The sequence below is a fragment of the Cydia splendana genome, chromosome 10 (genome assembly GCF_910591565.1).
Source record: "Cydia splendana chromosome 10, ilCydSple1.2, whole genome shotgun sequence".
NCBI lineage: Eukaryota > Metazoa > Arthropoda > Insecta > Lepidoptera > Tortricidae > Cydia > Cydia splendana.
The window spans coordinates 8,608,629-8,896,986 of NC_085969.1; the positions used below are offsets into that span (position 1 = coordinate 8,608,629).

General features: G+C 36.9%; 3 protein-coding genes and 3 non-coding genes across 6 annotated transcripts; 3 read left to right on the forward strand and 3 right to left on the reverse strand.

Moving 5' to 3' along the window:
- The first annotated feature begins 233 nt into the window (after window positions 1-233).
- On the forward strand, window positions 234-4,074 carry LOC134794223 (delta(14)-sterol reductase TM7SF2). The gene is made up of 3 exons (XM_063765963.1): window positions 234-1,925; window positions 2,101-2,527; window positions 2,946-4,074. The coding sequence occupies exons 1-3, from the start codon at window positions 663-665 to the stop codon at window positions 3,230-3,232; spliced, it is 1,977 nt and encodes a 658-aa protein (XP_063622033.1). The 5' UTR covers window positions 234-662; the 3' UTR covers window positions 3,233-4,074.
- A 5,736-nt stretch (window positions 4,075-9,810) lies between these two features.
- LOC134794557 (Kv channel-interacting protein 4-like) lies at window positions 9,811-202,061 on the reverse strand. The gene is made up of 7 exons (XM_063766366.1): window positions 202,051-202,061; window positions 200,007-200,182; window positions 164,761-164,781; window positions 39,600-39,794; window positions 11,708-11,781; window positions 10,975-11,187; window positions 9,811-10,270 (listed from the first exon to the last, which is right to left on the reverse strand). The coding sequence occupies exons 1-7, from the start codon at window positions 202,059-202,061 to the stop codon at window positions 10,160-10,162; spliced, it is 801 nt and encodes a 266-aa protein (XP_063622436.1). The 3' UTR covers window positions 9,811-10,159.
- Window positions 13,624-15,720, reverse strand: LOC134794266 (small ubiquitin-related modifier 3). Its single transcript, XM_063766028.1, has 3 exons — window positions 15,553-15,720; window positions 15,275-15,391; window positions 13,624-14,146 (listed from the first exon to the last, which is right to left on the reverse strand). The coding sequence occupies exons 1-3, from the start codon at window positions 15,568-15,570 to the stop codon at window positions 14,009-14,011; spliced, it is 273 nt and encodes a 90-aa protein (XP_063622098.1). The 5' UTR covers window positions 15,571-15,720; the 3' UTR covers window positions 13,624-14,008.
- A 66,442-nt stretch (window positions 202,062-268,503) lies between the features above and the next one.
- On the forward strand, window positions 268,504-268,576 carry Trnav-aac (transfer RNA valine (anticodon AAC)). Its single transcript has one exon. It is a non-coding gene; the product is annotated as a tRNA-Val (tRNA).
- A 3,396-nt stretch (window positions 268,577-271,972) lies between these two features.
- Trnav-aac (transfer RNA valine (anticodon AAC)) lies at window positions 271,973-272,045 on the reverse strand. The gene has a single exon. It is a non-coding gene; the product is annotated as a tRNA-Val (tRNA).
- A 1,929-nt stretch (window positions 272,046-273,974) lies between these two features.
- On the forward strand, window positions 273,975-274,047 carry Trnav-aac (transfer RNA valine (anticodon AAC)). Its single transcript has one exon. It is a non-coding gene; the product is annotated as a tRNA-Val (tRNA).
- The last annotated feature ends 14,311 nt before the right edge of the window (window positions 274,048-288,358 follow it).

The window sequence follows — 288,358 nt, forward strand, 5'->3', positions numbered from 1 at the left end:
TAAATTTTTTTTAATTTGCCGCTTTTTTGTACTGACGGAAATGGCTTGACAGATATAGATGGTCAAGCAGATCTTGTCAGTAGAAAAAGGCGGCAAATTTGAAAAATGTAGGCGCATCGTCTCATAGAAAATTAGAATTTCGCGCCTTTTTCTACTGAAAAGATTTGCTTGACCACCTATAGTATAATTTCTTCTTTAATGCTGTCAGTTGAAAAAATAATCATCTAATAACTTTTGTTATGGCAATATACCGTTTGTACGTTGTGTTGGTACAATGTGTCAATTATATTTTGTCTCTTTCTTTCTACATTGCCAGACAGAATAGGATTACTACGATTTCCGGTTCAAAGCGGCGGCAACTATTTTTAGCCAATCACGGACCGCATTTTAAATTCATTCTAGCGTCGTTGACGTTGACGTTGAATGTGTGGCGTGTGGCGTGAAAAGTAGAAGCGTGTGCGTGAATGAAAAATTGTTGTGTTGTGACTTTGTTGTGCGTTGACCTGCAAACATTATTTTGAAAACTGTCGAATTGCATAAGATTCGATGACTTTAAAGTGTACCTAACCACTAATGGCACCGTGTGTGGTGACAGTGCCAGGATAATTTTAGATGCAACAAAAAGAAAACACCATTGTGTAATTTTCTAATTGAATGCTACTATGATGTCTACGAGAAGCGGCCGAGTTAGGCCGTCTATGGTGGATTCCAGTCCACCGCGAGGTCGGAAAGGAGTTTCGCCACCGCGATCGCCTGCTAGAGGACGTAAAAGCTCGCCTCCCGCTAGGTCGCCCTCCCGCAAATCGCCCGCGCGCAAATCTCCGAGTCGAAAACCAGCGCCGAAGTTTCCCGCGCGAAAATCTCCATCGAGGTCAACAAAAGAAGCGACCGAAACTGCTCCAAAATCACCAGTGAAGCGACCTACGATATCAGACGTGGAAATAAAACTGCATGATGTTAGTGCAACCAAAGAGATTTATCGTAGCGTCCGTACGCGGCGCTCGGAATATTCCATCAAAGATTACACTCCGGCATTTACTGTTGACTTAACATTAAACGGATTGGAAAGTGAGCTGTCGAAAGATGTTTACGGTCTTAGAAACCGGAAACTGGTTGAGGAAGTTGCGCCGCGTCGATCTACTAGGCTGCGGGAATCCAGTATCAATGGAGCAGACATCAGACGCAGCCTTAGCAAGTCCGCCAGCAAATCACTCAGCAAATCCGTCAGCCAGTCGATTGACACATTTTCTGAAGGTGAAAATTCAGACGAAGATTACAAGAGAGAGAAATCCAAATCGGTGTCTAGGAGATTAGCAACTCCTTTGAGAGATAGCGTTAGCAGACTTGTGCAAGGAAGTAAATGGGAGTTTGGAGGGAGAATTGGATCAGCCATACTCATTCTACTGTTACCATTGACTGTGTTTTCTATTTTGGTATCTTGCACAAAAGTATGCACAATCCAGCCCCTGAAAAACTGGCCTGCGTTGAAGAATCTCTCACTATGGTTCAGTTTGAAATCCGCACTTGTCTACCTAGACCAGGTAGTTTTACAAGCACTTTTGGCTCTGCTGCCAATTTTAGGCCCAAAAGCTGACAGAATGGATGATTCCAATAGCACCTACTGTTTCAATGCCTTCTTCTCAAGCATATTTACCATCATAACACTTTTCACATTTGATTTTTTCCAAATTATCAACAGCAACACAATATTGAAGGATTACTTGAAACTGGCTGTTATTGCATACATATTTGCCGTGATTCTATCTGTGGCACTGTTTTTGAAAAGCCGTAAAAGTGCAAACTTAAACCCGTATGGAAACACAGGATATGTTCTTTATGATTTTTGGATGGGAAGAGAGATACACCCATTCATTAAGAAGATGGATGTCAAGATTTGGGTTTCGAGGATCTCCAATATAAGTGCAGTAAGTATCAGATTGAATAGATCCAAATGAATAAATTATGGAGCATTTATATGCAGGAATGTTGATCTAATGTTTATATGCATTAACTTGAAAGCCTATTAAATAGCCTTGTTCGACTTTTCATATCCAAGTTTTTAAATCACTTTGTATTGATTTATGTACTTTTCACTTACAGCTAATTCTCTCAGTCCTGATCTTCAAGCAAGGCTTTCATCTACAGACTAAAGAAAATGAAGAATTAATTTTAACTCCACAAAATTACAATGAAATTTGGACCAAATTGCAACTACAGCCGACTATCATTCTGTATTCAATGATGCAAATCAACTACTTGTTAAACTTCATAATGAGAGAATACCGAATCACTACCACTTTCTTCTGGCATTCCGAAGGCTTGGGGTACTACCAAATAGTATCGAGTGCTCTTTACCCATTCTACTTCACAACCATCTCCAAATTTGTGGCTGATGCTAACATAACTCTGTCAAACAGTATCCTGATTGTGGCTGCAGTCATCTACATAACTGGTTTCCTTTTGATGATGATAAGCAATAACATAAAGTATGAATTCAGGAAAAACCCTCTGCAACCGAGCATGACACGTAAGTTTAATATAATTATGAATTATTTACTACGTTATTTTTTCATGTTATACATACTATACTGTATATGTAGTCCTTATTTTGTGGTTCTACCGTCATAAGGCAATTACTGTCATTTCAGCATATAAATAAATATTATGATTTATGGTTGTAATATTATATTCAACCAAATTCAGAAAAAGGGTATATTTAAATCTCACAAATTTTTTTGCTGTTTCCTGTTTCAAATTGCTGTTTCCTGTTTTAATGATTTCGTTTAGGTCACATTATTTCTGTTCCTGGATGAATTAACTCTGAAGAAACAACAATGTGGGAGGTTGACAGTTATCAATAAAAGCTTATGGATTATGTTAGCAAATGAACTTTATTCAAAGAAAATGTGCCTTGTTTTATAGATATTTTTTACTTATAATTTCAGATCTGGACTCCATGCCTACTTTCCATGGGAAGAAGCTTCTCATCTCCAGTACATGGGGCGTCCTTCGCCATCCTAACTACTTAGGTGACATCCTTATCCACATAGCGCTGGCAATCCCTGGTATAGTATCGCAGCATTACGTGGCTGCTGCACCGGCTCTTCTGACGATATTAATGCTACTGCACAGAGCTTGGAGGGACCACAGCAGGTGCCAGAGACGCTACGGTACGGCCTGGCAAAGATATTGCAATAAAGTGCCCTCTGCCATTTTGCCTAAGATTCTATAATTCATAAAAGTACAATAGTTACCAATAAGCTTTTTTTATTTAAAAATCGAAATGACCTTTTACTTATTGTAAAAAGGTATCTTGATACATTTTTTACTTTTATTTTAGTATGAATTGGACGTAGTTAATGAAATTTGTAAATCAATTAATGTTGGTACATCCATCACAAGCAATTGATTATGATGTATTTTAACTTAATATTTTTGTAGTATTAGTCTATTTATAAGCTGGATTAGGAGTAATAAAATAAGTTGTATTAAAGATACTTTAATGCATGCTCAATGATTAAAAAACAATTTTTTTGCCATTTTAGACCACCGTTTTTTCGAATGCGACTTAGCTCTCTTAAATATTAACTTTATTTTTAATTGACAATCTCATTTTCAGTATTGAATAATTTTTTGTAATAAATAAATTAATAAATGTACTTTTAAATAGATTTATTTTAATTAGTTTGATAGTATATCCAAAGCAATAAGATCAAATTTAATAAGTTCTTTTTGTAATAATAATTTGTATTTAAACTTTTTGTAATCATGTTAATGCCTTTATTAATATATTTTTCATATTTGTAGAGGGATTACATCTCACGTTTAAGAATCTTACTTATTTTTACTACGAAATGCTGGTATATATTAGTGTTATTTACAATTACTTTCTTGGACGTTTAACACTTCTATACTCAAACTAATGTCTTCCTTCACTTGTCAGCGTACGACAGCAGGGTTGCAGTGGCAGTTGTCATTGCCTGTATTACTGCTCAAATCTTTACTTACTGCATTTATTATTCTTTGTTGTTGTACTAATTAAAACGCATTTTCTGTTCAGTGATCTTGTTTTCTATGTTTGCATTAGCTATAAGTACCTATTAATACGTTGATATTGTATAAATACGATACCAGCCATTGTGCCTCGAGACTGCTTCAAAAGCATAAACTTATAACCGTAATTGGGACGCTATAAATGCATTTTAATGTCAACTTAAGAAACGATTGATAAGCATTTTGGTTGGTTTAACATTATAACTTAGTAAAATACTCTCAAATGTTGTAAACTATTTTTAAGAGTGAAGACATTTAAAAAATATTTTAATGCTCAAAATTTGTATTAAAGTAACCGTTCCGCCTTGAACACCCACGGATCAAATTAAACTTAATTGTGTATAATTTTTACTAAGAAAGTAATTTAGTTAATAACACTGTTGGGTTGTTACATTTTTTAGACTAGTATGATTTCTGTTATCACACATTAATGTTGTAGTGAAAACAGTTATCATAAACTTGTATTGGCTCACTTGGATCGCATAAAATGTTGTAAGGTCTAGGTCTCTACAATGTGTAACATGCATTATATTTCAATTGCGTTCACGTGACCCAAGACCCAACTAATATAATAATTATTATTACGTACAATACATATCAATTATTTGTTTTCGTACATGAAATAAATACATGTAGGTGGACATTGTTTATACAAGTGCTATATGCATAGCATAGCTTAATTTGACCATAATTTTACCATACATGATATGTTTTAACCATCTGCATACCTTTAAAAAAAATCTGAAAATTAAGTTTTTATCTTATAGGTATGTGTTGTAATTCTACTAGAATAAACAAACAGGATTCTGTTTCTCTAGGTAATTTACTTTTATATTACTCTGTAGTGTGGACTATTTTTGTGTTAATAAACGATTGTACAAAGTAATTTGGTATTTGTTTTTACGGGTTAGGGTAAATATTAAAAAACCGATTACTTCACATTCATTTATTTTTCTATAAAATACACATAAAATTTGTAAATAAACAATTCAATATTCAAATATCTAACATTACAGATTTCATTTCTAAAATGTATCTCACACTGCCTTACTTATACGAATCAATTTAACGGTTCAGTGATGCTGAAACAAATGCAATGTAAATAGGATAGGATTACAAGATCAAACCATATGTTAATGAAAATATAGATGTTAACAATTAAAAACCTCTGTTCAACATATATGAAGACTATTATGTAAGGTCTATAACATATTATTGATATGTAGTATTTTTCGGCGTTTCTGACACAAAAGAAAATATGACCGTGAAATAATTACCGACTCCCGAATATTAAGAGCAACAACACGTAGAGACGAATATACACCAAGTAACCGGGCTTCTACTGTAGACTGTAGAACATAATTATTCAGAACATTATTAGGTGACATACAGATATGACATATGCCTTTAAATACAAGTGTCCTACGTTATAGGACGATAGCAATAACTACGCTAAAGTAACTAACACCAATCGCTGGTTCTAGATTGAAAACTAAGGCAAACTTGTTACATTTTCTTAGTAGGCCTATGTTCTGAATACTGTTGCAATGTTTTTTTTCTTAATAGTCTCAATTCCTCAGTGACAAGTTGACAACGATTTCGTTAGCAATAAAATTTAAAATATGCTAGCTTTAACATAGACTTATTACACATCAACACATAGTAACATTTTTTCTTGGCTTTGGCACTTCAATTCTGAAGGGATCAGTGATAACAATACTTATAAAATATACATACTAACCCCCTTATTCATGAAACTTTACGGGCCTGATTTAGTTAAATTATGTTTTATCCCTTTCTTACAAATACATAAGTCAAAACGCCAGATAAGGACATACGATTATTAGCTAATTGAGGTTTGTAGCGCGTTTATGAATAAGGGGGTAAAGCTATAAAGGAATTGAATAACAATTGGCATGTGCAAGCAAAATGTGTTTAAGACTACGGGATATAAAATTAGAAACTAGGTAAGCGATGTTATTTTGTTTTGTCGTAGATGTCGTAGCAATTTGTTATTACAAAAGAGAGCAAAGCTTGAGTCCTGAGCAAGCGAATGATACCAAAATTAAACTACTCGCTACGCTCGTGATTTCAAAGACACGAGAGTCAAAGTGACTGCTGCCGAATTTCAATAACATTAATATTCACCTCACTATCACGAAAAAAAATGTAAGTAGATTTACATTAGAAGCAGATTTTTTTTCCACTGTTGCAATCTGTACAAGGATTTCATACATTCCCTTCCGAACGTGCGGTGAAAATAATTGTTCCTAAAGGTTGGTCATGGTAAGGGTGGTAAAGCTGTCACCTAGATGAGAGCTTATAAGCCATAGGACTAAATTGAGATTGAGCTTAAATTCTAAATAAACTGGTACTGCTTGTATTATCTAATAAGTACCTATGCGTCTTGTGTTGAGTATAAATACTTAGAGCTCAGAGGGCCAACCCAGCAAATGGAAATTTCGTTAGGTATCTGCTTCTATAGGTATCTATCATTCTTGCATATATCTACGAGCAATATAGAGGTAAATAACGAAATTTCGATTTTCTCGGTAAACCCTGGCGTCCGCCATACGAGTCGCATTTTATGCAGTTCGGTAGGTTCAAGATGGTTCAAGGTATATAAGTAGGTATCGATCCGGACAAAGTGCAAAAAATAGGTATGTATACACGATCTTATTACCCATGTAATTTAATTAGGTAAGTGTACAATGTACATATTATTGGCACTTTGTCCGTATCGATACTTAATACCTTGAGTGTACTTATAGGTAAATAATAGGTACCTATATAATTCTGGCATTTGTAATATGATGAGCATAGAATGATATTTAAAAAAAAATCTGGCATTGTGTAATATAAGCATGGATGATTATAATTATAAGGGATGCCCATGCACAGGGATACTTTTTAAGAGTAGTTAGGTATACTTCACAAAACAAAAGAAAAAACATTAACTGGCCTGTCATTAGGTACTTGACTAGAATGAAAACGTTATACAATTGATTACTTGGAATAATTAGGTAAACTCTATCTAATAAATATCTAATTTTTAAATATCATAAGACTTTATTTGAATTCTTATCTATTATTTCTGTTTAAACTAAACAGGAGTTAAATTTCATGACGGCTTGTGATATTAAACATAATAAAAGAAAGAAATAGGTATAAAAAATACAAAATAAGGCTTTTTCAAATTGGCTATTGTCAAGTTGCCGTGTGCAAATGTTGGACACAACACCAACTTTGCCTATTGGCCAACTTTGAGCCATAACAAACAATTTAATATTATGGCTCCTCTTCACGTTGGGCCAACGCCAACGCCAACGAGGGACGCATTTATGCGTTAGAGGGAGCAAGTGATATTGCTATCTCATTCTACCGCATGGCTGCGTCCCTCGGTGGCGTTGGAGTTGGCCCAACGTGGAGAGGAGCCTTTACATCAAATATTCCTTAACAGAATGCGACCTAATTTTTTTGTAGGTAATTCTAATGTCTTGCCTATTGAAATGAATGGTGGAACTTGTGCCATGCTATTGCCCTATGTTGGAAACATAACGTCGCAGCTATTTTATTAAGGAAGACGTACATAAACCACTTATCTATGTAAGCTCGACCAATGTTTTACTTTTTTATGTTCGAAAATATACACCGTGTTCACAGATCTATTTTAAAATGACGGCCATTCTGTTATATCTCTCATGTTAAATCAAAATACAATTATTTTTACAGTACTTTTTCATCACTTGTTCATTAATCACATTATATCGTAATTTTTTATTTTAAGTATTTTAACTGCATAACATGCACACTCAGTTATTCTGATACAAGTTTTTAAATATGCATTCTAGTTATTTGGTTCCATTTAACATTCACTATGAAAATATACACATTAATTCTATAAGTACAATAATTTATTTACATTAATATTTACATGTTTGATAATTTCATAGAAAATATTTCCCTTTCGTTTTTAAGGTGATGGTTCTGAAAATATTTATTGCCCTCTGTAGGTAACCAAGATTTAAAATATTTTAGCTTCGGATTTGGAGGCTAAAAATGTCACAAAAATAATCGTAATCACAAATACATCTCAAATTATTGTCGCAACAAGGAAAGGCAAATAAATAAAGTACCAATGTATTTTTTCTATTTTATGGCAGTGTTTGTGACCTGGGGGCCGATTTTTGAATTCCGATCGCTCGATTTCGGCACTCGAAGATCCGTGGATAACGGGGAAATGCTATTTTTTTAAATACGAGCAATAGAAATTTGGAATCTAGTGGTATTGACCACTCTATTTCAATTCTATTAGTAGAATTTAAACGCCTAGTAGTGGAGATATCATTTAACGAAATACACGAAATCGAGTGGTCGAATTTCAAAAATCGGCCCCCTGTTTTATAGTTAGAAATGATTTTTTTTACAGTATTTTTCATCAGAATTTCAATTCGACATTCAGCGACAATATACTCTTTAGGCCATCTAGTGAGTAAGGTGTAAATTAATATTTAATCAATAGTCTACGAACAACACAGACACACATATTAAGGATCGTAACATTTGTTTTATATAACACCAGTCGATGTGATAAATATTTGAATGATGGGTAGATAGACTATGAAACATCTTAAACAGGTATTTAACGCTAAACACTATTAAAAATGGCCGGAACAATTTAAATAAGAGGGGAAGTAACGAGCGTTTTAGATATGACAGACTAAAGCCAACTATAGACGAAATGTTGCAATGTTTACAATACATAAATCTAATGAAATATATTACAATAGTTTGAGAGAAATTTAGTTAAGAATTGAGATTGATAGTTGAAATTATGTTTGGAGTTTTGGACTTAATTGCAGTCACGAAATTGGTAATTCCTCACAAGGAGAAAAATCTCAACCGCTTTGTGATCACTTTATTCGCTGACTTTTTAAAGGCAATCTACAGTTTCGAATACAGAAGCTTTAAAGTAGGTAGACTAGGTAGCTAATATATATAAAGGAAATTACAGGTTGCCACCTTTCAGGCCCATTGTACTAATAATTTACAGAGGGTTTCGATACCTAATAAAGGTCCTACATACCTATCAATCGTCTCGGTGGCACTCTGTAAGTCCTTTGAAAGACTTTACTTAATTTAAGTTGGTCAATATTTTTACCGAGGGCGCTCTATGTCTAAAGTGTGCCCAACATTAAAACTTTAGGTATTGACAGACTAGGTATAGGTATTATTATTGAAATCTACATTATAAGACAAGCTACGAATCTTGAAGCACGCTTAAATTGCAATTGTTGTGGAAAAGTACGCACGATAACGTCAATTTTTATGAAATTGGCAATTGTATTTAGAAACATAGGTACCTACTATGATCGTAATTGGCAACCAGATCACTCTAAATTTGTAAGGGATATTGATATTGCCAGTATTGTAAAAAGAAGGCAAGAATAAGCCAAGTTGCTAAAGATTCGTTAAATAGCATGTGTAAGTAATATTAGTTTTCCAGAAAAATAGTTTTCTACAGAAGATGTCAGTATTAAGAGTTAATAATCTTATGTCTGAACCATGCAAGACAAACAATGGCCAGCTTTCTAAGGCAATTCACAAGTGGCATAATATCAATCACTGGTCCTTTAATTTCACGGAGGTTATAGTTTCAATATTGAAAATAAAAAACCGGCGGGAAATTAAAGCACCTATCCTCAATTCTTAAACATCACATACAGATAGATCTAACTAGGTACCTTAATTAAAACATTGAGGGACAAGGTTTATTGAGGCTTTCCGCGCGCCTTACACATCAAATGACTGAATACTAGATCACAGTCAGAACAGTAATTTAAGACAAAAAGCGGATCCAAGAACTGTTACGCAAGTACCAAGTAAGGATTTCTGGTACCGGAGCTTAAATAATGCGTTCACGCAGTTTGTTCATGGCAACGCATCAGCTTCGGTAATCCTTAAAAGCCGCGTCGCCCTTAGAGATTGAAGGATTATTTTCAAAGAAGCCCTAAGCCCCGAGTAGAAATGGGGCACTCAAAGGCCTTTGTCACGGGGCGGCGCGGCGGCGCGCGGCGTTGGAGGCGCCCGCGCCGTCAGCAGGATGTCAGAAGGTGCTGTCGAACACGCCCATGGAGCGCGAGATGTCCTCGTCGCGCACGCAGCAGTCCAGGAATTCGTCCAATGTCACAACACCGTCGCGGTTTAGATCCATTTTCTGTAAAATGTTACATCGACAATAAGGTCCCTTTTCATAGATAACGTCACATATTGATCTTTGTAAACAACCTTAAGTGTGCACGTGTCCAATACGTACAATGTAATCACGTTTCTGCATAAAACATGTGCAAGCAGGGGACAATTAAGTGCCATGAAGGAGCCTGAGGGCCTACCGCGAACCACGTTCGACGTGTTGCCTCTCTGTCGCACTTGTAAACTCGTACGTAAGTGTGACAGGGAGGTAACACATCGAACGTGGTTCGCGGTAGGCCCTCTGGTTTTGAAATTTTGTATGAGTTAAATGTTTGTAAATGACGGGAAATCATTGTTTATGTCAATGTTAACTTTTAGCCAGTTTTTCTGCAATATCACGAATAGGGTTATACTTAAGACAGGTGGCAGTCAATTATGTAGTAAGTACCTACTTCGGATCTAAGGATTCACCATAATCCATTATTGGGGATTCATTACTGGAACTTTACTGTCCATAACTGGAGAAATAAAAGACAATTAAGTACCTATGTGGAAACAAACACCGACAAATTGGTTTGCCATCATAGGGCCTATACAGTACAGACGGACTGCAACCTGTCTGGAATTTGTATGGGAACTGCACGCCGAAATTGCAGTCCGTCTGTACAGGCCCTTACTGTTTCAACGCGAGAAGAATCGCGATAAATGAAATACCTAATTAGAACCCACCTGAAACAGTCTCTCCACCTTCTGCTGTACCACGTCATCCTCGACCGAGGGTTCCACCACCCGGCCCATCAGATCGTAGATGGCCGTCACTATGTCGGTCATCTCCTCTTTAGTGATGCAGCCGTCACCGTTAATGTCGTATAGGGAGAACGTCCATCGCAACTTTTCTTCTAAACTACCTCTTGAGAGCACCGATAGGCCCGTCACGAACTCCTGTAATTGGAAAAAGTAATGTATGTAGTTATTTTAGCCGATACCATGGGGGTTTCCCCGTATGCAGCGAAAATGCTTCGTAGAGGCAACGACAACGTGTCGTGATTAGCGCTGAATGGGTTAAAAAACTTTCCGCCCTTTTCTAGTGACAAATGAGTCTGCCAGACAATATTTCAGCAATTTAATAACTGCTGGTAGACCAGTGAGCAAAATTGTACCTAAATTGTGAATTATGCCTAAGTTTGGTTTTATATAACATCAGTTCTAAGACTTCTTAAAGCAAAAAGTTAGTGACGTCCATAGGATACAATACAAATGCAATACAATCATAGAAGTTGAGGAAACATTAACTCTTCAAACATTTGAACGTTTGAACTAAGATGTGGCTAAATTTGGAACTAACGTTAATTCATAGTAATGTGGCGATTGTCACATAGGTAGTGGCGCCAATTTAACCGCAGCAGTAGTTAAGTTCGCAGAACTAACAAACAAAGCAAGTTACTTTTCTGACCGAACTTACCTCAAAACTTAACAAGCCACTTCTGTCTTGATCCAGTGTGTTGAAAACGTAGTGGGCGTACTGTGCAGTGTTGGCTGAAAAGAAAAAAATACAATAAATCAAAATCACAAAAAAATAGACTGTTAGGTAGGACTGATTAATTTTTATTTTGTGATTCTTTAAATCGTAGTAAGATGTATATTTTATTGTATCAATTAGGTAGGTACTTTATAATAATCAACCGATACCTAATATAAAAAATACAAATATGTATTTGTTATTGTTTACCTATTCATTTTATTATCCTAGTGGGTAATAGTAATAGGGTACCTACTCTGTCGTTGCAAATACTTACGAGATGACTTAATTCGTTATATTGGAGCTTTACTTTTGGGATAGGTATAAGGAATTAAGCAACGACTATGGGTGAATTTTAATTTATTTGTACATTTCGTCCACATTTTATGTAATTGATTTTCTGCAATTCACCCATATCACACCATTCATTACCTTCTTTTTATCGGCTTTTAACAGTTAAGGCCCCGTGCTATCGGCGCGGATACAATAAACCTGTGTCACACAGATTATTTAACGCTTGAAGTTGTCCTTCTCACAGAACGTTGTGTTGTAGCTTGTTTCAATGTTAGCGTGTGGGTGACATTTTTAAATAAGTACGAGAAACCTCGGTTGTTAGGCAGTAGCCTAACAATTAATTGTTCTTAAAGCTGCAGCGTCATTGGTGTCGTTCAATGGAGTTGGCCGGTGGAAGTATTTTACAGATGGCGCCAGAATAGGTTTTTACCAGTCAATCTTACGAAGTGTCACAATATATATTACCCACCAAATATAAAATAGACGTACATTTGCTCACACTCTCACACTCACGCATGCGCACACACACACACACACCCACACACACACACACACACACACACACACACACACACACACACACACACAAACATTTTTAGGATATTTTGAACTAGATTATAATTTATTCAAAACAAAACTAATTAAATTGTATTAGAAATAGCAGTAGCTAATTAGTTAATATTCCCAATAATAAGTTAATTATATTATTTTTTCTTAGATAACAATATTGTATATTACCTATATTTGTTAATTAAGTTCTAAGCCCTAGATATTATGGAAGAGCGGAGTCTTCTGTCACAAGTATTTTATACTTACTAGAAGACTTCAACCTTCACACCTGTACCCTCTGTGTTAACAAATAAACATTTTTTCATTTTCATTTTTCATTTTTCATTTTCATATTTTTTGGCTTGGATGCTAGCCCATTAGCCAAATCTCAGAACAAAACTAGATACAGGTAAAACCTATGCTGGCGCCATCTATACCTTTGACAGTTGCCGACCCCATGGTAAAATTTCATTTTATTATGCAATTCATTGCTGATGACCACGCCTTAATGACGGCTAGTAGGTACTTGTTCTGATGACTCATCCAGTGCGTCATTACTTATGGCCTCTCCAAACGTGACCGATAAACGCATGCGATTTGCAATAACGTCTGTAGAAGCCTCTAGTTTTTTTTATCAATTTGTCACAATCGATGGACGTGCAAGTTCCGGAAAATACAAATCAAAAGAAATGGGAGTCATTATTTTGGAAAATGATTTCGTTCCTCTTACAAAATTATTAGAAGTTTTGAAAATTATTTTCAGGGGTCACCAAATGGCGGACCGCCGACCCATATTATTCTTTACTTATTTAATAAACTCAAGTAGAAACGGACCACGATGGTAATTTTATTTTAAAAACTGGACCCCTGAAGTAACTAATTGGTGATCCATGCTCTATTCCCAATAGAATAGATTGCTGCGTCTATCACTCACAGATGTTGAGTGCAATGTTGTTAAGAATATAGACCGCATTTAGTCCATAGGTAAACAGTTGGTACTAAATAAAACATTAAAACAAATTCTTACATTTACTTTATTTCAAATAGGTTATAGACCTGATACTTGTTATGGACACAAATCCAATAAATTACACATACAGAACTCCTTGACGCTTTAGTGCCTTGCAATCAAAAAATATTGGCCTATTATGTAGAGACGAACTAAAACTTATCACATGGAATATCGAAGTTACCTAACCATTGGTTTACCTTATCCATCTTAATTAAAGCGATAACTTCACAGAGAATCCCGCACAAAAAGTTCGGTAAAAGAATTGTGTAATACCAAAATTTCGTCATACAGATACAAATGATGTTATTAAAAATAAACTTAATGTTAGGTTTGAGAAGGGTACACCGTGACGTTCTTCCGACGGAGATGGAAAGTCCTTAAGTAGCTAATTACACTAGGCTCCCGCCAGTCTGCTGCTGATAAACCTCTATTGTGTCGCCCTCTTCCATCTCCAGTGACGTTGGTGTGTCGTTCTCGTTGATTGGCTGCCCGTCAAATCTGAACCGCACCACTTGCATTGATAATCCCTGTAAAAAAATATTTGATTTTAGAAATTATTCAATTCAGTTTTACAAAGGGTAGAAACCATTGCTGAGCCAGATTAAGTTGGACATCAGAGGCCCTGACGGCATAGGGATAATGTTTAATGTTGGAGACTCCAAGGAAGCTCAGACAAGCCTCAATGCTAGATTTTATGTTTTTATGATACCAATTTATGTTTTCGCCTCTTATTCTCTACAACAGGGGTCTCCAACACTGAGGTTAATTGGAGCAGACCAAAACTTAACCTTTTGCGGTAACTATTTCAGTCACAGGTCAAATCAGGCTTTATATTTCCAGCCACATTATCTACAGCCCTGCGAGGTACACCAATATTTTCTGAACACATTGGAAATCAAATGTAGAGTTTACTGATTACAATGAGCCTGCGCAAAAAAAAAGAAAAAAAAATTGATTTATCCCCCAATGCAGAACCAAATATCGTGGTGCATCGCTATAGTCTTCGATGAATTCAATAATATTTACAACACCTAAGATCGGATACCCATGACAATTTGAGTACCCATTTTATTTTTCACTAGTTAGGAACTTAACCCATACCCACAAATTGGCCTGGGCATTTTTGCATTACGATAACAACTACCATTTGGGTTCTAAAAAAAACTATTCTTTGGCTAATAGGTGTATCAAGATTACCGCTTGAGTATGTATCATAGAAAGAGCATTTATTCAATGGAAGCATAACCTATGACTCGCATAAGCATTAACAGCAAAGGCACATTGTTTATGTAGCTTTGCCGTTATTCATGTAATATTTTTAAATCTGTGTAAAATAGTCCAATAATACTCATTTATTTATACCAAGAATACAATTAAGAGGAAGATCAAACTAAATAAAGATGTTTTCAATTGTATTCTAGGTAAATTCTATCAATATTTTGGTGATCATAATACAAGTAAAAAGAGCATCAGGATATTATGTTTAGTAGTTTAATATTGATGAAAAGCTCAATCAAGGTAAAGTAAGGTTAAAGGTCACTGTAACCTGGCTGAGACCTTAAATCTCCTTTCTAGGAATCATGACATTATGTATGTTTGCAATTTCAACTTTAACGCTTAAGGGTATAAAAAGTTATAGTAATTATTGTACTTACTGCTCTATCACAGTAGGCATTCATCAACTTCCTCAGGGGAGTGTGTTTTTTGATTTTGAACTGGACAATAGCATTATCCTGACCTAGCACTTTCAAGTTGATGTGTTCGCTTTCTCCCTGAAAATGATAAAATGAGACGCATTAAATGGTTGAAATGGTTTTTCTAGATAACAAGTAGTGGGAAATGTTGAGATAACCACATTTTACAAAGAACGCCATGTCGGTGAAATTAAGTTATAGCAAGTGAATAATATCTGATAATACAACTGGTTACATACCTTTTTCTCGTCAGCCATTTTAGGATCCAAGTATTATTCAGAACTATTAACACTAAACTGAAGAATGCAAAGCAACTTCAAAGATTATAGCACAATAGACGCACTACTGACAGATTTTCCGATCCGGTGGCGTGGTGGCAATGGCGGCGGAGTGGCTTGGAAAGGACACAGTGCTGCCAACACATGCGCAGTAATAACGGCGCAAATGGCGGGCAAAATAGTTGCGACCCGGCCCAGCGTAAAAAATGTCGAATGTCGATGTTGCGTTATATTTAAATAAAATAAAATTAGGTACTTTATCACATTTTTTTTAAACGTTAGTATATATAGATGGTCAAACAAATCTTGTCAGTAGAAAAAGGCGCGAAATTCTAATTTTCTATGGGACGATATCCTTTCGCGCCTACATTTTTCTAATTTGCCGCCTTTTTCTACTGACAAGATCTGCTTGACCCAGTATACATTTATTTATATAATGGTCTCATAAACTGAAAGTCATGTGTTTTTTTTTCTATACTTGACTTACACATATTTTTTTCCTTGTAAACAATTTAAACTCATATGCAATTAATTGCATGTTAATATGTAATAGTAAATTTAAGGATATTTTTAATGAATTTTACTTAATATAAAACTAAATCAATATAGATTACATGCAAAGAATAGATTAATATAAAATCCTGAAATTTTTACACAAATTAATCAATAAATTCTATAAATAGAAATGATTTCATCATATCCTTTTTTTTACAGCATTGCCAACCTAGCGGAAAATCGATATCCGCGTCTGCTTAGTGATGTACTCCATCGATACACACCTAGCCCGGAAGTTGATAGGGATGCGAAAAGTCGATATCAGATTTGCGTTCCGTTTCACAAATGTTACGGTTACGCATATTAAAATGTAAATATCAATGTAAATTTAAATTTCACGATATTATTATCCAACTACAGAAATGCTTATGATTTTAGCAATCTATATAATTATATATGTACGAGTATTTATGTGGGTCGTCGAGTGTTCCACTGTAGCGTTAAAATTACGCCCCTATTCGGGTTATATTATAAAGCGGGTGACATAGGCTACATTTTTAACCGACGTTTAATGAGAAGGCGGTTTTTTATTATTAACTAAACCATAGTCAGAATAATGATTTTGCATGCTATCAAAAACCTATTTTATTAAAAAAAAATCGAAGAAGGTGGTTGGCAACCAAATTGTATTGACTGTGCAAGTGTTAATTTAAAGTAGTAACACACTATAGCACCGCACCGCGACCTTGGTGCGTCGCACCCATAAGTGAGAGCGAGAAAGAGATATCTGTTTCTCGCTCTCACTTATGGGTGCGACTAACCAAGGTTGCCAACCACCTTCTTCGATTTTTTTTAATATAATAGGTTTTTGATAGCATGCAAAATCATTAATCTGACTATCGCTCTTCTACGAAATTATGACGTTTAAAATAACACTTGCACAGTCTATCTATGCTATCAAAATCGCTGCAGAGTTAGCCCCCATTCCCATGGGCGCTTTTACAACGCGCGTTAAAAAAGTGTTTGAATGACACAAATGGATACATGTGTATTTATTCACACGACAGTGGTGGCGCTTATTATCAAGCGTTTTTGGATTTTCGACTTTAAAGTCGAAAATCCAAAAACGCTTGGTAGTTAAATCGAATTTAAATTGCGGACAGATTCAAGCGCTTTTTTAACGCGCGTTGAAAAAGCTCTCGTGCGAATGGGGGCTTATTGGTCTGACTCTAAGACATCGGTTACACGCTAATTCTGGCGTCAGTTCAGTCCATCATTCCATTCAAGTTTTGACTGATGCCAGAATGATGGAAAATTGACACGGTTAGACGATCAGTCCAGACTGACAACAGACTGATAAAATTACGACAATAGACATCGGTTACACGCTAATTCTGGCGTCAGTTCAGTCCATCATTAAATTTGTTGCATGGACGGTGACTGGCGCGAGAATCACACAAAGAGGTTACACGATCAGTCAGTCTCCTATCAGTTTTCTGTAATTCAAAACGGACTGACGAATATTATCAAAAAAAATATATTTTCATCAGTCCAGACCATCAGTCCATCAGTCCGCGTGTTACACGATAATTCTCCCGTCATTCTGACCAGACTGATGGACTGAACTGACGCCAGAATTAGCGTGTAACCGATGTCTAATAGTTTTCGAACATGGCATTAAATTGTTTTGCACCCCGACTAAGGTCAGAGGGCCTACCGCGAACCACGTTCGACGTGTTGCCTCCCTGTCACACTTACGTACGAATTTACAAGTGCGACAGAGAGGCAACACGTCGAACGTGGTTCGCGGTAGGCCTTCTGGACGGAAGCTTGGTTGCTGGCCGTGTAGCACGGGCTTATCATGATTCGAACGTACACGTTGTGTTATTTAGTTATAGGGTCGGGCCCGAGAAAGCGGGTTTCTGTTTCATCAAATATCAGCGCCAAAATATTGTTAACGAACAATATTTGAAATGTAAAAAAATAGTTCAAATGCAAAAATATCAAACATTGAACATTTTTGACAATTAGAGAGAAAGTATTTTTCATCACACTCGCTCAGTAAATGTGGAATTGCACGCGGGTTTAGCGGGAGTTATAGAAAAAGCGTTCTCCCTAGGGAGTTATGAAGTTTCTAGTGCCATAATTAACAGTTTTTTGTCTTTATACTTAATTTTTGTATCGCAAGTGTGATGAAAAACATTATGTGTAACTCGGGGCGTAATAATATTGCAAACTCGAGTCTATAAATCGCTCCGGCAAGCCGTCGCGATTTAACTTACTCTCGTTTGCAATATTCAACTTACGCCCCATGTTGCACAATGTACTATTTCATCACACTCGCTCAGTAAATGTGGAATTGCACGCAGGTTTAGCGGGAGTTATAGAAAAAGCGTTCTCCCTAGGGAGTTATGAAGTTTCTAGTGCCATAATTAATAGTTTTTTGTCTTTATACTTAATTTTTGTATTGCAAGTGTGATGAAAAACATTGTGTGTAACTCGGGGCGTAATAATATTGCAAACTCGAGTCTATAAATCGCTCCGACAAGCCGTCGCGATTTAACTTACTCTCGTTTGCAATATTCAACTTACGCCCCATGTTGCACAATGTACTATTTACAGAATATATGGTGCAACTTTACCGCACTAGTGCGATAATTAGCACATTGCATAACTATACTGGGTCAAGCAAATCTTGTCAGTAGAAAAAGGCGCGAAATTCAATTTTTTTATGGGACGATATCCTTTCGCGCCTACATTTTTCAAATTTGCCGCCTTTTTCTACTGACAAGATCTGCTTGACCCAGTATATGTCGAAAACTTAAAGATCCATATGTATGCACACTACTGTAGAGTTTGTTCGGAAAGAGAAGAGTCGTGGAATTTATTGGGTTTGGCCTTATCTATACATTCCACGACTCTTCTCTTTCCGCGCAAACTATATAACGTTGTACGATTGGGGAGTTGCCGTTAAATGTTTTTGTAATAAAAACTCGTCAAACAAACAGGTTACTCGATAATCTATTTACGAAAAAGAAAATACGTAAAACCTGACTCACAAAGTCGTAAATTAAAATTTTCGCGCGCATGGAGGTAACGACTTTTGTTCCGGTTTTGCGCGGCCGTTCATTTCATTAAGGTTAGTGTTGTACAAATCTGGGATTTGTGGCCAGTCAGGCCAGTGTGCAGTGCACCGCGCTGATAAAGTTCAACCGATCACCGTTGAATATAATTCAGGCAGGTGATAGCTTTTTGTTTATTAATAATGATGACTAGGTAAGCTTTTATCTGGCTTATTTAATTATCGTTTATGTTATGTACCTACTTTCAGAACTAATATTAGATACTTACCAATAGCTTTGCGGCATTCTTAACCTTGTGCGAGTAATACGAGAGTAGAGTTATAGTACCTAAAGGAGCCTAAAGGTTGTTAGAGAGAGGTAAACATCGCTTACAGGTTATACAAACTAAATTAGTAAAGGTACGTATAACATTATATAAATTGCGACCTAAACTGCAAAACGTAATTCAAGACCAAAAAAGTAAGACAATGTTGCCACTGCAATAATTTGTTTGTAAAATAGTAAATTCCTTTTGATAAATAATCACGCTAACATAATTTATTTATTAGTAATTTTACTCCTACGATTAAAAAAAAGTACTTTTATTTACTTATTTTTACATAAATACAAGACGCGCTAGTAAAAAGTGGCAACATTGTCTTACTTTTTTTGGTCTTGAATTACGTTTTGCAGTACAGTATAGAATCTGCTAGCTTATTTTTTTTTTAATTTATTTAGGCTCACAAAACAGGTTACAGTCATTGCGTTTACATGCATATTAGAGGCGTACAGCGTTCTGAACTGGACTCTAACCCTAAATATGTGTGCACATTAAGAACAAAATTTACATGCGATAAATTTGTGTCTATATATCAAATAATAATTCAAATATGTCAAACTTATGGTATCAAAATTACAAACAGTTATAAGCATAAATCATGTCAATATTACATCGTGTTTATTATAATTCAATATATCATCGTAATTTTGAATTTAGGTAGATTATTATTAAAGATGTCGAGAGAAGGATGTTCAGCAACTGTGTCGTTGTACAATCGACACATTCTGGTAACCGGATTATAATAAGATGTGTTGTTTTTGAAAATTTGTAGCTGGAAAATTCTGTGTGAGGGGTTTCGTGTATTTATACGTGTAATTAGGTTAAGTTGTGAAAGGAGAGAAGGACAGTCAAAGTATTTTAAAAATGGAACGCGGCTAAATAATGAACTGTCGCCTGCGGCATTTCCGTACCAATACGACCTTTAAACCTACAAGAAAAGAGCGTACTCCCATCTTAAAGGGCGGCAACGCACTTACAATCCGTCTGGTGTTGCTGGTGTCCATGGGCTACGGTAAACGCTTACCATCAGGCGATTGGTCTACTTGCTTGCCTCCTATATCATAAAAAAAAGGTACTCTATATTGCACATTGCAGATGTTCTTTTCGCACTTCTTAGTGCTACTTTATTTATACCAATTCCGGCAATATATTCTCAGTTTTAAATGCGGCACGATAGACTAGAAATAGTAGAAATGGATTCAGAAAATGTTATTTTATTTCGAAACGAAATATAGGAGTGCTTGTAAATTTAATGTTTAATTTAATCAGTTAAAGTAACAGGAATGACGAACTACGAGTAGTTCGTTTGTGTTACCCAGGGTTTCATAGTACGTCTGCTACAACTAAATAATAAAGACTCTTAATAAATACAAGTATTCCGAAATTTCTGAAAGAGAATGGAACTGAGAGCTCTGGATGGAGCTGAGCGCTAATGCGACGCCATCTACAACTACCAACCAAATAACACATTTGGCTGTAGAACTTGTAGATGACGTCGCATTAGCGAGCTCTCAGTTCCATTCACTTTCAGAAATTTCGGAATTCTTGTATGAATTAACAGTATTTATTATTTAGTTGTAGCAGACGTACTATAAAACCCTGGTAACGTAGACAAATTATAAATCGCTAATAAATTTTAAACACTAATATATTTATTTTAGCATGATGATAGCTATTTATTTTAACTAGACGTTGAAATAGGAACGTTTCCTTTAATTTAGTCGCAAAGTTGACTTCCGGGCCAATTATTCCGCTAGCTTAACTTTGGCCCGCCCCTTTACTACTGTGTGGTTGCTCAGACTAGACGCGCCTGCCAATTTTACAGAGCAACAAGTGATCATTTAGAGCAAAGTCTCATCTACCTATTGCGCTTCTGAAATTCTGACACTATCAGTAATAATGACACTTTTAGTAATAACGTTAAAATAGACAGACGTACTGATTGGAATAAATTTATCGTGACCGATCAAATCAAGTCGCAAATATTCCTACCAATTTTCGCAACCGCAGTCTAGATACAAGTCCGTTTAGCAGAGTTGGCACCTCTGAACCACTCTCCTATATAAAATTGGTGACTTATTTATTGTACGTGTGGATGCTAGAGGAGCCTGACGCCAATTTTATTTCTGATCAAATTGTCCCTGTGGATTGGCTTTTACGCATGTCATAAAGCCTTGTCATGAATCTACGGAATGCAGTTATGCGTTTGCGGTATGAAGCTGATTGCATTAACACTTGCTGACTTGCTCCCTATAACGCAAATGCTGCATCCCGTAGATAAGCGAAGGTGATCATCGCGCGAACCTGCAGACGGGCTTCATAGTATAGAGTTAGACCAAGAAAAGTCTGCAGCGATTTTGATAGCCCACGCAGTGCAAGTGTTATTTATACTTCATAATTTCATAGAAGTTTCACGTTTAAAATAACACTTGCACTGCGTGGGCTATCAAAATCGCTGCAGACTTTTCTTGGTCTAACTCTACCTAAGTATACTGATAGGTAGCTATTTTCGTTTCGTTGTCATATATTAGTATGTTCAATGCTATGTTTCTCAAAATCTTTATGCTGATATATAGTAGATTGTTAACCAAGTTGAAAGACACCCATTTCTGTCGAGGTAGTTTGGCGCTCGAACGCAGTGAGAGCGCCAATAGTCCGAGACGGAAATGGTGCCTTTCACCCGAGTTAAACACTCTACTTTTCATATCGAATGCGAGGAAACCAAACAAGACAAGGCAATTTCGCAAAATCAGTAATTGAAGTACCTAATAGACCTACGGCCATGATTTTTTCCTTAGGACTTACTTGCAATCGGAGACTTTACATGTGTGAAGATTAATAACCCCTTTTTTTTTTTTTTTTTTTTTTTTTTTTTTTTCGATGTGGGAATGCCGTTACGCATCGTCCCCCTGGTCCCGAGGTGGGCCCATTGTGGGGGGTATGTGGGACTCTCACCTCCCAGCTCTCTTCAATTATGAAGAGAGGGGAGGAGCCTACCCACTAAACCCACACCGGCGTTTCCCGCAATATGCCGTTTGGGGAGGCGTCCTGGGATCGCGAACATTCTACCAGGACGCCCCCCCGGTATCCCTGGCTGGCTTCCGCCAGGGCACCCGCATCTGAGGAGGGAGGGTCAGAAACGCTTTGACTCTCCCCCCTGACGTGTGAAACCGTGGAGTGTGGGCCCTCTACCCACAGGCCCTACTGTGACGGGGGAAGTTGACGCGCAGCAGCTGCATACTGCGCTCTTCTTCTTCCTCTACGTCTGCGCCTTAGCGGATGCGCGTCTACGTCGTCCTCGCGCAACCGCTCCGCTGCCTCCTTCTGTAGCATCACCATTTCACAGAAGGCCTCCACCTCCTTCCATGCCCTCTCGCTGTGCAACATGGTCGAAACAATGTTGTGCAGCGAGAGGTCCCCTCCCGTAATTCTCGCAGCCACCGTCATTCTTTGCCGCTCCGTGTCCCAACGCCTGCATGTTTCGAGGGTGTGCTGGGCCGTGTCGTCTTGGTCACCACATTCGTGGCAGACCGGCGTGGGCTCCCTCTTGATGTTATGCAGGTAATGACCGAAACATCCATGTCCGGTCATTACCTGCGTCATCCTGTAGCTCAGCACACCATGCTGTCTATCAATCCACTGGTCGAGCGACGGGAGGAGCGCCCCTATAGTGCGGACTCCATAGGGGGAGTCCTCCAGGTCTCTCTTCCAGTGCTCCCTCAATCTCTCAACGGCCTGTTGTTGAGCTCTTTCAGCCGCTTCCGGATCAGGGCCTTCTCCGCGCGCTATCGCTTCTGCTCGCACGCGGTATCTTGCGGCTAGCATTTCTGCGTCCAACTCCCAGGGTGACGTGCCTGCCAGTGCATATGCCGCCGCAAAAGACACCGTCTGGTACGCCCTTGTGATGCGCAGTGCTATCACTCTCTGAGGACGCCTTAGAAGAGGTTTAGTTTGGGCGGAGAGTCGGTCTGCCCAAATCGGTGCTCCGTATAGGGCCATACTTCGGACGACGCCTGCGTACAGGCGCCGACAGGGGGATTTCGGCCCACCGACATTTGGTAGCAATCGACTGAGGGCCGAAGCAGCACCAACAATTCGAGGAGCTAATCTCTTGAAGTGCTCCCCGAAGTTCCAACGCCGGTCTAGAACAAGACCCAGGTACTTTATGTGCTCCTTGACCGTGATCATTTCGTCTGCGACAGTAATGGTGAGGTCGTCAGGTAGCGTCCATCCAGGTCCCCCGAAGACAATTGCTTCGGTCTTCGGGAGCGACACTTTCAGGCCAAGACGTTCAATGCGGCCCACTGACAATTCCGCTGCCACCGCTGCTCTAAACAAGGTCTCTTCTATGTCCTGGCCCCGCACAGCCACCATTGTATCGTCTGCATAACAGATGGTGATCATGCGAGGAAGCTGGGCCCCCCGGATGGCCCAGTCATATCCTATGTTCCACAATAGGGGGCCCAGTACAGACCCTTGTGGTACTCCGCATGTCATAGCTCTTGTGCGTAGGCCTCCTGGAGTGTCGTAGAGCACCACCCTATCGGTGAGGTAGTGCTCCACAACTCCTCTAATGTATGATGGCACTCCATGATATTTAAGTGCCTCCCTTATCGCTGCATACGGAAGGGAGCCGAAAGCATTGGCAACATCTAGTGATACCGCCACGACTCCCTCTTTCTTCGCAGCCGCACCCTCGCTGTACCTCCTCAGTGTGCTGAGCGCGTCTATCGTGGACCGCCCCGCCCGGAACCCAAATTGTCGGTCACAAGATTAATAACCCCTAGCGAAAATCATTTAGATTGCAATATTTACGAAAACACACATTTTTTAACAAACTGCAGTAATTTTAAAACTATTTGTTCATTATAGTATGAAAATCAGCGGGATTGCCTCTTACTTTTTAATTTTATACTTTTTCGTTCTAAAAGCCGCAACAGACTACCGGACCGCACCGCGACCTTGGTGTGCCGCACCACGTAATAACATAATAAAAGTATTTTAAATAATAAATAATAACATAAGACATTTTTATCTTGTACTTTATTTTATTTTCATGAATATAGTGGTAAATAACTTTAAAAACCCATTTAATAACGTACAAACGTTTAACTGTGGCTGTATACGATTCTGCCTTTGCTCATTTACGCAAGGGTAAGGTTTAAAAAAATATTTTTGGTGTATTCCTTTTGGTTCCCGCCTTATGAAATCGAGTAAATAGAATTCAACGAAAGAAATCAAGAATAATTTGTTTTTAACAATTTACTTACATCATTTTTTATAAAAAAAAGGATCAACGTGGGATTAGTAAAATTAAACAATTACCAATTGTTCCAGGCGAGGAAATAAAGACACTATTTTTCCATTTTGTTTCCACCCAGTTGTTCGTGGGACGGGGACGCAGAGGAGCACACCACTTTTCTGCGCTAGAGCATAAACGTATCACTTTCTGCGCACCTTTTAGAACAACAACGACCCACTTTCAGAGCGTGAGATATGAAAAATATATTTCAGAAGTTTGAGGTAATATAGCGAAAGCTGCTTTTCTTTTTAAACTTTTGTAATTTGCAACGTGATTCCAATTCAAAGTTTGCAGTTTTAAGTAGGAATGTTGAGTAACTTTGTCTTTTCCTAAGAGGATTGCTTATAAAGGTAACCTTTATAATTAGTAGGCTCCCAAATTGTCATCGGGCTCAACGGCAATAGGGTGGTTTTGGCTTAAGCTGATGAGTACGTGCCACCATATTCAGGGGTACTGGCTTTGGTATGATATCTGGCTCTTGATGCATAGGCTAAAGTTTAGAGTTTAGGGGTCACCAATTAGTTTCTTCAGGGGTCAGGTTCTTAAAATAAAATGACCATCGCGATCCGTTTCTACTTGAATTTATAAATTAAGCATAAAAATAAAATAGGTCGGCGGTCCGGATCCGGACCGTGGTCCGCCATTTGATGACCCCTGGGCTAAACTAATAGTATTTACCTACCTACTTGTTTCTTTTCTGTACCCTATTATATTTTCGTAACCATAGGGCATACGAGGGTACGTATTTACAAGTGCGACACAGAGAGGCAACACGTCGAACGTGGTTCGCGGTAGGCTCTCAAAAATAGCAGAATTGATGTCAGTCTTAAAAAATGAAGCTGACATGTTTGGTCTGGCAGCTTTTCCATATAAAATCATCAAGTCGGGTGGGCTGTATTGCTGTATATAATATGCATTTCATGCTGCCAATGAATGTATGCAGCTCGCTCAGGTTCATTTTACATGAAAATTGAGCTTCATATGATGGATTATCAATATATATGTAGGATGCGTGGATTGGAACGTAAGGAGTGAACGAGTGAGTGATAGAACGAACTGTTGAATGAACGATGTGTGAACGAGAGAGTATGATGACGAGTATCAGAGCGTGTGAAAGAGACAGCAAAACGCCATGGGCGGATTTTGAATTGTTACCGGATTCAAGGAGAGACTGATTTGGGACGTACGATGTGCGGGTGTAATTTTCCTGTGTTTTTCCATAAATACAAGTTTTAAAGATATTTTGAGTTGTTTGTGTTCGCCCGACCCACATATAATTGTTTTATATTTCCACATTACGGATTTCCTTTAGAAGGTAGGTACGAATAAGGCAAGTTTCCCTGATTATATATGTAGGTACTTTTAAATTGTACTGTAATTATAGTTCTTAAACTAGTTAGGTACGTTTTTGTGTGAAACAAAAATAAATAAATAAGTAAGTACCTACTAAAAATACGTCTAGCGCTCAAAATAACCCTACTTAGCATTACATTACACAGCACACAAACCTTAAAAAGATTCCTGGCAGTTTCAGCCGGCGGCCTTATTCTCGAACATGTAGATGTTGTGGAAAAATATAATGCTACAAAGCCACTCGTGAGTCGTGACCTCGTGACTTTGCTCAGTTTGCTCGCTAAAATTCGGACTTTATCATTTTACCTTCATTACATAAGTAGGTACCTACGCGAGAGACACTACAAGTGATGTCAAAATAACATCATAGTGAGATTCAAATTCAGTAGGAATATGCCTCCTTCGAAAATGTTGTTTCATTTTGACGGTCAAATTGTCCTTATATACCTAACCTTAATCGTTTAAGTAAGCGGGACACGCGTTTGCAAGTGGGGAGTTGGCGACCATGCACTAGACTCTGATGGTTTCAAGACGGAGGAGGCCTGGCAACGATCGGTCGTTGGGAATTCTTGGGGAAAGTCTTTGCTCACATCTGTGAACGTTTCCCGGCTGATACGAATGATTGGTTTAGAGACTTTAGAGTTTAGAAATTAGTATTCAGAGATACTATATATTACACCATTGACAGTTTCTGAATACGGCCCCGGGTTCCGCTAACGTTCTCGAGAGATGCATCTCATTATGACGTCACTAGCGGTTGGCAACGCTGCAGAGGAATTGTCTTGCGAACTAGGAAATTCGAAAATTTAGAGTTCTGGGGGCCTAGCCAACATGCCTATTGGTTATGTAATATCCCGAGGGCAAAGACTTTGTTGTTTGAAGACGTTACACCACAATAGATAAACGACCGTCGGCCGAACTATCAACGTGCGGAAATTAGAAGACTCCAGCAATATCTCAAACTGATACCATATCTCTATCTACTCGAAACTGCCTTACTCGAAGCTATACTCTATTGGGTAACTAATGTTACATTGTAACGACTGACGAATGCCACGAAAGGTTGCTTTTGCGCGTATCGGAGCGTCTAATAATTATAAATGTAAAGTATGTATTTATATTTGGGCCAACTCTAATTTACTTTTTGGTAATTATCGAACGCGCGATTGATGTAAATTTTTGAAATTATCTGCACATAACAAGGCCCATCGAATTTTGAAAGTAGTTCAACCTTAAGAACCGAGCTTTCTATGGCGCAAGTACCTTAGTATTTAAATGTTTTCTTTCTCTTTCTTAAATGTTGTGCTTCGACTTCTGTATCCGGAAAGATACACCAGTAACTGCCTTTGACAGATTTCAATCTGAATAAAAGCCCCTAACGAGCTCGAACCGACAATCGTCGCTAAACTGGATAATCGAATTAAACAATCCCGTCTAACAATTCAATCTCATATTTTAGTTGGACGGGCTGTCGTTAAATTGGACACTGAATTAATTGAGCCGAGCATCTGAATACGAATAATAGTATTATTAAATTGAATTAACGATAACCGGACCAAGAAGAAAAAATACTTAGGTACCTACATAGCACTTAAGTTTCAAACTTATATTTTTGGTACTTAGGTACGTAACGGAAAAGTCAACCTGAAATCTCTGGGGCAGAAAGCACTTACAACACAGTTTCAACTAGATTTCAAGTAACTAAAAAACATAGGTAGTAGAACACTAAATGCATATTCGTATTCTTCCAAAATTACATGGAATATCATAGGGGTGTAAGGTATCGTAGATTTTGAATTTAGGAAACATAACCGTACACGTAAACGTTAACTACGTACAAAACCTCCGAGTACAAAACGGCAGTTCTTATAATTATGCGACCCTTTGTAAAAATCCAATATTGGTATTTATTATAATGCTAATGGCGCAGACTCTATTATACTTCCTCGAATTCATCCCGGTACGTAACGGAAAAGTCAACCTGAAATCTCTGGGGCAGAAAGCACTTACAACACAGTTTCAACTAGATTTCAAGTAACTAAAAAACATAGGTAGTAGAACACTAAATGCATATTCGTATTCTTCCAAAATTACATGGAATATCATAGGGGTGTAAGGTATCGTAGATTTTGAATTTAGGAAACATAACCGTACACGTAAACGTTAACTACGTACAAAACCTCCGAGTACAAAACGGCAGTTCTTATAATTATGCGACCCTTTGTAAAAATCCAATATTGGTATTTATTATAATGCTAATGGCGCAGACTCTATTATACTTCCTCGAATTCATCCCGGCGGTACTTGTCATTTAGCTTATTCATCGAAAAAAATTAAATTCAAATATTTTTCTGAGATTCGGAAAATTCGCAAAGAATTAAATTGATATGAATACGAAAACATGTAAATTAGGAGTAGGTACATACCTATATAATAAAAATGATATTAAGTAGTTAATAATAACATTACCTCAGATCCAATATTTAGAAACTTCAAAGTACAGAACTTTCAAATTTATCCGAAAATCGAAACTTCGTAGGTCGTAACAGACAATGTCACGCGTTGTAAAATTATGTACCTACAATTATAGGTAAACCAGAACTTTGGGAGTATTGTCAAGAGGGCGCTCGTTTTGAATTTTATATAGCAACAATTTGTATAGTGGGGACAATGGAAATTGGCAGATGATTTTTGTTTTATTCCGACAACTTTAATAAGTGCGAAGTTTGATGTTTGGATAATTCTTCGGTTTTTACGCTATAAAATTCGTGAATTTTACGACGTATGACACATAAATCAAAATCATCCAAATCTATTTTCTTTTTTTGTTTTCTTTTTTTTAGGTTTGGTCGTTTAATTCCGCCCTCACGCCCTTCGCTAGCAATGTGTGATACCGATGCATGCGATACACCTAATACACAAATCAAATTATTACAAGACATCAACCAAATCGTGACGACCTGACTATAGTGACATTTGTCCATAAGTTTGAAACTTACCTGTCAATTCAGGTGGTAATTTCGTTATGTTTTCTAATGGAAGAAATTTCTCTCCCGCACGTTTTTTTTCCAATAAATAACTATATACACTATTTACAACTTTTTCTCTGTAAAATCTAAAACTTTCGGCATGATTATTGCAGTCTAATAATAATTCACACGAAACTAGACAAAGCAATGTTTACATTGTCAATATTGACAACTATCATAGAGGGTAGATGTTGTCTATTATTAAAGTTGTTGCCATTGCTAGAAATTAGTACCAACAAATTTCCGTAACATGGCGCACCCTCAATAGATCCTGGTTCACCTATAAGTGGTAAGCGCTTGGACGTCTTCCTTCTTTCAATTTCATCTCATCTTATAGTTAAGTTAATTCAGGTCCGTTGCAACAAAATTAATAACTAAGTATAATCTATAACGTTTTGTTGTCAATATTATATGTAATATTTTTCAATATCACTTTTTTGTAATGCCTATTTGTGCCAAAAAAAAAAGAAATAAAATTATGAATCCAACTGCTAATAAATCGGACCAAGTTAACACTGTATGCCATGCCATTTGCAATGACAAAGTGTGGCGATGTCATGATTAATTTCAAATTTATATGAAAATATGACGATTATAATGGCACTTCCTCACTTAGTTCTATTCAAGTCGGTGCTAATAAGTTAGCTTAGACGAACTCAACTTAATTGCTTATTTTTTTGTGATAGTTAATGATAATATTGATATATAGTTGGTCAAACCAATTTGTCAGTCAGTAAGAACCAGGAAAACTATACTTACTCATCCTTTTCTTTTGGGTGCTAGTACTAGTGTAAGACAAAGATAGTATGATTCTCTGTGTCTATGATTGAAATCAGTCAGTCCATTGACAAACTATAACAAGATAGATATGCAGTGTAGGTACAAACACTGAACGTTCCATACCTAATAGCTTTAAAAGTACCGATTTAAATGAGAAACTCCACTTGTATTTTCTCCATATCGGTAAAGTTTAATGTTATGATCGTTCCGCGGCACTTCGGAATCGCTGCGCTATTATTTAAACTACTTCGACTGCAAACAGCCCATTCCTTTTAAGAGGACTGTGCATTCAGTGTTCTGTTGGGTTTACTGGGAATATTCCCACGACGGATAATAGCCAAGTTACATCATGCTCTGTAAATGATGAATTACGCTACAACGGTCCGGGCCCGGGCCGGGGTGCCCGAAACTTCAGTTTTCTATGAAAGCATCACGTAATCACCGATCGCCTGTCATAGAAAAATAATGGTCGGAAGCCACGTCCCCGGCCCGGACTGTTCTAGCTTGAGGCGTGAGTCATCCTTTAGAATCTCCAGTCAAGGTAATATTGGGTAAATTGTTACTCTTTTAAGCAAAACATCTGCAAGTTTTACCATAATAATATTGTACATACCTAATTATGTAGGTTTTAGGTACCGTAGAGTTTCGTATCTTTGCCTGCGCTACCTATTTTCGCCTAGTTTGACATAAGTTGCCATTAACAAAATGTTTCTAATGTAAGCCTTACATAAAACTGCTAAATACAAAGTATTTTTTACGGGTGTCAACATTCTTCGAACAATCTGCGGCTAACTTCACACAGTTGACCTTTAGGGAGGTTTTTTCGTGACACCGACCACACGTTTTTTTAAACCAGTGTTTTAACTTCAGTTTTAAACGGTAATACGGACCCGGTAATGTTAAACTTTTTACATGATTATATCCTATAACTATTTCTTTTTCATATGAAACTATTATTTAATGGCTAGCTTACGTTTAAAAGCCACAATTGGATAAAACGTTGGTAAGGGGACTTTGCGTCCATCTTGTTGCCAAATTTCGCCTACCCCTAGGGTTGACAAATTTTTTGTACCACATTCATTGGTGGGTGACATTACTTGTTTCCAAATTTAAATATTTTCTTATGTTTGGTTATTTTGGTTTACGCTATATGCAAATGTTTATTTCTACTCTTACCGATGTTGAGTAGGTACCAAATAGGTATTTTTATGTCTCACTTTGTGTAAATAAGGTTGATTTGATGTCAATAACGATAATAACAACAATTTTGCAACAATCAAACAATTTTGCTAAAAAGAATTACTTTTTTTAACTTATAAACCATTACTCTCCTTTATTTGGTATGTTGGTTAATTTTTGGCAGCCCTAGCTTCATTATAGAAAATGTATGAAAACAACTTAGATTAGACACTCAAACACACATAATTACAAACATCTACCAGGTATGTCAGGCTACGAGCGAGCAGTTGCATGATTTAAAGTCCACCTTGCAAAACAATGCTACTGCTAACAAGACAGTAGAACAACAACTAGATAAACTATCGATTACCACTCAACAACTTGATAAGTTTATAGCAGAATCGAAAGGCATAGAAAAAAGTATTGGATCGTGTAACCAAAACAAGAAGTGCAATACTAACGGGGCGCGGATACAAACTGCAGGAGCAAGCGCAAGCGCAAGCGATTCGGCCGCGGCCAGTACCCACTGTATGCAGAATAATAGCGAGAGTTGGGCCACAAAAACGGCGGCGGCGGCGGGCGTTACTGCTTGCGCGGGGGTCCCATTAACAGATAAGATGCAAACTACTGGGTTGAATACTTCTACATATATTAAAGATAAAAGGGAACTAATAAGCTCAAATACGTTACAAGTTACGCTAACTCAAAGTGACACGACTAGAAACAGAAAAACCCCTACATCCGTACAACCGTCAACTTGTTCCACCAAAGTACTAACGCACTCGTCAGGAAATGAGCATGCAAATAAGAATACCGGTACAAGTAACACTCAAGGCCTCGAGACTCATAGAAAGGAAAAAGGTACATCTCACCTCAAAAATGTTCAAAGAGGTAGTAACAAGAGCATAACGGATATTATGGCTATGGAACGAATGAAATATTTGCACGTATGGCGATTACAAAAGGATACCACTGTAGACAATTTAACTATGTATATTAAAAAAATATGTGGCTCCCAAGTTAATTTAAAAGTAGATAAGGTAACGCAAAAGAAGGATAGAGGTTATGCTTCATTTATAATAAGTGTATCGGAAAGCGATTATGATAAATTAATAAACCCGGAAATCTGGCCTTTGAATACAGAGTTCAGCGAGTGGATCTGGTTTCGGAGAACAACGAGTAAAACAAAAGAAGGAAGATAATAGGATTTACATTTTTTACCAAAATGCACGAGGTTTACGAACTAAATTGAATGATTTTAGTAGTAATATAGATAGTTCAGGTGCAGATTTATTTGGAATCACGGAATCTGGGTGCAATGCCTCCATAGAAGATGCAGAAATTATCCCACCAGGGTACCAAATTATAAGGTGTGATCGAGCGGATGGGCGAAAACACGGCGGCGCGCTTCTCGTGGCCACACACCGGTTTGAGCTACGGCCGGTCGCGATGCCGAGTGACGTCAATATTGATGACTGTGCGTTTGAGTTGGTAGGCGCTGCAGTTTATCTTAATAATAGATACTTGTTTTTATGTTGTGTGGTATACATCCCGCCAAAAAGTAATGAACGCGAATATATGACTTTATTTAGAATTTTAGAACAATGGTGTGTTAAATATAAAAATTATATAATACTAGGTGACTTTAACCTGTATTCATGTTGTGATAATGTAAACAATTACTTTGAATATTTTCGTATTTTTTGTGAGTTTGACCAAAAAAATAATGTACCAAACTGTAATGATCGGCAACTAGATTTAGTGTTATGTAATAGAGACATGTCGGACAGGGTGTCGGTGGAGGCGGCGGACGAGTCGCTGGTGCCGGTGGATGCCTACCACCCGCCACTGGCGGTGGCCATGGCCGTGCGCGGCGACAGTGCCGGGGTCCGCGAGGACTGTACGCCTGGGTCCGTACAAAACTCGCAGTCAAATATAGGTCAAAATTCATTGCAGTGGAATTTTGCAAAAGCAGATTTCAGTGCAATGTATTTATTAATCTCTAAGGTAGATTGGAATCCTTTGTTTGGGTTACGCGAGCCAGAGGATGCACTTAATTATTTTTATGATATAGTGGAGCGAATTATAGATAACTGTGTCCCTAAAAATAAGCCAAAAATTGGCAACGGCAGGTACGTCTATCCTAAATGGTACACTATCGATATAATTAAGTGTATACATCACAAAGCCAAACTACACAAGGCTTATAAATCGAGCGGATCGAGAGATGATTATGTTGCTTTTTCTACTTGTAGGGCCAAAGTTAAGAAATTAATAAATGAGGCGCATGATCAGTACCAGACACGGATGCAAAGTGAGATAGTAAAAGATCCGAAGTCATTCTGGAACTACGTCCGATCCAAACGTGGAGCGGGAAACCGTAAGACAGTTACGAAGAATGGAAGTAGTTTAAGGGATCCAGAATGTGCTAAGGAATTTGCTGACTACTTTCATTCAGTGTACGGGAAGTCACCGGCGAAGCTGGACGTGGAGGACGCAATACGAGCGGGCGGCGCGGGCGCGGCGCACGTGTCGTTGCAGCGGCTGACGCTACGTGAATTGCGCGCTGCGCTCACTGCGCTCAAGCCAAAACGCTCGGCGGGACCGGACGGCATTCCCGCTTTCATTATCAAAGATTGCGGCAGAGCCCTTGAGGAACCGCTCCTGCACATATTTAATTTGTGTCTGGAGATGTCGCATTTTCCAAAACGCTGGAAAGTCACTCGGGTGATTCCTATACCCAAAGGGGATTCCGGGTCGGAGGTAAGTGGATTTAGACCAGTGGCAATATTATCTACGCCAGCAAAAGTTTTCGAGTCGGCTGTGCAGCGCAGCATTCAAGAGCAGGTGTCCGCTCAGCTGTCGGACGCGCAGCACGGATTCCGGAAGGCGCGGAGCACGACCAGCAACCTACTCGACGCCATGGCTTACGCGGTCCCTTATGTTGACGCTGGGGTGCAGGTGGACGCCGCGTACTTTGACTTCAAAAAAGCATTTGACATGGTGGATAATGATGTTTTGTTGGCAAAGATGGCGGCGGTTGGCTGCACACCCAAATTACTGCAGTTTTTCGCAGACTATATGAGGGACCGCCAGCAGTATGTTGAGTATGCAGGGTACAAGTCTGAACCGTATTTTACCAGGACAGGAGTAAGTCAGGGAAGTAACTTGGGGCCGTTAGAATTTATAATCATGATTAACGATCTCCCGGAAGTAGTCAAGGAAGCTAGATGTCTACTATTCGCGGACGACCTCAAGTTGCTTCTGGCGGTCAAAGACAGGGAAGACTGCAAGCGACTTCAGAGTGACGTAGAGAGAGTGGTGGAGTGGAGCCGGAGAAACAAGTTGGAGTTTAATGTAAATAAATGCATGACAATTACATTCACCCGGGCCAAAACACCACTCTCCTACAATTATTTAATATCGGGATCGCAGCTGAAACGAGTGGAATCGGTAAGAGATCTAGGAGTGGGTTTGAATGCGGACCTTAATTTCAGAGACCATATTGTAAGCACGTGCAAAAAGGCGTTCCGAATCCTGGGCTTTGTACTTCGGCGAGCAGTAGGCTTTACGAACGTGAAGGCCATTTCGGCTATGTACAATGCCCTAGTACGAAGCCAACTGGAATGCAATGCTGCAATATGGGCTCCACATGAGTCGAAGTACAACGTCATGATAGAAAGGATACAAAATAAGTTTACAAGGTACATCTATTGGAAACTGTACGGAGTGTATCCTTTCTATCCGCTGATGTATCCCACACTGTTCGTAATAGGCATGGTAGGTTATAATAAACTAGAAACACGTAGAGATCTAGCACTTGCGTGCTACTTAGTGCGGATCCTTCGCGGTAGCATTTACAACCCGGGGATCCTACAACAAATTAATATATGTGTGCCCGACGGGTACGTGGAGCGGAGGCGGCGACCGCGTCTGTTGGTGGAGCCGATCGGCAGAACCAACCTGCTTCGTAAGGCGCCTCTCAGTCGCACAGTCCGTACACTGAATTTAGTGGCTGATCAAACTGACTTGTTTGCATGTACTATGTCCGAATTTGTAAAAATCTGTTTAAATGTTTTGTGTTGTTATGATAATTAATATAATTTACATACCTAGTTAGTAAGGCACTATTGTATTAGGGTTAACCTGTAAGGATAGTTGCTAAGTGACAATAAACAAATAAACAAATAAACTTCAGACTGTTACCAAACTTCGCCTACTACCCCGTTTTTTAAAAATATGCCTAGTCTGGTGTAGTTAAGGTTCATAGTATATTAGCACATTCCAAGGAGATACGACTTAACATGTGTAAGTCACAGAAAAGTAAGTATTAGCGGCAAGGCGTGCCATAGGCGAAGATTGGGAAAGATACCCAAACATCGCCTATTGCCTTTAGGGCCATTTATTACCAACTTAAGCAATGAAATTCTAAGTTTTAGTGGTGTATACTGATAGTTAGGAGTACTAAAAAACGTTTTTTCGTCTTAACGGATTAAAATGCTTTTAAATTTGAGAGATTTTTTGTGAAAAGTGTCAAAATCCAGGCGAAGATACGAAACTCTACGGTACTTGCAATACAAGAGAAAATCCTCAGTAGTTTTTACCGAGAAATATATTATCCTATAGTTTCTAGGAAATTTCCGAAGCTCCATAACACCATGACATGACATTCATGCTGATTCAATTGCAAAGTGTCTTGTGTAAGTACTCGTAAACGTTAGGTACTGTAAAAAAAAACACTCCTTTAATTTTTTGATTTCTTGTGAACTAAGCGGGCACTTATTCTTTTATGAAACTATTTTATTTAAATGAACCTGCCAATATCATAGATGAACCAGGGAACCCAAAAACAATGTTAAAATTGAATTAGAAATGAATAGATATAATTTTCTTAAATCAAAATAGGGACAGTCAGCTAACAGAGATAGTTTGACTCCTGCAAGAGCCAACATTTATGACGTCTCTATATTTGATATTATCGTATGGAATCATTTTTAGTAGAATGCAAGCGCAGAGCTGAAATAACTTGTACCCGTGAGTATCAATATTGATATTGATCTCAGTGCTTTTGTTTCAACCGTATACTCCATTACCCCAGTTCAGCAATCTACAAAATAAGTGCCAAATATAAAAGAGCGAAAATGCTATCGACTTCAGAATATTTGGCGGTACACACATAACTACATGAAAGGTACTTACTTGTTACTAATTTGTGTTTGTACTAATAATAATTCTAATATGTCATAGATTAGCCAACCAAACGCAGCATTTAAGCAGTTTTTAAATGCTGAGTTTGGTTGACTAATCTATAAAATGACATAGCAATTGCATTGACTTTCATATTGCTTGCTTTTTGGCAAGAGCGGAGACTCTTCTCTGTAGTGGAGACTACATTCGACTGTGGCCTATATCTCAACACATAACAACATATACCTACGAACGTTACATGAAACAAATAATATTCTAGGAACACTTAAGTAAATGTACCCAAACGGTAACCTAGCCATAACCCGCGCTATCCACAGAATGTAAAGCAGACGCACACGGGAGCTCCACTTGATGGGATTATATGATTATGAGATGCTTTTTTCATGTTCCCATTCTATTCTTTTTAGTACGGTCCGTGTATTTTATATTAGACATTTTTCGTGTCGATCCATCCCGAATAATGTAAGTGGGTTTATCTCATAGTCTTTTGTTTTAGAACGCAGTAAAAACAAGTCATATGTGCGGTTTAACTAGTTTACCCAAACATGCCTGTTATCATCGTATATTATTATATTTGGCTAAGAATAGAAAAGCCTACAAAGTACAAACCTAGTTCAGTGAAATGCCGCCGTTGTGTTAATAAGTAAATTAGTACCTGAATGTAATATTAGTACAACTGTTTTCATTTTTGCCGCTCTTAACCCTTATCTTGGCATTGTAACACCCGTGATACATGGAACATAAAAAAATCTAGCAGGTTCACTTTATTACTTAACAAATTAATTCTGCTATAGATATGTCGATCTACCCTCCTTTATTATAGCAAAAAATAATACATACAAGTGTCATTGTAAATTAATTAGTAATTATCAACATAGCGCCGCGGAAACAACAGATCTTGTTTCGTACTGTAAGTTTTGCACTTATTTCTTAGATTAGTATATATTTTTGCATAATCTACATATTAATGCACTTACTATCTGTTAATGTATTAGGATTCACATAGTGGTCCCATTTAAAAACATTTAACACATAAAATATTTGCATAAAACTGTTACGTATCATATTTGATACATTGCCAAGAACTCATAAAAGTACATGTGTATTATATTTAATACATTGCCAAGTTGTCGTCAAAATAGGTGTAGATGATTTATTTTAATTTAGATTTTTGTATATTTGTGGGTGGTTGATATATATGTTTTCAATACGTCATATTAGTTATCATACTAATTAGTTAGTGAACTTTGTTTTTTTTTTAAGTAACTGATATTATTTAAACTGTATATTAGGACGCCGTAGCCTTTTTGCTACGCCGTAGCCCGTAGCACGGAAAAATATATGAATGGCAAAAAATGCCCCCAAAGTAAAAAAAAAATATATATTTTTTACTTGTAATTTATTTGTTTATTTTTCATATTTTACTCAACTTTTTGCTTACGACTTTTTTGAAACTTTACGGGATCGAATTTTCCGCCCATGTGATCAGGTATTCGTAGATATAATTCATTTTTACAGGTGTAATAGTCATCTGATGCTTTAGATTGCGTTTAATTAGCAATAAATGTTAATTTCTGTTGCGTTACATGTTTTATTTTTATTGAAATCCACATTTTTCTTTTAAAAAGTAGGTAACTATTTTGTCGAGAGATTGGCATTGTATCAAATATGATACATATGATTTTCCGAAACTGAAAAATCCTGGATTTTTTCCCTTATTTTTTAATAGTCTAGTATGCTCAAAAGGTGACAAAAAACTAAAAAAATGTTTATATTTAAGATATTTTGAGCCTTGCCAAGATACGGGTTAAATATTATAATCTAGGTGAAGGGGTGAATATCATAAGTATTAGATATTTATTACCTATAGGCAAAACAGTGCATTAGTGCCTTACAACATTTTCCCAGATTTAAAGAGTGCCTACATATAATATAGGTGTATACAATATGTAAGTAACATACTTATACAAAAAGGGGCTTTTAACTTTTAATAGCTGTAGCAAAATAGAGCTGCTAAAGGTTGTGCCCATTTTTAACATTATTAGGATTTGAAATTGTACTAAAACGTATCACCTTCACCTACTTAGTAACATACTTATACAAAAAGGGGCTTTTAACTTTTAATAGCTGTAGCAAAATAGAGCTGCTAAAGGTTGTGCCCATTTTTAACATTATTAGGATTTGAAATTGTACTAAAACGTATCACATTCACCTACTTAAGCGCTTCCAATTTCCTAGCTATCAAATTACGCTCCTCATGCCTTACCAAATTGCAAACAACGCTTGACCTTTGCAACGAATTCCCTCTCCAGATTATTATCTACCTTATTTTCTTTATCTCCCTAGCTTTAGGCGAGTTTTGTAAAAAAGCAACTCAAGTTAAAAAATATCGTGGGAGGCATCGTAATAAAAGGGCCAAATTAGACTAACACCTACCTTTGATATTGTCTTGTCTTCATCCAAAGTTGATTGATCTTCTGCATTATTCATGGGTGAATTTTCTGGGATGTCCATTTTGGTTCGGGATCGGGAAAGGTGAGAAAAAATACACGGTCGAAGCCTTTATTTGGAAAGCGGTATAAATAAGTCAATCGATTGACGTGTTCAGTTCTGAAAACGATAATATGTGCTATAGGTATTACAGTGTATACAGATAATTTTGCGGGTTATTCTTGTCTTCTTACCTTCATAGTAGGTACAGAGTGAGTGAGTAAGATCAGCTTGAAAGTCTCTCTAATTACTTAAAACGGTCGGTTTCCACTTGGTAACATACGCTTGTAAGAGAAGAGTCGTGAAATGTACCTATGAACTTCCTTACATTTCACGACTCTTCTCTTTCCGCACAGACTCTAATAAGCATCAATTCGAGATGTAGAAGTTTACCTAAACCAGATAACAGACTCGACCTAGAAACTGCGATCAACACATAGGTCAGTATTTTACGCAAGTTTAAGAATAATTTTGTCTCTAAATCGCAACTTGTGAGTCTATATATCCTCCTTTTAGTGAGTAGTCACAAGTTTTTTTTTACATTGTGATCCATCCATTTCTTTGAGGGACTCTATTTCTTTATCTTTAATTATTTATAAAATGAGAGAGAAAGAGCCATACCTGTTTACTGGAAGAACTGCAAGTAGATCAGCAGCCTACCCGTTCCTCATTCGTCTTGATCACACCCGAGTGACCTAGCTAAGAAGCCCTCCAGTTCAAGTGCGTCTCAATAAAATCTACTCAAATGAGCAGAAAAATTAGGTATTTACCTCCTTGAGGGAAGAACTGTGAATAGATCAGTTTGAAGGTGTCCTCCTTGACCACGCCCGTGGGACACTCGGCCTTGAAGCCGCGGTACAGGCGCTTCAGCTCGGGCTCCGTGAAGCGGGTGACGCGCCGCAGGGCCGCTATGGAATCCGGTCGGTAGCGCGGGAGTTGCTCACCCAACTCCTCGAGTTCGGAGTCTGGAAAGAGAGAACGATATTAAGTTACATCTACAGGTAATACACACGTCGGCTCTGAGAAAGTTCCTAAGTTGTTAAACTTGAAAATTAGTTCGTTGGGGTAACGTTAGGAATAAATAAGTACACCATTAGAAAAAAGTTGCGCTCGTTCAAGTTGTCAGTCTGAAACTTGCATCGAGTTAAGTAAGTTATAATTATAATGGCTATGCTATATAGGTATCTGCATGCATGCAATTACTTTAAATACTTTATTGATAAAAACAAAGAAAGAAATAAACAAACATAATAAAACTTAAAAACCTATAGATAAAAAATTTGGCCCAGATCGCCGTCAACGGGCAAGGTGCCCAGAAGGCTGACCGTATTTCTCCGTTACTTTAAATGATTTTTAATACATTTATCTTGGATTCAAAGGTATGTTACAAAATCAGACTAAATTGAAAATGAGTAAAGACCGCGTTTAAATGCCTAAAAATAGAGGCATAAAAAGCTACTGTAACGTTTAACTTACGTCAACGCTTTCAAGAGTTGTAAGGCCCATATCGTATGTAACCCAGTGCCAGATGATGCCCCATTAAAAAGGTTTAAGGATCGTGAATACACTACAAGCCTTATTCTTTCACTTACAATGGATGTCCGACGTCTGCTGGAGTTTCTTGTAGCGAGCTCTCATGGAAATGAAAGGATTCTACTTACTCCTTATCAACAAAGAATGGTGTTAAATTGGAAAGCCGGACAATAAAACGTCTGTATAGCTACAAAAGTTCTATTTTCGGTGATGAGACAGAATGCCACCGATATACATATGCTAAAGTCCCAATTTAGTCCCAAATATTTTCAAAAGTATACTCGTATCTTTAGTCGATGTTTTGAACATTCATAGTTTCTTAGAATGCGCTTAACATGCGTTCAGGGCTATAACCGCAAAAATCGAAGTTCGCAAATTGCGGGCATTTTTCTCTGTCACTCTTATTACGCCTTCATTGGAGTAAAAGAGAAAGATCCCCGCAATTTGCGAATTTCGGTTTTCGCGGTAGCCACTCAGATCTACTGCTAAATAACTAAATAAAAACTAATGTAACCTGGCAAAAATATTTTTGTGCAAGGGAAATATATCATTTTTATTATTAAATGTTTTTCATTCAATCTCTCAAATCGCATTAAGGTGTACTCATGTTGAACCATTCGTATCCGTGAAGAGCTTCGAGACCTGTCAATGGTTTAGGATTATAAGAATATATATCCTGCCGGCGTATTATGGATGGCTTTATCCACGTGATAAAATAGCTGACACTTTTTATCATCGCGGGATAGAAAGTGACGGACATCGTTTTATCACCCTGTCACGTAGACAAGAACGACCATCATATCCGTACTGCAAACATATTGCAGAATATATAAAATGTAACCATTTTGCGGATTTTGCAAGAATAGCGAATGTTTCCTAGTGGAGGTTTAAATTCAGTTTATTTGAGAAGTGTTTCACGTATCGACGTGAGAGAAATCCCGGCTTTCACGGCTAAACGGGAGTGAAGATGCTTTTATTTTGTCGAGGTGGATTTTAAAACGCCCACCCAGTTCGTACAAGTGGCTATCAGTCAAATGTCTAATAAAATGTAGATGGACATTACGATTTTGGCTCAAAAAGAGTTTTTTTAATCTATTTGACATAGGCTTTTATCGCAACTGAGAATAATATAAAAAACTCCAGGTATGTACTTTTAAAATCGTAGTACCTATCTAAATAAATCAATAGTACATTGTAGGAGAGGACGGAAAACCGCTAAAAGATGGACGAGTGAGTTTGAGGGCCGACACGTTAGTGGAGACCCTCAGATAATACGAGTCCATCTTTAGCGTTTCCGGCCGAGGCATTACATATAGTGCTTTTCACGACTACTGCGAGGAAATAAGAAAACATTTGCATAACTATAAGTAATAGCCCGCGATTTCTCTGGTCGCTAATTACTAGCCACTGCCTGTGCTGTCTCTTTAATTTCGGTAGGCGTCAGCGTAAGAATATAATTTTCTTCACTAGAAGAACTCATTTTTATAGCGAGCGTAGATACGTGTTTCTTGTATTTTTTAGTCAAACACAATTTACACTATCCAATTCAGTGAGTATTTTCCGATCCCGCCTTTTTTACTTTTTTTATCACTTTTAAGAGGCGTTTTTCTGTTGTTTGCTTCAAACCGACTCTAAACTTAGAAGCCTTTTTGCTAAAAAAACCACAAACAGCTACAAAAGTAAAAAAACGCCTTAAGCGTGAATCGAATGAACTGACTGAATTAATGAATGGTTTTGACATTTCTTTTTTTTTTAAACAAGAAATTGGTCCTATAAATAACCTAATTTTATATTTGAAGGAAAAAGTTGCGCCAAAAAAGACCTTTTATTGATTTTTATGTTTTAAATGATACTCATTGCTGTAACGAACCGTCACCAATGACAGATGATGATAACAATGTAACATTGTAGTAGTGGTGGTTCAGGTGCTACAGCTATTGTCTACTTTCCAGCTTGGTTTTAGACCATCCATTATTGCATTGCCACATTTCCGAACAGTGGCGTGAAAAGGATTATTTATATGCCTGTAGGCATCTCATATTCTGTACAAAAAACGCGGAAAGGTAAAATCGTCGCACAAAGTCGCACTGCATTTTAGATTAGTGTATTATATAGTTAACTTTTCTACATAGGCCTGAAAGTTTCACAGAGCTATTTGCATATCTTGTTAATTCAAGGTATTCAAAGAAAATCAGGAATAGATGTAGGCAAGACGGCAGCCGGGGGAATGGCAGCTGCGAACAAGAGAGTTTATTGTTTATTTAATGAATGCAGCTTCTGTCAAACTTCCAGATCCATCCCAACTTGGTGCACGGATTTACTAGGGTTGGCAGTTAGGAGAAATTCGCTGGTAGACCAGTACCGGTAAATTCGCAGGCCTGGATTCAGCGCTAGTAAATGCGATACCCTGTCTATTATGATTATGATTGCATGTGGGATTAGTTGTCAAGCGGACCCCAGGCTCCCATGAGCCGTGGCAAAATGCCGGGATAACGCAATGCGCGAGAAAGAAGTATACAGACTCAGATTAGCTTTTTACTTATTGAAGTTGCTTAAAAAACGCCTGTAATTAGCTGATGATTAGCCAAAACTCTCATATTGCGTTATCAAAATGTGGCATGAGGCATTTGCACTTAGTTACATATTACCTATGCTAGGTACCTACACTACCTATAACTACATGAGTAGTTAGAACTAGAAGCTAGAAGAATATTAAATATAAATATACAATCAGGTTTTAAATATTGCATCCAAATTAATAAAAGGAAGGAGCAAGGTTTAAGTCATATTCAACTTTAAAATTCTTTCGTTTGTTATAAAACTTGAACCTCCAAAAATTTTATTGAATACCTACAACAAGTTCTTAATTAATATTTAATTCGTCGTGGCAACCCTATGAGCCATCCGTTTACTGTAGTTTCGGTAAAGAAATAAGTTTGCTTGAAATTAACCTAGAACGGCTAAGATTAAAGTCAAATTGGAATTAAGTTAATTTAGTTTCGTAGCTTGTTTCTCAAAAACATTTAATTAAGTTTTGTTATTTGTTTTCAAATACAAATACAAATGCGTTTATTTCATTACTTTTTACATAAGTTCTTAGGTATAGTATAAGGGTTAGTTAGGTAATTAGTCCATCTTAGGTATAAGGAGTAAGTAGGTAATAAAGTATTAATCTAAACATTGTGCAACAAATTGTGTACCTAAGTAATGAAAAAGGTGCGGGTACAGCTTGCTGAATTTAAACCCGCCCTTGGTCAGCTAATTGGAATGGTATTAAGATTAAATAATATTTAAATTATGAAATTCACATAAAAAACAAAACATTAGTACTTATTTAACAATATAGTTTCCTTACGGGGTACTTAATACAGAAACAGTATTTAATAGCATATGTTTCGTGTGGTTAGTATTTACCTAAAAGCTAACTTTATGAACGCATCCCTCACGGGGCTGGTCACATGTATATTCTCAAACTCTTTTTGGTTATTCATGTACAACTTTTTAAGTCTAGATTTGAACTGTTGGATACTCTTTGCCTCACGCACAGGAGGGGGGATATCGTTCCAACATTTGGTGGCAGCGTAACGAAATGACCCCCAGAACGCGGCCGCACGATACTCGGGCGGTACCAGCAGCAGCGCGTGGAGGGCTCGGCGCGGGCGCGCGGAGTAGGCCGCGGCCGCGCGCCGCAACTTGTCGGCCAGTGCGCGCGACGTTTGCCGTGCTAACACGCGGAACGTCGCGCACGCGAGGTGGACCCGCCGCCGCGCGGACATTTTCAACGAATTTTGTTGATTGAGCGCTGGAGTTATACGATCGCGACGCCCAAGCCGCTCACTAAAATTTTGAGAATTGAATGCATGTTTAATGGACAATGAAATCGATTGTTAAAATAGCATTTGTGTAACTGACGTTAATTCTCCATGTCAATACGTTAAGTGATATAGCTGTGACTAATTATTTTAAAAATACATTTGAATACTTATATGGTATGTCTGGCGTCTTGTCAGTCAAATAAATTATACATCGCTTGAAATTGTCGAAAGATAATATGGTAAACATGCTACCTAACAACTATGGGAGCTATAAAATATACTTAAAATTAACTTAATTAAAATGCCTTTAGTTTTACTACATTTAATGCTCAAACCCTAATCATAGAAGGTGACAAATAAATAGAAGATTAGATTCATATGAGGCTATAAAATAATAATTAATTCAAAATGATACATACAATATGAATAGTTATTACGCTCCACTCACTATCAGTATAATGTCATTATTTTGTCATTACTTCAAAAATATTAAAAATGTTTAATAACTTCATTATCGTCCATCATTCTTTCTGTCATTTCTGATTCCATCATTATAATCAATTCATTGTCAGTAGTAATGTCATTTCTAGTATCATTACTTTGACATAACTCCAATACTGACGGAAATTATTAAAATAAACTTCATTACTTGCCGTCATTCCTTCATGACAATCCCTACACTATCACTAAAAACGTCATTCCTTCAAAGTAATGTCAGTATTCATGATAGTGTCGGGGCCGTATATCAGATGCAACAAATTTTACCATGGGCAAAAATAACGTATAATTAACATTTGCCAGCGTTAGCATTGAGTACAGTATATACTCAATGCTCGTCGAACGCAGAGTAGACTGCTCAACTGAACCACGAATACTATGTATAAACTATAACCCCCTTATTCATAAACGTTTACTAAAGTTGACAAACCAATAATAATCGTTTGTCCCTTCCCAACGTACCGATATGATGGAAAGGGACAAACGATTATTATCGGCTTGTCAACTTTAGTAAACGTTTATGAATAAGGGGGTAAATCTCTATACTATTGTTACAACCTGTGTGTAGTGGGAGAGCGCACTTAATGGCTGGAGGTTATGATTATGACGGATGTTAAATATGTAGTATGAAGTTCTTTAGGTCAACGGTGCAAATGTTCTTTTAAACGTCAAACTTCTATGAAATTATGACGTATAAATAACACTTGCACTGCGTGTGCTATCATAATCGTTGCAGACTTGTCTTAGCCTGACTCTATTTCGTTACATATAGCGCGATCACCGTGTTTATTTCCATCCCCGAAATTTCACAGCCAATACTGGGAGCCTACTGTGAACACCGAAGTTCGCAAATTGCGGGCATCTTTCTCTTTTACTCTAATTAAGGCGTTATTAGAGTGACAGAGAAAGATGTCTGCAATTTGCGAACTTCGGTTTTAGCGGTGTTACTCCTGGCCACAGACCAACCCCTATAGACCGAGCTTATAGGACGACTCGCGGTCACCGCCCGTATGGTGTATAGGTCAAATATAATATTGTTCGCGCGCCGCTCCGATCAGTTGCGCCCAACGTAACGACCTGTTAGCAGTGTGCACGAGTCTAAGAAAATAAATCGTAAACTATTGAATTCATTGGGAAATCATGGGATATTGCAGCGTAAAATGGTGTGGCAAGTCATCTAAGACATCTACTTACGAAACAGATGGAATAACATCCCACAGGAAAGTCAAATTCATTATTTCATTGAATAATGTTTCTTGTCCGCGGGGTTCATTTTATACTGGTCAATAAGCAGAGGCGAAGTATGTCCGTCCCTTTTCGTCAACATGAAAATGCAATGCGCTATCCCTTTCCCTTTCGACTAGTGATGTGACGATGATGGTTTTTCAGTTGCGGAAACTTCGTGCTTCGTCATACCGTATTGTACCATTTTAGACATAATATATAGGTAATATGTTGTGTAAGTTTTTTAGAATCCTCTAGGATGATGAACTTCAAAGAAGTGCGAGGGCACTCGGTGTTGGTTTGTGATAGACATATGTTGTATGGGTTTTTTAGAATCCTCTAGGTAAGCAGTTAGCTCTCTTGTCACGAGATGGACCTGATGATGAACTCCAAAGAAGTGCGAGGGAACTCGGTGTTGGTTTGTGATAGACATATGTTGTATGAGTTTTTTAGAATCCTCTAGGTGAGCAGTTAGGTCTCATGTCACGAGATGGACCTGATGATGAACTTCAAAGAAGTGCGAGGGAACTCGGTGTTGGTTTGTGATAGACATATGTTGTATGGGTTTTTTAGAATCCTGTAGGTGAGCAGTTAGGTCTCATGTCTCGAGATGGACCTGATGATGAACTTCAAATAAGTGCGAGAGAACTCGGAGTAAATTTGTAATAGGCATATGTTATTGGTCCATTTGAATATGTTTTCAATACAACCTTCTATGACCTTAATAAAACGGACAAAAGAAAATAATTGTATGAGATTTCGGCGACACTTTTTTCTCGTATCAAAAGAGATTGCGATTCTGAGTGGAAATAATATAAAAATTCTAAACTTTAAAATTCATGTTCTGGGTACTTTAAGCAGAAATGCCCTAATATTATGTTAAGTAAAAATTTCAGGTACATTGTTAAATTACTTAATGAAATATTAAATTAATCAATATAATTATTAAGTAAGTTTACTCTAAGTATACTAAATTGGTAACAATTTTACCACAATAAATTTCGGTATCACTGGTAGCAGTACCCACTACCTGTAATGAACATGTCCCATAGTCCCATCCCTACGCTTGCACGTGTCAGCGCGCCATGTTTGAAACGACCAATCGCAACGCCGTGAGCACCCCTCCCGCACCTCACAGTTTGGTGATTTGCGTCGGGAACAAAATGGCCAATATTAGGTTTCTAGAGGCGGTGTTCTGTGCTCCTGGCCCAAGCGTTGAATTTCTAAAGCGGTTGGAATACCACTCCAGCACACGCTAACCGCAGAAGCTTAGGCAAAGCCTGTGTAATAATGGAATGTATTTAATTTCACGTGTCACGTGTGAATTAACAATATGAGGTTTTGCAATATTGTTGCAACTTTATTTCCAAATGAATTTATATTTTTGAAATAAGGTAAATACTTATGAGTCTTATGACCTTTTTATCTGCGGATGTTTTAACCTTCCCTTCCCCTTCACCAGTACCGTCTTTACCATAAGGGCACACGGGGCTCGTGCCCAGGGCCCCAAGGACAGACAGTAACAGTATATTTGATTACCCATAATAAATAGAAGATCATAGTAGAAATATGTTAGTATAATGCGCTTTTTTACTTTCCAAAAGGGCCACAAATTCTTATGTGCTCAAGGGCCCCGGCATAGTTTAAGACGGCCCTGCCCTTCACGTTATATCTTTGTATTAAAGTGATAGAAAATATCAACCTTCTTCACAAATTACGAGTATATCTTTCACACCATTAACTTCTCTTAACCTACCAATTTGTTACATTGTGTAAGGGTTTTTCTAAAAGCTCTATGCATCTCCTATCTCTGTCGTGCTAATAGTGTAAAATAACAGAGTGAAAAGGACAAAGAGTTGAACTCGAATACAGTTATGACTACGATTTTTCACGGACGCAGCGTGTTGCCGACATGAAATAATAAGCATTGGAAGTTTCTTTCAGACACTAATTAGCTTTCTTTTAAGACGGATCTGTGAGGAGAGGAACTTTTAATTAACGTATTAGGTGGGTATCTTGGTTGATTAATATGAAAGAAGTTATTATGTTGCGGCGGAGGTTTAATCTTTATAAGAAAAATGCTAAAAATATTGAATAACGTTGGCACTATTTGGAACTTTTGAAGTCAATTACGGGCAAATGCTTCCCGTAACGCAGCGAACATGTTAACCACGAGGGTTTATGTCATAATATTCTTATTCTATAATAATAATACATATTTAATAAAAAAAATGGCCACACTCGACCCTGTTCCAAATGGAATTACCTCATCCCGCGGTATAGAATCTGACTTTGACTACCAACCCGATGAGGGTAAGTTTAAAATGCCGGTATATTGTCCCATGTATGAGTGCTTGTCAATTCAGAAACTACATTTTCTTGTACTATAGGGTTACGTCAAAATATTTGCAACTGACTGCCCTAAAACTTAAGTAAATTGATGCGTATACAGACATAATGTCGTGCATAGATTCATACCACTATGTCTGTGTACTCTCTATACAGGGTCATTTTTGGACCGTGATTTCGGAGTTGGTCCCATAGAAAAAGTTGTTCAGTATGACCTACCTAATCACCTCGCACAATATGGCTAACGGTCCAACAATGACCCTGTATAAGTATTGTGTGTCCGCCCTGTGTTTATGTGTCGCTAATAAATTTCTATCTCTATTTCTATAGTCGCGGTATTTAACAAGGTACAAATCGACGGCAATCGGCGTGTCTTGCGACTAATTGGCGGTTGCCGAATTCATCAGAATTCCCGTTCCATTTCCCGTGCAATTACGGCTGATAAGGAGTAATTTATTGCGGTCCCGAAGCTACGGTACAGTTGGCATGGAAGTGAACTTGTGTTAAATGAGTCCCAAAAACAGCAAGTTAGATGTGTGTAGGTGAGTGGTCAAGAGTATAGAGTGGTTTAAGCGACCTTTTAAGTCGGGAGTCGTGGGTTGAATCTAGGGCATGCAAAACCGGTCCCGGTACCAAGAATTTCATTTCCCGGTTCTGGGCATGCCCGGAACCGGGATTCCCGGTTCTTTCCGGTTCTCGAGGCATCTTTTGACTACTTTTAAGAAATTGTTTGGTTAGCGTACAATCTTTATGAATTACATATTTTCATATAAATAATTGCATAAGCATTAATAAATATACTTATTTTATTATAAACAAACACTTATTGGCGTTCCAACCTATTTTACGAAATTAACCGGCACCCTTTGCCTCCGCCTGGGCCGAGCCACACGGCTTTAGCGTAGTCGATGCACTCAGCACTATGAGGGCACGGCCTGCCTGCACGAATGCCTACTTTACTAGGTTAGTTTGTCGGGTTATTTGGGTCCCCTGTTTCTTAGCACCATTATTAAATGTTATATAATGTCCCGAGCTAAAGTACATACTAAAACATTACTGCTATTGAAATGGGAATAAATAGTCATATGATGAGAACTGGGAAGTACCGGTACCGGGTCATCAGTACCGGTTCTTTTGACACTATAAAATTCCCGGGAATTCCCGGGAGCATACCCTAGTTGAATCCTATCTTGTATACATTTTTAGTGAAAAAAAAAATTAAACAAAGGTCATTCGGCGTTTTGTTCGGACATATGACCCACAGCGTACACAAACGAAATAGGGCTAGGTATGTAGGTAAATGTATCTGCTACTCAGTGGTATGAGTCGCATTCTTGCAAGCCATGGGAGAATTGAGAAAAAAATGAAAATCATTTCTTATCATTATAGCATTTTTGCAATGAATTAAGTCAGAACTATTGGAATTATTTCAAAAATACTTTGAATAGCTGCTGTTATATCGTGTTGCTGTTGTTATATTGTTTAATATCAAGAGGAACAAAAATAAAAAGCTTGGGGAGTCACCATTCACCACACCGCTGGGGGCTGGGATACTCTTCGAGCCCCGCTCCGAGGCGGAGTATCGCCTAGTGAGCCGCTACCTTAACAACATGGAGGCTGAAGCCGAGGCCGCCATCGAGGAAGCCGCGAAGAAAGGGGAACCCACTGACGTCATCAAGCCAATCTACAACATCTACGGGCTGGACGATAAGAAGAGGCTCAAGGTGGCCGTCAGGGGCCTCCCCTCCTTCACACCGATTGAAGATATCAAGAAAGCCCTGGGGAAGCTGGGCCACCCCTTCGAGTACGCCAAACAGATAGACTCAATAGGGGCCGCCCGGGCTGCACATAGGCATCTACGGGGCGACGGAGCTTCTCCACATGAGGAGTGTCAAGGTGGAGGCATGGCGCGGAAAGAAGGGACCCGCGCAATGTCACCGCTGCCAGGGTTTCCGGTACTCATCACATATATGGATGTCACAGACAGCTCGCCTGCGTTCGCTGCGCCGAACCACACTGGGCCAGTCAATGCACGCGACCTCTAGACCAGAAGGCCACCTGCAAAAACTGCAGAGGAGACCACCCCGGCAACAGCCGCAACTGCCCGGTGTTCAAGCGGGAGATGAGGAACCACAGGGCCGGGAGAACTGCCCTCTCTGCCCCAGTCCCGTAACGCCTGGGCCCCATCACAAACGCCACAGTCCCAAAGCCCACGGTCGAGGAGAGGAGGAGAAAAATTAGGCGCGAAGGTTCGACCTCCCACAGTAATTTTGCATTTCTTGCTTCTACTGAGTATGTACTACTTACCTACAGGAGCAAGACACTTGTAATTAATGTATAGACACGATGTTGTATTTTTTGCTGTCGCTGCAGACTAGAGCACAGTAAACATATGATGTTTACGCCTAATGATCCAGCATAGACGCCGCAACGCAGGCTTCCATTATAACAATATTAACACGAGCGCTAATTACCCTCCATACAGCGTGTGGAGCCTGATTTAATAACAGAGCTAGGGCTTTATGTACACTGGTATAATACAATATCATACATATGTACTTACTGTGATATGTGGAATGTCTTAAATCCTATGTATTATATAGTCAGACCGTAAAAAGTCTGCAGCGATTTTGATAGCCCACGCAGTGCAAGTGTCATTTTAAACGTCAAACTTCTATGAAATTATGACGTATACATAACACTTACACAGCGTGGGCTATCAAATCCGCTGCAGACTTTGTTTGGTGCGACTATAGCATTATGTTACCATATTAATTATTATATTAATAAAAAGTAGGTACCTAACAGTATGTTAGGTTAGTAGTAGTAGTAGTTAGGTAAAAAAAAAATACTTACAATTATTTTTATATATGTACTTTGAATTTCTAAGTTAAGTTTAGAAGTTTAAACTAGAAACTTTTTTTTTTATGAAATAGGAGGCAAAAGAGCGGATCACCTGGTGGTAAGCGATTACCGCCGCCCATGGACACCCGCAACACCAGTAGAGTTGCAAGCGCGTTGCCGGAATTTAAGATGGGAGTACGCTCTTTTCTTGAAGGTTTGAAGGTCGTATCGGTCCGGAAATGCCGCAGGCGACAGTTCATTCCACAGTTTGGCTGTGCGAGGCAGGAAGTTTCTGGAGAAACGCACAGTTGAGGACTGCCAACCATCCAAGTGATGAAGATGGTAATGTTGTCGCGTAGGGCGATGGCGAAAAGAAGCGGCAGGGATTAATCCGAACAATTCCTCGGAGCACTCCGGAACTTTATAAAGATATACAATAGTTTAATAAACTTGCCAAAAAAACATCTATTGAAACAGAAAAAATGTAGGTACCTACTATTGGCACTTTATACGTAAGTACGTATCTAGTTTAGTATCAGCGTAGTTTTTTTTCATTAATTATAACCGCATACGCTTAACTTCTGTAACACATATTTTCTAGTTGAAGTGACTGTACATGGATAACATTGAAGATAAAACGTTATTTTAAAAATAACTTGAGAACTCTATAAATATTACAACTGAACCTCGCACCAAAACATAAAGTTGAAACAACGTTAATATTGCAGGGACTGTACCGAGTACAAATTTATCTTTGGTCATATCCTCGGGGGTATAAATGGTTTCACTTGCTCGTATGCGTAAGGGTTGCCACCTGTTTGACAATCCCGTGGCCATAGAGGCAAAAATTAAGTCCGTTATAGTGTCGTGACGGTGCATGGTTGTATTGGTTGTGCGCAGTGTTTATGTTATTGTTATTATAGTTTTCGACACGTCACGTCCGTTTCTCCCATTTTAAATGAAACTGAAGGTATATAAATATGAGTGAAATTTGCAGTAAGTATCCTACAAGTAGGTATCTAATGTGAAAAATGGAGGGCGTTCATATTAAAACGGATTAAAAAAAAAAACTTCAGTAGGTAAACGAAATTGTAAGTAAACATTTAAAATTTGTTATTATTTTAAATTGACCTCAAACTAAACAAAGAGTAAACTTACTTGTTATATAGTAGGATGACTGATTGACCTGGCAGCACCCCTTGACTTATCTACCTGCTTGTAAAAGAAAAACTGGGAGTGGGGATGATAATTCTTGGGATTATCTCAAGTTATTAATAAAGGTAATTAACAGGGTCATATTTGAACACGTGTTATTTTTGAAGTATCAAAGATAGAGCTATGATTTTGGTATGCATTTCTAGCTAATATCCTGTACTACAAATGCAGTACGAAAAAAATGTAGGTAAACGACCTAGTTTTTACATAAAAAAATAAAAAACTGAAAAAGTAATGCGTTTCTGTCCTAATTATTTACTTTTAATATTTTCTTTTGCCTTGCTATTGAAATGTTTGCATACAATTATTAGCTTTAATCGATTGCTTACATGTTTAGCTATCCAATGAGATATTTTTTGTATTCGTAGGACGAATTTTACAGATAATGCCAAAAATACCACGTGCACCCGTGCTCAGGTGTTTGAAAAATTAAAAATGCCGCCATTTCATTACCGTTGACTTAAAAAAAAAACACGTGGTGATTTATCGATGAAATCGATTGTACTACACGCCCTTAACGGCTCCGACATGGTTGACCGGACACATTGTATAGGTACCTGTTGCTGGTCTTTTGCGATTTTTGCTTTATTTAAATGTCCAGTTAGATTTAACACCATAGGGTGGCAACCCTTTCCATAAGTGTTAAAGTAAACGCAATTGGGACCACGTAACGAACCGCAAAGAAATATGAACGGTTTGTCGAATTCCCTTACAGTTTGAGAAAATACGGCTTGAAAAATAAACTCCTATTTTGTAATACGAGATGAGTATCCATTCGCAAGAACAAATAATGTTTGGAGTTGAGTCGAGATAATTTATCGAAGAATCTGAAATAACTAATCTAATATGTATATATTTTGAATATTAACTAACATTTAGTTCAAGGAATAAGAAATAAATACAATAACAAAACTAAGAAACTATTATTAAGATCAAGTATAAATTAAGTAAGTACATTAAAATTACACCAATAAAATAAATAAATAAATAAAACTTACCCTATCTTAATAAGTCCCCTAAATCTGTTATATTCATAGCATATTTACGAGTTAGTTTACTTAGGTATACGGTAAGTAGTAAGTATGTTCATCAACATAAAGAAAAAGCATTTTTTCTGCGTTAAGAAGGTTACGTATCCATTTAATGTCGCTCTGACGATAAAAATATAACGACAAAACGACTCATCAAAAGAAAGTACAAGGTAAACAACAAACAGGGAAAGTAGGTGGTGTTTAACGACCGAACTTCTTGCTTACTATTCTCCACCGATCTTGTGGAAATATTTTGTTATCTGCGTATCTTATTTGTAAATAAAACTTGATATTAAGGTCAATGCGGCAAAATCCGTCTCCGGAAAATTCCGCGCTTTTTCAAACAATAATACACGATTGTTATATTCATTCAAGCGGTGCGCAGCGATTCCTTTTAGTTTCTGCAGTCAAATGGAGTTGTGCTCTATTGAAGATTTTGTTCCATCCACAATCACATAATTGGAAGAGCCGATGTCCGCTGGACAAAAAGAGTCTTGGTGCCACGTACCTACAGGAAGACGCTCTAACCCCTCACAACGAGGACCGTCGGAGGTCATGGTGGCATGGTAAGGTAGCCTTGGATGAGAGTTGTACATGACCGTACGCTGTGCAGATCATTGTGCGCTGTCATTGGAAGAGGGATTCAGTATCCCGATATTGGTTATAGTTGAAGTAACACAAATTAAAATAAAATAACTTGTTTTCTAATACACTGGGCACTAGGTGAACTATGTCGTCTACATTATAATGTAGTTATCTTTCGATTAAAAATACCAATTTTAGGTAAGAGCGTATCCTCTCTGAGCGAGCGTCTACCTATCGTTGTGAATATTTTAATGCGTATTAAAATAAGTATACCTTGCCACGTTAAAAAAGAAATTGCCTTCATATTTTTCACTAAACCACTTCCACAGATCCCGTTTTCTGATACTGCTTAATCCCAATCTTCATTATTTCGCCGTCGCGTTGTCTATGGGTTCACACGTTTCGTTTTATTTTATAGTGATTGCGGTGGCTTAACGCATTCACTGCCAGGGGGCGTGGCCTATGAACAAACTTGTATGACGGTGAACGCACATATGCGTTGGTGGCAGTGAATGTGTTAAATCCTAATCTGATTTCACTTTATGACTGCCCTTAGGTGTCATTATACAGGCACGGGTGAACTGATATAGCTTGTCAAAGGACTGTCATATCAATCATAGACAGAGAGAATCATACTATCTTTGTCTTACACCAGTACTACTAACACTCAAAAGAAAAGGACGAGTATAGTTTTCCTGGTTGTTACTGGCTGACAAATTGGTTTGACCAACTATAAAAGTGTAGCGAAGAAAGGTACAAAAGGAAACAACGGCTTAATTTACACATTTAGCAAAAGTAACTATACGCATGAGGCATTCAAAAATTATCTACCCTCGCTGTTGCTGTCTGAGCAATGAAGTTGTGTTTCGATCGTATTGGTTACTTCTGCTGCTGAATGCACCGTTCAAAAACTGTCGTTCAGGGGTAGCTCACTCTACATCTTACTAATTTACACACCTAACTAGCGAGGCTTAACCTATAGTGTAAATAACATTATTTGCGGTATTTGACGTCTGTCACTCACAACAGCAATACTACGTAAAATGTTTTGCACATCGAAATCACAAAGGAAAACAACTGCACTGCGAACGTTTACGTTCTACGTCTTTTTTTTTTAATTTTAGGGTTGGCCGGACATCACCATTATGAATCGGTAGTCGTCTAAGTAAATCGATATGAATTTTTCATTTTTCTTTTAATAAAAATAAGGAAAGGGATAATTAACTGTAAATATGGATATATTTATCGTCACTTAACAGACAACAAATTTGACACAGAAATAACATAAATAAACTTTAAAATAGATCCCCAGTTAGTTTCAATTTTGACAATGGGTGCGACCTACTCGGTCGGTGTATTAAATACACCGACCGACCGGTAGCTTGCGGGAAAACCATATAATTCTAGCTTTATTTAAATCTCAAATAAAAATTCATTATACGTCACAATTCGATACCTCAGTCTACGTGCCATCCAATCGTAATCGCTTGCTGTGACAATCGATTTGCGTTAGTTACATCTCTATATACGTCAGTCATAATGTGTCAAATACCGCAAATAATGTTATTTACACTATAAGGCAAATGAACCTTCTGTACTTTAGTACTATTTTTGTGGTAGTTAAAATAAACTGATTACTAATTCTGTGGTAGATAAAATAAACCACATCAAGTCGTTGTATTGCACTTACCTTAAATTAATGCACTGCACTTAAATTAATTTTACTTTCAAAATTATGACCCAATATTGGAAGCGTTAACATAGGTTAACGTAACACATAATCCCGGACGTTTTATTAATTTTCGCGGTAACGATGACTTGACCCTTAATTTAAGCGATTGCAGGATCCCCTGTAACCCACTTGGTATTTTTAAATGATTTCAAGGGCATTTAATTTATTATTTAAAGGGTATAGGGGTAGAAATTAACGTAGGAATTAACTGGAGTGGCGGCGCCTGGCGGCATGTTTAAACGCTTAACGTTGGAATTAAGCGATTTGACGTCTTTTTATGTGAGTTAAAGTAGCCATTATGTTTATTGATGTCTTAAAGAGTAATTAAAATTCGAGAAAGGATATAATATAAGACATATTTCGGGCATAGGTACATAAATAGGTAGGTTCGCTACCGCTTTTTACTCTAATTATGATGAACTAGATAAATTCACTGATGTTCAGATACGGGCTGGTGTCAGCAGTAAAAAAGTAAAGCTTTTCAGAAATGGAATAAAATCAGAGTGTCGAGTCAAATAACAAAACTGTGTATCGTTTCGGGCCGTATTTCAAAAGGTGGAAAAATACCGGAGATTTTACGGCGGCTTTGTTTAGTTTCTCTTGGCCCAGCTCCGGCCGAATAGTCACACTAGATATTAGTCACCGACTTACCTATAGTTTATACGTAAAAATATACCCCCTTATTCATAAACGTTTACTAAAGTTGACGAGCCGTTAATAATCGTTTGTCCCTTTCCGACGTATTGGTATGATGGAAAGGGACAAACGATTATTATCGGCTTGTCAACTTTAGTCAACGTTTATGAATAAGGGGGATAGTATACAATAGAACATGGGTTGGTCTGAATTTCTTCAACATATTTTCTGTTAAGTCTTTACTTGTAGAATATTTTCTAGATTCTCTAAAGTTAAGTAGTTAGATTTACAGATTTCAAATAAAAAATAATTAGGTACTTCCCTACATTTTTTTAGCCATAGTCGCTTTGCTATCTATATATACCTACCTAAGTCTAGACTAATGTATACAATAGAAGCAGAGATTTTGATATTTACTTATATGTAGATTAAATTATGTTTTACCGAACCACAACTAAGCATGTAATAATAGTATTAAGCAAACGCGGATTGGACCGCGCGATCTCGCCAACTATTACATAAACCCTAGAGGTTTCCAATAGTGGCATGCATGTAAAAATTGTATTAAAATTTAAAGTGAATAAATAAACTAAAAAAAAATGAGTGATGTACCTACTCTCTACACTGCTATTATGTCAAAAATGCTTTCGATGTATTTATTGATGTGCTTCTAAGGCATACGATATACTCTGTTTAATTTTAAAACAACACCCATCACATATTTCACAACTCGGATTTACCAAGATTACCCACTGGTCCCATTCCCCATAATATTTAAAACCGTCTTTCTGAAATTTTAAAAGACGGCAACTTTAACATTACTTTTCGCAAGTTTCCTGTTCCCATACGGCCCTCTCAATTGAACCCTGAAGTAATTTAGCAGAATATGTAATGGGTCACGTAAAAAAATGAGTTTAACTTTTTATTGTACCTACCTTGCAAAAATATTGAACATCGCAGAATAATGGAAAATTGAGAGAAATTTGTCAGTCATGTCGTAGTAGATCCCTACAAGTCACAAGGATTTCGTCACATCTGCCGCACTGCGTCTCATTGTCGTCGTCGTCGTCTTATTATGTCTCATTATTAACTCGATTTGAATAGAAAATAACAGTTTTGGGCCACGATTCAGCCGCCAGGTGTGCGGTACGGCCGTTTTGTGTACTCGTATAATTCATAAAAGCTTACCGACTACTTCCTCACCAATCTCACCATCGAACCAGTGTAAGTCTGACCTCTGTAGGTATATGCGTCGTCTTCAGATCTGGGGATCCAGTTACACTTGAGATGCTCACCGTCGAGATTAAGTCTTTAGTAAATAAGCTGAGCAGCCATATCAGAGTGGCGCAGAATAGTGAAAATTTTGAGGTTATTTTCCAAATGGGTTTTGTGGGGTGTAAAGTTTGCTAAAATTTTACGGATAAAATTTGGAAAGTGGTGGTGCATTAGGTACGTTAAGTCAAATTTGAATGGAGAGGTACGTAGTTTTCATTACCTACATACCCTTACTACTTACTATTCAAATAGGGATATTACTAGGTACATAAAAAATATATTTAAAAAAGCTGGCGGGACTTCAGGAACCCCGTCAAGTTTGGATTTCTTCGTATTCATTTTATGAAAAAATGGTTTTACTGGCATTCAAGCTCTTGACCGTTAGCTTCGTCAGCAAAGGTCACTAACAATAACAACTTAGCTTTAATAATAAATGATGTTTACAAGAAACAAGGACTTGAAACTTCATGTTTTTAATTAAGTAACCTATCTAAATATTGAAATTTAAGCCCTTTGTGTTATAAATTGATTGTATTGTTATTAGTAGACTAGTCCTGAATACAATGACGAGGGGCATTACAGGCAAAAACATTCTATTATGCCGTAAATTATTGGGATATTCGATCAAAAGCGAAGCCAAATTGTCTGTGGTGGCTGAAATATAAGCCGACCCTTCAATTAGGTCGATAAGTCGTCGGCATCTTTGTCGGACAGGTCGTTTTAATAAATAATAGCTTATGAGATTTGCTATTAAGGATAAGAGAACTACAAGTGCGAAAAATGTGTGACAGCGCTTCAGTTATCTTCATTCGGCCAGATCTTCTCAAAATTGTTTTATTTTTTCCGTGTTCTTTTTCTAAATTGTGTAATAGTTCTCCCACCTTTCAGGCTATTCCACTATAGAATTGTAAGTAAATGGTCATATATTATCTATTGGTATAAAATACAACGATATTACCGCGTAACAGTTTTCCCTGGTAAAGTTAGCGATAAATTATATGTTATGTGAAAATTATCATTTCTCTTGTGGGCGCAAGGCTATTAACATATCTGTCATCCTCTAATGATATCTAATACTTACCTAGAGGTAAATTAAAAACCCTCAATTTTGAAATCGTAGATACTAAGTATAAACAACTCGATAGGCCAATTTGCTAAGTATTTAGGTAAGTTGTAAGTACTAAAATGACAGATCGGTAGGACGAATTGGGGTAATAGTGGGGTAGTTTTGGCTAAAATTCAATTTTTGGTACAAGCTGACTGTACTTTTCTTTCCACAGGCACTCTTAATACTCATCGAGACAATTCTAACAAACCCGAACACAATTAATTTGCGTTGTTTTATCACAGAGTTCCCATGGCCACGTCTTGTCTCCATCATCAGATCAGTTCCATGTCATCATAATATTACATTGTCATCCGATTTACATATGTAAGCAAAATTTCAGCTCAATCTGAAATCGGGAAGTAGGTCAAATTTAGCTTCCAAAATTTGACCTACATGAACTAACATAGTATGTACATACTAACAGGGCAAGTTAAATAAAAGCTTTATTTTTTAGTCTATTTATTTCAAGAAGGGTTTATTTAGGAATTTCAAGAGCTTTCTTCTCTGTACGGAGGAAGGGTGGAAATATTAAATGCATTATAAGTCGCTTTCTTTTAATATTTTTATGTACTTACTTAATATCTCTGCTTCAGTCTTATTTACATGTTTAAAAATAATAATATACAATATACACTATCTATACTTACTAAAATCTATTGTAGTCACACCCTTTCACCTCAGATGCCTTCCCCTAGGCATATCTCGAGTGAAGCCATTGTGCACCATAATACAATCTAGATCTAATAGGGGCTATCTATCGGATATCGGAAGTTACGTCTAGACACCCAATTACTATTATAGTACGTACAATAGTTATTTGTAAGTACAACAAGAGATCAAAGTTTGATATTTCTTCGAGTGCTTATCTTGAGTCCCGTGCAAGCGAAAGATTCTATAATTGAGCGTAGTAAGGGATTCAAAAGCGCACGAGATGTAAATAACTTTGATCTCGTGTAGTACACAAAATTTTTCACCCTACACTGAAAAAAAAACCTGGTACTGGTAACCAGAATCTGGTTAGCTGTACTATATTGTCTTGTTGTATATGTGACGACAGGACACTTTGTAAACATAACCAGACCATTCTTGTTAAATTAAATTTGTTAATTCTATGAAGTGTATAGTAGTGGGTATAAGACTTTTAGTAAACCCAACTAGCCGGTCTGTTAATGGTTACTAAATAATACAGTAACATATACGTTCCTGTCCTGTTGTTATAACAAGGTATTCAATATACGTAACTGAACGATTTGTGCGGTGTACTGGTTTTATATTGTTCACGTTACCAGAACGCACTGTGCTAATGGGGCTTCTAAGCGAGCCATATGTTCACTGCAATATGTGGCCGGCAACTATTGGTGTCCTCTTACTCACATGTTAGAGAGGGACACTAATAGTTGCCGGCCACATATTGCAGTGAACATGTGGCCCGTTTAGAAGTCCCTTCAGCACAGTGGGTTCTGGTTACGTGAACAATATATAACCAGTACACTGCTCTTCTAGTATTTACAGACAAGTTTTTAAGCACACTTATTTTTTTTTATTTTATTGATCAAATAAGTAACACAGCATTACAGTAAAACCAAGGCACTGTGACACTACAAAAGAAAAAAACATTTTGTCTCCACAAAGAAAACAATAGACGCACAAATGACATACAAATTAAACATTGGATTTGGGCGACGACGTAACAGCGTGGCTCCGTAGCGTCGTCTGACTCGGCGTAGGATTCGGCAGGTTGCCCCGGAACCGCCGAAACACCACACCCTTCGGCCAGAAGTCCGCGCTTGCGATGGTGTCCTGCAGAGGCCGCGGCACGCGCACTACAAATGAACTGAAGTGCACATAGTGACGCGACTGTAGCTGGTGCACCCTCAGCGTGTAGCCAGTCTTCCGGCGGACGTACTCCACCACCTCGTCGGCCCCGGCGGAGTAATGCAGGCGAGACACGTAGAGCGCCTTACTCGGTGTCGCAACTCGTAGGCCAGAATTAACCGGCTGCGCAGTGCCACACAGAGTTTTACGAGGCGCCCTGCGCGCCTTGCGTTTCCTTTCCACCAGTGTGAATCCCTCCTTATCCACATCGGTGCGGGAGGACTTTTCCTTAATCGGAGCCCGCACATTTCACTGTGTCAGCAACACGCAAACAACACGCACTTATACTATACACTTGTACTAGTTTACAATAAAATTATGGACAGGATCTACGTAAATAAAACATCGACCGGCCGGAACGTAAGACGCTGGCGTAATGGCTGCCGTTCTGTGACTTGCGCAATCCCTTTCTCCGCCCCCCGCCAGCCGCGCATACACCGTGGTGTTGGCACAACTGTTTGATTCGTTCAGACTACAATGCATTATAGTAACCACAACATAATAACTTGTAACGTGTACACTCGTATCTTTATTTTTACATATCAATAGTTAGTGTTACGATGCATATATTAAACGAGACAAACGTTTAATATTTACAACACTTGCATCTTTACATATACAACGAAATTGTAAGCAGTACTAAATTGCATTTAACTAGAATTAAACAGTGATGTTTAAAAAACAAGTTTTACACGATACAACATTTTTTGTTATTACTACCGGATTTTAGTAGGTATAACTATATTTTTAATTACTATACGTTCTGGTAGTATTGTAGAAAATTATTTTTTTCGGTGTAAGCAGTGAGAACATACCTAGAGGGACAGAGATAATAGAACCCCAGTATATCGAACTTGTATTAGACCCCGCATGTTAAAATGACATTTGACTATAAAGGTAACTTGAATTTAATTTTGTCTCACTCAGTGAGCAAAATCGCATTTTGCTCACTGTTTTTAAGAAGCAAAGTACCCTTGTTCGAGCTGCTGAAGTGAAAAGTACCTAGTACGTACAACGACACTACTGTATAGAGATTTTTTAATTAGTTTTTCATTTCAATTTAGTCCATTTAACCAACTATAACATTACTGGCTTTATCTGCTTACATATTTACTTACCTACTTAATCTTCACCGCAAAAACATTTTACATTTCTTTCCGAATGCTTTCCAACTTCCTAATACGCCATTTATCTTCAAGATACAGGTGAATTTAACCAAATTCCACTAAAAGTCCTTCAGGTTGGGTAATAAATGTGACAGGGTTACTAACGTGAGTTATGACCGGTTTGGGAGTCGAACCTGCACTTGCAGCGTGCAGAGCTGTCGAGATCTGACGCGGGTCCTGATTCCATTCCACGAGATTTACGGAAGGTTAGTGAGATTTATTCCAAATCAGAATTGGAACTACAATGAAAATCCCGGGTTTCATGATCCATTGATTATTCCCACAATACGATACGGGCTATCGCGGTTTCGGTGGGTAAATATGGACGACGTATGGCATTGAATTTGTAACCTCGTAACCGAAGCCGTGCGTCGTATTTCAAGTAGAGTATTGGTAGCCATTTCACATATGTACTGCATTATACCTCTAGTTTATATTTAGAAAGGTACCTACTTTAGAATAGGTAATTAAAGCTAACAAAGAAAAAGTAATCACTAGTAGCTTTCCCCGAACTCAGAACTCGCGATTCGCCAAACAAGTACAATCGCTTTTGAGCCTTCTCGCCCCGTAACCCCTTAATCGATCTTACTCATGTTAGAACTTATATTTAAAATATAATCCCGTCGACGACGCTAGTACTTAATTAAATCTAAATTAGAACAAATGTACTGAAGTTATAGTGGAACAAATAATCAAAATAAAAAACTTCGATATTTCGGGATGTGCCCCTGGCCAGCGAAAAGTTGAATGTAAGAACTTCGCTTTGCATCGCTTCGCTTTCCTCGTTCGTTTGATAATAATTATTACTATTATTAGAATTTTGCTGGTACCTTTTTATAAAATCATACCGGCGGTTTAGCAAAAACTGTAAAGGTATTGAATTGCTACTAATAAATACGATGTGGGTTCGTGGCTTCGGACGATAACGGATTATATAACTGATTAGAGCAGATTATTCTGTTGCTGACGCAAGTTGTCAATGCGAATTTCGAATTAAATTATTGAGGTCACCCCTCCTCGCGTCGGTTTCCTCAATGCTGAGGGTCGTGACCATCTCGTCGAAATAGTTTTGTGTGGACCACTCGGCGCCACACACTTCTATCTGCTGCCTCGTGAAGAGCGTCGTGTACGGTGGTGTCGAGGGTGGTGCGAACCTGGTCTGGTCAGTCCAACGTATCGGGCTTCTGCCCCTAGGTCTGTTTCCTTCCACTTTGCCAGTGACCACTAATTTTTCGAGATTATCGCTGCTTTTCCTGGCTATGTGTCCGAAGTACTCCAGAATCCTTCGCAGGCAGGTGGTAGAAAGCCTCGTCTGGATCTTGAGCTCCTGAAGAATCGATACGTTGGTGCGATGTGTATTGAGGTCAATAATACTGATAATTACAAAGCGTTTTGTTCGAATGTCGAATATCTTAATAAATTGTTCCGTTCGACCGATAAAACCGCCGTTATATCGTAAATTCTATCCGAATGGCTAGTCACTAGCAATAGCCGTGTTAAATGTTGCGAGGGCTAGCCGTTGATTAACAGATGTACGGAAAAGTTAGTTTAGCTTATTTAATTACACTAACGGGTCTACCGCGATATAATTTCATTGTTTTTACCTTTAATTCCGACGTTTCAGCTGAGTTGCACCAGGTCACGGAAAGACTGACGTCCCAACAAATGTCAACGGAGATATTAATTAAACACCACTAAACTACCTGAAATTATTATAAAAATGTTCGGGGTAGATAAAGAAATTGCAGCTACCCGTTAAAGTTTAATGTTTATTGTCCACGGCACGACACGCAACACTCACAGTATCCGTACACTGGTCCGAAGATATATCCGCTGGTTTCAACATTTGAATCACTGGTCCCCAAGTAGACGATAATTTGTACCCGTACTCTCGATTGACATTTTTAGGGTGTTTTTCAATTTCAATCGCCTCTCTCACGATCCGCGGATAATAGTGTCGCTTAGCTTTTAGGAAAATAGAGGCAAAATCGAGTTCTTTTAACATATTAAATACTTGTAGCATAAGTACTTTTGAAAACGAAAATTTCACCAACTCGCGGTATAATTACTAAAATTTCTACTATTCGAAATGCATCATAGAAAGTTGAAGTGGGCGTATGTTTTGGTCAATTCGCGGTATGACGAATAAGTACAGTCAGCATCAAAATTAGCGGATCGGAATACACGTCAAAAGTATCAAATATTCTCCAATAACTTAACAAAAAGGGATATGTTTCTATATGTAGAAAAATTAAACTGTGTCATTGACATACTTTTGAACGCGAACTGTAAAGATATAATGTAGATACAGTTTAAGAAAGTATTCCACATTCGCATTACGATGACTTTTTCTTAGAAAGTAACCAAGCAATACTTAAATTAATTAAATCAATGATGATCATCGACCTTAAAACGTGTGAAGTGTACTATAGTGCATGTAAATTGGAGTAAAGGAGTGAAGTTTAAAGCAAATAGCTAAAGGCTCCTGCCGTGAATGTGCGAAATATTGACAAACGTAGGCGAGAGTCGGCACGGCAGCCGAGATTGCATTCACGACGACACGTCCACAGCACATAGAAGATGGGCAATGCCACCAGCATTGATACATGGTAAGTATTCGTAAAAACCAAGAGCTACGGTACAGTTCGTAGCCTACGGTGAAGATCCCAATTGGATAGAACCATTGGAACTTTAAAAAAAGACCACAAAAGACAGTCTATGGTAAACACCCCTATAATGGACGTGGCACCAATATTAAAACGTAAACCACAAATCGTCTATGTAAGTATAAACATTATCATTGTCATAGAGCTGCTTAAGTTTCACGTTTCCTTTACCGATTAAATAGTTTAACTGGAGTTTTATATATTGTATGTTATTTTTTGTTTGAGCCTTTTTAGTTTTTGTTTAGGCCTTTTTAGTTCTATAAATTCACGTATTTTTGTATTGCCACGTACACAATATCATTCCATTAGCTTTTGATACAGTTATAATACACAAGAGACATTACCACATAAAAAAATATTTAGAATACTTATTGTGATTACCTGCACAGGTCAATATAGTCTGTGTGCTATTCCTGAGCCGATTATCCGATATGAGATTTGGACGGAATTGAATTTGGGCACAGTCTTTCGCGATCAATCCGGCGGGCTAACTTCCCGATTGCTCTATTTTATCGACGTACCTACATGTCTAGGTTTTAACTCCAGCTAAGATTAAGCTTGATGAGTTTGAGGTGTGCAATTAAATACAATTTTGAGTTAATATTTTTTCTTTTAATATAAAATATTTTACTTAGCTTTGTAGTTTTTTAATTAATTTTAGATAATATTTTTATATTTAAGTTATTTTTTGTGTGAATATTTTTCAGTTAATCAATGTTTTCATAATCCAAAATCAAGATCGAACAATCTCACGAGTAAGTATATTCTGTGAATGATTTCTAGCTGTGTTTTGTGTACTAGTATTTTTACTTTGTAACTACCTATTTATATAGCTTATTTGATCAATCTTGCAAATCGATGTTTATCAATTAAGACTTCAACCTGCACATTCAATGCCGGATTCCGTTAGATTCACCTCAGTTTTGCGAAAACCAATAGCATAAATTCCACAGACTTCGCTGGTTCGGTCACCTATTAAGAATGGGGGAGGATCGGGCTGCCAAGAGGGCGTACCTGGGAAGACCGAGTGGTGGCCGCCCGGTAGGTCGGCCCAGATACTTCTGGGGAGACAGTGTGGAAGCGGATCTGCGTCAGCTTCAAGCCGATAATTGGCAGGAAACGGCGCAGGATTGGGAAAAGTGGTGTGCTCTCGTTTCGGAGGCCAAGATCCTATTTGGATCGCTGAGCCATATTAGTTAGTTATAAATAGCATAACTTTTTAATTTAATGAGACGTTGTTAAGTGTCTTTTGACTTTGCGTGTTTATTAAAAAGTATTTTATTGTTTACTTTATAATAAATTCAGGTATTACCATGCCCCAGTAATCTCAGTATTTAACCGAAAGCACTAATCTTGCATAGGAATGCCTAATTAATTTGTTCGTAGGTATATTCCTGGTTGCAATCAGACTTTACCGCGGGAAATAATTTCCGCCGCATAGAGATGCACAATGCATACGGGATTGCGGACGGGGCTTCGAAAATTAAATCGCTTTACGTTTCGGGATACATTTTAAAGTAAGTAACAAACATCGCCCAAAGGTAATATTCAGATACAAGTATTTTCAAAACTGTACAAGGTAATATTCCGTTTGCGCCACAAGCTTTGTCAAAGTAGGTACTTAAAGGATTCCGTTAAAAGTGAAGAACTTAGTTGATGTGCATGTGTTAGCCTTTTAAGCGAAGGCAGAATGAAGCACCTTAAAATAGAGACGAGTAGGTCAAGTTGACGAAATATGAAGTGAGCCGATCTTGTTTAAACTTGTTCAAGAGATCGGCTCACTTTATGGTAGGGGAGCCCAAGAGGGGATTTTTGTGTTTACTCGAGCGCGTCAGATTAAGATATGAATGATATCTTGCTACCCCGTGTAGTCTACCTTTAACCCTTTTAGCCATCTATGTTGAGCCCTTGGTTGGTGTGGGGTTGGTGGGGGGGTTCAACAAATTGTTAAGCAGATTGTAGATTTCGTCATATTAGTCCAAATTAATGCTATAATTGTGCTATTACTATATCTGATAATTATTTGCACGCCTTTCCTTAATCTGACGGTTACAATGTAAAAATTAAGCGTCAAACTTGTGTTCGTCAGATTAAGAAAATGCCTACAAATAAGTGTTATATTAAGTTATAGAAAAAATATAGCATTAAAGTGGACAAAAATGACCAAACCCACAAACTGCTTAACGATTTTTTAACCCTCCACCAACCTCCCGAAATAAAAAAAAAATTGTAGACGCTTTCCGGCTCGCTGAAAAAAAAACTTTATATAACTTTTTTTTCTTCTTATCATCTAATATTTCGATTCCAATAGGTCTGTATGACGCTCGAGTAAATCCCGATTTAGCATCGTGGGCTTCCCTACTATTATATTTCGTCAACCTTAAGTCCTTAACTGTTGTTACTTTGTGAATAAATCTTTTTAGGCATTGCATCGGATAGCTTACTGTGATACACACAGGTAGATACTCTAGCTAAATATAACTACTGATATTCATTATTGAATTGAGTTTATGTATATCTGGTTTCACTCAAAAATAGTTTGCTAGGATAACTGAACAGGTGTTCATATTTATTTCGTAAATATGACAAAGTAACTAATATTGTTTAACGGTGCCAAACTACGAGTACCGTAAAATGGGGTGAGTTGGGTGAAATTTGACTTTCAAACCTCGATAAAATTTTATTTTTTACATGTGAAAACTGAATGGTGTATATAATAAGTGGTTCGGACGTTTGTATTTTAGTTTGTATTTTATTTTGGGTAGTTCCATTTCATAACTTTGACGATAAAGAGGAAAACCCACCTCACCCCGTAGTGCCTCGTATTTGGGGTGAGAGGGTTTTTCATACAAAGGTGATTTTGGAAGATTGTTGGATCGATTTTTTTTTATTATGCGTAGTGCTATAGCCCCATTTTAAATTGGAATACATTTTTTTTAGCCTTAAAATCCCTTCTCACCCCCCTCTCAAACCTTCTTTCCCCATTCATAGCCCAACTCTCCCCGCGAAACCTACCCCGTTTTACGGTACCTATAACTTCTAGTACTACAGGAAGGTCAACCCATAGAACTTATTTCAGGCCATATCGAAATTAATGTATCAATTCAATCATTTCAATTTATAAAAAGGCGTATCTAATAGACAAAAACAAATTTATTGAAGTAAATAATTTGTAAAATAAACGATTTTACATTTAAGAAATACGCATTAAGTTACGGTACGTTCACATAAGTAGGTTCTTCCATGCATTCTAAATCTACTACATACTAACTATAGGTACATTACACAGTCTGATTACACACCGGGTCAACACAGGCAACTATCCTGACTTTGGGAAACAAACCAACAACCATCCTACCTTTCCCACCAAACACAAAGTGAATTTCCAATTCAGTCCGTAGGCTACAAAGGATTATTTCCTAGACGTGACCGGTAGATAAACGCGCGAACGTTTGACAGCCTTTGCTCACTGTTCTGCTAACATTAGCATTTTATGAATGTTTGAAATGGATACCTCACTCGGGTATGGATAACTAGGACGGTTTTCTATACCCGCCCGCCCGCAATATGCGTGTTTTTGGCGGCAGATGACAACGTTTCAGTGCCACTCGATGTGCGACAGTCGAAAAAAGATGAACAAGTCGAAAAAAGTTACCAACTCATGTGGAAGAATCCACATGAGATAGCAACATTTTGTGTTGCTCATTCATACGTTCAAACATTCTACAATAACTGGTCGGTATTTGTGTTTTAACTAGCAAACTAACTACACTGTAAGAAGACATTCGCCACACGTATTCTCAACTCGTTCCTTAATAACGACGGAGTATAAAACAGATCAATGCACGCAAAGTGAATAATGTTACCGCTGTACCGTGAATTTCCAATGCTTTCTCTCATAAACTTCGTCTTTCTCATTAGCATTATTTGAGATTTTTGGGAAATGAACTTTATCATGCATGTAGGAAAATTGCTTTTCCGTTTGCGTCGTCAAATAAGATACGGTTTTGGGTAAGTAAGTGGTTGATTTGTCTCGTATTAGGGGAGGGAAATAAAGACAAAGCGTTGTATTTGTTCAATTAGGAATCATGACGTCGAGTTTGGGCCGTCGTCACGTTTGAAATCGTGGTTCGTGATCACGTCTAAAATAGCAGGTACACTAATTAGAATTGTTCTGTTTGCTCATTTTACTTCTGTTTATTCTGGTTTAGGTGGCAAACTCTGAAAGTTGATTAAGCTCTAAAAAGCCGATTTTATCGTTATGACGGCGCGGCGCGGCTGTGTCACCAAATTTGCGATATCATGAACAAACCAATAAATATTAGCCGCCCAAGGGTCTTCTGCGATCCGAATTAATACGAAATATAACAAAATATGTCTTCTATATACAAACTGTATAATTGTAATCACTACGATAATACGAAAAGTATTATTTTATTTGGGAATTGGATTTGGGAACTACCCGACGTTGGTTTTATCCTAAAACACCTTTCGCGTGAAATTCTCTTTAAAGAATTGACCCTTGGATCGCAAGATTTCATTAACTTTGTTTATTTCTACAAACAAGAAATACAGACTAAATAAAATCTAGTGAAATCCCGAACTACACTAGTATTGCTCTGTAAGAAGTAAGAATTTTCATTTACCACACAACACATGTTCGTAGGTATAATAAATCCTGAAAGTAAAGTAACTTAGGTACCTATTTACTATTTTCTTATGGCTGTTAACTTGATATAATAAAATAGTGTGTTTATCAGAGCACCGTACAAAACTTTGTTCACGGTGCTCTTATTTTTTATATCTCTGAGGTTTGCACTGAAAGTCACAGCTTGAAAAGCCTCCAAAAACAGTAAGCATTTATACTTAAACTGCCTAAACAAAACCGCGGGACGCGATTACCATTAAATAAATCCAAAATTTTAGTATCATTGTCTGAATAACCGAGTCCTGTAGTTTGAGAGATTGAGACTTGTTTACATGTAGTAAACTACCTACCTTAAAAGTGAAATTGAAGCGGCATTTTGAAATTGAAAAATCCAACTCGTAGAGTGTCTGTATATTGATGGAATATACGGTGTAGTATATGGCACATTGGTGAAGCGAAATTCTGATTACATAGGTACCGAGTGTTGACTCTAAAACCCCCGGAGTTACACACAATGTTTTTCATCACACTTGCGAAGAAAAAACTAAATTTACTGCCAATAAATAGTACTTATGGCGTACATTCTTAGTTCTCTACCTGTAGAGGTTAAACAAACACAAGCAGGTTTTATTGAAGTTTTACGTTGATTAGATTTTCTCTTTTAACTGCTCTTGCGTGTTAACATAAAAGTTAACTTCTTAGGGTTCTGTAGCATAGCCCTAATGTTTACAATACAATAGGATTACGTAAAGCTACCAGCCAGCAATACCAGCATACAGGCTAAATAAATTATATGGAGGAGTCCTACAAACTAAAATGGGGCTTGAAAAAATATATTTAGGTATTACTTATTTTTTATTAGTTAATTTATTTTTCAAGAGGTTATTTGTTATTTTTATACACATTTGGACTGCTTTATCGGAAAGCTCCGTTACCAAAAAGTACAAAACTTTTTGGGCTAACCTACAAGTTTCTATTTTTTATACGTTATCAAAAAATGTTTTAAGGTAAATTTATGCGATGGCAGCGTGACATTATCGGGTGAGTAAAGGCGGTTGGAGCAACCCTCTATTAGACCATCTATTTTGGCAAAATTGAGTCATACCTAGTTAATTGGTTTAAATTAACGATATTAAAATAGCCGAAATGCAATGACGTCAGACTTCTCTAATTCTGGAATCTAGTTATAATAACATTAGGTACCTCTCTTATATTAATTTATTAGCTAGCTAGAAACGCGAGCACTATTATGCACTAATATCTATTGATTCTCCAGCTCACTCGACTGCGATATTATAATTGGGTGGATAATATACGCTGAGTTAACGCTCTCCCCGTGAAGCTAGATAGTAGGTATTAGCACTTTTATATAGCCGACGTAAAAAGCATTTTTTGTTCTCGCATTTATACACCTGTACCTATAAGTAAGTTCCTAAGGGAAATATAGATCGTCAAATACCTGCTATACTTCTTTCACTTCGATTATTATGCACGAAACAAATATTTCAGGCTTTTTCTGTCGGTTATATTTCTTAACCCTATATGCCTGTATGCTCTTTCTATATACCGAAATTATTCAGACATGACGATGACGCACATGCTACGCGCTGGTATCAACGCTACTTTGACGAAATATAGTTCAAGGTGGGTCTACACGACGGCTAACTAATTTCTTGATCCTCAGAGACTTTTAAGGGTGATTTAACCTACCAATCTACAAGCCTAACCTAACCTAACGGTAGCCATGCGGTGCATTGTAAACGTTAAGTAGCTATAATTATGCTATTTACAAACGATATTGTCCACAAAATATATCTAGGAATCATTTTATCAATTTGTGAACATGATATTTTTCTTAACTAGCTGGTTAAGAAAAATATCAAATTTTATGTATAAACGTTCTATTGGAAAGAATATCCATTTTCATACTTCTTAAATCTCAGAAGAGATATTTTATTAAAGCAAATATATCATCGGAATAAAGATAAAGGTAAGACATAATGTGCACAATTGTGAGTCCCGGACATGCAGGGAATAGGAAACGTACGAATACACATTTTTAAAAGGAACGAAAATGTTTTATTATTCTTCTTTAAACGAGATAAAGAATATATTTTCATTTCGCTGCGAATATATTACGACTGACGTTTATTATGAGTGCTAAGTTATGATTGATACTCTAGGTAGGAATAAAATGTAACGCATGTTATGCAAAATGTATTGTTGCCATAAGAGCAATGTTGCAAACATGTGATGCCCATGACGTGATCATGGGTGGATTTCATCACCAAAAATTTCACCATACAAAAAAATATTTTTTTTAAATGTTTAATTTAACACGATTCTAGCTGGGTAAAGTAATAGGGGGCTGTATATTGAGGATATTTATGGTATTTATACAATCATTTGTGGCTTATATTTGAAGTTATCGCTTTCGGAAAATAAAAACGCAAGATGGTGATGACAATCATGGTATGGTAATGACTCTTTTATAGACGGTGATGACACTGCATGTACGGTAATGACGATTTGGGAACTAATTTATATATGTATTAAAAACGTATTAAAAAAACAAAAACTTTTTTTAATTGTAAGGCTTTATAACTTTAATAAACATTACAAATAACATGTTTTTGAACATAAGACTAGCTACATAAATTATTTTTAGAAAATTATAAAAAATACATTTTATTCATATAAATAAATATATAACAAGTATTTTTATTGTATAATTTTAAATAATTTATATTCCGAAATAGGCAATTTATGTATTTATTTATTTTTTTGGGTTTTTTTAATGTTAAATCATATTAACAATATTGTACTCTTATTATCAGTTTAAACCCGCATCTTCTTTTATCTACTGCATAACTTGGTATTTATATCATATTATAAAATTGCTGGCTTACCAGTGAGCTTAATTTTTATGATATATTACTTTTTTTTTGATAATTTGATTCATTGCATAAGTTTGTATTTTTGTTGTTTTATAAATTAACTTTAAAAATAGCTATAATGATTTAAATCCATATATATCTTGTTTAATAGCTAAACATTAATATATAATCAGTGTTTTATAAGTTGCAAGACCCCTACTTGTAATGCATGTCATAAGTTACAAAATGTTAGGTATTGGGTCCGGTGACTACCCAATGGTATAATTATTAATTGCTGTAATTATATACATCAATTAATATAATATTATCAAAAAACATAAGGCCATTACGATAGTGAGCCAGTACCGTAGCCTATGGTCGCTTAAAACTTAATATATGTTGCTTGTTTAAATACTTTGTTTTAACACGACTAACATGCAATTACAGACTCTTAAGTTGCACGATTTACATTATTAGATAATAAAAAATAAACATTCGTATGTTCTAAGGTCTAAGTGACCTAAATTTTGCCTACTTCAGTCAAAATGTTATTTAAAACTAACCATCCTCTAGTGTGAAAGAAATAGTCATATCTTCTTCTACATTTATAAGGTAGACATTATATAGTGTTAGAAGACATAGAGAACGTTTTTCAAACATACAGCTTAATTTCATAATGAATTATAGCAAAATAACTAGAAAAGTTTCTGAGAACCGTCATCACCATACACATGAAATCATCACCGGTCGTAATTTTTTCCCGGTGATGATGGGTATGGTGTTGACGATTTGAGAGTTTCTTGTTTTTATTTCTAGAATACGAATAATAGTAGTTAATGTCTATGCTACACAATAAACTTCATGTAGTTTGCCATTCATTTCAATAATTATTTCTAATATATCATTTGTAACTTTTTTAAACCAAAGCATAACGGTGATGATGCTCTGTTGTGACAAACTACGTTTTACAAATTTGTTCGTAATATTTCTCACGATTCAATGATGTGACTTTATAGTGAAATCATTTTTGGCATTCTATATTAAAGTGAAAAATAGGACAAGGACCTTTAGCGGTATTTCGTTGTTCATACACGGAGATAAGCTCACATTGACATTGCCATGACGGTGTTGACGAATATTCGTGACAAAATTTTAAATATTTTTAAATGTACTTTCTCGGTGAAGGAATTATTGCATATTTTTTCATGTGTTAAACAACAATATGGAAAAGATATAAGTAAAAGAAAAATCGCAATCGTACGATAGGTATACTATAATTTTCACTGCAAACAATAAGGTTCAGATTTTTCCGGTAGACGGTGATGATTTTAGACACATAAAACATTTTATATAAAAAAAACTATTAAGTTATTGGAGATGGTAATTGAAGGAACATGAAGATAATAGTTCTTAAAAACATATAAAAAAGTTGCAACTCGCACAACCTACTAGTTTTTTTTATAAAGATCGAACCATAAGTTTTCGCAGGATTTTGAAATCCACCCTCATACCGAAAATGTGTAAATATGTAAAGATGACGTTCGTATGTCAACTGCAGCTGCTAGGATGACTCACGCTAGACCGGGCCGAGGCGTCTGACTTGTCATTTTCTATGACGGCTGATCGGTGATCACGTGGCGCTTTCCATAAAAAACGAAGCGCCGGAATCTCCGGACCGGCCCCGGCCCGGTCTAGCATGAGTCATCCTTTACGGTTGCCGCCACGGTATCTGTTAATTACCTAGTTAAAATGTGTGATATTCACCGCCGCATTACTGCAGTGATTATGACGTTTATTCCTTCACTCATTTTATCAAAGAAATTGACAGATACTAACGACGCTGCAACAGTAATATAGGTTATGTCTTCAATCACGTCCACGTACTTAGATATTTCTCGTTAAACGATTCATAGGATGCATAGCCATAGTTTAGTTTAGTTTAGTTTATTTATTTCATAATGATAAATTACAGTATAAATTATTCTTACGCTAATCTATATGAATTTACATTATGATCGTCAATAATTTAGCATGCAAACGTAATTATACAATGTCAACAATGATAATCAAATTACAAAGTTATAATTTAAAAAGAAATTTGAGAACAATCGTCAAATTGAAAAAAACTCAATAAATAACAAAATACATGTCTAATATATCATAATGATCGTCATACTAAAACTAAGAGCGGTAATCATAGTTCAGAACGAATGTCAATCAATTTTACATAAGCTAAGTATAATGTCAAATAGTTATTTCAATTTTAATTCCATGTATTCGTCCACTGAATATAATGGGTTATTCAATAAAAAGTTCCTCAGTTGACGTTCAAATGCTTCGTCAGATATTTCAGTTCTTAATTCGGCGGGTAGACGTTCGTAATAAGTTGGGCCCATTACTCGCGGATTCTTACATGAAAGTGCCATGCGACGCGGCACTGTTCGCAGTCTTCCCGTCTTCCCGATTTGTTTGCCGATGACTTCGACACGTTTGAACATAGACAAGTTTTTTCTCACGAACATCAGAACTTGAAACATGTATAGTGAATAGTAAAAACTATAAAAGTAAAAAAACTAAAAAAAAATATAAAAGTAGAGGTATGAATAAAAACTTGATTTCACATTAGAAATTCTCGTAGCGTGCAAAGTTTTGCTTACTGCTTAGTGTCTTGAAAGGCTGCCAACGGGTCGAGTTTGCACCTCACTGTTATCTTTCTATTACCGCGTAGATAAGCCACTCGGGAATGTCAGCTTTTACGATAAGTTAAGTCGTGCCCTTTGACAAAGGTATAGTAAGTGAACCCATATAACCATTCCAGTCGCAGAATCACAAAGTGGTAACTAAATGTCAGATGTGTCGTAACAGAGTCCACACAATGTGTCTAGAATTGTTTCGAAACAAAGTGTCGTCGCCGTGTCTACACTTTTCCGTAACAAGGTGTCGACACATTTGTGTGCACTTTGCGTGCGGTTTGCGACTAAATCTGACAGCAAATTTGTGACAGCAAATGTCAATATAAAATACCTCTTGAAAACCAAGGTTTGTCAAACTACTATTAGTGTCTCGTGTGCTCGTAATTCTAGTAAGTCATCATGGGCAATGCAAATGATAATAATCGACCGAAACCATATAAACACCCAACACCCGTCAACCTTTTACAGAAAAGTTTTTAAAGAAATTCAATAAGCTACTTAGGTCAGGCAACGAATGCTCCAAAAGTTGTAGAGGGAAATGCTCGGAACACAATTTTTGACTCCGTAACTCGGTTTGACAAGTTAGGAGGTGAACATATCAAAAGTCCCCGGCCGTAGCCCTTGAGCGGGGGGGAGAGAGGGGGCTTTGAAGGTCCCATTTTCCAGTTTTTCGATTATATCTCGGAAACTATGCATCTCAGCGACATAGCCACTTATACAAAATGAAAGTTAATTTAATTTGTTACAAGTTTATTCCGTCAATTTTTTCGATATGTTGAATAGTTTTTGAGATATCCGCTCTTGAAAGTTTATTTAGGGCTCTCAATTTTATCTTGATATATCTATATCAGTGAAGGTGCTAGGCCGTGTTTGGTATCGTTTTCGTATAAATCTGGGGTGCTGAATCCATTTAAGATATCACATTGACACCATTCCACAAAATAAAAATAAATCTTTTTAGGGTTCCGTACCTCAAAAGGAAAAAACGGAACCCTTATAGGATCACTCGTGCGTCTGTATGTATGTCCGTCTGAATACACAAAATAGTTCTTTACCTATAGATGACAGGAAAACCTATTAGAAATGTGCAGTCAAACGCGAGTCGGACTCGCACTTGGCCGGTTTTTTTGAAACTCTTCTTGACGCTTAACCGCTGAACCGATTTCGTTGAAATTTGGTATAGAAATAGTTTGCGTCCCGGAACAGGACATAGGATAGATCTTATAACCAAAATCATCTTTTGAAGGTGTGAAAAGTGGCGTGGAAATTTGTACGGGAAATCAATAACCGCTGAACCGATTTATATGAAATTTGGGATGGTCTACATCTTTGATTTAGTTAAAAATGATGAAAAAACATGACTTCAAACCTAAACTTAAACAGTATTAACTTCAAGAAGTCAATTCTGAATTCCCCCCTACACCTCATTTCACACCTTTAAAGGATGATTTTTGAGATAACTTATTATATCCTGTCTCGGGACTCAAAATATATGTGTACTGTGACGTCCAGGCTCCGTTGTGTACTGGGTGATCAAATGAAACAACTGTTATCACTGGTGCACTCCGCCAGCTACCCACTCGCCATGACACTTCTCCACGGAGTGAAGCTAGCGGGTAGTTGCGTCGTACTGTTTATTGTGTAATCGTCACATCTCTCCCTTTTTATAATGATTTATTTATTTTACTTTATATATTTATCATGCAACAATAGTTCAGTTTATCGTATTATCTTATACTCGCTAGGTTAATTTATTTTTCCAATCTAGGTATACTACCACCGGTTCGGAAAGGTTAACCTCAGACCCGAGAAGAACCGGCGTAAGAAACTCGGCGAGGTGTGGATGTATTCATTTTACAACAGTTAAATAATAAATATTTTCCAACACTAGCAAGCCTTTAAATCTGTAAAACTATTATTTTACTTTTACAATTTCTTCTTAGGTGTCAGTCCCTCTCCTTCTCTTCTTGCAGTTTTGAGTTTTTTATTCAATTGCTTATAACTCAAAGATTTACTTTTCCTTTTGATGCTTACACATTTCCAGGTATTTTCATTAGCATACAATATAATATTTGCCTAATTAATACCTATTTCATGATTTAGGTACAATAACATTGTAAGCTTGCCAAGCGTCTTGGACATTAGTTACTTATTGGCAATAACTGATTGACTCTGTTTTACTAGTCTTGTATGATGTTAATATATATAATGCAATTTAAAATAGTTGAAGATAATCCAAGGTCAAATAAAGTAGGAATGTTACATTCGTTGTAGAGGTACCACGTCAAGTATGATTAGTTTTACTTATGAATAGGTTAAGCAAACAATAATCTATATAAATAGATTTATATATTATTATTTTTTTAGGTACCTACTAAGATTTACCTGCCTATTTGACCATTATTATTATTAATTGCATTGCATACATATCTAATTATCGTTCTTTAATTATAATACTTGAATAATATAATCTTGACATCAATTAATCCAAATATTTATTTTATTAATTTTATTGCTCAAAAAGTAACACAGCAAATATAAAGCCTGACAACAGTTTATTTGACCCTCGCCATTTTGCGGATTTTCAATGGTATTAATTTCTTTTACTGGCAACAAGTACTCTTTGACAACGAACGTTGGATGTCATTGAATGTCACCGATGTAAACAAACGGAAAATATCTACGAATATATTCAAATATAAACGGTTTTATTACAAAAATGGCAAAAAAAATTCCCAAAGATGCGAAAAAAATTGTAGTGAATGCAATCAAATACTTACAGCTTAAAAAAGACGAAGGATTACATAGCATTCCAATAAACAATGTTTTAAAGTTGGTTGTTGACATGACCGGTATTGACATTTTATAGTCCGGTTTTATTGAACTGGTTAGTTGTTTGGTTTAAACTTTAATATTTCATTTAAGGTTTATGTAGATCGACGTTAAAATCCTATAATCGAATTGGAGACTGAACGTTTTATAATCGAGGTTGGTGGTCCTGAAAGCGACACAACATCTGATGAAAATGAGACTTCGTCAGAGTCAGAAAACGAAGAATATATAAATATTGAATATTTAGAATCAGATTTTGACGAATAGGTAAATTGAAAGAACCGAATTCTCTGTAAGCAATGTTTTGACATTATACATGAAGCCAATGCCCACTACCCCGACTATACATGACTTACGCACATTATTGCCATACGTAAGCTGTTTGCAGCGAGACTATCTCAGGGTTAAATAAACTGTTGTCAGGCTTTAATATCGAATGTAATATTATTCTAGCAACTTACTTATGCGAAGAATCATAATTACAATTTATGTTATGAAAATAACGTAACACTTTACTAATTGAAAGCTGATTTTTCAATTGAATTGTGACCAGTAAGTATTGTATTATTATTTCCACAATAATTACTGTCAGACTGTCACATAAATATTATTATTTGTACTTGTACACTTTTTCTTCGGTTTATTTCAATTACTTGCAACATATTTTATAAACCTGAAACATAGGTATACACCTTGTATGTCTGCTTCCTATATCCTGCCATTGGTAAGTATGTCATTGAATTTCAACAAACATCTTCCAACGAACCAATGGAATTCCATTATTCTAACCATGATCCCATGAAATACTGAGTACACCAGAGTACAGTTCGAATGTTTAGGTCCTTTACCATTTTATCGTTACGTTTAACGTTTCTAAATGATAAGACCTAGGTTTTTGGTCTTTTGAGTCTTAGTGCTCAATTAGTACAATAAATGTGTACTCTTGGGTAGATCAATGAAGTGGTTCAAGCTACAACTTTGATCTACTAGTTTTACTTAATTAGTTAGCCTCAACAAATTAAACATCAGGCAAACTGTCATTGAGAGCGATCAAAATCACGGTTAATTCGAATACTTATTGTTTTTATTTTATAATGTGTAGGTACCTACACACAGTATTTAGTTATTTGTTTCTGTTTTGATTTAATGTATCGGTGCTGAGACTATGTATAATTTCAAATGTATGTATTGTCTCAACCGGTTGTCTATTGTTTGTCCGAAAATTATATAAAATAATACTCATATGCCCGAATTTTACTTGCCCGAATTTCATTTGCCCGAATTGTTTGTTTACCATAAAAATTATGTGACATACTCTTTGTTTACCCGATTATTCGATTCCAGAACGTACGAGTGCCATACGTGTTGTTGTCCATATTATTAATTGTAATAATATTATTTAATAGAATATTTAAACGCCATACTAAATATGGTTTTTCCCCGAATCCATGCATGCAAACAATGCATTTACTCACTATATTCCTGTAGGCGCTCTAAAAATATTTATAAACTTGTAATTATTAAACATGTGGTGGGTATGCATTACATTTCGTAGGCGATATTAATTGACATTGATATGTGCTTGGTGCAATAGTTCGCTGTTGAGTCTCCGCTCCGCTTCGCTTCGCTCCCGCCTTAGACTTCTGAACCTAACCTATCCGAGTCGGAGTGCCCCGGAAAGTCTTGCTCGCTCGCTTCGCTCGCTCGCTTGTTCGCAGTTCTAACCTAACCTAACCTACTTTCTGGTAGCCGTTTTATTTTGTAAAAAGAGCCGGAGCAAGGCGCGCAAAAAAAAAGACCTAACATCGAAGTCTAAGGCGGGAGCTCCGCTTCGCTTCGCTCCCGCCTTAGACTTCTGAACCTAACCTATCCGAGTCGGAGTGCCCCGGAAAGTCTTGCTCGCTCGCTTCGCTCGCTCGCTTGTTCGCAGTTCTAACCTAACCTAACCTACTTTCTGGTAGCCGTTTTATTTTGTAGGAGGTCACAGTTCTAACCTAACCTAACCTACTTTCTGGGAAGCAATTTGAATGGCAAATTATATTATGGCTAGTGATAATTATGGCTTACAATGATGATGACAAATGATATTATTGAAATTGATTTTATGGGAAACAATGTTTCTGGCACGTGACTAATATAGTAAACAATAAGTATTGCATATGTATATTATGGGAAACAATATAATGGCTGTTGACTATTATGGCAAATGAAATTATGGCAAATGAAATTCTGGCAAGTGGGTGTATACCGTCTCAACCGCATACCTAAGCGTTTTGGCATCCTTAATTATTGTAAGTTTATGCATGTGACTGAAATAAGGAAATATATTTTCCGGTAAAGTGCCTTTTTAATTACACTTAATTATAATTAGTCATCACATCACATCACTCATCTTCATCTGAGTAGGTGTACCTACTACCTAGGTAGTTAAAAAGGAACTTCGTCATCTACACTGTTAACCGACAAAAGTCGTATGTCTATTTACAAGACATTAGGTTAACTGCTGGTCACTAGAGTTTTTCTGTTAGTATCTTAGTCATGGTTGCCTTGGGTATAGTTTCGTAGTTTAGTTAAGTAAGCAGTGCTTCCTCACCGTGTAAGGCTCCCCGCATCGCCACTTCAGTTTTTACAGCATTGACTTTAGGTACTACATGACATGATGTATTATGACAGGCCCAGCGTCTATTTACGTACCTGTTGTACTGGGGTTTGTAATTGAGCTTTGCCCTGATTATTATTCTACAGAATCATGTATTCCGGCTCTAAAATAGATTGGAATTGGGATTTATTATATGAAATCTGGGTCATATACGATTTTGAAGAATTGTATATCCTCATCTATTTATAGGTTTTATTTGGGCAGTTTAGGCATGCCTCTGTGTTCCACAATTTCCACGGCTACTTACGCAGAATGCATTATTACTCTTATCCTGGTCACCTGCTTGTTTCTCTTAAACTATAATTTAACCCGTCTTCTAACTGTTCCAACAGGATTGCTACAACAATCTTTAACCGGAATACCGTCTAAGTCGTCGTATAATATATTTTTGTATATACTTTGTTCGTTTTTATTTAAGCTGATACATTAAGTTCTTACCCATACGAACATCTGCAAAATGCAGTAAATTTATGATACGGGTATAGGTTAGAAGAAGGTTAAATTGTAATACTTTACAGGAAATGTTTTCCAACTGGCGTATTTTTTTTTTTGTATAATTGAAATCTATCCTGAATCTACATTAGTAGATATGCCTATTCCCGAGGCCATCCATCTATACCTACGCCTTAAGTTAACTGGAACAGTAGGCAGAGGCACTAAACTGCTTATTATATAATTTCGAATTCAATAAATACATTACATAATAGGAGGTCACTCTATACTAACATAATGTCAGTTTATGACTATTTTGCCTCCCTATTAAGTTTTGGTGGGCTAAAGAATCCATCTAATGGTGGTATCTAGGACATTTTGGATGACTTAAAACAAGATACTATCGTTAGTACCAACCAACACTATATCGCGTCAGTTTACTTTTAAGTACTATGTTGTACTAATTTGGACGACCTATAACAAAAGTCTACTAGACTAGTTACTAGGTACATTTGACTCTTTTGGTTTGTTAGTACCAGTCCAACATTCAACTTACTAATTATTCTCTGTTTGTATCGCAGGTAAGTGTTATGATTTCGCTTATCATTTCTTTTGTTTTGCTAGTACTAGTTGAACATTCAACCTACTACTTATTTATTTTGCTAGTACCAGTTGAAAGTTCCAACCTACTAATTATTTGTTTTGCTAGTACCAGTTGAAAATTCCAACCTACTAATTATTTGTTTTGCTAGTACCAGTTGAAAGTTCCAACCTACTAATTATTTGTTTTGCTAGCACAGTTGAACAATCAACCTACTAATTATTTGTTTTGCTAGTACCAGTTGAACATTCAACCTACTACTTATTTATTTTGCTAGTACCAGTTGAACGTTTCAACCTACTAATTATTTGTTTTGCTAGTACCAGTTGAACATTCAACCTACTACTTATTTATTTTGCTAGTACCAGTTGAACGTTTCAACCTACTAATTATTTGTTTTGCTAGTACCAGTTGAACATTCAACCTACTACTTATTTATTTTGCTAGTACCAGTTGAACGTTTCAACCTACTAATTATTTGTTTTGCTAGTACCAGTTGAACGTTTCAACCTACTAATTATTTGTTTTGCTAGTACCGGTTGAAAGTTTCAACCTACTAACTATTTGTTTTGCTAGTACCAGTTGAACGTTTCAACCTACTAATTATTTGTTTTGCTAGTACCAGTTGAACGTTTCAACCTACTAATTATTTGTTTTGCTAGTACCAGTTGAACGTTTCAACCTACTAATTATTTGTTTTGCTAGCAACAGTTGAACAATCAACCTACTAATTATTTGTTTTGCTAGTACCAGTTGAACAATCAACCTACTAATTATTTGTTTTGCTAGTACCAGTTGAACATTTCAACCTACTAATTATTTGTTTTGCTAGTACCGGTTTAACATTTCAACCTACTAATTATTTATTTTGCTAGTACCGGTTGAAAGTTTCAACCTACTAATTATTTATTTTGCTAGTACCGGTTGAAAGTTTCAACCCACTAACTATTTGTTTTTTTTTTTCCGCCACCGTTACCTTTCCTTTCCGTAATTTTTTGTAATATTTTACCCTCGTCGCCATCTGTGACGTCCAGGCTCCGTTGTGTACTGGGTGATCAAATGAAACAACTGTTATCACTCGTGCACTCCGCCAGCTACCCACTCGCCATGACACTTCTCCACGGAGTGAAGCTAGCGGGTAGTTGCGTCGTACTGTTTATTGTGTAATCGTCACATGTACCAAATTTAAATTAAAACTGTTCAGCAGTTTAAGCGTGAAGAGGAGTTTAAAAGAAAGTATTTTAATAAGTTTATATGTTTTTACTTCGGAATGGTGTCAATGTGATACCTTAACTAAATTTGGTACTGCGAATTTATACGAAAACGATACCAAACATGGCCTCGTAGCTTTACTGTTGTAGAAGTCAAAATAAAATTGAGAGCCCTAAATTCTTATTACTTGGCCAAACTTGTGTAGAAGGAAAAGGTAAAATAAAAGTCTTCGGCAGGAATATAAGACACAAATATATTTTTTTTTTGCGTTACTATTTCATTCATCAAATATAAACATACCTTGATTATACTATTCTAGTGAGATCCTCATAGATAAACAAAAACATTTACTTAAAAAATTACAACGTCGAAATGTCACGGAACTTGTGAGAGTAATATGTGAAAAATAAAAACTTTTATGACAAAAAAAATCTGGACACAATTTAAGAATCACCCAATTGCGTCGAGGAATCATCTGTATTTTTGCTTGTTTCATTACCTCCTCGCTTCTTTTTTGTCCTTTGTATTCTGTAGCAATTTGTTAGATCTGAAAATAAAGATAACTTGCGTCGTCACGGATGTCGATTTATAGGTTTTAGGGAGTGCAGAATTCGAAAACGATGATCATTTTATAATCCAAGATGGCGGCTACGTATTTTGTCATAAAAGTGGAATCCAAAATAGTCATCATTTTCGAAATCTGCGCCCCCTAAAACCTATAAAACGATATCCATGACGACTTTTATGACATAGTGCATTGCCGCCATTTTGAAATTGAAAATGTTATCATTTTCGAAATCTGCGCCCCCTAAAACCTATGAAACGACATCCATGACGACTTTTATGACATAGTGCATGGCCGCCATCTTGGAATCCAAAATAGTCATCATTTTTGAAATCTGCGCCCCCTAAAACCTACAAAACGATATCCATGACGACTTTTATGACATAGTGCATTGCCGCCATTTTTAAATTGAAAATGTTATCATTTTCGAAATCTGCGCCCCCCAAAACCTATAAAACGACACCCATGACGACTTTTATGACATAGTGCATGGCCGCATTTTGGATTCCAAAATGGTCATCATTTTCGAAAGCGCGGCCCCCTAAAACCTATAAAACGACATACATGACGACTTTTATGACATAGTGCATGGCCGCCATCTTGGAATCCAAAATGGTCATCATTTTCGAAATCTGCGCCCCCTAAAACCTATAAAACGACACCCATGACGACTTTTATGACATAGTGCATGGCCGCCATTTTGGAATCCAAAATGGTTATCATTTTCTAAATCCGCTCCCCCCAAAACCTATAAAACGACACCCATGACGACTTTTATGACATAGTGCATGGCCGCCATTTTGGATTTCAAAATGGTCATCATTTTCTAAATCGGGGCCCCCTAAAACCTATAAAACGACATCCATGACGACTTTTATGACATAGTGCATGGCCGCCATTTTGGATTCCAAAATGGTCATCATTTTCAAAATTGGGGCCCCCTAAAACGTATAAAACGACATCCATGACGACTTTTATGACACAGTGCATGGCCGCCATTTCGGATTCCAAAATGGTCATTATTTTCGAAATCGGCACTCCCTAAAACCTATATATCGACACCCATCTCGACTTTTATGACAAAGTGTTTTGCTACCATCTGCATGCAAGACATTTCTATTATTTTTACGTACAAAAATGGCCCCCTGTCAACTTTCAATCGAGATTTAATCGATAATTTATTCGATTAATATTCAGATTAATTCAATTTCAATCTATGTTAGGTCGACTAAACTAATCGCGATTAAAATTTGAGAATTAACTTTTTTTATTCCATTAATTAGTCGAATAAACAGTTAATCGATTAATGCCCATCTCTGACCACGGCATTTTTACACTTTGAGAATATCTGAAAACAAATCAACACAAGGAGCCATTTTGCAAATCCAGTAACATACCAGTAACTTTGTTATTACTTTTGACAGCGCGTGTCATGTGTCAACACAGAGTCGACACAAAGTCGAAACATTGCAACTACTTTGTGACTGCAATATTTCTCAGCCTTAAACCATATTTATACATCATAATTAACAAGTTTCGTAGTATGTAAAGCGTTATTTCTGTTATTTAAGTATAGTATACGCATCGAAGTACTAAAAATGCTTCAAATAATATAGTTATGAACACAGGCACTGAGAAGTAAACAATTTCATTTCCGGCTAAACTAAAACATAGCGGTGGCGCGTTGATTATATTACACTTAGTTTATCAAATCACTCGAGCAGTTTAATTCCCCATAATAATTTAAGTCCTATTGTAATATAAATGCAAACAATATATAATTACGTCTTGTAATCCGTTTTAGAGATGGCGTATTAATGTCACTTATTTTTATTTAAGTATTTTTCCATCTGACAGTTTCCATTTGACAGGAACAAAATGAACGAATGAACGAATGATTTTGGCATAAAGTAGTCGCAAACCCGAAACAATGTGTGCACACGGCGACCACACTTTATGTCACTTTGTGTCATGTGTCGACCCTTCCCCATTTCTGGTAACTGTGTCGACACGGCGACGACTCTGCGACTGGAATTGTGACCGAAACAGACGGTGTCGACACAAGATGTGTCAACACCGCGTCGTAACGGCGACTGGAAATGGTTGTATGGGAAACTATATACAGTGCTACATAAAATAGCAGAAATTAAATGAGGGCGCCATTTTCTTTGTAACTGTCACATTTGTGACGTAAAATGTTTAAACATGACAATAATTTTTAGTTCCATTTTATTTAATTTCTACTCTTTCATGTCAGTCATGTCGCATAATAACTCGCCCATATTTATTTTAAATGCTTATCATAATTTGTTACTTCAATGACCAATTAGTCAAAAGTCGAGCCTCCAACAGTTAAAGCCACTAATAATATTTTTTAGTTTTCATTTTGAAGTTTTTAACGAGACACCGATGTTTAATAACGTTGATTAAGGAAATTCTAAAAAGTAAAAAATATTATATAGGTACATGTATACACACGTACCTAACAATTTTATTCAACGATTTGTTATGAAATTTGACACAATGCTTTACTAGAACTATGTGCGAATGGAATACCATTTATTGAATCCAAGCGTGTGGCAGGCCTCTGTGGGAAATTAATACTAGTTTAGACAAAGTTTGTAGTAACTCATACGAAGGCGTTCGTTTTCATTAGAGGACATTAAGTAATATACGATTTGACTCCCTACGTTCCTTTCAAATAAATAGATTCAAGTTTCAGAGAAAATGGCGATATGGTTAAATAACTACAAAAGTTTGTGTTCTTGAATGAGGTGGTGGCCTGATTTGTATAATATTTACCGAATTAGTTACTTAGAGTCGGCAATAAACTAATGCGATTGCGACGCGTTTGAGAACAAAAATATGATTTGTCAAGGAATGTCAATATTCGCGTGCTGGCATGCATTTTCAAGTATTTCTATTTCTATGTGTTCAATGCTATAAAAATATAACAATGAAAGTAAAGAAACTCATAAAATAATAAATTTCACACAAAGATGGCGATAAGAATGATACATTAGCATTATCACAGTTGTAGGATATAATAAAAACGTGAAATTTTCAAGTTACGTTTAAACATTCATATTGCCAATATCCAATACAAAGTTAGGAACAAAGATAGAGTTAGACCAAGAAAAGTCTGCAGGGATTTTGATAGCCCACGCAGCAGTACAAGTGTTATATATACGTCATAATTTCAGAAGTTTGACGTTTAAAATAACACTTGCACTGCGTGGGCTATCAAAATCGCTGCAGACTTTTCTTCTTCAACAACAGAAAGTAGAATTTGATTGTTTTCGATCGTTTGACTGTTATATCTTAGGCATGCTAAGTGTTTAAGTGTACCGGTAATACGGGGTGACTTTAGGAAAATTTGAGGTTAATTTTATATGTAGTTTAAACTTCCATAAAATTACCATTATTCATTAGGTAATTACTGAAACGACCCATCTACCTCTATACATGTATGCTTTTATGTTTTGCTTTCACGTTTAAAATAAAAAGGAAATGTTTAGATGTTTCAGAATATCAGAAAATAAATAGCTTTAAGGCCAAACGTGCAAAAGGTGCAATAAAAATGTTGCGCCAAGGCAGCATTTACATATAATGCATTTTATGAAGCAAGCAAAATAACTTTGGTTGGAGCAACAGCCACGACGTGGAATGAATTCGCTCGCCGCCGCTGAGAAGTATATTCAAAGTAAAACCAAATTTCTTTGCATGTTAATGTAATCTCCTCAGGAATATGCATAAAGAGTGTTCATTCAAAATGCGAACGCAGCATGGCCTCTAATTTCATGGCTCCTCTTCACGTTGCGCCAACGCCAACGCCAACGAGGGACGCATTTATGCGTTAGAGGGAGCAAGTGATATTGCTATCTCATCCTACCGCATGGCTGCGTCCCTCGTTGGCGTTGGCGTTGGCCTAACGTGAAGAGGAGCCTTCAGTACCAACAAAGGGCCCGGTAGACGGGTGTGGTTGGGTAATTTGGAGCAGAAAAGGTAAAATTAATTGCATCTCATTTCTGATTATTACGTTTATTTATAATGCCATATCGTCATTTATGCTTGTCATGAAACTCATAAATATCTGTCAGGGAAGTCGGCATGAAAAAGTCATCTGGCTTTTTTGAAAGTGTAATTTTAAAAGACTAGATCACGAGTTTTTGTATTTTATAGAATAGAATAGAATATAAAATAATTTATTTGAAACAACACATCTTAAAATGTATACAGACAAACAATAACGTAGGTTAATGTAATTCTTTGTTTCAAAGAGGATACCACTCAGCATGTGTCGGAGCACTTAGTGCAACGACGCTGATTTTCAGTGGACCCTTGAACTTATAAAAATAATTAATTAAACAATACCAAAAACAAATGCATAAAATAATAATGGCCGGTATAAAACAGAATTACAATTCTTTCAAAGACAGGAACTTAAAGTGGGAACAGAGATGATTAGCCACATTTTTTCAGCATTACCTTTACTAAAGCGCTGGACAAACTATCACACCGTCGTTAAGAATAGCAAAAACAATTTTACAAAAACTTTGAAAAGTACTACAATAATATTCATAAGAGATCATCGGCATTTAATTTTATAACATTTTTTGCAAATTCAGAATGTGTTTTTTGTACTTAATTTTAAATGTATGAACAGATGATGAATTGCGTATAGGTGGCGGTATATTGTTCCAGCATTTCGTGGCAGAGTACTTGAAACTGCCACGAAATGCAGATGTATTGTGCCGAGGACAAGCAAGACGACTAGCACCTCTGACATGACGTTGAGAAAATTGTAACTTAGCTATTAAATATTGGGGTGTTAAAGTCTTCACAATGCCAAAAAGCAAACAAGCGAAATGCAGTGCGCGTCGTGACTCCATGTTCATTAAATCACTACTATTTAGGAAAGGCGTCACATGAGTTCTTGGTGGTATGTGAAAGCAGAATCGGGCACAAGCATTCTGCACGCGCTGTATTAGTTTCTTGGTTTGGGCCAACAAACAACCACCTATGACAGTATCCGCGTAGTTAAGTCTAGAGAGGATTAGAGATTCACATAAATAAATTCGAACATCGATACTTAAATATTTACGAATACGGTTCAATATTGTCGGTAAAAACAGCTTCTGGACGTTTCTAAAACATGATTGTGAAATCTTAAATTACCATCCATAAGTACAGCCAAGTTTTGAGCTTCTTGAACTTGTTCAATGCAGTCAACGCCTATTTTAATAATCGGATTACAATTTTTAATTTGACGCCTTTGCTTTTCAGAACCTAATATGAGAAATTTAGATTTTAAGGGGTTTAAAAATAAACTGTTTCTATTGGACCATTGAACTAACCGAGACAAGTCATCATTTATGCTATTTACTGCGTGGGAAATTTGGTCTGGCTTAAGTGGGAGATATACTTGGAGGTCATCGGCATAAATGTGATATCGGCAATTTTGGATGGAATTTACTATGTCAGCGCTATATAGAATATACAATAATGGACCCAATATCGAACCCTGTGGAACACTACGAGAGACGAGTGAAGCTTCGGAAATCCTACTGGTACCATTTTTATTGCTTAGTTTTGTTATTTGAAGGCGACCACTTAGATAGCTAGAGAACCATTTAAGTGCTAGCATATCGAAACCGTAGTAGGTAAGTTTAGAGATTAACAAGTTATGGTCAATTGTGTCAAAAGCACGAGAAAAATCAAGTAGTACCATAATTGTTCCGTTTCCAGAGTCAATCTCAGTCAGGATGTCATCAACAACATCTAGCAGGGCAGTTGAGGTACTATGTCCAGACCACAGACCAACCCCTATAGACCGAGCTTATAGGACGACTCGCGGTCACCGCCCGTATGGTGTATAGGTCAAATATAAGATTGTTCGCGCGCCGCTCCGATCAGTTGCGCCCAAGGTTACGACCTGTTAGCAGTGTGCACGAGTCTAAGAAAATAAATCGTAAACTATTGAATTCATTGGGAAATCATGGGATATTGCAGCGTAAAATGGTGTGGCAAGTCATCTAAGACATCTACTTACGAAACAGATGGAATAACATCCCACAGGAAAGTCAAATTCATTATTTCATCGAATAATGTTTCTTGTCCGCGGGGTTCATTTTATACTGGTCAGTAAGCAGAGGCGAAGTATGTCCGTCCCTTTTCGTCAACTTGAAAATGCAATGCGCTATCCCTTTCCCTTTCGACTAGTGATGTGACAATGATGGTTTTTCAGTTGCGGAAACTTCGTGCTTCGTCATACCGTATCGTACCATTTTAGACATAATATATAGGTAATATGTTGTGTAAGTTTTTTAGAATCCTCTAGGCCAGCGGAGCAGTTAGGCCGCATGTCACGAGATGGACCTGATGATGAACTTCAAAGAAGTGCGAGGGAACTCGGTGTTGGGTTATGATAGACATATGTTGTATGGGTTTTTTAGAATCCTCTAGGTGAGCAGTTAGGTCTCATGTCACGAGATGGACCTGATGATGAACTCCAAAGAAGTGCGAGGGAACTCGGTGTTGGTTTATGATAGACATATGTTGTATGGATTTTTTAGAATCCTCTAGGTGAGCAGTTAGGTCTCATGTCACGAGTGGACCTGATGATGAACTTCAAAGAAGTTCGAGGGAACTCGGTGTTGGTTTATGATAGACATATGTTGTATGGGTTTTTTAGAATCCTCTAGGTGAGCAGTTAGGTCTCATGTCACGAGATGGACCTGATGATGAACTCCAAAGAAGTGCGAGGGAACTCGGTGTTGGTTTATGATAGACATATGTTGTATGGATTTTTTAGAATCCTCTAGGTGAGCAGTTAGGTCTCATGTCACGAGATGGACCTGATGATGAACTCCAAAGAAGTGCGAGGGAACTCGGTGTTAGTTTATGATAGACATATGTTGTATGGGTTTTTTAGAATCCTCTAGGTGAGCAGTTAGGTCTCATGTCACGAGATGGACCTGATGATCAACTCCAAAGTGCGAGGGAACTCGGTGTTGGTTTATGATAGACATATGTTGTATGGGTTTTTTAGAATCCTCTAGGTGAGCAGAGATTGTTAAATTACTTAATGAAATATTAAATTAATCAATATAATTATTAAGTAAGTTTACTCTAAGTATACTAAATTTGGTAACAATTTTACCACAATAAATTTCGGTATCACTGGTAGCAGTACCCACTACCTGTAATGAACATGTCCCATCCCTACGCTTACAAGTGTCAGCGCGCCATGTTTGAAACGACCAATCGCAACGCCGTGAGCACCCCTCCCGCACCTCACAGTTTGGTGATTTGCGTCGGGAACAAAATGGCCAATATTAGGTTTCTAGAGGCGGTGTTCTGTGGTCCAGACCTAAAACCTGATTGTTTTGACGGCAAAATGCAGTTAGCCTCAAGGAACTCTGTTACTTGTAGGTAAACAGCTTTCTCTAGAACTTTTGTCAAAAATGGCAAAATGCTAATAGGTCGGAGATCTTTAAATTCACATGGGTTACTTTTTTTGGGGATAGGTTTTATTAGAGCTACTTTCCAGGCATCAGGAAATACTCCGGAAAGGATAGACTGATTTATTAAAGCAGTCCTTTGTGCCCCTAATGTGCGTGGAAGTGTCAGAAGAATCATGTCACGCGAGATTTCATCTGTACCGAGAGCGTTCGATGAGATATTGGGGATGATTTTAGAGACCGTATTCTCATCAACTGTTTTAAAACTAAAAGTTGCAGAACCAAAACGATTATATTCAAAGTATGTAAGATCAGATAAAGTAACATTTGCCTTAGGAATATTTAGAAAGTGATTGTTTATTAAATTAGGATCATCAAAGAAAGAAGGTAGAGTACATTCTTTACTATTGAAATTTTGCTACACAATGAAAAAAATCTCTTAAAAATAAAAACCGTTCTCAATTAAAAAATACCGAAGAATTGCAAGTGACAACACAAGTCTTCCTTCATGCAAATTCCAGGGATAGGTATCTGCCGTACCTATTATCAAATTCGACAAAGCGACATGACATCGACGCGACGGCTAATATGATAGCTATCATATTAGCTGACACCGTCAATGGTCCAAGTAGCTGGTAGTAAATATAACCCCACGCGACATACAATAATTATGTTTAGTGCGAAGATTTGTTTGTTAAAGGTATGTCTGGCGTTGTCGCTTGGTCGCTTCAGATGCAACAATGGAACAGTTAGGAATGTTAGGATCAAAAGGTAAATAAAAAAGCTTACGTTTCGTGTGGACTTTACAGTGATATATTGCGTGGACCTTGAGCGAAATCACTAAACATATTATCATAGATATCGCTACCTGTGACTCGTGACAACATGAAGACAGTTTTAGACGTTTTGGTGTCGCATCGCCACACCTGACCCTGTATTGTAATCTTTCACCGAGTGTAAAACCAGTGTAAGTGTGCATCCAATTCTGAATAGTTTTAACGGATCTCAAAGTCACAATTTACTTTGGTGAGACTGAATGTTTGGTTTAATCCTGGTCACGCGATCGCGTGGGTGCTAGACTATGAAATAAAATCTCGATAATATGTGTACAATTTAGTCTCTATAACATCGACAGAAGGTCTATATTGTAGTGCAAGATTAAGTGGATTTTCATGACTCTTCTATTTTATTGTACTTATGAGGATAGAATTGGAAATTGGTTGTGCTTCGTTTGGATTGGTTAAAAAATATAATTTTGATTCTAGTTTTGAGATTGTCTTCTAGAGATAATCCTATTGAACGGATCAGTCCATTGGCTTCATACATTGCGTAATGTATGAATCGGACAGCGGTATTGTTATTGTATTAGAAAGTAGCACAATTTACTATACTAAGCGAACGAAATATTAAATATTCGCACTTATGAAAATAAGCAAGCTCGCTCGCTCGCTCGTTTCGCTCTAAGAAATTAGAGCTGTGTGTTTTATTATAATTTTAATAATAAATATCTGGGAGACCGAGCTTTGCTCGGAAAACATATAAAAAACTCAAAAATGCGCGTTTTCCCAGAGATAAGACCTAGCTAGATCAATTTTTCGACCCCGAAAATAGCTAATTTCAACGAAATCGTTAGAGCCGTTTCCGAGATCCCCGAAATATATATATAAATTAATATATATACAAGAATTGCTCGTTTAAATGTATAAGATTATTTGAACTTTTGCAGCAGAGCGTGCAAGTGGGTGGCAGAGGAAGCAGCGGAGAAAAGGTAACGATAAATTATAACTGTTATTACCAAATAATTAGAAGAGAGTTCACCGAAATAAACTCGTTACTTTAGAGGAAATTGGCAGTATCTAATTCCTGGTCTCAGCTGTGCATCAGTTTGTTCATATTTACTTTCAGTTAAAAATAACCAATGGGCTGCTATCTGAAAAAATAAACATTTCATAACAACCACATCAGCTGAAAAACCGGCAGTCTATTTTAATACACTAAACTCCGCATAAAGACTCGGGCTATTGACATCATCTCTCATGAAGCAAAGCTTCGAGTGTCATAAAATGTTGCCGGGGAGTGTCAGAAGTGTCGTTGGTGTGAAAGGATGCAGACATTTATTGCATAGTTTAGGCGCAATATGAGGCTCCGTTGTATGGGTAAAGTTTGCTCGCTTGAAATGAAACGCTCTTTAATACGAACTTTTTGAAAGGTCATATGTCTGGTGGCCTTCTTTTGGTGTTAGGGCCTTATGGTTTTGCGTAGGAAAATGTGGACAGATTAACTTAGTTAGGCTGGAAATATTTGGGTCTCGTCGCTGTTATTTATTTGTTGTCACGCTCGGTGACACTCTTTGGCATTTTGTTTCGTTTTTTGAGTCGTGTTGAGTACTGTTTTCATCGCAATTGTAATGAAACTTTATTTCCTGCGTATAATAAAAATGAATAAACTTTGCTGTGTCAATGTTTCTTAATTAGTAACAAAGCCTGGTAACATGATATCTACTCGGTTATATGTACAATCGACAGAATGTATGCCGTCACTAATTTTGAAATACGCGTTTATCATTTACCTAACTTAAGGTGTTTCCTTTATCGAAGAGCTCCCGGAAAATATAAAATAGTGGGTAGGTACTTATTTGGGACATAAGTATGAGTATCGCGGTTCCAACGAACGACCTCCTCCGGTTTGAAAGTCGTACTCACCTCATCGCTTCGCTACCGACTCGGATCTCCGAAACTCCTTAATTTTGGTAGCTAGTGTAGGTACGAGCTACCACAGGTACCTAATAATGAAATGCCCTTAAGACTTGTCCTATCTACAGTCTTGGTGTTGCTCTTAGACAAATGTAATTGCAGTCGTGAATTACGATTATCGTGGCGCAGCGCTCAAACACATTTGGTTATGCATTAGTTTTTAAACTTTTGCGTTTTGAACACATAATATGTGTTAATATTATTAACTCACATTTATAGACGGGTCTGACGCGAATTTTATTCAATTACCTTGATTTACCGACGTTTCGACACAGGTTTCACTGGTCGTGGTGGTGATAAAATTCGCGTTAGACCCGTCTATAAACGTGAGTTAATATATGCATTAGTTGTCCAACACAACATGGGGTTTCATTTGACAGTGGATCCTCTTTACATGACTATTATTTTGTTCTTGTCTAGTAAATGTATTAACTGATAATGGGGGCCTTGAGTGTGTCAAATAGTAGGTACACGTCTAAAAATAAACTGAAAGAGCTTAGTCGTGACGTCATAAGAGTTTTTAAGGCCTACTAAAGCGAAGACGCAGTGATTGGTATCGGTTTTATAGTGGCATCGCTTCTAAAGCGGCGATCTGCGGCTCGTAACAACCGGATTTATGAGCGGAAAGTCCGGAGTTCTGGAAGGTTTTGGTCCGGTCGATGGACTTGGTATAGGAAACAACATAGCATATGTTGCATAGGGAAACAGTAGGGAGAGGAAGTGACTAGATGGATACACTATGCAAAGTAGCTTACATGATCTGGAGGCTTAGGCAAGAGGATAATCGTTTATCGAGAAATGCCAATCGAAAAGTAATAATACTAATAATGTATCGAGATCAAAATTATGTTCCGCTTGCGGTTCTTTTAAACGATTGTCACTTGGCTAGCTGCCAGTGGCAGTGTTCATGGGTAGTACTCGGTGGTGTACAATACATAATTACTACATATATTATAATATTTGTATATTAAGTAGTTGACTAAGTAGCAGCAGTAATAGTACTTAAAAAATAGACTTGGTTACACTCAAAACTCAAAAAATATAATATTACCAAGATAAGAAATAAAAATCCCTCTAACAAATAAAAGCATGTTTTGTGAATACTTTAACAATAATCATTCATCATCATCATCATGATTATTGTTAAAGTATTCAAAGCATGTTTTGTGAATACGAGAAGGTACTTTAACAATAAAGTTAATTTATAAAACACAGAGTTAAGTGTTCGTTTAAAAACCATAAACATAAGCAACCATATAAACATTTTAAACAAGTGTGTTTATTTGAAAAAAGTCTATTTCAATATCTCTACGTTTTCGTAACACTAAATCGTCCATATCCATATTTAAATGCGTACCCAAACAACATTTATAATGCACACCTCTCAGTGTTTCTAAAATAGGGCTCATTTAGACGATGCGAGAACTCGCATGCGAGTTTCATTACATTGCGGGTTTTGATCTGTCGGTTGAATTGGACGTAACCAACAGTCCGCAATGTACCTAAAATCGCATGCGAGTTCGCGCGCCGTCTAAATCAGCCCTTAGAGACACAAGAGAACTCTAATAAACACTTAGCGGTTAATATATATGAGATACCTATGTAAAATACAGTTGACATTAGAAGGCATGAACTGCGATCGTATTTAGAAGTCAGACTCGAAATAATGTTACTGAACTTTGGTACCTACTTTAATAATAAAACATGTTTTGTAATTTTTTGTACAAGCTTTTATCGCATTGACTGTAATTTATTTACACAATTATTTAGAACTTAGCATTCTGACGAGCTATTGTCAATGAGAACCTGTTGTTTTATTACACAGTATCTATGGCTACCTTTGGTCTTCATCTTCAGATACCTAAGCTATATTACTGTATAAAACGCCTAATTAGATACGTTTACTCAATTTCCCAGTAGATGTCGCTTTTTATTTCTAGAACTAGGGAACGGTTGTCTATCGTGGAATACATAAAATATTTAACTTATTTTTGTATAGTGAGGTGATTTGTGTGTAGCCAGTTAAACATAAGTACTACTGTTTATAATTAAACGAGGTGTTTGATTTAAGCTTTCCCTTCGAAACCAGAGTCCAACATTAATAAGGTCATTGAGTCCAACATTGTACAATCACTAAATTACGTAAACTAGTATGCTAAATTTCAGTTCAATCAGAAACCGAAAAAGTGCCAATTTTGCAAACTTATTGATTTGATTAAAACAGACAGCAAAACAGCTATCTCAAGCGTTCTTGATATAAACAAACACTAAAAACAATAATAGATCATTCTATTCACGTCGCCTCGGTAGTCTGTCGCGAGTAGAGCGGGAAACGCAGCCTCAAACTATTATCTGCCCCATTCCCGCAGCCTTCCTTGAGGCCAATTCGAACTTCGAACTTACATTTTGACATCAAAATTATGTCTGTTTGTTAACATCCGTCCGTGCCTTAGAGCATTTAGTAACAGGAGACGCCTTGGCTGACATTTTCTGTACAAAACAGTCTGCCGATTTTTGCGGGGGGACGTCAAATGTATTGCTATTTCTACATGATTTGTACGTAACGTACAAATAGCCATGTTAGTCCATACAAAAGTTTGCACTATTGTGCTAGGTTTTCGGCAGAGGGGTAAGCTCTTAAAGGCGACCCGGTTATTAAATTCTCTAAGGTCCGTACGTCTTTCTTGCGAAAGTAAGTACATAAACGAACAACAAGTTCGAGCCAAATGCACGCGTGAATGATAACAACATGTATGTGTTGTTGCCGGTCCCATATTGGACTTAAATCTTCTCGATGCAGAGGTGTAGGGTTGGAGCCGGTGTAGCTTTATTTGACGTTCATAAGCGCATTGTAATATGCCTACTTGAATAATAAACTAAACTATCTTTATCTTTATCTTATCTGTATGTTCTAATGGGAAGCCCATGTAATCTAATGTTTCCTTCGCTTGCATTATTCTTCTTGTTCCGCTTGCCTTGTTTCTTTTTTTTTATTTGTTATAGTTTTGTTCTTGCAGTGTTACTGCTTTATGAGGTGTGATTAGATTTCCGTTATTTACCAGTAGAGAGTGAGGTACCTAGTATGTAGCTCTCGAGAAATTAGGTGTTACTGTTTTATACGATATTAATTTAAATACCCCCATGTTAAAATTAAAGAGCCTTCTGGGAGTTCTGGGTAGGTTAAACTTATCAAAGAACCATGGCTGATATATCACTAATGATCGGTAACATATAATATAATCGGTCATTTCGTTTTGAAGGTAAATGAAACATTAGTTTGTGCACAAACCAGCATCATACAAACTGCATCCCACCCTTTATGTCATGAGTAAAAATCAACGTGGATTCAAATACCTATCCTTTTTCAGTAATCCAAAACGCTGCTCGAGCAGCAAACTCCCAAAAACTAGTAAGAACTAAAATACCTATGTTTATACTTAGGGCATACTGAAAATTCCTGGACTGGCCACTTAGAAAAAATAAGTCGTCTCATATATCTGAATCCAGAAACTTTCAGTATGGCCCATATATGTAAGTATGTATAACTGTCTGTTAATTTATTTTGGAAAACACCTTCGCGATGTCGCGTACCCCCGCTACGTGCGTTGCATTCAATCCTGACGTTTATTCAACCACTATCCCATGATAAACAAGCAGATACTTGCTCACCGACGCTAGATATTGGAGCAAGGACGTGCCGCGGGTACAAAATGTACCTACAACTATTCGCTACACAAGAATTCCCTACTAGTTTCATGGCAGAGTTGCTTTTAACTATTTTGCTTATAAGTGCCAATATGATTTAAAAACGTTGGGAACAATTTGGAGGTTCGGATTTAGTTTTTTATTTATAGGGCCAAAACTTTTCACAATTAGGAAAATCTATTTACGACCGACAAATTTGGACACTCGGCGCGATTCGGGAAATGAATTAGAGATTCACTAGATATGAAATAGTAAAGATATGTGACGTTCCACGGCAAAAGGTACCTTATGGCGGCCGCAATAATATTGGAGCGGTGTTAATAATAGCGTAAGCGCCAACCGTCATAAAGTACCTTTTGCCGTGGAACGTCACCTAGTACCCTACATTATTGCTTGTTTACAGCTAAAATGCGTCAAGCATTAATTACGAAAGTTTCAGATTTTATGAAAGTTTTTATCATGGCCATAATAGTCAGAATCAGAATCAGAATCAATAGTGTGTGCTGTCTTTCGCTCTGCTCGCCATTTGGACTTGTTTATAATAATATGTATATGTATATTGCCTGACACAAAATTAGCTAAGCCGTTCTTTTAGCAACATGTCGAATAGAAATGTCTTATAGTGTTGGTTAAAAGTTAAGAACGTTCCTTCACTCGACGGATATTAGAATAAGTAACTAAGTTTTCGTTGTCCCTCTGTCTGTCTATCAGCGAACTGTATCTCATGAACTACAATAAGTAGACAGTTGAAATGTTTACAGTGTATTGGTTGCCAGTATCGTTTTTATTGTTTCAATAAAGTTCAAAAAAATAAACTGAAATTTCACGTTGCACTGTTTCCTTCCGTGCAGTACATTTTTAATGAAATTGGAACTATAAAATGCTTTACATTTTCATGGACCGTTTCAGTTTCGCTGCACGTAATGTGTTTAGCACTTTGAGTGCTACCGACTCCCCTGGTGAGTCCGGTGTCCGCGGGCGGGACTAATAAGAACAACGTTCGTAATACAGGTGTCGTGTTTCTTAACATAATGTGTTGGGTGTGTTATTGTGATGAACACTAGTATTTGTTCCTGAGTCAGGGTTGTTTTCTATGTATATAAGTATGTATTTATCTATACAAGTATGTATATCGTCGCCTAGTACCCATAGTACAAGCTTTGCTTAGTTTGGGGCTAGGTTTGATCTGTGTAAGATGTCCCCTAATATTTATTATTTATTATTATTATTTACCTTAACTTAAATAATGTAACTAAATATTCTAAACATACTGTTCATTCGTATGATGATTATTATTATTAAACTTACTACAATGTCGAAGTATGGTATAAAAACCACCTAACTCCACTGTCAAGCACAAACTAAGATAATATCTAAAGCATAGTGGAAAAATGGCTACGCTACGGCTACGGCACCCGCTAACACCCGCTAGAGACCCAAAGGCATACTCTGATTGCAATAACAGGTTCTTTAACACATTCAGGGCCAAGAACTCGACTGTCGGGTACACTGTTCGTAACGACAACGCGCTACACACGGCAATGACGTGGCTACGCGCTACGAGCGTAACCCGTAGCACTTAGTGGCAATGAATGTGTTAACCAGAAAAGTCACTTTTAACACTGATAGATCATATCCATGACATATCCAGATCCAATGTATAATAACCTGTTATTGTTATTACAATGTGAATGCTCCCGCTTTTGGCTTCGAAATTTCCTCATCTGCCTCTCAATCACTCGAATATACAATAGCGATAGAGAAGCAGATAAAGAAATTTCCATTTTCGATGTTCACAGTAAGCCCTGAAAAATTAAATAGTTAAGAATTGCGGGGAACTATTCCATCAAATGTAAAATAGCACAGAAACAGTGATAATCAGATTCAATTTAAATAAAATTGCAATACTGACGATTCACTGGTCTGATGTTATTTGATAAAGATCTTCATTCTTCATTTAAAGTACCTTATACCTATTTTTATACAATAGGTAAATAAAGGGAATTACCATTTAAAATATCACTTTAACACAATAACTTGGTGATATTTTGAATCTAGCACGGTCGTAAATAAAAGGTTTCATCTCCCGCCAACATGGCACACTCGCTCGAATTTACACACATTTCAATATTGCTTATAGGTACAATGGCGTTATTTGCACCTGGTGGATAAAGTGGTCATAAACGGCAATATATGCTTTCAAACACGACTGTCGGGTATTACTCGATTTTGTCACAGTATAACATAGTCATAAAATCCCAGTATTACGCGGCAGGGATAAATCCGAACAATTCCTCGGAGCACTCCTCGTTATACATGCGAAAGAAAATGCAGAGCGAGGCTACATTTTCTCTCACGACTTTACGAAGTAAACTTATGTAGATATTTAATCGAGCTGTGAATAGGCACTTGTTTTTTTAAACTTCTTTTCAGTCTCGCATTACAAGGAACTTGTGAAGCTCAGCCGCCACTTGACCGCAAAGTTGCAAGCTCAGGAATCATTCGCCGAGTACCGCCATTCATTCGCTGAATGAGTGAACGAATGTAGATCAATTATTAGTTGGAGCCGAGAGTGGGGTTGATTAAGAATGGAAAAAAGGTCTTGCTTGACTTTAAAATAAAGTAACTATTAATGAATTGATTGATTTAAACTAACAAGATTTTTACTCTTAACAGTCATGACTTAGCGTAACATTCCATTTCTGACCGCAGCTGCACTACTAGTAGGTACTGAACGCGTCGCTGTTACTGTCAATTTCCATAGTAAAATTGACAGTAGTGCAGCTGCGGTTGGAAATGGACTGTCACCTTTATTTTCATTTATTAACCGTTTCAGTAAATATTAAAGAATGTCTTAGGACATTAAGTGCGCTTTTTACAAGAAACAATTACTCATGGTATAATAATATACTCCGCCTGGTACTCCATTCCGAGATTCGCGTATGACCTAACTGACACGCGCCTACGTCATCATGCTGTTTACAGGTTCTCAAACTTTGAAATGTGGGAGAATTTTAACCAACGGTGAAAATTATTTTAACGGCATTAATTTTAAGTTATTCATGTAGAAACATAGTAAAATAAAACAAATCTAATGTATTAAATTAAACTTTATTTATCTATACAAGACAAACGTTTAAAAAACGAATTCACAGTTACACATTAATTACCAAGCTTACGACGTGAAAAGTTTGGAAAACACTGCGACTGCTGACACTGAGCGAGAAGGAAATAACAATTAACACGCGTTCGACAAGGATGACGGTCAGGGCATGAAGTTATCTAGATCCGAATTGTCAAATGTGCACAGCGCTATCCTGTGTTGCCAGTAGTATAAACAGAATTACCTGAAAGTCTGAAATTTCTTTCGTGAATCGGAAGATATTGCTAACGAGTAATTAAAAATGACGTGTTATTGTAAAATTCAAGCTAAAATACATATAAATGAAAATTATAAAATTATAAAGAAATATTTTAACTTATTAACCATAGGTATAATGTACCCATGTAACATGTTATGTTGAAATAAAGTGGCAATGTTATTGTGACGTAGGCCCGTGTCACTCTGGGAATGGAAGACCATGTTTTATTAGACCATGCAATTACTTTAGTTTTTTCTAAGGTTTTGTGCCAGTGTCTTGTGATGATACCAGTCTAATTAATTGAAACAGCGTTTCATAAAATTCCCAATACATCACTAATTTTTGAATACAAAACTCACCTATTCCGACTGGACTCAAAACCATTAATTCCCATAATTCCAAATAGTCCTACGAATTCCAAATAGTCTACCTTACCTTATTACACAGTATACACACCCTTGTAAATCTGAATGCAAACACGATAATTTACGCGAACGCGCGCGGATTTTGCGCGAATGTAAATTCACCGCGCGTGGCCATGAATATTTTCGTCATTTTGCCAAACTCGTCGAGATAGGTACGGGGTTTTTTATTTTTTTAGGGCTATACCGACCGCGTCTGTAAACAGCCGGTGATAAATGCGACTCGTATGTGTTAATAAAATATTTAGCTGTGTTAATAGAAACATGATAGCATACATAATAACAATATGTAGGTATAAATTATAATAAGTACCAATATATTATTATATATTAAACATTTAATATACATATATTATATTATAATAAAATATTCAATTTATGTTCAAAGCTTATTTTTTAGGGTTCCGTACCCAAAGGGTAAAACGGGACCCTATTACTAAGACTCCGCTGTCCGTCCGTCTGTCACCAGGCTGTATCTCATGAACCGTGATAGCTAGACAGTTGAAATTTTCACAGATGATATATTTCTGTTGCCGCTATAAAAACAAATACTAAAAACAGAATAAAATAAAGATTTAAGTGGGGCTCCCATACAACAAACGTGATTTTTGACCGAAGTTAAGCAACGTCGGGCGGGGTCAGTACTTGGATGGGTGACCGTTTCTTTTTTTGCCGTTTTTTGCATTATGGTACGGAACCCTTCGTGCGCGAGTCCGACTCGCACTTGCCCGGTTTTTTCTGTTCTCAGATAGTATTTTCTAACGTATGTGACTAAAATTATCTCGATCCGACTATGAAAAAAAATTCTGAGTACCAACCCGTTTATATTTTATAGACAATTTAACCTGTTAACCTGAAGTGAGTTTTATTGCAAGAGTAGGGTACACTGTAAATTAGTACGGTTTTGACATTGAAATTTTAACGGTGAATTAAAAGCTTCGTCACGTGGCGGTGTCAGGTGTCACCACGAGAGCGTGTGATCAAGTGCAAAGATATCATAAATAAAATAAAAATCTGCGTTATTATTAACGTCACTTTAATAATAACGCGGTGCTACGGTACTGTTCGAGCCGATATGGAGTTATTTAGTGTGTTGTCCAAACTTCATAAAAGATGGCGCTGTTACAAACGCAAACTAGCTAACGCTAGTTCATCATAAATAATCTATATATAAAACTGACAAATATTATGTGAATAATTGACTGGTATTGATTGGTAACATAGCAACTTATTTAAACAATGTGGTCAAGTCAAAGTGGTCCTTCGAACCTGATTTTAAAATTTCAGTAAGAGCAGATGAGGTACCTTTACTGTGGAACGACACATATAAATATAATCTAGTGATGGGTCAAATCGAAAAAAATTCAAACCGAATAAGTCGACTCCGGTTTAAACCCAAATCGGTTTGCAAACCGATTTGGCCAAGTCGATTTAACTTCTAGTTTTTAATTATCAGTAGTTCAAACCGCTCCGTAGTCGTTCGGTTTTGAGTTGAAGAAATCGAATTGTCAATTTTACGGTTTGTTCGACCCTAGGTTAGAAAATGCTTAGAACAACACGACAGCAAAAACTTTGACTTAAAACTTTTGTAATCTTTTTTTACTTTCCGTTGCGCGGTAGATCAAAATTTCATTAATTGCTAAAGATAAAACGGGAAAGCACTAAGTATACCGGCAAACAGGAAACAGCGTGCGGTCTCGTGCGATTCCGTGAGTCATTGCCGCGAATTCGTTCAGTTAGCAAATCGACGCGGCGCAAAACTGGCAAACCGATCCAAGTATACCGCCAAATCGATATCTTTAAGCCTATGCGAAATTGAACCTTACTACTTGAACAATAAGTTTCATTTTACTTTACCTGTAGATACCAAGTTTCGACTTGACTCGGCTCAATAATGGCGGCAATGTGCATGGCAACATTTTTCTTCGTGGTTTTTAAGTCGATTCGTGTACATTTTATGCATCAATATGTCAAACGAAAGTGACGCAACAACAAATCGGAAAGGGTGATTAGAGCGGGTGAACCTTGAACGTATCATAAGTCGATTTACGGAACACTCAAGTCGATTTAGTCGACTTCAGACCTAAATCAGTTTGAACCGATTTGTGAAGTCGAATCGTAGCATCACTAATATAATCTAGGAGATATTCCTTACCAAGTATTTATAAACCGACCGGTGCATTATAAGCTTTGTCGCACAGCGGTGACATGTAACGTCATGAGTCGAGAACGTCCGATCAAGTGGAATGCTGTCACATAGTATATAAAAACAGAAGGAAATATTCCTGAAAAGGTATTTATAAAGCAAACGGTGTGTTATACGCTATGCCACACGGCGGTGACATATGACATCACGAGTCGAGAGCGTGCGATCAAGTGGAACATGTCACATAGTAAATAAGTAAACAGAAAGATATCTCCCTTAAAAATATTAGGTAACAAGAAACAATAAGTCTTCAGTTTAACTGTAGTAATTATTTCCAGTCAGATGGCAGTGACTTTTTTTAGCCAATTCCTAGAATAAGCTTGCCCATTGCAAAACGCCGGGACAGCGTTAGGACGATGAGTGGCGTTATAATCAATTTGAAATATGTATATACCTACATAAAAGTAAATGTAGGGACGTAACTCGTTATGCCTCTGAACCTAATTCCCACTGTGCCTGAATATGGCACATGTCTACTGCCTGCGGTTATTGTGTTACCGCGGACACGGCGCTGACGGTTTTATCCGTCCAATGGTTTATTACATTTAAATACGTTTTTCGTCACTTGCATATCATGTCACTGTGGATATAAATGAACATGTTTTAATTAACTGTCTTCAAATAAATGAAGAGGTTTCCAAATTCGAAAGAACTATTTTTTTATGTTGTTTCTCACTACCTGCTACATTTATCAACTGTCTAGGGAACAAAGTAAGTAAATTATTATTTAAATGTTTTTTTAGTTAAATACAGGTACAGGTAACAATATCTCTAGTTAATACAAAGACCCGCGGGCATCATAATTTGCTTCTAATTCATTATTATATATTCTTCAATGAAAATAAAGGTTAATGGAACCATCCGAAAATTCACATAACCGATTAGATAAACCAACTAGATAACGTTTCCCGCGTTCTGTCGCGGAGTTCACATCTCGAAGCGTTTGCAAACGCAATTCAAATGTTAGTTCGGTTTGCCTCGAGTTACTTGGTGTGTGTTAGCTAGTGCTTAGCAGAAGTTTCCGTCAGTTAACTGTCTGTTTTGTACTATAATTTATAAACCATAGTAACCTCATTCAAATTGTCTATGCATTAACTACTGTGAATAGAATATTTTGCAAGGATGCCATTAACATTATTCGCCGAAGAAAGGTTTTAAGCTCAAAGTGTTGCCACATGAGTGCACCCGTGAGGGACAGAACATACACAGTGCGACAAAATTGAAAACAGTCGGGTTGATTGTTGCCCACCAAGCACTGCACAATACGTCTCTGTTTAGACGTGACACTTCGACCTTTTTAAACGTAGACAGAAATGAAAAATTATACTATGACAAGGACAAAATAATAATACATATTCGCGCTTTCTCTGCCACTCTTACTGGAGGTTCCATAAGATCTCATTATATAGTACCTATTGTTGCTCTTGGTTTTCAAGTATTCATGTTGAAGGTTTTAACAAATTAAGTAAACTCTTTGCCAGAAAAAGGACGAACTGTTTGGGAAACGATAAGACCACGAAGGATGTATTATAGGACGAGATAAATGTCAATCGTGACAGTGCTCTCATTTGTGCAATTTTCATAGAGAGCGGACAACCGTGATATAACAATATTCCGCAATCCCGCAAAATGTGCACGCCATTATGCAGATCGTCTAATGTACCGACGAGTGAAATGCAAATCGGCTCGTCCGGGCACGAAACTTATTGATTATCTAATGACTGAGTCTGAGGATCAGGGGTGTCATTACAATCCATTACCGAGTAAAGGCGACTCAAGACTCAAGACTTAGAAACAATTGTGCCAAGCGGCATCGCCTGAGACTAAAGTGCATACTCACTGCACTTACTTACCCTACGAATACAATTTCAAAAAATTATAAATTTTGTAAAGTTTTATTTCGGTAACTACTAGATGTACAGAGTCAATTCTAGTCTCATATTGTAGCAAATTAGTCCACTTTAAAAACGTCCTGAGAAGGCACTCTCAAAAACTAGTCCTTTAGGGTTATAATCGCCCAAATCTAAAAGAAAACCGAAATTTTCGCGAGTTTTTCGATATTAACAAAGTTGCGTTCGGCGCTCGAAGTCAGAAACTTGTATTATTCATTGGGCCAACATCATAAACACGTCTGCAAAAAATCAGAACTACCGGATTTGACGCAAAAGAGCCAGGTTACAAAATTCGACAAAAATACTGGATTATTATCCTTTTCCAAGTTTTGGGCAATTCCAATTGTGGAAAACAGCAGACACCCTAATTCTAAAATATTACAAAACACCTGTAATATTTGCTGAGATGATTATAAAGAAAAAAAGGCCGTCAAAACGCTGCAGGAAGGCGCATAGCTACTAAAGCGACACAACAATATTTGGCACAAACTGCCGAGTGAAACTAGATTATTACGCAGCCTATCAGCTATGTAAATGTGCCATATTACGCCCCACGTTCAACAAGTGAGAATCGCGGTGAATTCAACTCGTTACCATACCATTGAAGTGAGGCTCGGTAATGATGATTTCAATTAGGTATATATTTGCGAGAGTTGGATTAGCTTTTCAACATATATATGCTTCATAAGCAGTCTGCAACTTCAATAATGTTTATACCTTGGCCAATACACCCTAATGAAAATATCCTTACGATGTTTTCCTTGAAGGTAAACATCAAATGACATTGACATTAGGTACATTTAATAAAGGCAGCTATTTAACTGATCACCAGATTTAGTAAAATTTAATACCAAAAAAATCTATTTTACCACCCTAAAATAATGAATGATCACCAAAATTATAACACCATTTTAATGTGAAATTATTACCAATTTTATTACACTTTACTATCCTTTTAAAGGAAATGACACCAAACTAATCATTATTAACCCAAAAATACTAAATGATTACCAAATTTCAAACCCCATTTTAATGTGAAATGATAACCAAATTTTTACATCTTGCTATCCTATTAAAGAAAATGACACCAAAATAATCATTGTAAACCCAAAAATAGTAAATGACCACCAAAATTAGAACTCCATTATAATGTAAAATTATAACCAAATTTTTAAATCTTGATATCATATTAAAGCAAATGACTCCAAAATAATCATTGTAAACCCAAAAATAGTAAATGACCACCAAAATTTTAACCACATTTTAATTAAAAATGTGCAAATATTTAATATAATTATCGTTATCCTATTAAATTAATTAATCCACTTCGCCACCTTTTTCTAGTAGCATTTTATTTCTGTTACAGTCGCAGTTCTAACCAAACCTAACCCACTTTTCTAGTAGCATTTCGTTTCTGTAAGGGTCGCAGTTCAAACCTAACCTAACCTAACCCACTTTTCTAGTAGCATTTCTTTTCTGCAAGGGTCGCAGTTCAAACCTAACCTAACCCACTTTTCTAGTAGCATTTCTTTTCTGCAAGGTTCGCAGTTCAAACCTAACGTAACCCACTTTTCTAGTAGCATTTCGTTTCTGTGTGGGTCGCAGTTCAAACCTAACCTAGCCCACTTTTCTAGTAGCATTTTTTTTCTGTAAGGGTCGCAGTTCAAACCTAACCTAACCCACTTTTCTAGTAGTATTTCTTTTCTGTAAGGGTCACAGTTCAAACCTAACCTAACCCACTTTTCTAGTAGCAATTCTTTTCTGCAAGGGTCGCAGTTCAAACCTAACCTAACCCACTTTACTAGTAGCATTTCTTTTCTGTAAGGGTCGCATTTCAAACCTAACCTATCCCACTTTTCTAGTAGTATTTCTTTTCTGTAAGGGTCGCAGTTCAAACCTAACCTAACCCACTTTTCTAGTAGCATTTCTTTTCTGTAAGGGTCGCAGTTCAAACCTAACCTAACCCATTTTTCTAGTAGCATTTGGTTTCTGTAAGGGTCGCAAGTTCAAACCTAACCTAACCCACTTTTCTGATAGCAGTTTGGTTCTGTATGGGGCGCAGTTCAAACCTAACCTAACCCACTTTTCTAGTAGAATTTCGTTTCTAGAAGAATGATTATTTTGGAGTCATTTGCTTTAATAGGATAGCAAACCTAACCCACTTTTCTATTGGCATTTCGTTTCTGTATGGGTCGCAGTTCAGACCTAACCTAACCCACTTTTCTAGTAGCATTTCGTATCTGTATGGGTAGCAGTTGAAACTTAACCTAGCCCACTTTTTTAGTAGCATTTCGGTTCTGTGAGGATCGCAGTTCTAACCTAACCTAACCCACTTTTATAGTAGCATTTCGTTTCTGTAAAGGTCGCAGTTCAAACCTAACCTGACCTACTTTTCTAGTACCATTTCGTTTCTGTAAGGGTCGCAGTGCTAACCTAACCCACTTAACTGATAGCAGTTTGACTTACTTTTCTAGTAGCATAACGAAATGCTACTAGAAAAGTAGATTAGGTAAGGTAGGTATGCGGTGCGGGGTACGGGGGGTTGAGCGGGAGGGGCTAGTAATTTTGGCATCAGTTTACTTTATTTGGTAATATGTATACATTTTTTGGTAATCATAGTGGTTTATTTAGGTGAAAGTATCGCATTAATTTGGTCTTCAAGATTTGGTGATCAATTGATCATTCATGATTTTTGGTGATCATTCAATATATTTGGTATTTGAATACAATTTGAAGTGCAGTCGTAATTAAAATGGTGGTACTTTTGTATTTTTAGGTCTTATTTTTTTGGTGTTCAGTAATTTTTTTTGGAAAGCATGATTTTTTTATTTAGGGTACCAAAGTATTTTTTGGTGGTCATTATATTTGTAGCCTTTAATAAATAAAGTATAGTGTAATTCAAAAAAATCAAACTTCTAAAAATTGCGTTTTAACGGCTATACAATGTGCACAGCTATAATAATTAAACATTTTCTAAACTTTACGTACTTTACTCCTAAAAATACGAAGCGAAAATATCTTCATTAAAAATTCCTTTGCTTATAGGTACCTACAGAGTGCTTTTGACCTCGGGACTAAAACAAGAATCGATTTTACTTCTCCAATTATTTTTAATCTAAATAAGTAAGGCATTTTTAGTAATAATAAACTACTTTATATATAATCATAATACTTTCATAAAGCGTCTTTTTGAATAACCTAGGAAATTAATACTTTCAATGTAGTAAGTATATACATTGTTTGCTGAAACGGGTAGGTATCATCGCGTCTTGCTTTAGATTTACAGTTAGAAACTAAATATTAGTGACACGTATATATGTGTTATGGTTATGGCATTTGATTTAAAATCCCATGGTTACGGCTACCCGGTATTGTGTTATCTTTAGGGTCGGCAGCGTATACAATAGTAAGTAAGGCTTATAGGCTACGGTAACCGTTTACCGTCAGGCAGGCTAAAAGTTTGTTTGCTACCGATATGGAATAAAGGCTTGGAGGAAATTGTTTAAGAGTAGCTCTTTCTGTATTTTTGCGTAGTTTCTGTGCTAGCGAATCCTTTGGGCTATTGTCGAGCGAGCATTGTCTTGCGTAGAAAGAGCTCGAATATAAAATGCAAATGAATATTGAAACGAAGACTCAGCGAGCAGTATACCTACCAAGAATTCGCGATGCGAGTTAGAAATGTTTTGATGGGTGTTCTGCCTTTTCGTCGAAGTTTTATTGTCCGAATTTCACTTGCCAACAAAACTTTTCGCAGATGATTTACTTTAGCAACCAACTAGCAAGTTTTCATTATGATAAGGTTTTACTTGGTAGAATTATTGTTAAGCAGGTAGTTAATTATTATGACATACAACATTTGGAATACATTTCACTAAATTTCATTCCAAATGAGTAAATTAGCTACATATTTATTAAAACAATAACGCCTATGTTCGATATATAGGTCTGCTCAAGTCTATTCTCGAATAGTCCACTAGATCATGTTCGCTGAATAGGCTCCCGTCATGATCCTAGCCTAAATCATGTTCGCTGCAACTGCAACAGCCAACTGTAGGTATACACTTTTCTATACAATTAGTATGGCAACTTGGGTACTTAAGTTGGGGCACCGACCGTATCAACCCTGCACACTTTGTGCTACTGCCGAAACCTGTTCACACACACGACCTCATGCCCAAGTTGAAATTGCTTGCAGACAAGCATTATTTAACACTTAAAAGTTTTCTACAAACTTTGGCTAAGTACAACTCTGAGTCGAAGTTTGTTTTGAAGATAAGACATCTTTTATTATATTAGCTACCTAATTATTATTGAGAACAACGCCCAATTTTCGAAAAGGTCTTGTTTATCTGTTCTTATTTACCAGCGTCTATTGGGCTACCTATTTAATAGCTTATCATAAGGTGGGCCATGTATTTGTTTGCCACCAACGTGATACAAAAATCGACTGTGTAGAGCTACGAATCAGTAAGCGTATTTCCAGTGAGATATTCTAGTAACAGCAACTGCAACAGAATGACGAAAGCAGTTTCGCGTCGATCGTGCAAATAGGCAAAAAGGAATTTGGATTTATTCATAGGCAAAGCTTTATTCGTTGTCTATAAATATTCATTCTCCGAGTGACAAATTGCGAGGACATTTTTTGAATCAAAAGCATGCAAAACATACTCGGTATGGCGTCGATTCACTGAAAGTAGAACGACTGCATCAAAAGTAATATCATATTTGAATTTTTGAAAAAACTCTAATTAATGAAATTTTAGAAGATTTTCGAAAACACATCGAGTTGTAATAAAATTTAAGTTAGCATAACATTTACTCACATATTTTTAGGAATGGAAAGACCTTTTTAAAATGGGGTACACTTTAAGAGGAGCAGACGACATCACTTTGTAAGTTGCTAAAAGAAGCCCGAGGCAAACTTATTCGAAGAATCGGCGCAAAAGCAACCACATTAAAAAAAAAAACTGATATCTAACCTTTTAACGCAGAAATGAATCTAGACCATGTTATTTTCATTTATCAAAACTACCAAAAAGCTTCTCAGAAAAATCAATTCCGAGAAATTCGTTGGTTGGCAAGTCGAATTTGAATCTACTGTTTGAAATAATCTACGGTTTGAAAGGTTTCTCTGGTTTGGCTGGTGCTTATATCGAAATTACCAAATAAAACAATTTAATAATTGGCACTCCACTAGATTGTAGGTATGTAGCAGTATTTCTTTTCTGTAAGGGTCGCAGTTCAAACCTAACCTAACCCACTTTTCTAGTAGCATTTCTTTTCTGTAAGGGTCGCAGTTCAAACCTAACCTAACCCATTTTTCTAGTAGCATTTGGTTTCTGTAAGGGTCGCAAGTTCAAACCTAACCTAACCCACTTTTCTGATAGCAGTTTGGTTCTGTATGGGGCGCAGTTCAAACCTAACCTAACCCACTTTTCTAGTAGAATTTCGTTTCTAGAAGAATGATTATTTTGGAGTCATTTGCTTTAATAGGATAGCAAACCTAACCCACTTTTCTATTGGCATTTCGTTTCTGTATGGGTCGCAGTTCAGACCTAACCTAACCCACTTTTCTAGTAGCATTTCGTATCTGTATGGGTAGCAGTTGAAACTTAACCTAGCCCACTTTTTTAGTAGCATTTCGGTTCTGTGAGGATCGCAGTTCTAACCTAACCTAACCCACTTTTATAGTAGCATTTCGTTTCTGTAAAGGTCGCAGTTCAAACCTAACCTGACCTACTTTTCTAGTACCATTTCGTTTCTGTAAGGGTCGCAGTGCTAACCTAACCCACTTAACTGATAGCAGTTTGACTTACTTTTCTAGTAGCATAACGAAATGCTACTAGAAAAGTAGATTAGGTAAGGTAGGTATGCGGTGCGGGGTACGGGGGGTTGAGCGGGAGGGGCTAGTAATTTTGGCATCAGTTTACTTTATTTGGTAATATGTATACATTTTTTGGTAATCATAGTGGTTTATTTAGGTGAAAGTATCGCATTAATTTGGTCTTCAAGATTTGGTGATCAATTGATCATTCATGATTTTTGGTGATCATTCAATATATTTGGTATTTGAATACAATTTGAAGTGCAGTCGTAATTAAAATGGTGGTACTTTTGTATTTTTAGGTCTTATTTTTTTGGTGTTCAGTAATTTTTTTTGGAAAGCATGATTTTTTTATTTAGGGTACCAAAGTATTTTTTGGTGGTCATTATATTTGTAGCCTTTAATAAATAAAGTATAGTGTAATTCAAAAAAATCAAACTTCTAAAAATTGCGTTTTAACGGCTATACAATGTGCACAGCTATAATAATTAAACATTTTCTAAACTTTACGTACTTTACTCCTAAAAATACGAAGCGAAAATATCTTCATTAAAAATTCCTTTGCTTATAGGTACCTACAGAGTGCTTTTGACCTCGGGACTAAAACAAGAATCGATTTTACTTCTCCAATTATTTTTAATCTAAATAAGTAAGGCATTTTTAGTAATAATAAACTACTTTATATATAATCATAATACTTTCATAAAGCGTCTTTTTGAATAACCTAGGAAATTAATACTTTCAATGTAGTAAGTATATACATTGTTTGCTGAAACGGGTAGGTATCATCGCGTCTTGCTTTAGATTTACAGTTAGAAACTAAATATTAGTGACACGTATATATGTGTTATGGTTATGGCATTTGATTTAAAATCCCATGGTTACGGCTACCCGGTATTGTGTTATCTTTAGGGTCGGCAGCGTATACAATAGTAAGTAAGGCTTATAGGCTACGGTAACCGTTTACCGTCAGGCAGGCTAAAAGTTTGTTTGCTACCGATATGGAATAAAGGCTTGGAGGAAATTGTTTAAGAGTAGCTCTTTCTGTATTTTTGCGTAGTTTCTGTGCTAGCCCGAGGCAAACTTATTCGAAGAATCGGCGCAAAAGCAACCACATTAAAAAAAAAAACTGATATCTAACCTTTTAACGCAGAAATGAATCTAGACCATGTTATTTTCATTTATCAAAACTACCAAAAAGCTTCTCAGAAAAATCAATTCCGAGAAATTCGTTGGTTGGCAAGTCGAATTTGAATCTACTGTTTGAAATAATCTACGGTTTGAAAGGTTTCTCTGGTTTGGCTGGTGCTTATATCGAAATTACCAAATAAAACAATTTAATAATTGGCACTCCACTAGATTGTAGGTATGTAGCATTAGAAAAGCTTTTATAAACCTTAAATTCTAACACCGCAAGAATAATAATGAAATAATGACGTGAAATCGAGCGAAATCAAGAAGCTTACAAACTGATCGAAATAACGAATGAATGAACATTGAAACACGAGCGACCGAACGGACCGTAATAAAGGATTGTTGGAGTGAATGTTGCAGTATCTGAACTTTTCAAATTTGGATTTAACCATTTTGTATAATTTAAAATTGGGTATGCGATTGTAACCACAGTAAAAAATGCTACCCGGAATGCAGCTTGATTAAAAACATCCAATACATTTAGTACATGTATTTTTACGTAGTTTCAAAGGCCGGAACAAATTGGATATTTTTGGGACTAACAAATAGCAAATAGCAATTTTTTTAGCGGATGGTAGACCCAAAAAACGATGGATGGATTGTGAGAAAGAGGATATGAGAAAGAAAGGAGTGAGTGCTGAGGTGACGAAAGACAGAGGATAATGGAAGAGAAAAGCATGTTGTGCCGACCGGCGACCCCACATAACGTGGGAAAAGGGCAGGGAACCTATGCTTTGACATAAGAATTTTGAACAATTAGTAGGTATAGAAAAAAAAACTGTTAACCGTCGTGTGTCTTGGCGGGGGCGCTACCGTGCCCCCAGATACTTACGTTTGTATAGTTAAATGGTAATCGGCTTTACACAGTAGATTTGCTTTCCATACTTACCTGAAACAGAAAGAAGAATTACTTATGATACCTATGATTGACGTTACTATAATACAATGATGATGATGATGATGATAATACAATAGGTAAGCGTTATTATATAACTTATATGAAATTTAAAAATTACTGTGCTTATATCTAACCAATTTAAACTATCTATAGGTACCTTCAACTTTAGTCAATTACATAGCATAACATGGGGATTCCAACAAGTCCGTATCTCAGTGGGCTATATCTCAAGAACCGTCATAGGAAGACAGTGAATTTAGCACAGGATCTGTATTTTATTCCATTAGACCGACTAACATAAGTGTTAGTGTAAATAAAACCTTAATAAAATAGAAAAAAAATCTGATAAAGAAATTATTAATAACATGACAGTTTAATAACGATTTTAGAGTTCAAATCGACCTACTAGTCGCTTTTTTAAATTAAATACCAAGGCATTTTCCTAAGACTTGATGTTATTCGATCTTTACGAAAAATAGTTTCGAAGAAAAAAGTTAAACGACACCAGTTACAGAAGCACCGAAATAAATATGAACTTCAAACCAACAAGTTGTACGTGAAGAGCAAAGACTGAGAAGTCGGCCGGCTTTGTTCAGCTTTGAACCGGTATTCGGGAGCAAAGTGCACGGAGATACTTTCAAATTAGTTGAACATCGACAAAGCAAAGGCTTCAAAGTAGTGTTACAGACAAAGTCTATAGATGTATTTAAGATAAGTACGTTAAACTTTGATCGTTGTTAGGGTTTTTGTCAGTAGTTGTACCTTGACAATATTATATTTGGCCTTCTCAATTACAAGTTTTAATCAATTTTTTGGCAAGCTTCTTATTGAGCTTACATTATTTTCTTTTTAGGGTTCCGTACCCAAAGGAACGGGATCCTCTATAATATTACTAAGACTCCACTGTCCGTCTGTCCGTCTGTTCGTCTGTGAGCGTTTCTTTTATTTTTGCCATTTTTAGGGTTCCGTACCTAAAGGGTAAAAACGGGACCCTATTACTAAGACTCCGCTGTCCGTCCGTCCGTCTGTCACCAGGCTGTATCTCATGAACCGTGATAGCTAGACAGTTGAAATTTTTACAGATGATGTATTTCTGTTGCCGCTATAACAAAAAATATTAAAAAGTACTGAACCCTCGGTGGGCGAGTCCGACTCTCACTTGACCGTTTTTTTTAAGTATTTCAACTGAATGCGATAAATCACGTATTGCTGATTTATTTTTCGCTCACGGTTGCCTATCAATAATAGAAAACAACTTAGAAGCATAACAGTTTCTGATACAATTTCCTCACTAACATTATTTCTTTCTGTGTGTGAAGCGCCTTGAGTGTGGAAAGGTTGGCGTATCGAAGGTCGGCCGAATCCCTAGAGCATTATTTATAACGGTCACGATTTTGTTTATTGTTTCAGAATTCCTCTTACCCTTTCTACGGCGCCGACTACCCTGTATCTATTTGTAGATCATTGACCCGTTATTGGGAACCTATTATAAGTAATACCCATGGATAGTGTTTTTACTTTATTTACAGATAGTTTTATTTACCCAGGGAGTTAAATAATATTATATCGATATACATGTCAAGTAAGTATTTACACATCAGAGAGGGAGAACAAAGATTATTGAATATAAACTCTCGTGAGTCATATTAACACGATAATCAATTTATGATTTTATTCACGCATATTTAGTTACTATTCGAGACTTGTTTCAGTAAGTTTAGAAACAATAAATAGTAAGTATATCATGATAAAATAAATGATTTTTATTTAAAAAAACATGATGACGAATAAATTATATGGGAACCATTCGGGGATTTATAAGTAGTTAAAAGTATAAAAAAATGCACATTGATATCGTACAAAATTCAAACTAAATGCCTTAGCCACTATTCACGCCTGAAACACAGGGAATCCTAGTTCAGGCACATAAAACCATCACTATTTTTAAGTCATTGTTTTATATGAATGTAACCATGAAATACCTACGTGTTTTTAAATAAATTATGTTATATATGTTATTGGACTAAACCGAGAACCATGACGAGGTAATAAGAAAAGAGAGCTACTGTAGCATTATAATAGGTAATATTTGTATGGATGGGAACTTTTATCTGTTTTCATTCGTTTGTTTTCAAGTGTCGGTTGGGTCACGTTCGCCCAAATGCGACGTGAGTCGAATGACTCCCGAGCTAAAGGGATTAACATCGTATGACGTATGGGAAAGGAGTGGTTAAGTAACTAACATTTGGCCCAAAAGTTAAGTAGGTACTACTTATGCCCGCGGCTCTGTCCGCTTGGATTACGGTTTGGGTCAGTTCCCACTTCCTTAGAAGTTTATAATAATGCATTGATGGTCAACATAAAACACAAGTTAAAGGTGATTTCTTCCCATCACAGCACAGGTTTTGCTTCTTACGATATACCTACGTACCTAAACATATACATAGATCACACAACTACTGTCCCTTGAAAATGTGTGTGTAGCTCAGTTACTACGACGGTTGGACATGTAATTATTCAATTATTATTCTAATAGACGCATTCACTCGAATGATTGACGCAAGAACCCTTTCCATTTATGTCATTTTGATCTCATTTTTATGATTAGGGTGGAATAAAACAATGAGTGCTTAGACTCGATCCGAATATTTTTTTATGTGTTTTTTACGGGCATTCTCAATCGCGATCAAATTTTACACAACTGGTCGAATGTATGTTTAATCAATACTGAATAATCACTGCGTTATTTGGTTTATGTGCGAATAGGATGATAAGAGTTATTGCTAAATGAAACTGCGGGTGATTTCTAATGAAATGAATTGGAAACATATCGTTTGTCTGAATTGCGTATACAATAACTTTTGATTAAAAATTATGATTAATTATGACCTTCATTGTATTCAAGAAATTATGAATCGAATTAAATAGGCGTTTACCACATACTAAATATTTGTGGATATTTAGTATGTATTTTTAGGGTTCCGTATTTTATTTAAATTTAGGCCATAAAGAACGTCTTGGAAAATATATGTAGTTTGGTAAGAGTTTCTTGTCATAGGCAGAGAGGAAGTCATACTGTATTTTCCTTATGCTAGTACATATTACTATTCCAAAAAGAGGGTTTAGTATAGTTGTTATTTCTTCTGTTACTAACAAAATTGGTTTGCCAGACTATTAACAATGCTTTTTTAGATCTTTAGCTTTAACTACCTACCGTGCTCACTTAACGGCGTCCTGAGGATTTGCTTTAAACTGTCTGGTAAGCAAAAAATGACTTGAAAGGTCATTATACGCTGCGTGACAAGGGTGTTCCATCCATCACCCCAGCATTCAATCACTTTCACTTATATTAACGCAATGGATTTTTGTCGGCGTGAGGCTTAAGGATGCTTTAAATTTATTAATGTGTTACTTGCACCATCAGTGGAATGTCAGGATAATTTTATTTTTTGACAAATCTTTTCAATTCAACCTAGTGTTGTCCCGGATTTTGCCATAAGTAGTTTGCCTAAGGAAACTGTGGTCCGCTCGGCAATCTAATCCAAATATGTGCAGGTACTATTTTTTACCAAAGTTAATGTCAGTGTAGTTTAAACTATACCAAAAGTCGTTAGTCTTCTTTGAAGACAAAATTCGCATGCGATGACACCAAAAACGCACTCACCAAATCCGATATTTCATTCTACTAATACTTAAGCAAAAACAAACTCAAGAATGTTATTTGGATCCAAGCCCAAATTTATACTAAATTTTCTCTATAATATAATGACTCGCCATACCCGTTCCCATAATTACTTTATTTAATTGATGGTACCTAGTCCCAAGATACAGTGAGCTCGTATTAACAGAATCTGATCGTATTAATGCAGATTACCCCAATCGACGGAGATTACAAGCCAGTGTGGCGTTAACGAACTTTAATGAACCAAATGGACGGCGGATTCGAGCGTATGATGCGTATTTGCCATCGATTACGAATGAGCATAACTGACGAGAATTTCCTATGGAAATAAGACGTGATGACATGAGTAGGGTAGGTACTAGAGTGAGACCAAGAAAAGTGTGCAGAGATTTTGACAGCACACGCAGTGCAGGTGTTATTTTAAAAGTCAAACTTCTATGAAATTATGACGTAATAAATAACACGGGCACTGCATGTGCTATCAAAATCTCTGCAGATTCTTCTTGGTCTAACTCTATTGATATTTAGTTGATACTTATTCAACAATTAAGACAAAAATATACCTTTTTATTAGAAAGTGTATTTCTTCTTTCCTTAAAAAGTGGCCAAGGAGCATTTCTCATGTCGTTCTTTTTGAATGGAAAATGATTAAGCAAACATTAGAAATAGGTACCAAATATTTTTGACCAGGTTCAATTCTATATTATTATAATCTTTATTTCGAAGAGCACAAGCTTGCATGTCGAACATTTTTCTACGATCACAGTTTTTTATTACGTTCCAAGTTTGGGAATTGCCAAGCTGCTCTCTATGTGGCTTTTTACTTTTTTCTAGCCCTTTGACATCAGTTGTAGCTGGCTGGTTTTTGTTTTTAATTTTCAAACTCGACATACGGTTTCTAATTATTTTGCCTTTGCGATGAAACCAGCAATTTAGCTACTGCCCACAAATGTATTAAACAGACGGGCTTCGAATATTGAAAGTGATATTTAAAGGTCAAAAACTCGGAGTAATTAACAATGGAGCCGCCATTAACAGGCGTTCCCCTCTGTCGAAAATAGGCGGCCAATGGTCAACCATATGTATGGACTGACGTTTATCTGACATGACGTACCTATACATTTGATGTGCCCCTCCCCCGCAAAAAACGGCAGACTATTTTGTACCGAAAATTTTAGACATGGCGTCTCCGTTGGTTATATCCTCTAAGGTCAAAAATGTTTAGGAGAACGTATATCTTTTTTGTGGACATCTAACTATTTGGGAACATTTTGGTGAGGCTTTAATACCCATTCATTTTATGATGCCCATACAGTGCCCATAAGAAAAACGCATAAGAGCGTTTCTTTTATTTTTTGTCATTTTATTTATTGTGACCATTGTTGCCACTTTTGTGTTATTTCTAGTCAGGATCGCGAGCCCTTTTCATCCTTATAGGAGAAAAAAAGTGTCCTAAAATGTCCATAAATTTTTCAAACTTTCCTTTTTGTTACCGCCACACAATAGGAAAAAACTCTGGGACATTTTTTTATCCCACTAGGTTCGAAAGAGCTCGTGATTCTGAGTAGAAATAACACAAAAGTGGCAAAAAAGGTCGCAAAAAATAAAAATGGCAAAAAATAAAAGAAACGCTCATAACCTCAACTAACTAAAACTAAGAAAGTGTTTACCCTTAACCCTTAAATACCAGGGGATATGTCAACTTAATACATTTATTGACATGTTTTTATTAATTACGTGCATTTATTGAGTGCTCGCTTGCGGTAAAGTGGCGGCGTGGGAAGCAATTACACTCAAATTAATAAAGCTCAGTAAATTATTTTATTTTAATATTATAATAGTGAAAAGCCACGTCAGTTTCAGTTAATTTTAACCGGATTTTATACATTGAGCCAAATTTTGATTGCATATGCTTTTTATTCACAATAAGTTATTGGTGTAATTGCAAATTTTTTTCTTTCTTATTTAAGTTAATTATGAGCATTATAAAAATTATAAATCGTTTTCTACAGATGCTAGAGGGTGCAAAATATACATAATGATGTACATTTAGGCAAATGGAAGAAAATTTACAAATATGAAAGTGAAATATTTAACATAAAACTCGTATTCTTTTACTCTTATAGTGCGTTTTTTTAACTATAAAGTACTAAGCTATACATATTTTCTGTATAGTGAATAAAACAGGGTTCCTTACTTTTTTCGATGCAGTGTTTCATAGTTAAAGAAAACAGACTATACTAAAATATAACTTACATATGTTCCTACACTTCCTCTTTACGAATTTAAGATTTCGCAAATTCAAGTGTAGGTAACTATAAAGTACTAAGCCATATGTACATTTTCTATACAGTGAATAAAAGAGCGTTCCTTACTTTTTTCGATGCAGTACTTCATAGTTAAAGAAAACAGACTATACTAAAATATAATTTTTCTACTCGTCGACTGTAATTCTTGAATTAAGATTTCGTATACCAAACTGCGTTTGGGTACTTTTAATGTATGGGCTCCCAACTCAACTATAATATTCATTTCGATACAGTTTTGTCAATTATAATGAAATTGACCAATCACAGCTCGCCGCGGTCAAGAGGACAAAACAAAACCATAGCTCAAATTAATTATTTATTTTAGGTTGTATTGTAGGAACAATTGCTTAATAAGTCAGAAACACGCATGTGACACCCATAATATAGGAACATCCATAGACTACGAAAACCGCTTAGCGTTACTTGTTAGTCTCCATAGGCTACGGTGGCTAAAATCGAGAAAAAAACTGTTTACCTCCTCATGAGTCTGAGCCTCATGAGTTACGAGAAGGTGTCGTTGACCAGCCTGCCGTGGGGCGCGTACCAGTATGAAGGTATCGCGGCTGCACGCGTATCTTAGCTGTATACTTTTGGTTTGTTTACCTATATGATTCTACTGGGTGTCATTCTGAATCCCTAACAACGTTTGTCCTAAAGTCACTTGCCCTAACTGGTTTGTCCTAATGGGCACATGCCCTAACGATCAATTGTCATAACGATTATTTTCCATAATGTAATGGTTAGCCTAAGACTCATTTGTCCTAAGCATTTGTACCATAACTATCAAGATCCCTAATGATTTTTACCATATTCTTCGAAATCCCTAACAATGTTTGGCATAAAATAATATGCTCTAACTGTTTTGACCTAATGGCTATTGCCCTAATTATGAATTCTCATAACAGTTACTTTTCCTATTGATCAATTATCATAACAATTACTTTCCATAATGAATGGTAACGAACTGTTGCCACAAAAGTGGGTTAGGTTAGGTTAGAACTGTGACCCTCGCAAAAACGAACTGCTGCCACAAAAGTGTGTTAGGTTAGGTTAGAACTGCGACCATTGTAAAAACGAACTGCTGTTAAAACTAGGTTAGGTTAGAACTACGATCCTTGCAAAAACGAACTGCTGCCACAAAAGTGGGTTAGGTTAGGTTAAAACTGCGATCCTTGCAAAAATGAACTGTTGCCACAAAAGTGGGTTAGGTTAGGTTAGAACTGTGATCCTCGCAAAAACGAACTGCTGCCACAAAAGTGGGTTAGGTTAGGTTAGAACTGTGATCCTCGCAAAAACGAACTGCTGCCACAAAAGTGGGTTAGGTTAGGTTGGAACTGCGAGCATTTTAAAAACGAAACGAAATAGGGAAATCAAAATTAGGGCATACGAGTGTTAGGTCAAGCAACGATAGGCTAAGTAAAATTAGGTAACATGATGGTTAGGATATATAATTTTTAGGCCTAACAATAATTAGGCAAAAAAAGAATTATGCTACATAACATTAGGATAAATACTCAATATGGAAAGTGCCATTAGGGAAAAACATATTAGGACAAAAAAATATCGGCCATTCGATAATAGGGAAACCAAAATTAGGGTATACGAGTGTTAGGACAACTGATCATTATGACAAACAATATTAGGGAATGCAAAAATAGGAGAAAAGACTTTAGGGATTCAGATATAGATCCGATTCTACTAGTTTAAAGTATTATTTTTGTTGACTCGTAGAAAAAGTATTGTATACAATAGTGATATAATCAAGCTTTTCAATCTCGTACCTTACTTTTACTCCACTGAAAAACTCTCTATTATATCACGATTGTATAAAATACTATTATGTTCTTACATTTCCTCTTTACGAATTTAAGATTTCGCACATTCAAGTGTAGGTAACTCTTCTCGCCAGAAATACCTTTAACCATTTTTCCCACTGTGATAATATTGGAGTCGATATTATCAAATTACGAGCTTACTCAGGTGCGCCGTGTTCCCCTGAGGGCGCTCACGGGCCGATATCTTCTGGTCTCTAGTTCAGAAACATTTTGAATCGGCTGCGATCCCTAATATAGCTTGACCTCTGAAAGTGTAACATTTATGCCTATTCAGAGGTTACACTTATGTTGGTATGGCTGAGGTGACATGCTCGGCAATGCGGAATAATAGCCCTGCAGGTTACCCGTGCGTGTAGATAAACGGTTCCTTAACGTTCTGACGAAAAAAGGAGGCGTTAGAACGCATTTAATAAGACTGCGTGCTGAGGACCTTCACGAAGGCAGAATTCTTGCCAAAATGTTCCAGAATAATTTTGTTTTTTTCTTCCGACCCCGGACCAGTAAATTGACAGTAATTGACACTTAGCTAGCACGATTGCCTTTTTGAACGTAGAACTAGCTAACTAGCGCTGCATGAAAACTTAATCGGTTCTTATAGTCAATACAATTTAGCAATAAAAATATGTAGATATATTTATATACTGAACGAATACCCGATAGGTACTGGGCCATAAAAAAAGAATCGTCATTTAGCTCAACGTCCATCGATCCCGATCATCGTCTACGGAACCACGGGTGCGATGCGTGCGGCTGCAATGCGTGTCCGATGACGCAGACTCACCAAGGCCCACTCAGTGAAAGTTTTCAACAGCAAAGGCATTAATAAATATAATCAAAGTTGTGCAATTTGGAAACTGCCGAGGAGACTGACCAACCAAAAACAAAAGACGAGCGAAAAAGCATTTTTTTTCACCGGCCAGTGCGCGCGGTGACTGCACTCTCCCAAATTGCTTGAGATGACTTTTTTATTGGATTCGCGCATTATTTATTTACTATTTAGAAATAGGTGGGTAGTTTTATGTCGCGATGAAACTTGCTAAGTGTATCTACCGATAGACCGATACAGACTACAAATACATAACACATTATTGTTAGTTTTATCAATCGCTTGATTAACACTCGTGTAAGTTTTTTGTAAAATTTTGGAAAAAGCATACAGACAAGGTTTCGTATTAAAATGTTCATTAAGAAAATACTTTTAGGGAAAACGAAACGATATAAAACGGGCGTACTTACAACGGAAGTAGGGCAAGGGACAAGCAATGAAAAGTCAATACTTACATCAAGGGCTCAGGTGCGGGACGGAGCAATCGTCTAAATTAATACGAGACATTGTTATTTTTTTACCATTCACGGATAAATAAAATTTCTAAAATAGAACAATCGCTCATTTTATAATTGGGTAATTTTATATGAAGTTGTATACGTCACATATTATTTAACTAGTCTAACAGTGCGTCTTCGTTAATAGTTCAGCCTATCACGCGTAATAGTTATCAGTTAAAGTGGCTCCTATCAAATGAGCAAGTGCCTCATGCATAATGAAGAAGATTAGATCAGCAACGGTCTCCCCTTAATTAGCATTGGAGATGCACTGAGTGATTTCTGTTCTAGATTCTGACTGGCGAGATGCGAAGTTAAGGCCACTGGATGAGTACGCAGCACGTGTCCTCCTACAAACTCAAGACTCAAGCGTGTTTCTTTGCGGCAGCTACAGGCGGAGTCGTGCTTCATACGCATCTGGTGTGCACAGGTCTTAAGGATAAGTATTCACTAAAGACGACAAGCGAAGTTGCGGGGTCGTGCGACGCTGCGTTTCCATTGAGGCAAGCGTTTATATTGAAGTTTCTTTTGATGGACTTTTTCGTCGCGCACGCGCTGTATTCTTCTTCTTCGTCGTTATCCTCACAGCTGAGGGTCGTGACCACCATAAGTAGCGCTATCTATAAGAAGTCTCCAGGCTGCTCTGTTCTGAGCCTGATGAAGTGCGGACTGTGTGCCACTATTAATTGCCTCCAGGAGAGGATCCGTCCAGCGAGTTGGAGCTCTGCCTCTACTTCTTGTTCCCTCGACATTGTATTAAGCCAAGTGATTTTCCTCGTCCTATCCGGGACGGAAGCGATTTTATCTATAAGGGGCGGTCGGGAGTGTACCTAGTTCTAGTTGTTGGGTGCCTATAATAAAATAAAAATAATAATTTCGCTGTAAACTTACGCATATTACATATTAAACGATAAAAAAAATTTGATTAACCATAGAAAGTTTATACTATACACAAAAATTAAGATATAGAGTCAGACCAAGATAAGTCTACAAATATTTTGATAGCTCACGCAGTTCATATATATGTTATTTAATACGTCATAATTTGATAGAAGTTTGACGTTTAAAATAACACTTGCACTGCGTGTGCTATCAAAACCGTTGCAGACTTATCTTGGTCTAACTCTACATACATATAATATCCAGTTGTTATTTGTGCGGTTTATGAGTTTCTTTGAACGTTACGTAGGTACGTGAGGTAGGTCGGCCAGCTGTCGCCGCTGAGAAAAACAATGCCCTCGGGGCTTTATATCAATCTTGATTAAATTCATTATACTGTAGTTTTTTTATCGAATGGAATATAAATTTGATTTGGTTTTTGTTTATTTTTCAATATTACCTACGTATTATTGTAGGTAAAATAAAAGTTGTTTTTTATTCTGCAGACAGACATATGAAAACAAAAGGTACAGCCAATGCTATATGATATAAATAGTTTCATATGACGTCTGAAAAATCTGGCGTTTCTATTAGATAGGTAAATAGTGTAATGTAAATACTAACCTGTCATTCCACGCATCCCCCGTAAGAATAATTTATAAATCTTCTATATGAGAGCTGTAAATCAAATGAAGAATACAGCAAGCCTGATTAAATAAAAACCGGCCCAGTGCGAGTCGGACTCGCACACGAAGGGTTCCGTACCATTTTCTATAAAAACGGTCACCCATCCAAGTACTGACCCCGCCCGACGTTGCTTAACTTCGGTCAAAAATCACGTTTGTTGTATGGGAGCCCCACTTAAATCTTTATTTTATTCTGTTTTTAGTATTTGTTGTTATAGCGGCAACAGAAATACATCATCTGTGAAAATTTCAGCTGTCTAGCTATCACAGATCACGAGATACAGCCTGGTGACAGACGGACGGACGGACAGCGGAGTCTTAGTAATAGGGTCCTGTTTTACCCTTTGGGTACAGAACCCTAAAAATTGATAAAAATGTGGTGGTTTGCGTTTACTGAGATTTAGGTAGGTATCTATGTCGGGAACACGCATGAGTGAGCATGAGTTAATAAGTAGATATGTCATCAGTAAGACCGTTGCTAATGTATCACGTACCTAGCCTTCAATGAAAATCATAACCAAAGCAGTCAAGCCGTTTTAGTGATAAATTCACACCCACAGACAAACAGATTCTCACCCTAAATGCACGACCTATAAATGCGTGTGAGTGTGACGTCTACGTTACCTCGGGGGTAAAAACTAATCTCTGCGTAGTGTAAGACTGCATAATGTCAGAATGCAAATCTGACATCCCTAGTTGTATGCGACATCGAAGAAGAAGAAGAAGAAAGCATTTATTAGCACAATGTTATACAACCTTAAAACTAAAAATAATTACACAAAATGAAATGTTGCGCTAAATGGTCCTCACTCAGCTAGGTGTCACGGTATGAGCCACATGGTACATACCGCAACGCTGATTTTCAGTAAGGCCCAGTGGATGGACTAGGTGGCACTCAGTAAAGGACAATGTACAAAAATGAAGGAACGCTTAAATAAAATTAGCCTATACTTAAATCTTCTGGATGTTTGTGTGTATGTATGTAAAGTAGTGAATAGAATCAGGCGTTACTTTGCGGAAATCCATACTAATTAAAACCAAAATATTACTTTGCTAATCCGCGAAAAGATAACGTGCTAGTCAATCAGTGCTAACCCGTTATACTTACTTGCGTATTTTTACATGCAATTAATATTCCCACCCTCCCACCGCAAAAATAAATACGCAAATAAATATAACAAACCACCACCAAAAGAATAAACCTCGACACGTGTTTCGCCTCTCTACGAGACATCCTCAGGAGTTGTTGACGGTCTGACGCCCGGCAACAGAATGACCTGTCTAGAATGGTCGGCCATATTTATACCTTGACCACTCCCCCTACCGTGCAAGTGTGAGTGAGATGGAAAAATTCGTAATAACGGCGATGACGCAACATTCAATTGTTCGTTAAGAATCATGCCCCTATTGTTGTACCTAATTATTTCCAGTTGTTCCAGAACACCCAAACGCAATCCCTTTTCGCAAACATGTAAAATATCAAAAGAATGATTCTCAGATAAAGTGTGACCTGTATCTAATAAGTGCTTTGCAAAATTGGACTTCTCTGGATGGTTATGTCTATATGACGCAACATGCTCTTTATACCTAGTAGTGAAACTACGGCCCGTTTGCCCCACATACACTTTATTGCAATCGTCACAGGTAAGCTTATAAACTCCAGACTTTTTCCCATTCTCGATCTTATCTTTGCCATTGCAAAGCTTCGAGTGCAAAGTATTATTTGTCTTAAAGGCCACAGGAATGTCGTTAGACTTCAAAATTTTGTAAATTGCATCAGACAACTTGCCAACATAAGTTATGCTCGCTTTATATTTCTTAATCGGTTCAGAGGATCGTGCCGCATACAACATAGTGTTGACCATACTATTCCTCTATTCTATTTTTTAAGTCTGTTGTGGATGGTATCATCAGGAAAAAGCGGAAATTTTGAAGTCTAACGACATTCCTGTGGCCTTTAAGACAAATAATACTTTGCACTCGAAGCTTTGCAATGGCAAAGATAAGATCGAGAATGGGAAAAAGTCTGGAGTTTATAAGCTTACCTGTGACGATTGCAATAAAGTGTATGTGGGGCAAACGGGCCGTAGTTTCACTACTAGGTATAAAGAGCATGTTGCGTCATATAGACATAACCATCCAGAGAAGTCCAATTTTGCAAAGCACTTATTAGATACAGGTCACACTTTATCTGAGAATCATTCTTTTGATATTTTACATGTTTGCGAAAAGGGATTGCGTTTGGGTGTTCTGGAACAACTGGAAATAATTAGGTACAACAATAGGGGCATGATTCTTAACGAACAATTGAATGTTGCGTCATCGCCGTTATTACGAATTTTTCCATCTCACTCACACTTGCACGGTAGGGGGAGTGGTCAAGGTATAAATATGGCCGACCATTCTAGACAGGTCATTCCGTTGCCGGGCGTCAGACCGTCAACAACTCCTGAGGATGTCTCGTAGAGAGGCGAAACACGTGTCGAGGTTTATTCTTTTGGTGGTGGTTTGTTATATTTATTTGCGTATTTATTTTTGCGGTGGGAGGGTGGGAATATTAATTGCATGTAAAAATACGCAAGTAAGTATAACGGGTTAGCACTGATTGACTAGCACGTTATCTTTTCGCGGATTAGCAAAGTAATATTTTGGTTTTAATTTGTATGTAAAGTGTCTATGTGATTGGTGTGTGTGAGTGTGCACGGTTGCCTAAGTGTTGCATTTTTGCTTAGCCAGTATGAATTTACGGAGGTGTATTTTAAAGGTGGACACGGTTTTAGAATTAGGTACTGGTGGTGGCAAATCATTCCAACACTTGGCACAACAGTCGTGCGATGTGGAGGAATTGTGGGTCGTGATGCGTGTCTTATGGCGCGTCGAGAAAAGTTAAGTTTTTCATATAGGTATGAGGGTTCTTTATTTTTTATGACTCCAAACAGCAATGTGGCAAAATGCAGACGTCTACGTGAATTCATGTTTAGGAGATCGTGCTGGTTTAGAAACGGCGAAACATGTGCTCGTCGTGGGACAGGGAAACAAAACCGTGCGCATGCATTTTGTACTCGCTGCAGTACTTTCCTTGTCTTAGCTAGTAAACACTCGCCGAACACTACATCAGCATAATTTAGTTTTGACAAAATAAGGGTATCACATAACTTAATGCGCACATCAACAGATAAACACTCGCGAATACTGTACAGCACTTTAAGCCTGTAGAAACAGTTACGCATCGTTTCAGAAATATGTTTTTCGAACCTTAGACATTCATCCATCACAAGACCCAGGTTTCGAGTTTCAACAACTCTTTCTAGACGACCACTTTTTACTGAAATTACAGGGTCAAGTGTGGCAACTTTATCAACATATCTCAATTTTCTTCCGTGTGCCTAGCAACATGAATTTTGATTTTGATGGGTTTAACAGTAGAATATTTTGGCCACACCAATTGTTTATGTTATTTAAATCGTCATTTAGGTTTTGAACAGCCACACTGGTATCATTTACTTTAAACGATACATACAACTGTATATCATCCGCATATATATGATAGTTGCAGTGTTTTATGTGATTGATGACATCTGCACTATATAAGCTAAACAGGATGGGTCCTAAGATGGAGCCTTGAGGAACACCTCTGGTGACCGGCAGAGTTCTAGAAACCATCTCTGTGCCATCATCATTACAGATTTTTACATACTGTTTACGACCGCAGAGATAACTGTGAAACCATTTCAACGATAAATTGTCGAACCCGTAGAAAGCCATTTTAGATAGGAGGAGAGAGGTATCAATGGTGTATAATGCGCGCGAGAAATCAAGTAGGACCAGTAATGTAGCCTCACCAGCATCTTATGTAGCCAAGATATCATCTACAACATCTAGGAGAGCGGTTGCAGTACTACGAGACTTCCTAAAGCCTGATTGTTTTTTCGGCAGGATGTTGTTTGCCTCAAGGTACTCAGTCATTTGCATGCAAACTACCTTTTCCATTATTTTTGATATGACAGGAAGTATGCTAATGGGACGAAGATCTTTGTAGTCATTGGGATTTTGGATTTTAGGAATTGGTTTTACGACTGCCACTTTCCACTGCTCAGGGAATGTACCAGTCTCTAATGAGTTATTGACAATGTCACAGCCATTGCTTGCTGCTAAGGATTCAGGTAAAGTGAGGGAGATCATACCTATATTGAGACCATCGTCATCCTGTGCGTTTGTTGTAATTGATTTAATTATATTTAACACCAATGTTTCACCTACGGGCTTCAGTCTAAAAATATGCATGTCAAATCTGTGAAATTCATAGAATGTCAAAAGGGATATTCTAACATCATCATTACACGTGAGGTTCAAAAAGTGCTCGTTAATTTTTTCAGGGTTACTTAGATGGGATGGAAGCTGTGAGTAATTTTTTTTAAAGTTTGCAACATTATTTTTTATGTTTTTCCATAATTTACGAGGGTTTTTCATAAAATTTATATTCCGATTAAAATAAGCCGTTTTTTCGCGATGCATTGCAATGTTAACTATTCGTTTTAATTCTTTGTAGTATTTTATATGCGCATCTAATTTCGTCTGTTTGCTCCTAGAGTGCGCGTCATCACGCAATTTCATCATCTCCCTAATAGTAAAGGTGATCCATGGATAGGATTGATCTTTAACATAGGTTCGCCTGATAGGAGCATGGACATCAAAAAGCAAAAGTAGGTGCTCATTGAAGGCCTGCACCATTTCGGACACATTACCTTTCATGCAACTTTCCAATGCCTTTGTAATAGTGATGATATCCTCATTAAATGTTTCCTCTTTTATATCCTTTATAGGTCTATAAGTCAGTAATCTCAGAGGCATTTTTTGTTTCTTTATGTTTATTTCACTGGTGAGAAAAGCATGACTACTAAGAGTGGGAATGAAATTTACAGTAACGTTGCTAATTCGCATGTTAGAACAAATGACGTCAATTAATGTTTCGCTATGCTCCGTAGAATGAGTTGGTTGGCTAACATATTGCGTAAGATTCATGCAGGTTAAGAATTCCAGCAATTTCTTTGAATTACATACATGAGTATCTAAAAGGTTAATATTAAAATCTCCCAACAAGATAAGATTATCGAATTCTGCAAGGGACGAGACAGTTTCATAAAGGGCATCAATGAAAATATCAGGATTGAGCCACGGTGGCCGATAAGCGACACCGATCGCTAGTTTTGTACCATTAATGTTAAAACCAAGCCACATTTGTTCTACACAATGCGCAGGTGGATGCGAGAGAACTCGCGCGCTGCGAACGTCCGCGGGGCGCGGGGTGTGGAGCAAACGGTAGCCAGCAGTAGCAGGTGCACGGGCCTCCTCGCCTACACGCAGCCAGGTCTCGCAGATAGCCATAATGTCGACATTGAACCGCGACATGGCTACGAGAAACTCGTCGTGCCTTGAGCCGAGTGATCCGGGGTTTAATAATCCAATCGTAATTTTTTTATTCTTTAAAAATTGAATTTTATACGAAAATGTTATTTGGATAAATTTGTTGCGATTTAGGTATGCACAAAGTATTGTTATATGGCGCCAGTCAAAGTAAAACAATAATATTTCATAAATATAGTAATATTGTGTGTAGTTTTGTATTGTGTACTGTGTTACATAAGACTTGAAATGACAGTAAAGTATTACAGATGACAAGAAGTGACGTAAGCTTACTGACAAATAAATTAAAAGATCATCAACGAACATGGTATAAGGGCAAACAACGTCATTAGCAAAAAGCTTTATCCATATCAGCCTCAATTCGTAATCGGTGACGCGGACCTCCCGGCTCCTTTCGGGAGTAGATGCACCCATCTCGTGTCCATACAAACTTCCAATTTCTACTCGAAGCTTCGGCTCGGGCTTTGTAAAAAAGCTGACGATTATGACGCGTTAACCTTTCGTTGACGTAAAAAGTCTTTGGAGTTGACGTAAGTCCCATGTCGGCCGTAGTGATACCTCGCCGAACGCGCGCCGCGGCCAGCAACTGGTCGCGCTGCGCGCGGCGCGCTAGCCTCACAACCAGCGGGCGGGGCTTACGAGCTCCGCCGTCTTGTGGCTCGCTACGCCGCGGCGGCCCGGCGCGCTCCGCATGCACTATATCTTTATCGTCCAACGTCACACCCAGTTTATTAGATACGGCAAGCACAAGGTGGAGTTCGCACCGCGCCGCCGTCGTGACCGCACGTATACTTCGTGCCATGCCACGAAGTCGTGTGTGTCACGCTTACCATCTTGGCAACACAGGCTCCAGCAACAAAGCACCATCGACGTAGCGGACTCACGTCCCATCCCGATGGCGCCCACAACTTCAGACACCATCGCCGTAGCGGGCCACACCACCCGCACGACTATGGACGCTACTACTCTACAACTGCAGACACCATCGCCGTTCGGACAAGATGCGCCGCTCGCCCATGACCCTACACCTCTAGCACCTCAGCCGGAGCGGGACACACCACCCGCACGACTACATCCACAGACACCATCGCCGTAGCGGGCTTAACCGCCCGCACGACCTTGGACGACCACCACAGCTCCATCTCCTGCAGCACCAGCGCGTCTGCCAGCAACATGGACGCACAGAAACCCACCTCACAATAGAAGCACTGTCATCCTCAAAATGATGACGTTTGACCTCCCCACGAGGTGGGGAGCGACCCGAATCAGCCGTCACAGCCGGAAGGCGGGCGCGGCCGCGCATACCTCCTTCGAGGTATCGCAAGATTATCCAGTCAGTCAAGCACAAGGTGCAATGCACGCTCGTTATTCTCCTCCGGGATGCCTGATATTTCGATATCGTTACTCAGGATCTCCTGCTCGCGGTCATTAATGTCCATTTTGAGAGACGCGATCGTTTGCTCAAGTTCTGAACTATGATCACAATGACATGTTACTTCCCGTTCAGCACGTTCCATGGCGTCCATGCGAACTGTAAGCTCATCGACTCGCTTATTACACCTCGCGATAGCGTCATTAATGCCCGAGATCGTAGCCCAAAACTGCTGTAATTCGGCGCGTGAAGCTCGAATTTCATCACGGAGTACTTACATTTCCAAATGTAAGTCAGATGGCACCCCCTTCGCCTCACATCGCATCGACGGATTTTTGTTTTTCAAGCTTTGCCAAGAGAAAACAAAAGCCGCATAGAAACCCACCTAAAGCCTCCAAATTTCCCTAATGCCCCTTAAGCTACGGGTGTGTCTAGAAAGTTTTAGAACTTACATCTCTTGTTATTTACCTAATCTTCTTTACCCTTTAGTTCTGTTGAAGTACATTATAAGCTCGTTTAGTTAGGCATCTATTCAATATGCGTTTCGTACGTTGAGTACTAACAAGGTACACAGGTAGGTAAGATTGACCAACACTGCGTATTCCAATTGAAGCACATAAACGCAATAAATATTTCACCGGAAACAATCGCCAAAGAAACCAAAGAAGACCCTGAAGTACAAAACTTACTACAAATACTTCAGTCAGGTGCGTCACTCAGAGAATCTGGATATAAAGATAACGAACTCACATTACAAAATGATTGACTTCTAAAAGGTACACGAGTAATGATTCCGCACCTACGTACCTACAAACAGTCTTTAACCTTTGTACCTATTTAGTGTATCAAAAATATTTTTTCTAATATGTAGTGGAGATTTTCTTTGTGATTTTTATATAAAATACAATTAAAATGTCGTCTTACAGTACGCAACCCTCGGTCCCTAAGAATCTTCGAAAACCAAGCCCCTAATGCATGGAAGTCAACTGCTGAAATATTAATTAATCGCTGAGACCAGCGCCAATACTCTAAAGTTACGAGTCGGTAAACCAAGCACTTCAAAATGTAACAATAATGATTCTCATAACAGTTTTATTGGACGGAAAATCAGAAAAGCGGAACAATGTTGTTTTCGCCCGTCGAGTTGTGAAAAATTAAATTACCCCAGGTGCTTTAGCTAAAGAAGTTTTTTTTAAAGCTTTCAATTAGATATAAAATGTGCGCTATCTGGGTTAGAATCATAGTCTAACATCGAAGGGAACTAGGTTAAGAAGAAATATTTATGAAGACGTCATAAAGCGTTTTCAGAGGCGTGTAGATTTTCTGTTAAAGGATTTACAAACACTAATCGGAAAAATATTATCTACTTATATTGCCACTATAAGGCCAAAACAACAAACCAAAATTCAATAGCGAATTGTTTTCCATCGCCGTCTATCTCGTGTTATGTTATGTTGCGTGCTGACTCGCCGATTTCCAACTTGGCTTCAGTTTTTGCAAGTCAGCAAAACATACATTTACTTAATGTACACCCTTAGTAACGCATCGCCTACGTATCTTATCCAAACACGATATTTTCGTCCTTCTAAGATGCTGCATAAACTTAAAGACGTCATTAGTAAAGAGTAATAAATCATTTAAAGTCAAGTCTTGAGATAAATGAATGAGTGTCTTTCAGAAGGCCCAACCTCTTCAAAATTTCAACATCTGATTTCAACTTTGTAGCATTATTAATAAGGTTTAGATTCAACGCTCTATGAAAATGGAAATAAGCACTTTCATTTTGTAACCCAATGGTGCCTTTTCGCAAGTCAGGCGAACGAAATCAATGACATAGCGGAATCAACAACTTGAGGTATACTAATTTAGAGTAAATGAGACGGGATTATGGTAGTCTTTCATATAAATTCGATGGTGAAGGCGCGTAAAATACAATCTGTTTACCTAAGTATGCTATTGTAACAAAGTAAATGTTTCAAAACTGATTGTGCAATTATACCTACTTTTATAGGTAATCTTGTATTTTTATTAATCTTATAATCTTAGCAACTTCTGCTGCTGGCTGCACGAGTCAAAAAATATAAAGACATCAAAATATATACACGTAACGACCCCAGTCGACCCTTCCACCTTTCAAGAATTCATCTCATAGCGGTCAGAAAGTACTAAAGAGCGAAAGTTATTCATCCATAAAAAAGGTAAATCGGAAAAGGCGTTTCTTTAAGACCCTCGAAACTTATTTAGCAGAGCTACAATCAGGGTAACAGAATAAGTAGTTTATCGAAATCAGGGAGTTCGAGGAAAGTTACCAGGCGCGAGGGGAAGGCAATGTGTATATAGACTACCCATATAAAATATAAGAAGAAGGCTTATTTAAAACATATAATTTCCATATCCAAAATGAGCGCAGCTTTCTCGCACACAATATGCATGTAATTGCCGAAATTTTAAGTGAGCAGATCATACGATCGTATATTTAGTTCATTATACCTATTGTCCCTATATAGTGTGTTAACGTTCCATCGCTAGGCACAATACATGTTTCCGATTATTTAAACAGTTTGTGCTATTGGACCTAAGTACAATGCAGACAGGACCTTTATTTCAGTCACATACGAGGTTATATCATGTTTTCCTTCATCGATGAGTGACTGATAAAATATGTAAATATCATATGAAAATTTTCACATTATTAATTTTGGTGTCATTATGTCAGTCGGTAGTTGAAAGAAATGTTAATGCCTCAATACAATCCTATGAATGTAATTAATGGAAATAACTGCAATAAGTATTTGAAACGAATAATCATGATTATTGATCAATGATAATAAACAAACTAGAAAAACATTTATAATGGTTTTCCTTAAACAGTAGAAAATTATTAAATACTATTTGCACTATAAATTGAAATCTCTGTACCTACCACAAAGTCGGTCAGTTGGTCATGTTATTCCCAAAAATCCCGCGATGAACGCGGAGAGCCATTTGTAATTAATAGAGGATTGCGCTCCATTGCGGATTATCGGGAATCCATTCTCGAATGAAAATTCGTCGCAACTATTGGTAATAGATTTGAATCGCATTGGTTCTTGCGCACCGCATATAAGTGAATAAAAGCGTGCGAAACACAGATGATCAGAATGAATTAGGTAGATTGAATTGAAAGAACTAGACTTATGTGGAATAGATTCAAGCGGAATGCTTTCCCAGATTACAGACTGTTGACTGCGATAGATAGCACTTTATGACTTATGAGAACCGCTCTAATGTTTGAACACAATACTAATTAAATTTGGAAAAAATAAAGTAAATTACGTTACATGACCTAAAAACGTACGCTTATTTGTATATTTGTATATGACTTAATAGGATTTTAAAAGAGGACAATGTCATAAAGCAGGAAAAGGGTTTTTCTTCAAGCTCTCTATGTATAGCTATAAATCGTGCTATAATATTTCGAGTTAATACTGCAAGCTAGAATAATTTAGAAGTTTTATTCAAATGTACATTTGAATAATTGTAATAAAATTTTTAAAATCCTATTAAGTCAATGTCAAAGAAGCGTACGTTTTTAGGTCATGTAACGTAATTTACTTTATTATCTCCAAATTTAATTAGTATTGTGTTCAAACATTAGAGCGGTTCTCATAAGCCATAAAGTGCTATCTATCGCACTTAAATTTCCTTCGGACTCATCGGATCACGGCACATAAAGGGGCCTACTGATTAACAGTCCGCCCGACGGTATCGGCCTGTCAGTTGTTCGGAACTGTCAAAATTTTGTTCTAACTGACAGGCCGATACCGTCCGGCGAACTGTTAATCTGTGGGCCCCTTAACACGGATCATGGCACATAACAGGCAGTAAAATTAATTTTCCATAACGGTTAAATGTCGCGTTTCCGATGCCATAAAGATTGCGGCTTCAATCCTCGTTTACACTGAAACTTAACGGGAGTTACCTTCCGTTACTTTTATCAATCGCGAGAAATCTTTCCAACAATTTCAATATTAATTTTGCTAATGAATATTGCAAGGTTCGTGGGTAGGGAGGATTCATAAACTCTTTCAAATTTAAACAAAATGTAACAAACGCTGTGAAAGTTTTATTTCTTTTATGAGTTGAACTTTGATTTCCGTATTGAAAGATGAAAATACTATTGATATAATGCCTTTTAATTTAGCGGCTTTCACCATGAAGGAAAGATGGGTAACCTAGGCCCGGGTTGAACGTGATCTGAGAATAAAGCACCAGGGCGGTCGTCTTAAGGATTCAATGCTTTCGGTCTTAGTCGGTAGACATTTGGCTCAATTTCGGTCTAAGAAAATTACTGATTCGGATTTTCGGATTGCTTTTTTATTCTGTTTCGGAGAAATATTAATTAACAGAAAAAATGTATTGACTTTTCTGTTTATTTCTTTAATCGTCTGGAAATGCAAACTGTAGGTAATTTATAGCTTCTGTACTGAGAAATAAATTAAAAGTGGTAATACACAATGCTTAGACATAAACATGCCGAGACAGTGATTTATGTCTAAGCATTGTGGTATCGTTGGTAGACGTTTCTGCCTAATATAGGTACAAAACCAATCAAGCGCTTCTATAGACTATAGAGATAATTCAGCAAAAATATTACCAAAAACCGGAGCGAGTTCAACTTTAATGACCCGAAAATCGCAGCAAGCATTTTGCATTTATTTTTGGCGGCTATCCACGGGGCAGCCGCACGACGAGGCTTAATCTAGGCGGGATTGCGTCGCTTATCGCTGAGCGCCTGTTTCGGTTTAGCGCTTGCTCGCTCGCTTGCTTCATAATACGAAAACCGGGCTGTGGTTAGTTTTCTTCGGATGGTTTCACGTTCGTATATCTAAAAAGACTCTTCTACATTCGACCTAACCTGAACATACCCCTACCTTAAGAAAGAGGAGTAAATAATGTCCTCTTTCTTCTTCAAAGTCTTACCATAAATATTTCATTTTTCGCGCAGTTCGGTTTAGGAATGCAGCAGCAGCACTGCCGCTCGCTCGTTCGATTAATTCTAGAAACACGTTTTGCAATTACTTAATACGAGTAGCATACTCGTTGGTATAGGTACCTGAGTTATACGTTTCACCGCTCCCTAAATCTTACACAACAAAACCAGCCGTGAACCCGAAATATTTGCAGTCGAAATTGTTAACGGAATCCGAAATTGGATATTTGGTAGCGTGCCACGGCCGGGCCGTTGTCGTGATCGGCATACTGTGTAGCGCCGCAAACTAACGACCGCAGATCGTTTGGGATCTGAACTATTGCGCACTGTATAGAGAGCGTCTCTAAAACGATGACTCACTTCAGAGTTTGATCCATCGAAGTTGAGCAAACTCGAACCCGGGGCCGAGCATTTATTGAAAAAATAATATTACAAGATTTGAGTTTTTAAGTCTCCTTATTTACTCGTTTCCGCACAATAGGGTATTATACTGTATTTAAAATGAATTATTTTACACCATGCATGAAATAAAGCACCAGATTATTATTAGAAAAACACAGATAGGAGTTATTTTTAAACATAAGTTCTATTTAATAAATCGGATAGAAATATAAAAAGTACGTGAGTTGACCGTGACGTCACGATGTAATGTTTCATATAAATTCAATATTAGCAAATCGTTTTGACAGTTCTAAAAAAGTAACTGATTTGACTAGTAAGAAAATACCCTATTGAAAAAGTCCACAAAATTGAAACCTGATTTATGTAACAACGAACTTTTGCCGTTCCTTTATAATTTTTTATGGTGTTTATAAGACTTATACGGAATATTTACACGGAAATAATCTCACGGCTTTAGTGGTAGTATATAAGTGAAACAGTAAAAATCCAAAGGTAAGTCTTATGGCCCAATTAAATTAAGGATGACTCACGTTAGACCGGGCCGTGGCCGGGCCGGAACTTCCGGAGCTTCGTTATCTATGGAAAGCACCACGTGATCACCGATCAGCCGTCATAGAAAATGACATGTCGGACGCCCCGGTCCGGGCACGGCCCGGTCTAGCGTAAGTCATTCTTTATTCGAACGAGCGCTCGACCCGACTTGTCAGCTCCGTGTTCTGCATGTGAATAAAACATGCGTCAGTGGCTGCCACGGAAATGTTCCGTCCTGTGCAAACGTCGTGATGTGTCGGTTTCCATGTACAGGGCCATCCGATTCAAAGCTACGGAATACAGATTTACGCCCGATATACTTACACCAATATAGAAAAACATGCTATTAGTGAATCATTGAAATACAATCTAACAGTAGCTGATGCTGCATAAAAATCCAGCGTGCCGCTTGTATGATACGAATGATAACAAAACCGGACAAGTGCGAGTTGGACTCGCCCACCGAGGGTTCCATACTTTTTAGTATTTGTTGTTATAGCGGCAACAGAAATACATCTATCAAGGTTTATGAGATACAGGCTGGTGACAGACAGACAGTCAGACGGACAGTGAAGTCTTGGTAATAGGGTCCCGTTATTACCCTTTGGGTACGAAATCCTAAAAAGAAGTTGAAACGAAGATATTATCGGCTCGATTCGGAAAATGAATTAGATTTCTACTAGACTTCAACAAGTTACGATATAGATAATTTAAAGATATTTGTAAGATATATATGTCAAATTTGACGTTTCCGCGATTCTGGAGGTCCTCTTGAACGATTTCGACAAGTTATGACTTAGATATCCAAGTCACATCTAGTCGATATCTAATGTAGATCTAGTTGATATCTATATCGTCTCAAGATCTTGTGATTATCTCGAAATCCGAATAGGCCTGTGTGTCTGTCATATTAAATTTGTCTAGTGCAATCCGATTATACAAAACAAAACCGGGTAAATCTTTAAAAACCGTCGTCATTTACACTGCTGCCGCAGTTTAAATCTTTAAAAATGTCCCAGAAGCTGGTTAAAATGCAAGCGCTCCAAATCTGGATAAATATGGATGCAGCCAGATAAGACTAACTAGGGCTCAGCGAAACCTAGACATTAAATAAAAATGCTATTGTTTAAGTAATTGGCTTACGCCACCGTCGCTATGAATGAAACCTCATTGTTTTGGGAACAAAGGGATTTTTGTTTTAACGCTCTGTATTCCTGTAGTAATTGGACCATCTCGGTTTTTCATTAAGCTCTTTGCCGTTACTTACCTATTTCATTTATATGACAGCGTTTAAATAGCGGAACGTATATCTATAATGCTAATGTTCTGTGCAGCTGCGTCATCTATACGGTAAAAGTCCATTAGACGTTCCAGAGAAGTCGTTTAGCTCTGAGAAATATTAGTTCCTTCATGTTCGATAATTTCTGTTTTTATTACTTCTTCTGTTCATTAATAGATTAGCGTTACTTCTAGGGCTTGCAATATCGGATGGTTTCCAATTCCGGTACTGATTTTCGATATTGGACTCCAATTCTGGAATTCCGGAACTGGTTCTGGAATTAGGGTTTATCATATTTTTATTCGATTTTTTTGTAAAAAACAACAAAAAATGTGAAATTCTGATACTTAACGTTTATTAAGGTTACCTAGTATTGTTTAAGAGAAATTGAATTTGAAGTACGTCTTTTTTACCCCTTATTTTATCACCCTATTAAAATGGTACCACTTATTGACTTCTATGATAGGTACGGGGAAACGTTGGGGAAACTATAGTTGCTAGCAAACCATTCGATGCATAATTTTATAAAATAGTTTAATATAATAGCTTCCTACTCTTCCTAACCTAGTATTCTCTCTGAATCGAAGATAAAACGTCCAAATATTCTTAAATTTCAATTCTTAAAATTCACTTATGTAGTATTCAGAATATTCTGACTATTCTAAGCAAGTAAATCGCGATGCTTTTTTTATGAGCCCATATATTGTCCCACTGCTTTAGCAAACGGAAAAGTAAAATATACCTATACTATAGGTAGTTCACTGAATGACTAAGAGGCACTTAATAACATCAAAAAACACCAGTATAGTGTAGTTTCTTAACAATTTTCAATAATAAACGTATTAAAACCGAAAAAAGTTCTTAAATCCAATTCCGGAATTTTCGATATTCAATTGTATCAATTCCGGAATTGTAATATCGGGAAATTTGTCCGAGATTCCGGAATTTCGAAATTCCGGAATTCCGGAATGCAAGCCCTAGTTACTTCCATTTCATCAAGTTTGCCATGGAAATGTTAGGACGTAAAATTTAAACAGTTCTGTGACGACGCACTTCCATGAAACCTCCTTAATATATCATACCAATATTTGATCAATATTTTACTATTTATAAAAAAAGCGAGAAAAATTCCGGAAGTTGTAAAACCAGCGAGAAGCAATTTTGTAATGACTCTGCGCCACGGCTCCCCGGAGGCCGGCTCAGCAGTCGAGAACGTCGCAAGTTGCCAACGTCAACTTATGTTGGGCAACTTTAATAATAGCTCGCTAGAATGACGTCACTAGCTGGATCAATAATATATTTTTCTCATGCTTCGTCTTCTGCCAGACAAATGATCCAGGACTTAATTTGATATGGGTTTGTTTTGAATATGATCTTTCAGTGTCAAAAGTGACCAGAAATTTCGCTATTGACACTGCCAGATCATATCCATAGTAAATTCAGATCAAATTCATAACCTTATTACAATCATAATCCGCCTCTTGGACTGGCAAAGTCCTCCTCATTATTAAATATTATTAATGAGAGGGTCAAAGCTGTCCGACTGTCCCCTTGCGGATATGAATTATTATTTGTGAGAAATAAGCTGCGATCTGCGTTTATTTTCTTTCTCCAAGAATGCGTATTTACAAAAGGATACCAATAGGGACTAGGAGTACTGATGTGCCTAAGGAAACTTTCCAAAATTGCGAAATGTTTCGGAAATTTAACGTAGGAAAAATTCGGAAAATTTCTTATATTTTTGTATGAGAATTGAAACTTTCCAATTTCAAATTTAAATTTCCCATATTTCCTAGTGAAAGTTTCATGAAATTTCCGAGAATTTATAGAATTTTATGGAAACTTTCCGCAACTTGCACATCTGTAACTAGGAGCCTTACGATGACTGCCTTAGCAGTGCCAAGCTGACATATTCGCTAACGTCTGCGTAACTTACTTTCTAGACATCTCGCTCGCACTAAGTGTGTCTATTAAACTAGTGCTGGCAGCTGTATAACTAGAGATCCGTTTCTGACCTATTCTTAGTAGAAGTTATAGTTAAAGTTGCTAGGTAAGAAATGCTTTTGGTTCAATTATTGCATAGAATATAGTTAAAATTATCTATTAAATGGTCCTAAGAATGCCACACAGTCAATATTCGTAATACCAGGGCATCAACGTTTCTCAGCTCAATTGTACTGAAAATACTGTAAATGGAATCTAATTATCAATCCGCCGGGCCCTTGATTTTCTGAAAGGCCAATTCACCCGAAAGCGTCATACTACATACTTAGGTACGAACAACTCGAAACAAAACACAACCTTACTGCAGTCGTACCAAGCAGCCTAATTGTGGCGAATAAATGGCGACACTTTCAGTGTGATTTGTCACTGAAAATGAATAATTACAGAGTGTTGGGAGAAAAGAGATTGCGACCAATTTGGGGACCGGAAACGGAAACGCCCCGGACGAACGCGCTGTACTAAAATGTCGTCGCAGTCATATTAAATACTAGTAGTTCGCCCCGAACTGAGAACTCGCAGTTAACCAAAAATTATTATAGAGCGATTGACTTTGTTGCAGGTACTTAGGTACTCGTATAGTGCGACATAAAATAGTAGAAAATAAATGAGGGCACCACTTTCTACGTAACTGTCACATTTTTGACGTAAAATGCTTACACATGGCAACAATTTAGTATGGACATTTTTGAGTTTCATTTTATTTAATTTCTACTATTTTATGTCGCACTATAGGCGGCAATGGATCAAAAATCGCCTGGATTTATTGCAAGGTCTGTGGAGCCCTTGACTGATAGATTTAAGCAAAGAGTAGTATGTGTAATATATAGGACAAAGAGAGCCCTCTCGTGGAACTTTTTTGCATCCATTCTGAAGTGCCATCTGTAATTCTTAACCATAAATATCAATGTCAATATCAGGGGGGGGGGAGGGGCATAAATAGTATCGAAGTATGTTGCGAACGTAAAAAACTTTGACTTTGAAGAAAGGCTTCAGGATATTTATTAGGTAATACACGAAAACAGATTAGGTACTTTCAACTTGACTGTTAACACATTCAACACCAAGAACCCGACTGTCGGGTACACTGTTCGTAGCGACTACGCGCTACATACGACGAAACCGTGGCTACGCGCTACGAGCGTAACCCGTAGCACTTAGTGGTATTGAATGTGTTTATGTAAATAAATTACCTATCATACACGGCTGGAATAACACACAATTGGCCACGAAACACAATTACACACAGCAGGTTGTGAATCTACCCGCCATAATTTTTCTAAATTTTTTGGTAATAAAGTTCTCAGCAACTGTGATGGCGTATGAAAACTTTGTTTCTTTTAACATTGTAAAACTGAAAGTATTTTTATTTATCTGAATTATGTCGTAGTAGAGACAATAAATGGGGTGTTATAATATTTTGAGTTTTATTTGACAAAGTTGTTATGTTGTGACAATCGCCTCCATGGCAACGATGGCCATAAATAATCTGTTCTAACAGATGTTTTTTTGTTTGATCCATGCCCTGGATACAAGACTTTTAAGACGTTCAAACGAAAAATGAAGCCATATAAAAAAAAGTTTAGCGTTAAGTAATATAGATGTCGCTATTTTTTCGAATATAGTGCTTTATTTATATACGACTGTCCCTCCCCTGGATTTAAGTCATCATAGAAATCATAGAGAACAAAATAAACTGTATCTGTGCTTAGCCGAAATATTTCCTGTCTAATGTCAAAAATAATCAGCTTTATGTCTATAAATCACATTACAACTGTACTAATAGGTATTATAATTCGTCCTAGTTTAATATTTAATAATTATTTAACAAAATATACAACTAAACCTATTACAAATTAAAACTTATACCTAAACACACTCGATCAATTAATAAATTAACTCTAAATTAAACTAAATTAAAACTAAGCTACATAAAGTCACAACCGAGAACTCAATCAAACAACCCGTCCCGCGCCCTTCCAGATGCAAAGGTGCCCATCACGCTCGCCGCGTTGCCACGCTGGACCGCGATAGACAGCCTCTGCATCAGGAATGACCCGGAACGAGGGTCATGACCTCCCTCCCTCAAACGTTGCCCCAATTCACTCAAAAAAATTTTGGCCTCGGCACACCAACACCCGGACGTCTCCACTGCCAAAGGGGAATGTCAAATACCTATATTATGTTTATATTATTTTATTTTTATCTTGCTAATTATTTCAAAATGGTAAATTTAAAAACGATATTATAAAAGTGCAAACCGAGCACTTTCATTTGATACTAAATTCGACCATGTTTTTTGCAAAAAAATGACCAGAATAACAAGACCTCTCACAAGCAGCTTTTTGGCCTTCTAAGCTCTTCTACCTCAATAATCCCTTGATCGAGCCTGCTCATAATTTAATGGCTAAAATATAATGCCCTCAACTACACGTTTACCCGATTTCATTTAAATTAGAACAAATTTACTTAAGTTCTTGAGTATCAAACTATCTTCTGACAGTTCAGCTTAAAAACATCGAAATGCCGGGACGTGCCGCTAGCCAGCCGCGTGATCCAAGTCGAATGTAAGAACTTCGCTTCGCTTCGCTCGCTCGTTCGATAATGTAGTGATTCGCTTTTCACGATACTATCTGCTGTGTAGGTATGCATTTTGAGCCATAAAGAGATAATTTAATTTGACCACATGTAGACCTCAGTTTTCTTTCTGTTAAAGATGTCCAACAATAAATTTTGCGTCATGGTAGGTAGTACTTTCTCTGTTTTTATTTTTATTTTTAATCTGATCAAAAAAAGGATCTCTTTAGGATTTGTACTAATGTGTTAATTTTTAAATGATTTGTCTGTCTGTTTTAATGAATAGTATTAAATTCTTTGATTATAAATGCCGATTTGTTTTTGGGTAAAAAAAACGTAATAATAATAAGTGGAAGTCTCTTTTTTGTTATGTCTTCGCTGTCTTATAACTATTTAACTTTCCACTGATTTTACTAACGAGTCAATAACCATCCTTAATAAAGATACCACATAAACCCACCTGCCAACTTTTTCAAACCGATTCAGCTCAAGTGGCTAACGTCCAAGCAGGTCCAAGTAAATGACTAAAGCCATTTACTTAATTGCTGGCTAGTTTGCTTAAAGTTGAGTATTCAGAGACTAAGTTCCGCTTAAGTGAAGAAAGTTTGCTTTAAGTGGTTACTAATAGGTGGAAACGCTTTAAAAAGCATAATTGCTTGCAGCCAACGGTAACAATAAGAGGATTAACAAGCGCTTTCTTTAACGAGTTATGCTTTGTTTAGAAAAAGTTTTATAAAAACTGATTTGTTCATAGTTATTAGTAGTATGCTACCATAAATGAAATCCTTTGAAATAAAATTCATATAAATGATTTTTATTCAGAAGGTACTCGCTTTTGCTACATCATTTCGTCTGCGTAGAAGGTGGATTTCCGTGATAAAATATCCATATTTTATCTTAATCGGTTCTGCAGTGTAAACGTACAGACAGAATCACTTGCCATTTTTTTTATATGAATAAGGATACTTATCAATAAATATGCAATAAAAATACTATAAATTCATATGCTTTTAAAAGTTAGCCACTCAAATAAAATATGATTAGTGATTACATTTGGATGTCTCATAATAAGTAAGAGGTTCAGAATTTAGTAGAAAAGTTATTGGTTTTGTAAGCACAAATCTTCTTCAAATAGTTTGGCTTACTCGTCCGTCGCAAACTTGTGAAAGAAGTCTTGAAACTTATTCCGAAATGAAGACAATATGTCACTTGCTGACCTATTTTGATTTGTTCCTTAGTTCTTCTCGTGGTTAACTGATACCAGATAGATACCGGCTGATATGAACTGATAACAAAATTAAGGATTCGTTTTTGTGCAAATGTTATTTATGGAAAAAAATCGCAAACATTAAAGTTTCCTTAACCCCTTGAATGCTATGCCTATCGTGCGTGGCGCGCCATCGCGAACCTTGTCGGAATGCTCGATGAGTTAAAAGGACCACAATACGTTTCAAAGTGCACCAATATTAACTTCTTAAGCTGTGTGCACCGTTATACTTTTCAACTATAAAGAGAACTGCAGCCGTTGCTGCACGAGACATAATGTCTGGTGCTGTGCTAGCACTAGTCCTTTAAGGCTAGACTTTAGACCGAGGTCAGCTGGCAATAGAGCAGCCTCACTCAGACCACTGAAGACTGCACTCTAGGAGTGCACTTCACGCGCTCCACCGCAGAACTGAAGTGGAACCTAAATAAGTGAATTGACTTGAGAGACGTTTACTAAAGTGAACTGGCCAATGTGGATGTTTGGAAATTCGTAGATAGACACGCTATAGCCTCACATCTGATGTATAATTTTGTACGTGCTACTAATGTTTTGAGATTTGATTGTAAACGTTTTAATTGTGCGCACTAATGCAGCTAAGATTTCTTCAAGCACGACGTTTGTAGACTAATTAATATCACAATGTAGTATTACAAATAAAAAATGTTTCCTCTTTAGTTCAAAGTATCTAAAATACATCACACGTAATACACTTGAGAACATCAGAGACACCTAATCATATATTGAGCAGCGTTGTCTCACCTTGAGATCCCTCGGATGATTTACTAGGTATCTGTTTACATCGATTCTAAAAATAACCAACATGTTTGTTTACGCAGTTTATCTAAAACTGGCTGAGAGGGTAAAATTCTTCCGAATATGAATCATTCTTCTCCTTCGCTTCATTAACCGACACGGAAAGTTGGAGCCGTACTCGTAAGATGAATGCGCTAAACTTTGTGAATTCCATCAACTATCCGGCAAATTTCACTGAAATTCAAAAGTTACGGGGCCTTATTCTGAGATAAACCATTAATCATTTTATTATTTTGTACAATTAACCTGCAAATAAATGGACGAATGAATGGGGTAGGTATACAATAAGATCTTAAAAAATGTAATGTATATCTTTATAACATAACTTACTGGAAAACATTTTTATACCCTTCAAGACTTAATTTAATGTTGTCCCACACATTACAGGCAATACACAATTCACTTTGTAAAGGCAACAGTTCTTGTTAACCTTTTCCTCGTATATCAGAATAGCGAGCCAGGAACATATTAGATTTATTGCCGACGGCAGCCAAGTTGCCGCAAATATTTCAACTGGTTGGCAGTACTGAAAAATTAACTCTACTTGTTGATAGTGTGTGTGGTTTGTTTATTGTTTGCGACATGGATGTTATTGTTTTTATTTGTAAATAGTACTTGTACGAGGGCAGGGCTGTGACTTAGTTAATATTTTTTACTATAATGTCTATAATATTCATTATAATTTGTTTAACGTACCTACCTGTATTATTTGGGAAGAGTCAAGTCATTTTCTGTAGACAAAAAGCTTAATATAAATTTGACATTATTTTTGTCAGCATATGATTTTTTTAAACATATTTACACCGCCGTGGATCGAATGCGAAAACCCCAGCCTTACCGTAACCTCACGTAACTTCCCATCAAATGAGACTTTTGTACAAAATAAGTAAATACCTACAAGAACTATGAGGGCCTTACAATTCTAATTGGACTTCTGGTTCTCAGAAACAACATAGTCTTAAAGATATAGCTGTCTCGTTACTTCGTGTCTTTCTATACTTCGTAATGGGCATGACAACTACAAACACTGCAATATTGAATCACAATGTAAACTGCAGTGCAGTCCTTATATCATAATAAGGATCTTGTTGTGACGTTCATAGGGCAAATTAATTCGGTAGAACAATAAATATAAATAGGCAGCTTGACTACCTTAAGTAAAAAAGCGCAAAATATCATATCTTTATATATATATTTCTTTCATTAGGTATATCAACTACCGTATATTTCATTTATTAGGTATTTCATCCATTAGGTTATTTGAATTTTGCTATTTGTAAACTCAGGTCATTCAATGTTTATGTAGATAAAATTATCGTTAAGGTATTTAAAAGTAGTTACATCGAGCATAGGTATTAACATTTTAGGTAAATCAATTTTAAATTTTCTGGTAGTGATATGTATATTACAAACCTGTATAAATAAGTACTGTAACATAAACACCACTTCCAATACGGAAAGTTTACCCAATTAATCGCTAGATGTCGCTGGCGTCGAGATAGAACGCGCAAGCGCTAGTCTATCACACTGACACATCAAATCCATATCGTTCCTAGATCTATTAATTGACGTATCTTAAAGTTAGAATCCGGCAGTGATTATCTAGTAACTTAAACCGGTGGTTAAGTTCGGGTTGAGGGTGTTTGCTCCTGCATACTCTTGTGGGACTACACCTTTACGCGGACTGTGTTACCTTTTTTTTTGTGCACTGTTACAAACTTTTCACTTCTCATGCTCAAAAAGTGCACCTTTATGTCGTGCGTAGACGACATAAAATCGCATTTTATGCTCTAGAGCATAAAGTAAAATCATCTATTACGACCCTTATTGACTTAGCAATAAAGTCCAAATTCTACCATACAAACTGCCAGCCCTGCCGGCGCGCCCCCGACCGGCGCTCTCCCGATCGGCGTGCCCCGCGCCTCCGACCGGCTCAAGAACAATTTTCTTTAGTCTTGAATAAATACGTTAAAATAACCTAAAATATTTGTGTTTTTGTATATTTTTCTCGCAATCGAAGTGAAAAGCAGAGTGTACAACAAGGGTATTTTAAATGTCCATTTTTACCCTCGTCATGCCCTCCCATCCCGAAGGCGTTATAATTATTTTCAAATCGATATCATAGATGGCGCTAAATGTCACAATCAGCCATTACAAAATTTTTATACTACATATTAAGATGGATTAAGAGATATTTAAAGTGTCATAAATTAAAATCATTATAAATGAAATACAAACGTTAATAACAACACGGATTCAATGCATTAATTTACAAAATTTGAAATCACAATAATTATATTGCGACTGGCTACGTTATGAGGTGGTTATGAGCAACAGCGCAGGACAATTATGTCGAGCTGTCGAAGTAATATTGAATAATGTCACTAGATGGAGCCACCACGATTCTAGTACCTAATCATTCCGAAACGAAATGAGTGTGGGTTTCTTTTCCTACGTTTTGATTTTCTTTTTAAGACATGATGTGAAGTTTGATTTAGAATGATTACATTTGAGTTATAAATTTCGGAATTTAAGTACTTAGTACAAAATGTAAAAAAATGGATCGGCGAATAAACATACCTAATTTAAATGAGTACCTACTACCTACTTATTTTAAAGTAGGCCTGCCTGACGTTAAAATACAAATTAATAAACTCACAGGGCGATGTCTTTCAAAACACATGAATGCTTTGTTTTTAAACACAATGCAAGTTTTTATTTCGCTTGGTGTCCAAGTCAAACGCGCATTTTACTCCTTTATTGAGCGAAGCGTTTGCGAAGGTCTCCGTTTTAACTCGGGCCAAATTTCGTATGTCTGGACGTTCTCCTCGATTCTCATCCGATTCTCATCAAATTTTGTGACCAAAATCTAGAATAAAATAGTTCTTTTTCGATTCGATTATTGAATATTATTTTTAAATGGCGGAAACAATTACACAACAACAATAGTCGTATCAATATCATAAGAGTTTTTTTTTTTTCTTTTTGAGATATATTTACAGTGCTTGGCAAAAATGTAGAAATTTGTAACGCTAGTGTAGGTGGTATTTAGATAGGTAGTTATGTAGGTTTCTACTCGAGAATAAGTAGCCAAATTTCGTAACTTTAGCTAAGTGCTATATTGGCGCAGTTGGCAAACAATTGCTTTGTTGTATGGAGGTACCTAGTTCGATCCCCAGTAAAGTGTGTGTGTGAACTTTTTGTAACTTTTTACACTCAAATTTTTTTTTTAACGTTATTGCGGAAATAAAATACAAATGGCGGAATTAATGCCTAAAGACATTCTCAACCGTAAGTTTTATATTGTTGATTGATCAAGCGAGTGCAAAGCATACAATATTTTATTTAACTTTTGTAAATTTAGTTTTTCCAAATTATTCTAAACGGCGTAGGGTTACATTTTTCATTCAGTTTTAAGCTATGCTCGCGAGGTCTACAGAGGGCCTACCGGAAACCACGTTGCTCACAGCGCCACTAGTTTATTAATTTCCTTAAGTTGTAAACAACGATCGGCTTTAACCGCGAAAATCGAAGTTTGTAAGACTTCGAGAGTTAGACCAAGGTAAATTGACAGGGATTTTGATAGGACAGACTGTGCAAGTGTTTTTTAATATCATAATTTAATAGAAGTATGACGTTTAAAATAACACTTATAAAATAGCTTGGTAGGACTCATGCCACTCTAATTACGATGAGTAAAAGAGAAAGATGTCCATGCAATATTCGGTGTTCGCGGGTCGCGGGGCCTGCCTACCGCTGGGCCCGCTGGCATTCAGACGAACTTTTTTGACGGACGGACTCTGACAATTACTTACTGCACTCATGACTACGACGGGGAGTACGGGCCCATTCATTAATTTTGACGATTTTGTTATTGGATAGTCTGTTGAAAATGATATATAGATAGAACACCATTTCACAAATTGACCAAGTCAAGTCCCACTGTAGCGCAATAAGACCTCAGTCTTTAATATATAAATATGTTTTTATAAATACTGAAATACATATACGTATACAAAACACCCATAGGCCATAACTTAGGAACAAATATTTGTGCTCGTCACACAAATAGATGCCCTTACAGGATTTGAACCCGGGACCATCGGCTTCATAGGCAGGGTTACCTACTATACCAGACCGGTTCTCAAAACGATAACATGCTATTTATGAAATAGACGAGCGAAATTAAGAATCTTAAGTGATATTGATCACTCGTAATACGAATATTATGAGTGATCAATATCACTCGATTATATTATTAGTCCTTTTAGTGGTAATAGTATTGAACTGAATAATGCCATCTAGATGTTCGTATTTCCAATGCAAGGTCATGAGGTCATGACCGGTCAAACGTCGATGTTCCGCTCACAAAAGACGGTGAGATTTGGAAACTTGGATTGACAATACGGCGTATTATATCTATAGGTTTGTATTTATTTTTAATTTAATATGTGCTTATTTTAGATTTCAAATTGTTCGTATCGCCGCCTGCGCAACCTTGCGCTGTCTCTCAAGGCCGCGTCTGTACAGCGACCCAAACTGCACACTCAGATTTATAAGGTGCGTCTGTGTGCGTAACCAAACTAGGTACATACATAGGCGAGAACGCCAGTCATGCGTGCCGTCACGTCATGTGCCGTCCTCTCCTAACCAGACTTCTTTTTAATAGGGGCGACAGGAACAGCATGCACGGTTTGAAACTGGAGTCGGTTAGTGGTGCACCGCGAAAGACCGATCCTTAGGCTTATGATGATACACTTGTAAGTTTTACTTACGCAAATAGGGACACAGCTATGCCACAGAATGAGCGATAAATATTGTTATCGCATTCTAACAAATAGCTTTGTCCCTACTTACGTAAGTTAAACTTACAATTGTATCTTAGGCCTTATTGATATTTGCAACTTACGTCAAATTTAAAACATTAACTATTAAGTATGTACATACGTTGTATATTCATTCGGAAAATTATTAAGTACGTTATATGCCTGTTAATATTTGTTTTAGTGCAAATATGAGTATAGTGGTTTGAATTTTAAAATAATATGAAATAAATTGTGTTACTGCCTTTTGTACGAGAATGACATTTTTTAACATGAAGTAAATTTTTAATAAATAAATATTATAGGGACATTCTTACATAAATTGACTAAGTCCCACGGTAAGCTCAAGAAGGCTTGTTTTGTGGGTACCTACTTAGACAACGATACATATAATATAAAAATACTTAAATACATAGAAGACATACATGAATCAGGAACAAATATCTGTGTTCATTATACAAATAACTGCCCATACCGGGATTCGAACCCAGGACCTTCGGCTTCATAGGCATGGTCACTAAGTACTCACTACCCGCTAGGCCAGACAGGTCGTTAACCTTTATCTTTGCAAGGTTCAAAATATCTTAAATATAAGGATTTTTTTAGTTTTAGTCACCTATTGAGCATACTAGACTATTCAAAAATAAAGAAAAAAATCCAACATTTTCCAGTTTCGAAAAATTATATGTATCATATTTGATACAATGCCAATCCCTCGACATACTAGTTACCTACTATTTAGAAGAAAAATGTGGATTTTAATAAAAATAAAACATGTAATGTAGCAGAAATCATCATTTATTGCTAATTAAAGCATCATCAAAATCTAAAGCATCAGATGACTATTACACCTGTAAATATAAATTATATCTACGAATACCTGAACACATTCATGGAGGATAAATTCGATCCCGTAAAGTTTCAAAAAAGTCGCCAACAAAAAGTTGTGTAAAATAGGATAAGTAAACAAATAATTAAAAAGTATTTTTTTTTACTTAGGGGGCATTTTTTGCCATAAACATATTTTTCCGCGCTACATGCTACGGCGTAGTAAACCTATTTAGAGGACAACTTGGCAATGTATTAAATGTAATACAATCCTTTTGATATGTATATTTCTGAGTTCTTGGCAATGTATCAAATATACTACACAACAGTTTCATGTAAATATTCTGTGTATTAAATGTTTTTAGATTAGACCACAATGTAAATATTTATGCCCTAACAGATAGTAAATGCATCAAAATGTAGATTATGGAAAAATATATAAGTACGTATCTAAGAAATCTGTTGTTTCCGCGGCGCCATGTTGATTATTACTAATTAATTTAAAATGACACTTGTGTCCATTATTTTTTTCTATAATAAAGGAGGGTAGCTCGACATATTAATGGAAAAATATTTTATTAGATAATAAAGTGAACCTGCTAGGTTTTTAAAGTTCCACGTATCACGGGTGTTACAATGCCAAAATAAGGGTTAAGAAATCGGTTAATTGTTTGAATGGATTGGCAAGAACCAGAACAATTAATGAACAAGAATATTTTTTCTTTATTTAATGTAGTAAAAGGGGCATTGAGGTTATTCCGATACATAGATTTTTCGGCGCGTTCAGCATAATGAAATGAACTCGAAAGTTACAAGTTGATTGTTTTCAAAAAAGAAATCCTAATTACACTAACAATTCTTTTTTAAATTTCAATGTAAAAAAAATGGACCCCCCCCCCCCCTTTCAAGTAGGTCATGGTTACTTTTTTTACTCCGACATACCCTTAATATTTCCCCTCCTCTTAGTCGCTAGAGCGTAAACGTCAAATGCCAACTCATGGTAGCCGTTGTGAATAAGCTACAAAAAAAGCTTTGTTAGTTAAATAAAAAAATAAATAAATCGGAAATACAATTATTTAATTAATTTATTCAAAATCATGGAAAAAAAAACCGTTACACACATTTTTAATTGCCATCTTAAATATTATAATGTAAAACACGCAAAGCAACATCCGTTCATAAACAAGCTCGTTCCGTCGCCGCGCCGGGCACTAGCACAGTGTTCAGTGTTCGCGCTAATCATCTCTCTCGTGTCTAGTGTGTCTACTGCACAAATTAGATACCTAATGAAACGATGGGTATGTAGGTACCTAGTTTTTTCAAGCCACTCATATATTATTATAGTTTTTAAGAAGTAACCAAATATTGCAGGCTTAGCACAGGAGGGCCGCGCCAGTATCTCACGCGCGAGATAGGCTACTCACTCTTTTCTAACATTATTAATTCGAAAGGGATGGATAGTATATCTCGCAAGCTAGATACTCTCGAGGCATTCTTGTGCCAAGACAGTAAAGTAGGCTCAGTAGATCAGAGAGAGAAATGAGAAATAGTACGAATCGTTATTTCTTTGTCATACAGGTTATATTTTTGCCGCCAAAAAATATATTCAGACTTGAATTTGTTTTTGGTTAACCTAGAACTTTCTTTGGTTTTTGGATTGAATTTGTGGAAATGTTACTTTTTGTTACTAAATAGGTATTCCCCCTGAACATTAGGTGACACTTAAATAGCCCAGCTTTCGCACGTATCTGTTAAAATCCGGAGTCCTATTTGAAGGATCTAGCTCATAATATGCTATACGTAGTTTATTTATTTCAAAATATCGGAATAGGTAAACTTGGTTTTCCCGGTTTTTCAATTTTGGGAAACCGGTTTTGTGACCCCTATTTGTGATCCCCTTGCGTAATTAATGAACGTCCTCTTACTAAACATATAATAAGTAGGTAGGTATACGAATTAAACTTACCTAATTTCTGATTCGGGAGGTCCTATCACCGACATCGAAATTTCTTTAAATTTCGCTCGTTATGGTAGGACCTCTGATGTTTGATATCATAACAAATTAAATAGGTACCTACAATATCGTCAATAACCTAACTTTCCTAAATCATTGATACACTTTAACCGTATTATTTCAATTTTCCGCATAAATTATGAGTCATTCAAGATTTACCTCCGACGTTTCGAGGACGGCGTTGCCCCGTCGCCGCCATCAACGCCGTCCTCTTCGGACTTCGGAGGTAAATCTTAAAACTTAAATACATGAATAAATTGTGAAAGTTTAAATAAGTATAGTGTTGTTCAAAATTATCTGAAGTGATAAATAACCATTTACCCGACTACCTGGCTTGTCGAAGGTCACTGTGAGCTTTTCTATTGTTTGAGTCGTGTATCCTTTTCGAGTTTAATGATAAGGAATTGGTTGTTAACCCATTTCTATTAGAAAATATGTTTATTTATATTCCTCGGACCATTACGTTCGCATGTTGTGACTTAAAGTTTATTTGCTTACTGTTTATTTTAAAACCTTCACCCCTGTTCATTAATATATTTATTATGGGTACTGTAATATAAAAATATTTCATTAACTTATTAAAATCAGAAACATTGTAGTGGGAAGTACCTAATATAACACGAATCCCAGAATGCCCACTGCATATCCGTATCAGCAGAATGATTGAGGTCATTAACCCCGTGTGGCACCGACTTTGCTGATTACTGATTATTTCACCTGAAATTGGGATTAGGTATTAAGCGCTTATCACACTATACCCACATAGTGAAACCGCAAGAGTGTGTAAACTGTCTGAGGAGACACTTCCATAGGTATTTAGGTATTTGTTGTAAGTGTTGGCCTTTCCTTTTTGACACAAAATGGTCAATTGATCATCCTTACAAAATACCTACTCATTCCTTTCCTGTATACATGGTATTTTTTATTTGATAATAAATCTAAGACAATACGGCGTTATATATCTCTAGGTACCAATATAAATTTTTAATTTAATATGCGCATACTTTTTACTTACGATTTTATTTAACGAACGTTTCAAATAGTTTGTATCGGCGCAACCTTGGCCTCTCAAGGCCATGTGCACGGCAACCAATGCAACGCTTAGCGCCCAGAATTATTTATTAAAACTGATCATACCGCAATGCGTTGTTCTTTTTGCCCTAACGTGATGCGTAGGTACCTACTAGATAACTTCAATCCAGCATAAGAGTCGCTCTTTGATTATGCATTATTGTGTATCTCAAAGTCACAGGTATGCTGGTTTACTCGAATGCTCGTCGTGCCGAAGCAAGGTAAGCGATAAGAACACGACCTGTGATTTGTAAGGAAACTTTGACTCCTTACTAAATTACCATTCAAACTTCTATTTACAATACAAAAAATGTAACCAAAAAAACAAAAATGTCAAATTGATTTCATAATCGTAAATTGACTTAAAGTATATAAGTATAAGTAAAGATTTTAATTTTGTCGCCGATGTCTGAAACGCCATCTAGTAATAATGAACCTTAAAAATGAATGTGATATGTAGGTTTAGTGCGTGAATGATACAACAGATGTCGCAAGAGAGGTGTTACGACGCTATTTCAACTCATGTTTGTCGTAAGAGTATTGTTAGCTTCGTGCGCCATCTAGTTTGTCACTGTGAACTAAAAAAATAGCTACAAGTATAAGATACTTAGGACGGTGCGCTTTTTTAGTATGGGATTGGGTATCTGTACTAGTATTATATGATCTGTGCCCTCGTCTACTATTTTGGTCTTCGCTTCGCTCAGACCAAAAAATTGCCGCGGGTAAAAATGGGACACTTTGTGCCCTTGTTGTACAATCTACTATTATAATTCGCCAAGTTTAAAATAAAATCATTAGTCGTCAAACTATTGCCTTTTGCTGATTGGAAACGCGCCATCGATCCCGCCACTTACAGTACTCCATTTTCGAAAAACACCATAAGTACTCTAGCTCCTCTAGAAAACCTAGTGTTTATGTACATAGAAATCTAATGAATTAATTTTCAATCAGTCAATGTTCAAAATCATAGCTGGAATTACTGGATTAAGGTCCCTTAAAATCCTCGCCCTAAAATATTATGGCACGGATTAATTAAAATTAAAATAGTATTGTGCTATAAGGGCTTGTTTACCGCTTTATAATAATTATTAAATTGTGCTGAAAAGTGATAAGTTGGATAGCTATTATAGAGAGACAGAGAATGACTTTAGTACATAATAATAAAATATTCCAAATCGAGTCTGTAGATACATACAATCCATATTTCAGGAAAAAGCTAAGCTTTCAAAATAAATACTGTAAATTTTCGCTTACAGCTTGGCAAAAAAGAGTAGAAATTAAAAAGTGGCAACACTGTAGTGTGTCCCGTTTTCTTAAATATATTGGTTTGAAAGGGACGACACTACAGTGTTGCCACTTTTTAATTTCTACTCTTTTTTGCCAAGCTGTACCTACTGAATTGAAGATGTAATAATATGACTTAGCTGTAATCAAAATAACGATTTTCATATAAATAGTCCACTCGATCCAACGATATGTGCTGTAAAGAAAATCTAGAAGCAACTCGAGTGATAAATGGTGCATGGATATATTGGGATTCTGTAGCAAATTGCTTTGTCGGAATCCATTTAAGAGCGGTGGGATATACCGCCCGATAATCGCAAAAGAGACGCTGCAATCGTTTTCTTCGGGTTCCCAGCTATTTTATAGAAACAGGAGCAGCATTAAATTTGTTTCAGTAGGAAGTCATATGATTACAATATTTATTACTTATGTAAAGAAGTTTATTAACGTCTACATAAGTAAAATAATGCTTGTATGAAAAATTTGCAGTTCTTTATGGAATGACAATCGCCACCGCCATTTTTGACGCTGATGTGGTTAGTTCACAATTAAGAAAAAAACACGCTTTGTTTGCCTGATTGTCGTTCACCAGTTCCTGTGATATTCTGATATCCTAGTACTCTGGTTATTTGATGGTCTAAATATGTAAACAAAAAAACAATTAATGGTCTTTTGCTTCACTCAAGGAGTAGTGTTTGTTCCTTTCGCAGTTTCTCAAAGGTTAGTTGGATGAGATCCCTTTTAGGTATAATTTCTCCTTCTCACATATGTATATATTTTTTACTTTGTTTTGTCTGTTTTATGTAAATTTGTTTATGAGCAATAAAGCGCCATACATACAAAATTATAAATTAATCAATATTTGGAAAACTGTCAGTTAAGTATATTTACATCCCAGAGTTAAAGTTTCAGCTTAAATCTGACCTGAATAAACTTTGTGCCAGCTTAGATTAATTATAGCAGCCTGGAATATAAAAATACAGCGGCAAAATTCTCGTCTAGTGATATCACATTTTAATTACTTTTTAACTGTCCGCGGGAGATACTCGTAATTAAGTTTTATTTACGTTAAGACGCATAATTATTCGCATTTTCCTTGCGTCGCAAAATGTTCTCATTAAAACTTTAATTAATTCATAAGTATTAAAATTAATATGCATTTACATGAGGCTTTAAGGAAGATTTCATCTTTGTAATGTACCATTGTTAGGATATTATTAAGATCCATTTCATTCGTCTATTATATATGTTCATGAAATCCATTACCTACACCTATGTCTTGTCTAATGCCCATAATATCAGGCCTATTCGGATTTCGAGATAATCACAAGATCTAGAGACGATTTAGAGATCAACTAGATCTACATTAGATATCGACTAGATGTGACTTGGATATCTAAGTCATAACTTGTCGAAATCGTTCAAGAGGACCTCCAGAATCGCGGAAACGTCAAATTTTACATATCTATCTTACAAATATCATTAAATTATCCATATCGTAACTTGTTGAAGTCTAGTAGAAATCTAATTCATTTTCCGAATCGAGCCGTATGTCTATTGATTCGGTCAAATTGTGTTTTTTGAAAAAGTAATTATAGGCAGCCTTTTATGAATGTAGTATGATACCTTTCGGTATGGTGCTTTACGCACGCTAGCGTCCCCTTCCCTCCCCCTGCCGCAACCCCCCCTTTTTGCATGAAATATGTCCCGGTTCACAGTTTTTTTCATTTTTTGGGGAAAGTATACAATATAGGAAAAAAGTGTCAAGGGGCTATTCATAAATTACGTCATTTCAAATTAGGGGGGGGGGGGGTCTGGACATCGGATGACGGTAGCATGTCGTAGGAGGAAACGGGGTCATTTGAAGCATGATTTTTGGATGACTTTAGGGGGGGGGGGGGGGTCAAAAATCGTCAAAAAACGATGACGTAATTTATGGACAGCCCCCAATGAAATAAATAATCCCTATTAAATTCTTAACAAAAAAGGTTTTATTAATTTTTTGATATGAGGCACCATATTCATGTTATGGCTAGATGAACTTCGACAAAATTTAACCGTTGAAAAACTTGTTGAAGTTCAATATAACATAGTACGTAATAGTACTGAAAGAAATCCTACACGGAGAATAACCTTGCAAGCTTATTCTCCGTATAAGATTTCTTTCAGTACTATCACGTACTATGTTATATTGAACTTCAACAAGTTAATACATGAATATGGTGAGTCTTAACAAAAAGTTGCATATAACCTTTTTTGTTTAGAATTTATTAAGGATTATTTCTTACCTTGACATTTTATTCCTAATTCTAATACTTTTCTCAAAAATTAATAAAAACATATTTCATGCAAAAAGGGGGGGTTGCGGCAGGGGGAGGGAAGAGGACGCTAGCGTGGGTAATGCACCATACCCAAAAGTATCATACTACATTCATAAAAGGCTGGCTATAATTTGTTTGTCTTCCCCATACATTAGAATACAACTTAACCGAATCATATATTGAGTATAGTTGTAGCCCCATGTAGTACCCATGAGTTATCCATATATGTAGGTTCTAATTGGTAAAGCGTTACTGTTGTTCCTGAAATGAGATAATTCAATAGTTTTGTTTATGTATACCTAATCTAATTTACTTAATAATACAATTAAGTATTTAACTACAGAGTAAAGTGTTCTAAAAGCGTTAATACCTGGATAATATTATTAATATTATTATCTTAAAATAAACAAATGCCCTTTGATCACCGTCGTCTTCTTCTTGTTTATTCCCTTGGGTAACCTTATGTTTATAAGTTTTATTTTATCTTTACCAGTGACCTACTTACTTCTAACGGTCTAAGTTTATACACTTTGCAAGTTGAGTAAAAAGTATATGTACTAAATTAGAATGGCTTTCGCTTTTATTAAAACCTACATACGTAATTATTTTACGTACGTAACGAACTTATTATAGCTAATATCATCATCAATATTTTAAGAGATACCTCTTGAAGCTGTAACTGCAAGTTGCATGAAGATTTCTCTATTGAGAGCAATGTGCTTTGTAGCGCCTAATAATAATAAAGCTCAAGAGAGCTTAATAGTAGAGGACTCAGCGCACGGGAAGTTCAAGTACACTTTATTAGCTCTGCTTCAAATAGATGAAAAACGGAGTTCCTAGCGGAGTTCTATTACTACTGAGATTACTTTGTGATGTTATTGTTGAAATTTTCCACAAAAACGAACTTGCGCAGTCTGTTTTGTTTTGTAAAGAAATTCACTATTAGGCATATTTTCTAGTTAACTTTCGTAACTATTCGTAAATGATGTGTCCATAAATTAGGTTAGATATGTGTATGAGTATTTTTATGTTTGAACTTTTGTCTAAATAAATAAATTGGAAATCAAAGAAAGTAAATTTGAAAACTAAACATTTAAGATTCTAACTCGCTGCTATTACATTAATTTGTGTTACTAAATTACGAGTAAAACAATCTCCAGCTCTAAAATAAGAAAAACCGGGCAAGTACGAGTCGGACTCGCGCACGAAGGGTTCCGTATCATAATGCAAAAAACGGCAAAAAAAAAAACGGTCACCCATACTGGCACTGACCCCGCCCGACGTTGCTTAACTTCGGTCAAAAATCACGTTTGTTGTATGGGAGCCCCACTTAAATCTTTATTTTATTCTGTTTTTAGTATTTGTTGTTATAGCGGCAACAGAAATACATCATCTGTGAAAATTTCAACTGTCTAGCTATCACGGTTCGTGAGATACAGCCTGGTGACAGACGGACGGACGGACGGACGGACGGACAGCGGAGTCCCGTTTTACCCTTTGGGTACGGAACCCTAAAAACCGGCCAAGTGCGAGTCGGACTCGCGTTCCAAGGGTTCCGTATATTACCCAATTTTTAACAATCAGTGCCGGATTAAGATATTTTGATGCCCTAAGCATTTCTAGGTGCCCCCTCTCCCTAGGGTCATCAAGATTACATTGATTTTTTGGTAAATTGAGAGAAGTTCATTGCCGCATTACAGTTGAGAATGGAAATCAGTCACATCATTTTATCACGAAAATTGACAGTGCCGCAGCAGTAATGTTGCAACAGAGTACCTAATGCTGTTGCAGTCGCCACCCGAATGTGACCTTTATCATAGCTTAGAAAGTAATAGAAACGCGAGCGAAGCGAGCGCGGAAATTTTTCGATATAAAAACGCAATATGATAGACAGTTGTACATTTTTACTTTTAGTATGGAAATCAGTCACATCATTTTATCACGGAAGTTGACAGTACTGCAGCAGTAACGTTGCAACAGAGTAATGTTGCTGCAGTCGCCACCCGAATGTCACCTTTATCATACCTTATAAAGTTATTGAAAACGCGAGCGAAGCGAGCGCGAAAATTTTTCGATATAAAAACGCAATTTTAGTTTTAGTCCCAACCAGGCGCGAATCCAGGATTTCATACAGAGAAGGGATGGGACAGTTTTCTATCAGCCTCGCTTCGCATAGGGCTCGATATTTAAGGGTCTCAGCGAGGTTGTTTTCATGCATAAAATATGCAAGAAAGCAGAGCTTGGAATTGAATTGGCGAAGTGTGAGAAAGGCAGTAGGCCCAGCTGCGAAAGAGGAAAGCTTGGATTTGGATCCACGCCCAAGTGTAATTAAGGTAGAAGATCAACTTTGCCGTAAGGCAGAAGGCCTCGCATAAGACCTAACGCCGAACCGCAAAAGAGTGGGTTGAAATCGAATCTATGCATGTAATCACGACTCTTCTACTGCGACCGATTGTTTCCCAAAGAATTACGCACCATTATTTTTGCAAATTAGCTTTTGGACAGCTAAAAAAATCGTGTGGTAAAAACAATGTGTCTGTCCCTAATTTTAAAATTTGTTCACCTTTTTCAACCTGGCATTTTGGTGCCCCCCCTGAACGTGGTGCCGTAAGCACGTGCTTGTTTTGCTTATTGGTTACAAAGTCTTTATTAATTCAACCATTAAAGTCGACGAGTACAAAAAACTTTGAGCTAGCTCTCAATTTAACATTTTTTTTAATTTGCCCTTAATTGCAATTACTCGTAAGTAGGTAAGACCGTTAAATATTTAAAATGATTATCGTATCAGAAAATTATCACCAATTACTCTATGAAAACTACTACTCTAAGTAATCCGGCACTGTTAACAATGTATTTTTTATGTGAAACGTGAGTGAAATCTCTTTAAAAAATACGTAGGGGTCGGATCAAAAACTGTAATTAAGTCCGACTCACGCTTGACTGTACATTTCTAATAGGTTTTCCTGTCATCTATAGGTATAGACCTATTTTATGTATTTTTAAAAAAATTTAAGACTTAGTAGTTTCGGAGTTAAGGGGGGGGAATGGTAATTTGTTGCCTATTTTCTTGAATAACTTCTAAACTGTTTATTCGAAAATTATAAAAAAAATATATTTGAGATCCTTATCATAAGCTCTTTCATTTGATATGTAACATGATATAGTTTGAAAAATTAAATTTTTTCATTTTTTCATTTACCCCCCAAAAGTGGCCCCCATGTTTAAAATTCATTTGTTTACGTTACATGTCCGTATTTGGGTCACAAACTTACATATGTGTACCAAATTTCAACTTGATTGGTCCAGTAGTTCCGGAGAAAATCGGCTGTGACAGACGGACAGACAGACAGACAGACAGACGCACGAGTGATCCTATAAGGGTTCCGTTTTTCCCTTTTGAGGTACGGAACCCTAAAAAGACCTTTCAACTCAGTCACTCTGATTCAGAGAATTGGTCAAAGTAACTGGGTATCTGTCTTGGTTTAAATTTAGGTGCTCAGCTATTTAATTCATATCTAAATATATTTGGAGTTAGCTGAAGCTAAACATTCCTACAGTACATGGCTGTTGTTTATTGAAGACATAACTTTAGACAAACTACTTTAAGGGTGGCTTTGAGATCCATACGAATTACTCATACTCGGAGATCGCTTTCATACTGGTTAAAGCGTACCTAGTTATGAACTCGGTAAGTAATAGCTATAGCAACTTAGATCAAAGAAGCAAATTCCCATTCCCCTGCAAAACTATTCTACATTTCTAGTTAAAAAGGACGTAACTCCATTGCAAATTAATAGCGAATAAGTCTTTTTTCATGAGCACGGAGTACTCATCTCGCCTTTGAGCCGCCTTAACTCGATCCAAGATGCCCACGAACCCGTATTAAAGATATTATAATTTAAATTGTTACAATGGAACGTTTGGTTTTAGATTTTACATGTGACAAAGCGCTGACGTAATTTACTTTCTTTCTTCTTTTATAGACCTATTTTAAAAATACTGATAGGGACCGTGTGCGTTAGAGGGTCTGTCCTGAATCGGAAACATATGTGCACATGTACATTGCCAAAACAAGTGCTACCGTTCTCGTAGGTACGTTTCCTTGTGCATATAGCTTCTGCCATCTTATGGGCTACATCGGAAGCATAAACGTCACATTTACGCCTCGATCCAAAATTCTGACGGCTCCTATGCTGCCCCCTATAGTTTATGCACGCCCCCTATCGCAGAAACATTGTTAAACCTGATATAAAATATGAAGGCACTAATTTTCACAAGTTTTCAGAAGTAGGTACTTATACAATAAATCTCTAAATTTTTTTCCGCCTTTCGTTCAGTAAGTCTGGAACCAAAGGACTGCTTCGCCAGAAATCTACACCCAGAGGGCTATAAAAAAACCGTCAGTTATTATTTTCGCCAACGTAATTGCCCCACTTTCGTCCAGCGCCAATCCAGGAAGAATTTCCCTAATAAACAGTTAGTATGAAAATTTTCGTCGACGCCTTGGTATCCCGGGATCCCAGCGATACAACATTCTCGTAATAAAGTCGAAAAGAAATGCAAACAAAATGTTTTTTTTTCTTAATAACAAAGTTGTGAGTGGCGGGTCCGTTTCAGAACGCCCGCTTAATGTTATTATGATAAAAGGTTTTAAAAGTCATTATTAGAACTCGGATTATGTATTATTTGTTTCTTGTGGCCTTATTTGGCTTCTTTGAAAGCATATTTGTAAACCACTTCCTATTTCCCTGTTGCGCCCACGCAAGCAATACGATTATATGACTAAAAATGTATCTACCTATTAACATCATTTTTTTTGCATTCATGTGTTTTTAGAAATATATGTCGGGCATTGGTGTTTTGCCCAGCACTGGTACAACTACACTACTTACATCTGCGTTATTAAAATATTAATTAAATAATAGCAGGCCGCTATAAAATAGATAAACGTTTCAAATAACCCTTCCTTTGATTTTTACTGAATGTGTAGGTATTCAAAAATGTATCTTTCTAGAAAATACGAGTACGTTCACACAACAGCTTGTCACTAACGCACAACATTAACGGCCAGGTTTGCCTAAGGCTAGCTCTTTAAACTCCAAGCAATTCCCTAATGCTGTCATCAAAGTGAAAAGCCGGGATTCAAACACAATGACTTAATTCAATGAAACTTTCTTAAGTTAAATTTGTTTGGTGAACTTTTGCGGTTATTCCGCTGTTTCTGGCAAGAATGTAAACCGGAAAAAACCGACAAGACCGAGATGTATTATGGAAGTTACGCGATTTTGTAAAGTTTCAATGTGGGTATTATGTCTTAATTGTTGCTGAGATTGTATTTGACAATGACATTTGCGAATTTGTAAATATCTTTTAATTTTTTTATTGAAAATACTCCCTAGATAATAGGTTAGGTATATGAGTTTAAATATATGAAGTATTGTGATCAGATACTAAATAACCACATAATATAAAACGAACTAAACATAATTTTAGATTATGTAAGGTTATTAATGTCTCACCCTCCACCCTAGGTAGCATTTTTCTATTTCCTTACCTGAAAACTTTAAAGTTTTTAGCTTGTTGCATGTCAATCAAAATCGGTTCAGTAGTATAGCAGTATTGAGGCTTCCATAAAATTCGATGGTCACTGACTTATCTATTTGAAAACCGCTGAATGAAGAAAAAACAAGTAAAAATAATTTCGGTTTGCCTGAAAATAATACTCAGGCTGTCAGGCTGCGCAACTGTTCTACATTTTATTAACACTATTTGGGTACGTATTTGACATGTACTAGTACTAAATATAAACACATATAGCGCAAATACAAAATACGAGTAAGAAGGAGTAATAATATATACTCGTGTATATATATCGTGTATGTGTATAGTGTACATCAAATCGACGTTTTTTTTGGAGCCTGGACCAGACAGTACAATATGCATATATTAAAAACTTCTTGGTGTTGTTTTAGAAAAGTAAATAATTTATTTTAATGTTTTAAAAAGACCGCTAAAGTTTCGAAACTCCAATAACATTTCACCAAGCTCGTAAACTAAACAAAAGGTTTCAGATTTCTTTGTAACAAAGACGAGTGTCCATTTGCGGAGAGTGGTCAACCTCTCGCCGATGCATTGCCGTTGCCGACCTAACGAGCTGAAACGCCACTTGAATCTCAAACTTCCTTAAAGTGTTCTACAGCTTTTATTTTATTGGTTCCAATTCTAAACTGAGAATGCTCTTGAACCTTTTCCGTATTTAAAACTAAAATAGATGTAATATACGAAAGAAAAATTGACCAAAGCCTCCATAGTCCAGGGTGGTCCGGGGCTGGGATCGAACCGGCGTCTTTTGCGTTCGCGGTAGCTGGCAGCTGCTATACCTAACCACTAGCTAATGTTCTATCTTATTCATCCTTAATAAAATCTGCATGTGAAATTGCCAGTGCTGAAATATTTCTAGGATCACAGAAACCCAAGGCCTGGTTCTAATTTTAATAAAAGTCAAAAATTAGTTCTTGATACGATATGGATCGGATCTGTCTGTGTCAAAAGTGACGTTACGTCAAAAGTCACTAAAGTGACAGATGCGATCCGTATGGTATCGAGATCAAATTTTTGACGTTAATTAAAATTAGAATCGGGCGCCAGTCCTATTATAAAATCAATATCTGTGTTGAATATACGATTATTATATGTAAGTGAATACAGCAGATTCGTGAAATATTAAATCAAATTGACTTACCATTCACAGCCTCAATGATGTATGTATGACTGTAAACAGAGTTCTAGTTGCTAAAGACTATAAAAATCTATTATTCAAAATGCACTATTTACAAATATGTAAGTAGTAATTTGTTTTACGTAACTATTCTTTTTAAATGTCTACTGAAACGTACTACAATGAAGTTTTGGATAAGTAATGAAGATAAAACAAGTGTCAGTCACTTGTAAACTACGTATGAATTTCTAAAATGGTAGGTATAAAGTAGGACTACACCTTCTTGTTGTGCCATAGATATACTTCTATTTAGAAAGTGTAAATTCTACGTCATGCCAAAGAACTAGAGGACAATGGATATCTTACTAGTTAGCTACCCCTTAATAATATAATTTCATTAATCAATGTCAAATAAATTGAAAATTCGCCTTAACACTAAGTTGCAATCAATTTGATAATGTCTAAAACTGTTACAGTGTAGTACGACAAAAAAATGTCTTCATCATTAATAAAAACGAAGTGACGCACATTCAGCGACTTGCGTTGCAAAGAAATAATCCGGCTGAATCGATTTGCAACTAAGTGTATTAGATTTTAGTGTTCCCAAAATATCGATAGGTTTATCGATCGTTCTTGAGCGGCTAAGATCAAAGTAAAATAGGTCGAATGTTTTCTCGTTAACATTATTCATTATTTAGCAAGTTTATGATACCAGAATTTGGGGAAAAATAACCAGTCTATTTATTTCTATCGAATTTTATTTTATGAAAATCAATAATTATGAAACTAATAATAACCAGAAACAAAAATAATCTAATATATTTATAAATAATTTCGAAAGATTGGTATGTATTTTGCTACAAAGGAAAGCAAGTAATTGTTTTAATGTCAACAAAGGAATTAAAAAAAGGCTACTATTACTCGGTAATTACACTACGAGGTAATTTTGTACGAGATATTTATACCTATTTCAAATGCAGTACATTTTCACGGTACAAGTAGGGAACACCGGTAACATCATAAAAACTATCGATATCATACTATCGATGCTAAAGGAACACTATAAAATATCAATTTAGAGTATTGCGTCCCGAAGCATTTGAGGAGCATTAAATACTAGAGATTAATCAAATTATGCCTGAATAGGAGTGAATAATACACTTTTTCACTTGCAAATGAGTATGTGTGAAGTTTAATGTAGGTATGAAGTAAATACGACCCCCTCTACGAGCTACGCACCAATGATACCCAATTGTGTTTATTGACAATTTAAACTCAATCTGAACTAGTTTAGTGAACTAATAATGCATGTTATGATTTCTTAAGCTAATTAAATAGCAGAATACTTGATAGGAATGACGTAAGGTATCAGTGTTCTAAATAAAACATACCTCCCCCATTTTTGTAAATATTGGAAATTTAACGTTGGATTTTCTCAAAAGCTATTTTGAGATTTTTTTACTCCTTTTTTTTGTCTACACTTTGTATATTGTACTACTTATTATGAGCTGGTGACTCTGAGTAGAAATAACTTAAAATTTCCAAATTCTAAAAAGGGGAGTACGTTATTGTAATGGGCTATGGTTTTTTCAACTTATTCTAACATTACAAGTTTATTGAAAACTACATGCATGTTGGCGGGTAATAAACACAAGGGGCGTTCCGTGGTGTGAGGGGTGTTTTGAAACGCTAGTGTGAAGTTCATGCTTAGTTTGTATGTAAGTAGCTTACTCTCTGACTGCTCTGTGAGACCTGGGGAACATAGCATCAAGTTAGTCTATAGGGCACACGGTGTTGGAATGCGAGGTGGTGTTCGCTACTCGGATATGATAATGTGTTAACTTTTGGCCTAGCTCGTATAACGTAGCTTTGTGAGTTTTGTTTCGCCTAAAGCAAGGTAAATTTGAAGAATGTCAGTTGCTTTATACTTGCAATGCGCTTGAGTCGATCAAAATTCGAGTCTTCAAACTCACATCTCAAACTCTTAAAACTACAGTCTGTTAATAATAAGGAAAATATACTTATATGAAAAGGATCAACGGGATTTTCAATAATTAAATAGAATGTTGGAGGTAGGTGTTCATAGTATGTTAACAAATGTAAAATGTTGGCATGAGTTGAATATATGGCGTACCTACAATAATTAATAATTCGTAAATTATGAACATAATTGAATTATATCAATTATATGTAACATGGTACAAAGTGTTATAAGATAAAAATACACTACGTTTAGAGTATTAATATGTTCCCAATTGTTATTAATTTGATAGCTCGCTAAAGCTAAATCGGCTCAATTTCTAGCTTGCTTTTCAAAGATTGAAGCGGCATTAGATTGGTAAGTGTGTAATAACCTGTTAAATTAAGAGCTTCAGGCTATATACTCGCATGCCTTAACAAACCAGTTAAAACCTAAATACATACCACCTACTATTTGTGTTTGCAAACGCTGCCCGGTCACCGAGAGCGATATGTTTGTCCGTCGCTCGCGTGAACACACTAAACGTGCCTAAACCCCCAGTGATTGTGACAAACAACACGCTGTCGCTAAAATACAGACTTCGGTTTAATTTTCTACTTAGATAAATCGCTGGCTTCCTGCCACTGGCTTCTATATGCAATTAATATGAGGATACAAAATAGTGTTAGCGTTCTGAAAAGTAGACAATACTTTGTAAGGCCACAATATAATACTTATATAAAATAAAGAAAGCCGACAAATGAATTTTATTTCCAATAATAAACCAATTAACGAATCATGGAAATACAAAACGATTACTGTATTAGTGAAAGTCAAGTAGCTGGCGATCTTGTTATGAACAACGATTATGAACGTTTCATAACAATAAATAACTATCTGAATAGGATTTTTTAAACTTTCGCGTTTTGAACACATATTAACTCACAGTTATAGACGGGTCTAACGCGAATTTTATTCAATTACCTTGATTTACCGACGTTTCGACACAGGTTTCACTGGTCGTGGCCGCGGCTGACTGATGTCCCAGCAAAAAAAAAAATCGCGTTAGACCCGTCTATAAATGTGAGTTAATATGTATCTGAATTTCCTTATCATATATTTTACGAGTATGAATCGGTTTTATATTTTATTTGTGAGCGGAAAAATGCTGCTACGCAGTAGTAGATAATAGTGTGTTTGGGTGGGTTAGGTAAATTAAAATATCGGCCCGATTCGAACTTTAAGATACGTCAAATGATACGCACGCGCGAAAGATAACTAACTGACATCAATCAGATATCGTTTTGATGTTAAGTATACGTGTACGTTCGATTTGGCCCCCAGGAAACATAAATTTTCTATTCTACGCTAAAATCCAGCAATATGCAGTAAATGACAGAACGTAAATTGATTCTAAATATCACTCAAATCACACGCTTGCTAAGGCACAGTCAATACTTCAAACCAGTAAAACATTACAGGTATGCTTATTTGCATCTCGTCCCATTGGCATTTGATTGTATCCGCAATAACACTTAGTTTTTATTAAGTGAAGAAGAAGGAAGAATCATAATGATAATTACCGTAAACCGATATTAACTCGTTTAATGCCTTTTGGGCCTAACCTTTTTTTATTTATTCGTTCAAATTGAAGCACCCGATTATTGTACTGGAATCTGCCAGTAAACTTCTGACCAAACGACCAACGGTTTGTTAAGTAGGTACAGTCCAAAGACAGAAAACAAAACGAAAACTCAATCTGTTCAACCCTTTAACCAGTGTAACGAACGAATACATAATACGTATGTATTAGAAATAAAAAGTCTAATACTGCAAAAATATTACCGCTGTGTCGGTGGGCACAACCCGCACAACAGTGATATATGACTGGCCTAGAGCGGACGCAACAATGGAATAAGAAAAATATTGATGTACCTAATACCGAAGTGATCAATCACAACTGACGCCCTTGGTCGTAATATTAACGTACCCTGTTCCGTACACACGCGTAGCTAAACGAAGAACTGTTGGGTCTTCGTTATTTTAGGGAAAACCTTTTAAAAACCTTGATTTCTACCTTAACATCGGAGTCTAGTAAACAAAACGACTGACAACGCCCCGAGAATCGTCAATGTTGGTGATGACATTAAATGTCCTCGGATAGGTACACAACGTGACAAGAAGCTGAGTGAGGACCTTTTGGCACAAATATTTATGTTCTAAATGAATTTTAGTTTTGTGTTTTTTTTTGTGCTAATAAACATTTCTTATTCTTAATTATAACATTTAAGGCTACCACCCTACTGCTATTTATATCTTTGAAATGTAAAATTGGACTTGACTGACCGCAGTTATAATCAAAAAAGTAGATTTAAAGTATAAATAAAGCATTTAGAGCGCTTAGAAAAGGTTTGAAAATGTTAAAACTAGATGGCACCTAAAATAAGTATATCCTTAAACTGATTTTAATTTTAATATTTTATTTTATTTCACAGGAAAACTTACAGCTCGGGTAACAATAAGTTTTATTACGCTTTGTACTTTTGTGCATATGTCAGCGGCTATGAAAGTCGGATTTTACGTTTAGAAGTCATAAACATCAGTACATCAGTAGGTACCAGATTTTAAACGTACCTAAAATAGAAAAATAGTTAGGAGACACGCGAGGAACGCGGTGTTGTATGGAGGAATATAATATGTAGGTATGTATATATTTACTAGTCAATAGACTACATAGAGACTAGTCTCTGCTTCCTATTGACGAAACGTGATTTACTGTCAGAAGGGAAACAGGAGAATTATGAATTAAACGTATAGGTAGTGACTTAGTGATATAGTCGGTTGACTATCCACTACGCTTTTTTTTCGTCTCTGGCTCGCATGCTAAAAAAACATTTGCTTTTATGTTAGAAAAATACCTAAGTGAAATAATACGAGTACCTATCTAACTAAAAACATACGAAAAATGGGCCAGATTAAATGATGCGCTAAAAGCATATTACTTCGTATATAAAACCTTGTTAATCTGACATTGTATGTATATTTAGCAAGTCGTTTATCATTTTGTTTGCCAACCACTTCACTTCGCACTTGTCTCTTTGTAGTGGTAATTATAAAACCACGTGGCGCCACAGTCTGGCGTCTGTGAGCTGGAGCAGTTAACCGGTTAATGTTGTCACTGATCTACTTGTGAATTATTCATATGCTTTAATAGAAGGTAGTAAATAATAAGCGCATATACCAACCAATTATTAATAATTGGAAAATAGGAAACACTCGGAAAGACCGTAAGGGGAAAGACAGATGGCAAAGATTTGACTCGTAACACATAAATATGTCATGAGCAAGGATTATATACGTATAAATAATTTCAACATTTTAAAGAGATCCACGGCGCAGGTTTAGGTACCTACAACGAGTAAATATATCAAGCATATCACATATATATATACGTACCTAACTGGATAATTCGTAGGTACATATTTCAATATAGAATGTAAATTAATGGAATAAGAAGCAATGTCGCGAATGATAACATAATTACTTAATTTTTATATCTGAATGTAGGTAAGATCGAATTGGCCGCCAGTGTTGCTTGTTTCTATATGTACAGTATATTACAAAAAAGCGGGCAAGTGCGAGTCGGACTCGCCCACCGAGGGTTCCGTACTTTTTCGTATTTGTTGTTATAGCGGTAACTGAAATACATCATCTGTGAAAATTTCAACTGTCTAGCTATCACGGTTCGTGAGATACAGCCTGGTGACTGACGGACGGACGGACGGACGGACGGATGGACGGACGGATGGCGGAGTCTTAGTGATAGGGTCCCGTTTTACCCTTTGGGTACGGAACCCTAAAAATGGTACGAGTAAACACTACCCCCATAAGTAATCGTATTTTCCACTAGTAGCGATAATAAACATGTTCAATTAACTAAGGCCCACTTGCACCAACCCACTAACCCGGGGTTAAGCGGTTAAACCGTTAACCTAGTGTAACGCTGTCATATTGTAGGTACTGCATGGTAACCATGGCAACTCCAGGTTTAACCGGCTAACCCCGGGTTAGTGGAATGGTGCAAGTGGGCCTAATGTACACTACACCCCAAAGCCAAAAAGTCGTATTTACGATTCTAAAGTACATAAGTTATTTATATAAAAGGGTACCTAATGTTATATAAACAATCATACAAAAATAACTTAAATACATCTAAATATTAAAAATGGCTATATGGCTTAGAACAGCTGAAAAAAATAGGAACAAATAAGAGCTGAAACCTTACATAATCAATGTAACCCCGCAAACATGCAAGACCTACGAATTTCTGCACAACGTCTCCGCAATCAAAAAGATACACATCAGCAATAAAAAGGATAACTTAATTAAAAAAGGTACGCTTATTTCATGGCCCGTGAAAACGGGCTGAGCCCCTGGCCTTGTTGACTCGCCTCCGTGCCGTGTGCCCACATATTGGGCACCATCATGATGAATAGGCTTTATTTTCCTACAATTAAGCCTGGAAGTGGTACTAAAATTGTATAAAACAATTATATCACCGAATCTTCACGAAATGAGATAAGTAAATGTGTTTTCTGCACATTAAAGTGTCCTATGTGTGACGCCTATGAAGCCGATGGTCCCGGGTTCGAATCCCGGTAAGGGCATTTATTTGTGTGATGACACAGATATTGGTTCCTGAGTCATGGTTGTTTTCAATGTTATTTAAATATTAACATATTATATATATCGTTGTCTGAGTACCCACAACACAAGCCTTCATGAGCTTACCGTGGGGCTTAGTCAATTCGTGTAAAAAATAAAAATGTCCTATGTCCTATTAATCATAAATTAACACTTTCAAATTTACCTTGATTTAATATTCTTACATGATTTACTCCTATGAAAACATTGCGAAGTAACATTAAAATTAAATATAAATATTTCAACCTGACGCTGTATTTTTTTGGGTATAATTTATTAAATATAATATCAGGTTGTAAGCTGTGCATTTACTGCAGCTAAATATAATATATCAATGATTGCTTTAAATAGTTAATATTAATGTCTAAAATCATTGGAAACTGACTGCTCGAATGGCCTTCTTTGTAATATCGAAGTCGAATAGTCATAGTCAAGTTAGCAATGCTTAAAGAAAATTGCAAGGATATATCCGATTTAAAAGAATACGATCGTAACAGTACCTATAGGTTAAGAGGTTTACCTAACTCACATCGATTTATATTACCACCAACAAAAAATGTCTACGATATGAGAACCAACTATTATTTGCTTCCAAAAATATTAAACACCCTTCCGAAACATTTACAAGATTTATACCTATAGCCAATCCTGAATCAACTAAAGATATATAAAAAATACCTGTTATCATCTAGTAATTATGAATATATTTTATAAAACGTAACTTGAATGTAATATGTGTACAATTTTATAACATACCTATGTAGTGCATTTAGTCCGAACTCTAGCTGTAAACAAGCCATTTGGCTTAGCAGTTATGAAACATGAAACTCTGCGATTCATTTAATTGTTTAGAACTTTAATAAATGAAAAAAAAAAGAATACAGCCCCCGAAGTGATTTTGGAAAAGAAATCCAAAATCACAGCTAAAAGCTATCCTAATATCGAAACGTATTTACCTTAAATATTGTAGGTAGAAGACACAGGCCAACAAAGAAAACGCAAATGTGTTTAGCGGAGGCCGGGTGCGATAAGTCACGGCGCCGAGTAGGGTTACCACATACAATTTAAATATTCCTGGGAAAATCTATGTTTTTAATACGGTTTAAAATTATAAAAACAAGCGACTCGATGTAAAAGTAGGTGCCACTTTCAATTTAACGAGTATTAACTAAAGAAAAAGTGATAAGAAATAATCTTATTCCTTGCAGCTTTTACCGGGCATTTTTCTTTCGGCTCGTTACAGATGCTGCACTCGGCAGGAAATAGTAGATATGTCGCCGGCCGATCGTAAAATCAGGCCTATCGTAAAGTTCCTGTGTAATGTTTTGACGGTAGTCACATTAAACAAATAGATAGGTAGGATAGGTTCGTTAGGTTTTGCTTCAGATGCCCCAAGGGCAAACTGACCAGAAATTCCCTCCGTCGACTCAAGGAACGAGACAATGATTTCTACGATTCACGATGCGCCTAAGAATTTCATTATCTGCCTAATTTTACGATCGGTCGCTATAATAAGTTGATCTGTATCATCCCTAGAAGACCTGAAGCATTATTTATTCTACCAAAATTCTATCATTTCTGTGTTCCTCGTTTCCTATTTCATCATCACTGACAAATGTTCAAAATTTGTCACATGGCAAAAAGTCGTGACATCTGGTTACCCTCGCTCAAAGGGACCATTGAGAGATTCGAGAGGGAGGTTTTTGGCATATTGGGCTACGCTCTAGAGCGGTAAAGCAGTTTTTGTTTCGCCGAAATCGATTTAACCCAGTTAACCCAGATTTCAAATCTTTTTTAAGCGTTTCTAATAAATGGAGGGTATTATCTAAATTTTCAAGTATTTAATAACATGCAGGTGACGTGAAAACCGGTGTGAGGAATTTCAGGTTTAATAATTCTCTCTTTCTTTAAACACTCGACAACAACTATGTTGTCACTTCAATAGAATCCATAATCAAATATACCTACATACTTGTTTGTAGAAAATTACTAGCATAATCTCTATGTATCGGATTGTACCAACACAAGCATTTCAGTTTTTTTGCAAATATTGTTGATTGACTGTAACTTGGGTATACAAACTGGTATCGGCTCTGTATTTAAACAGCCAGTGGTCTGTATCCAGTGTGTATTTAGTTTACGTAATGTACACATTTTATGCGTGTATGTTATTGGCAGTTCACAACTTCCCGCCAATCCAAATATTGCGAAAATGTAATAAATGTGTTAGCTTCAGTTCATTGTTGAATGTTCAGAGATACCTACGTATTTTGGCAAGAATGTGTAGGCATATTAAATTTTTATATGTTTATTAGTCTTAAGTTATATACATATATAAACAATACCAAATAAAATCCGGGCACAAAATGTAAGTACAACTAGTTTATCACTACACCTTATAAAACAAAGTCCTCCGCCGCGTCTGTCTGTTTGTGTGTTTGTTTGTATGTTCGCGATAAACTAAACTATTGGACGGCTTTTCATGCGGTTTTCACCTATCAATAGAGTGATTCCGGAGGAAGATTTAAGTGTATAATTTGCTAACCCGTGCGAAGCCGGGGCGGGTCGTTAGTTTACCGATATTTATGAAAACTTCATAATTATATTAATTATGTATTCGATCGATAATGAGCATGCTTATAGTTTAACATCACATCTAAAACACGAATTACCTTTTTATATTTCAACACTACTAACTCTAAAAACTTTCAGAATTGAATAATCTTCTATTTCTATAATAATAAACACGCCGACGCTGACGTGTCACTCATAACAGATCTATCATCCCTCAAACTTGTATTCGATAAAATTGATGAGGTTTCAGCTTTTAAATTGCACCAAAGTCTGTTCGTGACCGGCCCATTGTTACGTGAATGATATCTCTTTTACTTTTTTGAAGGGGCCTTTAAAAATCCTACAAACGATCCAATCGATAGGGCCCAATATGAACCCGACCCGAGTATAGTTGAAGAGCTGCGTAGGCTCGGGGGCGGCTTTTTGCTCCATTCAAGGGTTCCTTGCTTGTACGGGTGAGAAGACGGGAAAACATCTTAATAAATTTATACCACATATGTTTCAATACAATAACGCGCCTAATGGTAACATTCCATTTCTGACCGCAGCTGCACTACTAGTACTGAATGCGTCGGTGTTATTGCCAATTTCCATAGTGAAATGAACGGTAGTGCAGCTGTCGTTGGAAATGGACTGTCACCTTAAGGGCCGATGCAGACGAACTGCAACTCGCTCGACTGCAATTTGTATGGGAACTGCACGCCGATTGCACGCCAACTGCAACGTCGGCGTGCAGTTCTCATACAAGTTGCAGTCGGGTTGCAGTCCGTTTGTTCCGGCCCTAACATTTAGGTACCTATACCTACCAACATAACCCATAAGGGACGAGATATAAATATGGATTGATATATCATTTAAAAATGATGAAACGACGAGATAAATAAATTGACATAATAGAGCTTTTAAAGGAAGAATCTTCATTCATTGTAATTAAATTTTCCATTTGAGTCTACGTTAATTATTTTAATGGTGAAAGTGATCAAACGGCCGGTCCGCGCGGGTCACCGGCTTTACAAATTTACTGAATCATTTGTATTTCTTAACATTAATTCGCATAATTTGTATTTCTTAGCAATAATTATATACCAACGGTTGTTCCTTTTGACATTTCGAATAAAAATAAACGTATTATTCGAAGTGACTTACAAAATGTAAGCAACCGCTAAGAATAAGGCTAAAACTATATGGAATATAAGTTAAGGATACTAAAGGCAAAGGAGTAAACAACTCAACCAAAAATAATAATAAAATTAGATAATCCCCTGACCAAGGCCAAAACGTTTAACCCTTACCTTTTTCCCACGAACAAAATAACACAACAAAAAAATAACCAATATAACAAACAACTTTCTGTTTTATAATGAATATGCCTAAATGCCTGAGTCTCGCTGTAATGAAACGTCATGTTGTCGCATGACCAAGTCATTTAGGTTCATCATCATCATATATTTCAGAGTTAAACTCTTGTCCGTGGAGCGATTTCCATGCATGTCGGTCCTCTGCCTTTTCCTTGACAGCCTGATACGACACGACGTTGAGTTTTTCCTTTACTTGATCTATGTACGTTCTCCTTGGTTTCCCCCTCCGTCTCCTTGCCTCAACTCTCCCTTCAATGATGTTTTTGATAAATTCGTTGTGTCGTAGCAGGTGTCCAAGCATGTTTTCTCTTCTGTTTTCTATTTAGGTTCGGACTGTCCAAAGTAAGTGTACTATAAAAAAACTTTTTACTCTGGATATTATTACTAGTATTGTCTTTTCACAGTTCGTATTGTCGTAATGATATCAAATCAAGATTCGATTTTTAGCTTGAATACCTCTTCGGACCATTAAAGTCGGATGGCTGAACTTACGTATGACTTTTACACAATATTAGATTCCAAGTTTGTGGTCGTTATATATAGGTAAATAAGAACAGTAGCCTTACCACAACTGCCTTATCAGTGTCAATCTGCCATATTCATTAACTTCTGCGTAACTTACTTTCTATAGATCTCGCTCGCACCTATGCTAATAATATGAGTGAGATCAGATGCATAATTATAAAGTACGTTACGCTCACGCTAGTGAATATGTCAAACTGGTAGTAGCAGAAGCTTAGAAATGTACAATAGAATTCACTTTTGACAATTGAAGTAAACAATAGCAAACGTTATTATTATTACCATCAACATGAACAAAGGTTTAATGCCGCTGCCAGTTACAATGTAAACTTTAACACAAGCGATAAACCCGTTTGCATTTTAGTGTCCCTTTTACAGTGCGCACTTCGCAATATGGCGCCATGCATCATGACACCTGAAGTTGTGATACAAACATCTGCGAATATCGAATAAATGCAAAATCTAAAAAAAAGTAAAGTAATAGAAAGAACCTTGGGCCTACAAACGCAAAACGACAGATAATATTTACAAAAAGTCATCAACAATATACATACATTATGACCCCCTGGTAATCTTGTCCTACTATACTACTACTCTCTCTTACTACAAAACAAAGTAAGAAAGAGTAGGTACTAAGCCGGAATTTTCCACTTTATATTCAACTATTATCTTTGTAAAAGATATCACTCCTTCTAACTGGGCACAGATCATCAGTTGCTGTATATAAAAAAAAAACGTAATGTTTAAAACCATTAATATTACAGTAAGGTTTAAAAGAAGATTTAAAACCACCCCTAGCTATAAGTACTAAAGTGTAACATTCCAAAATAAGCGTGTTCAACGTAATTAAAGCGAAATCCCTTCCATTCCCGTACTCGATCATCTTAATGAATTTCGTCAGCTAAATGCTGTGTCAGCTAATTCTTAGCGACACGGTAAATGTGCTTTAGTCGCTATTGGGAGGGGCTCGAGAAGCGATGACGTGTTAGGCTGAAGGCTTCTCCGAGCTCATTTGAATGTGGGGAGTCTCTTGAGCGAGCGGTCAAAGTAAGTTATGCGTTCCTTGAACTTTTCTTGGCTTGTAAGCTCTTGCTGGGTAATTTAAAAACGATGCGTACACTAATTAAAATGTATGTTGCTGATGTTGAACATAAGTTACTATGCTTATAGAGATAGTAAGTGTAAGGTTAGTAGAAATAGAAAGCACCGGTAAAATATGATGATAGGTATTTACCGATTCAGATACTGGTTTTAAAATGTCAAATTTTGAATTTTGAACATGTACCTAATTAGCAGAATCTGCATGCTTGGAATATTTTCTAGCGTTAAGTTTATAAAGACTTCCTAATTTTTGAGTTTGAGTTTATTCCTGAGCTAAACAAAAATATTATACTCTCACTCAGTCCCGTGTCGGTAAACAATAAAAATCTATGACGCGTTACGTAGCATAAAGTTTTATGGCTCATGGCTTTCTAGTGTGGGGTACCCGAGTTGCATGCGTATTGTATATATAAATATTCTCATAAGGTGTATTTGGGTGATTCTGAAAGGAAAAAATACTAACAAAGTGATTACACGGGAATACGAGTGATTTTTAATGATTTTCGGGACTACCCGATTTCGGAAATTATCGAATACACCGTATATGAAATTACACTTATACGTTATAAAACAGCTACTTTTTGAGTCGATTTATGAAAGTTAATCATAATGACCCAATTTCGATTCTGATATACCTATTTTGTTCTAAAAGGTACATTCACTAAGGGTTAAAAAAAGGTAATACCACCAGTACCACCAAGATAAACTTGTCATGATGTGCATTACAAAACATACTATCAGATCACCAGCAACATACGAGTAAGTAGTTGAGCAGCTACCTTTATGAGAAAAAGGTATGAAAAAGCAACAACGTAGGCCTGAACAAGGTTTTCCCGTGTTATCGGTAAACAATCCTCTACACATAGAATAGCTATATATATCTGCCGTCATCGATTATCGTCGAAGCAAAAGTTTCCAACTAGATTTGCTCTTACAACAAAAGAAAACAGAAGATCTTAAGCTTGCAAACTTTCCTTCGCGCTTTAACGACTTCCGGACTACTTCTACTGGGGCAGTAAACGTGTATTTTTTATCTATCAACTTTTGAACCTTAAGAGAGCTTCTAACAAGTTTACAAATGGAAAATATTGTAAAGTATTGTGAACGTAATTTATTTTTATAATGTACATTATAAGAAGTTTAGTTATGTTAGTAATTATTTGAAGGTAGGTACTTAAGGGTAGATTTTAAATGGGTAAACTTTATTTACTATGCGTAAGTATAATGAAGCAGAATAAGTATAGACGGTTACAATACCTACGTTTTTCTAATAAATATTGATCAGAAATCTGTCACAAGGAACTTTGGTAATATTAGATCGAACATTGAGTTCATATCGGATATTATTAATACTATTGGTAGAGCGTAGTCGCGGATACGACTCTCCGGCCGGCACGTGTCGAGATATGAGCAGCTCAATGCACAGATTACACTCATCAGATGTAGTTTATACAATGGCTTGAATTCATAAGGCACTAGCGCTTGCATCCTAGAATCCAAAATAAAGTTTCTGTTTTGTACCTACTCGTAAGTGGATTTGCGTTACGCTGAAAATCGGTGTACACGTAGTATAAAAAGTGCCTGGTTATTGAGAAAATGTGTGATTTGGCTTATGTATTAAAAGGGTATGAGTATAACGTTCAGCGTTAATATACACATTATATAATCTTACCGTTTTACTAATGTATAATTACTCACCACGCACGAGTCTCCGTTTCCAATACTTACTGTGATTAAATTCGAATAAAGGGCATGGATTGCACCTATAAAAGTGGTGGAAATTGGCTTTAAATAAAGTATGTGCATAACACGGAGTCTATGGGACGTAGTCTAGTTCGGTGACATAGTTTTGGTCCCACAGGGCGGTTATTGAATTTCTCGCAACTCCGTAATGCAGTTTCATGGTGCGCTTGTTGGCATTACAACTATGCTAAACTATAATATATTATATGTGCTGTATATATATGTATAATAGGTACTAGCAACCTAAGAGACTAGCCCTGATTGAATAGTCTAATTATGTCGTTTAATCTATATCTGGGGCCGTGTCGTACCAGGACACTAAGGGGCTGGCTTTGGACCGACCAAGGTGGAGACAACTTCATCACGCTGCACCGACAAGAGCCTAGCTCTTAAATTGAAAGAAGAAGAAGAAGAATCTATATCTGTATTCTGTAATCAGGGAATATATATAATAAATATAAACCTACTTAATACAGTATTACAGTAAATAGTTACTTACATGGAACTGATATTCTGCATTAGTATTAACTCCCTTATCTATAATTTTAGTATTTTTTATTTACCTACTTAAATAAAATATATGAAATATAGGTATATAGAGGAATATTAACCGTAGCCACGCTAGAGCACTGGCGTATCTGAGCAGCCGCACCCAATAAAACAATGTGTTATCTCATTGACAGAACCGGTCTCATGAAACAATCTGTATCAATTGCATGCGTCACGCTAATGTTCGCGATCTAAAACAATAAACGCGCAGCTTCCCCTTAAAGCTGTATGCGCATAACCATTTCTCACCTCTTACGCTTCTCCGGTTCTCCGGTTTTCGACTCGCGTAGATAAACCTTCATTCGCTGAGATTTAGGCAAAGCGGATGGAAATTAATGGAGGCTTTCGCTCGCTACCTTACGACGTCTAGAGTAAAAGTAACTTTGATTTGTTACAACGCAACACGCTATAAAGGTTAATCTCGCATATATTACGCACACAACTGGTCCTAATTAATGACGGTGTAAATTCAAATCCCTGTTAAGGCGGGGCTGAGTAACTAAGTTTATCAATATACAGTAATTTAATTGCAATATTTTAACGGAGAAATTATAGATTGAGACTAGCGCTGGTAACATAATTTAGAAGAAGACGTTATTTATTTTACGTAAACGTAGTGTGTATAAATCTGGTACTATATTTTGCCTATATCGCGTTTAAAAGGGACGGCCCGGTCAAGCCGAAAATAGCTTAAATTTCTTGACGTTGGACAACCGTGTGAAAATTAAAAGGCGGCGGTTTAAAAAGAAAAATACGCTCAAGGTGTCGGCGGGTTTTAATTGGTTTTGAGCCACCCAGATGAGATTGTAGCAGAGTGAAACTCTTTTGGAAGCTAGCTTCTAGGTCACAGCTCAAACTAGAACTCGCAACAATTAACGAATAACTTCGCTTTTTTTAGAATACGTGTTACAATTGAAAATAACCCCTAAAACTGAATTATGATTTATTAGGATTAATTCGGTTTCCTTACGCTGCTTTTGTTCACCGTAAAGCGACTGGTATAAATCAAAAGGTTATTTTGTTGATTACGAGCCGAGTTAGAATCAAAGAAATTGCTTACCTTTTGTAATTTTTAATCGATTTTTCTAATAACTGTAAAGAAAACGATGCATTAAAAAAAGTTACGAAACTGAACCATATATTTTAATACCTACATTTTTCGATACCGATGTGCTCGATATTAAAAAAACAATAATATTGAAGAGGGTAAAATCTCGAAACCTTCTCTGAACTTGCGAATAGCAAACACAAAATATATTTTGAGTTTGGATTTGAATCAACGGTTGTAAGAAAAATACCATTTCATTTGTGATTGAGCCAATGCTTCGAAAGATTTCTGCCCATCATGGCTAATAAAAACAATATAACACATGAATAACTCATAATAAATTTAATAGACCAATCCAAAACCTCAATACTTGTTTACAAAAACACAGCGTTGAAAGGCGATATCATGAAACAAACAAACGGACATCGATTTAATCTTGTTCATGTTACATGCCCGACATAATAGCCCTCCAGATCAGCAATTATACGGGTCAGGTTTCAGAATAACCCCCATTAGAGTATAAATTAAAAGTGTAAAGTACGTCTGGGTAATGGTGGCCGTAATGGTCATCAGGGGCGAGAACGTTACGATTTATACGCGGACTGTTGATGAATTTTGGAGAATTGTAGCCATTTTACAGTGGTTCCCGCATATCGGAGAGATTTTATCCACGCATTTTATGAGGTAACCAGACAATTTTTTATTACAATTGTAAAAAACATTTTTTCTCAAAAATGGACGGCAAAGTCGACTTTGACGTCTAAAAAATAGGTCGCGAAGCGCGTAGTTTATGGTCAGTCAAAAATTAAAAAGTTAAAAACATTGCAGTCTCGATTTTGGGACTGCAATGTTGCATACAAATTCCATTATTTGTCGAGTTCCAAACTTTTTAAAAGTTGAAATGGCCATATCAAATGAAGGCACAGGCCCATTAAACAGCCAAACAGATGATTAGTACTGCGACTATTTAGCTGTCTCAAATAGGTTGGCGTATTTTCGGCAGTAAAATACACTTCTATTTTTTTATTAAAAAAATTAAAAGGCGGCAAAGCTAATTTTTTCAATTGTTTCTACTTTTTTCTGTGAAAATATATACGTAAGAACGTTGCTTCTGTAAAATATTTCTAAAATATGTATATTTCTCGCACCATTTTTGAGAAAAGCACTATATATGACTCGGCTGGAAGGCTACTTGCTGGCTTCGGATTCAATTAAACGGACTCCCAAGGTCGTCCGTTTAATACGAATCCTCAGCCTGCAAGTAGCTACTTCCGAGCCTCGACAATAATGTACTATTAATCACGAACTAGCAACCTTTTTGAGATAGCCTTTTTTGCGAGTCTCTTATATAGGTATTACTTTGATATCTGTCAATATCGTCTAGATAACAATAGATAGACGTCGCAATAAAAAACGCTTTTGTACTGTGTTATGATTATGAAACAAAATTTGTTTCATAAAATGATTATTACTTCCAACACTAGGCTGCAAAGATGGGCATCTGTGTGGACTGTGTGCCCATTCGTATACGCATACTTATGGATCAAAGGACTTTCTTGACTATTTTCCTTGCTTCTGGCTAGGCTGGCGTGTTCGTGACAGATGATTAAGGGTCTGATAAGTCGTCTTCAAAAGAGCACAACATTCAATTTATTGACCACTACAAACAATGAGCTTCTCAGATATTATGTTATTTTACTTATTGGGAATTAAATTGTAAACGTTATCTCGACGGGGCGGTTCTCACACTATAATATATAGTACTCCTGAATTTTAGAAGCTATTCAATTCATTTAATTCAATTAATTTATTTAATTCAGACATACATATCCTTAAAATTGATAGTTTCGTTTTTAAATTAAGGTCCTCCTACTATTGATTGAGAATATAAGTAATAGACATTTGCTATCGAGTGACAGAATTATGTAACCAGAGTCTCGTTAGGCTGGACAATATTCACAGATCTTAGCATTTTAACCTAACAATAAGTCAAGCCGATGCTAAAAGTCTACGTATTTCATTATTTCGCGTCGGCCACACAATGGTGTTTAAATACGATTCTATACGATAGATCGTTTGACCTCGAAGGTGAAAGGAGCGCGGTTAGAAAACGTTTCCCTCGAATATAAAGGAAGGCCGGGTCTGTGAATGTATTGCCAGGAAATGGGAAAACTAGGCCAAGAGTACGAGGGATGAATTAAAGGTCGGAAATATGATTGAGTCTTGGTTAGACAATGACGTATTATTACTGGCGTTATAGTCACTTGTGGCATTTTCCTATTGAGAATCTATCATAGGATTATTAATTATCAGCTGGCGATAATTAATAATTAAGCTTTATCTCGGTAAATCTTCGACAAGGTTTTTTTATATAATACACAATCAAGTAATTATGTAATTAAGGCTTTCTAAAAATGTATTAGAGTAATCCAAAAATATATCTACTTAAAAAACTAAAGCCAAACAAAATTCACCTTTCACAACTCGTCATCAAACAGCGTAGTAACAAAAATTACAAGATTTTGCAAATGCGAAAACATATGGAAATGTAATTCATAATTTAGCTGCTTATAATTTGGTCGTGGAATTTGTGTTAGCAGTTACAGCAATTGCATTACAAGGAGCGCCCCGCGTTGGGCGCCACTTATTTGCCGAGCAAAGTTTACGCGGCTCACCCGCTGCCAAGCCGCCATCTACGTTTACCTCACAGATCATTTACAGATGGAACATACAAGATGACTTGCGGCCACCACGTGTTAGCAAATTGTTAACACGGAGTTTGCTAACAATCAACACTGCAACCATCGTGCTGTGCCACAATGCTGAGCCTTTTGCTGACACACTTAGTTTTGACCATTTTATTGTTTGTACACAATTTTTAATGTCCGTAAATAAATTACTTTTAATTATTTCTTTCATTGATGGTCCCATCCTAATAACAATAAATTTAGTATAAGAGCGCAACTGCCCGTTTCGTTTGCGAACATGTTTATTGTTTAAGACTCAAATTGAATTTTCAGTGGTAAAACTGAGCTATTGTGGCATAAAATAGTGTAGGGTTTATCTTGGTTTTGTGGCTTGCGGCGTAGCACTTTAAAACTATTCGAGACAGTTTTACATCAGAGGAAAATGTATGGTCTCAGTTAAAAAATCGCCGCCTTCTTCTACTTCTGCCGTAAGGGGACTAGGTATATTGATTGTAGTAGGTACCTATAGGGTAGATAAATTGTTATTGACAAACATTGTCATTGAAGCTAATCGCCTCGCTCGTAAACACTAAACAATAAAGGAAATTATGAAAAGGTTTGCCGAGTTTAGGTATATCTATTTAAGTGGTTGATTCGTTATTCGACATGCCGCGTGTTCGCATCTCACTCGACGTGGTGAATTTGTATAATGAAATTATTTTTACTATTGCCTAGTATGTACTTACTAGAGGGTGGTGACGGCGAGTCAGTAAGAACGCTTCATAATGCGGAGTCTTTGGGAGGTAGCCTATGGTTTAGCCACTTGCGATTGTTACAAACTTGATTCACACACGCTAAACAAAATTCCCGATTCAACGTTGTGTTTGTGTTTGATGTAGGAATTACTTCATTGTTACAACTTTGCTAGGATTTCCTGCGGAACAATGGAAGATTCTAATTAAAATTGAAATTATTTACATAATGTCTGAAAATGTCTGTATAGCCTCCGAGATGCTTTTGTCAGACTTGAAATGCAATAAACAATGAGCCAACGAGCCTAGTTCCGCGAGTGGTCCTATTATTGGACGCTGATAACGCTGTTTATTTGTTAACGTTGTGCACTGTATTTGTTTTGTAACCGAAACGATGAGCGTTTCGAATTTCCAAATTCGCCAGCTATCGTTCCGTTCCGAATTTCCGATCGTATTGTGTAATTGTTCATCTGTACCGCATCCTGATTTCGCAGTTTTATCTAACAGCCCCGCTTTCCATGAAAATACGGATTCAATGGTTCGTGAGAGACACAATAGAGTTTTGTTCACGTTCATTAATTAACTTCAAGATTTGATGCGTTCATGTTTAACTTTGGCTTGGAGTGCGCAACAACAAAATGGGAGGTATAAACTGGTTTGACGATCTACCGTTAAGTGTCTGCTGGAACGACCTGACGCCATTCACCGACATTGTTGTTTATAATGATTTTAGAACAATATGTGTTTCGCTCCAATTTGCGCCGTTAAGTTATATTATCTATAAAATCTTACAGCGATTAAAAGACTAGCCGTATTAACATTTTAAGTATCAAAATCTCTGTCTCGAAAACAATGGGACTGTGGCGTCTCCTCTAGCTGTCACTGCCAAACGTCGTTCCACAATAACCTAACAGATGGCGTTAGGGAGCTTAGAACGCACAAACTGCTAAGAAGATACTACGTCTAGAACGCAATTAGTATGTGAAACCTACATCGCGCTTACAGTTATAATGTCAGTTTCTATATATATAACTTCCGACCAACTCTCAATGGACTTCGGTCCCCAGGCATAACACCCGCCTGGAGAGAGTACTCTCTATTGCCTTCTCTGGTGACCTTCTACATTGGTGACCTTCCGACATTGGACAGCCATGAAGACCTCAAGATCCTGACGACGCCGCCTCGCAGCAAGCCAATTGTCCCTCTCTGAGTGTACCACCTAGCATGCCTCTGTACATATGTGATATACCTGTAAATATCTTGTAAATATTCATGCCTGGTACCTCAATCTCTCTCTTTCTCCGCTCGCCTCTCTGGCTCTGAGCAACTCCGCTCGCCACTCTGGCTCGAGCAACTCCGCTCGCCCTCTCTGGCTCTGAGCAACTGCGCTCGTCACACTGGCTCTGAGAGCGGCTTAGAGCCAGTGTGACGAGCGCAGCTGTGACTCTGAGCATCTTCGCTCGCCACACTGGCTCGAGCACATCTGGTTTCGCTGCACACTTCATACGTCGTCGCTGACCCCTCTGCTCAAAGGGGGGCTGATGTGGCGTCTCCTCTAGCTGTCATTGCCAAACGTCGTTCCACAATAACCTAACAGAATGGCGTTAGGGAGCTTAGAACGCACAAACTGCTAAGAACTACATCTAGAACGCAATTAGTATGTGAGAGTTGTGAGACCTACATCGCGCTTACGGAGTTATAATGTCAGTTTCTATATATATAACCTCCGACCAACTCTCAATGGACTTCGGTCCCCAGGCATAACACCCAGGCGGGCGGGTAATAGCGGGCAATAAAGAGTACTCTCTCCAGGCGGAGAGAGTACTCTCTATTGCCTCTCTACTTTTCTACAGGACCTTGACAATTGCAGAATACCAAAACTCCTTTAAGTTTGTTGAAAATTGTTTCGACCTTCTTTACCTTGAAACTGTATTAAAAACAACACAATATTTCTCAAGGAGGCTTACTCGAGCGTCAATTCAGAGCCGCTCCAAGTTAAGTAACAAATGATCACTGAGTTTGACAAACAAGGCTCGCTTCTAATGTCTTGAAGGCGGTGGGAGCACAATGTCTAAAGCTTGGTTGACACCTTCATTACGCCGCTGACGTCTCGCAAATACTCGACGAATTGTTCGCGGAGAGTGTTATGAGTAGGACTCAAGAGTTCCCACTCAACAATTTCGGCATCATTGGATTTGAATTGTTTAAGGGCTTTTGCGTGCTAGACTTATACTCTTTTTAGCATTTGAACTCGGGGCGTGTGTTAAGGTGACTTGTTATATGCATAATGTTTTATATTTGAACGAAACATGATTAAAGAAACGTCAAATGAGAATTATATTCCATACAAAGTGACCTGTTTATTGAGTGTATAATAATTGAATAATATTAAAAAATATATGAGCGAAAATATTTAAAATGCACAATATATTGAAAAAACTTCCGTAAAAGGAAATGACATTCTCGAAAATAAAGTTAATGGAAGCAATTTAAGACACACTTACTTGAAACGAAATGTGAGAAGCAAAAGCACAATGTTTGTGCCATTTAGAGGATCTCTTAAGGAAAAAACAAGACATTTAAAGGCAGACATGGAGTTAACATTTTTAGAAATCATTAAATTAATTTTCTCTACACATAAATACAGTTCATGTTTTTCAAATACCTATTATTTATGACAATACGTAAGTATGAATTAACGGAAAATAATGAAACTGTTTTCGTCCTATCAAGATCGTAAATCAGGGTCATTTCCTCTACTAATATGTATTTAGATTTACTAATTAAAACTAGTTAATTCAAAGTCTAGCTGTGTGCCGAAAAAGTGGCTAGAGAGACTTGTCGCCCTTGTCGGTCTTTCATGACGTGACGTGGTTCATCAAAATCGGTTTCATTTCGTGATGAAATTGTTCTTGGCGGGTCTTGAAAAAACTCCACTGCAGTGCTTCTCAGAAAAGTTGAGGTTGACTTTGACAAGTTTCCAGCTGTTATTAAAGAAACGACTCTTAGAACAGAGAGAGAGAGTTTAGTTAATAAAACCACACCTTTCCTAAGAATGGGCATTATTTTCATGCACTCTAAAATGTAAAATTCGTTAAACACTCACTAGCGATCTGCGACAATGCCGTTACAGCCGATCTTAGGGTTTTCAAAGTCCGGCGTCTAAAGTTCTTACGAGACGGGAACCTCTCCATATCGATGCTCACTGACATTTCAACTACAAATACAATAACATGGAACCATTTGTTCGGAAAGCTCAGAATACACTGCGCGTAAAATTCGCGTTCCCGGTCAGGTGTGGAAATCGGTTATTACGATAACTTATTCACACATCGTAAGGAATAGCCGCACGACTAGAGATTCTGCGTAATTTTAGAATTTTACATATTAGATATACTGGGTGACTTCTAAATAATATGTACACTATATTTTTTACATACATATTTAGAAGTAATTTATCCATTACAAAGAAACGTTTTATTGTATATCGACTTTTAAAATAATATATTTATGTAAGAATAAAAAAAGTATAATAATAACACCTTCAGATCCACAGCGCAGGCTTCGTCATCAGAGAGAAAGCTCATCCACCTCAGGTTTCGTCAAACTTTTAAAATTAAATGTACATTATATCGGTATTGAACGACGTGTGATTTTAACGCTATAAGTAGCACATCCCGTCACTTACGTTACGTCACACTAGGTGTGGCCTTTATCTTCATTCAGATTGTTTTTGGCTCGTCATGGGGTCTTCCGCGGGAGGTAGAAAGGTTGTAGTACCAAATTTTCAAACTAGTTGAGACGTGTCAAAAAATATTTCATTAGAACAGCGACTCCAAGCTCGTGGCAATCATCTGACGGATGAAGGTGTAGCGATGCGCAGTTCACGTAAACACTTTTGATGCGGCTATTCCCGGTGAGCTCATTAACAAAGGCGGCCTTTGTTCTAAAGAAATACACAACTCACGTCTGGAGCTTCTTGAATGAAACTCGTGATGGTGCGGAAGTAACGTCAGAGGAACGTGTTTGTTTTTTACTCGATTCTCGGAAAGGATGCTGTTAATTAGCGTTGCCCGCATTTTGACGTGCCGTTTCGCGTGGCCTTGACAAGAAATGGCAGTTTTGGAAGCTCTCAGATCTTCCTAAAGGTGACGTTCGGATGTCAACTGCAGCTACTGCTACTGACGGAATGAACGTCATAATGGCGGCGGCGAACATCAGCATGGTGGCGGCGAACGTCAGCTTAGAATTTTGAAATAAAATTAAAAAAACAATTTAGCTTGGGCACGATCCAAAGTAAATTATGATCACATAAAGCAATCTTATCCACGTTTTGTTTATTAAATGCACGGCTGGAAAAGCCCGTACGGTGTCGTCCAAATGCTTCCATGAATATTCTGTCACACTATCTCTAAAGCAGACCTACATGCCAAATTAGACTCTGGTACCAAGACCGAAGCGCCGTGCTTAATTTCAGCTAGACTGTTCTAAATTCTAAGAGGAAACTACATTATTTTAAACTTTTATTTAGTTTTAGATGTACAATGAGTCTGTAATCAAATCCTACATGTTTTGCTAGTTAGTGAGTCTTGCGTCTACTTAATGTTAATAAATATTGACATACCAATAATGTTATGTAAGCACCTACAGATGCTAGTTAGGTAATTAATAGAGTCCTGAATTAATTTATTTTGTGAAGTTACAAATAGTTTACGTAGGTACTATGGTGTATGTGTAATTGTTTAGAGGATAGATCAAATGCTATGAACTCATCACAGTATGTACAACCTGATTTGTTTTGCGATTGCAATTTGCATGTCTGATGACTTCTCTATACGCATCCATGTGTAATGTAATTTAATTATGTATAAGTAATAAAGATATTCCAATCAAGGTAGATATTAATTCGCTGATTTCATGACATTGAATTGCAAGTACCTACAGTGGTAGTGAAATATTGCAATGTTATTGTATTCCATTCCTGTATGTAGTGATTCGAGTAGGTACATAATTTTGATCACTGTTTAAATCCATACACATTAAGCTTTTAATATCTGCGAGATCGAGCTTTGCTCGGAAAACATATAGGAACTCAAAAATGCGCGTATTCCCTGAGCGAAGACCTACATTGATATATCGCCCCCGAAAACCCCCATATAGAAAATTGCATCGATCTCGTTAGAGCCGTTTCCGAGGTCCCCGAAATATATATAAAAAATAATCAAGAATTGCTCGTTTAAAGGTATTAGATATTCGCTCCTAATATTATTACTAAATGCCAATGGTCGTTATCAATGACACTGATTGAATATTACATAACGTGATGCAATCACTGATAATCATTTAATCAATCTCCATTAATACTGCAATCACAAGTTAATTATACAACTGAAGCACCCATATTGAGTTAGGTACCGAATTAAAGCCGCAATCATCAAACACATATTCAATGCCAATACCAAACTGGGCCTGACGATTATTTGGCTTTACGACGAGAACTACTTATTTTTTTTATCTAAAACTCAAAGTAATCTATAAGTAACAATAGTACATATATGTATAATATCGGTCGGTTGTTTATTCGTCTTAAGCCGTTGTTTGTCAGTATTAAAATAAAACACTAATAATAATTGCACAAAATCTAAATGGACGTTTGTCACCGCATTTTGCAATTATCTAATTCAAGCCAAACCACACGGATGGCCAATTTTACCGGGACCATTTATCATTCAGCGGCCCAAGCGGTCTAATCCGCTATTGACAAATTTGTTATTCGCCGCTGTCACCGGCCGAACGCGTCGGCAACGCTATGACGTAGAGCTGACCCATGAACGGATCATGTATTCGTTTGATTGGAAATATTTAGATTTGCTTACTACTTTGTTTTACTTTATGCAAAGACCGAGTTGGATCACAATATCGCAAAGTCATGACTTCGTTGCGTAACTAGAAAATAAACAATCTTCCTGAAAAAAAAAAACCACATCGGTTGGTTTGTGACAGAGAATACATGAAATGGTTATCACGTAGAAAAAAAATACTTTTACAGTGCATATGTTCCTACTTTCCCGCACTAGTTCGGGAAACAGCACTTTCCGTGCGTATGAAAAACGTTGTACAGTCAACAACAGAGCTATGAATACAGGCAAAGTGTCAAAAATATGTATACAGTACTTTATTGCCTGTACATTAAGGTCGTGTATACATATTTTTGGCACTTTGCCTGTATTCATAGCTTTGTTGTTGACTGTACGATATACGTGCGAATGAGTAATTCGCAACTCGTGTCGATTTAAAACACTCCCTACGGTCGTGTTTTAATTTATCGCCACTCATTTCGAATTTTCTCTTTTCTGCTCTTGTATCGTAAATAACTTTTCTCAAACATGCAATATAATATTGATGTTATGTTCCTTATAATAGGCTGCGAAGTATGACGTTTCAGGTGCGGCTAGGACAAAAGGTCGTTAATGGAATTTCATAGACATCTTGCAGGCCTAGGCCGGCAAAGTCCTCTTTTTTAATTTTCATTTCACAGATATTTGTGACACAGCATTGTGGCATTCATCCATTAAAAAAAACTAGAGGCAGTATTTGCTTTATGGTTCGTACTGACACTCTGCCACTACGCCTATAAAAAAAAAACAAAAAACAATGTTTGCTATAATTTGCAGTTTTATTTATATAAAATCAACATGAACTTAATAAATAATACATTCTATAGTTGTATAATTTTAAATTATAAATTTAACTATATAAATAAAAACATTTAAAATATTTCATCTAAACGTTAGCGGTAAAAAGGTCTACTCAAACACGCGTAGTTATATTTTTTAAATTGTTATGGAGGTAAAGTTGAAAAATTCTGTTTTATTGGATTTATGGTGCGTTGTTGATTTTTTGACTTTAATATAAGTTCCGACGAAATAATTAAATTAATATTAATTGTAATCGTAGGTGTTGGAATTGGCAGCGTAAGCAGAATTGATTTTAATAACTTGCTACCTCTGCCGCCAAGTCAAAGACGAAGTATGTATATGGTTGCTTATGGCAATTTTATTATTTGAGAAACTAAGAAAAACGGCTTACAGTTTATTAGTAACAGTTTTGTGGCATATTTTAAATGAATGTAACTACAAATTCGTCAACACTGTGGAAATTATACTTATTTACTCCATGCATAAAGCAACGATGTATGTGAAACATGATATCAACATGAAAGACTATGTAAACTTATGTGACGAAAACGACAGTCAGACGGTTACAAGGCGAAAAAATCAAAGATACGTGAAAATATACGGGTAGTAAAAATACACGACTCGTGTAAAACATACGCGTGATAATGATATAGGTACGTGTTGGTTATATTTTGGGTGTAGTTTACTTTTAGTTTTTTCTATAAATAAAACTTGGGTTTCGTGGATTTTTTATTTTATTTATTTCATTGCATGTTTGAGAAAAGCACTATACATACCTCGGCGGGAAATGGGGTTGCCCGCGCTCAGACCTATCGGCCTCGCTTCGCTCGGCCGTCTATATGTCTTCGGCCGGCAACCCCTTTCGTCCCGGCCTCTGTAGTAATGCACTAATCATTTAACGAAATAAGAACCACCCTACTTTACTAATTGCGTCTAATCGTTAACGTTATTTTAGTTAACAAAGTTAATTTTAATCTTAATATCGAATTATTCAATAGATCTGTGCTAATTTATAATTCACGTTGGACGTTGAACATTTTCCATACGAGTATCAACGTAACTAGCGGTCTCACCAACATCGCCATTGACATAATAGGTATTTGAGAAATTTGTCGCTCGCCTCTGTCACTGGCTGAATGCGGCCGCCACAACACACTACGTGACGTATGATCTAACGGGGTATTAAATGTTTTTCTTTTTTACTTGAAAACTTATCTTGTTGCACATATTTCTATTTGCTGAGAAACTTAAAGAAAAATCTAAACGGCCTGTAAAGGATACGAGACAAGTCACAATCCGAGTAGATTTCAAATAGTGTTCATACGATTAAATAGTTGTTCAATTATTAGATTATTACTTTAGAAATTACCTACCGAGGCAGGATAACATTTGGTGTTTTGGAGCAATGTAGCTGATACTAGATATATAGTTACGTAACAAGATATATAGGATAAATATTTGAAAAAATTAAGAAAAAAAATATGTAAGAAAAACGTGCTTGAATAAACGAAGTAAAATAAGTTAGTTACGAAACGAAAATGTTAAATTGTTTAGTTATAAATTAAAGGCACGTATTTAACCGGTCAACTAATTAATCGAATTTTGGTAGTTAAAAATAATAGAAATGGGTACTAAAATTAATAGTTTGGCAACTAAAACGGAACCTTAAAATATATCAATATGAGTTGTATTTTAATGCCGTTACAGCTTTTGTTTATTTTTAGGCAGGTACCAAATATTCATTTGGCAACTGAATTATTATATTGGAGAATATTTATGAAGCACATTTTAAAAAGAAAACGGCTATCTATTAATTTAAAAATGAAGTTCTTTTAAAATATTTTGTTTTGTCATTACACGGTCAACCTAACACGCTCCTCCTCGCTTCGCTCGTCGTCGCACCTATCTTTTGACTCTGGCAGAACGTGGTAACTATTGAAATTAGTAATTAAAAATTTAATAATCTAATGGTATAATGGTCATTAGGTGTTTCATGATTAGGAATTTCAACTATAAGTATAGTAGGGTATTATACGTAAATAAATTTGTGGTGTTTTGTGGATTAGGAAATTTGTCAATTTAAAGTACTAGGTATGCATATATTATGTTTAAATTTAAATTATTTAAAAATTGAGTATTTAAAGCTTATAATTATAGGTATCTTAGGTAGGTATTCTGTTTATGTACAAAATATATAAACAACCAAATTTTATGATCGCTTTACAATATTAGTTGCCAACTTATTATTTTAGACGCCAACCTATCAATTCAAGTTCCCTATAACTTTTTTGGGTGGCTTGATTTTGCTGCCAGTTTTTTAATAATATGATGCTTAAATTTGAGGCTAATATAAATTTATTGGCGCTAAAATATTAATGCACAGTTAAATTATATTATTATATGCCCAGTAAAAGTTCCTGTTTAATATTTTAGTTGCCCGGTTAATAATAAGCCTAAATTAAATAAGTAGATATTTATTTCAGTTGTCTCCTTTGCCTTTTATCTTCCCAACAATAGTCAAAGTAAAAGTTAGTGAAACTATCACCGCAATAATCTTGAGAGCGTCCTGGCCCTTCTTTACGAGTTTGGTGCGGGTCAAACGTGACACGGGTCAAACTTAATAGCAAATGCTTTTATTGACTAGACTTGACTAACTGACGTCACAAGTCAGGGTCTCTAATAATCATAAAACTTAACTGGAAACATTGATCTAGGAATCAGAAATTACTTTGGAAGTTATCATATTGAAATGAGTTTTAGTTATAGGGTAATGTGTGTTTGATTCCTTTTAATGACTAATTCATTAAAATTAATAGCACAAATTATATATACTTAATGTTAATAATGGCTTTATTTTGTTAGAAAAATATCCGGTTTCAATTGATTCCAGTTTGTTATGACAACTACCCTAGGTGGCTACACTACATGTATTAAGAATTAGGGACTTGAGGGTTTTTGCATTGCAAATATTTAATTGATTGACAACTATTAATTGTGGCAAACTGCGACGGTATAGGTTCTCGCTTCGGAAATTTCATTAATTCTGCAAAGAGTAAAGTTTGCAGGCGAAGTTGCGTCGCTCGCAGGCCGGAGATGTCCGAAATTGTTTACCAAATTGATCCGAAAATAACCATTTTGTACAGTTTCAGTGCCACAGTTATTTCAATACTACTAAAACTTCCCTAACGATCTACAAGAAATGACCACGCGTATCTTTCACGTATAAAAAGCTTTCTCTTCTATTAAAATAATTAAAACCACGAACACCCAAAAATAACAGCAGAAAAAGGTTGGAGCATAATATTGAAAATTTTACTTTGAGCCATGAAGCGTGAATAATGTAATTCATTCTCGCGTAAAAATTAAATCTTACGAAGGTCAGAACCGGAATAACCTACGGTTAAAAATATTTTCAGACTTACTAAATACAGTTTTAACGGAGCTAGTCGTGTTTTTCCAAACAGCGCTGAGGAGAGTAACGAGTCGGCTCCAGAAAGGAGTGCTCCCGGGGTCGGCGTCGGCGGTGTCTGTGAACCGCACTCGCTTCTTTTTCCTCCTCTCAGAACTCTTGCTTCTAAAACTCGACTTTCTTTTCACCTCGTTTTCAACCGAAACAGTTGTTTTCCTCACAATCACATTCATCGCCGCGCACAATTTTTCAGACACTCATTTTGAGCACATAAGTCACTTCTTTGCCATTTATTGCCGTGTTAAATCAAAGGTCTGTCACACTACTAGATGTAAATGTGTTTGTAGCAATAATAAAACGTATTTTCGTTGCACTACCGTCACTTTAAACGCGTCTAAAAGTCTAGACGACACTTGGCTTGGTTTCAATGATAGAACTTTGATTAGTCACAACATGTATTACGACCAAAGCCTTTATGGAAGTCGTTGTTACAAAAAAAGTACAAAAAATAAACCAGGCATGATGCACAATAGATATGAACTGAATTAAAGTACCTTTTTATCGAACGAGGTAACGATATGTACTTGGTTACATGCCAACATTTTATTAGAACGCTAATAGTTTCGGAAAATCAATGCTAAACGTAAGAATAATTGCATGTCATATAATTAAAAGTTAACGATTAGCTCAATACACAGGTAACACAGCCTTGACATTCGAAAAATTTATATGTATATGTATATATGTATAAATTTCTTTGAATTATTGGAAGATTCATTTAAAAAATAATATTGGCTTGGTATTAACTATCTACCTACTATAAATTAAGAGCTTCTCCATCAGTAGGTATGTAACTAAACCATACCAAAATGAATTAATGAAAATGAATTGAAAGGTATTCTACCTAAGATTGTAAAGAAAAATATTAAACTTTCCATGCTCATCACATATCTTCATAAAACATTTCCGGGGTATCACAGGAATCAGCTCAAAAATAATACGCATATAAGGCTATAATTAGGAAGATCATTTGGCAACGTGCGTACAACGTGATATGAGGTATTACATGCTATGGCTGCCGAATGTACAGACAATTTTCAATCAGTGGCAACAACCCAAATGACAACAAGGTGCGACGCGATATATCTTTCAAATTACATTGCTGGGTACTCACCAAGTATTCAAACAATTGTAAGTATGGAAGCAGTAATGAACACGGTATTGTCTTGTTATTCGTTGGAGTTTATACTAGCGGGATTAACGTAGTTCCCATGTTGATTGTCAACTAGCAGCCATTTTGTTTGTAAAGGATTTGCATTTCATACCAATTTGGATGAAAGTCTGATGGCGTGGTATTAATTTCAGTTCCCCTTTGACGTCTGGTGAAGCGTGGGTATTCGAAACGCAATAATTGGCGAGTAAAAACAACAATTGTAAAAATTGTATAGAATTTTTGGACGTATTTATTTTACTATTTTTGTGGTGGTTGTATTCATTAAAAATAGTACCTACTATTAAAAGAAAATAAATATATGTAGGTGTATATAATTAGAAACTCGTGACGGATTATTTCAAAAGTATTGTGCAAAAGTTCTCAGAAGAAATATTAATTACTTAGCTGAATAGGTTGAACGTGAAAGAAAACGTTCGCAGATAAGAATTTAAGATGAAAATAAGAAAACTAATGATTTAATAGCGAACATGACGCTCGTGAATTCATATTTTTGACACTGTCCTTGTCGATAAACAATAATTTTACTGCACGTGCTGATAACGAAGTATTAATTGCTAAAAAAGGCAACAAGTACAAGAAAATGGCTAGCAAACTTGTGTGTACCGATTGTTGTAAAAGGTCTATCTGGTGATTCGGAGAGGAAGCTGTTGTACACAATATAAATAAATAAATAATAATAATTAATAAATATTATCGGACATAATTCCACGAAAAAAAATCCTGTAACTAGCAGGGCGATGGTTTAAAGTATCATACAATTTTGCCATAAATTTGCACGTTAAATGATGAGGAATGCTGTCGCGGTGTTGTTGCCATTATCATTAAAGGGGCCCACAGATTACTTACCAGTCCGCCGGACGATATCAGCCTGTTAGTTAAACGCAAAAGGTGACAGTTCCTAACAACAGACAGGCTGATATCGTCCGGCGAACTGGTAATCTGTGGGCCCCTTAATAGGCGGCACTTAGCCGTCGCAACTAGCAATTTATCATTGACCACAACTTTGCCAAACTTTTCAGGAGCGTAATGAAGTTGGTAAATTAAGTTGGCGAGTTTGCGACGAATAATAGTATAGATCGGTATCGAGACACAATGCCTGGAAGCAAACGGTTTAGTAAGTATTAATATTGCTATTAAAGGATGGATATACTTACGTCTTTCGTTTACTCGTACTTAATGACTTTTAAAAAGTGTAATATGATAAATTGTGACTTTCCATCAGAGAAGGGTCCTTATGCACATGAAGCGTAAGGACCCTTCTTAAGGAAATTAAACATAAGAAAAGGCACAATTTATGAATATGTGAAATTTGTGAGAATGCCTATTTTTTTGCATAACCCTTATCTTTCAAAATAGGATGCTGGGCTATTAACATAATGTGTACCTCTTATTGTCGACAAATTTCATTTCCCGGCCGAACTCAGAGAATGCTCAAGTTATTTAAGTACATTTTCCTTGGAAAGTTCGTCAATATCATAAATGTAGAATTATCAACCTACAGGTATGCTCAGCTCAACAATAACAAAACTTTCTGTTATCTCGGTCGCCGGCACTGTGTTCGGCAGACCAACTTCCGCTGTTATGTTATGTTTGTTTACATGTAATACTCGTATATTATGATATGGTGTTAAAGTACTGTACTGAGAAGTTGCAAAATAACTTTTTACTGGCATTGAAGCCTGGAGGGCTAATGAGGTAACATTGAAATATTGTTTCTACGACTTTGTCATATGTTGAAATTACCTTTTAGCATAGGTACTATTTATTAACTAATTCAATAAATTGATTAGTACAAACAAATAATTATTTTCGATACATAAGAACAATTAAAGCAATTAAAACAATAAATGAAAGCAATGGAAAAATAACAAAGCAATTTATATAATGTACCTACCAGCTTCTGCCCGCGACTCCGTCTGCGTACAGTTAGTTTAGTACTTTCATAGCAATAACTTAGTATAACGATGAACTTTAAGTTATCCCTCTAAGGAATGATTTCTGCGATAAAAACTATCCATTGTCCTTGCCGAGACTCAAACTACGGATTCAGTGGTCTAAGTTTAAAGAGGTAACAGACAGACAGATAGAGTTACTTTCGCATTTATCGTACCGTACCTCTTTTGTCCATGCGAATATACTTTTGTAAGCTACAAACAAAATATTTGCGACTCATAAATATGATTTATTTTTCTTGGGTTAACAAAGTACCCACAGTAAGAGGATGATAAAAGCATACGTTACAAAAATAAGTTTATGCAAAATATACGTCACTCCTTTTAAAACTACTAAACAGCTCTCGCTATAAAATATAGTTCTGCAAGCTTGAAATAGTTGCGGCCATAATTTAACTATGGAATAATAAAACGTTATAATCATAACATTCATAACAGCAGGTTATGAGCGTATTCTGCGAGATTGAGCCGACTTAACTGCTATTTTCACCTCGAAGTAGGAACACCAAAAGTAAACGATTACTAGGATATGACCCGACTGAACTGAACATTAATAAAACGTAACTGTTAAAATGGTACTGTAAAAAAGCTAATCTCGGAATAAACTTTCACCTTGAAGGACAAATTGACTATAATTTGCGATGTTAAGATTTTGGTTTATTTATAGCGTATGAGATAGTAAAGTAACCATATAAACAGACAGCTGTCTCTGTAGCATTGCGTAGTAATGTATGCTTACTGTGTTTTGTCGAAAGTACGAGTAAAACGTAGCAGCTGGCATATGATTGACGCAGTTGTCGACGTGATGTACGATGGAACAAAGTCACCTTGACAATGCTCGATAGAGAGTGGCGGACATTTTATCCTGTTATTACCGCGTCTATCATACGTGCACTGGAGTAGAGGGTTGGTAAAAAAAATTAGGATTTCCCTATACAAAAGTCTACAGCAACAATAAAACTAACTAAATAAAATACTCTAAAAGTACATTAAGATCTTAGTTATCGATGCGAAAAATTTGCTGAACACGATCACACACAATGTATACACGATCGTATTAAATATTTATACTTATTAAGTGGTTGCATCAATGTCTTAAACCTTGAATTTAGTATGTCATAGAGCTGCGTAAGATCAATAAGATAAGATAAAATTTATTTCATTGAAGAATATTCAAAAATTAAGATACTTAAATACTGTAAATATACAAACATGGTTTAAACAACATAAAATATAAGACATTGTAAGCTAAAAATTGAAACTGTATTTATTAAACGTCCTCCAATCTATTTTAATGTTGTATTTGTGTGAGGTTCCCGTAAACTTTGTGTGATGGTAAAAATGCGAAACCTAAACTAGCAGCCGTATTCGAACAATGTCATTCGTCATTCGTCAAAATTGACGTTTCTTCAAACAAGAACGTAACTTTTGACACTTGTTTGACACTGACATATCCAATCCATATCGTTTCAATATCTAGTATTTGACGTATCTCATTGTTCGAATACGGCTGTAAGTATTCTTTTCACGTAAGTTGGCCACCCTATTTTCGTACCGTTTTACGGTTACGAGGACCTAATGGAACAATGATGGTCAAGCTCGGGCTATATGGCGAGTTATTTTAATAACTTATAACTGCTTAAACGAGGTATTTTTTATGAAGAAACGTATGGCTATCTGTGTCTAGAATAGCCACCGTTTTGATTGAAGGCCTATTAAATAGAAATTAAAAGGCAACTACCCTATAATTTATTGGTTAAATTAAAATTGTGTTTCGGAAATGATATACTTACGTGTGAAGCACAATTTTGATATCGATATTTGTGTTACTAAAATAAACCGGAATTAATTTTTTATAGACAAGGAAATTAATGAACACTTCAAAATTTTTTCCTCTTTATTTCTTTTGGAGAACTAACTATTAAGCTTTTAATCGATACCATTCTTTCTATTGAGCTTATTGGTCTGCTGTTACTTAAATGTATGAATTAAAGTTATAAATTTAATTATTATGAATTATTTGTTTGAAAATCTTAAGTGGAAAAACCTATATAAATCTCTTGTTAAACTAACGGCAAGTTGTTTGCAAACATTTTCAAAAGGTGGCGATAAAAGAAAACGCATATGTACAGTCACCTGCAATAATATATTACACAACGTAGGCCTCAAAAATATCTGACTCGATCTTATGTGTAGAGCCATAAGAGCGTGTCACATATTTTTGCGGCCTTCGAAGAGAAACATATTATTGCAAGTGACTGTACCTATATAATATGGTGATCGTCTTTATATACACTTACTTTTCTAGCAAGCTTCCGCTTCCTATGACGGTTTAGGTAACTATACATTATAATGGAGTTCCTAGAATACCTGTATTAGCGTCATACAGAAGCAGGTCGCTAACGAAGGGTCCCTGCCTCATTTTCACTACAAACACTTGGGTACTGCCTCCGCGTTACTGGCTTATATGAGGCGTTAGATACGCTAGTTATGCGGGTTAACTACAAACCTTAAATAACTATTACGAAACAACAATTATGAGGATATTATGGGGTCTGGAATTTCGTAGCAATAACTTAAATTTCAAGCCCTGTTTACATTATTTTAACCTCCAAAATTAAACAGGATGCGAGACGATCACAATTATTTTTAATTCGATTTTTCTTGCCAAGTCGTAGCAATAATAATCGAATTGATCAGAGCAGCGGATACTGTAGCGTAAATGTAAAACTTTTCACTTGGCTGTTTTTCTACACAGTACTGAGTACTTATAAGAGCGCTAGGTCACAGAATAAGTAATAATATTTCACACAGAACGGACTCCTCCGAACAAGATTGCTTCACACGCGGCAACAGATTGTCTATCATAGGTATATTATGACAGAATTTTAGTTCGGTTAGCAACGCGATGTCGCAAAGTTCAAAATGCCGGTGTACTGTGCCAAGTATAAGTCCTTATTAATTTCAAGTAAATAATAACACCACAGTAAATAATAGTAGAGTCTGTGCGGAAAGAGAAGAGTTCTGAAATGTATGGGATCCAATACATTCTACGACTCTTCTCTTTCCGCACAGACTCAATCACGTTCCGTCATACCAAAATATTTTTAATGGCCCTATGGAACTTCACACATTTATGACGAAACTCAAACGATTTCCGTACTAATCGTGCCTGCCATGTGTCTAGGTGGGAATACTGGTAATATAGGTAACCATCAATATGGCCGCCTGGCATCTTTCATGACGCCTACACCTTTGTGAATTGAAAGAGCACTCAATATAAATACAATTTCAATTTCATGACGCCTATTTTCATTCCTATTGAGTTCAGCTTTTAACCGTTAGTAAATTAATTTTCACCCAGCGAGCCGATTTTTGAATTTCGAGCGCTCGATTTCGTGTGACGCCTTCAATACTATATCCACTACTAGGAATTTAAATTCTACTAATATAATTGAAAACGAGTGGTCAATACCACTAGATTCCCAATTTCTATCGCTCGTAATTCAAAAATAGCATTTCGCCGTTTTCCACAGATTTTCGTGTGACGAAATCGAGCGCTCATTCAAAAATCGGCCCCCAGGTAGGTAATAAGTACTTGTTGTATTACCTGCCTGACAATTATCCGGTTAACGACATTCAGTTGCCACTGACTAATTCCAGTTGTTAGTTCTTTACTTCAAAGAACCTCTGTGTGCTCAATCTGAAGCCTTCAGCCCCAGGGCCCGTCTACTCATTTCCAAGATCAAATAGCTCCCGTTTCTTATGGCAGTGTTTGCGAATCAAACAAACATTCAAATGGGAAGGCGATGTAATCGAAAGTTAATATTGCTTTGTTATTTGCGGTAAAGTCGGGTGTAGGTTAGGTGCGTAGACGGATAATTGGCTAACCGACTTGGATGCTGAAATTTCTACTATTTATGAAATTTAAGATTGTTTTTGGCCTCAGGCGTGTGCCAAAGGCCTTGGACATGTAATAATAAATAGCTTACAAAACGAAGCTCACCCTTGGATACCAGCAATACCAGAGGGGTTATAGGCGACGGCAAGTATGTTGTCGGCCTTTAAGATAGGAGTTTGATTGATGGGATTTTTTTTATAAAAACATAAAGTGACTAAGGCCTAAAGAAAAACGATTTCAACTTTCCTAAATAGTAGAAATGCATGGTGTACCTAATGTAACTGAAGTCACCTGTAATGAAATTTTCATTGCGCTTAAGTATTTATTTGAAAAGAGAAATATCACACATATTTTTACACTGCGATTAATGCTTTACCATTACGTTCAATAAAATGGTTGCGATTGAAATACGAGTACGAAATACATCAGTCAGCCCTAAATCCACTAGCCTCAGGCTTATGTGGTGCGGCTACAGTTATACGCGTAGCGGGTAGCGGACCGCCGTTCGCTACGTAGGTGTATGCGGATGCGGATGCGTATGTGGATTTCGATTATTTATAACTTAATTATATAGATTTTGATGTACGGACAGCATCAGACGTATGCTATTCTCTGATATCTCACCTCGCCTCTATTGACAGTGAGTTAAGTTAAAGAAGATGTACCTTATTGTTTAGACCATTAATATTTACATGGATGAATGGATCTTAAGATAATGCATGAGATTAGTTTCTATTGATGTTTGATGATACTATTTACACTAGACAAACAAGCAAGCAAGTTACCTAGAGCAAACTTGACGCCGGTCCAAGCGGTCCGGAAGTAGTGGAAGAGCCGACGGTAGAGCGGGCGGTGGCGGCGGCGGCGCGGCGCCTCCGCGTCGGGCGCGGGCGAGGGCGCGGGCTCCGCCTCCCCCGCCCCGCGTCCCTCCACCGACGACGCCGTGGCGTTGAGCACCCAGCTTTACTCGACCGCTCGCTCGTTCAACGAAACCGCACCCTTAGAAACGACAGGTGTTAGTTTGGTTGTTACGTGTGGCCGCCTTTTGATCGGTGTTGTATTTGATTGGTCTACTAAATAACAGAGAAGTGTGGTAGTTTGATAAATTTGGTCTTAATGCCATAAAGATGATACGTTGCCGTAAAACCCGTTTTTAGTGAAATCGCGTTTTCTCTAGTTAAAACTAGTTTTCCGTATCGCATCAGTGAAAACGGTTTTCACTTGCAAAACTACTAGGATTAAACTAAGGCTTTTCCGTCCAAACTAGTTTTCGTAAAGTGCCTTGGCTGCAAACTAGTAGTGACAAATTGTTCAAAAATGTATTTCAGGGAAAACTAGTTTTTACTAGACGACGCGCGTAACAAAAAAGAAATAATGTTAAATGTCAATTCCCAACTTATGTTGAATTATCTACTCATAGATTTTAAATGTCCATTTTTAGCCGACCGTTCTGTAGGCAGTGTTCTGGAATGAACCATCAACACGTTTTGATCATCAAAAATCGTAACAAAATTATATAGTGGATAACTAATTTTTGCTTGAAAAGAAAAAAGGCGTCCACATGGCACAAACTTACTAGACAGTATTAAAAGAAATTGATATTTGAATAGGCTGAGGAGAACTCATAAGACGGCCACTACGAGTATAAGTAAGTATATGCAACGTGCAACTAATAGAAAAGTAAGTATGCTAGTAGGTAAGGTATGCCTAGGTACTATTTTGTTAGGATTATCAGGAAATATATGTTCATGGGTGTGAAATGAGCATTGCATAATGCTTACGCGCATATTGCGTTTACACACTTCGCTTATAGATATAGTGTATATTTAATTATTTTCCATCGTATTTTCTCGGAATGTTCGTTTTTGTCATGCTACTTCAGTCAGCCTCAGAATTTTTTGTACCGAGACTGACTGAAATAGCAAGACAGATCGTACGTTTCCGTGAAAATACGATGGAAAATAATCATGCACCTACATCTGTAACGATGAAGTAGGTACTTGGCCGTAGGGAATGTTTTTTTTCCTATTAACGAAGATTTCAACCTATGAGGTTATACTCACCACAAACACGACACATACACTCCCGCGCATGATCCACGCATCACAAGTTAAAACACTATATTAATATTCACTCAGTTAGTCCAAGGGCCGCACTTGGAAACAGAAACTTTGTCGAATCAAATATTAACCTGGAAGCCTGTGACGAATTTTGAATTATTTATGACATTTCTAAACTAACGGCTTCTATTAAGTTTTAAAATAGATCGATAAAGGCTCTGTTTCTTGTTAGTAGGTACACTGTTTTCTTGGTTAGTCGCGGGCGTGCTGTCGTCGAGATCTGTGAACAAAGAGACGACACTCTGTTAGTTCTGTTAGTGGCAGGCGGAGTTAGTTTCTTGTTAAGAGCACTAAAGCTTATGCTTAACACAACCAGTTACAAGAAAAATCCACTTAATTAAGGTTCTCTGTTCTGTTTTATTTGCTCTGTAAACACGAATCTGTAAAGTCAATAGAGTTCTTTGGAAAGCAAAAAATAATTCTACATAAAAGGTTATTATTGCCGATGGGTATAAAATCTTCTAGTCGCTTGTTCACCACTATTAGGAACATTGTTTTACTTTGTTGTTTGTAGGTTTCAAAGGACGACCTATCAAGTGTCCTTCATTAACATTCTTGACCTTCAAGGTTTTTGAAATATTACAGGTTTTGAGGCAAAGTAAATATTTATGATCTCCGGTTATAATCATGTATTTATTGTAAATTTAGGTGTACAATTATTAATGGGCTGGTAAAGGTATATTAAAGTGGAAAGCTCTTCCATACAAACCTAGTCCCCATTTTTCTCCCTGGATATTGACATTATGGAAAATATTTTTACATAATTTGTATGAAAACTGTTTTTCGCTCCTAAATTTACAATACTCGACATCTAAAAAGTCAAACGTAGAGGCATAGATGTGGTTGATATACCTGCAACAAATTTGTTCAAAATATTTATTATTTATATCCAGAGAAGAAAACGAGGACTACGTTTGTTTGAATAGGCGATTTCGTATGGGTCCTCCAATTTCGTCTTAATAATGTCGAGTTACCTAAAATTAAGTCGTCTAAACTAAACAATTGTCCCATTTTATCGTGGTTATTGCAATGCATCGAGTTGAATAATTCTTGAGTAAACGATCAATATTATACAATCGCGATTATTGGGTTATCGTTGGTAGCTACGACCCTTTGGGCGGGGTGTGATTTATTCGTAACGTTATCATGGAAAAGGTTCCCGAGCGCCATTGTTATGCGTGACAGTTGTGTATTTCGATACTTTACGCTATATGTAGATTTAGGAACCATTGAAAGGTCTAAAAAACGATCCATACCTATACGTTCTGGCTGAGGAAAAATGAAATTCATTCATGTTAAAGCTGCATAGCATTTAATACACTCTATCAAAATAGTGTTACAAACTTACATTGCGTCTACATTGTAAGAATAGTGTTTCTTATATTTTTCCTTATTTAACAGCGATTTTAACTTTTTAGCGTTGTTTTCATAGCTACACGCGTCGTAGAGTATAGCAAGAAATTTTAACAACTCAGAAGGTTTACAGCCCACACTAGCGACTCCCGAGCGTTGGCGTCTAGTCAACCCTATGGCTGCTCGACGCAACGTGTTGGCGCAATTGCGCAGCGACGCCGTTTTCCATAGCGCTGACTAGAAGCCAACGCTCAAAAGACGCTCAAAAGGCGTGGCCCTTATAGTTACCGATTTTGAGTTTCCAGGACGTTCTGCTTGGCGCGCTGGTCAAAATCCCATACAAAATAAGACTAAACGCAAACGCGTACGTCACGTCATGCTATCGAATAAAATTTACACTTATAGGGTTTGAAATCCTTAGAATATGAAACGTGTTTGTAAATTCCACAGCAGTGACCTTCATATTAAGGGTTTAACTCGCAAGACTGAAGTTTCCAGTTTAATCCTATTCAAAGGGCGAAGTGAAAACTTCTCAATGTAATCTTAGTGGAGTTTAATTCGTAGTTTGGTCTTGAATTAGATTCGCCATTTTCCTGCCGTTTGGTTATTTTGCTTGCTATTATTCGACTAACGAATCAGCGAGTAAATCCAATACGGGCGATAAATTGAACCAGACATAAAATTTATCAGTGTAGTCATTAATTTAGAAGATTATTTTTTAACTATTACCTATGTCCCGTAATTATTTTTTGAAAATTTACCAAGCAGCAATGTACTGCAAACATTACAACACATAACATGATATTACGAGATACGAACTTTTTATAGTAACTGTCAACAAGCGTTGTAAGTTACTTACTTAGGTACTTTTGGTGTCAGTGGCTTGCCACAGTAGGTATACAGTGGTATACAATACAACGGCAACGTTCCGGTGTATAAAATGATGTTAGTTCCATATAAGCCACTTTATTTCCAAAATTACCATGAATTTAATCACGAAATTTGAATGATGTTACAAACCCAAAATCGTAAAGTTGTCACTTGCCTCAATGTACTTAGGGTATCGATATTTCCTAGCCTTAACCTTTTTCGCCCTGTTTTCTCCGATTCTCCGTGATGTAAGTTTTATGACCGCTATAGTGCATGTGAACACGCCTCGCCAGTCGTAAACCATCGAGCAACTCATAAACCGCTGAGAGCGCCTCTACGTAATACACATATTCTTATTTGTACTCTTAAGGTACTTCTAAATGCGACTGCAGACTGCAGCAGCATTCCTGCCACAGCGTGACAGAAAAGTGGGAATGGGGCGATGTCACTGTCAATATTCTTAATAAGAGTGACGGATCGAATGTTCTAATGGCGACAGCAAAGCGACAACGACACTTACTTAATTTATCAAGGAAATTGACAATGAAACCGCTCGTTATTAGTACCTTCATGGTACATAGTACGTGTAATAATACTAATAATAATAAAACGTCGAAGAACAACCAAGTGAAATCTCAACAAAACAAAAATACAGTTATGAAACCTTTTAAAACTAAATCCATATGCTTAATAAATCGCCGGCAAACTCTGGAGTGTGTTACAGTTTTATTTCCAGGGGACAATGTGCCCGTCAAGAGTGCCATACGCGTTTCAACAAACTTAGCACATACAGCCTAATGGCTGGTGAGTGAACCTTATGCTGAAGTCATAAAGCCGTTCCGAAATGCATCGACAACATTGCAGTCTCGTAAATTAGACCATGCGTCACTGTCAGAGCGTAGCGAGAAGAAAAGGACTTCGCAATAACCTGAAAAATGGACTGACAATGATCATGTGTGAAATGTTTGATGGTACGGCGAATAAGATTAAAACCTAATAATAAAATAAGTTTTCAGCGAGTTACAATCTTAACAATAATACCTTTTTCCATATCTCCCATACAAATTATGATGTATGGGGTGAACACTCTCAAGCTTACGCCTCGATTCGGAAAATGAATTAGATTTCTACTAGACTTCAACAAGTTACGATACGGATAATTTAAAGATATTTGTAAGATAGATATGTCAAATTTGACGTTTCCGCGATTCTGGAGGTCCTCTTGAACGATTTCGACAAGTTATGATTTAGATATCCAAGTCACATCTAGTCGATATCTAATGCAGATCTAGGTTGATCTCTAAATCGTCTCAAGATCTTGTGATTATCTCGAAATCCGAATAGGCCTGTTATTTAGATATCTATGTTTGCCAAGTGTGAAGTCTCTGGTTCAGTATTAGCTTATCATATAAGTGCTATTATGATAACAAAATAATATTACGGTTATTGTATGATAACTGTACGTCTATGCTAAGTAAACACTTTCGCAGCCCTTTACGACTCGAGCAATTTTCAGTGTGTAAAGTACTACGCATTTCCCTTTCCAGGCAATTTCTCAAAGTAGAGCCGTAAAGTCATGGTTCGGAGCCCAAGATAGCTTCCTTGAGTAGACTTGCCGGTGCAAATTCATCCAAATGAAATAACTTTAATTTAATTTGTCGTAATAAAACGATTTATTGGCACATTAATGTTTAAGGTATGATAATAGATGGCAGTTTATAGGCAGCCGGAGCGATGCAGGCGGGGTTAGGGTTTTAATGTGTTTTATTGTAATAACTAAATAAATTATAAACAATGTAAAATAATAGCATAATAATGTGAAATGACAATGTGGCTACTTATTAGAAAATATGTATTATAATAGAGCTCAATATTTATACGATTATGTATTTTATTATAAGTAAAGTAGCTGAGATTTTGTGACACACGGGACGTTTTACACGTGAAACACCTGTATCAATTTGTCAAATAGAGTCTGTGCGGAAAGATAAAAGTCGTGGAATGTATGGGGCCCAATACATTCCACGAATCTTCTCTTTCCGAACAGACTCTAACGTGTGTATTGTAAAGATAACCAATTTATTTCTGTGAATATTAAACTTGAAAAAATCACAGAGCAAACATAAGACTAAAGTATAACAATCTAAGTTACCCCAGCGGTAGCAGTTCGAATAATAAAATGAGTTGCTTTAAGAGTCCGCAGCAAGCTCGATTCTCCATACAAACGGGAGTTACGCTCTCATTTTAAAACGACTAGCTAGATTGCGCTGAATTACAAGATAATTTATATCTATGCCTGTAACTAGTTAATGTAGCTTCAGATACCATAGTTAAAAAAAGACAGAAACTTAAGTTTTTCATACAAAACTTGTTTTTGCTCTATTTTGTTTGTTTTATAAGCTGGAGCTATATAAACTAATTACAGACATAGATATACATCATGTCATTGTATGTGAAAAGTTTCATTACAATCCAACACGTAGTTTTAAAATGAGAACGAAACTCCGTTTGTATAGGAAGGTGAAATTCGGCCGAGCTTGCAGCGGACTCTTAAAGTCGACTTCGAATTTCCTGCGCATTTCCAATTCTAAAGGATATCGTACAAGACAGTTCAAGAATCGAGAAGCAGACTTGGCCGTTCTCTATGGTAATCGAGGTGGTAGCAAGACAAACGAACACCGATTCCGACTTGGTAAATAAAGAACACTGGAAAACTAGCGCAGTACGATGAGCGGCGAGATAACTTTAGATTTTGTTTTGCGCTTGCTGTATCACATGCTGGAGTGGTTTTCGATTTAGTTTTTTGAGGAATCGTGATGGTAGACCAATTATTTGGCCACTATTTAGACAAGTTTCTTGATATATTTGAGAAACAAACAGCATGCAGGTAGTTTGCATAAAAGGGTTTAGAATAGTAAAGTTATACTAGTTAGCAAACTAGTTAGTTGACCTCTGTAAATAACAAATGACACTAACATATACCTACCTAATAAATACGACTTACAGTCTGGACAAATAATTGCCGAAAAGCACATTTTGTGGGAGCAATTTGCGATGTTTTCGGCAACAAAAAGTTCAAAAACATGTCATAATTATTATGCCATAGAAGATGTGTCACGAAAAATATAGTACATTGTAGGAGAGGACGGAAAACCGCTAAAAGATGGATGAGTGCGTTTGAGGGCCGACACGTTAGTGGAGGCCCTCAAATAATACGAGTCCATCTTTAGCGTTTCTGGCCGAGGCATTACATAGTGCTTTTCACGGCTACTGCGAGGAAATAAGAAAACATTTGCATAACTATATGTACTAGCCCGCGATTTCTCTGGTAGCAAATTACTAGCCACTGCCTGTGCTCTCTCTTGAATTTCGGTAGGCGTCAGCGTAAGAATATCATTTTCTTCACTAGAAGAACAAATTTTTATAGCGATCGTAATACGTGTTTCTTGTATTTTTAGTCAAACACAATTTACGCTATCCAATTATTCAGTATTTTCAGATCCCGCCTTTTTTACTTTTTTTATCACTTTTAAGAGGCGTTTTTCTGTTATTTGCTTCAAACCGACTCTAAACTTAGAAGCGTTTTTGCTAAAAAAACCACAAACAGCTACAAAAGTAAAAAACGCCTTAAGCGTGAACTGAATGGATAATTGTTAAAAAAATGAACTGAATGGTTTTGACATTTCTTTTTTTAGAGCACCGTACAAAACTTTGTTCACGGTGCTCTTATGGGATCACTTCGGTCTTGCAAATCGGTTAAATGCGTTTTTCTCAAAGACCGTTTGATGTAGGTACCTGAAATTTGGAATAGTTATGGCAAGTACCATCACTAACACTATGAATAAGTCGAAACTGCTTATTTCTGATTTTAGGGGGAAATTTAGGGGGTTAGAGGGGTAGGCTGAATTTTATTTTCAATTGTAAGAATCGTGTGAGGTACCATTAGAAAGCTTGCAAAAAATTGAGTCGATGGACTGATTTTGACTTCTTTTTAGAATGCAATAGTTTCGATAAAAAATGCATTTTAAGTTGCAAGTTTTCATACAAAAATTTTCACCTCTGTCCTGTCGATTTTCGCGAAAACTATAGCTAACAGGCAGCTGACCAGTCAATATCCAACTAAAACAAGTATGGAGACGGCGGGAAAATTATCAGGTTAACTCTATCTTTATTAGTTTTTAAACTGCAGCCTGATCTTTGGTTGCTTAGGGCTAGCTAACTGATGCTTACACTGGTCATTTCATATTAGGAAGTAGTTTTAGTGAGAAAGATCCTTACTTAAAACTTTGGCATTGAAATTTATGACTTATGTCTTTGATACAAAGTTTAATTCTACTTACTTACTTTTGTGAGATATTTCATTTTTTTTCTGTATAGCCTACTATAAGTATGAGAGAGTAAAAGATCTGCAAAATGCAACCTTGAATAAAGCAAATAAGTTTAAATTTCGAACGGGCTTTCCGACCAATTGACTATCGCAGTGTGCTCAGTAAGAATCATATTTATTATTGGAGTTTATCAGTACAAATTTAAATTAAGAATTCCGTTCTTCACTGTCGTTGTGGTTTTTTTTTCACATTAGCGCACATAGAGTTAGTAAAGCGTATAGAGATAATAAAGTCATTTAATATTTATTAACAGCTATGGCGTCATCTACCTATAGATTTTACTGAGAGTATCTGATTCGTCGAAACAGTATTCCTTCTCATTAAGTACCATTACATTTATGTATTAATTGTATACAGTATGTACATTTTTGAACAGATCGGTGAGAGCAGCATCTCTGTTACGAAAAAATAATTTTGGAAGACCGGGCGCAACACGGTTCCATTTTTATCGACTATCACTACTTTTTATGCGCGTCCCTTTTGCACTAACATACTTGTTAGAACGTGACAGGCATGGTGACAAGCGATAAAAACGCGACCGTGCTACGCCGCCTGTATTGTATATGACAGTTAAAATTCACAGGTTTTGGAAACAAAGGTAAAGTTGACGAAATATAAAGTAAGCCGATCTTGATCAAACTTGTTTGAGTGACAAAGATGTCAGTTAAGATTTGGTACTCATGAATTCCAGTTCGAGTAAAATATTTTTTCTTTTAAAAGCTGACTTAGAATAAGTCCAAAATTGTGCGGTAAGTTAGGTTTATATTCAAATTATACGCAATTCTTTGTAGCAACTCCGCCAAGTGGACGGAAACAGGTACTGGACGGTAAACTGACGCAGTTACCCTACTTGTACTAAAACTTAGATATTTATTAATACTTATTTCTGTGACTTATATGAAACATGAGCAAATTGATTAATACTTTACGTTAATTACATTTTGTGTAAAGCCCCCTCCACACTCGTGCGCGAATTGCGGCGCGAAGCGATTCACGCGCATAGTCTGGAGGGGGCTTCAGAAACAAGCCTAAACGTCAAAAACCGAGAAATGCCGAATCACAGACTTAATTATAATATTATACCTTTTTGAGTCGTGCCTGCCCAGTCTACAAGTTTAAAATACAACAATTGCGACTTAATCAAAGATTATCATGAGGTCGTATGTATACCCAGTATTTTTGACTGATTTAGTTTTTCATGCTCGAAGTTTCCTGTCAACTCTGACGTGTATTAAATTGTCAACTATTTTGGTGTTTGAAAGAATCATTAATTGGCAAAGTGCCCTGGCAGAAAAAGCCATTCTCACAAAAAAATTATCAATAGTAATGAAAATGTTCAGAAAAGTGGAAGAATATACTTCAATATGTTATGGATGCTAGTAAGATGTAAAAACAACAGTTTAGCGGAATGTCAGTTTACGAAATGGTTTGTACAAATTACAGAGAAATTAATAATAATTTGTTTCTACTACAAATGTGCCTTCACCAAACGTTTTAGATAAACGGTAGGCCTATATTATATAAACGTTCTTGATTTTGGTTGGCCGAAATGGGACTTACGATTTTTCCTCTTATCACCTCCAATATGAGGTTGATTGTTAGTGTTAGAAAGCTGTAATTTGCTATGGATATACAATCAACGCGACAAGGTGGTAAATAAAATCTTTAATCTCTAAAAAATATATCTAAGGTAGAAGCTTTATAACTTCTACATTACCTATACTAGCCCAGAGGCCTTTAATATAAGTCCAAACTCCAAGGTCCCAGAGCTTCCAGACATTACCTTCTTATTTCCTAATAGTGAATAAAATGTACTTATGGGATAATTTAGTATAAGTATCCAAACTTAAAACCACCTAGGGATGTGTCGTACGGTGCTCTGAACACCGTAGTCTTGACTTCGTGCTTGGCCAATTATTTTTAAACAAGGTGGTTTTAGACCATCTATTGCCACATTTCCGAACAGTGGCGTGAAAAAATTGTTAAAGGCGGAAACAGCGGAGACCGTGATCGTTTAGAAAATATTATAAACATTACCAAGCAAATCGTACTTGGTTCAAATGTGTCTCTGAAGTAATATCCTAGGACGATGTTCAGTTATTTCAAACAATTCCCTGAGCAATACTTTCCTCCCAGACATTTAAAAATAATAGCTAAAATATTCCTATCATTAAACAACATGAGACCAGTTCCACGAGTAAAGAGTTTACAATTAAAAATTCAGTGGAAATTTTGGCGACAATAGTAAACGCGTATGTTGCTCACATAAATCGTTTACGCCGTTAGTATTGCCGTCACATGGTAACATAGGAGTTTCAAATAATCTCTGTTTCCCAAAAAGTTTTAAGTCATAATGTATTGTTTGTCCACATTTTCGTTAGTCGTATAATTTGTTTGGTGTAGAAACGCGTAACTTTTCAGGATTGCCATAAAACAAACCTAACCTATCCTATCTAGTATCTATAGGAGAAACTTACGAAAATCCTGAAAAGTTAACGGTTTCAGTTTTAGATTAATGATAATATGACAAACAATACATTATGACTGCGAGTAGTGTCAAAGTCATATCGTAACAATATCAAATTTTTAACAAATTATAAAATCTAAATACCGCTCTTAGTACTTAACAATTTTTATCTCTGTTTTGATGCGTGCAATGTGTTTTTTGTCACTATATGTTGTCACAAATGATTATAAAATCACGTATCGTGAGCTTCATATGATACACAAAATTTCCGATTGTTAACACTCGAGTGATATATGCGGTAAGGCGAGGGTACGCACAGATAGGTAATGCTCAATTCATCTTGCCACACCGGATGCCCAAGAGTAGTGGCGAGTCATAAATCTAAGGGAAGATAACACTGTTCAAGTATTTCTTGACCAAATGCCTACTAAGACTTAAATGAACTGTAAATGTGAACGCGTAGTTAATTATTTTATGAAGAGCCTTGATGGTGTTAGTTCAATTATACACGGTGGCCAAAAAATAAGTGCATTCCCGTTGCCAGGGAGGTTTTGGGATTATACTGAGCAATTTTACGAAATATGGGACTGTTACCAACCCAGAAATCGCGAAAAAAATTTTACCCTCCCATAGAAAATGGATCAGCCAAAATGTATGAAAGAGCCAAAATTTTTTTGCGATATCGGGGTTGGTCATGTAGTAAATGTTGCTCAGTATAATCCCAAAACCTCCCTGGCAACGGGAATGTACTTATGTTTTGGCCACCGTGTATAATTGAACTAACACCATCAAGGCTCTTAATAAAATAATTAACTACTACGTTCACATTTACAGTTCATTTAAGTCTTAGTAGGTATTTGGTCATGCAATTATTTTTTGATTGTTTGATTTTTTTGATTGGACATTTGTTACGGCACGACAACTTCTTTAAAACCATCATAGAAGGCAAGATAGAAGGAAAGAGAGGCAGGGGCAGACCAAGACGTAGCTATATATAGACCAAATAAAAGAAAAAGCTGGTGTCGTGTCGTATCAAGAGGTCAAAGCTATGGCTTATGAGAGGGAGAAATGGAAAATACTCCACCGACAAGAGGATACCTCTTAAATTGAAGAAGAATAATTATTATTTAGCCAAACTGTATATTTGGACTGATTGGTATTGCCCATACGTACGAAAAGTTGACTACTATATTTATTACGTTTAAGACAAGTTTCATATTGTCAAATCCAACATTTCTATTCCGGTAGGTATATGGTATTGAAGAATCCACTGATCATCCATCACTTATCTGGTCAGATCCCAGCTGAAAGCATTGCCATTGAGGTAAACCAGCTCTGACAATTTAATGGGAGCGTATTTATTCCAAGGTCCAAGGGGGAGGCCTATGTTCAGCAGTGGACGTCTTATCGCTGAGATGATTTATTCAGAAATGAATATTGATAGCAAACTGACACAAATTTAATGTATTATATTTAAGTTTTTCTATACACGCCTTCTGAGCGGCATGGCATTCAATTAGATCCTATATCAAAGCTCCAAACGTACGTCGATAGAGCGGTATTTAATATGTAATGTAATTATTTTGAAGTTCTCTGTTAAGGTTTTGTTTGGCATTACTGCTATCAAAGAGAATAGAGTGTATAGAGGCGGATTGTGTAGCAAAGTAAATTATGTAGCCACTGTAAATTTACTGCCATCTTTCGACAGAAGATTAACGCTGTTAGAATGCAATTTGACTTTGATCCTTATTATTTCAGGTGGCGTTAATATTAATATTTAACAAGTTAACACATATCAGTGAAAGAATAATGATCAAAGTCAAATGGCGTTCTAACAGTTTTATCCTCTGTCGAAAGATGGTAGTAAATGTACTGTAGCTTCATAATTTACCATGACAGTAATTCTCTATTTCAAATTCTCTTTGCTGCTATGGTACTTACTAAAGCTCGCTCTATTAGTGCACGCAAGGGGCACTGCGAAACTTGTCAAGGTCGTATCATAACAATATCAAAACTTTAACAAATTTTAAAATCTGAATACTGCTCCTAATCTGCTTTCCGGACTTTGATGTATTGACATCCTTAACATGGAATGGGTTTCATATATTATCATATATCAAACATGTCGAATAGTGCAGTGATTACGGGAATAATATAAGTACATTTGCAATTATGCACAGTATGTTTACACAGTAAAGGTCTTGATATAACCTATAATCAATACAGCGTTAAATAATAAATGACGAAACATAAAATTGGCGTACATAATAGTATCGTAACGTCGATCAAGTAAAAAAAAAAACATTCATGTCTTTTAATATTTGAGAAATGTGACCCAAACCCACTTTATTAAACGAAACAAAGGTGTCCTTGTTTCGTACAATAAAGTGTTTATTACTTGATCTTTTGTGTTTAAATAAATACCTAAATAAATAAATATTGGACATTATTACACATTGCTAAAGTCCCACAATAAGCTCAAGAAGGCTTGTTAACTGTTATTTAATTTAACTATGTATTGATTCTTACCATCGAAGTAACGAAAGTAGTGACCATAGAAGTGAACACTGAAAAAAAATCTGTCTATACCAATGCGGTTATACCTACATGGGCGGTAGTAAAACGGTATGCTGCTAAAGAGTTCTGGGGGTACTGCTCGCTGAGAAACAAACGGACGGAGGGACAGATAAATAGCAAATGATTATTAGATTAATAAAATCTGGAACAGAACTATTGAACACGATGCTTAAGAGTTCCCAGCAAGCTCGGCCGAATCACACCTTTTTGTATGAAAAACTTGAATTCGCTGTTTTTATTTAACTGTGGTATCTGAAGCTACATAAACTTATTACAGGACTAGATATACGAGTACCTTATCCTATTGTAAGTACAAAGTTTCAGAGCAATCTAGCTAGTCGTTTTAAAATGAGAGCGTAACCACGTTTATATGGAGAACCGAGCTTGCTGCATTGGGGACTCTTAAATAGATCAATACACATAACACAACCTAACGTTCGTGACAAACCTAAAATCTGGTCTAAAAATGAAAAAGGTTTTTGTTGTAAAAAGAATATAGCAGCACGAGAACATTGAAACGTGTAGGTAGTTTAATTCTGCAAATAAAGAAAAATGGCCGCCAGTGAAGGTTTTTCGCTCGCGTTGACAAATTAACTCTTCGTTGCTAAACAAGTTTTTCTTTTCAACGGTTTTATTTTGTAAATTATATATTATGTTCTAGAAAAAGAATAAGTCAAATAAGTTAATAACTTATAGATTTAGTACCTACTTAAATGAGTTTCTAGGAATCTATGTAATATTACAAAAATCTAAATGAATATGGGTATAAGGCATTTTAATACTTACACTCGAGATACCTGAAGCTCATTTGAGATTCTTATTTTTAAGATCTGAAACAAAAAAGAATAATAAATATATAGCCGGGAAAATTAGCATATTTAAAAAATAAAAGACGTTGAACGAAAAAACATACTGAGTTATGAGTTAATTTTATTGTTTCCACCAAGAATCGAGCGAAGAATCCGAGGAACAATAAGAGATCAAAAGGAGTCAGTATTTCGTGTCAAGAAGGATCGTGCCACTTTGCAATAACAACACAATTGAATAAAGGTCACGGAACCATGGATGAGTAGGTAAGTACCTCTACTTTTGTCTTTTCATCATCATCATCATCTCAGCCATAAGACGTCCACTGCTGAACATAGGCCTCCCCCTTGGACCTCCATTCGTACCGGTTGGAAGCGACCCGCATCCAGCGACTTCCGGCGGCCTTAACAAGGTCGTCTGTCCATCTTGTGGATGGACGTCCCACGCTGCGCCTGCTAGTCCGTGGTCTCCACTCGAGCACTTTTCGACCCCATCGGCCATCTTCTCTGCGTGCAATATGGCCTGCCCATTGCCACTTCAGCTTGCTAATCCGGTGGGCTATGTCGGTGACTTTAGTTTGTCTACGGATCTCCTCATGTCTGATTCGATCACGCAGAGAAACTCCGAGCATAGCCCTCTCCATAGCTCGTTGAGCGACTTTGAGTTTTGAGATGAGGCCGATAGTGAAAGACCACGTTTCGGAGCCGTAAGTCATCACTGGTAACACACATTGATTAAAGACTTTCGTCTTGAGGCACTGAGGTATGTCGGACGAAAAGACATTACGTAGTTTCCCGAACGCTGCCCAACCGAGTTGGATTCGGCGGTTGACCTCTTTCTCGAAGTTGGACCTACCTAATTGGACTACTTGTCCTAGGTAGATGTACGAGTCAACAACTTCGAGTACCGAGTTCCCAACAGAGACTGGGATGGGCACAACATTGGCATTTGACATAAGTTTCGTCTTGTCCATGTCCTCGGTTGAGGTCATCGAGCATCATGCTGAGTTCCTCCATTGACTTTGCCATGACTACGATATCGTCGGCAAACCGAAGGTGAGTGATGTATTCGCCGTTGATGTTGATGCCAAGTCCTTGCCATTCCAGGAGCTTGAAGGCGTCTTCCATTACGGCAGTAAACAGTTTCGGAGAGATAACGTCTCCCTGCCTTACGCCTCTTTGCAATGGAATCGCCTTCGTGCTCTGCTCCTGTACTCGGACCGACATTTATTACTCATTACTTTTGTCTTTTAACATGGCCTAATATGACTCAAGAAATTAGCCGAAGCTGTCGTGGTTACCGTATTTGTTGCTACTTTTGTGTTACATAAAGGGGCATATGTAAATACAGAAGTTAAATCATGACACGCCAAATGAGTACAAAATCAGCTATTATCTATATATATCAAGCAGAATCAGTCCCCGGGACTTCATTTGCTTTCTATGTAATATCACAGAATAACTAATAGTACTACCGTAGTAATATATTAGAATCAGATTAGTTTGGTGCCAATTTTTTTTAAGCAGGTTACATAAATTGCGCAAAGCAGTCAAAATTAATCTAAAACTGGGATTATACTTGGTCAGCGCTAAATCTAGGTGTAGGTAAAATGTACGCAAAAACAAAATAATCTATGAAATATAAATATGTCACGTTATGTATTTGGATAGTATTATAAATAGAAACCACTTAGCTAAATGGGTCGTTACGGTCTTCACAATTCAAACAAGCAATAAGTTATATCGAGGGCACAATACTGATATATGTAAAGTGATTGATTTGTCGGTAAGAGTCCCAGCAGTCATTCGTAACTATGCCAAAATACGCTTATACACATATTATTTCCCCCGTTTTTCGTTCGTTTGGTGGCCTACTGGAGACTTTATTTGAATAGTATCTGTGTACTGTGTATAATCTATTTAGTTAGACTGCAGTTAGGTTTAAAATAAGAATAACAATGTTTTTTCATTCAAAAGTTAACTTGATAAACAAAATGTTTTTCACAAGGTGAAAATATCTGATATTTTTTAAGTAATCTGTGCCCAAATTCACAACCTAGGCTCTAGAGGCTCGAAACTTTGGCTGGCTTTAAGTGTTTGAATTTCTCGGCTTTGGGCATATTTCGCGCAGAGTCGGATCTGTGTCAAGCGTCTTCGCCGCTCGAGGCCCGCGCCAATTACCCTCCGGAAACAACCGCTCACCGTACCGGGCTCCCACAAAATATTATTTAAAACCCGGACCAGGAAGCCAGAGCAGTTTGTTTTCAAACAAAAGGTAAGACCGCAAGTTGCTCGTAATAAGTGAGCAATGTTGAAGCGATCTCACTATACCAAAATTGTGGATATTTGGGTCTGTCTACTCGAGGTTAGCTCTCTCAGTTTGCTATTTCTTTAACACGATTTTACTAACCTTAGAGGATATAACCAACGGAGACGCCATGTCTATAATTTTCGGTACAAAATAGTCTGCCATTTTTTGCGGGGGAGGGGCACATCAAATGTATACGTAACGTAAACATAGCCATGTCAGATAAACGAGAGTCCATACATGTGGTTGACATGTGGTTGACCATTGGCCGCCTATTTTCGACAAAGGGGAACGCCTGTTAATGACCACTCCGTTTGGTTATATTCTCTAAGTTACTAACCCAATAAATACCCTTCTTTCACCCCCTTAAAGTCTCAAGACATAAGACTTTAAGGCTGCCAGAAGGCAGTTCTGAGAGGTGATTTGCCTTTTATTTATACGGAACTCGTGTTTCAACTTCTCAACTTTCTTGACAAACTTTTGGACGTTGTTAGGCTGTTGCCAAATTATTCTCCTGGTACCTTCATGCTTTCCAGTCTTAAGTTATCTATGCCACAGTTTTATTCTTAGCACTTTTTCTTAAACTCATCAGATTTTGTATATATCTTAATCAGACACGTTTTTATTTCGTACAGAAAATTATTTGTTATCAGCATAAAAAGAAATAATTTAAAACGATGCAAATATTGGGTGACATCTTATATTTAAGTTGTATTCCAACATTAATATTTGTGTACGGTGGTTTCTGTTTACAAAATATCGTTACAATAAATCGAACAAGGGAAATCTTCAGCAAATATTTCCATAAATATTTTAAAGGAACGCGATGGCGTACCATCAGTTGCTTGTGAGTTGTGATAATATTTATTCAGTATCAAACCCCAGCGGTGATATATGGTACACTCGACTTGTGATCGTATAGAATGGATTTTATAGGTCCATGGGGTCCCAGCGCGCATAAGTTGTTCGCAGAAATCGCGAAGCGTCTGGTTGACGTAACTGGTGACCGAAGAGCTGGCGGCTACCTCGCACAACGTATCAGCATTGCGATACAGCGAGGAAATGCCGCCAGCATCCTTGGTACAATGCCTCAAGGGCCAATTTTAGATTTAAGCTAGTTATTCATTTCGTATAGTAGTACCACTGTATATATTGTATGTATGTAAATAAATGATTTTCATTTTATAAGATAGCTCAGTGTCTTAAATGAAAGTGAAAGTCTTCAAAGGGTAGGTACTGTGATTTTTCATAATTTCTATCTGGATTGAATATCTATGTGGGACCAACTTTACTAGTGATAAAAAGTCAAAATAAGAGTCAAAATCTGAGGTTTTCTCAAGACTTATCAAAGTATGTACCTAATTGTAATAAGTGGTGAACGGTGTTGGTCACACATACTGTATATAGTGTTAAAAATACTTTAGATTTAAGCCTTTCTTGTAGTGACTATTTGTTTACCTAAATAAATTAAAAAAAAAAAAAAAAAAGACTTTAAACGCCTCATACTCAATGGCCGCATTCTAATCTCTACTAAAGCAATCACTAAGTATTCATTTGATCAACCACTAGAAATATAGTAGGTACGTACAGAATAATCGTACACAAAATATAAAAGTACATGTTCCGTTCTTAATGAAGGTAGGGATTTAATTACTCGCCCTGAAATAATCATTATTTCAAATGTGCTCTTTAATTATTTACGAATCTTGTGAAAATAAACGCATTGTTTTTTTTATTACAGTCCCTTGGCGGTTGAAGTTAAGAAGGGGCGTAAAAACAGGAAATTAGAAGGAAACAAAAGATATAAACTTGCGGCGGAATATCTATTTGGCCACCGCGCTGGTTTTTACGTGCGGTATTAAAACGTGTAATATTTCCATATGAAAAGAAAATTTTTGCGTTAGGCCTCTCTTAAAGCATGACTCACGCTAGACCGGGCCGTGCCCGGGCCGAGACGTCCGATATGTCATTTTCTATGACGGCTGATCGTGCGATCACGTGGTGCTTTCCATAGAAAACGAAGCGCCGGAAGCTCCGGCCCAGCCCCGGCCCGGACTAGCGTGAGTCATCCTTAACTCATCCACAGCCAAGCTACGCTTGTAGCGCGACGTAGTATAGTTTTCACAGTATGTAGCGAAAGTGTTTCGTAGAGGCCTAACGACAATGTGTTGTGAATAGCGCAGAATGTATATTGAAAATTGTAACATAAATTGTTCTCAACTCACTCTTTATCTTCGTATATTAATCAAATAAACAATTAAATCTAATTTGGACTGAATTGCCTGACTATAATCAGGACAGACTAAGTTTTGCATTAACCAACACTTCAGAATCGACCGACCGCCTAACTACCAACCAAGGCATAGCTTAACCATAGACCAGTCAATAATAAAGATTGTTAATCTGCAAACAGAGCGCTGGTGGCCTAGCGGTAAGAGCGTGCGACTTGCAATCCGGAGGTCGCGGGTTCAAACCCCGGCTCGTGCCAATGAGTTTTTCGGAACTTATGTACGAAATATCATTTGATATTTACTAGTCACTTTTCGGTGAAGCAAAACATCGTGAGGAAACCGGACTAATCCCAATAAGGCCAAGTTTCCCCTCCGGGTTGGCAGGTCAGATGGCAGTCGCTTTCGTAAAAACTAGTGCCTACGTCAATTCTTGGGATTAGTTGTCAAGCGGACCCCAGGCTCCCAAGAGCCGTGGCAAAATGCCGTGATAACGCGAGGAAGAAGAATCTGCAAACAGAGTTACGTGCTCCAATTTTATCGTGGAACTTAAAGAAGGCTACAGAACTCTATAATAGCGGACTTCTAGTTGATGTTGCGCTTTTATTTCTAAATCCAAGATCTCTAACTGGCGTTAACTACAACAGTTGAGAGAAACTTAACTTAGTATGATAGAACTATTATGGGTTTATTAGCGTTTAACTGAGGCTAATGGTAAGAAAATTTTATAGTCAGCTACGGACTGATCGAAGGAAGGAAGGATTGCTCTACCACTCGCGTTTTATGTGCGATCGATGTGGCAAGAAATACCGCGCTGCTATAGGACTTTATAGCCATCAACGGCGATGCGGGACCCCATAAACCCACAAGCGCCGCAACAAGCATCTACAACAGATGATGTGGCCAATGATGACGCTACATGAAGTTGATTTGTTTTATGTTAAGTACCTTAAGCAGGTAAAAATGTAATGTAATGTAATTAAACTAGTATAAGTCCCAAAACTAAGCTATCTTCTACTAGTAAATTACCGGCAAACTTCTTTTATAACCTGAGATACGTGGTCGTTTAATTTTCTAGTCTCTGGATTTAGAATATCCTCAGACCTGTGTCAATCCGACCAACGTATATTGAACCCTAGATTGTATGGAACTTCAGACACGCTGGTTCTAATTAAGGCGGTTGTTTAGCCGAGTAACACTGCCCATTTATTAGTGCTAATTGGTTTCGAAGGTCCAAATTAGTCCGCTTTGTTATTCAGGACTAGGCTATGTGGCGGCAAAGTCTGTGTTTAGTATTTGAATATTGCAAGGATCTGGAGATGGATGTGATCTCAAGGCATTTAGTGGAATCTGCCTTACCATGGCGTGCGAATACATACAATGGGAATTATATAAATTTTTTAGACATTTTGATACATGCCTTTGAAATTGTTTAAAGTTTTCTGAAAATGTTAAGAAGCAGACTTTTGACTTGACACTATCAAACTTTTAAACTTTGGGTTATGTTGATCCCATATTGCCAACTGCCAACGCACATAGGTATTCCTTCAGAATTGTATCTATATACTTATTAGGGAATGTTAACCGGTTTTTAATTACAACCGTAATATAATTATAAATGGAAAAACCGGTTACTAACCGAAATTTCATATACATAAGTGAAAACCGGTTTACATTCTGTAGTATTTATTTATGAAGGAGATACATCAGAAACAGTCATAAAATCGCAAAAACATCATAGGTTGTGTGAGTTTATTAGAATGTCCCTTCTTTGTCGGTCCCTCATTACTGAGGATCGTGACTTGGTTTTGCAGCTCTTGTGAATTGTGACCATCGGTCACGATCTCCCGGTAGACCTCACCGCTTGATGGAGTTTGCCTGAGGTGGCCTTCTTAACTTGGTTATTAGAATGTAAGCACATATACCTATGTACTTATCGTGTGTAAAAATACGAACATGTGTACTCAGCAAAAAACGAAATGAAACTGGTTACGATTTTCGTTGTTTAACACAGGGTTAATTTTAATGCAGCTTTCTGTGTACTGCGAATTCATATTTTTCCTAACACAATTATTTCTAGAAAAATATCACATACCTAACTTATTTACAATTTCTCGTATATAAGTGCAAATAACAAACGACTTTATTCCCAAGCTTGTACGATTGCTATTTGAACACCCAATGCACTTGAGTGCAGCTGTTCAATGTATTTCCAGCGAGCCGCGATGTCTGTGTAAATAGGAATACGAGTTCAAACACATAAACGATTGTTTACTTTCTAAACATCATATCTTCCATTTGTTGAAGGTTGAAATATAAACTTTAAGTGCTGAGCGTTAAGTTTCCTTTTCAGAAACATATGTGACTTTAATTTAAGCGCTTGCTAAATAAACAGTCGTAATGTCACAGGAATATGGATGTGCTTGCTTATTGAACGTCAGGTTAGTTGAATTTCATTAGATATTGTCTATTCTCCTGATATTTTAAATAAAGGCATGAGCATGTAAATAATTCAAGTACCTATGTACTGTAGGTAAGCATCATAGGTAGTGGATGAAACTATGCGTCCAAAGTACCTACTTAATAGTTCCTTTTGGTGTCATCTGAATGTCACCTTTATCCTATTTTTGAAACACCATTGCTGACACACCAGCGCTCCGTTCTCCCACCTTCATCACCGGGCACGGCATTCTCCTGTCAGCTATATGCGGTCGCGGCTGCCGCTCTCGCATTGGACCTACTAGTCATTTACGGAAGTGCCGCACTCTTATGGACGCTGTATAAACCATCATTTTATTGATGTCACAGGCCAATGATGAAACATTGCTGACTAAGCACTAGTATAATTTTCTATATTTTGCTTTCTTATTCTTCCTCTCAGACATTTCAAGGTTATGAACAAGTCAAGTCAGCTGTTTTTGTCATTTAAGTGCTGTCTCATTGAAGAACGTATAGTCGTACAAAATAATGAAAATACATTTGATACTATTTTTTACTAGAAATGGCTGACAAAATTAACCCATTGGGGCACGAATGCTTATAAAAGATGGCTTGTCACAGCTTAGACGGCAGTTTAATCCTACAGAACTAACTACCTCTACTATAATTAGTACCTATACCTACAGAATCGAAGATCGGAAGTAAAAATCGGAAACATGGATGTTCTATCTCTAATCTCACTTGCACTCTTGCACTACATATATGTAATAAAAATTAATTTATATCTTCCTTCAATTACTCGGCCTAGTGTAACGGAATATTTTACTGCCTTAAAACAATTTCTTACCAACCAAATCAACCGTAAAAAAGCCGTAAATACTTACTCTCATGTAAGTTCGGGACTCACTTCAATGCTAAATATATGAAACGTGAACAAAGTTATTTTATTATCTTTAGTTTCCGCAAAAAGAATAGATAGTATAGAGGGGTCCTGTTATTGTCAATTTTGTAGTCACGGTACATTTACTGCCATCTATCGACACACGATTAAAACTTAAAATAAAATTGAAAATGTATAAATTAATCAAAGTATGTTTACGGATAAATGATTTTTAATTTTTCTTGTTCCATACTGACCCATGTTCTTTCACTGATATGTGTTAAAATTGTTAAATATCAAACGGTGTCCTCAACGCCATCTAGCCGAGAATAGGCCAAAGGTATAAATTATAATGGCGCCATCTATTCGAGAATGACTTATTCTTGATATCCGAGGCACGTTTTTTTCTTAGACTTTATTTATCTTATACGGAGTTATATACATCTCTGGTTTCCGTTAGCCGTCTGTAAATAAATAGTTTTTAAATTGGCTTCACAAAATTCAAAGTATGCATTAATGCTGCTTGACCAGTTTCCGTAGTTTCCAATCTATCGATAAACGAACTTCTATCTAACTGCCTCCGGCACGTGTGAACGGAGTACTGAAGTGCAAACTGGCTGTATATAAAGTTGTGTAGGCTGCGCGAGTGCGAGCGAGTCCATTTTTGGATATGACCAGTATATCGTGACTTTTAGATGCGTATTCAATATGCGTAGTCAGAGAGCGCACTTACACTGGTTACACCAGGCCCTTCGACTTGCCCGTTCTCTGTGAGCTATTTAAATGCCACCCCTCGAATGGCCCGGTCATCAATCGACGTCCTACCCCTCCGTTTACACTCGACACCCATCGAATCTCGCCTCGAGATACAACCCGTCCCTCACATCTCTTCACTGATAGTGGGGGACAACACTAACGCTTTCACATGTCGTGTTTGCACCAGTCCTGGAATGGAGGCGTAGTTGTTCACTTTCAATTTAAGTTTATAAACTCTGTGGAAGTTTCGAATAAGGAAGATTGAATATTGGTTTTCGATTATTTGAAAGGTTTTAATCGATATATTTGGAAGATGGGCAATGTGTCTTATTGTGTAATGTGCAAGTAATACCTAGTTCTATTTGTAACCACATTTGGTCACAAAATAATTGACCAACTGACACATTGGATTATGCTGATAATTACCAAAACTTTAAATTGGCTTTTCTAATCCATGCGAATGTAATTATAGTTCCTTACCTATAGTAATCTTTTAATAAACATAGGTAAAAAAGCAAATAATTTCGCAAAATATTTCCATTCCATTAAAAGTACCTAAACATCGAGTCAACATTCTTTTTAATAAATGTCTCGCATTAGCTTAAAGCGCCACATATTTGGCTATTCATAATGCATGTCTCCAAGTTGAAATAAAATTCCGCATTTGGTACAAATGCCTACACCGTGTTAAGTGCATTAACGCATCAAGGTAATGTGGGGCCATAACTCACGTGTGCCTACTCGTACTTGCCCTCATGATAATAATATTTATGGTTCGCGATTTGAGTTCTCTCGTGAAAAATTTTGCGGTTTTTTACGACTACAATTTTACGCTGAAGAAATTGTTTTAAGGCAGTAAAACATTCCGTTACGCCAGGCCGAGTAATTGAAGGAAGATAAAAAAACATTTTTATTACATTTTATGTAGTGCAAGTGAGAATAGAGATAGAACATCTATGTTTCCAACATGTAATTATACAGGTAATAATTATAGTTTAGGTAGTCAGTTCTGTAGGATTTTTATTTTTTTATTTTTTTTTATTTTATTTATTTTATAAACGCTATCGAAAACGGAACTTACTTTCTATGCATCTCGCTTGTACTCGCATATTAGTGAGAGCGAGATGTGTAGAAAGTAAGTTACGTAGACGTTAGCGTATACTTCAGTTTTGACACTGTCAGTGACAAATGGTACCTACGGGTAAAGCTCATTTGCCAAATACCTACCTACTATAGATAGTATCTATTTTAACAGTCAAACATTTGGGACAAAAAATAAACGCGATAAGTTTTGCATTTTTCAATAGTCCTTCACGGCAGGCAGCGCGTAGGGCCTGGTTATAGCGGTTATTATGACATATGTACTACTAAAATGTAGAAAATGTAGCTCGCTTATGAAAATGACTACTTATCTATGATTGGAGCCCAATGTTGTTTTAGGACTTTTAGTTTATCAGACTGCTTGTTACGATTCTTTTTTCATGATTAAATAGGTACTGAGAAAGGCTTCAGTTACTACTAGGTATATTAATCTTCATGAATTTCAAGCCGATATGATCTTAAAGAAAAAAACAGAGCCGGCAGCTGGCTCGGCCAAATTTCACCTTCCTATTTCTTATTTTTGTAGCTGGTATCTAAACTAATTACGGGCGTAGATATACCTTATCCCATTGTAAGTAAAAAGTTTCAGAGCGTCTAGCTAGTCGTTCGAAAATGAGAGCGTTTGTATGGAGAACCGAGCTTGCTGCGGACTCTAAGCCACTGAAGTGAAAAATAGCTTGTGCTCAGGCGTCACGTCTTTGAGTTTTTATTGTAGCACAATGTACAAAAAAAAACAACGGGTTGCACTCCGGGAGTGCTGGCAGAAGTGAAAACTCAATGACAGTCTTACGTCTTACGGTCACGTGACACCTGTTACGAGTTTAACATTTTTTCCCCATCACAAAAAGTGCACAGCGCCGCTAAAGAAGTTTTCACTTCAAAAATGTGCCGGGACATTCAGAGATAGAAGAACGTATTGAAGAATAATACTTTTATTTTTATCTCAATTTATGTTGAATGCCAATGAAAGGTTTTTTATTAGGTAATTTAATGGCTTCCAAAAATTTCCAAATTAAGCTATTCATATTAAATTCTGTTATTTGTAACAGAAAGTACCTACTCGAACTCTCCTGTGACCCTTGTATTCAATATTCTTACAAAGAAATATTTAAATAATTTCGCGAGGGCTTAATATATCTAAAATCATATTCTTTGGAGACTAATTCAAAATGTACCAATTGGTTTCAATTTGAACTCATTTTACATCACTCTTAAGGGGCCAACTGATTAACAGTCCGCCGGACGGTATCGGCCTATCAGTTAGAACAAAATTTTGACAGTTCCGAACAACTGACAGGCCGATACCGTCCGGCGGACTGTTAATCAGTGGGCCCCTTTAGGCACATTATTAGAAGCGTAATTTTCGACTAAGCATAATCATAGGTACAGACAACATGCCAGATCTCAAGTCTAAGTTATGTACATTTGGAAAAAACTTGCAGTAATAAAAAAAATTTGTAACTTAGGCGCCAAGACAAATAACTAAGACCCAAATCTATGTGTGACCCCAATTTGTCCTCTCATAGTAAATTGCCCTTGTTTCCTAGCAAGCTCCTTGGAACGTTGTTTTTCCCAAGGCGATTAGTGTTGAAATATATTTTCCTTACATTTGCGTAGGTAATAAGAATCTCATCACTCGCCAAAAAACATAAATAAGTATTGTTAGTTCTTATACTGTTTACAAAAAACACATAAGCCTCTTTGGAGTCGCGCTGTTGGGTAAAAACAAGATTTCAGGATCTTTGGGGTCCCTTTCAATTTAATTTGTTAGGACCCTTTCATTTCACTGTTTGAGTGAGTGTATTATTTTATTGGCTAGTCTTTATCAATATTATTATTATCTAACAAATTAAGTAACACAAGCATTAATTTAATTTCAATCCTTTGAATGTTGGCTATACAAAATACAAGTTGTGGGGAATAAAAGCTAGAAAAACATAGGTACTCTTTCATTATTCAAATGATTCCTATGTCATATAGCTCACACACATCATATAGCTATATAAGGTGCTAACAAACTAGTCACGGATATTTTTACAGCTGATAGTACTCGGTTCTCGGAGTACATTTAAGTATGAAACATCATTGGTTTCGTTATGTTTTTTTGGAGAAAACTAGGAAACAAATTACGTTAAAACACCCTGTTAATAAGATAATTAAATGAGACCTCTTTAGACATTCTAAAACCTCTTTAAACTATCATTTCCCACCGAATCATAACGACATTTAAGAAAAACAACTTTTGACGTGACATGACAGACAGTGTTAAACATCTTGACAGGTACATAATAGGGGTGATTATTTTAAAAATTAATTATAATATTTTTTTTGTTCGGTAAATGAAAACAAAAAAATTATATACGAAGGTTCCTTAATTACAGTTAAAAGTTAATAGTTTTAATGTAATGTATCATCTCTTAAAATATCCGTGACTAATTTGTTAGCACCTTATATATGACTAATATAATACTAAAAATCTTAATGATATTGCACTTCTACTTATTACCGTGTCTTAGTTGCTTTTGCAAACAGTAGTAAAACTGGTGAAGCAAGGTAATTACAAAAGTTAATTTATTCAAAGCGAACTAACATTTGCTCTCAATAACATTAAGCCTTCATAGTGCTCTCCTGTCCTTACGGACTAAGTGCAACCACGTCACTAACTCAGTACAATTTAAACTTTAACACCAGCAGTTAAGGTACTAGATGCTTTGAAAAACAAACCCAACTCAAGTCACAATGGATATATTTGACGAGCTTTTAGAGATAACTGCCTTGAACCGTTTCCTTTGTCCTATTATTCATATTGTTTCACTAGACTGTGAATAAGACTGTTATTTTTGTTTCAAATTGTAATTTATCACACAAAAGGAAGGTATTTCGGCGTCCTGAGATAACGGAATATCTTTAAAACCTTTAGTATTTAAATTGCACGATAGATGGCGTTGTTCTGTATCCAATTCATGAATCGCGCTATCAATTGTAATAATCTCTACCTTAACCTTTATTCAATTACATTTAGAAACGAATAAATACTATGCTTATCTTATTTACAAAGACATGACATTTTTCATTGTTTTGTATCTTGTAGTTACATTTAAAGAAAATGTATAATAATGAGTGAAGCCAGTCGTTGACTATAAAGTCAAGTAAAGGGCCATACATATACATAAATATGAACATAACGAATAAGCAAAAAGTTACCAATGTTAAAATTTGGAGGCAAAATTTTGTACAAAAGTTGTACCCGCAATGCTCTGTTGATTGTCAAAGCTTGCGTGACGACGATACACCTATCATGCTGCCAACACTCACTATTACTTTCGAAATATTAAAATGGAAATACTTTTATTTTTGGCTTTAACAAAGAGACCAAACGTTTGTGAGTCACTGATACCAGAGAGCAAAAGAATAGTTGAAAAACAATACACTGAAAAACAATAATCACCTATAGATCGTTTTTTAGCAATGACAACATAATGATATGATTTCAAACTTAATTCTACTGGACAAAGGAGTTAGTTTGATAGTAAAACCTTATGGAATAATGTTGGAATAAATGTCATTGTATCATGATCAAATTGATGATAGAGTTAGACCAGGAAAAGTCTGCAGCGATTTTGATAGCCCACGCAGTGCAAGTGTTATTTTAAACGTCAAACTTCTATGAAATTATGACGTTTAAATAACACTTGCACTGCGTGGGCTATCAAAATCGCGGCAGACTTTTCTTGGTCTAACTTTACTAAGATTTTTGACTGGCAATTAAGTAGGTACCCGATGACGCAGTTTTCAAAATAGCAAGACCATTGTATGAGAGTTTCGCACAACATTTACTAAGGCGGAAGATTTTCGACATGTCGCTACTCAGCGGTTTGCCACTTCGTGAAGCTTGTAACTATTACAAGCTCTACTGCACATACTCAAGCTTTGAAATAATCCACCCGATATAAAATAAACGTAGTATCTTCCTCACTAGTCCGAGTACTTGTCGACCGCCTACATCGTTATCTCGCCTCCTGCTGATAGTCCGGGGATGATATACGGACGGTATAAACATGTCACGGCTGAGGACAACCCCTCCCGTTGGCGAGTTCAAGAGAGTACTAGACAATGTCACAATGTTAACTAGCGACGCCGTATTCTCTGAAAAGCTAAGATATCCTACTGGCGTATACCTACTGATTTTAATAACATTATATAAATTTGATATGGATGGAGCTAACAAGATGCTGGGAATTTGTTAGGAAGATGACTTCGACGCATAAAACTATTTTTCTGTATATTCTCGTTTTTCGTAACAAAAGCACTCCGCATATATTTAATAAGCGCGCTCCCGGCGCTCTTGTTCAAGCGTTCATTAAACTTTTCTAAACACATGGTCATTCCATAAACGTACCAATACAAGTGTAATTACGAGTTGGATTCTCGAGGGGAACTCGTTATTCCTGTTCGGAAAAGTGGAAACTGTTCAGTGTTCGCGGTAATGAATGAAATTGTGCGCGCCACAAACTGTATTTACCTATATAGAATGAGTAATCTATATGGACCAGTGAGAGGATATCAGAAACTTCTCTTCTAAGGAATGATGAAGCAGCATCGGCAATTGTACCTGCGAAGCTTAACAATCTGTAGTTCATAATGTTACTCACCGTGCATCCTGATCGCACTATCAGCAGGATTGATAGGCACGGGCTAATGATGTCAAAATGAGATCAAATCGTCATTAATTTTTAAGTCCGAACCGACCTTGACTGTAAAAATAAGAAATTTGTTAGGTACTTTAATAGATTTTCAGAAAAGTCTGCCTATATTAGAAAATGTCCCTCTTTTGGGCACCGTTTCAGTTCAAAAACCGGCCAAGTGCGAGTCGGACTCGCGTTTCTAGGGTTCCGTACATAAGTCCGACTCACGCTTGACTGCACATTTGTAATAGGTTTTCCTGTCATCTATAGGTAAAGAACTATTTTGTGTATTTTTTTCAAAATTTTAGACCCAGTAGTTTCAGAGATAAAGGGGGGGGGGGGTGGTCATTTTTTGGCTATTTTCTTAAATAACTTCGAACCTATGTATTTTAAAATTATAAAAAAAACACGTTCATCTTTGGGTCACTAATTTACATATGTGTACCAAATTTCAACTTAATTGGTCCAGTAGTTTCCGAGAAAATAGCCTGTGACAGACGGACAGACAGACAGACGCATGAGTGATCCTATTAGGGTTCCATTTTTTCCTTTTGAGGTACGGAACCCTAATAAAATAGCGAAAAGTGTTTTTTTTTTGCACGTGCCTTACAAAGTTCGTAGAAGGTGAGCTGTTATTTTATATCATTAAATGCAGTTTTTCTTGCTTTCAAATCCAATATGTATTTTCTAAGAGTCCAATATGTGTTTTCTAAGAACGAATGTATGAATCTGCTTTAGATAACAGTTTCTCTTTTTGACCCATCGAATTTCTCATTCTGTTGAATAATATTTTGACACTTGTGTTTCTGGCAAAACATTTGATTTGAAGAACACGTTAGTCTCCAAATTAGCTGAGCCACAAATCGTGCGCCTCTTGTATACTGACCCGAAGTGGTAGATGATGCGGATGATTTTAGTGGTGGGATGCATGTAGATGCATATATTATGATTTTCATAAAACGAATTTCCCTAACCTATATTCTCAAGTTTAGGTCGAAGCATCGAAGTCTCATTTTAAAATAAAAATCTTTTAGTGAGCCAAATTGTATATATTTTTTAATCTATCGTCGAAACCCATTTTAAGTTATACGTAGTAACAGAATAGAGGTAAAGTCCCGCCTCCACCATTAACATATTGGATCCATCGAGCGACATCGAATGTAAATAAAAAAATCTCATCTCCCATTTCACAGAGAACGCTGCTGTTTGCGATTTGCAGTCATTATTTTCAATACATACCTATCAAATTTTACGACGACTTTTCACTGGTACATTTTTTATGCAATTGTTAAAAAAAATAAGATATATTTTAAAATTAAATATTATATATGTAACAGTAAAAAGTTAAAAACCCATTTTTAGTGAAGTGACGTTTTTTAGAAACACTTTTTCTCTAGTAAAAACTAGTTTTCCGTATCGCCGCGCCGCCTATACTATACAAGTATACGTACAACAAATTACATAAAACAACGTGCAAAAGTGTTTACCGTCCTCTAATATTTTTACAAATAAAGACATATGTATCCAGACCAATCGCATACAAAATTATCTGCCACAATTTAATTGTTTTGCAAGTTGAGACAATTCCCTTTTCAATACTTTTCATAAATAAAGCTAATAGAGAATGACTTTTGACTAGTAGTTTCATGACGTCATACAATACAATACAATACAATGTTCTTTATTGCTCAACAATAACGAATGGTACAAAAATATGTTTACACCAAATAATAAGATTGGTAGACGGGCTTGTCACTATAAGGCGGTCTTATCGCTAAAAAGCGATCTCTTCCATACATCCATGTCATGTCATATGATAGTTATACGTTCAAAATACTATGTTCCTCTTCCAAAATGAAATCAGGATTATTTAATCAGATTTTATACTTCAATATCTGCACACATAACTGGAAATTTAATAAAAGCAAACAAAAATCGCATTATGCCAAGTACAAGAAAAAGGCAAAACAATTCTGCAGCAAGAAACATTTAAAGCACCAGATAAGTTGGCGTAGACAAATAGAGTCACTTTTCACAAAGCTCTCTTAAATGTCTGCATAATGTTATCTTTGTACAAGACAGCGGAGAGCTTCTTATATATGTCCTGGCAAATCAGGGTATATTTCAGAAAAAAGTAAGAAAGTTCCTACATTTTGTCTTCTGTAACTCTGTAAATGTTCTGTAAATCTGATGTTCATTAACTATCATTCTGTTTTGTCAACTAACATTCGTCAGTCATTTTAATCAATTTAACATGCGGCGTTCGCCACCAATTTACGAATCCCACATGAGTCATTTCACGACCTGCCTTATGAGGTAACAAATGAACACAAAATGTCACACGTATTTTATCTCGCAACTATAAATCGCCTGCTCTGACCGGGGAAATTCGTGCCCATTGTGTTCGACCCCTGGCTGTTCATTCGCTCTGCACATACTGAATGCGGTTTAAAAGCAAATGCAGGGGTAATCGAGTGTTGGCGACGATTTTTAAACTCAACAGTTTTCATCTACTCTGGCCGGAACTATGGAAAAATGTCTGCTTCAGGAATGTGTAGGTAAGGTAAGTGCCGGGAATTTTTAAGGAAAAAATAGTTACACAGATAGTCAATATAATGTACGTAATATATGTAATATTGGGGTGGAGTGGTGTGATGACCTCCCCGAGCGGGAGACAGGGGGAAGTTTGGGTGGGCTCCGGCCTGCCCAAAGGTCCGTCTGTCACCCCCGGTCCATCCTGGGCAACGTCACTAGCGACTGGCATTCGTGCCTCTTTCTAGTGGCGGCTAACATCCACACTGGTGTTGTCAGTAGGTGTAGGTTACTACTGACGACCTATACATAACCTACCTGTGCTAGGACCTGCACAGTAGAGCGCCGTACGCAAGGATGACGGGATCCTGGGGATTGAGCCATTGCCAACCCGCGTGGTAACACGTCTGCTTCGGCCCTAATTTCGGGCAAAACGGTAGCCCGGGCTACTAGCCACAGTCCGGGAAATGGTCAAGTGAGGAACCGTAGGTGGGCTCACGGCGAGAAGTGAGAGGGCCGCAGAGGCAGTTTCGGCTGCTGATGCGGTGGTGAAAGGCCATGCTGAGGAAGTGCGTTTAGGTGAATCGGGCGGAGGGCGTCTGACCTGGACGACCCTACGTCCCACCTTCACACATTTCCGATGTCGCGCAACTAGCCAACTTCTCACTTCTATACCCGAGTCGGTGTCCTAACGACTGAAAGCACCTTTTATATGTGTGTGTAAGCGTTCCCAAGGTGTGGGCCCTTGTAGGGTGGGAGCCGATGAGGATGAAGTTAATCGTTACGAACTATGGATACCAGGTCTAACGAAAAACCCCAAGCTGATCCAGCAGCGTCCATCGCTAATGGTGAAGCCACACAGGCGAGACAAGCTGTTCCAGTGACAGTGCGTCAGACCGAAACCCCGGCCCGTCCGCAACCCAGTTCATCTGGGGAGCAGACCGGCCCAAACCCCTTCCAGGACTGGCAGGTAGTGGACCGAAGGTCCAAGAAGCGACCCCCTGCTGGGAAGCCTCACCCTGCCAGACCTGTGAATTCTTCTTCCTCTAACCCACCCCCCCCTGTTAAACGTCAAGGTGGGGTGGCTAAGAAGAAGAAGAAAAACAAGAACCAGAGGCGTGCAGCTCGTCTAGCGCGAGAGCAGCAACTGGACAACACACCAACACCGACACACTCTGCAACCGGTGTGGGTGTGCAGGCTTCCCAGAAGCCGGCACCCAAACCGGCGCCGAACAAGCAGGTTGCTGCTGCCAGGCCTCCGCCGAAGGGAAAAGGTTCCACCCTACCCCCTAAGGCTGGAACGTCGGGCGACAGCCCTACGGGTTCGGCCGCAGATCCCTCCAAACGACGACCTGGTAAGCTCGCACGAGCCGCTGCTAAAAGGATGCGAGATGAGTCCTTCTCCCCGCAAGGAGACAACAAAAAGCAGCGACTAGTGAGCCCAAGCCAACCGTTGTCGTACGCACAAGCAGCGGCATCTGACCTGACGATCGTCATTACTGACGCGAAGTCGGGGAAGATCACCGCTGACCACTCCAACGCCATCCTCCGCGGGTTGCACCAAGCAATCGTGGAGGAGGCGAGGAGAAACCTCGTAGGAGCCAGGCCACCCAAATTCAAGGGCAAGCCCATCTTCGCTGAGGGGCAGCTGAGGGTCTTCGCAGAAGACGAATACTCGGCCGCCTGGTCTCAGCGATGTGTCCAGGCCCTAACCCTGCCAGACATCTCCCTTAAGGCGGTTCGCCAGTCGGAGATGGCAAGGAGAATTAAGTGCGGGCTCCTAATACCCAACATTAATAACTCGTCCTGGGAAGACGTCCGTCAGGCAGCTGACGGACTAAGGTACCAGAACGAATGGGCCAAGGTCGGGTCTTGGTCCATTATACAAATACTACGGCAAGACCAGGGGTGGTTTGTCGAGTTCACAATCCCCGAAGACCTCGTCCCCGCCTTCATGGAGAGGGGGAGATCCCTGAACTGTGGGGTGGGCAATGTCTACCTCAGGTTCAGGGGTCCCGGAGGCAAATACCTGGACCAGCCTCCCACCCTGCAAGGTTCCACCCTAAGGGTAACGGGAGTACAGGTCCCCAACGAACAGGCCGCGGGCACCTCCGAGCAGAGCAAGTCTGTCTCCGGGGAGAAAGTTGCCCCCCTGCCTCTACCCAAGCCGACGATACCCGAACTCTCGGAGGATGAGCTCCTTGGCACTGGTGAGGGACCAGCCGGGTCATCATCCGAGGGTGAGGACTTGTCGGCTTGGATAGTGTCGGGGTTGGCCGACATGTTCAAGGAGGGAGGGGAGATGCAAGATGCCGCCCCCACCACCGACAACATGGACACCAACTAGTGTCATCCAAGCAAACCTCCAGCACAGCGTGGCCGCTACGGCCCAACTCAGACGCTGCCTGGTAGGTTTGCCAACAGCCGTTGCCCTCCTACAAGAACCATGGGCGGGCAATGGATACATACGCGGGCTGTCCGACACGAAAGGTAAGCTCTACTACTCCACGGTACATGCCGTCCCTAGGGCATGTATCCTAACTACTAACAATATTATTGCACAACCGCTCACTGAATTCTGTTCCAGAGACCTGTGTGCGATTAAACTACAAGTTCCACTGCCAACAGGCTGTCGCGACCTAGTCCTCGCCTCGGCGTACATGCCCGGAGAGGACGAGCCACCGCCTGCCGAACTACAACGACTGGTCAGCCACTGCGAGAGATCAGGCCTCGCAATAATCATCGGGGCCGACTCCAACGCACACCACCCACTGTGGGGAATGGAGACCAGCAACAACAGAGGTAAGACACTTGTTGAATATCTTGTGACTACTAATCTAAACATTCTAAATATAGGCGCTGAACCAACATTTGTAAACAAACGATGCAGGACGATTATCGACCTGACTCTGGCTTCGGAGGAGGTCAGTGAACTAATTATGGGATGGCAAGTCTCCCAGGAGGCCTCCTGCTCAGACCATAGATGGATTCGCTTCAATCTACTAGCATCTAGAGACACACCAACCGCCCGGAGGAATCCCAGGAAAACGGACCGAGCCACTTTTAGGAAGGTCCTAGGGGAAAGCCTTGACCGGCTTCCACCGAGGGATGACCTTCGGGAACCGGCTCAGATAGAACAGCAGGTAAATATCTTAACTGATACCCTCGTAGACAGCTACCACAAGGCGTGCCCCTTAAAACCACCGGCAAAGACTGCCATAAAGGGTCACCAGTGGTGGGGCCCAGAACTGGAGAGACTCCGGGGGAAAACCAGAAGACTCTTCAACAGGGCCATGAACACAACGGCTGAGGTGGACTGGGATAACTACTACGAAGCCAAGGCCAGGTACAAAAAGAGATTGCGGTACTGGAGATCCCTGTCATGGAGGAACTTCTGCAGCAGCATTGAAACACTTGACCACGCCAACCGGGTAAGGAAAACCTTAGCGCACAAGCCCACATCACAATTGGGCTCACTGCGTAAACCCGATGGCACATACACATCTAGCCCTGCAGAGACCCAACGCCTTCTCCTGGTAACTCACTTTCCAGGATGCGTAAGTCTCGCCGATGCAGATCAGCAGGACGAGGAATACAGTACAACGGACAACAACTGGCAAATGGCGCACAGAGTCGTCACCGCTGAGAAACTCAGGTGGGCCATAGACAGCTTCCATCCCTTCAAGGCGGCTGGTCCGGATGGGATCTTCCCCGCTCTCCTACAGTGGGGTCTAGGACTCATCCAGGAAACCCTGACCGACATCATGGCAGCCTGCCTAGCCTGGGGGTACGTGCCCAGGAGATGGAGAGATGTAAATGTGGTATTCATACCTAAACCAGGTAAGAACGACTACACAGCTGCCAAATCCTTTAGGCCCATCAGTCTCACATCATTCCTGCTGAAGACCTTGGAAAAACTGTGCGACAGGGACCTGAGGGACCGAGCGCTAAAGAACATACCGATGCACAACAACCAGCACGCGTACAGCTCAGGTAAATCTACGGAGTCGGCTCTACACATGGTTGTAAGCCGCATTGAGAGGGCCATCCACGGCAAAGAAATGTGCCTCGGCACTTTCATTGACATAGAGGGCGCTTTTGACAAGACTCACTTTTCCAGTATAGGGAACGCCTTGGAAAGCCACGGCGCTGAACCCGGACTAGTAAAGTGGATCATGAACATGCTAAATCAAAGGACAATAAGGTATGTAGGTGAACCGCAGGCCGTAGCGGCGGTGCGAGGATGCCCTCAAGGGGGAGTTCTGTCACCTCTGTTGTGGAACCTAGTAGTCAACAACCTCATAACCAAACTGAACGAGGAACACTTCTACACAATAGGCTACGCTGATGATCTGGCAATATTAATATCGGGTAAATTTGCCAGTACAGTATGCGACCTCACCCAGGCAGCTCTTCGGATCGTAGAACGCTGGTGTAGAGATTTTGACCTATCAGTTAACCCCACCAAAACAGAAATGGTAATGTTCACCAATAAAAGGGCACTTGGCAACTTTACCAGACCAACACTTTTCCAGACTGAGCTACAGCTGACCGATGAAGTTAAGTACTTAGGGCTAACGCTCGACAGTAAACTCAACTGGAACAATCACATCAACAAACGCATAGACAAGGCGGGAGTAGTCTTCTGGCAGTGCAGAAGGATGATTGGTAGGAGGTGGGGACTCAACCCGAAAATTACCCTTTGGCTCTATAAGACTATAATCCGCCCCCTACTCTGTTACGGTGCTCTGGTTTGGTGGCCAAGAACAAACCTAGGCAACGTACGAGACAAGCTACAAAGACTCCAGAGGCTCGCATGCTCGGCCACCACTGGCTGCACGAGGTCCACTCCGACTGCAGCCATGGAGGTCATGCTAAACCTTTCACCGCTGCACCTACACATACAACAAGAGGCCAGTCTCTCAGCGGTAAGGTTACGAACCCTCAATATATGGTCTAACACCACAGGAGCTCTTCACACAGCATGCCTGGAAAAAGTATACAGCGAATTTCCAGTGCTCATGGCGGGCACGGATCGAATTCACAAACAAGCCATCTTTGACAAAAGGTACAAAATACAATTATTTGAGGACGACAACTACGAAGGACTCAATCCCCGGGAGCTGAGAATCTTCACTGATGGGTCCAAAACAGACAGCGGATCAGGCTCTGGAACCTTTTCAGAAGACCTGAACATGTCAATCACCACTCCGCTAGGAGCCCATAACTCGGTATTCCAGGCTGAGTGCATGGGCATCATTAACGCGGCGGCTGCCATCACTGCAAGGAAGGTAGTAGGATCCTCCATCCGCATACTCTCCGACAGTAGAGCAGTCTTAATGGCCCTAAAAAGCCATATAGTCACATCCAAACTTATACACGAATGCCACGAACGACTAATGGAGGTATGTCAGAACAATAAGATCACCTTACAATGGATCAAAGGACACAGTGGATCCCGAGGTAACGACGCCGCGGACGAGCTCGCCAGACAAGGATCGGGTGCGGGGGCGATTGGCCCGGAACCGATCCTCCCGATACCGTTTAGTAAGGTACGCTCAATGCTGCTGGCACGTACAGGGAAACTACACACAGAACACTGGCTAAACCAAACTGGATGCAGACAGGCCAAGCAAGCCATGCCGAGCATGAACGGTAAGCTCACAAGGGCGCTCCTTCAACTAGGAAAGGTTCGACTGAGTATGGTAACCAGTGTCATAACAGGTCATGGACTTTTTAACAAACATCTTTTTATAACAGGTGTCACAGACAGTCCCCTATGCCGTGGATGCATGGAGGAAGAAGAAACAGCCTCTCACGTGGTGTTGGAATGCAGCGGATTGGCCCCATACAGGGCAAAACATCTCGGATCCCCGAGTGACCTCCCCGAGGTCCTACTCAACATCAAAGGTCTGATAGGATTCCTCGAGGAGCTGGGCTGGCAAGACTAGTCCACCCCCTATCACGCAAAATAGGCGCAAGACGTCGAGTTGCGGAAAATCGCCCGAACTACAATACAATACAATATGTAATATTGTCATTTTAAGCCATTTAACAACAAGTAACTCATTTTCTCATACAAACACCCAGGGTTAGAATCACGGATCCATATATTTTAATTTATTCTCAAGTTCTTTCTATTTTACAAATACCATAGGCCATTCAAATGAGATTTTTTCGATAAATTAATTCCTCAAAACGCTTATTTTGAACTAATTTGATTGGCCTACTAGTAGTTGTTCAAGAAATAAACGCAACAAACATCTATAAAACTAACACATTGCCAAAACCTTAACTTTAAGGCCAGCAATAGATTGTTACGCACAATTTTTGCATTCCTCCAATCTACGGTTTTTCCTAAGCCGTGGTGGCTTAATAAAATAAAATATAAATATTAGGGGACATCTTACACAAATCAACCTAGCCCCAAACTACGCAAAGCTTGTACTATGGGTACTAGGCGACGATATACATACATATATAGATAGATACATACGTTTATACAGAGAAAACACCCATGACTCAGGAACAAACATTTGTGTTCGTCACACAAATAAACGCCCTTACCGGGATTCGAACCCAGGATCATCGGCTTCACAGGCAGGATCACTACCCACAAAAGGTTTGTCTTTTGTATCGGAGGGACAAAGACCGACTCGCTTTGTCCTTGTTTACTCAGGCCGACCCTTCATCAGTAATGTACTTGGTATTGATACTGGAACTATATTAAATTGGCGTTTCGCTATTTTTTTAGGGCTACGAGAGTGGAATAGTAATTTCGTACTGTGAAATAACAATGTGCGGCCACGCAGGGAAATTAAAAGGTTTTTACAAAAATCTAGTTTTATTTAACTTATTGTATTTAATCTAAAGTATGTTAGAAATTTTGTGTTAAAGATATGGGCTAGTTTCTGTTTGATATTATGTATCTAAAAATATTTAAAATCCGAAACGAAATTTAAGAAGTAACTAACATGATTCATAATCTAATGTGAATAAATGGCATTTCGCGTAGCTGTACAAGCCAACATGATTTGAATGTAATCCCAATCCGTCAGATAGAAAACAATTAAAAAGTGCGGGATAAAAAAGTTGGAAAATGCGAATGTAGAGTTGCAAAGTGAGTCATAAATGATGTACATACTTATGTTTATTTGCCACGGACATGATATCTAAAAAACAAATGACATGCGGTCTCAGCCTACCGCTCGTATCTCGGAAAATCCGTAAGTAACGTAAGCACGGCCACTCTCGCCGTCGGCGTCGGTGTGAAACAGTGAATATTTTATTCATGAACACTCGAAAATTCTTCAAACAAATACCACTGACGGAAGTTGGTTTTAGCTTTTTTTGGAACAAAAATATTGTTTCATATTAATGTATAATTCATTATTTTTCAGAGAGCCGTAAGTAATCAACTAAGTTTGTTTACCAAGATAGATTTTATTAGACATGAATTTTCTAATCTTAAAATCTACCATTCTGTCTTACCATTTAGTAAGATTTGTTCAATAAGCATATAAACAAAACCGAGCCGAACATTTTGGCATGCAATGAAAAACGTTTTATCATTCATTAAAACGGACTTACTGCACCGCACCACACACTTAACCAAGCTTTTAAAACAATTTAAAGCATTCAATCAGACCAGCTGAAATCAGTGGACTGTTCATTATGTTCAAAAATAACTGAAACCGCAATATTAATGATCTTTTTAATGAATGGCAGACCACATAGCGAGGACGCACGTTCACGTAAAGACGCCTCTATACCTAAGAACTATTTTTTGGTGTTTTTTAGGGTTCCGTAACTCAAAAGGAAAAAACGGAACCCTTATAGGATCACTCGTGCGTCTGTCTGTCCGTCCGTCTGTCACAGCCTATTTGCTCAAAAACTACTGGACCAATGAAGTTGAAATTTGGTACACATGTAAAAGTCTGTGACCCAAAGACGGACATGTAATAAAAACAAATTAATTTTAAGCATAGGGGGCACTTTTAGGGAGAATATGAGAAAATTAAAAAACAAAGTTTTGCAAACCATATCGTGTTACATATTAAATGAAAGGGCTTATTTTGAGGATCTCAAATATATTTTTTCTATAATTGTATATGAAATAGTTTAGAAGTTATTTAAGAAAATAGGCAAAAAATTACCATTCCCCCCCCCCTTAACTCCGATACTACTGGGTCTGAAATTTTGAAAAAAATATACATAATAGTTCTTCACCTCTAGATGACAGGAAAACCTATTAGAAACCTACAGTCAAGCGTGAGTCGGACTTAAGATAAAAAACGCGGTTGGGCTGTTTTAGGGACACAGCCGTAATGGTTTACGTGAAACGTGGTGTGGTCAGCTTTTGCGAAGGCCGAAGGCCGAGCTACACGTAGGGCCGAAGGCCCGAAGCTTCCCCCAGAGACTTTTTGAAACGCACGGCCGAAGGCCGAGTTGCGGGAGGTTAGTGCTCAAACACAGAACAATTACAGTACAAGTGTTTGAATGCGAAGGTCGAAGGCCATGAATGCCCGGAGCCTCTGACATGTGCATGCTTCCTACAAAGGAGATCGTCGATTCTGTTCTGATCTTTTGTTAAGCGATTGGGCCCGATACCTATTACTGGAAAAATGTATAAAAAGTCTGCAATTAAGCGTGAGCCGGACTTAAGAATTAGAATTGCGGATAAGCTCTATCAGGGCCACAACCGCAATTGTTTACGTGAAACGTGGTGTGGACAGCTAGTGCGAAGATCGAAGGTCAAGCTCTGCGTTGGGCCGAAGGCCTGAAGCATCCGAGAGAGGTGCATCTCCACGTAAGGTCGAAGGATGAGCTGTAGGAGGTTAGTGCTCAAACAGAACAAATAATAAAAAACAAATAATTGGTTTTTAGTACGATGAGAAGGCTGAACTGCCGTATATCAGAGGGTCTACCGCGAACACCGAAGTTCGCAAATTGCGGAGATTTCTCTTATACTCCAATGAAACCGTAATTCGAGTGACAGAGAGAAATGCCAGTTATTTGCGAACTTCGATTTGCGCTATTATAGCCCTGTTATCTTGAAATAACAGAGATACGCCTAACCAATGCAAATAAATGTAGGCACTATGCTTAACACAATACTTGAACAAAATAAAAAATAAAAATTGCGTAACTATCCTCTGATAGCTCAGTTAAAAACACGGAAAAGCCGGGGCGTGCCCCTAGCCAGTGGAACAATTGAATGAACAGTTGAATGTACTTAAGAACTTCGCTTTGCGCGGTTATAGCCCTGTTATCTTGAAATAACAGAGATACGCCTAACCAATGCAAAAAAATATAGGCACTATGCTTAACACAATACTTGAACAAAATAAAAAATAAAAATTGCGTAACTATCCTCTGATAGCTCAGTTAAAAACACGGAAAAGCCGGGGCGTGCCCCTAGCCAGTGGAACAATTGAATGAGCAGTTGAATTTACTTAAGAACTTCGCTTTGCTCGCACGTTCGAAAATGTGTGCAGTACGGAACCCTTGGGACGCGAGTACGACCCGCACTTGACCGGTTTTTTGTTGTCCTCTCAGACGCGCTGATTGCCAAGACGAACTTATCCCAATGTTTCTCCGCTACCATTCCAATTTAACCCAGTCTTTATTAGTTGAAAAAGTACCTTTTTTTATCAGGTCTTAATCACTCATTGTGGTCCCGTTTTACCAGCAGCGGTTTATGTTGTTATTCCATCATATCTCAACGTACTTTATGCCAGTTAAAATTAGGTTTGAATAAATCTGGAAAAATTGCCTTATACCTCGTTTTTTTTTGAATTTTTTGTTTACCGATCGTTTTTTGGTGAAGGAAAACATAGTGAGGAAACCGGACAAATCTCAATATTTAAGACCTAGTTTTATTAATTTAGATTAGAGAACCTTCTTCTGTACTTTTTTACTAAAACTTATTGTGTGCTAGATTACAGTTCTTTATGAAATAGGTATTCATTGCGGAACCACTTTGTTGACTTGGTTTGTTGACAGATCCCGATGTTTGTGTGACTTTGTTTCAGTCACATCACGCGATTGGTTCGCGTGGTTTTATGTTTGTTTTAAAGCTTATGTGATTTGCATTTATTTATACGCCGCAGTCGTAAATAGAGCCCACTAGTTTTTATTGCAATTTGACCACTGTGACAGACGTTGGGTACGATACAAATCACATTATACCTACTTGCGTTGCAATTACATTAAATGTAATTTCAAGTGTAATTCTGAATAAGTGTTATTCGCGATTAAATCATTGTCAAGAAAATAAAGGGCTCGTATTTTGCTCCTTTATAAAAAACTCAAGTTTTATATTATATATCGTGTATTAATTCTTCCCCCGCAGAATAGCACTAGAAATATTATATTACATATTATGATTAGAATAGAGAAATATTATCAGTAAAATAGAATTTCATTTTAAAATTTGTACTATTTAATGATGTGTGTTCTTTCATGTTTTATGTTTATTTACAAAAATAAAAATTGTTCAAACATAAAAGTATTTTACTACAACTAGGGACTATTTCACGAATAAATAAACCCAAGAATTGATTTTTTGCCTACCGATTCAGTCGTTAAAGTAAATTAAACAGTAACTACCCGGTTAAGTGACCTACCGGGCTTGATGTTCAAAGGCAAGATTGTTAGAAACAAACTTTCCAAAGGGTCTCTTCTAAAAGTTTAGTTTTTGTTTGGGCCTACTTATTCAACTCTGTTAATTTCGCAAGTTTAGTTCTACATTAGGAATAGGGTTATGTTTTGGATGTGGGTAACCCTTTCTATATTGTTTATGTATCTACCTTCATAATGGTACATTGAAACTTATTGGGTATTAAGGTCGCATAACTACAAGGTTGGCTACTATAACAATACATTTAGGGACATGAAAATGACTGGTATTTAGGTAGGTACTGTAAAGCCACTAAGAAAGCGAAAGCAAGAATACCTATTTATTTATCACGTCGATAATATTTTTTACGCAATAACGAGCCACGTGCAATTCGTACATAACTTCTTGCATAACTGCACTGAACTACACACGTTACCCTTCTTTTTTTGTTAATCAAGTATAAACCGTTAGTCAGAAACGTTATTTAAAATCCAGCTGGAAAACGTTCACATAGTTACTTAGAACAATGTTGACATTCGGGAAAATAAAAGGCTTTAAGTCGTGCTAGTTCGATTCTCCTGCGTCATCAAGCAAACAAAACCAATAACGGGAACTGCTTCAAGAACCTTGCCGAAGACGCTGATATTACTCATTCTTTTGGGGGAAGATAAAGTTCCTCTCTGTTTTAACTTACATAATAGTGAGTGTTTGTACATGTGTTGGCGGCGAGCGACACGCACGCACGGGCAAATAATAAGAAAATTACATCATTTTGCTAGAGATGCAACGGATAGTTGTTTAGCCGGATACCGGATATCCGGCCTGACCATCGGCCGAATATTCGGTATCCGGCCGCCGAATATTCGGCCGGCGGAACTATACCTATTTTTCGGTTTTTCAAGTGCGCATTGTGCAGGTTTTGGCCTGTTTCGTAGTGACCGTTCGCGCGGACTCATTTCTAGGTACGAAATAAGTCCGCGTGCAAGTGAGTGGAACGTTTAAATTGTAAGTATTAAAATAATAAACGAGTACGAGTATGACCATAACCGTTTCTTAAGTCCAATTTGTTTACTCCGAAATCAAGATAAGTGACAATCCGGTATCCGGCCGGATAGTAGGTCAAATCCGGTATCCGGCCGGATGTGAAATATTGGCCGGATAGGCCGGATACCGGATAGTAACCGAATATCCGGTGCATCTCTAATTTTGACATCAAAATATAAGAATTAAGTAATTTCTTATTATCAAACGGTTTCTGGTTGAAGAAATGTCATTGTTCACAGCTGACAGATATATCTATGGCAATTACAAGAAATAACTGGTACCTATCTTATTAGGCCTCTTGGCCTTCCTTTCTTGTTTGTGTCTGATAAAAGTGATAAAGGACTGATCTACATTTTACGTGGATTCAGTTCACTCAGTCCGTTTTCCTGTTCCCGTTTAAGAGGGAAAAATAGCTTTGCGATCCTAATGAAATAACGGTACTTTTTCTATGAAGCTCCATTTCGGGAGAAAACGGTTTCCACTAACTAAATCTAAATCACTTTGTTTTTGATATCGATCGCTTCAGTAGGTACCTATACCTAATATATTCTAAGTTAATAGGTTTCGCTTTTTGTAAATCTTAATTTCTTTGTATATCAAATTTAAAAAAAAAGGAAAACCTATAAATCTAGTTATTAATTGTGTCAATAACAAATTAAGAAAACATGATGAATGGAAAATATTTAGAAATGGAAAAACATTTTTTCTTTTTGTATGGACGAGTACGTGCTATACCTACTTCCCTCTTAACTGATCGTCTCAAACGACTCACTTGTAAGTTTTGTAACAATAGCTATCATTTCTCTTTTAAAGTTAACTATTATAAATGTTTAGTTATGAAAATTGTTGCTACAATGTTGGTACAATTTATCATTTGTAAGTCCAATAATGCAGCTATAATGTCTCTTAAAAAGTTACTTATTAGAAATGTTTAGTTTGGACAATTGTTGGTATGATGTTCGTACAATACATTTTTCATAGAACGTATGTTTTGTTATCACTCCGACGATTCGTGGTCATGTTGACTGACAATAGCAGCCATCTATGTTTTTTTTATATATGTGGGGCAGCGGTAGTAAATTCACAGGCAGCCGCATCCATCAAACGAGATAACTGGTTGGCGTAACCTTTATCGAACGAAACTTTTATAAGTCATCCTTTTTCGTGGTTTTGTTAGAAAAACTTTAGGTTATTTTCAATGTGATATGGGATAACAGTGTATTAAGTGTAATTTTGAAAGCAACCAACATAATTTAACTTTCGTCGAATATTTACCATTAAAATAGTTAAACCATAACATATTCCTACAGATACAATCATAATTAGCGTAACTAAATTATTCGTAAACTGTTTTGAAGTAGACATGCAATATTCTCAATTCGTTGAATTCTGGATCAAATCTATTTCATATCATTCTTTTGATTTCAGTTTGCTATCTCTGTCTCATATCGATCCATAAATTATACTAAACCATTTAGTTATCATAGAAAAATACTATTTATCAATCTCAAGGTTTAACACACGGTAGAATAATACCTTGATATCATTTACAACGTGCGACGTATACCTATAGACAGCCGTACAGGTACGTACCCTCACGTAACTCGATCTTATCACTAGAGAGCACTGACCCCTTCTATAATTGTATCACAGTGGAATTAAACCGTACTGACCCGGACACCGATGTTACCAATCGATACACACAGACTGACGGATATTGAAGTTTGGACAAAGAAAGTGTAGAAACATTGGAACCACGCGATGAGAAATATGTTGGGTTCCGTGATTCTCAAAATAAATATTGATACTATTAGAAGTATTAGAACAAATTAAATTATTTTCAGAAAATATTTTAATTTGTTTTTATTTCAAGTAGAAACAAAACTATATAAATTATAAACTGAATTAAATGTCATATACTAAGAAAAAGTGACCAAATTCTGAAGCCTTATGGCGCCCCCAGCCAGTAAGAAGTGCATATACTTGAAAAAATTCGACCTATGCCGATGTGGCCCGGTGGCCGAATGGCACAGGCACCTGCCGCGATAGCAGAGGACGCTGGTTCGATTCCAGCCTGGGGCACTGGAGGCCTTGGTCACCTTTTCTTAGTATATGACAATTATTTCAGTTTATAAATATTGATACCTGAATAATTGACATTTCTTGAAGTATTGCAGTCGGCAGCCATGCTGCACAGCAGCGCTGCAGCAGTAATGCAGGTACAATATTAATACGAATGTCACCTTTAAGAAAAGACCTAACACAGATCTCATTAGAATGTCTCACTCCATTATAAGCCTTACGAACATTTCTACAAATAGCCTACCATGCTTTGTAGCTGTATTATGGGGCTCGAAAAAAACATGTCTGTTTCGTACATTTTGGCTATACAATTTTTTTCGTGATTTCGTGGCTGATTCCATATTAAAAGTGGATCAGTATGACCTATATAATCAGCCCGTAAATTATTGCAGGTGACTAAATAAACAGCCTGTAATCACATATAAAAACATGAGACGTTAGACATCAGACAAGGAATGAACTCTACCACTGACGATTGAAACAAACGACAATTTACTTAATTGTGATTCTGTAATTGAGATCGTTAGAATATTTTGAAATAGTAAAAACGCTGATACTTTTAACAACATAATTTCAACCTGACTGGTCTATTTAACCTACGATCACAGTGGGTAATGCTCCCCATGTGGCATCATCAGACAGTCTAATCGCGTTGTCCTACTAATTTCAGTCTATAGACGGCCGAGCAATCAATAAAACATGTACAATACGGATATATTAACAAACTTTTACCCCAATTGATAGGCAATTTAGTGAGTAGGTAAATGTGCTCAATTAGCTAATAACTTTTTGTCATTATCTGTCATTTTAAGATTTTTAAGTATTTGTAATATCCTTATGTATTTGTAAGAAAGGGATAAAACATAATTTAACTAAATCAGGCCCGTAAAGTTTTATTAATATGGGGGTTAGTATAGGTATACTCGGAAACAACATACAAGGTATTACCGAAAGGTCTCTTACAGTGTTATAACAAACAATCTCAATAAATACAAACTAAAATATGTTTGTCTTCAGAAGTTTTTAGCCCCTTATGTTCTTCTTGATATCCATTAGCGATAAGTGCAATCGCTCTTGACCATATGGGCTACGGAATCCTACCAGAAGAGCGCGAATACCACCACACAAAAAAAAGGTCGCAGGTTCAAGTTCTGCCCAGACCAAGCGTTGAATTTTTCTATTTCTCCTTTATATAGAATTAATGAAATCTTAGAAGAAACTATTGTCCGTCGGATCTCTGAAATTGTTAGGATCATCAATGCTGGTTGTTTATTGTATTTGGCGCGCAATACCAGCGTTGTAAATTGTAGGCGAGTTACATTCCCACCTTTACGCGTTGGTGTATTTTGTAACAACGTTACTGTCTTGTTTACACAAAACGAGAACATTGGTACTTTTAGAGACGGGTGATGTTTAGAAGTGATGTACTTCAAACAGATACACATTTTAGTTAATTGGACAATTACAAGCTTCTACAGCTTGACTAAATCTTCTCGGCGCACACGTAAAGGGCTTTAAACTTCAAACAGACTTTATTATACTTATTAAAACGTCTGGTATTCACTCCGCTCTCACTTGCATGGTTATTTGCTATTATATTACAAAAGAAGACAAGCTTCTCAAGAAAACTCTAACACGTTTAAATATAGCCGGTATTTTTCAGAAACTTTAAAACTGGGATCCAGGTACGACAATAAATTAAGCCAAGTTATCAGCCTCAGTCAGTCAAACAAAGAATGGAAATCCGGGCTTAGCCGCATTTGCGCACAATCGTTTTGGCCATTTATTCATAAACCTTATTGTACTAATCTGTGAGCTTGTTGCTAATATAACTTGACCATTTAACTGATTGAAACTAAGCGTATACTGGAGGTCAGACTTATATTGGCCAGTTAAGGGCGAAGCGGTTGTAATTTATGAATTGGCGTCTTGGTCCAATCGGCATTAAAGGATTTGGCAAGTTACGCCGATTAGCGGCTTCCCTATTATGGACAAGGGAGAAAATCGACAGTGTCATCTTGCTTGAATTATTGGTGTCTCATACCTATAAATTGGGCGGTAGTGAATCATTTCAAAAATAGGAAGTAAAATTAAGTATATCCCTCACAAGAAACCTACTCATACTCAAGAAAAATCATTTTGATGATTTTATTTATAAGCTGCAGCTGTTTGCAGCTAAGTATGCGTCACAAAAATGCATAAACATCCCCATGGTTTCCCGTATCCTGTTCTTCTCTTTTCAGCAGTTTACAATATTGAGTAATAAAAAACCCTCGGCTCAAATTTAAGGCCTATTATTACCGAAACGTAACATGGAATTCAAATTTAGAAGAGCTTAATTTTATTAGGAAAATCAGGGCACGTGCGCCCTTATTCTAATAAAAATAAATTCCTCTTAGGCGTGATCAAAGTGTCAGGAGCAAGTATTTATTGAGAGACATCGAGACATAGCTTGTTAAAAATGCAGTCTGATTTTAGGCGTATATTTTCTATTATGATCTAAGTACATTTATTCGTCACGAGATGGACTTAATTTTGGTAATTCAGGTAATATTGTGAGCGCGACTGCAGCAGCGTTGCTGTTGTTACCGCATTGCTGTCGCGAACGTTTAATCCTTCACTCATTTTATCAAGGATGTTGACATTACAGCACTAGTCACTGTTTTCTTTATTTAAGACTTTTAAAATTAACAATCTCATTCTGATGTCACTAATTTTAAATGTTATATATCTGTATTAACTGTTATAATATAAGCAGTGATCGTTAATTTTCCAGCATATTTGGTGCAGCATAGTAAAAATAAAGGATTTTCTTAAAAAATTTTCTAGGGAGAGGATTGGTTAAGGTTAATATTACTGTTATTAACCCTAATTATCTATTCCACCTAGAGTAGGGCATACAGATGCTTTTAACCAACAATGCTGCACAAAAATTGCAGGAAAATTAACGATCACTGGTTATAAGTAAAAAAGTTAGGTGACATTCAGTTAGATTTTGTGTAAGATGTAATTTGAGATTTTATAAAATACTTAGGTACTCTTATAAAATACCTCTTTTGTGATTTTATCTTATTAAAATAAATAACTCTATTTTCAACTTAATAAAACAGGATAGTATAAGAAATTTTGTAAAATATTTTCATCCAAAGAGATTAAGTATGACGCAAAAAGTATCTATCATCCGATTTCATTATTAGAAACCCTTTGAACGTCAACTGAAGGATTAATTATTTTTTTATCCGGAAGCCGTAAAATAAATTAAAACTGAATAAGCTGGAGATTTAAAAAGATCCCTTTTCGTGTATTTTGTAACTTTTAAAACAAAATTTAGGCGTAAAAGGGTCTCGCGTTGACTTAAAGAGAAAGGATGTGTCACTAAGATAATTATGAACAGTTTTTCACGAAAAGGATTTAAAGAACTTTTTTATGCTTAGCATAGCTATTTTTCATTTTTGGTTATGTGTCAACGTCGTCATATTTTTTTATAGCGACAAAATGAAACAACACACAATATAGCCGGTCAAACAACTTTGTCAGTACAAAAAGGCGCGATCATATTTTCTATGGGACGATTATCCTTAGCGCCTACATTTTAAGCCGCTTTTTTCTACTGACGGAATGGTCTGTCAGACTATAAAAAAGAAAGCGACTCAATCTCAAGGCGTTCTAGTAACACCAATTTAGGCATTTGTGATAGGGAAACACCGAAATTGAAATAAAGTGAATCGCATATTTTTAAAACACGCTTCCATTTAATTTGACATCTAAGGTCATATGGAGTAAGACAAACACTGGAACAAGAGTACTTAAGGCTTAAGACACTTGTAGGGAATCCTCATGCTGTTATGGTAGAAGAACTGACCGCAAAATTTCGAACCGACATGATACCGCGATAAAATGCACAATGGTTTCCCATAAAAGTGATGCTAAGTCCGAATTTGATAGTCTGCCACGGCGGAACTTGCCGAAAGTACAAAAAAGAAGGCCACTTGACGGAAGGAAGGTGACTTCCTATAAACATTGTTCGAATCGGGTCGTTAGGTTATATTCGGTCACTTCTATACAAATATGCCTAAGCATAAAACAGACGTAGGCCGAGGCGTGGGAGACGCCCACAACGGGGCCGTGAACTTATTTACTCCCAAAATTGTTTTTAATGAACAATATTATGCAATAATGTTTTTCTTTTCGAAAGGTCAGAATGGAAAATATACCCACCTACTTTTAGTAAGTTCTTCTAAAAATTTGTAAGGTACTTATAGTAAGTCTCTACTGCACATCTAAACGATTAGGTACCTACTTATTGTACAGTTTTTGCCATGTAACATGAACATATTTAAATCATTACACATAGAAAGAATAGTCAGGTATAATGTGCAATACCTATATTTATCTCAGTGTACTGTACCAGATATTATCAAATAAATTACTATATTATAATTTACGGATTCATAAAAGTAAAATCTAAATGAAGGTTCGTGAGGTTTGCACGCACCCGGCGCCTACATGTCAGCTCCCACGGTCGGCGGCAGTTAATTAAGAAGGATTTTCAGGCAAACACAATACCGAAGCTTAATTTTGTTTTTAGCTTGCAGACCTTTTAGTAAAAAGGAAAAAAATGTTATGGAATAACATTAGAACTTTGCATGAAGCCGAATTGATTTTAAGCATAAGTTCTAATGGCGCGCGCGCGCTTTCATTGGTTTTGCGGAAGACCAGTGTCAACAAAAAATCATTTAAAATCAAGTTTAGTAAAGCAACTAAGAGGTGTATTCTGATTGTGAATTTGATCTGGATTTGTTATGCATATGTTCTGTCAGTGTCCAAAGTGACATTTCTTTAACCAAAAACGTCACTTTTGAGACTGACAGATAATAGATATATAAACCTAAACAAATCGAGATCAATTCATAGATGTTTTTATGTTGAACTTAACTTATGTATAATCACATAATTTTTTTTAATAAAACCCATATTCAGAAATAAACACCATTTTAAGTTATTTTGTAAACAAAATCTTGCTATGTGCGACGTATCTACAAATAGTATTGATAAATAAAATTAAGGAACTATTGAGTAACATTTAATAATTAATAAAATGGCTACATATATTTTAATAAATATAGAATATCCAAGAGAGCTAACAAAATTGAGTTGATTAAAAAACAATGTCCCCGCAATTAGTCTGAGCGAGTGGAGTGGCTTGGAAAAAGGTTCGCGCCGAGAATTAAACATAATAATGAAACGTTTCAAAATCGCTGAATTGTGTAATTATTTTCCACCTAATTTATTCTTAATATTCTGGAATAGGTTAATTATACCCCTTGACCGCCATGTCTAAATCAACTTAATGGGCAAATTGCACTGTCTGTGGGCCCGATTCGGATTTTGAAATAGACATCTACTAGACATCTTTTAGACATCACCAAGATACGATAACGATATGTTTAAGATCTAACCCGTCAAATTTGACATTTTCGCGATTCTGGAGATACTGTTGAACGATTTCCACAGGATATGACTTAGAGATCCAATTCACATCTAATAGATATCTTACTCTATCTAACGTAAAAGTGACATTGGTTGCCCGAATTGCGCTGCAAAAGAGAACTAGTTGATATCTAAACTATAACGTATCTAGAATGGATCTAGTACGTGTCGTCTCTTGTGAATATCTTGAAGTTCGAATACGGCAGAATGTTAAGTGAATATAATGAAAAATGTACATTCTTTCGGTGCCATCTATAGGTACCGCGGATAACGATTATCATACCAATTCGTGCTTTATCAACGACGGTTCTGAACAGCGATCGAGTGCTCATGGCGAACCCCTTCAAAGGAAACCCGAAGCTAAAATGTCTGACCGGGCCGGTTTTCAGTATCTTCGTATTTTCCTTAGAATATTTATAGGCCTGAATAATGTAGTTAGGCTGTTTGCCCGAAGCCCAGCAAAACAAATTATAAAATGAACTCATTGGAATTAAGTAGCGACGTCAATTTATCAGGTTTATTTTATATAAAAAACAGTTTATTTTAAAAACATATCTTTAAGTACGACCAGTGAAAAAAATTGTACAAAATTACGAAACAGTGGCGTCTAACGAACAATTCGTAGGTAGGTATAGGTACAGTCGCCATCAGATATATCGGAGCGGCCAAGGTGCTCACAAATATCGGAACACGCCTCTATTGTCAGGGCGTTAGAGCGCGTGTTCAGATATTGTGAACACCTTGGCCGCTCCTATATATCTGATGGCGACTGTACACTAACATTGTTTGGCAACTGTCATAATGTAACATCGTGATTCATGATTCGAGTTGTTACTCGCGCATCTGTTTTTAACAGCCTTTGAAACTAATGCTTGGTTTAAGTAAGTTCTGCAATCTACACCAGTTTGAATATTGCTTCGCGAATGTATGCAGGTTTCATCCCGATTTTCTCCATCGCCGAAAAGCTAGTGGTAAATATCAAATGATATTCCGTACATAAGTTCTGAAAAACTCATTGGTACGAGCCAGGATTTGAGCCAACGACCTCCGGATTTGAAAGTCAGACGTCAGATCTACTCAGATAAATTTATATCCTTAAAAATCATATACGCCAAAAATAGTAACATTTTGATTATCATTGCTATATATTTTATGTTGTATCCACGCATTTAATGCGGTCTGCTTGGTTTTAAGCCACAGAAACCGCAGCTCTGACGAATTGGTTAACCAAATTGCTTTAGCACTATACAAATATACACTGAGTTTGTGTACCTAATGGTCAGGGGCGTCGTTTCAATCACTTGCCGAATGCGGGCAAGTTAGTTGCTCGGTTGAATAAGAGTTTTATTTCAACTTTACATTGTATAGAGTCATGTATGATTTGACATTACTTTCAGTGTATAGGTGTTGTCCGCACTTCTTTAATACATTGGTGGAATTACACTACGAGAGGCGTTCAAACTATCAGTTTCTTCCATTACGTATAACTACGAATTTTAAGGTTATTCGTAGGAATTCGCGTTTTTGGAGCTTTCAGCGCTAAACCTTGACTGTAATTTAAAATCAGAGTCTTAATTTTTAAATTTGTAAATTTTTCTTTTTTGCAGAATAATTCAAGAGGTGTACTTTTTTATATCAAATTAAAATAATTAAAATAGACAAAGTATCTTAATGGGGATAATTTTCATTAGACCCATTAAGATAGAGACTTCTAATTTAATGACGGATTCTTTATTAAAGGTCTCTTTTCTTTTGAGTCACGCTCGAAATTGATTTAAAAACCACTCAACTCATAAGTCTGAAGTTTATTAAACGCAGAATCTCCTAAAACTAAGACAAGTGTTTCTACTTTAAGCCCTTGCTACACGGTCGCCGACAAGCCTTCTAACCGTCTGACCTTGGTCTATCCTTGGTCAGTTTTGGTCAAATTTTGTTGGAAACAACTGTCTACACGGTCCGGGACGGACCAAGGCCACGCGGTCTGAAGGCTTGTTGGCGACCGTGTAGCAAGGGCTTTAGATTCATAACACTCGAGTTCTCATTAACTCCATCTCAAAATCGCGATACAATGGTACCTTCATAATTGTAGTCGCCTGAGCTCGCTCAACCAATAAGAATACTGCCCACATTCAACAAGTTTCAGCATTACCGTTCTCCAATACTATCTATACTTACTTTGTACGCTCATTACAAGGATGATTGTATTGCCGTTTGTGCATTAAACTTGCAAATAGGGTATTATACTGTATTTAAAATAAATTATTTTACACCAGGCATGAAATAAAGCACCAGATAATTATTAGAAAAACACAGATAGAAGTTATTTTTAAACACAAGTTCTATTTAATAAATCGGATAGAAATATAAAAAGTAGGTGAGTTGACCGTGACGTCACGATGTAATGTTTAATATAAATTCCATATTAGCAAATCGTTTTGACAGTTCTAAAAAAGTAACTGATTTGACTAGTAGGAAAATACCCCATTGGATTTGCTATGCTTATCTATCTCTGAAGTGATCTTGTATGTACAAGATAATTATCTAATTATTTTTTCTGTTGTTGTTTAATTTTTAATTTTTAAGTAGATTTATGTTAGTTTAGTTTTGTAGGTGGTTTTAATTTTAGAATAATATTATCTTAGTGAATTTATTTTAATTGCTAAAGTTTTTACTTTAAATATGAAACTTTATGCAAAGTCCTTATTTTACTAAAGGCACTGAAATTGGCTCACTAGTTTGAACTTTGCGCTGAAAATTTAATATAGGTAAACCGTGACAAAATGCTGATGTATGAGTAAGTTACGAAGGAAACTCATAATTATTTTGGAGTGCAAGCATATTCAGCCTAAGTGAGTTAATAGTAAGTTTTAATTAACGAATTTGAAACTTTAAAAAGCATGAAACTTTAAAAATACGCAGTATGGTTACTTAAATTATGCCGCTGCAGTTCGTAGCGCTCTTGGTGCTACGAACCCGAATTGCGACGGTACCTAAGTGCTACGCCGTAGAGGTTCTACAGCGAGTAATATGCACTTACGTGCATACATTAAGCACGGAGTGCAGGGTAAGCTTCAAATTGGTGCGATTCAGTCGTTTGCAAGTAAACAGTACAATTTCCTGAAATAATTACGTTTTCTGGATGCAGTACCCCAAGGAAAAAAACTCGATCTTTCTGCTCGTGCCAAAACAAAAAAAAGCATTATATAGTACCTACTTAACCTTATCTAATATGAATATACCGCTTACACAACACACATAATACGAATATGAAAATCAGCTGAATAAGCTCTCGGCACAAAAGTCGGAGACACGTTATTAAGCTTTACGGACATGTTGAGTTAGGTCTTAACTGTTATAATAGTTATTTTACATGTGTGTCCTAAAGTAGGTACTAAAGTTACAAATGCTTAGCGACTAAAATTCCAACCGTGAAATCTAAAACACGTGTCGGATAGTAAGGTTATTCTGATATTTATAAAATAATTTCTGGTAATTACAATATACGCAACTGTATGTGCGCGTACGCTGGTACATGCTTATGTAATTAATGATACAATACCCCTTTATTGCAATTTTGATATTAATTCTTGAAACAAAAACGTTGGTATTACTTATGCCTAGCAATGTACAAATTGCAGAAATTGCAGAAATGTTCTCGGAAATTTCAGAAGAATTACATGAAAGAAACTTAGAAAGTTCTCTGTGAGAATGTTCCCATGAGAACTTTAACGTTTTGTGTAATATACCGGGTGTGGCCTGTAACATGAGCAAAAAATTAAACTGTATGCTGTACTACTCATACTGACCAACATTTGTTCAGCGACTTTTAAAAATAACTTGTGGTTTGTTTTTTAATACACTTTAAAGTTTATTCTAAGACGCAATGTATTGCGAATTTTGTTATGTTTAAGGCGTGACAAGCAACGTCAATCACAATGATATGGCGCGGCGATGGCGTCCATTGAAGATAATATTTATTTTGCATGAAAAATAGGGAGTCTAAATACTTCATAATTTTTTAAAGTTGTTGAACAAAAGTGTCACGGTTTGAGGAGTACAATCTATGTTTTAATTCTTTGCTCTTGTTACAGGCTACACCCGGTATAATATTACACGCCACATAACAGTAAAGCGGGCAGGCGAAATATTTAAAATGGTATGTGTCTACGTCGGTCTTGACACGATTATATTGTTTATTAAACTTAAGAAACTTCTCCTCGGTGCATTGCATAAGTTATGCCTCAAATACTCGTCATAGAAATTAATGCAAATCAACCAAGTCAATTGACCGGACTAATTGAGTAAATATTATTTTTCAGTAAATGAAAAAAATCACCACCTACGTGGAGGGGGTGAAGGGGGGAGGCAAATCCAGGGAAAACGAAAATGTGGAAGAAGACGTACCTCGTGGCTCAAAACCCTCAGGTGCTGGTTCAAGATGAGCACCAGATCGCTGTTTCGACCTGCAGCGTCAAAAGTGAAAATAGCCCTAAATAATGATAGCCAACCTCCGGCAGGACACGGCACTATAAGAAGAAGAAGAAGACGGGGAGTTCGAAATCAAAACTCTGAGACACCAGGTGGGCCGGTCGATTCCAAACATACTAAGTTTCCAAAGCTTATCCAATTGCGGCGTATTTTTCCATCATACTTAATTAACTACCCTCCTTTATAAAAGGATATATGTGCTGTGAAGATACGGTCTTTTCTTAATGCGCTTTTTGTCAGTCCAAAAAATGTTTCCTCAGTAAGAAAACGTGCAATAAGAACATTTGAATAAATACTTACGAGCAATATGACCGGTATAACGAAATGCGGCGTGTCACTTTTTAATTTCAAGTGTCATTAAGCAAGAATGTCTGTAGGAGAAAATGTTTCGTAAAACAAGCATACTTGTGTTATTACAAATAGAAACACTACTATATACACACACATGTGCTGTACATATATTGTAGACTGTGTTTCTAACGGCACGTATTTAACCGGTCAACTAATTAATCGAATATGAGTAGTTAAAAAAAATAGAAATGGGTACTAAAATTAATAGATTAGCAACAAAAAGAGAGCCTTAAAATATATCAATATGAGACAACATTTTAATGCCGTTACAGCTTTTGTTTATTTTTGGGCAGGTACCAAATATTTATTTGGCAACTGAATTAGTATATTGGAGACCATTTACGAAGCACATTTTAAAAAGAAAACGGCTATCTATTAATTAAAAAAATTAAGTTCTTTTAAAATATTTTGTTTGGTCACTACACGGTCAACCTAACACGCTCCTCCTCGCTTCGCTCGTCGTCGCACCTATTTTTGACTATTGTAGAATACCGTGATCACTATTGAAATTAGTAATAAAAAAATTAAAGACCTAATGGTATAATGGCCATTAGGTGTTTCTTGATTAGGAATTTCGACTATAAGTATAGTGACTGACTGACTGAGTAAATAAATTAGTGGTGTTTTGTGGATTAGGAAATTTGTCAATTTAAAGAACTAGGTATGCATATGTTTAAATTAATTAAAAATGGAGTATTTAAAGCTTATGTAGGGTAGACCGAGGCGATCGGGTAATTTTTTCTTTGACGGTCAATAAATACAAATTTTAAGGTGCTACTGTTTTTATTAATATTCAGTTGGATAAACTATTTATTAATGAACAGAATCCAAGGTTCAGACATAAAATCAAACTTAAATATGATTTATGAAAAATAAAATACTAAACCTCGTAAAAAATCCGATTCGCCCCATTTTAAGGGGTTAACGGATCAAAAAAACTGTGTCATAAAATCTTAATTAATAATGGTTAACAATGTTAATCATATGATTAAGAATCACAAAGGTCAAATAATTGAGATCAACTATCATTGGTATCTTTAATGTTGCATTTGAGCATTATTTTTATTCCTCCTTTCTAGTTCAATTTTTTATCACGCTACCTACAGAAAGCGCAACATAATATAACTCCTATATGCTACTATATATTTTAACAATAAATCCAAAACATGCTAATAGCAACAAAATCGAATAACTTAAATGAAAATAAACAAAAACTGTAAACTTTTGCAAACCAAAACATGAAAAATCACACATATCCGATTCACCCCATATGAGAAAATTAGTTGTTGGTAACAAAAGACTCTACGTAGGGACAGCGGTTTCGTTAAAACCTTATTAGCAGCTGTAGTCATATTTTCTCCCGACCATTCCCCCTGGTACCTCTTCCTTTTATACATGCGCACCATCTAAAACATGCAAACATAAAATAAGCCAAAGATAAACGTCCAAAAACCTTGTTTTATAATGTGATCCTAATCGCCCCCAATCAGATGATCCGAATAACCCCATATCATATGTTTGAATTATTTTCGCGTAACGGAAATATACCTTTAAATACAATAAAAACAAAATCAAATCAGGAAACACTATGCGCCATTAACAATAAGTAACAACAATTACAAACCTTTAGCCTTTTGCGTTTACTTTTATCACGTACTGTATTTGCACATTTTTTACATCGGTGGTAAAATCACAATTATAATACACCTGTACGAGCAACTCTTCGGGAAGTGTCACCGTGACCGACGCGTAAGTCTTTTCCAATGGCAGTAACTGTGGGCCCGATTCGGATTTTGAAATACGATAACGATATGTTTAAGATCTAACCTGTCAAATATGACATTTGCGCGATTCTGGAGATACTCTTGAACGATTTCCTCAGGATATGACTTAGAGATCCAATTCACATCTAATAGATATCTTACGCTATCTAACGTAAAAGTGACATTGGTTGCCCGAATTGCGCTGCAAAAGAGAACTAGTTAAACTATAACGTATCTAGAATGGATCTAGTACTTGTCGTCTCTTGTGAATATCTTCGAATACGGCAGTATGGCGACATGCGTTAGGAACAGAGCGAACGCGGGATGCTGATTAACTGGCTGTAACTAACCGCGATCTTTCAAATTTTACAAAAATGCTTATTTTGATCCGATTTCCCCAGTGATCCGAATCGCCTCGGTCTACCCTATATAGGTATCTTAGGTATTCTGGATATGTACATATATAAATAAGCAGTGGTGGCCGAGTGGATATGACGTCTGACTTTCAATCCGGAGGTCGCGGGTTCAAATCCTGGCTCGTACCAATGAGTTTTTCGAAACTTATGTACGAAATATCATTTAATATTTACCACTAGCTTTTCGGTGAAGGAAAACATCGTGAGGAAACCTGCATACATCTGCGAAGAAATTCAAAGGTGTATGTGAAGTCCTTAATCCGCATTGGGCTAGCGTGGGGACTATAGCCCAAGCCCTCTCGCGCATGAGCGGAGGCCTTGCCCAGCAGTGGGACGTATATAGGCTGAGATGATGATGACATATATAAACAACCAAATTTTATGATTGCTTTACAATATTAGTTGCCAACTTATTATTTTAGACACCAACCTATCAATTCAAGTTCCTTATAATTTTTTAGGGTGCCTTGATTTTGCTGCCACTTTTTTAATAATATGATGCTTAAATTTGAGGCTAATATAAATTTATTGGCGCTAAAATGTTAATGCACAGCCTAATTATATTATTATATGCCCAGTGAAAGTTCCTGTTTAATATTTTAGTTGCCCGGTTAATAATAAGCCGTTTCTAACCCCCACTTGAAACGTGGCCGTGTAGAAATGTTTAAACATTTTGCAAACACCTTTTCACTCCCTGAGGGGTATAATGTAAAATAAAACTATTCATTTCAAGAATATGTGTTATAAATATGAAGCTCCTTCCTTCAACGGTTTACACTGAAGTAGGTAACGGAAATTAGTCAAGAACAAAATTATAGTGATGTCAATTTGGTAACGATTACGGTACATTCGGAATTCAACCAGTAAAAGATTAAAATAAAGTAAAATGTACGCCAAAAAGCAGCAAAATTTTGTGTTGAAAATATCTCACCTCAAAATATTTCCTACATAAACGAGTTAAGCAGACACCTACTTAAGTTAGTAAGGTTATATAAGTGATGTTGATGTTATTTAGCAAATGGCAGCGGGGGCAAATTTCCTGGATAACGAGCGTTAATGAAATATTTGATGGCGCGCCGCGTCAGTCATGACGTAGAGCTAGAAAATGTTTAGAGCGGGCCCCTTTCTTGAACGGTTTTAGACTGAAACAACGATTGGATATAAATACGAGTAGTCTTACTTACTCCGTTGGCTCAGCGATCCAAAATGAGACTTGGCCTCCGACACAAGACAGCGCCACTTTTCTCGGTCCTGTGCGACCTCTCGCCGATTGTTGACTTGAAGTTCGCACAGAACCGCCTCCACCATGTCACACCAGCGATACCTGGGGCGTCTGATAGGACGTCTTCCTGCTGGGCGGCCCACTTTTCAGGTTCCGATCTTCATCCATTCTCTCAAGGTGGCCCAACCAACGGAGTCTGTGAGCTTTAGTCTCCCCCATGATGTTAGGTTGTTAGGCACTGACATAAACGTACGTACGTATGTACGTATCGCGCTTGCATTATACCGCCACGGCTGCTGAAGTGGTGGAGTATGTACACCAGAAGACCGGCTACACGCTGAGGGTGTTCCAGCTTCGATCGCGCCACTACGTGCACTTCAACTCTTTTGTGGTGCGCGTACCGCGACCGCTGCAGGGGACCATCGAGTGCGCCGACTTCTGGCCGAAAAGTGTTAGTACTAGTGGTTGACCAAAATCAGCTGCAAATGGTGTTAAAGGTATGAAAATCGGCACGATTAATCTTTAGGCCATTTGAATCAATTTGACCCGTATGTCGTGTTTCGGAGGTTCCGGGGCAAACTGCCGAATCCGACACAAGAGCAGCCGATGCAACGGAGCCACGCTGTTTCGTCGACTAAATAGTGTTTAGTTTTAAGTTTATAAAATACATTATGTATGTTAGTCTGTAAGGTATTTGTAATATGGGCCTTGTTGCCTGAATTAAATTTCTAAATATAAAAAAATAAACGCTAGCGTGAACGTACTTACTTTCTATGCATCTCGTTTGTACTGACATATTAGTGCGAACGAGATGTACCTATAGAAAGTAAATTTCGTAGACGTTGGCGTATAGGTCTGTCAGTGTTGACACTGTCAGGGACTCATGGTACGGGTAGTGGTCCCTCGATTTAATTAGACTTTTAATATCTAGAATTAGTATTATATTATGTTGGCAATAAGACAACATGTCGCTCACTAGTCATATACTAGAAGTTGTATGTATGTTTATATATGTTATTATGGTAATTTAATTTGTATAGAATGGTGAGTGTCACGCAACGAACCTTAACATTGTAAATAAATCATTGCTTATGACAAATTTATCATTTATGTGATAATAACTAGCGGCTAAGTAACAAAATTAAATAAATTATATAAAAAAAACTGATTGTGGTTAGGTTTTGCAAGAACTTTTAATATGATTATAGCTTAGCCTTACCCCCTCTCACAACTGAGACGAATCTATAATGACCACTCATACATATATCGTGATTCGTAATATGGAGTAGCTATGTACTTACTTGAGGCCATCCCAAAGAATTAGCTATTCATCATACAAAAATAATCACTGCGAAAGATAAGAAAATGGAGGGCCCTTAATTGTTTCTTACATTTTTAATAGTAGATTGAATCATTTAATAGGTACTACGAAACTTTAAACTAGGATTTATCTTAAGTGTGCGTGTCCCACATCTATCTTATGTGAAGAACAGACTTCATTTAGGTAATTGCGTCAGTTTACCGTCCGGTGTCAGTTTCCGTCCACTTGACGGATTTGTAAATAATACATTTCATTTATAATATGCTACTTGCGAAATATAATTTTTATATAGGTAGATAAATTGTTTAGATATTAAGGATTGCAATAAGTCCAAATTTCTGCAGCAATGAAGGTTTATATTCAAATTTCGTCAAGTGGACGAAAACTAGCACAATGACCCTACGTCACGATTTTTATTTGACGTAATAACACGACGACTGGTTCAAACTGGGACATAGATTGATAGTTCATCGTGCGTCAACATTTTTTCACGTCGCGTCGTCCTATAACGACCGTTAATTTCTTTAGCACGTAAATTCTAAAGGGAGACATTTATCACTAACCCTTCGCGTAATTAACCTAATTTGCAGCGTAAAAATATAAATTCCTTTAAAAAGGACAAGGGTTAAATATAAATTTCTTTAAAAGGGACGAGCTATAGATTATGAAAAGGTTATCGCATCTGCGCTGAGATAATTTTGCTTTTTATTTTTACAAATTGCGTTTCAGCCATCAGATTTACTTTATATGCATTAAATAAGTCAGTGACTTAGGTATAATTAGCTAAACAACCGAAAAAATGTAATTAAATTAAATTTTATGTATTAGGTAAATCAAATTTACTTACATTACATTCTTAGCATAGTCAACTTTAGACGAATGCATTATTTATGAAAACCTTTGCCGAATTTTCGACAAAGAGCTAAGTAGTTACTTTAATGCCGTATTATATAAACTTTTAATAACGTGAATATTCATACTTTTTTACGTAAGTACTGTGGATATACATATTACACGTAAGAAAACAAACAATAAACTTATTTCTACTAGTAAAATATTCCAGCATTTCGTCTCCGTTTCAGCCTGTAAAGGTCGGATCTCTCACTCTTCCTACTTCTTTGATGCTTGTGAACCTGTTGTGAAGAAGTTCAATAGCTATGTTTTTCTATATTTATTCAGTTTTCGCAATTGGAAAGGGTTACTCTACAGTTCATATAGCTAAATAGTTATTATAGAGTGGCTGGGTACTTACGTATGTCATTAAATTTGAATTATGTTTAATAATTACTGCCAGCCAGGTATTTTATTTGATGATTGAATCTGCTGATCGGACTACGTACCTGAAACAAACACGGAGCTATTAAAATAATGTACAAACAGCAACATTCCTAACTGTACATCGGTGGACCTTATTACAAAAGGCATAAGGTCCAACGATGTACAGTTAACAGTGTGGGCGATGGGACTATCGTCCTCTTAGGTACAGTCGACGTCAAAGATATGTTTATATTTTTCCATCTTATTGCAACGGAATAAGGTGCAAAAGTGTAAACATATCTTTGACGTCGACTGTACAGTAACCAGAAGTTGCTAAACGGGCGAAGTATTCAAAAGATTAAAACATAATCACGTATTTTATAGAATGCTTACATAAGTAAATAATTTGACCACCTCACACGTTTAGCTACTTCCACTGCTGTCTTTTTAAATTTACTGCCTATAGTGTCCCGTCTCCTTGCAATTATACAGCGGTAGCTTGTATAGGCAGCGGGTGTGAACTGCAGACGGCAGCACAGACGCCGCTTATTCATTGGCGCGAAGCATTATGTCAAATTTTCATTTTTAGATTTCAGCCACTAGATGGTAGACTCTACTATGCGAAATAGAGCCATAGTTTAGTGTAGGGGGCAGCACCTGCTTAGAAGCGTGAATCGTTTTCGCTTTCAATTCAGTAAACGAGATGGCACGCTCTCCAATACGCACGGTCTCTATAGGTTTTCATATATACTTACAACTGCAGAAAAGGTAGAAAAAAGATGACCACTGAGATTATAAATTTACTCAATTTACGTTTATCATACACTTGAAGCCAAAATTAGCTATTAATCGTTTGACTTATGCATTTTGTCTTAAGCTGTAATTTTGACTTAATGTAAGGAAAGGATAAAACATACACTAACAATTCGAGACGTAAAGTTTTATGAAAAAGGGGTTTAATCTGATGATGCTTTGCATCAAAAGATGCTTTGTATCAAACACCAAAATGTAACAACTAATAACAGTAATAACCAGCCCGGTCTTATCGATATTCACACCATCGTCCATCGTGTTCAATTTCCACCCAACATTCAAGAACCCTCATAGGTGAACCCAAGATCAATCCACTTAGCACCCGACCGGTTATTACTAGCTACAAACAGGGCTATTTCAGTTGCCCCCGACCCAGTAAGACTTGCCTAACAGGTTTACTACACTACTCTCTTAACACAAAATAATGTATGTCCATAATTATACCATAGCAGTTACGACTTTTCATCCAACAACAATATAAGGCTTCGCTTGTTCATCACTCGCGTGTTGAAGATTTCATGCAAACACACCTTCATGTATATTTTTATTCGGTCGTGCATAATGTTTAATTTAATAACACTTTAATGCACGGCAATGTGCATTGTGCAGTTGGCCCTAGAAAGGCATGTTTTTACCGTTTTTGTAATAGAGTTAACTATTTAAAACGGTCGTAAATTAAAGTCCATGATCACGTAATTTTTTCTCTAACGACGTTTGTGAAATAAAAGTAATTTACGTCGTCATTTTCCTGCTATTTTCCCGGCTTTATGACTTATGAGAGCCTGAAGTCCGCTTGGCAATCAATCCAAATAAATATAATTTACTTACTTACATAAAAATAAATAATTAAAATGGTTTGCCGATTCAATTCTATGCATTGAACCTTTAATATATTCATTTCTATTGACTGCGCTAAATTTATGTAGAATTTTGCGATTTGAATACAAAAGGATATCGTCGGAAGGAAGACAAAAGATGTACAAGTAAAATATAAATGTGATTTCTTTCACACAATAAAGCATAATACCAAGAATTCAGAAGCTAAAGTAACAAATAGCATGTCATTTCGCCTTTCGCTCTGTTACCGCTAATAGACGTCAACTATGGGACGTCCATTTAGAGTTATTAAATAACGCCGCACCTAAACCTCACTGAGGCGTGTTCAAAAGAACTAAATTTTACCAGAATATAATAGACCGGGAGATAGTGACACATTTTACTGGGTCATTTGTACCAGTATGGCGGTTCGTCAGGGGTCTAAGCATGTAATGAAGGAAAGAAAATGCTATGACCATAGCGCTGGTACCGGCGGCCCAATCGCGTGGGCGTTAGTCGAACGTGTCGGATAAAATACGAGTGTCGAACGATTTGTACCACAAAAATCCTCGTATTATTCGATAGTCCATAAAAAAGAAGTAGGCGGTAGCGTAATGCCATACTTCTCCGGTGTGACTTACAGCCCGCCATACTGAGGCGAACACGTTAATGAAAAAAAAACAATTCAACCATTTGTACCAAGCTAATTTTTGCACAGGTGATCATCGTCGAGCAGCCATTCATGGACATCACCATGCCATACTTTTCGGATGGTTCCAAATGCCCGCCATACCGCCGCAAGGAAGTTAATTTTTTTTTTGCTAAACGATTTGTACCAGTATTGCATTTAAATTTTTGGAGAGTATTTGATAAAATGTGACCGTTATTATAATTGCCATACTTATAGTAGGGGGAAAAAGTGCTGCCATACTTGAAAAACTTATTTAATCGACACGTTTCAAAAATACGACTATACAATACGTAAAATAATTTTTTACAGCATGGCATCATCATATTCTGTTTGATTGGATACAATTATACCTAAAAATAAATTATTCCGGATTATAACTACGGGGCGGACGACTGTGAGACTTAAGCCAAGACTTAAAAAATAAAAAATAAATTGACGATTTGTACCAGTATGGCATTTGGATTTTTGGAAATTAGATGATGCAATGTGACCATTATTGTATTTGCCATACTTCTAATATGGGGAAAAAGGGGCACCATACTTGAAAAAGTTGATATTTCGACGGGTTTTCAAAGTACAAGACATAAAATCATTTGTTACAGTATGGCATCTTTGTATCCGGATCGTTTGGGTAAAATTCTACCTAAAAAAAAATATCCCATATCTACTGTTACCATGGGGCGGAAGATTGTCACACTCAAGCAAGATATGAATTAAAAAAAAAATGGAACGAATTGTTACAGTATGGCATTTTAAATTTACGAACGTTGGAAAAAAAACGTTTGGGAAAATTACACCGTACTTATGGTGAAGTGCCAAGGTGGTGCCACCCTCGAAAAAATTATTTTCTACAGGGTTTTTTTAGTGTTGAAAAATTAGCCTATACCGTAACCAGGGGGCTGGAGCTTCCACATTCGCTCTATGTCGACAACCAATACAATATTGAAACCATTTTTCGAAGTAGCCCATGATGCTGAAGTGAAGACGATAATGTTATTGTATTAAAACGGAATACCAAATGTTGTTTAGACCTGAACTTAGAGGATATAACCAACGGAGACGCCATGTCTATAATTTTCGGTACAAAATAGTCTGCCGTTTTTTGCGGGGGAGGGGCACATCAAATGTATACGTAACGCCAACATAGCCATGTCAGATAAACGTCATTCCATAGATATGGTTGACAAGTCGTTGACCATTGGCCGCCTTTTTTCGACAGAGGGGAACGCCTGTTAATGACCACTCCGTTGGTTATATTCTCTAAGGACCTGAAGTATTACCAATTCAATACGAACTTTTCTACCTCAAAATAGTTATAATTCAATATTAATTCATGGGACAGCTTTTTAGAAGACTGATTATTTAAAATAAGCATTTAAATATTGTATTTTTAATTAGTAGTAATTTATTTACTTATGTGCATTCTTCCGCCGATAAATATATTTACTATTAATAAAACGTTTCATTTTACTGGCAACACAGTGGTAGATTTGATGTAATTTAATGGTGAATGGAGGTTTACAGCACGATGAGCCGTGATCTCTATGATTCGAGAAATCGTTCGAGCGGTGGTAGCCGTACAATATTATTCAACATAATATATAGTTATAAGACAAGATTGCCGCCACCTACGTCTTTGAAATTTTGGATTTATATTCGGTAAAACTTAAACTTTCAGGAAAAATTAGTGCCATACTGGTACAAATCGTCAAAAATACGAATAAAATCTTACAATAAAAAAAAAATATTGTGCACATTTGCCACCTCCTACAGGTATGGCATTATGAGATTTCTATTTATGATCACACAGAAAGTGTTGAAAAAAAAATTCAAGATGGTACAAATCGTTTAGCAATAAAAAAAATTAACTCCCTTGCGGCGGTATGGCGGGCATTTGGAACCATCCGAAAAGTATGGCATGGTGATGTCCATGAATGGCTGCTCGACGACGATCACCTGTGCAAAAATTAGCTTAGTACAAATGGTTGAATTGTTTTATTTTAATTAACGTGTTCGCCTCAGTATGGAGGGCTGTAAGTCACACCGGAGAAGTATGGCATTACGCTACCGCCTACTTCTTTTTTATGGACTATCGAATAATACGAGGATTTTTGTGGTACAAATCGTTCGACACTCGTATTTTATCCGACACGTTCAACTAACGCCCACGCGATTGGGCCGCCGGTACCAGCGCTATGGTCATAGCATTTTCTTTCCTTCATTACATGCTTAGACCCCTGACGAACCGCCATACTGGTACAAATGACCCATACAGTAAAATGTGTCACTATCTCCCGGTCTATAATGTATAGGGTAGGGACATAAATCCACTGACCACTATTGTGGCTAAATTATACACGAGTTCAATTTAACTGTCCAACTCCAATGAATACTATAGTCAGTAGTAGAAATATACATTATAAATCTGATCTTGGCTAATCTAGATATATTGCGTACCTCACTTGCAACAAAATATATATACGAGATGTACTAGAAGTTATTTCGCCGGATACGTTAAATATGTATTCCCATTGAATGTGAAATTTTATGTCTAGATGTTAGTTACACATATAGTAGGAACATAACATTGAGTTAAAAGTTACTCGGCCCGATTCGAACTTTAAGATACGTTACGTCTATTATAACGACTAGATACGGTATGGATTAGATCTGTCAGTGTCAAAAGTGACGTTTCTTCTAACAAAAACTTCACTTTTGACACTGACGTATCTAATCCATATCGTATCTAGTCGTTATATTTAACGTTTCAGTTCGAATCGGGCCGTATGTGTTAGTGATTTTCGGGTAGCTTCTATTTAGTACATAATACATATTTAAATTACATATACTGGTTAGATTACGTACTAAAAACATCTTAAATAAATGAGAAATATTTTTATTCACCTAGTAGGTAATTTGTACGTTAAACGAGGCCGAACAAACTGCCCTCAGTTTACAGAAGTTTAAGTTCACGTAATTAGTTTCAGAAAATTGGTTTTCAAGGCTGTTAGCTATTTGACTTAAGGTGAGTTGAGAGTGAAAGTTGTTATACTGATTTCAAAATGAAAATCATATAAATTATAATATTTCATAACTAAAAAACTATGAAACAAGGAAATTTTCGAATAGCTAGGGAGGAAATGAGTGATGTGAAAATATAATTGATTTCATAGAAAATTAAAAATTGCAAGAATGACGAGATATCATCTACGCAAATAAACAGTAAAATTAGTGGTGAATTTGGAAGTATGTATTAGTATAGGGGCCTGATTCGGATTTTGAAATAGACATCTATTAGATATCATTAAGACATCACCAAGATACGATAACGATATGTTTAAGATCTAACCTGTCAAATTTGACATTTGCGCGATTCTGGAGATACCCTTGAACGATATCCACAGGATATGACTTAGGGATCCAATTCACATCTAATAGATATCTTACTCTATCTAACGTAAAAGTGACATTGGTTGCGCGAATTGCGCTGCAAAAGAGAACTAGTTGATATCTAAACTATAACGTATCTAGAATGGATCTAGTACGTGTCGTCTCTTGTGAATATCTTAAAGTTCGAATACGGCAGTTGGTAATGTAATAATAATACAATATTTTATTTCTTTAATTCAGATATTCAAAATTTCTACGAACACCTCCTGTGCGTGGATAGTGGAACGTAGTCACATATCGTTTTGTGCAACTCATAGGTATTTCTTTAGAATTAGGACATGTCCCATTTCACACAAGTGTGACAAGTATTGTTCACGCATGACAAACGATTTCGGACAAAGGCATTTATTACTGACTCGCCCTTACATTTAGAATAGATGTACCTACAGTTTCACATTTGTTAGATGGTTAATTGTATATTAGTTCGATGAAATCGATACAGCATTTTGTTTAGGATGATTCTGAACGAATCTACTTTACTTTTTAAAACTGAAATAAAGCGATAAAAACCGTGCTACTGTCGCCAATTTTGTTAAAACAGTAGAAAAGTGAAAATATATATAAAATACGAAATTAATAAATCTAAAGAAGGCCTACATTTCATTTTTATGTCCACATTACACAAAGTCTAAATTTTTCTTCAAAACTTGATTGACTCCCCTTATTAAATCAATCTGTGAGTCAAAAAAACAACTCTGCAAAAGACGCACAGCCGTATTCGAACAATGAGATACGTCAAATACTAGATACTGAAACGATATGGATTGGATATGTCAGTGTCAAACGAGTGTCAAAATTGACGTTTCTTCAAACAAAAACGTCACTTAAGACACTTGTTTGACACTTACATATCCGATCCATATCGTTTCAATATCTAGTATTTGACGTATCTCATTGTTCGAATACGGCTGTTACTTTCATGTATCTGTACATGACAAAAAAGTGCGTCTTTTGTAGAGTTGTTTTTTATAATGAGGAGCCGCTATTAGGAGGAATTTCATTATATTATTCATCTTCATAATTAGTTTATTTTTTTCTCGGAAAAGTAAGGGGAAATATTTTCTTGGAATACTAAGAACGATATCTATCTATGAAATACGCATAAATTGTGCAGATTGAGATAAAACAGATAGTCTCCAAAGTCATAAATCCAGAGCAACCGGGAAGCCCATGCCACCGCAAGCCGGCGCCGCTTTCCCGCAGCGACACAGAACTCGAATTAGCGAGTCTCAGATTCAACATCTTACATTGTTTTCTATTGTAGTTACTAAATCTTAGAGTTTTCCAAGTTACATTCTATAAAAGCCGTGTGTCCCCTTTGGTAACCTAAAGTGCTGACGCAGGCAATAGTTTTTTTTTACAAAAGAGACTGTCATCTGACCTTCCAACTCAGAGGAGAAATAAATGATCTATTTTCCTCACGCTGTTTATCTTCACTGTAAGGCGACTGGTAACTCAAAAAAACTCATATTTACTATCCGGTTTCTAAGGGTTCCTCCAAATATGTCGACGCGGAATCGGCAAAACCCGATAGGAAAAAGCTTTATGTCTACGCAATAAGCGCGAAAAAGTCGTCGACACGTCGGCAGGTGCCGGCCGATGCGAGCCGAGCCGAACAACGACTTTTTCGCTCTTATTGCGTAGGATTTTGCCGAATGCGCGTCGATATATCTGGGGAGACCCTAAACCGACAACATTCGGTTTGGAAACCGCACGCCTTATCGCTAGGCTACTAAAGATTAAACTCGCTACTATACCGATACGTAACTACAATACTAAATCGTATCTCGATAAGGAATTATGTACTGCTAAATTGTCTACATAATTATAGGCAATTTATACACTACTCACTCACTTTGATTTGCAAGATATAACAATTTGATAACTAAGTAGCTTTCACCGAGTTATCGCTACTATTAATCCTCTATTTTGATACATGTTGATATGGTTTCCGTGGTGTAGCGGTTATCACATCTGCCTAACACGCAGAAGGCCCCCGGTTCGATCCCGGGCGGAAACATCTCTTTTATTTCTATTAGCCTTAATAATAACAAAGAGAATAGATAGTATAGAGGGGTCCTGTCATTGTCAATTTTGTAGTCACGGTACATTTACTGCCATCTATCGACACACGATTAAAACTTAAAATAAAATTGAAAATGTATAAAATAATCAAAATATGTTTACGGATAAATGATTCTTATTTTTTATTGTTCCATACTGACCCATGTTCTTTCACTGATATGTGTTAAAATTGTTAAATACCAAACGGTGTCGTTAACGCCATCTAGCCGAGAATAGGCCAAAGGTAATGGCGCCATCTATTCGAGAATGACTTTTCCTTGGCCGTCCGAGGCACGTTTTTTTCTTAGACTTTATTCATCTTATACGGACTTATATATATCTCTGATAATAATAATATCAAAAATAATTTAGACTGGAGGAATATTGTCAAAGTAAATTATGTAGACAGTACATTTACTGCCATCTTTCGACACAAATGATTAACACTTTTAGCACAACATTTGACTTTGATCCTTATATGATATATTAACACTGATATGTGTTAAATTTGTTAAATGTCAGAAAGTATCGTCATCTACTCGACGATAGGCCAAAGGTAAGGTGCCATCTTTTCGAGCTCGGAAAGCTTCCGGAGTTTCAAGTATCACCAAAAAAAAACACAGCCCGGTCTAACGTGAGTCATCCTTAAAGGTTAACTGATAAATATAATTAATTATTTTGATAATGTCTTATTTTCAAGTCCTCTTGTGTAAGCGACAATACATTAACAGTTATTCTCATCACGGACTACTTTTGAAGTCACTTGAAATAAATATTACAAATATTTCATCTCAGAACCTTCACCTTCAAAGTTTTCGATCGGCCGGCGCATTGTGCGAGGTACGCAGCTCCACAATAGTTTTTATCTCAGTTCAAAGGAGGGCAAACTCCGTATCGCGGGCCAACTTTTAACGAGCCCAGATGCATATCGTTGGAGATAGTTGACGCGCAGTTAACGGGTTTTAAATTTGACAACAGTTTATTTTATGTTCGCGATCGACATGTCAAGTTTGCGTGATAAATATTTTTCTTCTTTTAAAGATATTGTTATTACTATTTTGTTATTTTTATTGTCAAGCCCCTCAGATTTTTATCAGTTCGAAAATAAAACAATAACTAGTAAGTTTTTGAAAAATATCATTTAACATATTTTTTTGCGTACTTATATACTTAATTCTTGTATCGGATAAAAATATTTATGGCAAATAGGTATCAATTTCTTCCGGTTTACCGTCATTGTCCTTGCATCACCCTCTGACGTCTAATAATAATTAAGAAATAAACTCGACGACACCTACCTACTTATAGGTAGGGTAGGTTTATAAGTAGGTAGGTCCTTGAAGTACAGGTTAATTATTTTCTGACCCATAATTTTTTGCTTAATGGCTATAACGCGCGCAGTATTTACGACTTTTCGGGCGTGTAATAAAGGTAAATTCATTTCTCGTGTTTAATTAATAAAATAAATAATGTCAACAGCGTTAATAGGTACCTACTTCTCATTATCTTGAATATACTTACTTATATTAAGTGTACCTATAAAAAAACAATATTTATAAGTATCTACTTTAATGTAACAAAATAGATAAAAACAATATTGAAACTAAGGGCCCGATTCGGATTTTGAAATAGACATCTATTAGACATCTTTTAGACATCACCAAGATACGATAACGATATGTTTAAGATCTAACCTGTCAAATTTGACATTTGCGCGATTCTGGAGATACTGTTGAACGATTTCCACAGGATATGACTTAGAGATCCAATTCACATCTAATAGATATCTTACTCTATCTAACGTAAAAGTGACATTGGTTGCCCGAATTGCGCTGCAAAGAGAACTAGTTGATATCTAAACTATAACGTATCTAGAATGGATCTAGTACGTGTCGTCTCTTGTGAACATCTTGAAGTTCGAATACGGCAGTAAGTGGTAACTACGTACTTTTCATGTCCCTATTGCACAGAAAAGTTGTAATTCTTCTCTTTTCTGTTTCTTTTTTTCTTTCTTGCATGTTTTTCTATAATAGTGTGTGGGCGAGTGATAAGGACATCAGGGAATTTGGGACCGAACCCCGTCGCGTCGCAAGGACGGCCTTAACTAAATAAGTGAGAAATAGATGGGTGACGTTGCAGCTATACTATTAGGTACTATCTGTATCGCATATTTGATAGTGAGGCTCTTGAAAATCATAGAAATATATGGGTATAAATGCCAAAGTTTGTATATGTTTGTAATAAAATTAAACATAAATCTTTAACAGTGTTAGGATTTTGATGTGCGATGCAGATCAATCGTCGCTGAAAATAGGTACAAATGTCGCTCTAGGTCGGGAAGTAAAAAAAATTCTATAAAATCTTTATCAAAATCTACAAAATCACATTTTTTGGGGATAGAAATAAGACAACGAAAATAAACTTGATCTGGGTATTTTCTATACACCTGTGGCATCGTACCTATCTCCTAACTTACCCAATGAACGAATCAATGTAAATTTAGTTTGTTACCAAACCTGTAGTTTTGGTGATGCTAAAATATAGAGGTAGAACCGTAAATAATAGTTACAGCAGTACAATAACAACAACAATTATTTAATTAGGGACGCCAGTATACTTTTTTGCAAATGACAATTTTTAGGTTAATCATAAGAGCGTAACTCCAGGATGTCCTTTATTGCCACCGATAAAATCGTCGAAATCTATATAAAGTAAGGAAACCAATTCACACGGACGATTTCATACCTACATGCCTTAATACAATTTCACCTATCTGTCCGTATGTAATGAAATTTTCTTGTATCTCGGTTCTAACTCATTTTCTGTTTCTCTTATCTGATTTTGCTGTATTCCTGATTTTCCTGCGCATATGAAGATATGAATCTAAGTAAAATTTTCTAAGCTGAAGGTTAACTTCGGTGCACTGAAGTAGCAATAACTTACCTGAATTTCGTACTTAAGTAGAAGTTTTTGAGATTATGTTATGACCTTATTCTAAAATAGAATAATTTCAAAAGTCAACTTCAAGCAGATTACGATAACTCGCCCACTTACTTGGAAAAGCTTTTCCATTTTAGGTCAGCCGAAAGACTAAAAAACCAAGATAAGAAGTAGTCAAAACCTAATTTATCTATACTAAATAATTCCAACTGAAATTGTAAATTAATGTTAATGTTAACGTAATTAACGCTAATTAATCATTAGGGTTGAAATTGTTTATACCAATTCCGTTAACAGCACTCCGCTGCACCAAAAATGCTATAAGTGGTACGATGTCTGGTAATAAATTATCAGTTAAATCCAACCTGTAAACTTATAATTGTTCCCTGCTTATTATTAAAAGAAATAAATATGTTTCCGCCCGGGATCGAACCGGGGGCCTTCTGCGTGTTAGGCAGATGTGATAACCGCTACACCACGGAAACCATACCTGTGACTCCCAAAATAACAAACAGTTGCAAAACATCATCACTATCATCAGTGAAAGCAGATGGGGTAGGTAATTTTCGAAATGTCGTATATTATCTTCGTCCGCCGCACGGTATCGGCCTGTCAGTTGTTCGGAACTGTCAAAATTTTGTTCTAACTGACAGGCCGATACCGTCCGGCGGATTGTTAATCAGTGGGCCCCTTTAGTCGAGAATTCATATTTATAAAGAGGATGTTCGGAAAGAGAAGCGTCGTGGAATGTATTGGGCCCCATACATTCCACGATTCTTTCCGCACAGACTCTATTATAATTATAATTTAATACTTGTCAATTACAATCATTTTAGCCATTTTGATTCAAATATTTATCGAGATACGAGCTTGCGAAATAGATTACAGTATACTATAGGTACATTCGCTTGTTATTGTTTTGAGATTAAAATAATACCGAGAGGTCATAAAGATAGGTAAGTTACTTGATTAAATAGTTGTAAATTATACTGATATTATTAATGCAATAACTCAACAGTACCTATTGATAATGAGAATTGCTGTATTAATTTGTAATATTTATTATTTAATATCAATATGTATGATAAGAAGGTTGAATATATAGTAATAGAAAATCGAACAAAAGTTTTCCTATATGCACACCTTCACTTTCTATGATTTATTATCATCGTATCAGCCGAAATAAGCCTGCAGCAATGACCGCCTTGAGGCAGTTATCACACTGGATGATATTCGAACGTCGCTGCGGTGTTTTACCGAGACAACGCTATGCGTGTATTATAGCGGCATCCCGCTCACACACCGGAGCGACATGAGAATCGCATGACAACCATATAATGACTCAGGTAGCTGATTCTGTTTAAACAATTTGATATAGTTCTCATCTTATTTTGATACGACCTTGAATCTTGTCATTAAACATGTCACGCGCAGCAATAAGTGATCCGTCAAGATTCACACACAATTTATAATATTGTTGAACCTCTGTTAGGAAGCCACCTACACTGCGCTTTCCGATGCCACCTACCTAATATGATTGACCGATCTCCGATGTATTTCCAATGATGTCAGTACATATCAATATGGGGAAGAGCTTCACACCTGAGGGCCTACCGCGAACACCGAAATTCGCAAATTACGGCCTTCTTTCTCTTTTAGTCCAATTAAGGCGTAGTTCGAGTGACAGAGAAAGATGCCCGCAATTTGCGAACTTCGATTTTCGCGGTTATAGCCCTGCTCTACCGACCTTTTGTAAGTGATGTGTACCGACACAAAAGTTAATGCGACGAATGGCTTGTAGGCGGTCTTCCTTTATAGGTGGTCTTCCCCACAATGACCTTATTCGAAAATATTAATCGCAATAACCATAACATTATCCTATAATAAAATTAAAACAAGCCGGACTTGCCTTCAGGCCGTTCTAATCAGTGTCATATGACCAGTACTAACATAGTCATTCTAATTAATACAGAACAACAGAGGAGCTCCCGTTCAGTGGAAACCTCCCTCGGGGACGTAGTTAGGTGGCATGAATGGAGCGAAATGCCTTAGGAATAAAGATAACTCGTACATACATTCTCATCTACCGACCGGTAACAAAAGTAGCAAAAATGATGTTTGTATGTTGAAGTCAGAGGTGGCTTACATACAAAAAAAAATTAAATACACATAAAATATGCTTTAGGTATACCTCTTCATATTGTATTTATATTTATATACTCTTATGCTACTACATATTATATTCGTCAGTCTATACAAGTCAGTAAAATTTTTAAAACATACGATCATTCAACTATACAGTAGCATTTTTTCAAACTTACCGATTTCGATTTTCGACTCCAGTTCCCCTTCGCCTTACTTTTTAAAATGCATGTTACATGTAGAAGGTGCTTATTTGGTTCGCTTTACATATAGTTTCCGTGGTGTAGCGGTTATCACATCTGCCTAACACGCAGAAGGCCCCCGGTTCGATCCCGGGCGGAAACATTACTTTTTATTTTGTAAAAAAATGCCATGTTTTTGTTTTGCAAAATTAATGGACTATCTAAGAAGATTATAATTATTATTGTATGTACATGCTACCTGACTATTTAGAAATTATTTCTCTTTAGATATAAGACCGCGTTCGCTTCATGTTTATATGTTTATAAAATTGTATCTTAATATCTCAAATTTATTCTGTACTAAGGTACAGTCAAGGTCATAATTGTAATATATAATTTTCTTCCCCATAATCCATTATAATGAAACACTAAAATGTTATCTTGCCTGTACCTACGCAATAAAGCTTATTAGTATTGTACAGTTCTATCGTCATCCGACCCCCCTTTCAAATTTACCTTGCCGGTCTGGAAGCTGATCTCTATCGCGAAATTCTATGGAATTTTGAACGGGTTAAGGAAGTTCGCAATCTGCGTAGTATGGATAATCCGGACCGCATTTCTTGTTGTCGCCATGCAATATGTGAAATGTGACGGTCTGGCATAACTTTGAAACTAGTTACCACTTGCCTTATAAAGATCTACACATCCATAGTTAGAGTAAGTAATACATGATAAAATTAAAAATATATATATTTAACCTATTTTTATAACTCCAGTGCTTACATTACATTCACTGGCGGGATATAACGGATGTGCAATACTAATTGCACATCCGTTAATGAAAGTTTCCGAGGTTATTTTAAATTTACTATGCAATAAAAATAAAAATCATGTTAGAGGTTTCATATTATCATATATGTAAGTATAAAATAAAAAAAATAACTGAACTCTTTAACGTTTGTAATCTATGTGTAGAAATCTGTCAAGCCCGTAAGTACCAAAGACATTTGAATATACCTAAATATAAATAAACACCTCTGGGGTGCCCTATGGCACCCTATGCATGACAACAACAACAACAACAACAATAAATAAACATACATGGACTCATAAAAATCATCCGCTCATCCATCCTTGTTCGTTACTCGTATAAAATAAACATCAATCAATACCTAATCACGCATATTTTGTGTTTGGTTATTTAACTTATTTACCAATCTACAAACCAGCTGATTCAGATGAACCCCGGCGGTGCCCAATAGTTAACTTGATTATTCAACTACGTAAATATTGACTTGTCTGTTCAGTTTACCTCAACCGAAGTTAAATTGATTTTGGTGAGTTTTAGATTACCTATCAAAATTTTATAAAAATATGAAGTCCTATTCTTAAATGATGTAGGCATGTACTTAATAACATGTAACTACCTTTATTAAACATGTTGCGGTAAGGTTTTTCTTTTATTCAGCAGTAAATAAATAAATACAAGCATGCAAGCGGCTTTTTAAGACATGAACCAACTGCTAAAATATAATAATATAAGAGTGAATTGCAAAAAAATATACGTAATTAAACGCAGTTAAGAAGCTGTGATTAGTAACTTAACTTAATTGATTCATTTGTGTTACGAAAATTAACTATGTAAATTGTATTGTATTGTATTTATTGTACTTAATTCGTACACATAATATAAGTCTATAGCATACGCTGACACACTTTCATGCATCTAACTTAAATAGAAATGGCTTAACTGTCCTAACACAATGGAATCAATTAACTTTAGACTAATTACAGGTGCTTATGTACAATTTTTTTGCAATTCACTCATAAGTAAGTAGGTATGTCACATTAGACTCACGTGCTTCGAGACGCGCCCAAGTCTGACATCAAGGTTAATTTTGCATGTAAATCCGCCCAAAGAGAAATTATGGTTTTAGGCCTCGGCTGCCCGTATAAATCTAAGGTTTACCTTATCGAATTCATTTTCGCGGGTCGAAAGCTTTTAACACCCTAGAGCGCGTATAAAGATGCCAGCGGTAGCGATTTCTTACTATTTCTGACACAGAATTATAACACTATGATACGTAGCAGTTGCAGAACTAAGCTTCCTAACTCTTGAGCAAAATACCAAATGGGTCAAACTCATTTCAGAAAAAGGTCACTTCTGTCACCTAGATATTATATTATAATCGCTTCTCGACGCTAACTCGAACTAAGCACATCAATAACTCGAACTAAGCACAACGTGGCCGCAAAGACTGATAGTTTATGGGAGGCAGCACTGCAGAATAAGATAAGGGTAATAGGCCCTCGATTTTCGTACATGTTGAATGCTGCGAACATATTAGTGGAAGGTTGTAACATTTTGTGCTGTCTAAGAACTTGTGTTTATCAAAGAAAAAATATCCCTATGGATCTAAGATTGTTTACCTATTTTTAGGGTTCCGTAACTCAAAAGGAAAAAACGGAACCCTTATAGGATCACTCGTGCGTCTGTCTGTCCGTCTGTCACAGCCTATTTGCTCCAAAACTACTGGACCAATTAAGTTGAAATTTGGTACACATATGGAAGTCTGTGACCCAAAGACGGCCATGTAATAAAAACGGGCTTATTTTGAGGATCTCAAATATATATTTATTTTATAATTTTATATGAAATAGTTTAGAAGTTATTTAAGAAAATAGGCAAAAAGTTACCATTCCCCCCCCCCCCCCTTAACTCCGATACTACTGGGTCTAAAATTTTGAAAAAAATACACATAATAGTTCTTTACCTCTAGATGACAGGAAAACCTATTAGAAATCTAGAGTCAAGCGTGAGTCGGACTTAAGAAAAAAAACGCGGTTGGGCTGTTTTAGGGACACAGCCGTAATAGTTTACGTGAAACTCGGTGTGGACAGCTTTTGCGAAGGCCGAAGGCCGAGCTACGCGTAGGGCCGAAGGCCCGAAGCATCCCCCAGTAGCTTTTTGAAACGCAGGGTCTACCGCGAACACCGAAGTTCGCAAATTGCGGGGATTTCTCTTTTACTCCAATGAAACCGTAATTAGAGTGACAGAGTGAGATGCCAGCAATTTGCGAACTTTGAACAATATTACCGTGTGTAGAAAAATTGAATGAACAGTTGAATGTACTTATGAACTTCGCTTTGCTCGCTTGTTCGAAAATGTGTGCAGTACGGAACCCTTGGAACGCGAGTCCGACTCGCACTTGGCCGGTTTTTTTATTCTCTTAACAATATTCCATTTATATTCCACCTTTTTTGGATCATTGCTCTTGCAAAATTTCATTTCAACTTTATGTAGGCAAGTTAATAATAAATAGGTATTTGGAATAGTAACAGAAGAAAGAAAGAACTGAAATCTGCAAAATATCGTTAGGTTTCAAGCCGTAGATTGGAAAAGCGTAGGCCAGATATGTATCAAGTACCTTCATGTAGGTATTAAGTTTCCAATAATGTATGGAATCATGCGAATTGCGACAAGACGTGCTAGACGAGCAATATGCCGGCAATAAGAACGCCTTGTCAAGAGCTCTCATTGAAAGGAGTTCGATTGGATTTGGATTGGTTTGTAAGGTATGTATCTATGGGTCTTAGTTGCCAGAAAATAAATGCTTTGATTGATTGACTGACTAAACAAAAGACAAACTCCAAAATTTGGTATTTTAATAAATGAGTCGAGATTAACGCACTCTTTAAGCCAGTGAGTAGATAAATCGTTTCGCTGACAGTTTTATTGGCACCCTTATAAATTACACGGGCGAAAGTAGTTCAGCCGATCAGCAATTTGCTGCCTCTCTTGCTTGAAAATTAATAGACCTATGTATATTATAAGTACAACTACGTATATATATATGTATAAGCATGGCCCTTGGGTCTAACAAACATGCCGATGAGGGGATTTCTGTCATTTCGATATGTACCTACCTGTGCTATTTCTTTAGAACCTTTGGTGTTTAGTTCATACAGATTTAATATGTCAACCCTGTAGTGCATAATTATTTTCCATCGTTTTTTCACGAAAACATACGAACGTGTCTTGCTATTTCAGTCAGTCTCGGTACAAAAAGTACTGACGTTGACTGAAGTAGCATGACAAATACGAATGTTTCCGAGAAAATACGGTGGAAAACAATCATGTACTTTATATGTACGAGTAGGTACTTATTCTTCTAAGCATAGCTTATAATAGTCTTTAGAAACTGCGCGCTATCGGAATACCTACATTTAATTACTTCTATTATGTACCACTTTTTATGCAAAATAAAGACATTGATTGATTGATTGTAGGTACTTATATTTTAGAACAGTGTTTACCCATATAACCATTCCAGTCGCAGAATCACAAAGTGGTAACTAAATGTCAGATGTGTCGTAACAGAGTCCACACAATGTGTCTAGAATTGTTTCGAAACAAAGTGTCGTCGCCGTGTCTACACTTTTCCGTAACAAGGTGTCGACACATTTGTGTGCACTTTGCGTGCGGTTTGCGACTAAATCTGACAGCAAATTTGTGACAGCAAATGTCAATATAAAATACCTCTTGAAAACCAAGGTTTGTCAAACTACTATTAGTGTCTCGTGTGCTCGTAATTCTAGTAAGTCATCATGGGCAATGCAAATGATAATAATCGACCGAAACCATATAAACACCCAACACCCGTCAACCTTTTACAGAAAAGTTTTTAAAGAAATTCAATAAGCTACTTAGGTCAGGCAACGAATGCTCTAAAAGTTGTAGAGGGAAATGCTCGGAACACAATTTTTGACTCCGTAACTCGGTTTGACAAGTTAGGAGGTGAACATATCAAAAGTCCCCGGCCGTAGCCCTTGAGCGGGGGGGAGAGAGGGGGCTTTGAAGGTCCCATTTTCCCGTTTTTCGATTATATCTCGGAAACTATGCATCTCAGCGACATGGCCACTTATACAAAATGAAAGTTAATTTAATTTGTTACAAGTTTATTCAGTCAATTTTTTCGATATGTTGAATAGTTTTTGAGATATCTGCTCTTGAAAGTTTATTTAGGGCTCTCAATTTTATCTTGATATATCTATATCAGTGAAGGTGCTAGGCCGTGTTTGGTATCGTTTTCGTATAAATCTGGGGTGCTGAATCCATTTAAGATATCACATTGACACCATTTCACAAAATAAAAATAAATCTTTTTAGGGTTCCGTACCTCAAAAGGAAAAAACGGAACCCTTATAGGATCACTCGTGCGTCTGTATGTATGTCCGTCTGAATACACAAAATAGTTCTTTACCTATAGACGACAGGAAAACCTATTAGAAATGTGCAGTCAAGCGCGAGTCGGACTTAATGTACGGAACCCTTAATACGCGAGTCCGACTCGCACTTGGCCGGTTTTTTGAAACTCTTCTTGACGCTTAACCGCTGAACCGATTTCGTTGAAATTTGGTATAGAAATAGTTTGCGTCCCGGAACAGGACATAGGATAGATCTTATAACCAAAATCATCTTTTGAAGGTGTGAAAAGTGGCGTGGAAATTTGTTCGGGAAATCAATAACCGCTGAACCGATTTATATGAAATTTGGGATGGTCTACATCTTTGATTTAGTTAAAAATGATGAAAAAACATGACTTCAAACCTAAACTTAAACAGACTTAACTTCAAGAAGTCAATTCTGAATTCCCCCCTACACCTCATTTCACACCTTTAAAGGATGATTTTTGAGATAACTTATTATATCCTGTCTCGGGACTCAAAATATATGTGTACCAAATTTAAATTAAAACTGTTCAGCAGTTTAAGCGTGAAGAGGAGTTTAAAAGAAAGTATTTTAATAAGTTTATGTCTTTACTTCGGAATGGTGTCAATGTGATACCTTAACTAAATTTGGTACTGCGAATTTATACGAAAACGATACCAAACATGGCCTCGTAGCTTTACTGTTGTAGAAGACAAAATAAAATTGAGAGCCCTAAATTCTTATTACTTGGCCAAACTTGTGTAGAAGGAAAAGGTAAAATAAAAGTCTTCGGCAGGAATATAAGACACAAATATATTTTTTTTTTGCGTTACTATTTCATTCATCAAATATAAACATACCTTGATTATACTATTCTAGTGAGATCCTCATAGATAAACAAAAACATTTACTTAAAAAATTACAAGGTCGAAATGTCACGGAACTTGTGAGAGTAATATGTGAAAAATAAAAACTTTTATGACAAAAAAAATCTGGACACAATTTAAGAATCACCCAATTGCGTCGAGGAATCATCTGTATTTTTGCTTGTTTCATTACCTCCTCGCTTCTTTTTTGTCCTTTGTATTCTGTAGCAATTTGTTAGATCTGAAAATAAAGATAACTTGCGTCGTCACGGATGTCGATTTATAGGTTTTAGGGAGTGCAGAATTCGAAAACTTGATCATTTTATAATCCAAGATGGCGGCTACGTATTTTGTCATAAAAGTAGAATCCAAAATAGTCATCATTTTCGAAATCTGCGCCCCCTAAAACCTATAAAACGATATCCATGACGACTTTTATGACATAGTGCATTGCCGCCATTTTGAAATTGAAAATGTTATCATTTTCGAAATCTGCGCCCCCTAAAACCTATAAAACGACATACATGACGACTTTTATGACATAGTGCATGGCCGCCATCTTGGAATCCAAAATGGTCATCATTTTCGAAATCTGCGCCCCCTAAAACCTATAAAACGACACCCATGACGACTTTTATGACATAGTGCATGGCCGCCATTTTGGAATCCAAAATGGTTATCATTTTCTAAATCTGCGCCCCCCAAAACCTATAAAACGACACCCATGACGACTTTTATGACATAGTGCATGGCCGCCATCTTGGAATCCAAAATGGTCATCATTTTCGAAATCTGCGCCCCCTAAAACCTATAAAACGACACCCATGACGACTTTTATGGCATAGTGCATGGCCGCCAATTTGGATTCCAAAATGGTCATCATTTTCAAAATTGGGGCCCCCTAAAATGTATAAAACGACATCCATGACGACTTTTATGACACAGTGCATGGCCGCCATTTCGGATTCCAAAATGGTCATTATTTTCGAAATCGGCACTCCCTAAAACCTATATATCGACACCCATCTCGACTTTTATGACAAAGTGTTTTGCTACCATCTGCATGCAAGACATTTCTATTATTTTTACGTACAAAAATGGCCCCCTGTCAACTTTCAATCGAGATTTAATCGATAATTTATTCGATTAATATTCAGATTAATTCAATTTCAATCTATGTTAGGTCGACTAAACTAATCGCGATTAAAATTTGAGAATTAACTTTTTTTATTCCATTAATTAGTCGAATAAACAGTTAATCGATTAATGCCCATCTCTGACCACGGAATTTTTACACTTTGAGAATATCTGAAAACAAATCAACACAAGGAGCCATTTTGCAAATCCAGTAACATACCAGTAACTTTGTTATTACTTTTGACAGCGCGTGTCATGTGTCAACACAGAGTCGACACAAAGTCGAAACATTGCAACTACTTTGTGACTGCAATATTTCTCAGCCTTAAACCATATTTATACATCATAATTAACAAGTTTCGTAGTATGTAAAGCGTTATTTCTGTTATTTAAGTATAGTATACGCATCGAAGTACTAAAAATGCTTCAAATAATATAGTTATGAACACAGGCACTGAGAAGTAAACAATTTCATTTCCGGCTAAACTAAAACAATGTGGTGGCGCGTTGATTATATTACACTTAGTTTATCAAATCACTCGAGCAGTTTAATTCCCCATAATAATTTAAGTCCTATTGTAATATAAATGCAAACAATATATAATTACGTCTTGTAATCCGGTTTAGAGATGGCGTATTAATGTCACTTATTTTTATTTAAGTATTTTTCCATCTGACAGTTTCCATTTGACAGGAACAAAATGAACGAATGAACGAATGATTTTGGCATAAAGTAGTCGCAAACCCGAAACAATGTGTGCACACGGCGACCACACTTTATGTCACTTTGTGTCATGTGTCGACCCTTCCCCATTTCTGGTAACTGTGTCGACACGGCGACGACTCTGCGACTGGAATTGTGACCGAAACAGACGGTGTCGACACAAGATGTGTCAACACCGCGTCGTAACGGCGACTGGAAATGGTTGTATGGGTAGTCAGATACAATCTGAAATCCAGCTTCGATATAATTAGAACCGATTTCAAAGATAGATAGGTAGGTAATCCAAAAAGCAAGTGGCAACTAAGCTACTGAAACTGCCGAGACATCTTTGGGATTCTCTGTCGGGTTAGCACGTGATTGGCGCGACAGTATCTCGCGGCGAGATAGACTACCCGTCCCTCTTTTGTTAACATAGTTAGAAAAAAACCGGTAGTGGTTGGCCTACTGAGCAGCCCAAAAGCCCAGTGCAGCCGAGTTTTTCCTACCACTCAAGTGACAATCTTTGGTTTGACCTTATTTTATAACAAACCTTACATTACGTTGCGGTCTCCATAATGGTTCTCAAGTACGGACCCCTGAGCTACGTCGGCTATAATTATAAGGAGTGTTAAATCTTGTATGCTCCCAAAGGATAATGTTTCTTTTGTAAAAGGAGTTATTCTTCTGCTTACGAGATAAATGGAGCCATTATGGAAGCAGTGTTATTATTAATTTAATTTGGGGCGAGTCTTTTCTTTGTCGAAAAGCCGTAGTCTGCCGATTAATAGCTTTATTGAAAATTTAGTGACTGAGAGAACGTCGTCGTGGGTTTAGATGATATAGTAGAAGTAGACAAAAGGAAATAAGTAGGTATCTAAATAGGAGTAAATATGTTTTTTTAGAAAAAAAATAATCAGTATCGCTTTTTAGCGATAAGACCGCCTGTTGTTTACCTCTGCTTGTATTTATGTTTTCTTTTGTATTGTCTTCTTTTATTGAGTTGTGCAATAAAGAGTATTTGTATTGTATTGTATCAGTAATCAGTAAACATTTTTATTAGCTTTATTGTTGTTTTGGATTAAAATTTTGAAAATTAGTGTAAGGGTAATAGGTACAAGAAAAGTAATAAAGTTGGATCTAGTGAGTCTTATGATAATGTCATAGGGAGGAGACGAGAAATAAGTGCCGGGAATCACTACTTATACTGTCAAGATAACATTTGACTCAAAATGATTTGGACTCCAATCACGCTAAGTTTGCATAAACTAGGCAGTGACTCATATCCCATAGGTTATACCCACTTGGCATAGTACTTGGCATGAAAACTAATCGTGGTCGTACTCTAACCGCTTAATCTACGGCGTCCCTGGTTATAGATATTTGCTATTCCAACTGAGCTATCAGGCCACACTTTGAGAACGCCTGTTGTAAGTGAATGTCAATAGCGGATGCCAATGAATTGTCAAAGAATGTCAAATTATGTCAAAATGCAAGGAGTGGTGCCGAAGCACCTACAATAAGTTTTTGGCAAAAATTTAATTTTTGGTACAAGGTTTTATCGCCGACTGTACTTTTTTTTTCCACAGGCAACTAATACTCATCGAGACTATTCTAAAAACCCCAAACACAATTAGGTTTCGTTGTTTTATCACAGAGTTCCTATGGCCACCTCCGGTCTCCATCATCAGATCAGCTCGATGACACCATAATATTGCATTGTCACCTGACTTACGTATGTATGCAAAATTTCAGCTCAATCAGAAATCGGGAAGTGGATCAAATTTAACTTGCAAGATTTGATTACACACAGACAGACAGACAGACAGACAGGCAACGGTCAGGTGAAACTAAATAAAAGCTTGTAAAAAGATGGCAAATACAAGACGAATTAGAAAATAGAATTTTAACATTACCAGTTAAATACCAATTTACATTAATACTAATAATACGACGACATTGTACTCAACCTTTAACGAGTCCTATAAAAGCAATATTGCCGATTGAATAATTCATTTACGAATTACGACGAAGAATTACGACAAAGTTGGTAATGTTGTTTCAAATTGTCGAACAGCGAGCGAGAAAAGAATCCAATATTAGAAAATGATTGTGACACAACAGTAAAAGAGTGTGGCAGCCTTGCCACACATCATGTAATAGGATGAGACAAGACTTCTATTGTGTTACCGACTCTGTACTTACCTATTATAAAATTTATCCGTAGACTGGAAAAGTATTACTTTGTACCTTTACTTGTGTCGGAATTGTGAGCCTAATTTGAATTTTTAGTAGTAGGTGTATATATATTTTATGTAAATAAATATAAGTTTTTTTTTAAACTTAACAAAAGCAATAAATAACAACGAGGCATTACCTCTATATGCTGTACTAGTATATTCTTTTATAGTTAAAACACTTCAAGTACACTAATATGAAACTTTCACGATTTTCACAAGAGACTTAATCAATTACCTCCGACGTTTCGAGGACGGCATTGTCCCCGTGGTCTTGGAGAAGACCACGTTGTCTCTGAGACCACAATGCCGTCCTCGAAACGTCGGAGGTTTTTTAAATTTTAATTATACGCGACTTAAGAAGTTATTAGCCTTTATTTTTCCAATATTACTATTAGCATGAATCCCAAGCCCAGTATTTTTTTTTAAATATTAACATAATTATTTTTAAACCTTTTCCATTTATCAATAATACATTCATCCAGAAAGAAATGTACCTACCCGAAGACCAAATGCCCATAACGATATCTATATACATACATTTTCTTCGCTTACAGAATTAAAAATGCAATGGAAACGATTCTGTATAAAGCTGTAAGAAAACGCACTACATGAAGCCGCAAACCAGTGATATCGCTGAACCCCACTGAGCAAACAATGTGGCAATAAGCCAAGTGATCATCGGAAGAATTGGTTTAGCCCTGTGTCTAAAGCCATTTCCATACGGCCCCCTGGCTTGGCACGGAAGCATACATATGTTTAGCTCGATCAAGTGAAAAGATAGCAACAACGTATTGAGTTAGGAATTTCTTATGATTTTCAAGATGGAAGTGATTCCATAAGTTGTGAACAAAGTTTTGTACGAATAACTACTTAAAAGGTAAATCGCGCTGTCAAAATGCGGGAAGTGATGCATGATGGTGTGAAAAGGCAAATCGATCAAATAACATAAAACTTTGTGAAGCGAAATTTTCATAGCATGATTGTTAGCCCGTCTATAATGTCATCAATAAACTGAGATTGGTAAATGATTGGTATCATTATTTGCAAAAGCACAGCTACTTAATACGTCAAACTATCATTAAAAAATACTAGGTGGCTTGTACTTTAAGGTTTATATACGAAAGCCGCATACAAATTTGAATTTCTACGTGTAACGGTCACCTTGTTCTTCAGCACACCTTTATATATCAGACAGGTGTAGGTAAATATATGTATATACCCATTATGAACCTGACCCGCCCCAGGCAAGCGACCGTCTGTTGCACTACGTTTATTTATAGCATGTTTTTGTTTTGAAGTAATAAACGTAGCACTGCCAGAGTTGTTATTGCAAATGAAGTACATGTTACTTAACAATAATAAAAAAGTTATTACAGTGTAATCAGAATCACATAGAATTTCAAAGTTTGTGCAATATGCTCTCTATGAAAATTTGTTAATTAATTTAAAATATAAGTTTACTTATCGCAATATTTCAAAATTGGTTAGTAAATAATGAAACTGATAGACTTGTCTGAATATTGGTTTCTACACCGGAACTCCTTAACGTACCTAAAGTTTAAAAATAAATCAAGATTATTTTTCTACTAAACATATTTTTTTGGTAATACCTGTATTCTTAAACCACCTTATTATCGGTCTTAACTAACACTTCGCCGCTCCCTAGACGGGTGTACGTATTTAAAGCGAACACCGGAGTCCAAGGCGATGCAGTCTTAATTACGTAGTACCGCGCTGAGCACCCTCGGGCTAGATAATGTTTCCAACTAACCACAGCCTTATAGGACACACGTTACAAGTGTTACATCTGATGGTTGAGTTTTGATTATTTTACTATCTTATTAGGATTTCGTAGTCAAAATGGCAAACCCTTCATTATGCGTGGCCCGACACACACTAGACCGGTTCATTTTAAATTCTACTAATGAAAAGGGTACTTTCAAATTTAACTATGTTAGTAATATAAACATTTACTTAGTAGGGTGACTGCTGTAGGTAGTTATTGGCCACTACATAGTAATTGGCCACTCCTAACAAATCAGAAAGAAACAAGCAAATTGAAGCCTCATTGTTAAGCGTGGTCAATTACTATGTAGTAGCCAATAACTCTAGCAGTCACCCTACTTCAAAATCGGTCAAGCCATTTTGGGGCTGCAGTCCAAAGTTATCGTTAGATTTGTGAAATACGCGTGTGAAATAGCCTAGTTTTTCGCCTCTGCTAGCCATTAAGTACAAATATATTTGATAGTTCATTTCCATAGCAATTGTGTCATTAATACTATAATTATATAGGTTAGCAATGCCTAAAAATAATGAACATTCGATCATTATGACCCCAGTTCAGCTTCCCCGGTGTATAATTGGAAGTATTTCTCCCGCTAACGGGCGCCGCTGACCCTTTAATAGGACAGCGGCAGCGGCGGGTTAACTGTACTAATTTAACCGGCTTAATTACTTAGCAACTAACCGACATGCGGGAATGATATCAAGGAAATAAGCACAGTGAAACTGCTGGAGAGAAAATTATTATGTACCTATTTACTATACCTACCTACTACGTTCTACTAATATTATGCTAAGTAGGTATATGACCCATTATGTGTCCAATGCAAATGGGCCTATAACTGCCATAAAAATGTATGTTTGTTTATTTTAAATACCACAAAAGTGTTTGTCTAGGTATTATTTCCCAACGAGCTTATTTTGTTCTACTCAAACTTGTAACATTTTTTTTGTATTTTTTTCCCATGCAGAATTTTGACTATAAAGTGGCAATGAAATGTGGTCCGCTAAAGAGTTAAAAGCATTGAGACTGCACCTTCATGTTCTAAAAGTGGGAGTTAGTAGAACACAGTATACATTCATTAACACTTTCAGTGAAAATCACCCCATTTCCAATACAAAATGAACACACCTGCGTTATTTTTGACATTTTGATGATGTTTCTTGAATATCATTGTTATTAAATTTTTATCTATAGGTACTTTACAAGACAATTATTTTTTCTGAGACTTGAATATTAAATCATCAATTGTCATTTAAAGATTGAGGATAACAAATACACGGATGATAAAAACAAAGAGACTTGTAGTTATATTACTATTCCAGAAAAAAAAAATTATATTGTCTAATATTAGTTCAAACATATTATTAGTGGTGCGTTTCACTTGCAACTCATATCTCTGTTTAAAATCACAGTACAATAATTAAAGTTGCAGCTCAATTCCTACAGATAAGTGTTCATTTTACATACATTACAGCCGCCTAGGGAATGTGGACGCATTACATTTGAATATGAATAGGACACATTTAAGAGAATTAGCTATTTAATAGTTTTGCAGATAATTTGCTATTTTATAGCTTGCTTGTATAACTAAATAGCTACTTACTTGCTAGGTACAAAACGATTGTAAAGAGAGTTACGGCCCGATTCGAACTTTGGAATACGTCAAATATTACGGCTGGATACGATATAATATTTTAAACTTTCGCGTTTTGAACACATATTAACTCACATTTATAGACGGGTCTAACGCAAATTTTATTCAATTACCTTTATTTACCAACGTTTCACACACCACATCTACACATGTATCTATGTAGTGGATGGTTTGAAAAATGTGATGACTTTTCCATACACTTTTCGTCGGGTAGTTGCACAAATCTCTGTTTTGACATTTTGTCTCGACACAGGTTTCTCTGTCATGACAGTGAAACCTGTGTCGAAACGTCGGTAGATAAAGGTAATTGAATAAAATTCGCGTTAGACCCGTCTATAAATGTCAGTTAATAGATACGATATATATTAGATATGTCAGTGTCAAATATGACGTTTCTTCAAACAAAAACGTCACTTAATACACTAGACGTAATATTTGATGTATCTTAAAGTTCGAATCGGGCAGTTGATATTCGCCTATTCGACGTGAACACACTAATTGAACAACTTGGAAAATTTTGGTATTTAAAAATACGTTGAGCTAACTACCCAATAACCTTGAAATTTCCAAGTTTAATTGTTTTCTTTTCTCTGAATAAGTAATTGTATTTACGCTGAAATAGGTTTTCTTTAATAAAAACCCTTTATATTTAATTTGTTATGAGTCAGTTTCTGAAAATTCCAAGAAAGGTACTTATAAACTGTGAAAAAACTGTTTAACATTTTTACACTAGGTACCTACACTGTACACATTTCCACCATTTCCATAGTGATACATTAAATCATTCTAAGTTCTCATACCTACATTTTTACTATCTATTTATGTTGGACTTACTCAAAGCAAACATACGAGCACTAATCAGGAAAGACCAAACTAAAC

Excerpts from the sequence above, each read along its gene's own strand:
- LOC134794266 (XM_063766028.1), bottom strand. Across the intron at positions 14,147-15,274 it reads ATGCCTACTGTGATAGAGCA|GGATTATCAATGCAAGTGGT; the intron begins GTAAGTACAATA and ends ATTTTTTTACAG.
- LOC134794223 (XM_063765963.1), top strand. The coding sequence starts at position 663 with ATGATGTCTACGAGAAGCGGCCGAGTTAGGCCGTCTATGGTGGATTCC. Across the intron at positions 1,926-2,100 it reads GGATCTCCAATATAAGTGCA|CTAATTCTCTCAGTCCTGAT; the intron begins GTAAGTATCAGA and ends TTTCACTTACAG. Across the intron at positions 2,528-2,945 it reads TCTGCAACCGAGCATGACAC|ATCTGGACTCCATGCCTACT; the intron begins GTAAGTTTAATA and ends TTATAATTTCAG.
- LOC134794557 (XM_063766366.1), bottom strand. Across the intron at positions 11,188-11,707 it reads GTGGCTTGTTAAGTTTTGAG|GAGTTCGTGACGGGCCTATC; the intron begins GTAAGTTCGGTC and ends TTCCAATTACAG. Across the intron at positions 10,271-10,974 it reads AGGTGGAGAGACTGTTTCAG|AAAATGGATCTAAACCGCGA; the intron begins GTGGGTTCTAAT and ends AACATTTTACAG.